Below are 288358 nucleotides of genomic sequence, written 5' to 3'. Positions count from 1 at the left end.
TACCACTGAGAGCCTGTTATGGTGCTAGAGCCCCAGGGATGCAGAGTCAAGGGCTTGGAGTTAGGTGGGCCTGGGTTCAAGTCCTGGCTCTGCCTTATTAGCTCGGTGGCCCTGGGTTAACAATTTAGCCTTTTTGTTTATGTGGTTCTTCAGGTATATGTGGGATGAAAATTCTGGGTTGCATATAGTACATATAAAGGTTCTTGCACAAATACTCTTCCAACAACAAAAGTGTTAGTTCCAGAAACTGGAGCAGAAGAAGGTAACTTGCTTCTGAGATGATTTTTTTTTCTTGGAGGAGCATATGAAGTTCTAGGAGGTAAGATGCTCACAGAGGACATGTGCTAGGAGAGAAATACATGCTAACAGAGTGAAAAGACTTACATTTACACTCTACTCTGACCCAGAAGCAACTTAAGATATCGCATACAAATAGATCAATTAGAGCAAGGTGACAAAGTGGACGAAAAGGCAAAGTGAAATTAGGAGTAGGATGTGCAGTGAAGCAGGGAGGGGAAGGTGTACAAATGCCACGGGGGGAGGGGGGGCTACTCCACACACTTGCTTTTAGAGGCACAAATTTGATGCTAAACGTTTCAGTGGCCACCACCAAGCCAACTATAGATTACTGCAAGGAATGCCGACTGCGGGAGAATGATCAGTGTGGAGAGAGGCTGGGGACGGAAGGCTCCTTGAAAATGGTAGGTTTGAGCCAGGTTTGGAAGGGTGTAAGAGCTGTGTATCCCAGACTGAGGGGGCCACCCACGCAAAATATGTAGGGGGAGAGTCAAGAGGTGGTCCTGGCACACAGGGCTCCTTTGGGATAGTCTTGAGGTAGAGCAGATGACTGCAGTCTTTAGTACTAGACTTTAGATTTCCCACAAAAGGGAGCCCCGACTCTCCCTGCAGAGAAAATGACCTGATGAAAGTGGTATTTAGTGGGAATTATCCTAGCACCACACAGCTGCAGTTTTCTCCTTTACAAATTATAATCCATCCTGGACATTTAGCAAAATGCTGTCACGCATGTCTCTGCTGATGTGGTCCCCATCTGGCTCTGCCATTGGCACATACGGAATATTTAGAAAATCTGTGTAGCATTAGTGTCTAATAACCTTCTCTTTAAACATAGTGAAGCAGACCAAAGACTTAGAAACGGCACACATCCCTCCAGAGTAATTTAGTCCAGGTTCCCTGTGTGACTTAAGAAATCCCTTGTTGTAGCTGCTTCTAGTAGTCTGGACAATGGCGTGAGTGTTGAAACCTAGGGAGGCTGAAGTTAATCTTAGAAATAAGAGTGATGTTCACGTTGAGTTTGCTTTCCTTGGATGTATAAAGTTTTGAGAGTTTAAAATGGCTCTGGACTTAAAAAGCATTCTGCCTAAAAAACTTACAGTACGATCAGCAGGGTTTTCTTTTTTAAAAGAAAGTTATATTTTTGTAGTATGTGGACATCATGATCAGTTCAAATATTTGTATTTCAAATTTAGGCTTGAATTTTGCCCTAATCTGTTTTTCCTTTGTTGTAGTTTGAGGGGCTAAAGAGCTCCTTCAGTCCCTAGAAAAATTAGGTTGGCAGTACCTCAGTCACTCAGTGACAGAAGCTGGTAGAAGGTAGGAACACCAAGTACCACAGGGACTAAGCATTTGGGGGCAGGAAAATATTTGAGGGAACATGGACTTTCTCAGTTCAAGATGGACCCCTTTTTTACAAGACTGTAGACAATCTCTTCTTGACCCGAGTTGGTTGTAATCCATGTGCAATCCAAACTCTGGGACAGCTGTTACTAGGCTATGTCCCTTTTTCCCGTTGGGGAAAGCATGTCCTTGGAAAACATTTGATGGGGAAGGCAAGAGAGTGAGGCTTTATTGTGTTGACCATCAAGCATTCACTTAATATTATCCAAGCAACTGTTTTCTTCAGAGGCCACTCCCAATTGACTCTTGTGGAGCAAGTTGAATTCCTTGATAGGTGTAGGGGGAGGGGAAGTGTTTTATAGTCTTAAGAGTAAATCTCAGTTTTTCAGTGGGTTTGAGTCTCTGGAATGTGACCTTCAGAAGTATTCCTTAGCCCTTTTCCTCCCCTTAGAGACAGGAAGCCTAGAGGGGGTTGGAGCTGGTTCATTTCCCTTCCCTTAGGTCAGATAAGGCTCTTATAAAGTGGTTCCCTTAGGGTACAAGCTTTTATTATGGAAAATGTGTGAGCATATTTTGCAATGGTTACTTTTCCTCTGGTATATTTTGAAATGGTTATTTTTCCCCTGACATATTTCAAAACAGTTGTTTCCACTCCCCCTGCTGGAAATAGGGGGAGATTTTCCTCTAATCTTCACTGTGAGAACCCAGTGTGGATCCTTGAGGTCAAAACCACAGAAGCCTGCTCCCCTTTTCCCCACCCAAGGCTGGTCCCCCAAGGGTTTCTAAACTTCAAGTAATGCACACTCAGCCTCCATCAATTCTTCAAAATTACCGTTTAAGTGTTCCTAGTTGCTGGCTCCAGTGGCTTCTCTGATGGTTCCAAGAAAAGTTGCTGATTTTCAATTTGTTCAGCTTTTTTTCTCATTGTGAGGACAGGAGCAATAAATTCCAAGTTACATGTAAGAGCTTAAACTGGAAGTCCTCTGTGGATTTTTACATGATTCATTTAATGGTCATTTATTGAGCACCCTCTGTTGCTAGACACTGTACTAGACCTCATGGAGGACACAGGCATAGCCAATTCAAGCCTCTGTCCTCAGGGACCATCTGAGGTCATTTGCATAGTATATACTTTGCCTTTCCAAAAGGGTCCAGGTTCTCCACTCCTGTGTTTGTCCATATTCTGGCTTCCTTAGGCAAGCTTTTCTCAAACAAGTCCATAGAGCCACATTCTCAAGATTTTGAGTTCTGTATGATAATTTAAAAATTGTATGTTTGTATTTTAATTGTTATACAGTAGTCTCCCCTTACCTGTGGTTTTGCTGTGTGTGGTTTTAGTTACCCATGTTTCAAAATTATTAAACGGAAAATTCCAGAAATAAACAATTCATAAATTTTAAATTATACACAGTTCTGAGCAGTGTGATATCTCAAGCCATCCTGCTCCATCCTGCCTAGGATGGCTTTTTGCTGTCCCTTTGCCTGATGCCTGGTGTGTCCACAGTGTGTATGCTACCTGACTACTGGTCACTTAGTAGCCATCTTGGCTGTCATGGTATCCCAGGGCTTGTGTTCAAGTAACCCTAATTTTACTCACTAATGGCCCCAAAGTGCAAGAGTAGTGATGCTGGCAATTCGCATATGCCAAAGAGAAGCTGTACTGCGTGATTCCTTTAAGTGAAAAGGTGAGAATTCTCAATTTAATGAGGAAAGAAAAAATTGTATACTGAGGTTACTAAGATCTACAGTGAGAATGAATCTTCTACCTATGGAATTGTGAAGAAGGAAAAAGAAATTTGTGCTAGTTTTGCTGTTGCATCTCAAACTTTACCCTAGGTATGTATGTATAGGAAAAAAAAGTATATATACAGATCCCTGCTACCCATGGTTTCAGGCATCCTCTGGGGGTCTTAGAATGTATCCCCTGTGAATAAGGAGACTACTGTGTAACATTTAAGATAATTTAAGGGCATTCTAGACAGGGGTCAGCCAACCATGGCCCATGGACTAAATCTGACCCACCACCTGTTTATTTGTGAAACAAGTTTTATTGGAACGCAGCCATGCTCATGTGTTTACATAATGTCTATGGTGCTTTCATGCCACAACAGCAGAGTTGAGTAGTTGTGACAGAAAACGTATGTCCCGCAAAGCCTAAAATAGTTATTATCTGGCACTTTACAGAGAAAGTTTACTAGCCTTCTCTAGAGGATTTCCAGATATTATGATCATATGATTTCAGTGTCACAGTGTTTCTGTTTATGATCATGAGGTCAAATGAAGGTTTCAAATTTAGGTTTCTTGGGTGTTTGCAAATGGAAAAGTGGAAATGAACTGGGTCATCATATGCGCAGTTTGAGAACAAGTCATGGGACATACTTAAGAGCCTGCCCTGAAGTGGATAGAATTGTACTGGTGTTGGGGGCCCGTACAGTGCGGGTGTCCCACCTGTGCGTGTCCTGACTTGTCACTGCTCAATGACAATAGCTATATGCTGCAACAGAAGGTTTTTCTATTTGTGATTTCTGTTCTGGAAATAATGAAGTTAGATACCCATTTCATGCTGCTTCCAGTAATCTCACAACGCTAATCTTACCTTCAACTGAAGATAACCATCTTCCACAGAATTAACAGGTGACACCTTATTAAAATTGGCATTGGGGAATTGCCTCATGCTTAACTGAAGCTCTGCTGGCAACACACTGGAAATACAAATGAAAGGTCTATATTGATTCCATGCACAAGTGCAAACATGACTCTTTTGGTTAAATTCGGGCCTCTGGTCTTGCATTGGTGGGTAAGGCTGGTCTCCACGAAAGGAACAACCAAGGTCATGGTTCCCTTCTGGCGGTCATCTAGAAGGGCCATCTGGAAAGAGGTGGACCTGAGAGGCCAGAGCTTGAGGAGGGGCCTCCCCAGAACCCCTCCAGGGCCTCAGATATTCCCACATTCAGTGTGGAAAATAGCACTGGGGTCAAAAGCAGTGTTCTGGCTGCCACAACACAGACACTGGAACATGAAAACTGGGGCATAAACACAGACCTGGGAGTGGAGGCAGAGGGGACCTTGAGGCTGCAGGACAGGACTCTCAGAAGTCATGGGAATGCCTCTGGACTTGCTCAGGGCAGGACACTGATGGTTTGCACCAACTTTAACTAAATCTCTGTGGGGACAGGGAGACTCCATGCTCTATTTGAATTATACCATTTTAAAATTTATATAGATGTACATTTTATTTATTTAGCCATTCATTCATTTAATAAGTATTCTTTGAGCCTCTGCTGTGTAAGTGTGCTTTAGTAATTTCGATTGGTTGCTCGTGATAGGAAGTCAAAATAAGAGTGGCTTGAATGAAATGAAAAGATTCTCAGAGACAATCTGTCTTGTTTGCCCCAATATCCTTAACATGTGGCTTAGTTCCTGAAGGTCACCTCGTTGTTATAAGATGGTTGCTGTTGCTCTAGTCATCACATTCATGTTTCTGGCAGCAGAATGGAAGATGAGGCAAGGATTACCTCCCTTTTGAGTCAACTCCCTTTAAAAAATCTTCTCCTTAGAAGTCATATCCAACAGCATGTGCTTATATTTCAATTAGGAAAGGAGGTTGGAAAATGTAGAATTTCAGATAGGCATATTGCCTCCCTGAATTGGGATTGTTTTACTGTAGAGGAAGGGGAAAATAGATATAGGTTGGTAATCCACAGTTTCTGTCACAAACAGAAACTCAGTCTAGAGAAACTAGTTGAGTGAGGCATCCTTCTTGCAGAAGTGGGCTGATAAGTGCTGCAGCAGAGGTTTGCATGGGAACCATCAGAGCACAGAGGAGGAAGCATCTGAATTGGATTGGGAGTTAGGTGCAGCTGTCTTGGAAAACAGCCTGGCAATTCCTCAAAAGGTTAAACCTAGAGCTACCATATGACACAGCAGTTCTATTCCTAGGTATATACACAAGAGAAATTAAAATCCATGTTCACAAAGACAAAAACAACACCAAAAACAAAACAAAACAAAAACAGTAGAAAACACCCTTGTACATGAATGTTCATAGAAGCATTATTCATCATAGCCAAAAGGTGGAAACACCCCCCCGTGTCCCTCCACTGATGAATGGATAAATGAAATGTGTTATATCCATACAATGGAATATTATTCTGGAATAAAAGGAAATGAAGTGGTGATAAACCTTGAAAACATTATGCTAAATTTAAAAAGCCAGTCACAAAGGGTTATATATTATATGATTCCATTTATATAAAATGTTTAGAATAAGGAAATTCATGCAGACGGAAGGTAGATCGGTGGTTGCCCAGGGCTGGGCATGGAGTGGGGAGAAATGGGGAGTGTCAACGTGTACAGGGTTTCTTTTGGGCATGATGAAAATATTCTAATATTGATTGTGATGATTGTATAACTCTGTTAATATACTAAAACCATTGAATTGTACACTTTCAATGAATGGTGTGGTATGTGAATTATATCAATGAAGTTACTTTAAAAAAACAACCATTATGAACAGTAACCCCACACAATGGGTGGGGTACTGTGGGGTACCAGCACACTTTCCTCTCTATTCTGCATTGGTCCTCATCACAGCCCTTGAGGGCAAGTGGAATAAGGGAGTCGTGTTTACTAGAAGAGAAAGCCAGGCACAGTGAGACTGGAGCCTTCCCCAAGCTCACGTAGCTTTGCGGAAGACCCACTAGTCACCAAGGGCTTCTGGCAACTAGTTCCAGACATATTTACAGACCTGATTTTCAAGCTATTCTCTACAGAGCTTCTTCAGGGGAGGCCCACGAGTAGGGGCAGTGGGGATGGGGTGGGCATGGACAAGTAGAGCTGCTAATCAGGCCAAGCTCTGGCCTCCTGCTTAGTTTGAATCAAAGCAGTTCTGGATTTATATCAACATATTGAGCTCATGTATATGCTTTCTTTGGAAAAAGGGGTTTCCCTGCCAAAATTCATTGCCCTTAGACCCACAATTCTCAGGTTGTAAAGATATTCAACATAACACTTCCCTCGGCCTTAGCATCCAAAGTGCTGATGTATCTTTAGAAAAAAATGTCCATATTTTAAAGAAAAAAGTGATAACTTGGGCTTCCAAGATCTTGTTGCTTTCGTGTTGATTCTTTGCTGGGGAATGCATTCACTAGGTATCTATTTCCACCACTAATTGCCAGTAAACAAGTGAGAAATATTGCTGTTGGCCAAAGTATATTCTGTTGCTAGAAAACAATACAGCTAAAATGTTTATGAAATTAGCAGAAAACACTATCACTTAATACTAATATTGTACAAGATGGCCCTGTTCCCTAGAAATGCTCCCATCTTCATCCAAGACTGCCTTTAGAAGCAAAAGTTGTTCCACAAAATCTCCTTGTGTTCTCAGTTTGTCTTAACAAGGAATGACATAAGTTTACCAGACGAAGGAGTCCATTTTTTCGTTCCCTGTGTTTAATCTGTGTGGACATAAAGCTGTAAATATCGTAAGTGGCTGTAGCCGGCTGGCCTTGAAGGGGCCGGTTCGTTAAGGACCATGGTTCGCTGGTTTCCTGTGTGTCTTCCAAGGGCCAAGAGGCTGTTTGCCCATCATCACTATGAGACCTGGGGAACAAAAGCCGGGGGGCCCAGGAGCCCGTGTTGAAGGATGACATGACCTTTGACCGACACTAGAGAGGCCTGGAGGGAAAGAGGCTAAGTCAGGCTCCAGTAAGGTTTAATGACAGATCTTGTTAGGGTTAAAAAAACAGCTCTGGCATCCAGCTGGGACTTCATCCGGGGAGGTACACAAAGGGCCTTCAGTGACAGCCACCCAGGCACCATGCACAACTGCACCAGGTCTGCTAAGCTGTCATTCTGCGCCTGCTCCTGCCGGGAACCGCCACCCTGCATCAGTCTGAGCCAACAAGAAAATGCCTGCATTTATGTTTCCCTGTTGCCACCAGCATGTCTCACTCCTCCTGATGGTATGGTGACATTCTGACAGTGGCAAGGCCCTGATCCTGGTTTTTCTTTTATTAAAAATAATCATCGCGAGAGATGCAGCATGCCTTTGGGACCGGTAGGTTTAGCACCATGGTTCATGCTAATCAGGAGCCTTCCTGAAAGCTTGGCAGTAACTTGGTGTTTTCCTGAGGTACAATTTGAGCAGCTGGGACCTGGTGTCTGCTGCCTGAGACAGCACCCAGGCTCTTGATTTGCCCTTGCACATGGTGACTTGGGGGGAAAGGATGGAATTGCGGGAAATGAACATCGAGGGAGGGGTGAAACCCAGCAAAAGTTGACAGTGTGGTCAGGTGAAGTGAGGCTGTGGGGGGGGGGGGGCGCGTGTGGTTGCACAGGGAGTGTGATGCGAGGGACAGCCTAGACCAACATGTCCATTTTCTGGCATTTGGAGATTCCTGAAGGTTTGGACATATTATTCTCAAATATTAAGGGTCTGCTCTAAAAAAGAATGTGATACTTAAAAAAAACCTTTTTATTTTGAGACAATTATAGATTCGTATGCACTTCTAAGAAATACAGAGAAATCCCCTGTGTCCTTTATCTAGTTTCTCGCAATGGTAACATCTTAAAAATGATGATACAATCCTATAACCAGGATATTGACATTGAAATAGTCAAGGTACAGACATTTTTGTCACTGCACGGATCCCTCGTGTTGCTCGGTTATAGCCTCAGTTACTTCCCTCCCATCCTCACCCTCTCCTTAATCCCTGGCAACCATTAATTTGTTCTCCATTTCAATAATTTTGTCATTGTGAGAATGGATCACTCTGTGTGAAACTTTTGGAATTTCCTTTTCCCCCTCAGCATAATTTTCTGGAGCTTCATCCAGGTTGTTGTGTGTATCAGTAGATTGTTCTTTTTTATTGCTGAGTAGTATTCCGCGGGATGGATACACCACCATTTGTTTAACCACCAGTCCACTGGCTTATTTTAAGTTTTTAGCTATTATGAATGAAGCTGCTATGAACATTTGTGTACAAAGTTTTGTGTGACAAACGTCTTCATTTCTCTGGGATAAATGCCCAGGAGTCCACGAGTGCAATTGCTGGGTTGTATGACAGTGGCATATTTAGTTATTTAAGAACTATCAAACTGTTTTCCAGAATGGTTGTACCATTTCTCATTCCCGCCAGCAATGTCTGAGTGATCCAGACATTTGGCATCATCACTGGTTTTTATTTTAGTCGTTCTGGAAGGTGTGTAGTGACATCTCAGATGTGATTTACTTTCAACCTGCCTATATAATATTTGAAGTGAGTTTCTTGCAGACAGAGTCATGCTTTTTAATCTACTCTACCAATCTCTATTTTTTAATTGGTATATATAGACCATTTACATTTCATGTAATTATTGATATCTTGGGTCTTAAGTCTGTTTGTTCTCTCTGTTTCTCATTTCTCTGTTTTCATTTTCCTACCTTTCTAAGAATTAAACATTTTAAAGAATTTCATGTTGATTTACCTACAATGCTTGAAAATGTACCTCTTTGTACAACTTTTTTGGTGATTGCTCTAAACATTACATTATATGTGCATATCTCATCACAGTCTACTGGTATTATCATTTTACCAGTTTGAGTGAAATATAGAAACCTTAATTCTATTTATGTCCCTTTCCCTTTGCCTATTTATAATTGTCTTAAATATGTTCTCTACATACACTTAGAACCTCATCAGGGTGATAATTTTTGCTTCAAATATTAAACATAGTTTAGAAATTCAAGAGGAGAAGGAAAGCCTATTGTATTTACCCACATTATTGCTTACTGAATTCTTTTTTCTTTCTTGATGTTACAAATTCCTTATTTTTCATTTCGCATATGTTTAGCCTACTTCATTTAGCCCTTCATTTAGGGTAGGTCTGCTGGCAACAAATTCTCTTAGTTTTCCTTCGTTTGAGAATGTCTTAATTTCCCCTCCATTCCTGAGAGATGTTTTCACTGGGCATAGGATTCTGAGTGGACAGTTCTGTTCTTTCAGCCCTGAAAAATATTGTGCCCCTTCTGGGCCCCATGGTTTCTGATGAGAAATCTGCTGTCATTCTAATTGTTTTCCCTTTAGGTAAGGTGCCATTTTTCTCTAACTGCTTTCAAGATTTTTTCCTTTATCTTTAGTTTTTGGAAGTAGATTTATGTTTTTTGCCAAATCTAGTAAGTTTGTTGGTATTGTTTCTTCAAGTCTCTTTCAGCCCTCTTTCTTTTCTCCTTCTGAGACTCTGATGATGCACCTGCTAGATGTTTTGTTATTATCCCCCCCAGTCTTTGAGGATCTGGTCATTTTTTTCCCAATCTATTTGCTGGATAATTTCTATTGTTCTGTCTTCCAATTCATAGACTCTTTCTTCTGTCTCCTCCAGTCTGCTATTGAGCCCATCCACTGAGCTTTCTATTTCAGTTATTTGTTTTTTAGTTCTAAAATTTCCATTTGGTTCTTTTCTATTTCTTTTGCTTCTTTGCTGACCTGTCTATTTCTTTGCTGGGGCTTTCTAGTTTTGTATTTGTTTCTAGTATGTTAGTAATTGCTTATTGAAGCATTTTTTAACATGGTTACTTTCAAATCTTTGTCAAAAAATTCCAACAGCTTTCTCACCTTGGTGTTGGGATCTCTTGATCGTCTTTTAAAATTCATTTAGAGATATTCCTGGTTTTTGGTAGGATGAATAATTTTTAAAATTAAAACCTGGGCATTTTATGTTATTAGATACTGGATTTTATTTAAATCTTCTGCCTTAACTGGCTTTCTCTGATAGCACTCTGGCAGGGGAAGGTGGAGGAGAGTGCTACCTTGTTGCTTCCAAGTAGAGAAGTCCAGGTTCCCTTCCCAAGGTGTTCATTAACCCTTGGTGGGGGTGGCTTCTCATTACTGCTGAGCACAGGAGCAGGTCCCAGCTCTCCATGGGTCCCCACCGACACTGTGGTGAGGGTGGCCTCCTTACTGCTGGGTGATGATTAAAGTCTTGACTCTTCACCTGATACCACCTGTGGGGAGCGAGAGGTGTTCCTTGTTACTGCCAGGTGGGGGTGGAAGCCCAAGCTCCCCACAGTCTTTCCACTGGTACCATGAGAGAGGAACAGGATTTGTTATTGGCCAGCAGGAAGGAAAGTCAATTTCCCTACGTGTTCTTCTCTAATACCATCCTGGCAGGGGTTTGGAGTGCCTCCATATAGCCTGGCAAGTGTGGAAATCTAGGCTCTCACTTGGCCTTTGCTTGTGTGGATGAGTTTTCTCTGTGATGTTTGGCTGGAGTAAAGTGGTTATTGTCTAAATTGTCTAAAAGGTTTTTTTGTCTTTTTAAGCTGTCCATTTCCTAGTCCTTTGGCTTGAGATGAGCAGGCTTTTGTTGGAGTACATTTTGGTCCATACTTGTTGATGTTTCTAGGCTGTCAGCTTTTTCACTTCTAAGTCTGGGATATATGAGGAAAAAAGAAAACCCTGGCCTGCCTTCCCTCCACCTTTCAAAGTTTTCTTTATGTATAATGTCTAGGGCTTTTACTTGTGCTTAGCAAGAGGAACGAGAAAAGTGCATCTGTTCCATTGTTCTGAGAGCAAAAGTCTTAACATATTTTTGATAAAAGAAAAAATTATCCACTCATAATCTCATCCTAGTGTAACTTTTTGTTTTTATATGTTCTTTTGATTTCTTGTTAATATACATATAATATTTTACTGGGTAATAATTGGTATATGTACCTTTTTATGTCCTGTTTTTTCATTTATTATATTTTAAAATACAGAAAACATTTCCCCATGCATTTATAGACTTTGTAATTACCATTACCATTTTAATAGCCACTAATACTTATGCTGTTATCATCTCTATTTTAAAAAACATTTTTCTTATTGGTTGTTACTCCCACTATTTTTTTTTTTTTTTGCAGTTAGAAATAACACTGCAAAATTATCTTTCCGCATATAGCTTTCTGTTTGGGCTCTCTTGAACTTCTTCCTTAGAATAAATTTCTAGGAGTAAATTTTTTAAAATCAAAGGGTATTGTAAAAGAAGTTTTGTGACATATTGTTCTGGCACTCTCTTCAAGCAATATAGACATTGATGCTCAGTGTTCAGTGCAGTAATTTCTTCACAGTGTCATCTCTTTGGGATTCTACTTTAGTTCTCTGTGGTCCAGTCTTGTCCTTACTTGAAACCCTGAAGGACTCAGCTTGCATAAAGTCATGGGGGTTACCCCACCTGTCCCAACTCCTGCCACAGCAAGATTTCTAAAGATACAAGTGATGCTTTTCAGAGAGGGCCTCACATTTTTATGAACCAATCTGTGTTTTTGGCTTATTTGGATTCATCTGTCAGCATATAGGATGAAGATGCTTATACTAATTTTCATATTTTTCCTTTTCTATTGGCATTAAAACAAAAGCCTACTGAATGATATAAAAAGCTCAACGACTCTAATAAATTTTAATGAATCTATATTTATGCTAGAGGAAAGACATCTCTGATTACTCACAGGGAACATAGAAGTACCAGAGAAATTCTGAGAATCTAGTTCAGAAGATGCATTTTTGAAGGAAGAAATGAAAGTGGCTGAGATGTCCTCGGGAATATTAGGAATGTCAGGACAAATATTAGGAAGGGCAATACTTCGTTACATCATAGATATTTCACCCAATGGGCTGCCAATCAATGGCACCCTTGGAAAAGAAACTTTGGATGGAGCTGGTGAGTTGGCCTTCTGTGGACAATTGCCTAGGACTCTTTCTCTGTCTTTCCTGGGGTGGGTTTTACTGGAGAAACTTCTTATTCTTAGAAAAAGGAACTCACCCTTGGCATTGTTTCTACAAGATGGGCTTATCTACATTTAAACTTCTCAGACAACTGAGAAAACCAACTTTCCTTTCTAGATCAGAGGCCTGGAGGTCTCTGACTAATGGAGACCCTGGTCGACCTGTAGCCTCCACAAGTGAGTATTTGGAAACTAGAGAGGTTGACCATACTCTTGGTGTCATGTTAGAAAGCTGGAGAATCCACTTGTGGCCTTCAGACATTGGTTGCTCATCTTTGGTTTCCTCTTTTTGCACATACTTTCTCGCCATACTTTGTAGCCTGGCTTCTAATGACTATATCCAATGGCCTTTCTCATACTCCTCATCCTCTTGGAGCTCTCTATGTCATGTGCCAGCCACTGTTCAAATGAATGAACCTTGTAAGGTAGTGTCCATTAGTAGCCCCATTTTACAGATGAGAAACTAGAGGATTTGAATCCAGAAACTCTGTCTCCAAAGCCCATGCCCTTAACCACTGTGTTGCTTTTGCCATTGCTAATTTAGCTGCCTCTCTGTCCTCTTTGAAGCATTCTCCTGCCTTGGCATCTATGTGCATGCATTTCTTGGTCTTTTTCTACCCCTTTGTTTTCTTCTTCTAATACCTATAGGCAAAAACTCCCCAAGATTCCTTCTTTAGCTTTCTCTTTCCTTTTTTTTTTTTTTTTTTTGAGACAGAGCGTCGCTTTGTTGCCCTGGCTAGAGTGAGTGCTGTGGCGTCAGCCTAGCTCACAGCAACTGCAAACTCCTGGGCTTAAGTGATCCTACTGCCTCAGCCTCCCGAGTAGCTGGGACTACAGGCATGCGCCACCATGCCCGGCTAATTTTTTCTGTATATATTTTAGTTGGCCAGATAATTTCTTTCTATTCTTAGTAGAGATAGGGTCTCGCTGTTGCTCAGGCTGGTCTCGAACTCCTGACCTCGAGCGATCCACCCGCCTCGGCCTCCCAGAGTGCTAGGATTACAGGCGTGAGCCACCATGCACAGCAGCTTTCTCTTTCCTTTATCATTATCTGTGATTGTTGCAGTGACCAACACATAAATGTTTATCTCCAGTAATATCCTGTCGACTACTAGTGTACACCCACTTTTCTTCCTGCTTGTTGAACATATGCATTTCCACAAAAATCACCATTTCTAATTCTGACTGCATCATCTAACCCCCAAACTTGCTTTTATAGGGGCACACTTTTTATTGACATGTTACAGAAATGCAGACAAATGTACCAAATAATAAGTGTATAGTTTAAGGAATTTTCATAAAGGGAACACAACTTTGTAACCAGCACCAAGATCTAAAAACAGAACATTACAACACTCCAGACGCACCCCTTGTGTACTCTTCCAGTCACTACCCACTCCACCCCAAGAATAACCACTGTCATGGTTTTTAACACTGTAGATTAATTTTTCCTGTTTTTGAAATTCATATAAATGAAATCAAATTTATGTGCTCTTTTGTGACTATCTGTTTTTCATTCAACATCATGTTTATAATATTCCAAGTTGTTGCATGTAGAAGTAGTATTTATTCTCTTTGCTGTATAATATTCCATTATGGGCATATACCACAATTTAGAAAATCCATTTTATTGTTCATGGATATTTTGGATGGTTTTCAGTGTTGGGCTGTTATAAGTGATGCTCATAACATCTTGTGTAAATTATTTTGGTGAGCATATGCATTTCTCTTAGGTTCATGTCTAGGACTGGAATTGCTAAACTCTATATTGCCTGTTTTGGCCTGATTTCTTTTATTCAGAATAATGATTTTGAGACTCAGCCATCTCATGTATACCAATAGTTCATCACTTTAATTGATGAATAGTAACCCATTGTACAGATATACTACAGTTGTTTATCTACTCATCTGTTAATGGACATTTGGATAGTTTCCAATTTTTGGCTATTACACATAAAGCTACTAAGAACATTCACGTACAATTTTTTTGTGGACATATGTTTTTGTTTCTTTTGGTTATATACCTAGGAGTGAAATGGCTGGGTTGTATAGTAGGTGTATATTTAACTTTTTAAGAAACTGTCAAATTGTTTTGGTGGTGGTTGTACTATTTTATATTCCCCTCATTGGTATTTGGGTTGCAGTTCCTCCACATATTCACAAACACACAGTATGTTCAATCTTTTTCATCTTAGTCAATCTAATGGGTGTTTAGTGGTCTCTCATTGTGGTTTTAATCTGCATTGTATACATATGTCACAACTGATGACTAATGATGCTGAACATCTGTTCAAGTATTTATTGGCTACTTTATCTCTGCTTTGGTGAAGAATCTGTTCATATCATACTGAATTTTAAGAGTTCTCTATATATTTTGGATGCAAATTCTTTATCAGATAAATGTATTGTAAATTTTTTTTACCAGTCTTTCTTTGTCTTTTTGTTTTCTTAGTGGTGCTTTTCAAAGAGCAAATTATTTAAATTTTGATAAAGTTCAACTATCAATATATTTTTTTCCTATAGATACTACCTTTAGTGTTATATCTAAGAAATCTTTGCCTGCCCTAAGGTCTCAAAGTATTTTTCCTGTGTTTTCTTCTACAAGTTTCATAGTTTCAGGTTTCACATTAAGCTGTAAGATACACTTTGAGTTGAGTTTTGTTTATGGTAGGCAGTAAGATTGATTTTTACAACATTTGTTGAAAGAGTTTTCCTTTCCCCATTCAATCACTTGGCATCTTTGTCAAAAATCAGCTAATCTGGCCGGGTGTGGTGGCTCACGCCTGTAATCCTAGCACTCTGGGAGGCCGAGGTGGGTGGATCCTTGGAGCTCAGGAGTTCGAGACCAGCCTGAGCAAGAGCGAGACCCTGTCTCTACTAAAAATAGAAGGAAATTATATGGACAGCTAAAAATATATATGGAAAAAATTAGCCGGGCATGGTGGTGCATGCCTGTAGTCCCAGCTACTTGGGAGGCTGAGGCAGAAGGATTGGTTGAGCCCAGGAGTTTGAGGTTGCTGTGAGCTAGGCTGATGCCACGGCACTCATTCTAGCCTGGGCAACAGAGTGAGACTCTGTCTCAAAAAAAAAAAAAGAAAAAAAAATCAGCTAATCTATTTCTGTTCCATTGATCTATATGTCTATTCTTAAATGAAATCAAGCAGAATGAATTACTATTGCTTTGTAGTAAATACTGAAATCAAGTAGACTAAGTCCTTCAACTATGTTCTTTGTTAAAATTACTTTGATTATTCAAGGTTCTTTGGATTTTCATATAAATTTTAGAATCAGTTTGTCAATTTCTATAAAAATGTCTATAGGGATTTTTTTTTTTTTTTTTTTGAGACAGAGTCTCGCTCTGTTGCCCAGGCTAGAGTGAGTGCTGTGGCATCCTCCTAGCTCACAGCAACTTCAAACTCCTGGGCTCAAGCAATCCTTCTGCCTCAGCCTCCCGAGTAGCTGGGACTACAGGCACACGCCACCATGCCCGGCTAATTTTTTTTCTATATATATTTTTTAGTTGTCCAGCTAATTTCTTTCTATTTTTAGTAGAGACGGGGTCTTGCTCTTGCTCAGGCTGGTCTCGAACTCCTGACCTCGAGCGATCCACCCGCCTCGGCCTCCCAGAGTGCTAGGATTACAGGCGTGAGCCACCGCGCCCGGCCGTAGATTTTGATTGGGATTGTGATGAATCTTGGGGACAATTTGGGCAGCATTGCCACTTTAACAATATAGTTTTCTAATCCATAAACATGCTATCTCTCCGCATTTACTTAGGTGAGAGAAGTTGAGGAAAGAGACGAGATGTTTTGACATCAATGCTAAACCACTGTGAGTCTTGCAATTGTTCAACTGTTGGTGTCAAAAGTTGGAAATGATTCTCCTCATCTGCCTCTGCTTTTACCTCTTCCTCTTCCTTCTTTCTCCTCCTCTTTCATCCTTGTCTTCTCCTACATCTTTTTCAATGAAAGAAAATTTATCACAAGCTCAATTTTTCATTCATATCTCATCTCTGTCCTCTTCTATTGTTTAAAATTTTTATATTGTTTTAGTTTCTAAATATCCATTATATTTAGAAATGTCTTAAATGAAACAAGGTAACACATTGTCCAATATAGAAACACGAGGCTGTAACTGGCATAGTGGACAATATCCATTTTGGAGTCTACCGTAATATCTATCTCATTGAATCACCATGAAAATCAAATAAGCTCAAGCACGTGAGAGGTCACTCTAAAACTGCAGAGTACTGTCATCAATGTTTTTATTTAAAAGAGATGCCCAACTCATCTTTTTGTTTTATTTAGTTGATGTAAATTATTCCTTAAAGTGAAATGCAAATGAAAAATCAAACAAACTGTGACAGAGACAGCTAGCTGATTGTCAGTAATCATACTTCCTTTCCACCATGTAGAGTACTGTTGGGGAGTGGCTGCCCAGCTGGAAATGACATTTTCCAGTTCCTGTGCATCCAGGTGGTCTAAGAAAGTTGTGGTTCTCATCCACAGAATAGTAATTCAATATAAATTCAAGCATGGAATGTCTAATTTTGTGGTAACACCACCCTAAGAGGTAAATGTTCTATCCTACATTCTATAGAGGAACAAGAAATGTTGGTTCATGAAACTGTTTCATCAAGTGCTTAAATATGAATTTATTTTATGAAATAAAATATTGGTAAATTTTATAAATCAATTTAGTTCAATATATAGAATATACAGTCATGTATCACTTAATCATGGGGATATGTTCTGAGAAATATGTTGTTAGGTAATTGCATTGTTGTATGAACATCACAGAGTGTACTTATGCCTAACTAGATGATATAGTCTACTATATACTTGGGCTAGATGGTCTAGCCTGTTGCTCCTAGGCTATAAACCTGTATATCTTGTTACTGCACTGAATACTGTAGGCAATTGTAATACAATGGTAAGTTTTGTATATCTAAACATATCTAAATGTAGAAAAGGTGTAGTAAAAATATGGTATTATAATCTTGTGGGACCATCACTGTATATGTGGTCCATTATTGACCAAAATGTTGTTATGTGGTGCATGACTGTATATCAGCATTGACCATAACCACATCCACAGGGACTTGACTTTTCCCAAGTGGGTTTATCAAGTCCATTTCCCCAAAGAGGTGGGGGAATGGATTCTCAAATCAGCTGATTAAGATTTTCTCCACCTTGGATATGCATTGTAAAGGAAGACTGTAGTTTTCTAGATGTTTTAAGCAAAAAATCCTGCTCTTGAGATGAAAAGAGAGCAAACTGTTTCAAAAACCCTTGTTTATCTACTAAGATCAATTTCTCTTGAATAATCTCTTAATTCATATTTTCACTTTGATCTTACAGCCATAATATATAAACATATATTCAGTTGGTACAAGAAAATATTTTTAGGTGAATGGAATATATTTTCCTCACAAATTTTACTATGGAGTTCCTTGTTTTTGTCTCACTTATAGACTTCTGGTTGAGCACATCAACAATCATAGTTTTTATATTTTTTGGTCAGGCTGATATACTTTTAAAAATACTGATATACTCTTTAAAAAAATAGTGTGGTAGCCAGCCTCCAAGATGGCTCCCAAAGATTCTTGCCTTCTGGCATTTATGCCCTTGGGTAGTTCCCTCCTGGGTTGAATAGGGTTGACCTGTGTAACAACTAGGATATTGTAGATACAATTGCGGTGCATGACTTTGGAGGCGAGGTCAAAAAAGAAATTGTGGCTTCTTTCTTTCTCTTGGATTATTGCTCTGGGGGAAGCTAGCTGCCATGTTGGGAGGACACTCAAGCAGCTCTATGGAGGAGCTGATATGGCAAGGAACTGAGGCCTCCCAATTATGACTAGCACTCATTTACCAGGCATGAGAGTGAGCCACTTTGGAAGGAATGATCCAGCCTCAGACAAACCTTCACATGTTATCACAGCTCTGATCAACATCTCGGCTGCAACCTTATGAGGTTGCATAGAAATTATGTGAGATAATAAATGTTTATTGTTGTGTAAGCCACTATGTTTTGTGGTACTTTGTTGTAAAGCAACTGATAACTAGGACAACTAGTTAGAAAAGCTTGAAAAAAATTTCCTAAATCTCATTGTAAAAACCTTTGTATAATTTTGTTTTATACAGTGACAAATCACTAATTCTTGAGTTAACTTGTTATTCAGCAATCAATAACTAACACAACTATCTAGAAATGTTTGAAAGAAATTTTCCTAAATCTCATTATAAAAACTCTGTATAACCTTGTTTAATATAGCGATAAGCTCTTTTCATGGGGAGATTTGACTATTATTGCAAGACATGAGTGATTTTTCTTTACGTGACATGGCAAACGGGCAGGTGTTCCTTACAGTTTTCCTGGATAAGGAATTAAGATAGCAGCATGAGATGCACTCTCATCCTCAAATCTGGTATGAGGCAGAGGAAGACGTCCATAACACTGATCACTTTTCCATGTTCCAGGCACTAAACGAAGATCAAGAGAACTCCAGGGCTTCTTCTGTGAACACCTCTGTCTCAGAAAACTTAGGACGTTTCTCCATTGTTTCATGGATGTATTTCGATGTGGCAAAAATTCTTCCCTTGTGCCACACATCAGCATTAAGTGACTGAGGTGTAGACTCTTGTGAACCTTTCATTTAATTACACATGAAGCTCTATAGAATTTCACCCACAGAACAGTGGGGTTGTTTTGTCAAGTGTTCAAGACCTCAATTTGCCGCTGGCTCATCCCCAGCGCAGTCATGCGATTAGTCACGCAAGTAGTCACGAACACCCTTTGCCATAAAGGAATCGCAGCTGACAGCCCCACCGGTGCTCTTTCCCCAAAACATGTCTCTGGAAACTAAATTCCAACATGTGTGTCAGTTTGGACTTATTTTTCCTGTTTGTTTTGCCCAAAGCATGGACCATGTCAGAGAAGATGGAGACACCTTTCCGGCCTGTTAGTCCCATCTCACCAAAGCTTCTCAATGGGCTGTCAGACAAGAAAGGAGCCTCATGTAGCCATCTTAATCAGCACCCCCCATCTGTGAGGTCATTGGGATATTTCAAACAATTTTCAGCTCTCATTAGTTGAGCGCGTTTCACGGGCAAGTCCTTATCTTTTGTAACTTTTGCTGCCACATCCTGAGAAGGCCTCTCTGCAGAGTGACACTTTCCCCTGGGTCAGCCCGCCATAATGAGCCACCAACTGACGTGCCCTTTGCTCTCACTAGCAGTATATGTTGGTATTAACCTTTCGTGTTGTGAGATGTCGCTTTTACCCTTGGCTTCTGCCATGGAAGTCTCATTATTTTCTAATAGGCTGTGGCAATTAGGGTCTTGGGGCTGTTGATCGCAGCCATTTGGAGCGGGGAAGGGGCACTCGGAGAGAACAGTCGCTTTTTCTTTCACGAACAATGTGCTGCATAGCTCAGCCCGCATCTGCACACAGTGAGCACTGGTAGCCCTCCAGCCGGGGAGGGGAAATTCCACACCCGGCCCGTTCACATGTCTTCCCTCACACTCGCTGCCGGCTACTTGCAGACCCCTTTTGTGCAGAATGCTTGGCAGATATTTCAGCACATTATATTTGGCCAAATAGGGAATTTATTAAACAGGATTATTTGGAAAAGTAATGGGTATGTTCAAAGACACCTTTGTTTTTTTTCCTTCAAAGATTGCTGTCTGGCAAAGGAAAAGGATGACATTGACAGTCAGCCACTTTGAGTGGCTCCCGGGCCCTCAAAGGAGGCAGTTAGCTTGTGCCATTGAACCTGACGGATCCATGAAGGTCCCTCAGACTTGTGACTGTGAAATCTTGACTCCTGACAGAACTCTACGGTTGTTGAAACCTGGTGGTCCACCTAGGGCTGTAGGTAAAGTAAAAAGTTGCACCTCCAGGGTTAAAACAATAAATTGGCAGAAGCCTAATAGCCTGGGGTATAAGGGAATGAGGAGGAAAAAGTCTGCACTAGGAAACCACAAACGACTAAAAGCGTAATATAGGGTGAGCACTCACATTCTCTGCAGTTCTTTGACTGAAAGCGCCTTCTATATTAGAAGGAAAGCAACACAAAGTTAAGCATGACCTTGTTTCAGAGCAGATGGGACTGAAGGCTAAGGAACAACATTTCAGAGGAAAGACTTTGGCTTATTTGTACGTAGCCAAGCTTGAATGTTCTACATCAGGATAAGATTTTTCCAAATAAATGCAAGAAAAAGCCCCCATATTAATCTGACTGTTTATGAAAATAACACTTGGGAAAGCCCCTCCAATGAATGCCTCATAAATTAAGGGCATGCGGTGTCAGAAACCCCCGTGTACTGCTGCTGAAATAATCCCTCTCGGTGATGGAGCGGTGTGGCCTATTTCTGCGAGCCCCTGAGTTCTGAGAGCTGATTTATTCTTTGCTCTGCAAAATGACTCATTTAAATGTAGGTTCATTTCTGTTGGGTTGGTCACAGTATAAGCACACGGTAGTGGTAAGGTGGAGAGTTTAAAATATACAATCAATAAACATCAAGAATTAATTCTTCCTTGAATAGGTAAGAAGTCTCCAGAAGAAAGCATAAGATTCTCCCTCCCTCCCTCCCTTCCTTCCTTCCTCAAACATTTAAGCAACTTGTACTATCAGGAAGCATTGGGCTGGGAGCTCTTGAGGCTACATACTTGGTAATGAAATCTACGACCTCTTATTTGCATCCATAAGTGGCTTTTCCAGACCACTCCCCACACACTTCCATGCCTGGGGAAACAAAGCATGACCCACACCAAGTGAGGAAATCGTTGGGGCAGCAGGAGATTTCAGCAGAGTTTAAAGGCATTGACATTGTTCTTTCTGTCTTGGATCCTTTCCCTCCCACTTGGAATACTGCTCGCCAGGCCTCTGGAGCAGTACAGAGGGTGATGGGCTGCCTCACAGGGTCCTGTTCTGGGAAGTCCAAGGGGGAACAGCACGGGACTCAGGGAAGGATGGCTCAGGCCAGCTGCTTTCAGCCCCAGGAAGATGGTCTCTGGTTCCTCTTGTTCCTTGGGATCATCCTTCCTTACTTTCTTGCACTGTTAAGGCCTTAGGTCCCCAGATGAGAGTGTGGTCCTTAGGGAAGGGATGAAGTTGGCTACTCTCTGCTTTTGGTCTCGGATTCCCAGGCCTCTGGGCAATAGACATCCTCCCTATTTACATTGTCCATCCCAGATCAGCAGGGCCGGGGCTCAGGTCGAAGGTCCAGTGGGCAATGAGGAGCTTGCCTCACTCTGGAGTCTCCCGATTTCATAATTTTCTCATAAGCCTATGGGGAAGCAGGTGGCTTGAGAAAAGGGCTCTCATCTGACTCTTTACATAGTGAAGATGCAACCCACATCTTTGTAATATGTAGCACACCCCCACAGGAGCTATTGACTCTGCCAGGACAACATTACAAAAAGGGATGCTCCTTGCTTGGTTTGCCCACTTTAGGATCTTGATACAATAGATTTATCTAGTCTAGATTATCTATCTATCTATCTATCTATCTATCACCTATCTATCTATCTATCTATTCATCTATCACAATACCTAAAGTGGACTTTAGAAGATAATAAAAATGATTGCAAATGACCGAACCCATCGAACAACTGACAGAGGAGAAAACTGAAATTCAAAGAAGGCAAATGACTTAATCAGGGTCACACAGTGTCTGGTGGAAGCTGCACTCAGTCTTAAATCTGTGTCGTCTTTAGATCCAGCATTTGTTCCCTACGATGCTATGAGTCTTGGAGTAGTTATTAAACTTGCTTCTTCTCGCACCCCCAGTTAGGGTCCCGTAAGTGACCCTTATTAAGAAGAGTGTTGTTCTAAGTTAAAGAACAGAGGACGTGTGGAGCAGGGTGAATTACGGAGCTGGATTACTGGAAAGAATTCGTGGCGTGACTACGGTGTGCACTGTTGTCAGCTATAATTCAACAAGAGCTCTCACAGATACTTTCTTAATTTATAAGACAGAGAATTTGAAGTTTTATTCCCAAGTACTGTGTCCATAAATGGCCAGATTATATGGGACCTTTTCCTTTGGTATGTTTTCAGTTAGCTCATGCCAGTATATTATACAAGGTTGAAGTACTGCTTTCAGAAAATAAAATTCAGTATGTTATTGTAAACTACTGTTTGGAAGTCAATTTGGTGGTGAATGAGTATTTCCCAGCCACGAGGGGACCACGTAGGGCAGCAGGGAGGTGATCAATACTCTGACCTTAGAAGGAAGAACGCGGAGGGAACCCCTACACCGTGGAGGGGGCCACCGCTTTCCTCATAACTATGTCCACAGTGGGTGACAAACCACAATTCATATCTGTTCCTGAGAGACCATCAGATATTTTTCAGTTCAATTGCAAGCTGCTTCTGACAACTGAGAGGACTTCATGCTTTTGCAAACTGTCAGTGGTTTGGGCTTTTAATTATTGAATGCACAGAGAGCTCCACAAAGGAGCGAGTAGGTATTTTAGATAAAACTTTCACTTTCATTTGTATTCCAACTGGATGGTTGCGCAGCAAAATTCACTGGTGTGGTGTCTCGAAACGGACAGATTCAATTTGATGGTGGGAAAAATTTTGTTCCACTGCCTCAAGTTCCAAAGTGAAAAACAAACCTTGTACTGAAATAGCTGATTGTGGAATCCAAAGGGCCAGTGAGCATGCAAGGTGAGAGAGCAGACAAGGTGTTCAGGACAAGGAAGGAATGTTTGTGGGGGAAGAAGATAACTTGGAAAGCGCAGGAAGAGGAATGTAGGGCACTAAGAGGCTGGGTCAGCTTAGTTAAGTCCTTGGGATAGAGGTGCTTCTCATAGGAGAAGTTGTGCTGTGCAACAAAATCTCTGAGACTTCAGGAGGATGGTGCTTAGACAGGCTGCTTGGAGTTATAGGATCTGTGGTGACACAAGAGTGAGAGAGAGAGAGAGAGAGAGAGAGAGAGTGTGTGTGTGTGTGTGTGTGTGTGTGTGTGTGTATAAGGTCCCTGTTCTGCAGAGCAATTTCAGGGCCGTGTGGTTTGAGCTCGGTGTGACTCCAGGGAACCAACAGCAGGAAGCAGCTCCCAGGGTGAAGATGGCAGCAACAGTGACCCCAAAGTAAGGTGATATGTTTTGCTGACTATCTTCGCCTGATTGTGTGGACCTTCCAAATGTGTCCCCAATTTTTTCTGATATTCCAAAGAGCTACCACCTGAGTCCTTGCAAACAAATAATCTCAACAGCCTGGGAAAAAGGACCTGCCATTTTCCCTCTTCTCTGCCCCAAATCCATTTGGTAATGTTGGCCAAGAAGTGACATGAAGACTGCATTGCAGAGGAGTGTGGCTGAGAGGACTTGTTTTAGGGCGGACGCTGGCAGGGCAATGGCTGTTTATCTTCTCATGTAACACAGGCGAAGTGTCACTTATTCCACATATTGTCACATTGTCCATGGATCATTCAAGGCTGGAAGGATAAATCAGAAAATAACCCTAAAACAAATACAACAGAGGCAGGCAAATAGACAACTCTGGAACATGGCTCCTGTTCTCTGGGAGCACACAATCCCCACCCCCCCACACATATCAGGGCAACACAAGGGTGCGTGTAAACAGAGATGCTGAAGTCCTTCCGACATTGTGTCCTGCAGGGCTGCCTCAGGCGAGACTCCACCACACTTTGAAGGAACAGTGACATTTAGACAAGCTCTGGTGAGAAGAGGAAGAACTTCCCAGGTAGAGAAATGGCATGTGGACATACATGAAGAAGAGCTGAAGTGAAGTGTCTGGATGGCAGGAAGATCAGTTTGTCAGGAGTGGACGGTCGGTGTAGACAATTCACAAGCTAAGACTGGGAAGGTAGATTGGAATCATGTTCTGGAGGGCTTTAAGGACACCCTTACTGGACTTAGGGCCCACCCTAAGCCAGGATGATGTCATCCCAATCTGTACCTTAATGACATCTGTAAAGATGTTATTTCCTAACCAGGTTACGTTCCGAGGCTTCGGTGAGGAAAAACGTGGAAGGGACCCTGTTCCACTCACTGCAGGTGAGTTGAGACTGGCCTGAGCATGAGGTGCTCTAGTTGAGGCAGCAATAAAAAGCCTTTTGGGGGGATAATATTTGAGTTGAGACTTGACTGAGGACGAAGAAGAAGCCACGTGAAGTTGTGGAGGAAACAAGCAGAAGGAGCAGGGAGAGTCAAGAGCTTTAGGCGAGAATATGTTAGTGTTAGAGAGCCTTTTTGTCCTCGGTGATGTGACTTTCCTCACTGGGAATGATGATGAAGCATTTATGCCTGAAGTGACAAAAGAGGGGACCATCTTGTAACTGGCTCCACCCAATTTGCCTGCTGTGTTTTGCGAAGGTCACGGTTGTGCTGTGGACAACAAGAATCCAGCTGACAGTGTTTGAATATTATTAGTGCCCCATGAAATAGACCAAATTACTTGGCAATTCTCTTCCTCTGATAAAATAAAAACCTCAGAGATTAGACGTCCAGGAGAGTAGCTCATACTGAGTTCAAACTTGCTTTGAATGGCTTGTTTTTGGATTCTGTGAAGGATGCGACATGCTTTTGGAGCAGTGCTACAGAAAGGTGGTGGGATTTATTTAGTGGAAAGAGGGAATTTGGGTTCTAAGAGTTTAACAGTGTCCGACTGTGCCTTTTGGGTAAGTCTCTGTGCCTCTCTGGGCTCCGCTTACTCATCCGTAAGGGAAGATTGGGTGGGGCTCTTCCAACTCCAGCTCCCCAGCTTCCTGCAAGGCCCGGGAACCATCCTCTGGCCCTCTCAGGACCTGACGAGAGTTCACACACACACCGGGCTCTTGGACGGCCAAGGCTCCGAGTGCAGAATGGTTGTGAAACCAGCATTCACGGGGGCACTTGCGAACATACCTTCACTTAAACTGTTGACCACTCGTGGGAAGTCCAGTTTCTGAGAGTGGACTTCAAGACGCTGTCCTCTACTCACCTCTTCCTGCTCCTGGAAAATCTGCTAGAGAGATTTCAAACTACCATCTGCCTTCCACAGGGCTCTTGGACAGGAAAGGACAACCAGGCTCTACAGCCAGAAGAGCAGTGCTTTTTGAATGAGAAAATTGTTCACAGCTGTGCACTGAGTTAAACAGCTCAGCGTCTTCCAGCTTCGCCTGTAATATCCTGGCCACGTGCGCTGGAGAACTTGTCTGCGCTGCAGCCTGACTCTTAGGTCCCCTCTGACTGCCGTAGGAGGAAATCCCAAACACACTCTTATTCTGCCCTCTGGTACCCTGCTGAGCAGAGTGTGGGGTGTCTCTTTCCTGCTCTGTGCAGAAGTGATGAGCTCCTCAACCTATCCTGCCATTAGCTCACTGGTGACTGTCTCGTCCTGGTTGGCCCGGGGACCATTCCAGCTTGAAAATGGAAAATCCTGCATCCCATAAAGCCCCTCAGTCCCAAGGAAACCTGGTGACTGGCACCGGACAGTGGTGCCTTGGGGCTGCTCAGAGTCCAGGAATGAATTTGGAGAAGAGAGAAAGACACTGGGGACAAAGCATTGATCCTGCTAGAAGGAGACGCAGCTCTGCGGGCAGTAGTGCCACGGAGGCCATCGTGAACTCCCTGGAGTGTCCCGACGCTCTGCCTCTTTGCTTGGCACGAAAGCTACGCACCTTTAGATTTGCTAGGAGCACTCACTCTATTTTTCACAGGAGACCCTGGCTGACTACAACAAGATATAACAACGTAATATATTCTATAAGGAAAATCAGGAGGAATTTCTACCCTAAAAAAACATTTTCTGGCTCTGTCACAAAACAGGCCCCAAGTGGCGGTGGCCAAAGCGCCAGCACTTCTTTTCACGGCTGATGCACAGGCGTGGACTGTCGTTTCTGACACTGTTGTTTTCTCAAACAATCAGAATTATTTGAAAGATAGTTGATTCCAGTCATGGGGCACAGAAAAAAAAAGTAAGGATGGCTTGGGACATCGTGTCACTGTGGACTGAAAACAAGGAGCCTTCGAGAACATCAGAGGCAGCACTTGAAGGAGTTTCTACCAGCCCGGCTGTGAAAATGTGAGCAGCAAATAAAAACCCAATTATGGCTAATTAGTGCAAGTTGAGTTTGTGTAGGACTATGAGTTCATCATAATAGTCTAAAGAGATAAGTATATAAAAACATAGCTACAATACAAAAGAAAGGTGAATGCACTAGAAAAGTATATTAGTATATGTAGATATTCTGGTTTCTTAAAAAATATTAAGTATATGTCTGTTTCAAAGTATTGGTTTGTATTTGGTTCTCTCTGCACAAGCAGGAGAGAATAAATTCAGGGACCTGTGAGTCATCATGATGCCCCTAAAAAAGTAGGGTCCGTTCCAAGGGCAGAGAGGACACAGCAGCGTCTGTGGTCATGTTTAATCATCGAGAAGGAAGAAGGCCCAAGAGGTTGGGAGTGGAAGGGGCTCCACAGGATGCTCCACCCTGATGAATTATCCAATATCCTGAGGAGGGAGGTCATCTCTCATTTCTCAAGAGATGCAATCTCAGTGTGTCTCCACCAGTGAGAATAAACTACTGCTAAAGAAGGCATTCATTTTTTTTTTAAATAAAGCGAATAGACCAGACCAATATGTGAAAATTATAGAACAACACAAAAATATGTGTGTGTCATGACATGCAAATTTAATGACCATTTTACTCCTGGAAAAGAAAAGTCATGCAAAAAAGAAAATCTATATGAAAGTCAGGGATAAAAGAGTGCCATGTTGTGATAAGAGGGCTATATTAGTATCCATTGCTGGGTGACAAATTACCCCAAAACTTCATGGAGAAAGGAGAAAGAGAGAAGGGAAAGAGGAAGAAAACCAAATCTCTGGTCTGGCGGCAGGGGCTAGTGCCTAGGAGTGTTGCCTGAGAGCCAAACAAGAAACAAGGGAGGTTGAACCGCTCAGGGTATTTAAAGGTGAGAGTTGATGCTGGTGGCCAGGCACCGATACCTTTTAAAGCTCCCCAAGGGATTGTATTGCACATCCGGGGGTGAGAAGCATTATTCCAGGGTGTGACTTGCCAGTCTAAGTTGACTTTAATCACAGTAAACATGGTTAGTGGGGTTTGGGGTGTTATTAACACTTACCGAGCACCAGTGATGAATCAGGTTCTGGGTTTACGTGTATTTCCTCATTTACTCCTTACAACAGCCTGGGGAAGTAGATAGTAAGACAGTGTGATCACTATTTTAGGGAGGCGGAAACAGAGGCTGGAAAGATTTAGTAAACTTAGACTGTCTCCCCACTCCTTCCCTGGGTGAAACGTGGTGGGCTGCAGAGACAGGGGAGGAAGGGGCTCCACCAGGGGCAGCTGTGATGGGTGTGCAGAAGATCTGGTCCCCGAGGCTGGGGTGGGAATGGGGAGATCTTTCTCTTTCTCTTTCTTTGGCCCTGGTGGCAGCACAGAGCCCTTGGAACTCGGTGCCTTGGCTCTCGTGAGCTCCTACTCGGTGTTGAGTAACTTTGTGTGACAAGAGCAGAGAAACTGGGAAGAAGAGGCCAGGGAGGAAGGGTGAGGAAGTGCAGATTTCAGATCACGGAGGACAGGCCAGGCCAGCGAGGACAAGGATGATCCTAGGGAACGCCTCGGCTGCTGCTCTGGGGAACAAAAAGGTCATTTCAAGATGGGAAGAAATGGGTGACTGGTGGCTTGGGGTTGCTGTTGTCTGAAGTTACTGGAAAATGTTTTAAAGCAAATTTGCACATGCTCACACAGGCATGTATACACATTTGCTCCTGAATACAAACTAAATTTTTTTCCTCTAGAGGCAAAATGCCTAGAAAGGGTCTCTGTACTTCATTCACTTGCGGAGTAACATGTTAGAATTCCCTTCCTATAAGAGCTGCAGTCCCCCTTGGAATGCAAAGCTGTTGATCGTGCTAGATCCATTTAGCTTTTCCTTTTCTGAATGTTTGGCATCATTCATGCTTTACTTACAGGGAGTTGTGGGTGTGTCTCTCTTGTGGCCTCAAAAGTATGTCCTTTGGGGGCTATTTCTTCACTACGGTAATGTACAAGGCAACTTATGCTACCCTGATGAGTGAGTCCCCCCTCCCCAAATCTGTATGTTGAAGCCCTAACCCTAATGTGATGGTATTTGGAGATGAGGTCTTTGGGAGGTAATTAGGGTTAGATGAGGTTGTGAAGGTGGGGACCTCACGATGGGATTAGCAGCCCTGTAAGGAGAGGAAGAGAGAGAGAGGGAAAGGCCACGTGAGGACTTAATGAGAAGGTGGCTGTCTGCAAGCCAGGAAGAAAGTCCTCATCAGAACCCCATGATTTCCAGCTCCCAGAACTGTGAAAAAATCCATCTCTGTTGTTTAAACCACCCAGTCTGTGGTATCTTTTTTATGGCAAGCTGAGCTGACTGGACAACTAAGTATCTACTTTTGCCCATGCTGGCCTGGGTTGTACTGAGAGCATCTACCCTTTCATTGACTTTATCTATCCCAAGACGGAATATGTCCTCCTTCCCTCTGTCTGTGGCCTCTCCCCTGGGGCACAGATGGCCAATCTAGCCGCAGGTAGATGGAATCACAGGAAACTGCCATTTTATAGGTTAAAAATAAAAAGCCATTGAAAACTGCTACCATTTTGGCCAATAAAGTGGCTCTTCCAAGTGGTTCTCACATTTCCTGGCCCTGTGTGCCTAGGTCTATGCTAGGTGCTGTGGGGTGCCAGAAATGTAGGAAACACCCTTGTCTGCAGAAGGTTTACATTCTACCAGGAATCAGCAAACTGTGACCCATGGGCCTAGTCTAGCCCACACCTGTTTTTGTAAAGTTTCACTGGAACACAGCCATGACCATTTGCTTACTTATTGTCTGAGTTTGTTTTCATGCTACGACACCAGAGCCGAGTCATTGAACAAAGACTGTTCCACCTGCCAAGCTTAAGCTATTTACTCTCAAGCCTTTAGAGGAGAAGTTTGCTGACCTCCCGCTTTACACAGTGGTAGGAGACAACGGTTGCCCACAAACGCTGCCATTTTCCTTATTGCTATCTAACACCTCTTCTGCCTGACTTTCTTACCTTCCATCCCTAGTCTTGTTCCTCCGCTGCTTGTCTGCGTTGCCAAAGTCTCTCCTTTTCACAGTCCCCTTCGCTATTCTAGCTTGTTCCTGGTCCCCATTCCTTTCTGCTCTCCTCTGTTCATCTTTCCTCCTTCTCTTGACTGGCGGCTGCTCTGCCATCCTTGTCAATCTCCTCCCACTTCTCCTGTCCCTTCCTCTTCCTCTTCTTTCCTTCCCTCTTTTCATCTGTGCCTCCTCCCTGGGACTGGCTGGCTCCTCTGACTTAGGCTGGGTGGGCTGACCCTTCTCACCACGCACAGCAGCCTTTCTCTCCCCTTCTCCCCCCAAGTCCTGTGTAGATTCCCTCCTTAGATCTCTCCTTAGATTGCCCGTCTGCGGGATAGGGCTGATATTTAACTGGTAAGGAAAGGGAGCCTGGAAGAATCAGTGCCCACTTAGATTGGCTGCCTGCTCTGATCGGTCAGTGTTGAGTGTGTTGCAAAGCAATTCCTGCCATGAGATCATCCACCTCAACCAGCCAGACAGCTCGAAATTTAGAAACGTTGCTCAGATAGATTTCCCTTAGGGATTTCCCGAGTCCCTGTTTGTGGGCTCAGCCTCTGGGGTTTTAATGAGGCTCTTACTGTTTTTATAACGTTGTGTCTAGAATTCAGAAATTAAGTCCATTCAAAATTAGGATGGATGTGTGTGCTGGATGGTGCCTTTCTTCCCACAAAGTAATGTGTTTGGAATCTAAGACAGTCTGTATTCAAATGTTTCTCAGAAGCCTGTAGCAGAGGTCGCTAAAGACTTCCTCATGCAATGTGTAGGGGGAAAAATGCATCAGAACTGAGTAGTATGGAGTCATTTCTCAGTAATTATCAAAGATACACCAAACCTTGTCACACCACTCATCGATGCCAAGTGACAAAAGGCCTCATATTGCAGGGTCATTAACCACCAACCCAGCCCACAATTGAAGTAAGGTGAGCAGCCCCCAGAATGCAGCAGCCTTAGACATTACCTGGCTTTAGAGAATGTTGCCTAGAAAATATTTTAGGAGCAAAGACTTGGTTGCATTTGCCTAGAATTTTTTTTAAATTTTATTTTTGGAGTTCTTGCTATTTTGTCCAGGCTGGGCTTGAACTACTCGGCTCAAAGAATCTTCCCACCTCAGCCTCCTGAGTAGCTGAGGCTATAGGTGTAGGCCACTGCACTCAGATTTGCCTAGAATATCCATCTAATTCACTCTGATTACTTTTCTTTCCCTTTTAAATATTTTTCTTAAACCTGCATTGCCTTTTCTCAATACTATGGTGAGTATGGCAATTCTGATTTCTGTATAATATATTTTTGAGCCGGGCGCGGTGGCTCACGCCTGTAATCCTAGCTCTGGGAGGCCGAGGCGGGTGGATCGCTCAAGGTCAGGAGTTCGAGACCAGCCTGAGCAAGAGTGAGACCCCGTCTCTACTAAAGATAGAAAGAAATTATCTGGCCAACTAAAAATATATATACAAAAAATTAGCCGGGCATGGTGGCTCATGCCTGTAGTCCCAGCTACTCGGGAGGCTGAGGCAGTAGGATCGCTTAAGCCCAGGAGTCTGAGGTTGCTGTGAGCTAGGCTGACGCCACGGCACTCACTCTAGCCCGGGCAACAGAGCGAGACTCTGTCTCAAAAAAAAAAAAAAAAAAAAAAAAATATATATATATATATATATATATATATTTTTGAAACTTTTGGACAAGCCACTTGTATCTAATATAAAAGTCATAAACTTGATATGGAAAAAAAGAGAAAGAGATTTAGCTAAACAATGAGTAATAGGTATTTGTTGGTGAACTCTGTAGCTGCTTTTATTTTCTTTCTATCAGCCCTCATTTCAATTTGGGGATCCACTTGGCTCTATGGAATCTGATTCCACCTGGGCCCCAGGGTGGAGTGTGTGACCCAGATCAGCAAATGTGGCTCCCTGGCCATTGTGACTGGCTCTGGGTGGACATGTGACTAAGCAAATGCAATTAGAATGAATCTCAGGAATTTTCCTTGGGATTCTAGAACAAAACCCTTCTCTCTTTCCTGCTGGGTATGAATGAGAAAGCACACAGCTCAGGGACCTGAGAAATCACATAGTTCACAGCCATCTTGGAACCACAAAGGATGTCGGGCAAAGACTAGACAAAAAGATATGAGGTGCTTAGTGACATCGTTGAGCTGCTGGACCAAGCCTCACCTGAAACCTCTGCACTGTACAGTCATGTGAGCCAATGAATTCCTTTACTATTCAGATAAAACTGGGTTGGGTTTCCTATCACTTGCAATCAAAAGATTTCTAGCTTATACACAGGACAATTGAATAATTATCACAGGTGCAGAACCAAGAGACCAAAGGCAGGGTACTGGTGTCTGTTCCACACCTAAACTAGCTGTGAGACCTTCAACAAGTTCATCCTCCTCTCTCTCGGGTTCAGTTTCGTCTCTGCTGTACAGAAAGGAAACAGAAAGTTGGGCCTGATGCCTTCTAAGATCCATTCCAGCTTTAAGATCGAATCTCTGATCCATGGCAAAGCGGCGCCTACCCTTGATCTGCTGTTTCTGTCAATGGCCCCGTCCCACTCCCAGCCTCTGGACCGAAACCTTGAAGTCATCTCTATGTCCCACTCCCCTCTCTTCTTTGTCCCCTATATCTTCTCAGTTGCCACGGCTTGTCAACTTTTCTTCCTAAAATCCCTTTTTATCTTTCTGTCCTTCCCATTCTTACCAACGTTATATATGTCTAGGCCTTTATCTGCCCACTACATCTCCCTACAGTGGAGGGAGACCTCCCCACTCCCTCAAATCCATCTTCCTCCCTCCTCCTGGGTTAACATCCTCAGACAGACTTTGAAAACGTTGCAAAACCCCCACTAATGGAAAAATAAAGTCTGCACTGCTCAGGGAGGCCTTCTGTGTTCCATCCTTTGCAGCCATCCTGGCCCTTCAGCTTGGACTATGTACAGGTTCAACTGAGACACAAGAAGAGAAGGACCGTCTTTGTGAGGGTGAAAACTTTATGGGTGAACAGCATTTATAGTCTCTTCCAAGGACTTTTTCAGGAAGTCTCAAAGGCTGAGAGTAACCCTGTCACTGAAGCCAAGTTGTAGAGGAACATGTGCTAGTAAAACTCAGGGTACAGCAGACTCAGAGCACCAAGTCCTCGACAAACCCCCTTGGATTAGTGTGTCTTAGGAAAATGTGTGACACTTTCCAGTGTGAAATACACTTATTAAAACAAGGTAGATCTTATGTGTGGTCAACTCTGAAATGGTGGACATTTTAAACATTTGTGACTTGAACATAACCAAAACTGATGTTAGTTAATGTGTCTAACTGCTCTACTCTTTAAATCAAATACTAATGTATCAAGGATATATCTTATTGGGATAGTCTGTAGTAGGTAGCTATGGAAAAAGTGACTGTTGACTTGTTGCAAGCTTGGAGTTAGTGCTGGATTGAGAGGAGACAGTCCCCATTTCCTTTTTTTTTTTTTTTTAAAATGACAGAAATCCTAGCCCCAGAAGGCCTGTGTTTCTGAGAGAATTGCTGAGCGGGCCTTGCATTTCTCCTGTTTCCCGTGACAGGGTGCTCCTCCCCACGGGCCCTTGCCAAGTCTTGTATGTTGAGTCAAAACATTTGGGATATGAGCTCATAACATGTGAAAAAGGATTTAAGCAACAGCTCAACATGCAAGTACACTGTGGGCTCTTTCCAGTCAATGTTTCAGTTCAAATTTCCCAAAGCTTGGAAAAGTGCATGTGTTTGTACAATATGGCTGAAGCGAGGCAGTTGGCTTCCTGGTCTAGACTAAACAAATGCATAAAGATTCACGGCATGTAGGTAGTGTGTCTACAGCTTTAGGCATTGCCTGCATACCTGACCGACTTGGGGGTGTACTCACTTATACAATGGCCCCTTGTGCTGATTCTAATAGCCATTAAAACCACCCCAGCTGGCCATTTTTTTTTTTTTTTTTTGAGACAGAGTCTCACTCTGTTGCCCGGACTAGAGTGCCATGGTGTCAGCCTAGCTCACAGCAACCTCAAACTCCCTGGCTCAAGCGATCCTTTTGCCTCAGCCTCCTGAGTAGCTGGGACTATAGGCATGTGCCACCATACCCTGCTATTTTTTCTATATATTTTTAGTTGTCCAGATAATTTTTTTCTATTTTTAGTAGAGATGGGGTCTCGCTCTTGCTCAGGCTGGTCTCGAACTCCTGACCTTGAGCAACCCTCCCGCCTCCCAGAGTGCTAGGATTACAGGCATGAGCCATTGTGCCTGGCTTCAGCTGGCCAATTTTGATTTCAGCTTGAAATCAAGTCAATTTTAACATTGAAAAGAAGGACTAGATACAGTTATTGTCTTTTCTTTGTATTCATGGAGAAAAGAGGGGATCTAGAAGTGAATGAAGCTTCTTTTAGGATTTAGGGTCAGGAAAATGTAGTTGAAATGGATGAAGAAGACAACAATGAGTTGGGAAGAGAGATTGGGGAGAGGATTGGTGAATGGGGAAAAATGGAACTTAATCTTTTTTTTTTTTTTTAGAATAACATAATAGGAACTTAATCTTAACTGATTTGTTGGGGCATAGAGCAGACATCAGTACCTACTGGGCATTCCCTCGGCATTCTTCTCTCTCGGGAGGGCTTAGCTCGGAACCTGGTGAGCACCCCAGTCAGACGGCCATTATCCAGTTGGTGCTTGAATAACTGAACTCGAGTTTTTGGTGCTGCCCTAGCCTGAGGCCCTCAGATATTAATGGTAGGACGTGAGTCACCCTAGACATGACCCATGATCTCAAGAAGAGTGAAGAGGAGAGGAAGAGAACGGATAAAGATCACAGGAAGTGATGTGATAATTAAGGCCTTATGGAGCATATTAAGTTTAATAGTAGAAAATATATGGAGGAAAATTTCCTCCTCTGAGTCATGTGCATTTATCAGTTTTATATAAATGTTGATTGCCTTTGCCGTATCTAAAATTTTATGCCCTCTTATGGGACTTTTCTTAAAAATGTCTCTTGGTTGAGTTGCACAGGTTAATGAGTTGAATTTGGGGTAAAGAGTTGTCAGCTCTTCAGAAGGTGTGTATGAGCTCAGTAAAATGTAGATTCACAGGTGAAGAGTTTCTGAAAATGTGGACTCCTGAAATATGCTATATGTCTTTCTCTTTCTTTTTGGTTCCTCTTTTAGCTTTCCAGTTTTCAAAGGCAGGGGAGAAAGGTTGTCTTTTTATGATGACTCTGAAGTCAATGCTACCACCAAGGATAGAGGGCAGAGGTATGCTCTCCTCTGGAGAACTTGGTGTTGTCTGCGAAAACCCAAGGTGTGTAGGGCTCCCTGGGACCCCTACATGGCTGGTGCCTTTCCAGATGCGTGATGTTGGGTTTCGGCTCAGGTTATGGAGCATGCCTGGCACGGAAGGGACTTTAAACTCCCTGTTGGTCATGTCCAACTTAGTAGGATGGAATTAGAATCCATGTCCTAATAGAAAAGACTTTCCACATTGTGTGGAGCTTTCCATTTTCTCAGATCTCTTCACTTCTTCTAAATCACATTTGTAATGTCCCCGTCAACTCAGAGACACGTGTCTCTTATCCAGCCTTAAGTCGTCTTGCTTGACAGGTATTTGGTTTTTTCCCTCCTTTCCAGATTAAACAAAGAAAAAACAGCCAATATTAGATGAAAACAGACCTCTTTGTTTCTTGCTATATAGTTTTATGAATCATGATAAAACCTCACTCGAATTTAAATGGTTGAAGGGCAGACTAGGTTAGTGAATGATCTGAAATATTGAAAATTATGAAAATAATGCATTGTTAAAACTAATACATATATGTAATGGTATGGACTAGTGGCTGAGAAAGTGTCCTCGGTTACTTCCGGGTTGAGGTTGTTGCTGGCTTCCTTTAATGAATTGAGAAATGCCATTTGTATTTAGTGTGTTTCTTGTTGGTATGCAAATATTTGCTGCTAAAATGTTTGAAAACAGCATATCCTCTTGAGAGGTTTGAATTGCTCTTATTTACATAATTGCTAACACTGTATGTGTACATTATAAAATCTTTTGCTGGTGCAAACTTTAGACCAGTTTGTATTTAATTCATAATGAACACATTATTGAGGACCAGATAAATGAGACCTCAGCCTGGATCTTGTATGGGAAGTTGCTAGGACTCCCCCAAGGAATATTTAGGAGAAGGAGTAAAGCTGAGTCAAGGCATTCAACAATTATTTGTGAGTCTTTCTCTCTCCTGCCCAGACAGGACTTGATGTGGGAGACTGGGGGAATATGAGTGCTGGAGTTAAAAGAAAACCAAATAAACAAAAGGCACCCGCACATTCCATAACCCACACTCTGGCCACAAGCACCCCTTCACCCCTCACATCTCTTAGCCAAAAGGCCAAGAAAGGGTAAAATAAAGCGATCTGAATTTCACTTCCTCTCTCTTATTTGTCCAAATGCTTCGGATCAGGGAGCAGACAGTAGGAGGTAGTAAGAAGAGAAACAAAATCTGAATAACCACAAAAACGATTGGCTTTGGGGTGAATTCTAAAGCAGACCACAAGAAGAGGAAACCATTAAAATTTGTGTGTGTGTTTGTGTGTGTGTGTGTGTGTGTGTGTGTGTGTGTGAACTTTTATGTGAATCCCACTTCTTTTTCAAATACCATTTAGTCTCTTTTTGTTGGGATTTCCCTGCTCATCATTTCCCTCCACATCTTGAATGGACCCCATGTTCACCTCTTTGAACATTATTTTCATTTGAAGTTCAATGTGTTTCTCTCAACTTAGCTATAATTGCTATCACTCATAAATTTCTGTATGGTCTAGACTCCAGCTTCAAATTGCCAGCTTTTGAGAAGTCAGTCATAACTTATAAATTCTGAATTCCATTCTTCCTTACCTCTCCAATTCCTCTTTCTTATAGCTCAAACTTTGGTTTATTGCTCTTACACTTGCTCTTTCTCTCCCCTGACTCCCTGATTTGTACACAGAGGCTTTATTTTTTATTATCCCTCTCTGAAAAGTACTCCAACCCAAAGGCACCACTACACTCATCTGAAACCAATGAAATGAGAGGGACAAAGACAAATTTTGGGGTGAGGACAAGAAGACCTGACTCATCCATAGAAAGTCAACATCACATCAAACCCAAATTCGGAGACTCTGACTGGCATAAATAGCTTTTGTTGCAACTGGCTCCTGCCTGGAGAAAGTTAAGGAGGTAAACTCTTCCTCATTCCCCTCCCTCTCACCCCCTTGGTACCACCCTTCTCTGCTATTTGGGGTCTCTGAGGGTTCTAACGGGCACAACTATCACTTCTGCTGTTGAGAATGCAATGCAGGCAGAAGCTCCCCTTGTTAATCAGGATCAAGGACATTTCCCCAATGGGTCCCTGTTTTCCTGGGAACTACCTGCTCTGCAGCTGCGAGGCTGTCATGATGCTAACTGGGGACTTACTGGGGTGCTAGGGACCCACCCTCTCGCAACTTCTCTTCAAATCACTCACAGCAAGCATGTAGCAAAACATGGTTAACAGTATCATGTAAACATATACATGAAATACTTGGCAAAGCGTGTGTTTAAAATGCATCACACCGTAATTTGTAGAAAGAAGATACTAAGAAAGCGCTCTACTTAGCCACTGGAAAACCAGATGGCTTAAAAGGGGGAAATATTTTAGATTTGATTCTATTGAGTGCATTTAAGAAACTCACTACATGAATTTGTGTTTGGTGGTGTTGGCGGAGGTGCCAGCGGGCAGGTCACATCCACCATGGAAAGGAGGGTTCAGCTGAGTAGCTGGCCACCAGCCAGCACCCCTCTCTCACTGCCTTCTCTAGCTCCCCTTATTCCAGTGCTCCCGCTCTCGCTGGCTGTTGGCGAGGAGTATAGGTGTGTGCATCAGGACTGTGGGACCCGGAACCCTCAGAGCAGGGAAGGGCTCTGTGACCTGCGGAGTCCGACCACTCAGGAGCCAGCTTTCATCTCTCCTCCTGCTGCTGCTACTAGCTGACGTTTATTTGATATTTCCCATCTGCCGGGAACTCTATATGCTTTGTCTGTAGTCCTTCCAACAACCTTGAAAGGGAGATTTTCTTTTCTCTATTTTGTTGAGCTAAACTCGAGTTAAAACATATTTAATGTCACGCAGCCAGTCTGCGGCAAAGCTCTCACGATGTCTGACCACATGCCTGAGCCCTTTCCCTGCCCCCACAGCCCGAACTGACCTGCAGAAAATAGAGCCCCCTGCAATCGTGAGATGACACATTTTAGCCTTATTTTGTGTACAATTCCATCTGATTATTCAGGGATAAACTCTCATTTCCCTTTACGGGCACAAAAGGCCATCCCTGCAGCCCACAACAGCACTGCAAACTCCTATCCAATTTCCTGTCCCTGCATCTTTAGAGCAATTACAGCTCATCTCTCTAGGTTTTCCCATTGATATTTATGCTTTGTTGATTTTTCTGCAGATGCATTAGGGGCACATGTCCAAATTAAATATCATTTTATTATTTCCTGCCTCTTACTTTTAAGTTCTCTTTGTCCTTTACTCTCTGTGGGGTTTGCATTATATCCCAATTAGTATCTTACAAATCTTGGCTGTAGGCTATTAACTACGCATTCATGTCGCTAGACAACAGGCTCAAGGCATTCAATTCTACATGTTATTTAAGTTTGGACTCCTAGAGATTAGATCTTCATTACAGTGGATGCTTGGAATTGATCACTAAAGGGCATGTCTGACCTTCAACTTAAAACACCCCATTTACCACCCTCACCAGCACTGCCCACCAGGCCAATAGGCAGGGTGTGATTGTCTATAGCTCAAAATAAGAAAGTCAAGGCCAGCAAGATTGTGAGGCTTGCCCAGGCTCATGCAACGATATAACCATGAGCAGGACTAAAAGCTTTTATGTCATGACTACAAAAGACAAAACCATTCATGCCCCAAATACGGTTTATATAAGAATGAGTCACAATTTTTTGTTAAACTGCATTTTATTTGTTGGCATAAAAACAACGTTCAGGTTTTTATTTTAAGTGAGTTATGCTCACCTTGGAGTGGCTCTAGGTAAAATGCTGATATTGATGAAGAATGTTTTCAGCGTCTGAGGCTTCAACTTTCATTCCTTATCCTGCGTTCGGTTCCCGCCACCGCATTCCTCTGGTAGGTTCAGAGTCCCTGGCTGCTCTTCCCCTCCCCCTGCCAATCCCAACTTCCAGGTCCCAACTTTGAAACTCGGGCCTCTTGATGGTCCTCAAATCACAGCCTGTCTATGAGGGTCCTTTGCCCCTCAAGTCAAAGGTCCAGCTTTTGGTGGATTTCTCAGTCTGGGGCATCTAAGCTCTAAGTTCCTTTAACGGAGAACAAAGCTTTTCATTCCTCAGTCAGAGCTAAGATGCAAGCATGTGCTTGAGAGAGGTGACACTTTGATTTAGAGCCACATGAAGAGGTAAGTGACTGATGTCATATCTGCCCCTAAGCCGGTTTTAATGAGCACGGAGAAGGGAGGGAGCGGGTGTGGGTGTCCGAGGGGGCTGGTACAGAAGGGATGCCCCTGAAAGCGTGGAGGAGGGACACGGGGAGGAGCCTGGGAATGCTGTCTCAGAACTAGTGGCAACGAATGGGTTTAAAAATGTTGCTGACTTCACAATTTCACTGAGCGTGGATCCCACCGTGGGCTACCACTTCTCACACTGATCATTCTTCATAAGAATTCTTGGCTTCGACTGAAGAAAATCAAGTCAATTATTCATCACTGGAGAGGGTGTGGAGAAACAGAGAGTGACAATTAGTACATCCCTTTGGAAAAAAATTGTAATTTAGGCCAAGAGTCATAAAAATGTTCATGTCCTTTGAATCAGTAATCCCTCTTCTGGGAACACAGTCTAAGGAAATCATCCCAAACAGGGCAAACAGTGACCTGCACGCGAGCTCCACAGTGTACGGGTACAAAAACTAACATGTTTCCTAGTTAGTCACTTGGGCTTCCAATACCCTATTAGCAGGAAGTCTTGTGACGACTTTTGAGGCTCTTTTCCAAACCCACCCCTACTGGGCAAGAAGACTTAGAGCCTATTCAGTCCACAGAGGGTGAGAGAGAGAGAGTAGAGCATCAAGCCAGTCCACAGCAGCTCCCCCGGTTTCCATCTCTGTGGCTTCTGCCACGACCACCTGCTTCACTACTGAAAATGGCCCCGGGCCTTTGTGTCCACTGGTGTAGTGAGGTCACTGCTGGATGCAGCACCGGCCACAGGAGTCCTTTGAAGCCTCAGGGCTGAACTTATTCACAGTCTCCACATTCCAGCTCTGAGGCCTGTGTTGCCATGTTTAGTTGTCCTTCCCAGAACCAGAGAACCGTGCCAGGGTGGCCGGACCCAGTCGGGCTCCCGGCCTCAGCTGCACAATGTGTGCAACCATCCCCCATGCGACATTGGGACCATAGCCTGACTCTCCTTTTCCTCATGGACCTTTGTCACTAGGGCCACTACCTTTCTCAGCCAAGGGATCTTGGGTGGTCACACCAGTTCATCCCTCTCAGTTTCTCTAACTTTGAACTGTGGGGGATAGTTTTTAGACATTAGTTTCTTCTCTGCTATGGGCCCTGCTCCTTAGACAAATTAAATATCTCCTCTTTAGCGATCAGCTTTGCACTGCAATGGCTCTCAGAGAGTGAAAATTTTGACAGAATTCTATGTTACCTGAACACCAGAACAATGGATACCTATTTCCCTGTTGTTATATAACTAAGGCAATCACTCAGTGATCTTTCATAGAATAACAACAACAAAAAAGTCAACTTCTCTGCTTAAAAAAAGAAAACACCTACATATGCTTGCAGACATTCATTGCAAATTATTTATATTAAATAAAAGCCAAATGTGAGAAGAGTCCAAAGATACAACATAGGAGGATTGTGAAATAAACTAGGATGTTTCTACTCAATGAGCAATGAGACAATGTGTGCTATTAAAATGATAATTATGAGAAAACATGGGTGTTTTCCCTCCTATTTTCCAAACTTTAAAAATCTTTCAAGTTAAGATGAATCAAAGATTCTTAAAATTAACTGTTGGCATGAAGCTGTTGCCAGCAGGACTTGCTGATGCTTCATTTGGGAAAGTGAAGTAGAGCGAGTATTTAAAGATGACCTCTACATGTTTGGCTTGAACGATGGGGTGAATATTGGTGCTATTTCCTGAGATGAGCAAGGACTGGGAGAGACAAAGATGGACGTTGGGAAACCAAGACCTTTGTTTGTATGTACTAAATTTGAAAAACTTCCTAGACATCCTGGTAGCGATTATGGAGCAGGCAGTGGGATATAGGAACTGGAGCTCAGGGGGTAGGTCGGCAAGATCAAGACTAGAAATTTTAAATGGGAAAGTCATCAGTATGCACGTGGTATTTAAGGACGTGAGACCGGATGAGGTCACTGAGGAAGCGGGTATAGATGCACGGCATAGGAAAGGTCTGGGACAGAGCCTGGAGTCAGTCTAACATTTTGAGACCAGAGGGGGAAAGAGAAAGGAGCAGAAAAGCCTGAGGCAATGCAGCTAGTGAGGTCAGAGGAGGAGAGGAGTCAGTGGTGCCCTGGACACTGGGAGAGGAGAGGGCTTGAAGCAGGAGGGAGTGGTCAACGACATCCAGTGCTTTTGAAAAGTTGAGTAAGATGAAGACACAGAAGTGACCATTGGATTGGGCAAAAGAGGTTGTTCATGACCTTGAAATGAGCAGATTCAGGGCAAGGAGAGAAGGCAGGCCTGACCGGAGGCATCGGCTGAGCTAAGAATAGGAGGTGCGGAAATGGAGCAGTGACTTTACACAGCTGCTCGGGAAGCTGTGCTGTGAAAGAGTTGAGAAACGGGATTGTGTATGGAGGGAGATACGATGCCAAAGGTTTTTTCAGTTTTTTGTTTTGTTTTGTTTTGATAGGAGGCACCAGAACATGTCTGACTGGTCATGGAAATGATCCAGGAGGGAGAGAGAAATTAATCAGGTAGGGGGCAGATGGGCTAATTGCAGGAGGGAAGTCTTTGGGAAGGACAAGGGGATGGAATCCAGAGCATAAGAGGTGAGACTGGCCTTTAATGAAGTGGACATGTTTGCTCTGCGATCCTTGCTGTGCATACTGAGAATCCCGCACACATACTAAGCGCTCAGTGAGTACTTGCCACTGTTACTGCAAGTGTCAGTCCTCTTGAATAATCAAGGGGAACAACTGTTGGCTGGCCCAGCTCATTGCTCCAAAGTCAGGCCTTGAGTGATTGCATTGGCAGTTGCTATGGCCTGGACAAAGAGGGAAATGGTGAAATCACAGAGCGGTCCACCCCTCTCTCTACAGCCCGGCTCAGACAGGGAGCACTCCTACATGAGGGGCATTGGGATGATATGCATGAAAAATGTAAAGACCCTAGTAATTGATGAATAACTGAAATGACTGTCTTTAAATTATGTTTTTCTTTTTCTTTTCCACTGGATTGTGTTTACATATTAATAGTGCTCTTCAGGGTTCCTGAGAGTGGCAGACAGGGAAATGGGGAATGTACAGAAAACCACAACCGCAAAACCTCTGGTATTGTGCAATCAAGATGAAAACCACTCAAGCTGCCCAGAAGCAGTCATTTCACTGACCCCCCCCCCAGAGAAAAGCTCCTAACCAACTTGTTTAGCAACCTAAGAGAACACAAGTTAGAGCTGTTGATCCAGAAAGTACTGTACTGAAGCTGGGAACTCAGAGCTTTATCTCCGTCGGATGTTATTTTTGATCATTAGGCTTCACTGTTGAAACAGAGTAAGTTGATATTCTTTGCCAAGTAGCGGATGAAGAAAATGTCTATGGTCTCAAAAGCATAGTCAAAAAGGAAGAATTTCTGTAAAGAAACACTTTCTTGATCATTAAAAACCTAGATAACCCAATAAAATTTAGAATTAAAGCAAAAATATATCAGGCAGGCTTCTTAGTTGCAAACATCAGAAACCAGCTCTAATAGATTTATGCAGAAAAATAATTTGTTAAAAGAATAGTGGAAATGACTCTGATGTCCGTGAAATAGAATGGGTAAATAAACTGTGATATAATCATCCAATGAAATATATGACAATGAGAAAGAACAATACATTGATACAAACAATAACATGAAATGTATCTCACAGACATAATATTGAGTAAAAGAAGCCAGACCCTATGTATATACTATAAGTTTCCATTTATGTAAAGTTAAGAAACAGACGAAACAAATCTCTGGTGTTAGTGTCAGGATAGTGGTTGCCTTTTGGTGGCAGGTGGGCTGAGAGGGGTCACGGGGAGGGATTCAGGGTGCTGTTTACATGGGCGTGCTTAGTTTGGAAAATTCTCTTTTGATATGTGCTCTTTTCTCTATATATGTCTTCATGAAAATCATACAAGTGAAATCAACACAAGAGCTGTTAGATAGGTCAGAATATCACCAATAAGTGCTGGAGATGCAGATTCAGGGCTGTAGGCTCAAGCTCCCTTCCCAAATGTGGCTCAAACTTGAATGAACACATCTCTGCTGCTGCTCTAGATGCTGTCTGCTCTGTGGACCCTTTGCCTGGGACACACACACACATCACTGCTGGGAAGTTGGTCATACATGCACTTGCTTTTTTCTGTTTCCCCAATTCGAATATGAGCTCACTGCTGGCACACAGTAGGTACTCAACAAATGCTTATTAAACGTGGTTGCCTTGTTCCTAACCGAGTAGAACTCCCCTTCTCATGGATGCATTTTCTTTAGCTGTATTAATCTCATCAGTCAAGTCTTGCTGTCCCGGGAACACATTTCTTACTTAAAGTGATTTCCTGTATTTCTTCTCTGATTCATCAGCATTCACTTTAAAGTTTTATCTTCATAAGGCAATCTTATTTCCTGCAGTTCCAAGTTCATAGTGGGGGAGCGGTCCCATGATAACCCCTGCATACTCACAAGAGAAACATGTCATGTACTCACGAACATGCAATTTGACACAAAAATGCACATTGGCTGGAGCTGAGGGAAGTTGTGAGGAAGACGATAAACTAAGAGATGGGAATCTGTCCATCAGAGAAGAGTGATGAGGTGATTTCCTTGACCCAGATGGGATTGCGCAAACTCCGTCTGTGTTTATTGTTTGACTTTCCTTCCCATTGACACTGTGTCATTCGTGTGTAGGGCCGGCTGGGGACTTCAGCCGTGGAATCCTGCCCTCCCAGTGCACTTTCTGTTGTTTGGGATGTTTTTTAGTCAAGAGCTAACAGACTCCTCAGATGGAGGGTCTCAGAGGGGCATGTCCTACCAGCTCGAAGCCTTGCCTTGCCTTCTAAAACAAGGCCTTGCCTTTCCTGACTTGAGTCAGCCCCGCCAAGCCTGCTCTGACCAGTGATGGTGGTGCATCCCTGGAAGACAGACCAGGCCTTCACGTTCTTGTCTCATTCTGGGGGAACCCAGAGCGTAGAGAGAGTCCGTTTGCCACTCGTGATTCTACTTAGAATCTTCGCACTTCTCCTGGAGCTTCCTCTCTTCCTCCCAGAGATGGGAGGTCAAAGAATTATTCTACATGATCGTTTTGTAAACTTTTGTCCTACATTTCTCCATTTCATTCCTAAATGGGGGTAGATGGTTGGAGAGGGTATGGCTGTCAAAACTCAGAAGGAATCTCTATTCTGAGCCGAGCAAGAAGAAAAGAAAAACTTGGGATGATTCTTTCCTGCCGCCCTCCTTTGCCCCTTTGCCCTTCTGCTGCTTGCACGTGACATCTTGGTTTCTCTTTCTAGCTCCATCTTCCTCCTTTAGCAACCAAATTACCTTCCCAGTGGCCTGATGGACATTTTCACTGGAATCTCTAATTTCACATAGCCAAAAGCATATCTGTGATCTTTCACTGTATGCCAGGTCTTTCTTCTGGTGTCTTTATGTAGGTTAGTGACACTATCATTCTTCCCTTCACCCAGGCTCCAAGTCAAGGACCTCTGCAGGCGATTGTTTGCTAAGTCCTGCCAGTCCTGCTTCCAAGGGTTTGACCCCTCTTCTTATTTACTGTCACCACCTTCCTATTAATATTTCAGATCTTCGTCACCTCTCACCCATTCTAGCTTCCCTAGGAAGCAGGCCAGAGCAGGTCCATGTGTCTAGATTAAAATACTGCCTCTACTGCTTTAGCTGTAAGAATTTGGGCAAGTTGTGTAATCACCCTAACCCTCAATTTCCTCATCTATAAAGCAGTCTAATAGAATTCTTGCTCTGGGAGTTCAATCATGTTGTGTATTTAAAGTGGCAGCTGCAAAGTACTCGATACTAGTAGTCATTATTACCATGGGGCCTCTCATTACTCCAATTCGTTTGATTCACCACCGCTGGATTTACCTTCAACAGGGCGGCTCTGATCACGTTTTAAAAATCTTCGATGACCCCACACAGTGTCTACTTAACACCTAACAATCCCATTCTCGTATTCCAGAATTTCCATAAATCTTCTGGGCCTTGCACTCCCTTACACTTGCCCTGTGTTCCAGTCAAATGGACCTCCTCCTCCTGCATTTGCTCATATTATATTCTCTGTTTGATTCACCCTCCCTGTCCTTCAAGGTCTAAGTCAAACACCTGCTCTCTGATAACTAAATCTCTTTTTCTCTTTTAAAATCTCTGCACATAATCACATGTGTCTAACATGATGGCTCCCTTTTGTCCTGGTCTTGTGTGTTCATCTTACCTCGAGAGCTGGAGGAGCCTTCATTCCCCTGGCTCAGGTCTCCGCGTGTCAGCATTAAGGCTGAAACATTCAAGCAGCCATTTCCCCTTCTGCCAACAAGCTGCTGTATAACTAATTTGAGCAAATTCTCCACTAAGCTAGTTGGCTAGATCAATGTCCGATACATAAGGTCTTGCTCAAATAAGAGCCAAAGCCGGAAAAAAAATTGTGGCTATGAGACACAGAAACAATCTGGTTGTTCTTCCTTAGGCAATATTCGGCTCAGCCGGGTAGATCATTGCTTCTGAGAGATCTGTTTTAGTGATTAGCAACGCAAGACCTTACACTGGCCCCACCTCACACAGCATGGGGCAGGTCAATCCAAATTTCTCGAATAGTTTTTAAATGAAACTTGTGCTTTTAGCAGCAATTGGGTGCAAATATCAGTTCTCATTATTTTTATTTTTTTCAGCTTTATTGGGATATAATTGGCAAATATAAATCTTATATATTTAAGGTATATGACTTGATGTTTTGATATATGTATACACTGTAAAAAGATCACAGCAATCTAGTTAACTTACCCACGACCTCACATAGTTGCCTTGTGTGTGTGTGTGTGTGTGTGTGTGTGTGTGTGTGTATGCGGTAAAAACATTTAAGATCTACCTTCTTAGCAAATTTCAGGTATACATACAGTATTGCTAACTGTGGTCACCATGCTGTATGTCAGGTCTCCAGAACTTACTCATCTTGCATAGCTGAAACTTTGTACCCTTTGACCAACATCCCATTTCCTTCACATCCCGGGCCCTGGCAACCACCATTCTGCTCTCTGCTTCTGTGAGTTTGACTATTTTAGATTCCACATGCAAGTGAGATCATGCAGTATTTGTCTTTCTGTGCCTGGCTCATTTCACTTAGCATGATGTCCTCCAGGTTCATCCGTGTTGTCACAGACTTCAGATCTCTTTAAACTCTTCGAGGATCTTGAGAATGTTTTTTTGTTTTCCAGTGGCTGCTCCTTTTAGAATCCATGCTAGTTTCTCAAATCTCACTTATGAGAGGTAATACTTTCCTCCAGATACTGGCCACAGACCGGAGAGTGGAGGAGGAAAACCATGAATTCTGCCAGAAAGTGATGCTTTAAAAATACGAGGTTAAATTCCATCTCGAACAGTTTTAACACAACTTCCCTTCCTCCCAGAGCCCGACCTCACCTCATACCATTATTTACTTAATTCAAGAGTGGCTTTTAAAAACAATCTGCCTCCTTAAAAATTTTAAATAAATTAACTAATAGGATATTGCTAGTTTTAAGAGCAATATAAATTTAGAAAATATTTTATGAATGGGGCCAGGCCATTCAGGCTTAAAAGAATGATAAACGCTTGAAATGTATGCACAATTCTGCTTTTATAATTTTAATACTTTGCATCGAAATATACCTCACGCTATACTCCTGACCCTTGGTTCCATGAATGGTACTCAAATATGTCAGCCTTGTTTGATGGACTTATCTGTCAACAAACAACAAAATGCCTCTTTTATTATAGTTTTAAAATATATTTCTCTAATTTGTTTTTGTCTTCTCTTATGATATTCTGAGTATATTTGCATTTGCTTCTCTCTTTCTCTCTTTTTAAAAAGAATTTTCCTAGAAAAAATTTTAAGCATACACAAAAGTAGAGAATATAGTATAATGAACTTCAAATATCACTCAAATTCCATAATTATTAGTATTTTCCCACTTTTACTTCACCTATGCCGTTTTCTTTCATTTCTCCTTTATTTTGGCTGAAGTATGCTAAAGCAAATCTCAGAATCATGTCATTTCGCCCTTCTGGATTTAAGGTACATTGCCCAAAATAGGGGTGATTTCATAAATAATCACAATACATATCAAAACTAACAATAAGTTATTGGTATCATCTAATACACAGTCCAAATTCAAATTTTCTCTTTGTCTTCAAAGTGCTGCGTTGCAGCTGGTTTGCTCAAATCAGAATCTAAGCAAGGTCCATACATTTTACTGAGCTGTTCCGGGTGGGAGAAGAGGTTTCGGCTTTGATAAGCACGAGCACCGATGCAAGGGAGGAGCAGGGCAGCCCTGTGATGCGGAGGAAAGGATTTGAGAAGTGATACCTGAAGAATGACCTTTGCGAGGCATCAGTCATGATTGGAGCAATTTTTAGTTACTATTTAGCTGCTAGACAATGCCTTTTTAACTGTAATTCTACACATAGACTGAAATTTGAGGGATCCCAAGATTTGTTCTATTTACAGACGTGACTTCCAGAAGAACTACTCCATCTCCTCCATCCCTTCTTACTGGAGTAAATATCACAGAACACCCTTCCCAGGTTGAAAAGAAATTTAGGGATTTCCAGAGAAGGGATTGCCACAGGTTTTTCTGGCAATCCATTACAAAATTAGCTGCCCTTGTGTCCAGAGACGTGCGACATGAGATGAGATTGCCATCATTCTACCTACCACTGTATTCCCGGCAAAATGACACTGTGTTTGATACTTCCGAATCTATTCTGTGTTGTTGTTAATGGCTTCTGGGTTTGCTAAATCTACCAGAATACGTGTCAGCACCTCTGGTGTTAATAATTCAGCCTATAAAAATCAATTCTAATGCAATCTTGAAATATTGTGCAACCCACCTGTTCATTAATATTTTACCATCTGTGGATGCTAGTGAAAGATGGGTCTCATTCAAACAGCTCACTTCAAATATATTTTCTTTGGCCCTGGAGACAAAAGTAATTGGCAATAAACAGTGGTAGGGGCAGCTTCTGTCAATGCACAGTGGGAGTCGTGGAAGAACCCTGGGCTCCCTCCTACAGCTCTTCCCAGCAGACTTCAAACACATCTTTTCATCCAACAGGGAGGCCTCGGGGCTCCTAGTCACTAACCCAGTGGGATCTCCAGTTGCTGGGAATTTCATAAAGCAAAATTCCCCAGGGAGTTTCAACAGCGGTGCTCAGGAAGCCAAAACTCCTGTAGCTCTTTGGCCCAACTCAGAAGCCCAGCTGCAGAGTAGCCTCCCACGCTCTGTGCGCCCGCCGCTCGAGGTTCCGCAGCCGCATTGTAATCCACGGTGTCACCTCCTGTCCACTGTAGGGGACTCTTGACAGTAAAAGTGGTCCAGATGAGGGTGTGGGGCTGGGGAGGAAGTATTATCACACCCATCGTCATCATCAGGCCACACATTTCTGTAGCACTCTATGGTTGTGAATGATGTTCATGAACATGATGCTCCTGATCCTCAGAGTGACCCTGTGAGGGAGGGAAGGTGGGATGTCGTTCACCCTGTTTTGTACACGAGCAGACTGAGGCCCACCAAGGTTAAGGCCCTTGTTCAATGTCCTAGACTTGGCAGACTAGAACCAAATTATTGGTCTTTGCCTTCTAGTCCAGTGCTTTGTCCTCTCCCCCATGTGGCCTCAGTGGCTCAGTCTGTGGCTCTGCACCACAGACAGTCTTTGACTGGGCTTCTTAACTGGTGGACCCAGCTTGCTTGTGTGCAAAAGAGGTGTCCCTCAATCTTTAGGGGGTCTTGGCGGACATGCAGTGGCCCAGGTCAGCAACCTCCAACTCAGATCGTTTTACCTTAGTGCCATAAATTTGTTGTCATTTTCTGTGTGCATGACATGAAAAATGATGGAAATCATTATTTTAAAGGAAACTTTAAAAATATTCTCTCTTTCTACAGAACTTAATATCTGAAAGCCAATTAATATGCCTGGCCCTGAAAACTCAGGTCGAATCATAAGTGGAAAATAGAATTCCATTTGCATTCTTTAGCGAATTTTTAAAATCTACATTATTTCCCCCAGTGAGCCTCTCATAACATGCACTGTGGGTTGAGTGCTATTTGATTTCTCTCTTTTAAGAAACTTTATGGTCAGTTGCCATAGGAGAACTTCTTCCTTTTTCCTCTGTACCCTAATGGACTAATTAACATCCCTCTCTCCCACCCCCTGGTATATTTAGGCCAGATTCCCTGATCTACCCTCTACTTTGTGGTATTTAGTTCTGAAACAAAATGAGTCAGTCCTATTGCGTGAAGTAATTACTTTGTTTATACTTCAGATTAGATTAGCTCACTTCATTACTCTCACTTGGGCTATTATGAAGAATCTTCTTCACTTCGTGGGTTTTGTTCTTATTAAGTTTTCAACTCTGCTATTCTTGGTTCAGGTCCAAAAGTCAATCAATGGAAACATGGTATGAGGCAAAATTAAGACGTTCATTTCTAAACATCTATCATTTTCTTCTATCTTCCCCTATTGCAGCCTCTTCTCAACTTGCCATCCTAGCACACCTGTGGAAGCGTAACCAGAGCCTCATACACTGTCCTTACTCAGCTCTCACATTGAGAAGGTCGATTCACGCTGAGGCATGTGAGTATTGCTTCACACTGGTACTCGGTTTGCTATTTACAAAGCCGCTCCTCATGTGTAGACAGGATCCTAATGTAGGAGTATATATTAGCAGAGGGGTGTTCTGGGGTCAGTTTGTCTGACTACAGCATCTGGGCAATCCTTTTGCATGAGGAACCATCTAATGACCCGTGGGAAGAATGTTGCAGTAGTTAGGAGCCTTTCCATCCGAGTGATAGAAAATCAACCAGACTGGCTTAGACAAAAAGATAACGTACTTTCTTGTGTAACTGAAAAGTCCGCTGGTATATTCGAGTCGTCACGAGATCCAAAGTCTTCCCACCCCAGTTCTCAGGCCTTTGGACTCAGACTGAATTACACTTCTCCTCCGTCTCCAGCTTGCAGACGGCAGATCATGGGACTTCTCAGCCTCTGTAATCGAATGAGCCAATTCCCATAATAAATCTCCTTTACATATATATATAAATAAATACAGAATCTCCTATTGGTTCTGTTTCTCTGGAGAACCCTGACGAATACAAAATATTTAGCAGATCTATCACTTTTCTATGTCCTTGCTATCACAAAAATTCTTCTGACCCAACCTCCAGAGAACTTGTTCTAAGTTTGGGGTTAGGGACACAAGTTCAGAGAAGCAGGACGAGGGGCACAGGGAGCGCCTGCGAGAGAGCTGGAAGCTTACCTTGCACATCCTTAACACCAGGGCACGGTACAAAGGCTAGAGCACAAAGACACATGCTTGGGACCTAATTAAAGAACCATGAGGCCGGTTGGCACAGGCCTTTCCCATCTCAGAGAGAAACGAGCCGAGGCTACTGGAAGGACAGGGCCAGCAAAGAGGTGACAGAAACTGTGATGGAAGCGCAGAAGGACGGCGAGGGCTTTCTGCAGACTCACAGCAACATCAGCCTGGTCAGAGAAGCAGCAGCTGCCACCAGTGCAATGAAGCGCAGCATGCACGGTGTGTCGTCCTGAATCCAGACGTGCTTTGACGCGTATCCTCACGCTTGCTGACTGTGTAACTTTGAGCCCATTTCTCCCTCTGTTAAATGGGAACAGTGATACTGTGCCCCCTCTGTGGGTTATGTGAGCACTGAGTAGGATCTTGTACGAGAAGGGCTTAGCACCATACTCATGGAGTGGTAGCCGGTAGAAACTAGATGTTAATATTTTTGAACCTGCCATTTTAAGTTCTAAGAAGCTGTTGTAGGTGGAAGATGTCTGGAATTCTGAGAACTATTAATACTTAGGTGGTCTATTTGGGGCTTGCAGTTTTGAGGCAAGGATCCACCCATGGAAGGACATTTTTTATCTGTTTTTGTAGATGCAGTTGTTGTGTGCCATCAGACTGTGCTCCCTCCTCTCATCCTCACCCTGTATCTATTTGCCAAGATAAATTCACATAAGGAGAAGGGATCCTTATGGATTTGCAGTTCAGATTTGTTAGACTGTGTGATGATCAGAGTTGGCCCTGACTGAGGCCACGTGGCAGGGCAGGACTACTGATCAATAGGGAGGAGGAAAGTGGACTCTTGACCTCAAGTGGACATCAGGGCCCGTCAGCCCGATGCAAGTGATGTGCCTTAGAGAAAATGTGTGTGTGTGTGCGTGTGTGTGTGTGTGTGTGTGTGTGTGTGTGTGTGTGTGTATTGAAAGAAATGAACATTAGGAGCCATAACACTCCAGACTTAGTTTTACTCTGAGCACCTGGGACCTAGCCTACCGCAGCAGGAAGAATGATCTTTCCTGACATCTCAAGGAATCAGCAAAAAGATGGGGCTGCAGCTGGCAGGAATGGAGATATGGACTTTGACATGGCTATAAATGAGGTCAGATAGTCAAAGAGGAGCCAGGTCTGTCACGAATCACAGGTTACTCTTCTGCCTTTAGCATCTGAGGTCAGATATAATGTTTCTTTTAAAAGCGGGCACCACTGGACTTATCTACACAAAGGCAAATTTGAGGGTCATTCCCCAATGATATTTAATAGTCATAGGACAAAAGTCTTTGCTGAGTCTCTAATTTCAGTGGTGACATATTAACAATCATTATCGCTTATGGAAACAGGCTTGAGGACTGTTGACAGCAATTAATGTTCCCGGTGCCGTGCTGGCCCTGCTACTGGCAAATAATTTCAGCCACTGAGACGTCTGCTGATTAGAAGGTTTCCAACTTTCCATTGCTTCTTTGACCCGTGCATGCCACATGAATGAAAAGTTGGAAAAGAATAAAAGCTGAAATTCCTGTGCTGGAACAATATTTAGAAACCTCAGGGAAGAATCAAGATAAAAAACAAGCTTGATGCTGGTCCAAGCATCTTCCTCTGGGAAATATGTAACAATAGGTCTAGAGGTTTCTCTACTGAGTCCTGAGTGGCCAGGGAGGGAGGGGCAAAGGGAACCAGGTTGAGTCTTGCCCTTTCTCCCTCTACTGTTCTTACCCTGAGCCCCACCCCACAACCTCAGATTTTTTGGAACTAGGTAGGGGGTTGGAGGAAAGATAAAAGCCGAAAGCAGAGGGTTATGGAAGAAGTCAGGAAAATATTCCGAATCCATGGTTCTCAAACTTGGCTGCGCATTAGAGTAAATTGGGAGCCTTAACAAATACCGAGGCCTGGGTCCTACCTCAAAGGATTCTGATTTCAACAGCATGGGGTGGGGCCTGGCCATTGGGATTTTATAAAGCTCGCTGGGAGATGCAGCCAAGGTTGAAAAATGTTGTTTTAAATTACTTGCATCTAAACCAGAAGATAGAGGGGAGATTAATTTGTGGTTACTGCTTACCTGGCAAGATTCCGTAATGGTAGGTTTCTTCACTTTAGCTGAATATTAGACTCACCTAGGCAGCTTTTAAAACACGCAATGTGAGGGCCCCACGCAGTTGAATGAACTCGGGATCTCTCAGAGCAGGGTGTGAGCAGTGGCATTTTGAAGTCAGGGTTGACAACTACTGAGAAAGCAGCGGTTCTCAAACTTTCAGTGTGCATAGAAATTACCTGGTGAGATGATTATAAATGTGTATTCTTGGATCCTGCCCCCTGAGGGCGGGGCCTGAGACTCGTACTTTTAACAGACCCCACAGGTCATTTTGATGACCATTCTGAGAGTGGATGTCAAGACCACACTCGTCCATTGCCCTGACTGCGTTCTGGCCTGAGTCCGATGCAGTTTGCTCGGCATAAACGCAACCCTGCCCTCTAGCCTTTGGTGATTCTCAACTGAAGGGACAGGGAAGGGAGGCAGTGTCACCCTCCTGGGGGGCATTTGGAAATATTTAGGCTTGTCTTGTAATAATCGCAATTGGAGATGCGACAGATATTCAGTGAGTGAAGACCAGGTAGTCCAAACAGTTTATGCTGCAACAAAGAATTGTCCTGCTCAAAATATCAACAGGGTTTCCAGTGAGAGACATGCAAGGTGGAAAGGTTTGGATTGTGTGTAATCTGAAAGATCAAGGCATAGACTTTGGCACTAGACAGTATTCAAAGTCAGTAGCCATGGGTTGTGAGGGAAGTTCTGGAAGTTCAGGAAACTGAGACATGTAATAAACCTTATCTTCCAGCTGTCCTGACTTCTGTCTCCTCCTTGTCTCTTGAAGGGGGCAATTCTAACCACACCCCTGACCCCTGGCCCAGTCTCTATTAGGGTCCCAGAGATGGATCCAATAATTCTATATTCTTGTTTTTTTTTTAAGAGACCAAGTCTTGCTCTGTTGTCCAGGCTGGAGTGCAGTGGCCCTATCATATAGCTCACTGCACCCTTAGACTCCTGGGCTCAAGTGATCCTCTCACCTCAGCCTCTGGAGTAGCTGGGACCACAGGTGTGCACCACCACACCTGGCTAACTTTTAAAATTTTTGTAGAGATGAGGTCTCGCTATGTTGCTCAGGCTGCTTTTGAAATCCTGGCTTCAAGCAATCCTCCTGCCTCAGCCTCCCAAATTGCTGAGATTACAGACATGAGCCACTACACCTGGCCCTACATTCATTTTTGGTAAAGTCACAACATAAGCCATCTTTCCTCTGGCCCCCAGACCCTGTCATTCCTGGCCAGGTGTCTTTGTGTGAGTCACTTTATCAAGCAAGACCTGGAGTCTTCATTCGTAAAATTGATAGGTCGAGTTGGATGAGTTCTGACATCCCTTTTATTTCTGACATTCTGATTTATTCCAGTCTAGGAATTCCTAGTCTGTGTAGAGAACTGCTCCCAAAACATTATTCCTAGTTGTTCAGTTGATACTTAAAATACCTGCTTAACTGGAGCCAAACTTTCAGTTCCTAACGAAAGATAAAGCTTAAACTATTGATTGTTCTAAAGGAGGAGCACATTCATATGAATGCCTTCTCAGGACCTAACCACTGTCACACGGACCTTACTTAAGAGCAGAGTTTGGTTCAGTCAAATGTATTCACTTTTTTATCATTCATTAAGTAGCATTAATTAAGTATGTTAACTCTGTCCTGGATCAAAGTTTCCCTCGGCAATTTGGGGCCGGCTAACTTTTGGTTATGACAACCCAAAGTATCTCCAGATGTTGCCAAATATCCCCTGGGGGGCAAAAGCACTGTCCTTGATATTGGGAATGAAGTGAGTAATATCCATTCCTTGCTCTCAAGGATGTCACAGTCTGGGGAAGAGAGACCTGTTGCACAGTTATGACGCCTCATAAAAGGGCAGTGATGGTGACACTCACCACAGGATATTTGGGGAGCAGAAAGTGCAATCAAGGAGTGAAGTCTCCTGGCTGAGCCTTCATGGATGCGCAAGAGTTAGCCAAGTAGAGCAGAGGGGGAGGGCATTGGAGCCCTCCAAAAGGTGACAGCAGAAGAAAAGCCATCTTTGTGAGCGCCAGCTTGGTGTGTGTGAGGGACATCTTGTCCATCTGCAAGGCAGTGGTGACATTGAAGGAGGCAGGCAGAGCTTTGCAAGGCTCTCAGATGTTCTCTTCTAGGGAGTGGGGGTCACAGGGAGGTCTGGGGCAGGGGAGGAGCATGTTACATGTTGCATTGCAAACAGCGTGGCTGCACTGCCCTGAAAAGGCTGGATTTGCAGCAGACAGGCTTGGAGGCTGTTGGACTAGGTAATCCAAGCAAGAGAGGGTGAGGGCCTGAGCCCAAGCAGAGGGGGAGGGGCTGAGGAGGAAGGAGGATGGAGGGGGGGTGGGATTGCTTAGGGGCCACCACCAGGGGAGCAGCAAAGGAGGCCCCTTTGTAATCCTGGCCAGAGTTCTGCTGTTGCCCATATTCTAGGGAAGGTACACAAAGCATCAATATTGAACACAACCATGATATATATGATGAAGGCACACTAGATGAGAAGGCGATTCACCTATTTTTCTAACTAACCTAATTAACCAGCCAACTTTTGACCAGTTTTTGATGTGTCAAGAAAGACAAGCCTGCCTCAATTTGCAGATCTCCAGCAAACAGGTGATGTGTTGCTCATAGCAAACTTCTCTGTGAAGAGAGCTTGCCTTTGAGTTTCCACATGCTCCTCAGCAGATCCGAACTGTAGTGGGCCACTCTTGGATGTTTCTGGAATCAGGAGGGCTTTAACCTCCACCACCTGCTAATGCTGCTACCACAATTTCAGCCAATTGGAGGTTGAGAGACAGATGGATGTTTAGAGAGGATTGCAGGGAGAAATCAAAGTGCACACAGCATCCACGGGAATGACTGGCAGTCAGGCACTCAGGGGAGAGAGCCAGTGTGGGACTAGATTGTTTTTCCTGTGTCTTCCGAAATCATCCCATGTTGGTAACTAGGTTATGCCACGGGTTACTTTCAAGCTCCTTTAAGTCAGAGATGAAGCATTATATACTATAATACTCTGGCCCTTCCATAGGGTGGGGCAAATGGTAGACATTTAGTAAGTACATGTGATATCACATCAACGTGATGATTGCATGACATTCTCCTCTACCTGATTAAAGCTCCTAAGAGGGAAGCAGGGTGACAACTGAAATCTGAGAGAGTTGCAGTGAAGTTAAGCTACGCCTAGTGAATTTGTGGTAGGGGGGATTTTGACATGCAGGGCGGACCCCAAGCAAACCCAAGAATTAAACTCTGACACACTCTCCCTTTGTTCTCACGCGGTCCCCTGGCTTCGCCCGACTCCTCACCTCAGCTACTGGGTTGACCATGCCAAGGGCACTCTGGTTCTACACCTTGAGTCCTCCACCCCACGCGGACTCCACTCCTCTAGGACTCACGCCAACAGACTCTCAGATCTTGGGGGAAGTTGTTCATGAGATGTTATTAGAGGATGGCAGAGGCCCTGTCCATTCTGGGATTGAAGGTCTTCTCTGCTTGGCTAACCCACATCACCTGTGTAAGAGTAGAGATTTCCTGTTGCAAAGTTTGGGTAAGTGAAGAGAGGATGGATGGGGTTTGAATTTATTACACTGATTTTATCAGAAGGAAGTCTTCCAAGTAGCTTCCTTCACAGTAGATCATGTAAGGATTTTTTTTTTTTTTGAGTTGAGCTCTATGTTTAAAATGAGTAGCTTGCATTGGAATAGAATATCCTCAGCAGATTGAGATCAACACTTGGGGAATAGAAATTTTGCCCGGGACGGAGAGGAAGAAAGGAAGAACGTTGGGTTTTGCAGTAGACATGGGTGGACTAGGCAGGGGTGGCTGAGGTCTTCTGAAAGCAAGGCAGGGGAAGGTTGGGGAGGGGCTCAGAAATGGAGGTAGGAAACCAACAAGAGCGTGTATGGCCTACATTGAGATTTTTCTCTAGGGTCTTGGTGTCATCTGTTTTGTCCAGGGCTTTTGCAGTTGAGTCCCAAGGGTCACACAAACCCTTTGTCTAGGAATCCCTAATCAAGGAGAGGCTCTCTCTACAGGTCAACACCAGCTCTCTTTTGCCTCTGCTTTAGAAAAAGTTGGAGAAAGCAGAAAGAGACTAACAAGAAGCACAGGAAAATATTTCCTGAAATTGCTTCACGCTGTGTGCAGCATTTCAGAAAGCTCGAGCTGGGAGGGACCTTGGTGATCCCCTAATTTAATGCTTCTTTTTTTACAGCTGAGTCCCAGAGAGGGTACGAGTCCATTCTGGAACTCAGGCACCCTAAGGTCTGTCCACTGCCTATAGGGGTGGCACTGAGAACGGGGACAAAACAGTCTTTTTTATGAAGGAAGAATGCGTGAGCAGGAAGGAAGCTGCGCTGTGGCTGGGTGGCTTTAGCTAAACCTTTTGTAATTACTCATCCCATAGTTGAGATCTGGATTTTTTGCTTCCTGTTGATATTTGCTAGTAAAGAATCTTATGTCAAGCTGACAATGGCTTCAAAGTTATTGAGAGAGGGTGGGACTTCACGGAGCCAGAAGAGGGGCCCAAGCCCGTGCTTGAAGAGAGCAGCCTAAGAACAGAGCACCCTTGCTGAGTGCTCATGAGGCCACCGGCAGATGGAGTTCTGTTTTGTACCTTATTTGTTTCAATACAGAAAGATGTAGCAGGTTTACCCTGCAGCCTTGAGCTACCTCCAGCTGCAAACCTGCTAGAGGGGGGATATCCCAGTTTGAGATGTGTGGCCTTAGAGTAAGTACAAGTGCATTCTTCTCCCCTGAAAATACCTTAAACACAGATTCTCACAGAAACTGCTCAGGATTATTTTATGAACTATCTCATCCTTCCTGCAGAACTGAAGATGGGCTGTAATGTTTCCTGCCTAGAAGTTTTTTGTTATTGTTGTTAAATTCTGCTGTCATTGGCAATTGGCGTAGACTTCATGCATAGAAGTTTTTAAAGAACAGACTTCTTGTATTGTGATATGTTATAGCAAACCATAGAGATTGTAAAAAAAAAATACGTCAGGCATGAAAGTCATGTGACCCATAGGTATAAGGACAGAAAGTGTGACAAATGCACCCTTACTTTTCAGTATCCTGAATGTCATGAGTGAGAACTCAAATGACTTAAATTCTGATTCATAGAGAAAGACTGATGAAGGTAGCCCAAAGGTGTGTCTCCTAAAGTCGCTGAGAAGAAACAGAGTCTCTAACTGAGGCAAGGCAGAGGGAGCAGGAGGAACATGCCGAGAGAAGAGCACTACACCATGCTGTTTGATAAACAAGTCATCTGCCCCTCCTCCCAAAAGCAAAAGGTCTTTTTCTAAAGCATTTTCCTAACATGAACAGCCTCATAGTGTTTGCCGTTTACATAGCCAGATATATAACTTGCTGGCTCATGGGGAAAGCTGGGTGCTAGCTCATTTGTATGAAATCATTACATGACATTTTCAGTGGAAGTCCACCCAGTTGTTATGTCTCTTGTTAGGCACAGATGAGAAGTTTCCCCAAAATGCAAGAGGTCATTTCTATACCTTAGGTTTTCAATTTATCAACTTTATCAACCCACATCCCTAGCTTCCCATGTCCCTCCCCGCTAAGCATCCCTGGAGACCACCTCCACAGTCCCAGGATCAGCCCCCCAAAGCCCTGTGGGTTATTTCACTAAATGTGAATCACAGTGGGTCTTCAGATAGTTTGGTCTGGCATACTTAGTCTAGTTTGTAAATCTGTGCTTTGATGAAAACAATATGGGAAGGATTTAATTAATGGTTTTCACTCCAACATACTGATTTGTGTCCACAGATAATTCTTTGGGTTCAAAACCGTGGGGCAACAGTGAATCCTAATTTATACCCCATCTCCAAGGCTAACTCAGTTTTAGTGTAAATATTAATAACTCAGAGGTGAAGGCCTGTTCCAGGTCAGAGTTAGAAAGGAGGGACATTCTGCATAGAGATTATCCCCCAAAAGCAGTGCCTTTCATTCCATACCTTCCCCTCAGTTCATTCTATCTTCTGCATCAGGCAGAATACTTACGATTCAGCCCCCTCATCAGTAGCAAGACCACCTGACTCGGCCAAAGGCACAGCTAGAGCTTCTCTTTCACTCACAGTATTCTTCAGAGACATCCACTTTTGCAGAGCACAGGATGTTTTTTTCAACAAGAGTCACTGCTAAGAAAGGGCAAGTGTTCACAGTAAGTATTTGACTTGCCTCGCTGCCAATAAAATGGGTTGGAGTGAGCAGCGTTTGGCAGCCTCTTGACCCTGTTCACTTTATTAGGAAAGGCCTTCTTCATTTTCAGCCTTACTGGAATCTTTATTTTTTTGGCTCCCCCTAGAATGATTTTTCTAGTCTGCCCACCATCCTCTGAGAAGGGTGACCAAAGGCAAAGTTGGTGTCACTCCCAATCCCAGGACCCTTTCTCAGCTTCTGGTCTACATCCCTAGACCCCTCCAGAGTTTGGTCTGCCCTGCAAAGAGTGAACCTCTAATGTCACGATAGGCATGTTTGCCTTGAGGCCTTCTAACCCCTCGCTGGAGTTAATACAATATAAAGCACCAATGGATTTATTGCTTGCATTTGGCTTGGTCATGCAGTCACTCTCTGCCAAGGGAAATATCAGCAGGGAATAGAGACCAGTAAGAGAACCAAACAAACATAGGTTTACTCCTTATGAACCCAGAAAGCAAACCCACCATCTGTGTCCACATATCCATTTCCAGGAGGCTCAGAAGTAAGTTCTCCTGGCTTTAAGTTGGCCATTCCATATACTTGGCAGAAATTCCTGTAGCTTCCTCTGTGAGTAAGAAACTCTCTAAGACCTTGCAGAATCAGGAGAAGTTACCCTCTGAATAACCTACACATTGTCTCCAACTCTCAGTGTTTAGGAGGAATTCATTATATTAATAATTCATCCTCCATCCCTTCTTTTTTCCTCCTGCAAAACTTTGCTGTGTGGTTGGCTGAGCTCCACTCACTAATATCCCATTCAGCTCAGGCTCTTGTGTCTGAAATGTTTTTTAATCAGTTGCTAGTTCCTGGGGCCAGCTGCTGTTGCTGAAGCTTTTATGGCAACTTTTCTTCTGCTCCTGAACTTTGCTTCACTTGGCTTCATTTTCTTAATACATTTTTATCTGAGATGGAATGAGAGCATAAGAGGGTAAAAACCGTTCTCCCAAAGCTGTGCCCACTTCTGAAAAATGAACCGGAAAATTGACATATGAGCTGAGTTCCTTAGGCCTAAAAGCAACTTTTATCCTCAAATAATGAATACTGAGCAAAATATGTGATTCTTAAGGGGACTGAATTAAGCAAATAATTGTCTCCATTTGCCATTTTCTTCTTGCCTATAATGACAAAGAAAAACTCCTCCAACATTTCTCCATCTGGACTCATTCACAGTGAACCTTTCCTCAGAATGTGGAGAGGTGGGAGGTTGGGGTGAAGGGAGGCCAGAAGCGCTCCCATGGAACGTTCAGTTGGATAAATGCACAAATAACATGGAAGTTCAGATGTCAGAAGAGTCCCTCCTCTTAATTCCCTGACAACCTGCCCTCTGCCCCAACTCTGGGCTTTATGATGGCCTCACGGCCTATGATGTGTGCTTTGCTCCCCAGACCCAAAGGAGGTTCATTAAGGAGATGCTGGGTGCTTTTCATTCTGATAAGGACCCTGTCTAACATTTTGACACACAAATCAAAAGATTCCGCCAATCCTCTGTTCATCAAATTTCCACTATTTCTCCAAGAGGCAAATGTTTCCTTCCCCAGGAAATGGCAAAAGCGTATGCAGTGGGCCCTGGTCTATACCAGGATGCCATGCTTTTTTTCCTTGGCAAATGCGTATGCATAGATCTCTGAGCAGCCAGATTGCTGTGAGCACTTTAGTTTGTTACTGGTGTCCATGGCTTCCTTTCCGTAGAACTTCACGGAGCTGTCAATATTTAAAATTCTGCTGCACTCTCGTTGGCATCTCCACCAAGAATCTGAATCATTTCCTTCCCTCTTCTCTTGCTCACAGCATGGAACCCCCTCCCCCAGAGTCTGCCTTCTTCTGTATGAGCAGATGGACCCATTCATCCGTGAGGCTCTGGTACCGACCTAAGAAGGTACATTGCCCTTGGCAGGGCCTTAGGATGCTCTAAATGGAATCCAGTAAATGGCCACTGTTGGTTCTTGAACAGCCAACATAAAAAGAAATAGACATAAGCATGATTTAGTCTCATTTCTCACCAACTTCATTTTAGTCTGCTTCTCGATTTCTTGCTAACATTCCTAAGTGCCCAGGACTTTCAGATAATTCCCTTTTGGGTCTTGCCTGGGCTATAAAGTTTTGTCTCCCTTCATTCCATGATAAATCTCCAGAGAGCTGCTTTCCCCAGAGATGATGTGTTAATGGCTGATGAGAGCTTCACTCTATTATAGCAGCTGCATCTTATCTGACGCCTGCACAGGCAAACAGAACTACAGGCACCACCGAGAGCCACTGAGGAAGTTACTTTTGACCAGTGGTAGTCATCACCAATGATATCATTTTATTTCTTAAAAGCGTATCTCTTCAGTGTGTTCACAAGGGTACACCTGCTTGATTCAGTGTTCTCTGATATTTGAGGACAGGCATTCCAGGAGCTGTGTCTATGCAGATCAAACTTGCCCAAACAGTTGCTTCCATCTGTCAAACCAGTAAGTTGAGAAAACTGACCAGATGTTAGCGGTTCTGAGACAAACTGCACACGAGCCAGTCAGGGTTGAACCAAGATGCAGGAGTCCAGGACTTAGGCAGCAGAAAGGGGATCATCCCCTCTTCCTGGGAATACTCTTTCGGCTTTAGGAATCACACTTGGAAATCTTTTCTTTTTCTCTCTCTCTCTTCCCCCACGTCTCTGTGAAGACTGCCCTCATCCTGGCAGTCTGTGCTAGTTTCCTAGGGCAGCCGTAATAAATCACCACAACTTGAACTTGGTGACTTAAAGCAACAGAAGTTTGTTCTCTCACTGTTGTGAAGGCCACAAGTCTAACATCAAGGCGTTGGCAGGGGTGGTTCATTCCAGAGGCTCTGAGGGAGAATTCATTCCCGGCTCCTCTCCTCGCTTGTGGTGGGTGCTGACAATGAGAGCGTTTGGGGCTGGGGGCTGCATGACTCCCGTGTCTGTTTCCATCGTCACATGGCCTCGGGGCCGCTGGGTCTGCTTCCCCTTCTCTTCCCGTCGAAGGGTGCCAGCCACTGGGTTCAGCTCCCCGCCCCTCCCCCCTGACTGCAGATGATCTCATCGCAAGTTATGTCACTTAACCACATCTGCCAAGACCCTATTTCCAAATCAGATCACGGTCCCAGGTACGGGGATCTAGGACACATCTTTGCGGGGGGAGGAGGGACATAATTCAACCGATTCCTCAGTCCGAGGCAGGTGGTGTGAAGTGGTGGTGAGAATCATACGTGTGACTGGGGAGACACGCATTCCTGGACTGGGGTCCCACTTCCGCTAGAGACTGGCTCTGTGGGGGTTAGTTATGTGCTTTACCGCTCTGGGCCTCATTTTAAAAAAGGAATGAAATATAAAAATCCTTTTTTTTTGTAGTAATAGGAAGTGTTGAAATGTAACTGAATAGTAGAAGTGTCTGGAACAGTTCTAGCACAGAGAGGCGACAAGCAAACAGGAGATTCCTTTTCCTTTCCTTTGATCCTGCCCATGCTGCCCGTGCAGCTTTGTGGGCGCCTGGGTCTCACTCTGCTCCAGTACCCGGGTTCTGAGGCACTCGCTGGCCACTCACGCTGGGCGTAATGATCTTTTTCTAAGAAAATGCCACATTTCCCCAACCATATTGTAAGCAAATATCTAACTCTTCTTTGCATGTTTTATAGAACCCTGTATGATGCTTTGCATTCAATGATGTTTGTTGTGTATTAAAGTATTTTATGAAAAATGAAAATCTCACATTTAAAGGCTTCTAGAGAGGGAGGAACAAATTCTTCTTGGGAAATTCTTTCTGTGTGTAAATGAACAGGCGGGGCCCACCATATAGACAGGTTGATATTCCTCCTAGTTTGATGAGCACTTTGCTTTGGGCATGTGGCCATTTCAGGCTACTGGGAATTAAGTGACCAGAACCAAATGGTATCAACAATCAGACCAATCAAGATAAAGTCTAGGCAGCAGGAAAAGTATGAAGTATGATCTGGAGTCTGAGAGAACATAAGAGAATTCTCAGGATGTGGGCAGGAAGGGGAAGAGAAAGATTTGGAAACCAGGACTTCCAGAAGCCTGGAGATTTATTTTTCAAGAGAGTTTCTCATCAGATTTTGCTTTAACAACTCTTTGGGAGAGAATACAATGCCTTTCCCTGTTGGAATGGCCACATCATTTTAGTGTACTTGCCCGGTCAATCTGAGACTTGAATCTCTCTAGCCAGACCCTTTCGTCCCTGAATCAGCCACCAGAGACACATGGTCAGGATGATCCGGAAGGCCTGCAGAGATGTCTGCACTCTCAGGTGGCTGAGGGGCCGTCCTCAGGCTGCTCATTGTTGTCATGCACTCTCTCTAAAGGTTAGCATGAGTCTGTGGAAGGACCATGCCATCCTCCTCTGAGCCCCTCTTGCCCAGCCCAGCTGGGGCTGCCGTCTGAGAAAGTCCCTGGCCTATTATATTAAAGAAATCTTTTTGGTCTTGTCTGAAGACACAGGCTCAACCATGTCAGTGTCACACTTGCTTAGGCAGCTCCCTCTTGGAAGCCAAAGCCTGGTGAGGCAACGGCTACCCTTAGCATTCAGGGGTGTGCTGAGGCCAGCTTGCAATGTGTCCTGAGTGCCAATTGCGTGCATCTCTTCTAAACTCTGCATTCGGTGATATCACATTGATATTTTGAAACCAGCCCTGGTGGGAGTATTTTCACTATGGGAATTGGCAAACTGTACAAATCAGGGTGCGTGCACTCTCTCTCTCTCTCCCCCTCCATCTCCTGGCATGCTGACATGGTGGATCACTCCCTCTTTCTGGGAACACTCTTCACTCAGCTTCCAGGAGTTCACCCTTCTCAATCTGACTCTGCTTTTCTCGTTCTCTTAACGCTGATTGCCTCAACATTCCATTCTTAGACCTCTTCTCTTCTCTACCTACGCTCATTCCTTGGTGGTCTCCTTCAGTTTCATGTCTCCAGAGTCCACCCATATGCTGAGGATTCCAAAATGAACATTACCAGTTTGAACTTCTCTGAATTCCAGCCCTGCATATCCAGTTGCCTACTTTACTTCTCCACTTAGATTTCAAATAGACATCTCAACTTAAAATGGGTAGAATTGAAACCCTGGCATTTCCTCCCAAACCTGCTCCATCTGCAGTCTTTTCTATCTTGGTTCATGGCAACTTCATCCTTCCAGCTACTCAGACCAAAAATCCTGGAGTTCTGTTTGACTTCACTATTTCTTTCACAACCACACATCCAATCCACCAGCGAATCCTGCTGGCTCTGCCTTTGCAACATATCTAGAATCTGACCACTTCTTGTAATTGACTGCAACTATCCTCCAAGTCTGGATTTTCGCAACACTCTTCTAATTGTTCTCCTGTTTGTCCCTCGCCTGCTTACACACTCTCTCACTCAGTGAAAGTTCCAGTCATCACCACAGGCTGCCAGGCCCTGTGAGCTGGCCCCCTCTTTCCTCTCTGACCTCATCTCCTACTGACTCCACTCCAGGCACGCAAGCCTTCTGATTTCCACACCACACCAGGTTTGTTCCCACCCCAGCCCCGAGTGCTGGCTGTTCTTGCTGCTCACCCCAGCAAATTTCTTAGCTTGCTTCCCCCCCCCTTCATGAATTGTTTCAAATGTTACCTGATTCTTCCTGAGGCCTACCTTGACCATCCTATTTTGCAAAAAAAACCCCAGAAAACAATAGTAATAGCAACAAAAAACAAGTCCACCTGGATACCCCCATCTCCCATCCCCTGCTTTGTTTTTTTCCACAGCACTTATCACCTTCCACCATGCTGTATCATTTACTTATTTATGCCACTTATGTCTTCCCCTAGAACATTCCCCTAGAGTATAAATAAACTCTATGAGGGCAAGGATTTTTGCCTGTTTTGTTCACTGTAATATCTCCAGTGCTTACAACAGTCCTGATATACAGTACAGTTGATTCTCATTATTTGCAATAGTTATGTTCTATAAAGTCACTGCAAACACTTAATTAGCAAATATTGAACCATTGCTCCAAGGGGAAATAAAGGGTGATCCTCTAGTTACATTTTGTCAACCAATCAGTAGATAACTTTATGTGTGTTTCTGATTAAAGACACCTTATTTAATATATATTGTTGATTGATTAGCACTGAACTCATAAAAATGTCTTTTTTCCCCGTTTGTCCTTTAGCCTGGTTTGAAAAGCCCACCAGGGGATTCACTCCTTTGGGATTCAAAACATCCTTGTTATATTGAACGTGTTAGAAATGATCAGGACTGTGAACACAGAAGGCAGGGTGCGCTTCGGAGGGGAGAGGTGCAGACAGCACTTCCTCATTTGTGCATTAACATGGGATGGGCGGCAGATGGCATTTTCCAAAGAAGACCCATGTCTCCCATCCTGTGTGCTCCTCTCCAATGTGACCTTGCTTCTCTCTCATCAAGAGATGGAGTCCACTTCCCTTTCTCTCGAATCTGAGTGGGATGTGATTGTTTAAACAGCAGAGGAAGGTGAAAGTGATACTGCTTGACTTGTGAGGCTGAATTATAGAGAGTGATGCAGCTTCCTCTTAGTTTGCTAGAATCCTAGTTCTTGGAGCCCTGGTCTGACTTCCCTGAAGCCACCCTGTGTGAACACACCAACCCATGTGGAGAGGCCATGGGCAGGGGCGTGGCCACCATACCTAGTCTTTGAGACACAATAGCACAGGAACCAGATATGAGAGGGAGGGGACCTCAAGACGATTTTAGCTCCCAACCACCAGGGAACCCTTAGCCTTTGAATCTTTCCAGCTAAGGTCCCAGATGTTGTGGAGCAGAGATAAACCACCTCTACCATGTCATAATTCAATAACTGACCCACAGGATCTCTGACCCATAGTAAAATAGTGATTGCTTTGCTGGTGGTTTGTTCCAAAGTAAGTGATCAGACTAATGGTTCTAAAATTCACTGATATTGCTAATGTCAAAATACAAACTTACAACAAATTTGGTTTAAAGAACTTAATTTCTGCCTGTGCTTTTGAGCTCTCAGCCATAAAATCTTTGGCCAGACCATGTCCTGTAGCCTTTCCCCTATGTTTTCTTCTAGTAGTTTTATAGTTTGAGGTCTTATGTTTAAGTCTTTAATCCATTTTAAGTTGATTTTTATATACAGTGAAAGATAGGGGATCCACTTTCATTCTTCTGCATATGGTTATCCAGTTTTCCCAGCACCATTTATTGAAGAGAGTGTCTTTTCCCCAATGTATGTTCTTGGCACCTTTGTTGAAAATCAGTTGGCTATAAATACATGAATTTAATTCTGGGTTCTCTATTTTATTTCATTGTTCTATGTGTCTGTTTTTATACCAGTACGATGTCATTTTGGTTACTATAGTTTTGTAGTATATTTTGAGGTGAGTTAGTGTGATGCCTCCAGCTTTGTTCTTTTACCAGATATTGCTTTGGTCATGCAAGGCCTTTTGTGATTCCATATGAATTTTAGGATTCTTTTTCCCCATTTCTGTGAAGAATGTCATTGGCATTTTGATAGGGATTATATTGAATCTGTAGATTGCTTTGGGTAGTATGGTCATTTTAACAGTATTAATTCTGATCCCTGAGCATGTGATATCTTTTTTTCTTTTTTTAAATTTCAAAATATTAAGGGGATTCAAATGTTTTTGTTACATGGATACCTTGTATAATGCTTAAGTCAGGGCATTTAGTGTGCACATCACCAGAATAGTGTTCATTGTACCTGATAGGTAAGTTTTTATTCCCCCCCCACGCTCCCCCCTTCTTGGTTTCCAATGTCTTTTACATCTCTTTGTGCCCGTGTGAACCCATCGTTTAGCTCCCACTTATTAGTGAGAACATGTGGTGTTTGTTTTTCCATTCCTGGGATACTTCACTTAGGATAATGGTCTCCAGTCCATCCAAGTTGTGTGAAAGACATTATTTCATTCCTTTTTATGGTTGAGTAGTACTCCATGTTATATATATACACCATATTTTCTTTATCCACTTATGAATTCATGGGCACTTAGGCTTATTCCACATCTTTGCAATTGTCAATTGTGCTGTGATAAACATTTGAGAACAGGTGTATCTTATTGATAAAATGACTTATTTTCCTTTGGGTGGATACCCAGCAGTAGAATTGCTGGATTGAATGGTAAGTCTATATTTATTTCTTTGAGGAATCTCCATACTGTTTTCCATATAGGTTGTCATCACACCAACAGTGTATAAACATTCTTTTCTTTCTGCATGCATGCCAGTATCTATTGTTTTTTGACTTTTTAATAATGGCCATTCTGACAGGGGTAAGGTGGTATCTCACTGCTGTGTTAATTTACATTTCCCTGATGATTAGTGATGTTGAACACTTTTTCATATGTTTGTTGAGCATTTGTCTATCTTCCTTTGAAAACTTCTTTTCATGTCTTTTAACCCACTTTTTGATGGGGTTGTTTGTTTTTTCTTGCCGATTCGTTTGAATTGTTTGTAGATTCTGAATGTTAGCACTTTGTTGGATGTATAGTTTGCAAATATTTTCTCCTATTCTGTAGATTGTCTGTTTACTCTGTTGATTATTTCCTTTGCTGTGCAGAGGAAATGGTTTTATGGTTTTATGCCTTACGTTTAGGTCCTAGCAAGAGCAATCAGGCAAAAGAAAGAACTAAATGGCATCTAATTTGGAAAAGAGGAGGTAAAACTATCCCTATTTGCTGGCAATATGATCTTATATCTAGAAAGTCCTAAAGACTTCACCAAAAGACTCCTAGAGTTGATAAATTCAGCAAAGTCTTAGGTTACAAAATCAATGTACACAATGTACAGTAGCATTTCTATACACTAATGACAGTCAAGCTGACAGTCAAATCAAGGGCTCAATACCATTTACAATGGCTACAGAGAAAATAAAATACTTAGGAATATACTTAACAAGGAGGCGAAAGATCTTTACAAGGAGAACTACAAAACACTGATGAAAGAAATCGTAGATGACACAGATAGAAAAACATCCCATTCTCATGGATTGGTAGAATCAACATCATTAAAAAGTCCATACTGCCCAAAGTGATTTACAGATGCAACACAAAATACCAACATCATATTTCACAGATCTAGAAAAAGTAATTCTAAGCTTCATCAGAACCAAAGAAGAGGTAAATAGCCAAAGCCATCTTAAACAAAAAGAACAAACCTGACGGCATCACATTACCTGACTTCAAATTATACTACAAGCCTATAGTAACCAAAACAGCATGGTACTGCTATAAAAGTAGAGACATAGACCAATGGAACAGAATAGAGAATGCAGAAATAAAACCACATAGCTCCAGTCTAAGCAAGAACGAGACCCCATCTCTACTAAAAAAATAGAAAGAAATTATCTGAACAACTAAAAATATATATATAAAAAATTAGCCGGGCATGGTGGCACATCCCTGTAGTCCCAGCTACTCGGGAGGCTGAGGCAGGAGGATTGCCTGAGCCCAGGAGTTTGAGGTTGCTGTGAGCTAGGCTGACGCCACGGCACTCTAACCCGGGCAACAGAGTGAGACTCTGTCTCAAAAAAAAAACAAAAAAACAAAAAAAAACAAAACCACATAGCTATGACCAAGTGGTCTTTGGCAAAGCAGACAACAACATACACCAGGAAGCCCTATTCAATACATGGTGCTAGGAAAATTGAATAGCCACATGCAGAAGAATTAAACAGGACCCCTATCTCTTGCCATATACAAAAATTAATTCAAGATGGGTGTCTATTTTGTGTCTTCTCCAATTTCTTTCATCAATGTTTTGTAGTTTTTCTTATAGAGGGGTCTTTCACCTCCTTGATTAAATTTATTTCTAGGTATTTAATTTTTTTGTAGCTATTGTAAGTGGGATTGCTTTCCTGATTTCTTTTTCAGCTAGTTTGTTATTGGTGTATACAAGCACTACTGATTTTTGTATATTGATTTTGTGTTCTGCAACTTTACTGAATTTGTTTATCACTACAGCCATTATGGAAAACAGTATGGAGATTTCTTAAAAAACAAAATAGAACTACCATATGATCCAGAAATTCCACTATTGAGTATTTATCTAAAGGGGAAAAAAAATCAGTATATCAAAGGGATACCTGCACTCACATGTTTATTGCAACACTATTCACAACAGCCAAGATATGGAGTCAAACTAAGTGTCCATCAACAGATGAATGGATAAAGAAAATGTGGTACATATACACAATTAAATACTATTCAGTCATTAAAAAGAATGAAATCCTGCCATTTGCAGCAAGGTGGATGGTCATTATGGCAAGTAAAGTAAGCTAGGCACAAAATACAAATATCCCATGTTCTAACTTATACGCGAGCTAAAAAAGTGGATCTCATGGAGGTAGAGAGAAGAATGATGGTTACCAGAGGCTGAGAAGGGTGTGAGGGATGAAGAGAGGTTTTTTAATGCACACAAACATACAGTTAGGTAGAAGGAATAAGTTCTAATTTTCGATAGCTGAGTAGGGTCACCATAGTTAACAACAATACATTTTATATTTCAAAATAGCTAGAAGAGAAGATTTGAAATGTTTCCAGCACAAAGAAATAATAAACATTCGGGGTAAGGGATATCTTCAATACCCTGATTTGATCATTATGCATTTTATGGATGTATCAAAATGTCACATGTATCCCGTAAATATGTATAATTATAAATGTATCAACAAAATTTTTTTTTAATATATGAAAAAAATCTTAATTGGCTTTATTTGTGATTCTAGAATTGGGCAATACTTTATTTCACAAAATAGAATGAATGTTCTAACAACCCGAGCCAAGCAGAGGAGGTTGGTTTTGTAGACAGGAAAGGCTGAGGACAGCAGAAACGGAGAACAGAAAGGGGATTAGTTGTTTCAAAGTTACTTTTCTTGTAAAGGTTAAAGCAAGAGGGGACTTCCTTATCCTGCCCGCTAAAACTGGCATGTTTGGGGATTTGGCTATTATCTCTCTCTCCTGATTTCTGGGAAGGTCAGACAAACAACTTAGCTTCAGCTTGGCGATGCGGAACTTCAGCATGAGTGACTGCACTTTGGTTTGGTTTGTTGGGTCTGGTGTAGGAGCTCAGTCCAAACTGATGGCCTCCTGTAAATTTTACTTAACACTAAGCTGGACCTTGAAAGAAAGGGACACACAGGACATGTACATTTTGATTAAGGGAATAGTTTGGCATACTTCCTTCTTCCAAAGTCAGCCAACCACCAGAACCATTTAAGTTGCTGCATCCAGTTTTACTTGATTCTTCGGAATCCAACTGTTAAGAAGGCATCCTTCCTACCAGGTCACACATTTGTCCTCAGAGTAACTGTTTTTTAACCACATCCTTTTATCAGTTCCCCGTCTTGAGAGCTGCTGTACCTACTGACCAGCTCAATTCCTGGGCCTCCATGAGGTGGGCTAGAGGAAAGGAAAGGGAGAAATTGCAGGCAATTGTTTGCTCACGTTAAGTCTTTCCTGGAAGTGGGGCTAGTTATCTAACCTATAACAGAGCAGACAATGTCCTATAATATTTAACAATGACCCAGGATACTACTGAAATATGCCCAAGCCTTAGTAATTCAATCTGCTCACCCAGTTTCTAATGACTCGGGTAGTTTGTTTCCACTACTTTGCACACTATAAGTCAGAAGAGCCACAGATCAGGAGCAAGAATGGGAGAGGAAACTCAGATTCCCTCTACAGTTATGAATTGTTCAATTTGTCCACTCTGCACTTTGAAAGTCAATTTTTTTTTTTTTTTGGCTGTTATTCTTGAACCAGAAGAACCAATTCAGGGACTTTTCGATTACTAGACATCTTTTCTATTACCAACAAAGATGACAAGCTGTCTGTTTTCTGTTTTCTTTTCCCGAATTTCCGTCTGGATGATTATAGCACTGTGTGATTAGTCTTCAAGAAAAATAGCCTGACTGCGGCACTGTGACATCGCCCTTCATCAATCAGCTTTGCTTTATAAATAGTCTCACTGTACTGAGTTAGGGCTGCGGGAGGACAAAGAGTTTCTCAGGCAAAGGTTTCAAGAAATTCCCAGAGCAGCAAGTGTAGCTGAGAAAAACTCCAGGCCAAAGCCACCTAGCACCAGTCCTGGGTCAGTGTTGCGAGTGTGTCTGGGACACGGGGCCTGTGCAGATCAGTAGGCCTGCTGGTCATGCAGAACCCCTAAAAGGCCAGGCCAGGCCCTGGCTTACCCAGAAGCGTGAGCCCCGGGGAGCCCAGGTCCTTTCCTGTAGCTCAGAGGGAAGCGCCTCTCACCCGCTCAGCCTGGACCTGCCACCAGTCCATTGGGTCAACTCTGGATCCTACAGGCTCAAGGGGTGGTCCTGGGAAGCAGGAAGTGATCAGGACCCTGGTCAGGACCATATCTGTGCAACTGAGCCCACTCAGGGAGCTAAATGGGGACATTTCATTTTTTGATTATTTGTCTTGATGTCACACGTTATCATTAGGCCAAAGGCCATCTCAGGCATGCGCTTGCCAATTCATCTTTTAGTTTTTTTTAAAAAAATTCTCTTTTTCTATAAACTTTAGTGATGTCTTAGATGCAAGACCAAATGGCCCACTCTGCAACACCAAAGGTGGGCAAGAGAAGAGGTCGGAATCTGGCACAGGACTGAAAATCACTGTGGTGACCAACTTTAGAGGGGCAGCTGGGCTGGGCTCTGAAGGAGAAGTCTGTTGTGTTTGTACAGCAGACAGGAGTCCGTGGGGTTCCTGCCCATTCACTGACTTTGGGAAAGGGATTCAGAGGCAGCACGGGCTGCTGTTGGGCTGGCCTAGGGGACAAGGGAGGAGGGCAGATGCCTGAAGGGCAGAGCAGAAGGAAGGGCCTGTTGCCATCAGGGCAGGGCCACCTTCCTACAGGGGCCGGGGAATAGTTAGGGACAAAACAGTCAAAAAAACAGGAACTAAGGTAGAGACTAATGGGGTTTGGGGAGGGGAGAGAGAATAAGGGGAGGAGAAACCTGAAACTTGTGTATTTAGGCTTGTTATTAGGACCCCAGATCAGGAGCTGATTGGCAGCAGGAACACAAGGAAAGCCCCGTAACTGTCCCGGCTCCTGGCAGTGGGGGGGGGGGGTGACTTAGTTCTCATGGCGAGGAGCACTCTGAGAACACCACCCGGACAGAAGTGTAATGCACACTCCCGGTTTCTGCCAGTTATTGCTGTGGACCGATCTCCTTATGTAACTTTATGACTCGATCATTGAGCAATGAACATGGTCCTATTTGAAAAGATGAGCCAAGGTCATGCTCATAGAGCAAAGCCGGCTTGTAATATCACCAGGGTTAATTTAACGTGGATGAGACCAAGGCATTTCTTTACTATCCAGGAGTAAATCATCCCAGGCTTGGGGAAGAGATGAAGTAGGCAGGTTTCTTCCGGGGCCTCCCGTGTCTACTTTCAGGGACCCCATCTAGCTCCCATCTCCCTGCGAGTCTCACCCCCCGCCTGTGCCGTATTCTCTCAGGGCCTCCATCCTTCCTTTAGTCCCCCTCCCTCTCTCCTTCCTTCCTTCTTCAAATACTTACCAAGCATCCGCCATGTGCCAAGGGTATAGCGGACAGTCTCTTGCACAGATCTGACATTTCAGTCAGGCTAGCTGTGCTACGAGCAGACATGTGACCATTGAATGTATCAAAGGATAAAAAGTGCTGCCCAGGAAAATGCCATCAAGCAAGAGTACAAGCAGGGCAGCCAGGAAAGACCTGTGTGACAAGATGACCTCTGAGCAGAGCCCTGGACGCAGGGGGAGCAAGCCGTGCAGATACGCGGGGGCAAGAACGGACGGGCAAGGCCACAGGCAGCGGCCGTGTGGGGCCCAGGGGCTGAGCTGGCAGACGGGGCGGTGGGGAGAGAGGAAGTCGGAGGTAACTAAGGGTCAGATCCCGAGGTAATAGCTGGTTGTGTCTGATTCAGCTCCAGGCATCCGTTTTCCCAGGGTAAATTTTCTTAGTAGCTTCTTAAATACTGAAGAAGCGTCAAAACTAAAATGAAGGAATCTGAAGTGTCCTTTCAAGTCTGGGGGAGAAATGCTTGAATGAGGGGCCCCTCTCTTTAAACCCCGCCATGCGTGTCTGCCTTTCAACGCTTCGCTTCCCTTCCCCTCTCTGAAAATTGTTTCCAGGCTGAGGAGGCGAGGGTGGCAGGGGTAGGGGGACTTCCTGCAGCAGGAACAGAAAACCCCAGACTGTTGTCTGGCAGTGGCCTCCTCCCACCCAGCACAGGTCTCCAGGGAGGGCGGTGAGGCCGGCAGGAGGGAGGGACATGCCAAATGTGGCCTGGCCGGCCCATCTGGCCCTGCCCTCCTCATGCCGAGCCTCATCTTCCAGCGGCTCCAGACCCCTCAGGTGTCACGCAGTTTTTCCTCCTGGAGCAAGGGCAGCCTTGGGATTTGGGAGCCTTGAAAAGAATGTCCCTGCTGGCTTGTGGTGAACGCACGGCTCTCACTCGCTCTCTGGAACTCTCTCCCCTTCCATCTGTGGGGTTGAATCACCAAAAAATATTCAGCTAAGTTCAAATGTTGAAATAAATTATTCACCATTTTGTTTTTCTACTGAGAACTGGGAAGCCAAGGGGCCAAAAGGCATTTAACATGTGGAACAGGAGACTTTAGTTCCAAACACAAAAGCCAGTTGGTAGCATTTAGTCAAAAGAGAGAGAGTTCAGGCTTTGTTTTCTTTCTTTTCTTTTCTTTTTGAAAGGACCAAATACTTCACTAAAAGTTCTATTTTAGAGTAATAAAGGCCTTTGTAAAAGGAATGATCACTTCTCTTAGCACTTTGCTCCCTTATTACAAAAGCTACCTAAGAACGTCTGCTCTGTCTTCCTACTCACATGTGTGTGAGATGCCGAAACTCACCCAAGAAGCAAAGAAGAACACATCACATGAGCGGTGGGTGTACATAAAAATGACTCAAATCAACAAAACCAACTTACCCAAGTTGTTCTGTCTGATGTTCCAGACTGGAACACCCTTGGCCTTACTTGCCCATGATATCTTTCTACCCTTGACATCCACCCTGTCATCCCTTGTATCTTCCCTCACTTTGAGTTTTTTAACCCCAGACTATTTACTGGATTTCCACCTTCATAAGCTATCACCATCTCTTAATAATTGCTGGCATCAACTCGTTTTTGGTCACCAGTCGTTGTTTCAGACTTGGCCTTGGTAATCACCCTCACTCCCCCAGGGTTACCTTCTTCAGTACAATCTCCAACCATATCCTCCAATACTGACCCTGTTCCACCAAGACAGCTATATCCCAGCCCAGCCAGGGGTTTGACAATATAAAATGGAATCCCTTGAAAATGAAACATCTCATGCTAGAGATGAAGCATTAAAAACCAGGTGAGGATCCAGGATTTGGGATGCCATTGATGACAGAATCATTTTGATACCTTCTCATGGCTTATAGGTAGGAAGGACAAAGTGAGCCATCAGTTCCAGCAGTAGGTATTTTTTGATGATGGTTTGTAGTTTGTCTTCTAGGGAACAAAATACCAAGTTTAATGTTCCAGTTTCATTTGAAGGCAGAAGCAAAAAAAAAAAAAATTCCTTTGAGAAGTCTAATTGCAAGGAATTGACTTACTTTTCTTCAGTTACTTGATTTTCTTGCTGCCTTAACTATCCCTTCAGCATCCTCCTGTGCTTAGATCATTTGCCAGAAAGGCAAAGCCAGAGCTAAGCATGAGTGTAAAAGAAAACCAGGGAAGATCACTTTTTATTCATTAATCCACTGGTTCAATCAATATTTATTGAACACCTACACTATGATTGACGCTGGAAATACAAAAGTGAGCAGGACCAGACACAATTCTTGATTTCATGGTCCTTCAAATTCAGTAGAGGTATCATACATGAATAAAATGATCATGGAAACTAATGTAAAATTACAGCTGTTATAAGCGCTACAAATAAGAGGTACATTGTGCCAATGCAAGCATAAGAATGAGATTTGACTTGGTCAAGGGGTTCAGGGAAGGCCTCCTACAGAAAAGGACAACTGATTTCAGATCTGGAGGAGGAGAAGGAGTTAACCTGGTGATAAGCAGAGGAAAGAGCCTGTCATGCAGGAGGAACAGCACAGGCAAAGGCCAGAGGCAGATGTGCTCCATGAAGTCAAGCACAGAAGCTAAAGGGCTGCGACAGGACCAGGACAACAGATAGGCACAGAATGAGGAAAGCATGGTAACCTGAGTCAGGTGAGGCCAGTCCATGTTACTAATTTTTGTTTTATACTAAAGGCAATAGAAGACAATTAAAGCCCTCTTTTAAACTCTCGTGTGTGTGTGTGTGTGTGTGTGTGTGTGTGTGTGTGTGTGTGTGTGTTTATGAGTATGCATGTGGTGGGGTGGGTAGAATTAGATTTGCATTATTAGATTTTAGATCTGCATTTCAAAAGCATTCTAGCTATGATGTAGAAACTGGCAAGATTAGATGTGAACAGTAAACTCCTTTACAGTAGGAGTTTAGCTGTAAAGAGAGGTAGATAAATGGCATAGAACCTGAATGCATCCTTTTGTAATGTGTGTTTGTGTTTAGTGTCCAAAAAAAGGGTAGGTAACTTGGCATCTGTGGTCATATATGTGGTTTAAAAAAAGTCCAGAAGAATAATAGATTGACCGCCCCCACCCCAGCTGTGAATCCCAAAAGCTAAGGAGAGAGAAAAGTGACAGCACCATTAACATGCTGCGGCTCATCCCCAGGAAGCCTCCATGGGACAAGCAGATTTTCACTGTGCCCTTCCTTCCTGTACCCTTCTTCCTCCTACTTCAATCCAAATTTCTAAAAAGATGGCTTCTAGGCACCAAATTTCCAATGCAATTGGCCTCAAACCAAAAAGGGTGTATTTTTTTGAAAGCAAGGAAAGTTCATTTGGCCATGTATATGTTTACAAAGAGCAGTGTTTAAAAAGAAGTTTGAAAATGAAATTCTGCTACAAACAAAGGATCTGATTTTTGCAGTTTGTTTTATACAAAACAAGAAAATTAAATGCAAGTGGTAGTTCCCACACACTAAGTGGTTTCACTTAGAAAATTAAAATGCTCCTGGGAAACAACTTATCTTTTGCTCACAGAGCAATTGAATGGATCCAACAGCACATCAGTTCCAGATGAGACTGAAACAGAATGAAACCTAAGCAGACTGACAGCAGCTACTTTGCACCAACCACCAACTATGTCCAGCTGCCTGCTGGGCGCTTTATAGCAAACCTTCACGGCAACTGAGAAGCAGGCATTATTTTTACAGATGAGCAAATTGAGACTCAGCCAAATTAACAATTAGCAGCAGATCCCTCTGTTATAAGTGGCAGAACCAAGCTGTAAGTATGAGTGCATTGACCCTGAGGCCATGTGTCTTTGCTCCTGGGTGGCAGGACACCGTTTCACTTCTCCATCTCTTCCCTTCATCAGTCTGTAGCCAAGAATAGTGGCCATGTTTGAGCTATTCACCTCTGTAGAAACTTGCAAGCATTGAGTGACGTTGTGAATTTGCCTGTAGCTAACTCCATGGAAGAGATGAGTCAATCAACTCTGAAGAGTCAAGATTTCCAAAAGAGCTGAAGCTCACTTGCCTCCCTCTTTCTCAGCCGCCCATCAGATAAGAGACCCTACTGGAGAACCAGAAAGGGCAGTGTCCCTGCTGTCTGAAATCAACCCTGTCAGTGCTCCAGGCTTCAGCAACCGCAGCACAATGAGGGACAGCAAAGGACACCCGGGGCTCTGGCCACCCCTTGCCATCTCAGCACACTGGAGTTAATCAGGTCTGGGGCAACTTGGAAGGGGCTCTGCTGCCACCAGTTGAGGGGTGGAGGTGGGGGAAGCCATAGGACCCCCCGCAGGAAGACCACACAGCCCGAGTTCCAGAATCCAGCTCCGTTCTGACTCCACGTGTTTCCAGGTGTTGGGTCAATGGCAGCCTGAAGGGCATATTCTGAAGCCACTTCTTTCCCAGAGGTCTCTGATTTCTTTCAGCTTCTTGATGTTATTATACTAAGAGAATATGAATATCCCCTTACGGCAAATGCTGTGTTACTAAAAAAGTTTACCTAAAAACTCATGTTTCCTTGAAAACCAAAAGAGAATAGAATAAGCGAAAGCATTAAAGGGAGATCTTCAAAACAGGCTTGATAATGACATCATTTAAAGCGGCGGTCCCCAACCTTTGGACACCAGGGACTTTTCGTGGTTTTGTGGAAGACAGAGTTTCCACGGAATGAGGGGGGCGCGAGGCTCCCCCTCAGCTCCACCTCAGACCACCAGACGTTGGATTCTCATGGGAAGTGCACAACCTGGATCTCTTGCATGCTCAGCTTGCAGTGGGGTTTGTGCTCCTATGAGGGTGTGATGTCCCCGCTGATCTGACGGGGGCAGGGTTCAGGTGGTGATGTGAGCGATGGGGAGTGGCTGTGGGTGAAGGGGGGGCTTTGCTCGCTGCTGGCCTCCTGCTGTGTGGCCTGGTCCCTGGTGGGCTGCAGACTGGTCCTGGTCCACTGCCTGGGAGTTGGGGACCGCAGATTTAAAGGACCTCAGGGAAGTCTCAACGCTAAGTTGGTCTGGAACAAGGCTCCTGAACTCTGTGCTATGGTAAACTGCATTTCTTTTAGCTCCTGGGCTTGAAATCTTGAGATCCTCTGTCTATGCTAAATTTTGAAGGCAGATCGGCATTCTTGGCCCTTCCACGTGGACATCTCCCTGCTTCTTCCAGGACCCCAGCCCTCAGCTGGAGAGGACCTCAGAGCAGACGCACACTTCCCAAACACGCCGCTGTGCACACACGCTGAACTCTGAGGCCCTTGCTGAGGTTAGTGTTGCTCCCCTCACCCCCAGGCCACTGTGTCCTGCCCTGTCCTCCCTCCAGCCCTGATAGAGGCCCCAGAATGTGTGCCTCAAACCAGACAGGCCCCAGAGTTTGGCCAAGTGTCCCCCATATGCCGACTTTTACGTCAATGGCGCCCGCCCACACCCCCCACGCCCAGCATCTGCAGTGTCTTGGAGCATAATGAACTAATGTATTTTACATATTCATGACCATGCTGAGTTCATGGGCTCAAGGAAGCTTATTCTGTGTATTTTCTAATTTGTGGTTCCACTGGATGGTTTACCAGTACCCCGCTGCAGGCGTGCGTATCTACTGCCATCGGGAAGGCTCTGCACAGGCGTTGCTGGAGTTGTTGCATCTTTTGGCATTGTTCACATGCCACTTGCCTGGGTTCTGTTTTTCCCACCAGTTTGGAAATGGAGACACATTGAGGGAGGGCTGTGTCTGAGGTCCTTATAACCTCAGCCCTGGTTTCAGGGCCTTCCCTGTGCCCATAAGAAAAGATTCAAAAACTTGCTGAAAATGTTTTAGAATATGGCAGCTTCAAAGGCATTCTTTGAAAGGACAGGCTGGCCTGCATGCTGGCTATTTTGTGGCTATTTTGAACTTAAGTGAGCCTCTCTGGAGGAGTCCCAAACAGAGGGTGTTCCATCGGCCCAGGATCGCGTGAGGAAGGTGGCCTGGGCACCGGTCCCAGATGGAGCACTGTGGACAAATCATAGGTCCTCTGGAGACAAGTGACCAGGAGAGCATGGGTCACTGCTGAGCAGAGCTGGGGTCAGGTAGGGTGAAAGAAGGCACAAGAGAAGGGCAGCTCCCTGTCTGCCGTAATGCCAAGGCCATACTTCTGTGGTCTGAAACCTGTCTCACAGGAGAGGTTCATATTTTTTCTCTTTAAGAGACGATGGTAGCACACATCTGGTGACACAATTAAGAAACATGATACTTGAAAGTTGCTGACCAAGCACCACCTAACATTCTTTGCCCCATCCTAGCCACATGCTAAGCATCCAAGTGAACACCCATCCCTCGTGGCTACGGCAGCCCCATCCCAGAGCCAGCGTCTTCCATCTGGCAGGATGACTGTGACTCCCATGATTTAAGCCAGAGGACCCAGGAAACTAGGATCTGATGCTGTGTCAGTCTGGAGGTCAAGGGCTCTGAAGGCACCTGATACTCACTGTCTGACTCTGCCTGCAATAGTCTTTTTTTTGCTCAGGTCAACATGTGGCTGGTGCCCAAGGCCCTTCCTAAGAACTGGGGACCAACACCGGCACAAGGCATTTAGGAGGCACACAATAACAAATGCGTGAGCTTTGCCTCCTCTTATTTTCTGGACCCATGTTCAAGCATGGAAGTCTCTAGTTCATAAAGGGTTTGACTCTTGCAGGAGTCACCACACTATGGCCTGTGTGTCAAGGGCCAGATTGGGCCATGTCCATTCATTTACATTTTGCCTAATGGCTGCTGGAAAATTGCAGAGTTGAGTAGCTGTGACAGACACTAGAAGGCCCACAAGGGTAAAATGTTTACTCTGTTGCCCTTTACAGAAACAGTTTGCAGGCCCCTGCTTTAGGGTAAGATCAGAGTTCTTCTGGGGGAAAAGGGTTGTCTTTGCTTTTGTGGACACCTCGGCCAAGGGACCTGGTAAGGCTGGGGAGGGAGTCCAGTTCTCTGGTTGATTCTGATGAGTACAGCCAAGTGGTCCAACTGGGATGTTGTGAGACTTCAACCTTTTTGGCATCTGGCACATCCAATCTTTACATGGAGCTGGAATACAAGTGTGTCACAGTGAGGAATCTTGACTGTTGGGGGCCTCTCTGAAATCAAAATAAGAAGAACAAGCAATTCATGTTTGTGTTTCATGTAAAAGAGTCCCATTACCAATACTATTAACCCGGTTACCCGTCACTTTGTTGTGGATACAGCAGTGAACACATTTCGAAGCTACATGAAACAGGCCTGTGCCTTCAGTCAGAGACAGCCCAAATGGCAAAATTGCAAACCCTTTCTCTCTTCAGTGGCTCAAGAGTTATCGAATAGGGGGGATGGGCAGGACATGGACAATGTATATGACCTAAACTTATGTACCCCCATGATGAGCTGAAATGAAAAAAAATAATAATAATAAAGTTTTAAATAAACCATCAAGCAAAGTATGTCCAAAAAGTCTGCTTTCCAAGCAAATTAAATTCAACTAATATTTGTAGAGCATTTACCAAGTGCCAAGCATTGTTCAAAATCTAAAGCAGACATAGATATGACAAAAGTATATTTCCTGCCACTGAGAAAAAAAAAAAAAAAGTACAAGACAGATCAGTGGGCTTTAATGTAACAGAATATGAAAATGTCATTGATGTGGCTTCAGATTTCATATTATAGCCAGCCTTAAGGAACCACCTCTTGCTGAGTGTTGGGGTAGTATCAAAGGTTAATATCCATGATTATCTGAAAAGGCCATTTCTCTCTTTTCTAACTACATATCTGTATGAAGCTGGATTTTTTCATAAACTTCAACCAAAACAACATATCTCAACAGATTAAATGCAGAGGCAGATGTAAGAATCCAGTTCTCTTCTAATACACCAGGCATTAAAGAGATTTACAAAAAATGTAAAGCAACACCACTCTTTTCACTAATTTTTTTTCAGAAAACACAATGTTTTTAATTTTTAAAATGTGTTATTCATATCAACATGCAATGGGCTTATTAATGTTATTCTTAAATGAATTAATAAATAAATATTTTAACCTTTAAAAAAAAAAAGTTATCGAATAACCTTAAATCAATCCCATTAAACTCCAGCGTATTTGCCATTGCCCGAACCTGAGGCAAAATCTAAATCCAAACCACCATCGGTCATTGCCAGGATAGCATCATATTTTTCCTAAAGAAGCACGTGTTAGGAGAGGGTGATCAATTGCTCAGAAGTCATTGACGCCAATACCTGCATTAGCGACAGCGTCTGGGGCAATGCTTAGAACTGGGCGAGGGAAGATGTTTTCAAACCCCTGCTTTGTGTCTTTGTGGTGGTTCTATGACAGCCTCTTTCTGGTGGAGAATCACTATGAATGTGCTTCCTGCTGTTCTCTTATGTTGATGGAGGCATTTTATACTCCAGAGGAATATTCTGGAAGAAAGAGGTTGGTTAGGATTGGTGAAGTGGAGAAGAGAGACATTGTAACAAAATATTCATATTTATCTGCTTTCTAACATGAAACCTTCATATTTTGTGGTATATGAATTAAAAGCTAGAACTGTTGGTACAGTAAGTCTTCACTTAATATCGTCAATGAGTTTTTGGAAGCTGTAACTTTAAGCAAAATGATGCGCAGCAGGTTCACAAATAATATTCCCTTCAATGCTGTTTTGTTACAACATTGATGAAAACCAATTTATTTTGTTATATGTCGTTTTACTTAAAGTCACGGTTTCCAAGAACCTAGCAACAATGTTAAGTAAGGATGTATTGTATAATATCATTATTTTGGAGTTTAGTGGGATCTAGAAAGACCCTGTCTCGCCAGGTAGACAGTTGCATCTTTTAGAGAGAAGGACACCGAGCCTCACAGAGGCTGTGTAACCAACCAGGGTCCCACCATATCCTCTCCTTCCATTTGCCATTAAATCCTTGGTCTGGCTGCAGAAAGCAGAGAAGATTTCCTTTCTCAGAAGTCAACGTCTTTAGACTACATTGACCCCATAAAGAGAATTCAGAAAGCAGCCCTTAGACTCAACTTTTCATGCTCATAGCCACCACCACAGTCCCCCAGCCATGTGACAAGAGGAATTTGCAGTAGGAATTAAAAACAGAAATGGACTAGAGCAGCCTTTCTATGTCCTTCCTACCCACACACCCACTGGGTGCCTGCACGGTGACAAGTGGCCACACCCGGCAATCCCTGTGTCTCCAGAGGTGCCCCTGGCCACGTCTGCCAGAACTACTCGTTCTTCTCCATCTGTACCCTAAGCTTTCCCCTCTCCCTAACTCCCAAGAGGATGCAGTTTTGATCAGAGTTCCCCCTAGGAGACAGGACCACAGCTCATCCCTAAAATCTCCTGGATCTGGTATAAAGCCGACCATGGGAGAAAACAAAATTCAATTAGAGACAACACGAAGGGCAAACTTGAACGCGAGCAGAAGTCACAATATGTGTGTGAGACTGGACCGACTACAGAGTCATTTCCTCCCTGCCACCTCCTGTTCTCGGAGAACTTTACCTTGTCCGCTACCCCTAGGAGGCAACCACGTGACGCATGCCCCTGGCCACCGATGATTGAAGTGGGAGTGGACGCATGACCCACCTTAGCCAGGCAGTCCTCTTAATCTAGAACTTGGAGTTGGGACACCAAGAGCCCGAGGCTATCGTTGTCAGTGGGCGCTGGACTCATGAGATCCTGTGGACTCAGGGACCCAGGCAGGCAGCCACTTAAGGTTATGTGCAGACAGAGGAAGCTGGGCTGGAGGGAGGAGATAGAGCAGATGCTCAGAGACAAAGACAACCGAGAGAAAGGGAGCAGGATGAGCCGCTGCCAGGGACACTAGCTCCTTAGGGCCCGGGTGTGATTCCTCAGTGTGCAAGTCACCCCCATTCACTTAGCCTGAGTGCGTTTCTAGACCTGGCAACCGAATGCTCCCCCACCCAGAAATGAAATGGGGGTGAAGGGCAGAGAATAAGGGGGCCTGGAGGACTTTTCCACAGAAAGTAAATCTCAGAGTCCAAGTGTACACATGCGATCCACACATTCCAAATTTAATGAGACAGCCCTGTTTCAAATGTGTCAGCTTGCCTAAATTTCTGTTTAGACAAATGTGGTGTATCTGTTTAAATATATCCTGTTAGCACTGGGAAGGCCTTCCTAAGTAAGACACAAACCTGAAAACCATAAAGAAAAGAAAAGATTGACAGATTAGACTACCCACTCCTGAATTTGCCTTTGACAGAAGACGCCATGAACAAAATTAAAAGTGAAGGGACAGCTTGGGATCAAGATGACAGCTGGAGACCCCCTGCACGCCACAGACTCCCTCCCGCTGCAGCTCTGGCTGCTGGCCCGGGACCAGCCCTGGCTTCATGGCTGCCGTGACAACCGAGAGTGTCAAAACTGTTGGCAGCAAGACCGTGACCTCTCGCTGTCCCAAAATGAGGAAATGAAAGGGAAGAAAGAGGAAATGAGATGGAATGAAAAATGGATGAGAACAACAGAGAGGGAGCAAGAAATACTGAGAAAGGTGAAAGAAAGGGGCTGTTTCTCTCTCCCTTGCTCCTGGGCCCCTCCTTTGTGCGGCCCCAGTGATGCACTAACTCATCAAAGCTGTTGCAGTCTTACTCAGGGAACCAACATGAAACGAGCCCCCATAACAGTGGCTTAGAATTCAAGCCCACGCCGTCTGAACCCAAGCCTGTGCTTGGACAAATTAAATCCATGAATTATCCAAAAGGCTTCCAAGTAGATTTTTTAGGCCTAACACTTCCTTCCCCTTCCTATCATTTCCTCTTCCCCTAAACAAAATTCCCTTTATTCTTACCACCCACTAGAGTAGAGAATTGAAATTAGGTCCTTTCAGCTTGCCAAATGATAAACAGCTCTCTCGAACTAAGCCACATCTCATCTAGGGAGAGGGCAATAAAAATAGTGATTTATGTGGTCAAGAGTACAGCGAGACATTTTTATAGCATCACAAATGGTTTTCCAAATTGCAGAGCAGCTTTATTTCTTTCTGTAGATCTCGATTTCTCAGCCCGTAATTTGAAAATAACAACAGCTGCTCCCTTCCCACTTCTGGAGTGAATTGGTTAGAACGTGAGGGTCTATATATAAGAGCATTTTGGATCTTACGGAAAAGAGTCAAATGATGAAATCATTCCATTTTTCATCTCATGTGATGGGAGATCGTATGGGGAACTTATGTAATGAGAAGGCTGGGCATATTGCAGTGTTTGTGGGGAAATGATGTGGCCGCTTATGCAAACTCAAGTATCCACAGACCACTGTGATTTTGCATATATCTCTAATGACTCTAAAGTAACTGCTGGAAGCACTTTTATGGTGTGATGGTAAGAGAAATGAGATATGCATTTACACCTTACTCCTCTCATCAGTTTTAAAAACAAAACTACTTGAGTTTGGTTTCCATCATGGTCCCTTCCCGGTTTCGGCCTGAGTCCTGGCACTGCATGGTCTCTGTTCCAACTTCAGCCATGGGTGTATATTAGATCTATTCTCAGCGTACCTCTAGGCCCACGTTTTCCTAACCAAGCCAGGGGCACTGGGTGCTGAGATTTGACTACCATGATCACAGGCAGCACGGTGCAGTGGTGGGAACACAGGCCCCGTAGGGGGTCTGCCTGTGCGAGAATCCCAGAGCCCCTCTCTGGGCGTATCTCCCCATCTGTAATGTGCATGGCACTAATATACCTGCTCACAGGGCTCTTGGGACAGTTAAAGGAGGCAGGGCCCGTAAAGCACTTAGCACCACTGCCTGGTACAATAAGTGGCGATTCTAATTTTTATAGGCGCATTGTGAGAAACACGGTGAACGTATGCAGGGTAAAACAGTTGGCTCAGTGGTTCTTCTGCAGATGGCATTCAATGTTCTCCTTTGCTTTTATTTTTCTATTTTTCCTGCAGGATATTTCTAAGTTGTGGCCAAAAAAATAGAGTGATTCCTATGGTTTTACAATTTGCATGGCTGGATGAATATACTTTTGATAGTTTTATCATACTTTGGATTGTTAGAAAAAATCCTTCCCCCCTCTCTTCTGGGATTTCAGGGCATTACATTAGGAAATAGATATTAAATTGATATGGGACAGGGGTCACAGCATATATCTTCTAAAACCCGTATCTACACTCCTACATTATACTTATTTGCCCATATCCTTAAACTTGAGGCCAATGATAAGATCCTGCATCTCAGGGTTCCCAAGAAAAGCCAATAGACATTGTGTGTGTGTTGAACATTGTCTGTTGGTGGGTGTTGAGCCCAGGGCTTTCTATGCATTATCTTATTCAATCCTCAATCTTATGAAGTAAGTACTATCATTAGCCCCATTTTACAGATGTGGAAACTGAGCCTCAGAGAAGTAAGTAATTGCCATAAATCACTCATCTAGGAAATGAGGTCATTGAAATTTGAACCAATGGCATCTGGATCCAGAGCCCATGTCTTAGCAACCTGCTGAGGCTTTGATGCCTCAGAATGTGATAGCTGCAACCTGCCTGGACTGGACTTGGACTCTGGACTGTCCTGCTGTTGATAGGGTCATGTGAGGCCACTGGCAACGGGTGCCAAGTTACCAGGTATGGTATCTGCTCTGAGTCTGAAGCTGGTAAGAAAATCAATAACACATTGATCTATCCGTTGGAATGTGCATGTCTAGAATAGATCTAGATATTTAAACACACGCAATGCCTAAGTTTTAAACAAACTCCACATGCAGAGAAAATGCCCATGCATTTCCTTAAACAGGAATATAAGTTCACTAATTCACTTCTTCTTCTTGATAAAATGTTAATATTTGCTTGGAAATGCCTTTTATCATAAAAGAGAAATGATTAGCATTAACCTTTTCATTCACCGCCTACTCTGTTTCTTCTCTTTTTCTGTATTCTCATCCATCCCCTCTCAGTCTGTGCCTCTTCTCTCCCTCTACTCCTTCAAAAGAATTTAAGCAACTTACTTAAACATCAAATCAAATGTTCTTCCCTTGGATGGAGAGCACTCCCCTCCCCTCTGTGGCTGGCTAAGCCTGTTACTCTTGGTCAACAATTTTGCCAGAGATGTTGGAGAAAAGGGTGGTGGGGGGGGTGGCATTTCCTTTTAGAAATCCAGCCTGTGTGATATTTACCATCTCCTGTTGGTTTTATAAGGCCCTGTTGTCCCTCCAGAATAGAGGTCTACACAACCAGCCTTTATTGAGCACTCACTAGGTACCAGGTGTTGTGACCTTGCTTGCTCAAGGTCACTAGTATGTGGCAGATTTACCCAGGTCTGTCTGACTCCAGAGCCTGTGCTCTTCACACTGTACTATACTGTTTTTCTACCAAGATCAGGCTCTTTATGTTCCTCTAAGATGACTTTCCCTAGGAGTATAATTGTCATGGTAGAGACGCTAGGTGCCACCTGCTATAGCTCTTGGAAGTGGCACCAGACTATCGCTGGGCTTTCTGCTCCTAGGGCAAAGAAGAGTGAGTGTGACAACAAGAAGTTCCATTTGTACAGGCTGGAAGAATCTTGGAAGAAATCTCCAAGATTCAGGGATGTGGTCAGGTATATGGTATCTGATCACAGTACGTTAGAGCTAGGCTAGACTTTCAAGATGATCTCTAACCCCTTTATTCACAGCTGAGGAAGTTGAGGATCTCAGAAGTTAAGTGAATTGAATGAGGGTGCACAGCCTGTTAGAGGCAGAGCAAAGACCTAATTTTTTTTGGAGTCAGAATAGACTGCTTTTTCCAGTCCACCTTCACTCTGCTTGGGGTTCTCTTATTTTTAAGAAGTCTCAAAGATCAGAAAATTGAATTGCTTTTAGCAATATAATTTCACTTTGTACAGTTCTGCTAAGAGTAATTATAATAATAATGCCAGCAGATCTCCCAAATCCATGGGTTTCAAAATGTTTCTGCCCTTTGCTAAGCCAACTTATAGATTTCCAAGGCCATATTTATACACATAAAATTTCCAATGAACTGAGCAATTTCCTATAAAGAGTTGAGTAATGATTGCCAAGTTGGAAAACTCAGGGTTTCCTGGCAACTCCCACTGTCCTTGGCTCTCGGAAATGCAAACTCCTGAGCAAACCCCTCCTGACTTCCCTCCTCCACCAGCGGCCATGACCCAAGTCTGACTGACCCTTTCTGACATTCTTGTCCTCTGGTTTACCTTTCTCAAGAACCTGCAATCTCTCCTCAAACCCTCACCAGCTGAAGAGCCCCTAGATGATAAGTTCCTGGGACGAAGTCTCCACATTTCTCTCATATGAGGAGACTGGGATTAGAACTCAGGTGAACTCACTTCTGCTTCTGGTTCAAACACTAATCAGCCCTTTAAATTCCCTGACTGGTGGTTTCCTTATGGGTAAAATATGGACAATAATTCCCACTTGTTTATCCTGCAGAGTTGTTCAGAAGATTCTGAAAGTTAGAAATTCACAGAATTATGTAGAAAAACTAGGCCTGGTGAGTCTAGCCCCTCATGCTGGAGTTGAGACAATGGAGACCCCGTGGTTCTGCGACTTCTTCGAGGTCACTAAGGTCCTGGTTATTGACAGAACCAGGTGTTCCTTCACCACGTAGCGCTGCCTGTGATGAGAAATATCGGTGCATGCTTACAGTTATAAATCACGGCACAGCGATATGTCAGTTATTAATTAATAGACTGTATATTGTGTCAGCATTAATCAAATCTTTCATGCCTTAACAGGGCATGAAACAACAAGTTGTCAGGAATTTCTGAAGATGGCAACAATATTTGTCTGAAGACAAATCCTTCTTCTCCTTCCGGTAAACACAAGGAAAACAGAAAGTTTAACCAGAGATATTTAAGCTCAGCCTCCTTCAGCAGCCATCTCCTGTTGCTTTTTAAAAAAATATTGTTGAGATATAATTTGCAGACCATAAAAGTCATCATGTTAAGATGTACAGTTCAGTGGCATATTCATGAGGCTGTGTAATTGTTACCACTCTCTAATTCCAGAACATTCTCATCCTTCTGTTGCACTTTAAACGTCAGTCGTGTCGGCTTGAGTAGAGCTTCACTCAGGTGTGGCTCTTGGCTTGGGCATATCATGTCCAACCCCTTGTGTAGTGTTCACCTTGGCTCAGAGGATCAATGTCCCAAGTTCACTTTCTATTTGGAGCGCTTGGTGTCTGACTCCCTCAAGGGCCAGAAGTAGGGATGAGACAGGCACAAAGCCTCAGAATAAGCCTTGGCAATGAGAATCAGAAGGAACCTTTTGAAAAGCAAAACTCACCTACTGAGGCTGATTTGCAGGGCAAAAAGGTAGAAAATTTCTCAAGCTAAGAGCGAGTAGAAGTGGGAAGTGTAACTGGTTAAGGGTGGCGGAAGGCTCTCTGAGGTGTCATTCTCTCCTGCCTGGGAGCTCTTATGCACGCAGGATCATCCCCTACCCCCACCACACCTCCATCCACTTTCCCTTGATCTGAGCCTTCTGGGGTCCCTGAGCACCCAGTGCTGCAGGTGCCTAAACTTCTGTTATTAGAGCCCACCTCGCTCCTGCGAACTGTGACTACCTGCTGACTTGTCCGCATTCCTGAATGGACTGCAAGCTTCAGAAGAGAAGAAGCCCTGCTTTTGTTGGTTACCTATCCACCCTGCTCCTCAGCATCCTCTGGCACCATGCTCCGTAAGGATTTCTTGAACAAGTTATTAATTTGGCCACAAGCCCAAATTTCTCAAATTAAAATTTGAGTACAGAGAATATACTTGAGCATCCCATAGTTATTTAAGATATTAATAGATACACAAAACAATAATAGTCCTGGGTCAAAGCTGCCTTCCTGTAGCTTTAGCTAAATAACCCTACTTCTGGTCCAGAGACCAAGAGAGAATTAACCTCTGCCCTCTTCTCCATGGTACCCTTTCAGGTGTCTGAAATGAGCTGTCATGTCCTCTACATCTTTGATTGTCTGGGTTAACTGTCTAGACTTCCTTTGACAATTATGCATAAAATATGGATTATTGACTCATTCAATTATTCATCAAGTATCTTTTAGGATGTTTATGTACAAGGCACTGTGCCAGGGGCAGTGGGGACAAGAGAGGGCATAACACAGACTCTGCCCTAAAGAAGGCTACAGTCCATCCTGGTTGTGCTTTTCCTACTCTTTGGGGCTTCTTAAATTGGTCAGTTTCCCTTTCCAGATGTGGTTTCCAGAACTGGACACTATATTCCCAAATGGTCTGACCAGCACAGAGTTCAGAAGAACTATGACTCATGACACACACCCTGTGAGTCCAAGAATTTTTGATCGTTCATATTATCTTTAGGAAGTGCTCAGGCTGTATTAATGGTATGTGTGTGTGTGTGTGTGTGTGTGTGACATAAAAAGACATTTAGTTAAAATTTTTGTAAGTTGTCTGCTCTTTGTGATTAAACCAAATGTGTTGTAGTATTTCTGGTGACAAAAGTTCAAGCCAAACAAAGATAAATCCTTATCTGGAATTACCCTCCCCCCCAAAAAAAAAACTCTTAGGAATAAGCAGATTGCAATCTTACTTGTATCAAGCTCAGCTCATGAGAATGGACAGATTTTTTAAAAAAACAACCAGGATGTTTCACACTGTCACTAGTGGTTCTTTATGATGTTTCTGGAAATAATTGGAAGGGAAGCATGAACACCTGGATGTGAACAAAGCTGTTTCTAATTACGGGGCGCTGTTTGTCTGAAAGCAGAGGAAACACTGGGGTACCCTTGGGAGTGCACCTCTTTCATGACACTTTCTCAGGATCCGGCAGCCTCCCACCTTCACCTGTCTGAAACATGGGGGGTAAGCCGCCTCCTTTTAGCTTCTGACCTGAGTAACTTTGGCCCTTAAATTCCTTCAGGCTTTTGGCTTTTTTCTTTTGGGTTTTGCTTTGAAGCTGAAAATATGAATTTTTTGGGCTATGCTGTTTCCTGGGTACTTTCCGTATGTGCGGGAGATAGAACAGGGGCCAGAAGGTCAACGGAAGAGAAAGTGCTTCTCATCTGTGACAGCTGGGATGAGTGTGGGAGAACTTGGCCAGATTTGGGTGGTCAAGAGACCCAGGAATGATTCCAGAGAAAGCAGAGTGGATGAGAGTCATTCTGTTTTCTACCCCTAAGATAATCTGTAGAAGGCATTGTGCCTTGTATTGATAAACTGGTAATTTCACTCCTTAATATTTTCAAATAATTTTTCTTGACCTCACATCTCTTCATTTAACCAATATTTATTAGGCACTGAATATGTGCCAGGAACTTTAAATTTTAGAAAAAACTATTCTCCTAAGTGTTGTCTTAAAAGGAATCTGTAGTTTTCTGTTCTCTGCATGATACAGTGGCCACTCTTCAAGGGCAGTTAAGGGCAGAAACTTTAGAAACCTCCTAAATGGTGTTTCTTAGCCTAGGATCCCACAGGCACGGAGGACAAGACTGAGGATGCTGTCGCCATGACCTCCCAACTCCATTCCCAGAAATCCCTCATGGAACTCTGTGGTACCTATAGCTATGTCTGAAAATCAGTATTCTTAGCAAAAAGAAAATTATTTAATTTTAAAAATATTTTTTAAACATTTTTTCTGATTATAATGTTCTCATCAAAGAAATTCTTTCTTATGTATTCTCACCAAAGAAATCTGGAAAACAGAGATAAACACAATGTAAGAAATTAAAATCATGTATAATTCCACTACGCAGAAATAACTATTGATAAAATGTTGGCGTATGCATCTCTGCATCTATCTAGATCTGTTTGTTTTTTTTTTTTTACAACAGTTTTATAGCCTACTTTTTATGTAACAATATATTGTGAACATTTCTTCAGGCCATTGCCTTATCTTCTACAACATAATTGTAGTAGCTACACTGAATTCCATTATATGTATATACCATTGTTGATTTAATTAATTGCATATTATTGGACTTTTAGGTTGTTCCCATTTTTCACAATACACACACACACACACAGGGATAAAACTTCTTGTCTCTCTTTATTCTCTTTCATTATTTCCTCATAATAAACTCCAGATGTAGACTTTCTGGGTAAAAAGATAAAGCAAAATTTAAACCCTTTGAAATGTATATAGGGAAGCCGAGGATTCTGAGTCACAAGGTCTTTGACCCAAGTTCCAACCCAACTGTGTGACCTTGAGCCTGATTACTCTACCTGTTGAATGGGGAACATGACCATACACCCCACTGCGTTTCGACAGCTGATCCGGCAGGAACGGGCCAGCCTTTGAAAGACAAGTGGTGGGGCTCTGCTTGTCTGCCGGCAGCCATGCTTCACTTCATTCTTCCAACAAATCCTGATTTTTTCAGGTTTTCACTCCTTCCCCATTGCATTCTTTGTACCTGCAGGGAAGGCCTAAATTGCCTAAGCATACTCTCATCACCTTGCCAGCGATAGCTTCAGAAATAGGCACCTGAACCAATTTGGTTTAATGAGATTTAAGGGCAAGTTTGCTGGGGCTTCTGGAAAATTCCCCATCCTTAAGAGTGAGCCATAGGAAGAGAGAGTCTCTCTCTGTGTGGACATTGTCATTTGCGAAGATCAAGCTTGGCCATATACTGCAGGAGTCATGCTAAACTGAACCTCCAGCCTGAGGATGAAACTGGATCCAGACAGACAGAGTGGAGAATCACACGGAAATGGAACCGTAGCCACTGGATGGGTCAGTCAGCCTTGAAGCTTGCCTGCAGCTAAACTCCCAGGTATGACACCCCATTCTGATGGCATATACTCTTGGAATCAGTTAACTTTAATTTAAAACTCCAGTTCTGTTCATCATGTTTTTCATTTCCTTTTCTAATTATAGGAAATGTTTTTTAGTCTCTTATAGGCTTTCCTTCTAACTCCTTGTATCCTCGTGTTTCTCAATTTTCAAAAAAAAAAAAAAAAAAAAGACACCTCAAGGGAATGCTTGTGCTAACAATTCAGAAATGACTTACTAAAATCTGCAGAACCAGAGAAGCCCAACCCAGGCCTTCCATTATGCTCACAGAATCAGAGGATTTTTTGAGTTTGAAGGATGCTTGGGCTTCAACAAGCCCTGATCCCATTTTGTAGGTAAGGAAACTGAGATTCAGAAAGATATGCTGATTTACCACAAAGCCCTTGACAGCTGGGTACTCTTCTCCGGCAGCAGCTTTAGAAGACTTACCTGGCACCTGGGTTTGACTCCTGTCATGTTTCAGGGGGAAGATTTAAACTAAAACATACCACGATTGGTTCTTTGAACACTTTGTTTCCTGGTAATCAAAGCTTTCCATTTGAAGCAAGAACTCAAAGAGCAACGCTCCTGTCCGCCACGTTGGAGTCCGGTCTCCTTTTAGTCCTCCCTAGTGGTTCTTTCTAGACGTCCCTGGGAGAGGCCTCGCAAATAATCCAGACATCTCCCTGCAGTGCCGCTGCTCTTTGTCTACACCCCTTGCTGCCTTCTTCTCCTTGACTGTTATTTCTCTGTGTTCCCGGCTCATAATCCATGCCGCTGCCAAACACCCCCCTCCGCTCAACCCATAGGTCATTGTCCATGTTCCTTCTGACTGTCCTTGGATCGCCACCTACACATGTTCTCCCTCTCCAGCCAATAAGAGAGCTCTTGTTTTCCACAGCTACTAAGTCTGAGCAGAGGAGAGCGGCGGCTCCAGCGGGCAACGTTTTGTGCTCTTACCCTGCATGCTCCTCCCTGGAGAGCATGTGCCCTGGCAGGGAATGGGTTTGACCAGCGCTGGTTCCCATGCAGTGCCAGGCTCACTGTGTATGGGACCACATCTGCCTCCAACGTCCAGCCCTGACTCCCGGTCCACTCTGCTCAGCAGCACCTTCACATGTAGTGTTTCTCCGAAACCGCACTTCCAAATTATGTGGTGCAACTAGAGCAGAAATGCTTCATCCATGATGAACTTTTAAAATTGTATTCAAAGTTTTGTGTAAAAGAGCACTTTATGGGACAAAATCCTCTAATTTTTATCAGACTGTCAAAGGGGTCTGTGATCCTACAGTGGTGGTCTCTAAGCTAGCTGGTCTCTGAAACTCTCTAAGTTCCAGTGTGACTCATAATACGGTTTTGTGGCAAATTTGCCAAAAGCAGAAGCATTTGGTCACTCTCCCAAACTACTCTTATTATATCCTTGTACGTGAGTACTAGAGTGTATGCAAGAATTTTAGCCTTATTAGTGCAGAAGATGTTTATATTATTTTAAGAGAATACAAATCAGCAAGAGATTAGTGCTGTACCCACAAGACTATTCTAACCAACCTCGAGTACTGTAAATACTGGGAGATCTTTCTTTTCAAAGCAGCAAGACCTTGGAAACTATACTGGCTGGAAGGATGGTGGGGGATAAACAAGGGTGCTGAGAGCTCCTGCCTCCCTTGCAAGTTGCTCTTTCCATTCAAGGAGCGGGATGTACCAGGTGGGCATCACTCCCTTCTCCTCTGCGTGGCCTGTAGTTCCACAATTGGCCCCTAGACGGCGATCTTGCGTCGGTAAGGGGCATGGTAGCCGAGCTAAGTGGGAGCCCAGGTGACTGCTGGTTGGCTGAAACCGTCCGCTGGTCAGGTGGTAAGAGGTGATGTTTTACCACTGTTGGAAGACAGAATTGGAGAAGTAACACAGAAAGTTTCCTACTTTACTTACAATGAAATTTGGAAACACTTAGCATTAGTCTAGTCATTGAAAACATGATGTAAGAGTGATGTTTAGAGGAACCTATCTATATTTTCAAAAAAATTTTAATTGTGGTAAAATACACATAACATACAATTTGCCATTTTACAAGTGTACATTTTTTTTAAAGGGTATAGTTCAGTAATGTTAAGCAAAGAATCTCCAGAACTCTTTTCATCTTGCAGAACTGAAAGTCTGTTTCCCTTGAACAAGTCCTCATTCCCTCCCTCCTCAGCCCCTGGCAGCCACCATTCTACCTGCCGTCTCTATGAATGTGACTCTTCTAGGTACCTCATGTAAGTGGAAAAAAGTATTTGTCTTTTTGTGACTGGCTTATTTCATATAACATTTTCAAGAAGGACCTGTCAATTTTTATCTCAAAATAATTTGTAAAGAAAACTGGTAATTAATTTTTAAAAATATGGCTGGACTTTTGTCTCATACACACAGCTTCACAGGCAAATGCTCTTGTTCAAACCACTAAAAGTCAAAACTTCCATGCACAGCGCCTACCAGGAGGTCTTCTAAAGGCTCTGTTAAGCATGTTAACCCACAACACTGCACCAGTTGACTCAGCAGGGTCCCCAGGCCAGGAGGCAGAGTTTGTCAGCAGGGGACAGCCAGCATACCTCTTCTGCAGGACCTTGTAGCAGACCACAAAGCCATCTACACGGTGGACAGAAGCTATTCTCTTTGGCCCCCAGGTGATGACTCAGATGTGAAGACATGAGACTCACATCAATGTGGGAGCCATCTTATATTGGATTCCCCACACTTCACAGCAGCTAATATCTTTTGGAGGAACTCCATGGACATAACGTTCATGGTCCCCACAGGGTCATGCCAGTTACAAGGGTCATTGCATGTAGGTAAACTCAAAGTACCTGACTTCCTATCTGGTATTTATAGCTGTCCCAATTTGGGTAGGACTTACCAGTCAGGGCCCATTTTTACTTTCCTTTTTCTAGTTTCCAGGGGAACAGAGCTAGGAAGATAGCCAAAAATCAAATGCTTATGCAAAAGTGGAAAGAGTTTTGTTAATCCTTTATTCACAGCCCTTCACGTGGTTAGATTACCATTTCTGACAAAGCGTCTGGTTGAATAGAAAGGAGTCAGAATGGCAAACTGGTAGGAAGAACTAAATTACACAATGAAATTTGTCATCTCTTATTTGTTACCATTGCTTTGGTTTTCAAAATGGATGTGACTTTGCACAATGCCTGGCTACTCCTGGGGAAAGGTTTCCATTTCAAAACCTCGTGAGTGAATAAATTATATTTGGGGGTGAATTTAAATACGGTTGGAGGAGGGCTTCTCTCTAAAGTAATTTCCATAGAAAATACTAAAGGTAGGTTAAGAGAGCAGGAAGCCAGTTAAGAAAGTTGACAGCCAGAGGGGTAGTGATTCAAGAAAAATGTGTAAGATATGGTTTGGGGGAGCCCATTACCGTATCCCTCACCTCTTTGGCTCTCCCTACACTTTCTGCTGAAGTTTGAGATTCTTTAGCTAAAGGATACATCCATTTATTCCACAATGACATGTAGGATTTAAGATGCAAATACCTTAAGAAAGACTTATTCACGTGCTAGGTTATAAAAGTCTGATAATGCAGAATCACAAATGTTCAAGCTGAAAGAAATCACAGAGCTCAACTAGCAAGATCTTCATCTTGTAAGGAAGAAACTGGGTCCCAAAGAGGGTAAGCAGTGTCCCCCAAATCACACAGATTGATAGTAATGGAGCTACAATTAGAACCTCAGATGCCTGGCAAACATGCCCATCAAATACTATATTCTTTCTTAAGAGAAGGAAGCATGTGGAAAGAGAAGAAGGGGTGGTGATCTATGAAGAAGGCAGTGGGGTAAGAAAGGGAAGGTGGGAAGGCATTTCTTTTCAACAATGACTGCTCCCATGGTAGATCTCCCATTGCAGATTAGCAATTCTTTGTGATGCAGGGTGGGGACTCCAAATGGGTAGAAAAGGGAATGCCTGCCAGTAATTTGTTAACTCTGATCTTGCTTAAAGGGAATCTCTTTTTATCTTCAAAATAGACAGTAATTTACTGCATCAGTCATTCTGCAGGGCAAACAGAAGAACTGTAACTTCCCAGGACACAGAGGCCCTAGGTTGGGACTTCGTCCACCTGTCCCCACTCAGAGGTCTTTCGTAAGGTCAGCATTTGTAGTTGAAATGGCCTAGATGTATTGTGCCCATAGCTTTCTCTTCAATTGAAGAGTGGGGTCACCTTCTATATAGTATGTATTTAATATACATAAAGATGTTTCTGGATCTTCATTTATGATAGGGAGGCCACAATGAGGAGAATCTTGAAAGGAGATTTCAAAGCCTTTGCCAGACTAGGAACAATAGAAGATGACGAGGAGACGCATGAGAAATAGCTGGTCCATGGGTGAGGGAAGAGCCAGTTTGAGAGATGGGAGAGAAAAGTCTGGCCTAATCCGTGGAAGGTCCTATGTGAACAGGGAAGCCGGGAGAAGCTTCCCGTTGGACTGAACTCAAGAGCAGAGTCTGGTGGAAGCAGGCGAAGGACCTCCCTTCTCCAGCTGAAGGAACTCAGAGCGAGAACTCCAGTCCCTAACGGGGGAAGAGCTAAGAGTGAGAAATCGGAGGCCATGTGCTCTGTCACAAAGGGCTGGCATGGAGCAACCCACAGCTGCGCAAGTCACAGTGGAGCTCCCACCCAGAGCAGCCTCACATGCATGGGAAGGCCCGTGGGGACAGGGAGTTTCTTCTCCGTAACTGCAGTCCCTGGAGGTACTAAGCGTAGCTGAACAAACACGGCCTGCCGGGAAGGCCTCCCTGCTGAGGAACCAGTTTCTCCCCAATTTTTCTGGAGCATTCTTAATTTCTGACTCATGGCCAAACAGTAAACCCTAATTTTTGTTTCAGAAAATGTGCTTTCTCTAGGAATGTGACGAGCTAGGGAGAGTCATAGCCATGAAGAGGACCCACAGGGTCTCTGGAGGTGACAACAGAAGTTACCTGTGAAGAAACAGGCTGTCTTGCTCTATGTGTGCTCTTGCACCCCCAGGATCCTCTCTTAGGACCCAGTTACCTTTTTTGTTGTTTTCTAGCTTGGTGACATCTGGCAGCATTCAGTCTCTTCTCCAAGCTAATGCTCAAAAACACTAAGGTGACCTGGGATCACTAAATCGTCACCAGCTGTGTCTAGCCTTAAAAATCTGTGGTTAATATCAGAGCTGAATGTTGCTTATTAACCAAATACAGCTCATTAATCATGTACAGGTACGTAGTGATGGTTAGAGCTACGCTCCCACAGACAATGCCCTGGCAGCTCCGGTGTACAGGCATCTGCAAAGGGAATAGCAATAGAACGGGGGAGGTTCTGCCAGATGCAAAGGAAAAGGGTATAGGAGGAAACACAAACCTTTGCCTAACACATTGTTGTGTTTAAACTGTCCTTTAAGCTGCGTAGAGAATAAAAAGGATGACACCATCCTTTGAGGAGAGGAAGCAGTTAAAGTCAGAAGAGATCTAAGCCTCGCTCAGGGAAGAGGGAAGCATAAAGTGACAGGACCAGGCAGCCTGTCCCAGTTTCCTCCCTCACTTGGGTGCCAGCAGCTTGTGGGTGCTCGCCTGGCTGGGTCTCTCCTCTCTCACGTCTTTGGAGCTTGTCGGTTTTCAGGTTCGGCTCCCTGGAGGTGGTGTCCTCTTAAAATCCACAGAAAGTTGCCACCACCTGGGAGGCCTCCTGCTAAACAGAGGGCATATGGGCCGAGCTGGAGGCCAGCAAACCATGGTGCCCTGCCCACACCAGCCCAGAAGGTGACAGTGGAGACCAAAGGCAGGGTCCTGGCGACCCCATCCTAGCTGAGCAGGAGTGACCACCTGCTGGAAACTTTTGGGAGAAAGCCAGGGGTGCATTACCAGGAAATTTTCTCTCCAGAAATGTGGTCTGAGGTTACACAGGATTCAAGAGCTCACCGGGGGCAAAAAGGTTCCTGGCTGGGAAAGGAGGACCCCAGAGCTTTGGAACACACACATTTATGTGCATACACACAAACACACACACACACACACAGGGCGCGTATTTCTACCACGTGTGTGTGTAGATGTACAGGCAATCCCCAGCTTATGAGGGTTTGACTTATGATTTTCCAACTTTACAATGGTGGGAAGGCAATACGCGTTCAGTAGAAACCTCACTTTGTGGACCCATACAAGCATTTTGTTTTTCGCTTTCAGTACAATATTCAACAAATTACATGAGCTATTCAATACTTTATTATAAAATAGGCTCTGTGTTAGATGATTTTGCCCAACTGCAGGCTAATGTAAGTGTTCTGAGCATGTTTAAGGTAGGCTAGATGAGCTGTGATGTCAGTAGGTTAGGCGTATTAAATGCATTTTCAACTTGTGGTATTTTCATCTTACGGTGAGTTTATCAGGACATAACTCCATTGTAAGTTGAGGAGCATCTGCACATTTGTGGGGAACTAATCATAATCCTGGCACCAGCTCATCTGATCAAACTTTTCTAATGTTTTATTTCTCAGATTACAGTTGAAACATGATTATTGTAGAAAAAAAAAACAGGAAATACAAAGAAAAAAAGTGCAAAGAAAAAAATAATGCCATCATAGAGAGAAACATTTAGCATTTTGCATCTGGCACTCTGGTCTTTGTACTGAAGGAGTCTTTATTTTGTTTTTCAATATTAAAATCCACTCAATATCCTGTTTTATTTGTGTTAACGATGTCCTGTTAACCTGTTTTAAGTTAAGGATGTACTGTGAATATTTCTCCACGTTCCCATGACTTTTAATGTCGATATAGTATTCCACAGCCAGATGTACCCGACCAGACACTTTAACTACAATCAGGATAAACACATTGACTCATAACCTTGGCTCAAGACGTAAGTAAAAATGACTGGAACTCTAACTGGGCTCTATAACCCCCCAAGTCCCACACCAGTACAGTGTTTTACTGAGCAGAACAGGGCTGCCTGTGTTCTGTCTTTCCTGTGGGTGTTTCTGGGAACAGAGGCCATTTTCTTCTCTCCTTCTCTCCTGGGGCTGGATTTGTTTTCTCTCTCTGTCTGTTCATTTGGGGTTTACAGTTTGCCAGGACCTCTCGTGTCTGTTGTTTTGTCATTCCTGAGTGGTTCAGAGCACCCTACTGCAGAGGAGGTGGTAGGGGGAGCTTCAGCACTCAGGGAAATACAGACCTCTCCTCTGGACAGCTGCAGGAGACCCTGGGTCTGGAAGGCAGGCCGGACTCATCCTGAGCTGGTGGCAAAGGGAAGCTGCTGAGGACGGGGCCTGTGGTGTGGGTGAGGAGCCTCACTCGCTATCTGCTCCCATTTAAAACCATGTGTGCTGTGGGGAGGTAATTTGCTTAGTCCTTCAACTTGTGTGACCACACACATTCTTTGAAAAGATGTTTACTAGCTTCACAGGAAAAAAAAAAATTCTCCTCAGAAAAGTTCAAGAAAACATTCTCAGTTTTCTCTGTGTTCTTTCATCTGACTCTCCATAAGAAGAGTGTCTGTGGCCTCTCTGAACCATGCCTCGGATTATCACTTGGGCTCATAATTTCTCCTTTTCTCTTACACCTCCCTGTTGCTGCTGCAAAATGCTGTTGCTGAGGAGGATTTTCCTTTTTCCCCTGCTTCCACTCCCAGGGTAATCCATGGGCCCATGTCTCAGGGGAGAAGAGGAGAGGAAGAGATGGGGGACCGGAAGGTCCGGCTCACTCAGAGGCTGCGGGGGAGGAAGTGCCAGCCCCACTCCTGGCAGTGCTGACTGAGGATTGTACACACATTGGGCAGAAGAGCATGGGACCTTTCTCTTTAGAATTCTACCCCACCTTTTCTTCTCATATGATTATTTTTCCTGTGTCAGTGATCCACGAATAAAGCTAGAGAGAAAGAGATAATGTGAGGGTTCAGGCCTGGGAAAGGTGAGGAAAGGACAGGACAGGGACAAATAACAGATAATAATGAATAACACCACGTTAAGAGGCCTTTACAGCTCACAAAGCATTTGCATATCCATGACCTCATTAGCTCCTCACCACCGCCTGTGAGAAAGCACACCATGACCGGTCCCCATCTCAAAGTCTGTTTCCAGGGAACCCTACTGTATTAGCCGGCTGAAGCCGCCATAACAAAGTACTACAGACTGGGTGGCTTCAATGACAGAAATTGATTTTCTCACAATTCTGGAGGCCAGAAGTCATGATGTTTCCTGAGGCCTCCCTCCTGGGCTTGTGATGGCCGACTTCTCCCTGTGTCTTCATTTCGTTCTCACTCCTCCTCTTATGAGGATACTAGTCATGTTGGATTAGGGCCCTCCCTAATAACCTCATTTTAACTTAATTACCTCGTTAAAGGCCCTATCTCCAAATACAGTTACATTCTGACATACCGGGGGTTAGGACGTCAACACAGGGATTTTGGGGGAACACAATTCATCCCTAACACCTACCGAACACAAGAGATTGAGTGATGTCCCGAAAATAAAGCAATGCCCCCTTATTTGTTTAATCACTTGTAAAATATCTTACAGCCCCAGGGCTCTTCGTGCTCCTCTGCCGTCTGTGCTCATCTGGTGGCAACCTTATGAAATGGACTGAGCGGGCAGCACTGCCAGGAAATCAAGAATTGGGACCCAGATCTCTTGTAGTTTCTGTACCATGTTCTCTACTCCACATGATCTACCACAGCTGGGAATCGAACCCATTTTACTCTGCTAAATTGTTGCCAACACTCACAAACACAAGCTGTAGTGCACAATTTAATAACCTTATTAACTGACATTATTAATGACCACAAAATGACAAAATTAAAGACAAAAAAAATCAGCTGGAGTATATTCTTGATGAAGCAATAGCACAGGGTACAAAAGAATACAGACTATTCTAGGTCTGGGTTTTTGGAATAAGGACTAGATCATAAAAATCCTAACTGATCAGAAAAGTACAGAGCTGTACAGTCCCAAGTGGGGAATATTTTATACAATGAAGACCTTAAAAACTTCAAAGAATCTTTCATGTGGAATAATGTTGTTAAACAATAAATACACATTGTCGGAAGCTTGGTTTTTCTTATCTCCTGACAAATCCACATGAATGGAGAGTTAGTTGGAGGAGGTTGAGGAGAGGAAGTATCTGTGATTTCAAATCAAAAGTAGTTTTTGCCTTGGAAACAGTATGCTATAAACTTGTCTTCAGATTCTCACTGCACTTCATACAATTGTGTCTTATGCAAGATTTTTAATTCCACTAGGCCTCATTTTTCTCATCTATAAAATGAGGGTAATAACTCTTACTGTGTAGAGTTACTTTGAACATTAAACAGATTTTTTTTTTTTTAATGTAAAATACCTGCACAGTGCCGGAACTCCGAAAGTGTTAGTTTCTGGCTTATGGGAGAGGAAACCACCTCTCCCAACCAATGCACTGCCACCATTGCCAGAAAAATGGGGGGAAGACCTTCAGTGCCAGCCCACAACCCAACCCCTTGTGCATGAGGGAGATGGATTCTCTCTTTCAACTCCAGGATTACTGACAGAGGCCTCAGCATCACTGGGCTCAGCTCTGCAATAAACCGGCTAGCTGATCTTTCAGGGTCCCCAGGATGCTGGAAACTCCAAAGGACTAATGGGTGCGATGAATAAGGGGGAGAATAAACAAATAGAGAGAGAGAGAGAGAGAGAAAGAGAGAGAGAGAGAGAGAGAACCACACAGATGGACCTTTCCTTTTTCTTTTTATTCTCTTTTCACATGCTTATTGGAGAATATTTCAACCAATTCAAAAAGATACAGAGAAGAGGGTGAGAAGATTTGACATTTGGGTGAACATCCTTCCAGGCCTTTCTTTATGCTAAAATATATAATTGTAAATAATGTCTTAAAAAATGAGTTTTACTCTATGTGTGTCTTGAAAACTGCATTCTTTTTCACTCATAACTCATCACGGCTATCCATCCATATCAACAAATACAGACATACAGTCTTTGATAGCTGCAAAATATCCCATTGTATTATATTAATATCTTAGAATTTATTTATCTAATCCCATATTGCTGAATATTTTGGTACTTTCCAATTATTTTCTATCAATTATAAATATTTTGTTAAACATTTTTGTATATACATCTTCTCCAACTTGTCCAACTGTCTTTAGGGTAAATTCCTAGAGTGGGATTGCTGGGTCAAACGACACTGCCTCCAGCAAAGTGGTAACAGTTTACATTTCCCCCTCTAGTGTTGGGAAAATCCCAAACTCCAGCTGGCTTGCTTCAAATTCATGACGGTAAAGCTCACACGGAAACTCAACACTGCAATCCTACCACACATCTCTACATAGTTTGCTTTCCTACTCTTCAAGATAAGCATTCTAAATCTTCATTTCTCACTAACCCTGCCACATCCCTTCCCCTCTTACATGCTCAGTTGATGTCCTGGTTTCATACTTAAAAAAAAAAAAAAAGAAAGAAACAGAAGCCATAGAGAGCAACACCTGTTCACCTCCAAATCAACACACACACACACACACACACACACGTACACACACACACATACACAGTCCCAGGGCTCTTCCTGATCCTCTGTTATCTGTGTTCATCAGTAGCAACCTGATGAAATGGAGTGGGCAGATATCACTGCCAGGAAATCAAGAATTAGGACACACACTGGAACCTTTTTTCTCTGCCTTCCTCCTTCACCACGACAGAGTCCATCTGGCTAGCCCTGGCCAACACCTTACTTAAGCCAAATTTGCCCAGCGATTTGAGTCTTTCTCTCCTTCTCAGGAATTGGCATGTAAAATCAATATCAAAACATGCCAAATATAGAAACACAGATACAGATCAATGTCATCTCACTCATCCACTCTTTCAATATATATTTATTGAACGCCTACTACATGTCAGGCACTGAGGGATAAGAAGGATGAACGAGATAGACTACTAGGTTTCTGTCCTGGAAGAATTTATAATCTAATGGCAGAAACAGATATAAACTAACCAAGGAGCAAGATAGGCAGATTGCAACAGGTGCCAGGTAGAAAAGGGGGTGACTGGATAAGAGTGCAAGGGGGTGGGAAGGGCTGGAGAGCAGTGTGTGAAGGGCAGGAGGGTACAGGCGGTGTGGGCCACAGTAAGGGGACTTTATTGCAAATTCATTGGGAATACATTAAAAAGTTTCAATCAACATGCTTGGAATTTCATTTTTAAAAGATCTCTTGAGCTAACCTGTGGAAATTGAATTTTATGGAAATCCAAACAACTAGTTGGAGAGCAGTCTCATTTTTTATATTAAAGTCATAGGAATGTATACACTCCTTAAACACAGCACAAGGATGTACTCCTTAAAAAAAAATCCATCCCAAAAATACAGACCATAGAATGCACAAGTCCCACACTCAAAGCAGAGGGGAGTTACTTGCCAAGATCCCTTAGTTCTGTAATTGTATTTTGGTTTTCTTTTTCTTTTTCTTTTTTTTTTAATATTTGGCTTCATTAAAGTTTTTTTTTTAAGGGAAAGGAAAAACTAGATTTGTGCCTCTGAAAAAAAATTTTGGCATAGATTCTAAACAAACACACTAAAGCCATATTCTTTAATCTTCTTAAATTCATAAATCAGCTATTTCCTTACTTAAGTACAATTAGGAATGGCTTATTTTCTCAATTTTAAGTGAGTTTCTGAAACGTATCACATGACACAGAAGATGAGTGGAAATTAGAAACTGTTGCTGCTCTTATAGTTCATGAACCGTACCATCTTGCTTTTCCTCCATAATTTGCTAATAACGTCTGAAATCTAAGACCACCACCAGGAATTAACATATAATTTAATCAGAGTTAAAAGGATATTACCCAACTCAGCACACTGTAGGTGGTTGTTTACATCACGCATGTGGTGATGAATTAGGAAATCCTTTGTATATTTAAGATTGTCCTCTCAGAATATTTGGATATCTGTTTAACAGTGACTTTAGGATAAAAATAAGATGGCAGACGGGGGTTGGTCTAGAATTGTTTTCAGATATCTTAACATGTATTTGAACTAAATATGTAGAAAAAATAATGCACTTACACAGGTATAAATTATTCCACCCCAAATAGTCATAGCTCTCAGGCAGCCCACAGGAGATAGACCTTCTGCCTGTATACACACTTAGCTCCCTTGTGTGAAAGGCGCTCCGACCTTCTCTTTCTCTCCCCTTCAGACTTTGTGTGGGCCACCATGTGGACATCTTGAATCATGAATTTCCTAGGCTAATTATTTCAGCCCACTAAGCCTGCTGGGCATTAAGGCTGTGCTTGGTGCTGTTACTATTCTGAGACAAACTTTCTCTCCTATTGCACTATGTTCAAGATCTCTAAGGAAAGATTTTCAACCCAAAGAGATGCCTCCAGAGCCCTGGGGACTCAGAGAAGGCACTGCTCCTCCCCAAATCACTCCCCTAGCAGCCTGTCATTACTGCAAGCTGTTCTGGGAAATTCTGCAAACAAGGCTGATTTCACAAGGTGTTAGTAAAACAGACATACATCTAATTGCATTTTTTAGGGCGAAAGTGAAGGAGACACTTACGTACAGGGTGTCCCAATCCTTGTAGGAATTATCAAGGGAGATCATAAGGTCAGATATCACACACCTTCCAGGTATTCCTGGTGGCTTTCCTTCCCCTCCTCTGCAACTCTTCCCAGCACAAAATTTCCCTTCATCAGATCACAAAAGTTCCTTTTATCAGATCAGAAAGGAAAACTACACACTCACTACCCACCCCTCCTCACTGCTGCCTCTTCCCCAAAGTTGTTCTTGTTGTACTTTCATGTCTCTGCTCTGGTCTACTGGTCCAAAAGGCTTTAGAGATCTGTCCACCCAAACTGGCTACACACTCTCTTCTCAGGTTCAGAAGTTTACTTTCTTCCCCAACTACAGCTTCAAACAACCACTACCGTTCTCACTCCCCTTCTTATCTTCAAAAGCCAGCTTTACCATGTTTATGATCATTTCTGAGATGCCTCATAAGAAAACAATAGCAAAAAACTCCTCCAACCTTTCTTTTCTTTAAGCACAACTTCCAGCTGCCTCAGAGGCTCAGGGTCAGGGTTGAGCTGCTTCTCCCTCTGGGACCTGAGATTTTCTTCAGAGCCCCCTATTGCAGGAATGCTGCCCCCATCCCCACTGGTGGTCGCAAATGTCTTTGGTTGGCTTAGTTTCTCCAGCATTTCTTTCACTCATCTCAGTCTTCTCTGGCCTCTCTCCTCACTCTCTGAGAGCGTTTTTGTAAAGTTGTATATGTCATGCTCATTCCAATTATTAAAGAAAAAGGACGCTTAACTACCATCAATGGAATTCCCAACATAAATATTCCCTCCTCTCCAAAACTAACCTCAAATCCTCCTCTTATGCTGAGTGAGCCTGGGAGAAATGGAATTCCTGACTTTCTTAGCTATTGGCAACAACACTCAGACAACCACACACATTAGTCTCCAAATATCTTTGGTGAGATGGTTCACATCCACAGATATAGTTATCTTATCTCTTACTTCTTTCAATAATGACAACATTTTCACCAAGATAATCAGCTTTTCAATTAACTTGATCCTTTCCTGAAGAAACTCTTCAAAATTTCTCTGATCACCAGCCTGACCCGGCTTCCTTGGGGGCGGGGTGGGGAGCTGGGGATTAGTCTGCTCACCCCCTGCTGTGCGCTTCTATCCTAACCCCATGGAGCATTCTTATCCCATTGTGGTGAAGTCCACAGGGTTCAACAAGTTAATTCTTTCATGCACTGAATGTACACCAGGTGCTGGGGAGGGCTGGGAAGGAGGAGGGAGGAGGGGCTGGGTCACGCAGATGACCCAGTCCCTGAGGGGCCAGCTGAGCAAAGGCATATTGGATACAAACCCAAAAATAACAGCATGAAGTCAATGGAATTACAGTGTGAAGGGCTCAAGGGAGCCCAGAAGAGAAAACAGTCCCATTATGGGAAGGGGAGGGTATAAGGAAGAGAATTTTCACAGCAGAAAAAGAATAGGGGCATTTTGGAGCTGAGGAAACAGCCTTGAAATATAGGCTGTATTTAGAGACCATCTGACAGTCTGGCTTGTGTGGGGGAAATTCAATAATTCCATGGGGAACCAGAGGGACACAGGACCTCCACACCAAATCCTACCATCCCAGGGCCTAGAATCCTCCTTGTTTCATGTCAGCTAGGCAAATAAAAGTATTTTTTAAAAAGAAATTTAAAAGAAGATTTGCATGGCTAGTGAAATCTTTGGAATTACAGGAGGGACTCCCAATAATAATAGCTATCATTATATTATTATTATTATTTTGTCAAACTCCACGTGATTTAGGACATACGTGGTATTTTAGAGCTGAAGCAACTTCAAAGATCAACTCATCTAGCCCACTTATTTTACAGATTAGGAAGCTGGGGTCCAGAAAGAAGTTCCTTGCCCCCAGTCCACTGTGATTAGAGTTTAAGAGGTTTGTCTGAAGTCGCCCAGCCACTGGTGGCGGGCAACACCTCCAACACTCTCTTGTAAACATTCTTACTGCAGTTAAACCCATTCACGAGGGACAACGAAGCATGAGACAGAAGAGTTAAGTGTGATGATTAAAGCCCCAGACCCCACATATCTGCAGTCGTGACCTGGGTAAGAAATACCGGGCCAGAAGAGATCTGCTTTGCCTTAGCTGCTGCCAGCCTAACCCGGCAGCACAGCTAAGCTGCAGGGAGTTCTCTTTCTTCACTAAGCGCTTAGCTGCAATGTGGTTTAAATTAGACATTTCTTGCCTGAGTAGAACAAATCACTTAGGTTATATGCTGACAAAAAAGGAACAGTCTGCATGCTTGGAAAGCTTAGGGGGAATTAAATTATGTGCTGTCACTTCAGAGTTGCTCCTCTGTCCTCTAACCACCACCTCTCGATTGCCTGCCGGAGCCGCAGAGCCTTGCGTGCAAGCTGAGCCATAACCCAAGGCTTAACATAAACTTCGGGCTCTCAGGTCATTGGGAAATAACAGGTATATCCGGTTGGGCCTTTTGTGCTTGTCTGCACGCAAATTGAAAGCTCGTGCAAAGCTGAACTCCTTGGAGCCTCTGGTTATAGAGAAGGGAGGATGACTTGGAACGGAATTCTCACACAATTGCCTTGTTTATTTTTCCAGGGAATCGGGTGATAGCGTGTGTTTATGGGAAGTTCTCACCTCTGGGAGGCTGAGCTCAGAAGCGGTGAGATGTGGAGGTGGCCTTGTGCCAGATGGTGTGCTGGGGAGCAGGGCTTCAAAAGACCCCAAGTTTGAACTTTGAAGGGGTCTTTTTCTTACAGGGAGGAGGTCGGAGGTGGGGGGGTGCCAGATCCCAAAATTCCTGGCTGGTAGCGACAATGCCAAGACAGCTTAGTCTTAGTCTTAGTTACTGGCCTGCAGGGACACAGCGAGGTGGGGAGGACACAGGCCGGGGGCCTGAAACCTTGGGGATGCACAGAAGGCTGTCACCTCACCTCCCACCTCTCTAAGTTTTGTGATGCCCCCAACACAATTCAGCTCTGAACCCTCTGGAAGGCTGATTGGAGGAGGAATGGAGTGTCCACTCTGTCCTCACATTTCTTCCAGTGGCAAATGACAATATTCCCTTTGCTGTGACTGTTATCTCCCCCCTTAAATAGAAGAAACTGATGTCTGTTGCCCTCCAGCTGTGAGGTTTCCTTTGCCAGGTGTTTGCACAGCTGATGTGGCTGGGAAGCGATAGTTTCTGCAGCCTGGTGGACCTGAATTCAAATTTCAGCCCAACCAGCACAGGAGCTGTGTGACATTGATTGATAACTCCAATTCTTCCTGCCTTGCTTTATTTGTAAAAAAGAGGATTAGGGTAATCATTATCTCAAAGGGTTGATTGTGCAGGATTAATGAAACGATTTATGTCAAGTTCTTGGCACACTGCCTGGCTCACAATGCTCAATAGAGGGTAGTTCTTACATTATTACAGCATATTATTATTGTTACCATTGGTACTATTGACAGAGCTGCCATCCAGAGATTTCAGACTGTGGCTTGATTTCAGGCTGTGATTTCAGGATGTGGCTTAGATGCCCTCCAGGCTCCACACCTGAGCAGGCTCCAGTTATCTCTTCCGCTGGGCTAGACTCTTCCAGTTGCCTGACTCAGGCACCACCTGGGCTCTAGGCAGCAGGGATTTGGGTACCACTCCCTCTGCCTCTTCTTCCTAGCCCTTCTTGGGGTTAAGGTGCGCCTTCCAGGCAGGTGGCTGCTGTGGGACATCTTTCTAGCCAGATACCTGGAGGTGGCACCTCTGCAATACCCCAGCAGGGTTGCAGTGCTGATTCAATGTGCCCACCCTTGTCTCTGGGGGCTTTTCTGTTAAAATCAGTAGCTGAGACTGAAATTCCCCCTGAAATCAGCCCCACTCTACCAACTTCCTATGTGAAGACCATAGCCCCTTCAGATTTTTTTTTCTGACGGGGAGATACTCACCCATATCCACACACACACACACACACACACACACACACACACACACACACATCACATTCTTAAGCTTAGACTGTGGTCCTCAAAGTGTGGTCCAAGAACCCCTTGGGGGTGGCCCTCAAGACTCTTTCAGGGGATCCACAAGGTTAAAACTGCGGTCATAAGAGGTTCTTTGCCGTTCTCACTCTCATTTGCTCACAAGTTTACCCAGGGGTCTTTCAGGGACTACATGATGTCTGACATCACAACAGATTGAATGAAGAAACAGATATGAGTAGTCAGCTGTCTTCTGTTAAGTCAGAAATTAAAGAGATTTGTAAAAATGTAAAACAATGCCACTCTGACTAAATATTTTTGATTTGGGAAAATACAATTATTGTCCATAAAATACATTATTTATGTTACATGTATCAGGTTTATTATTTTTAATGAGCTAATGGATAAACATTTTAATTTTTTTCAGATTTAATTTCTAATGTAAATATTGATAGATCTAACTTAGATAAACAATAGTCATTTGGACTCTACTATAATTTTTAAGAGTTTAAAGAGGTCCTGAAAACAAACCATTTGAAAAACATTGAGCTAAGGTTTTGGCACTGGAACCTATGAAATCATTGTCTTGTTCACTTACTTCTAAACAAAGCTATCATTTCTAGGATTGGAATAGTGTGAATTTTATGGGTAATTTTAATATAATGGGCTTGAGCTTTGCAGATCTAGTCATGAAGCCCATGTGGAGGCTTCATGCCAACTCTCTGCATGTTCCAGCCACTGTTTTAAGGGAAGATTTTCTAAGCCTTCCCAAGATTTGATTGTAAATTATGGAGATTAAGTGGTGCTGGGCAGATACCAAGGGTACTGTGCATTGGAAGGAGGGGGGATTTGAATTACCTCCAGCACTGGAACCAAGATGGTTTTTCCTCTTGGGATCCTGAGCCCCTGGAGGGAATCCTCTCGTCCTACTGGAGAGGCACTGGAGTGGCCCAGGTCCTTAACAGGCATGACAGTGTGAGAGGAGTCTAGTGCGGAGCTGGGAGGCAGGGGCTTCTGTAAGACTTACGATGATGGGCAGTAATGCTTAGGTGAGGTACAGATGGGCTTTGGAGCCTGAAGACCTGAGTTCAAATGTTGCCCCCCTCACTTGCAACCTGTGACTTTTGGCAAATAAATAGTTCACTGTCTCTGAGCCTTAATCCCCTTATATTTAAAGCAGACTGAAAATACCAATATTTTTAGGATGATTGGGAGAAACAGATGAAATGGTTGATGTAAAGCATAGAATACAGTGCTCATCATTTGGGGTAAATATTAGCTACTTTCCTTTCTCTGTCCCCAGCTTGCGCTGTGGTGTTAGGGACTCAGAGAATAGAGGAGCGCAAGACACAGGCCTTGGCCTTAGGTTGTAACTTCAATTGTAACCTCCATTTATTAGGGCACAGCGCTCAGCATGTGGCATTCAAAATTCTGGGGCGTGTTTGTTCCTGGTTAAATGCTATGTGTCATTTAATTTTCGCTTCCCTGATGTACCACAGAGAGCCTCAGGTATTGTGCTCAGAGCCCTGAGTGAAAGAGAACAGAGTTCAGAGTCCCTCCTCTGTCCTTGCTGTGAGAGTGTTTTCCACTTTACCCCATAGCCCCAGGGGTCGCACGGGGGTGTGGTTGGCAACTCGGAGGTTCAGGACCCAGACACATCTTTACTGCATCCGGAAGTCCCTGAAATAGTGGAAGAGAGTGAGGTGACGCCCTGCCCCGCATTTAAGCAGGGAGAGCTGAGAGCCTCCTGCCTTGCCTTCTGGTCCAGGCCCCCGCGGCGCTGGCGGGCTCAGCTTCCCTCAGGGGTGGGCCATACCCCCCAGGTCTGAGGCCACAGTACACTGTGACCCAGAGCTGTAACCTAAGAAAAGAAGGCGGTGTCTTCTGGGAAGCCGGACTGCACTGCTTCATTTGCACGGATCTTCAAGGGGTCCCACCACAGCACTCCCGTTTGCACTGTGTTGAGTGGTGTTTTTTTTAACTCTCCTTGGCAGGGACTTGCATGCATGTGGTTCCGGAGCCTCATTCCTGCAGGGCTAGGAAGCATCCCTAAAAGCCACGGAGGGACTGTCCAAGGCCTAGCTTGGAGGAAGGAACCCAGCACGGCCTCTCCAGGATCTTGTGGAAACACAACCTCCTCCTGCCTAAAGAACTGCCTCGGCACTAAGGGTCCTTGCTGTGGTCCGGGGCATGTCTGGGGGAGGCGACATGAGGTGAGGAAAAGGTACTGCATAGCTGCCATCTGGGAGTTGGGGGAAAACACAAGTTGGCTATTGGTGCTGTGCTCCTCTGCCAAGAGCAGATGGTTCTGTGAGATCAGCCTTTTGCAGGCAGCAGCAAATGGGCACCCCCAGAATAATGGTAACAGCTAATGATGTCTGAGCACCCCCACGTGCAGGCACTGCTGTAAAAGCTTTACGTGTGTTAGCTCATTTAGTCCTCAAAACAACTCCATGAAGTAGGTCCTCGTCTCACCCCCCGTTTACATCTCCATTTACTGAAGTGCGAACTGGACCCAGAGAAGCGATTTATAGCACGGAAGTCACTCAGCTGTAAGTGGTACAGCCACGTTCAGAGCCTGGCAGCCTGGCTCCGGAGGATGCTATTAAACACTCAATGTGCCGAGAAAGACAATGAGGAGGTAATCAATGTCACCTTGGGCTGTCTTGAGCTTGTGGGTGGGTAAGGGCATGCCACCCTGGGAGCCGTCACACTGAACCAAGCAGGCCATGTCTTTGTGACTGTGAGGTTCAAGTCCTTGCTGTGACATGGATTTTACTGGACAGCAACAAAGGCTTAGTAGTGGTAACAGTAGTATCAGTAGTAACAATAATAATAACTGTTACTGGGAGCTCACACTGCCATCAACTATGCTAATTAGTTTCTTCACAATCAATATCTCATTTAATCCTCACAACTACTCTCTGTGGTTTGGATATCATCTATCTTGTATGGGTGAGGAAACTCAGGCTGAGAAGGGTTAAATAATATGACCAAGAGTACAGCTTACAGAGAGCTGGGCCTCACACCCAAGAGTGCCTGGCCCCAGATGCCAAACTCCTAATAATTGGGCATGCTGGCCGTATTGCTTTTAATCTCTTCTGGAGGATTAGACGAACCCAGAGGGCATTTGGGCTTGTGCCCAGGGGCCTGTAAAGAACTGTCATCTTCTCAGACGGGATATGGAGGTGTGCTGAGTTCTCTCCCCGATCCCCGCCTCTGTGATGTCTTCCACAGGGAAGTAGAGAGCCGGAATCCCGCCCCCGCACCCCGACATTTTACTGGCTTTAATCTGGGGATTTCCCTCATTTGTCAGGAAGAGGCGATGATCCAAACAAAAGCATACATAGCCTTTACAATAAGGACTAGGTCTGAAAGACAATATTTTTGTTTCGTTTGTTTTTGTTTCATAGTTGCAAAGCTAAGATAAAATAACAGTCCTTTATAGAATGAAGAATATTTTGGTACATGCTACTTGGTACAAAAATCAAGGTTCACAGGGATGCAAACTGGCACACCTTTTAGAAAATGATGCGGTGATGCCATCATTTATGCATATATCCCCTTGTTGTAAGCATTTCTGCTGGGAAGTGATGCTGAGGGAATACTTGAAAATGGACATAGAATTGCACAGAAACATGAAATCACTGCAGTAGAGTCTATAATAATAGAATTGAGAGTAACACAAATGACCATCTAAGTCACTGTTTATGGTTAAATAAATTATGTCACAGTCATACTATGCAGTAATTTAAAAGCATCTATACTTTCTATTCTACTTAGGTCACAAAGATAATTATTAAGTTGAAAAAAAGTCATCAAACATTAATTCTAGTATGATTACATTTGTATTAAAAATATGTGTATATGTGCAACCATATGCATGTATTAATACATAAATAGAAAGCATATAGTTCCCATGGTATGTCTGGGAAAGGTTGGAGTGTGCGTTTTCTCATTTTTCTGCATATTCTTATATATTGATCAACTCTTTTGCAACAAGAGTCTATTTATGTACTATGTGGATATGTTTTAAGAACTAATATCTGGCCAAAACAGAAAAATAATTTACTATGCATAATATTGTGGGTGCATAATAATGTAAATATATAACACAAATCTCAGCCCCAAGATTTTTGCCTAGAAGTAGTTGAAAGTGGGCCAGTGGTCACCAGGCCACAAACATGCTTTCCCTGGTTGGTTTCCCGGTCCTGTTCCAGCCTCTGCTCCTCAGGAATGGCAAGAGTGTCATCAGGGCCTCCGTGGGCTGGAGCACTATCCTAAAGTCACAGGACGCATTTAATAGAAAGAAATGTAAAATCTCATATTGAGTTTTTTAAAAATAAATTACACAGTGTAATTAAAGACTCAGCTGGCTACCAAGTCCTACAAAAATGATGAAGATTTTATTTATTTATTTATTTTTTTGAGACAGAGTCTCGCTCTGTTGCCCAGGCTAGAGTGCTGTGGTGTCACCTCAGCTCACAGCAAGCTCAAACTCCTGGGCTCAAGCCATCCTTCTGCCTCAGCCTCCCAAGTAGCTGGGACTACAGGCATGTGCTACCATGCCCCACTAATTTTTTCTATATATTTTTAGTTGTCCAGATCATTTCTTTCTGTTTTCAGTAGAGACGGGGTCTTGCTCTTGCTCAGGCTGGTCTCGAACGCCTGACCTCAAGCGATCCTCCCGCCTCGGCCTCCCAGAGTGCTAGGATTACAGGCGTGAGCCACCGCACCCGGCCTAAGATAAAGATTTTAATTGATCATAATCTTACTAGAATACAGGTATCTTAACAGTGGGATGCAGATGTTTTAAAACAGGCCAAAAACTTAGTTTGCATTAAAAGGAACACTATGTGTGATGGGAACTAACCTCATCCCTCTGGGCTGGACAGGAAGTCCCCTTTGGGATATTGTGCTCAGTTTCAGGCACACACTTAGACGGGCATATTGAAAAACTACATTGCCCAGAAGGCACAGGTAAGGAACTGGGGCATTTGTAATTGATGGAAGGCTGGCTCAGAGGCAGCACAACAGCCATCTTCAAACATGTTACAGGAAAGGAGAATTAGTGTTGATTTATGACACTCCAAAGAGGGGCTCTGGGTTCAGCATAAGGCAAGAAAGATTTGTCCTTAATCTTGGGAAGAACCTCCTAACCAAAGCAGTCCAACCATAGAACAGACCACAGCTGAGAGAGAGATGGTCACTTCACTAGCAGAAGAGAAATGCCCTGTTGGGAGTCAATGGTCACGAAGTTGAGGTATAATTATCCAGCCCTCGTGTTCTCTTTTGAGATTGTGTAGGGGAGGACTAACTGCTTAGGTTATTTAACTATCAATTATTTTCTCAAACTCTGGATGCAACTATAGTTTTTACCCTAAATTTTTATCCTTTTGTGGAAAGAGAAGAAAACCTAGGAGGAAATACAGATCTAATGCTAAAACCTAAGAGGTTCATGAAGAATGAAAAAAAAAAAAAAAGATTGGAATGTGGATCCTAACCACCTAAAATCTGGAAGCTGTACCAGCCAACACGCCCATGGCTAGATGTGTGATTTGGCTAAGCCCAAATGTACATTCTGTCTTTTTTCAGGGTGGTTGGTCGGGGGGCGGTTAGTTTACCTGGTGTTGCTTTAGGTATTTTCTTGGTAACTTGGTAAATATTTATTTTTAAAAAATGAAAATAAAAATGAAAACCAGTGTGCTTCATCTGCCTAAAGATTTGCTGGGCTTGGTCAAAAAATTAGGAAAGTAAAGTTTTTCTCTGCTGTTCAAAGTCATGGACAACAGGCTCCCTGCTCCACTGTTAGAAAAGTAAACTTCCCTGAGCTGGATGGGATGGTCGTGGAAACCCAGAGAACAAGTGTGCAAAAGCAGCCACAGACCTGGGCATCCCTTCCCTACAGTCCATGATCACTACGGTTATGGTGCAGCCCTGGGGTTTGATATTTTGCTCTTTCTCCTTTACCTCAGTTGCTCCCTATCCTTGGCCTCTTTCCTTATTTCCTTCACTCCCACTTCTCTTTTCGCCTCTGCCTTGATCTTTACTCAGCTTGGAATGAGAGAATGTAGACAGCAAGGAAGATGGGGTGGGTGACGGCAAAAGGGGCACTTGAGAACAGAGTGGAGGTCTCAGAGGGAACGTGGGTGAGGAAGGTAGGAGTGGATCCAGAGAAAGAGAGAATGAGAGAGAAGAAAGATGAAAGAAGAGCAAGGGGAAGAAAAAAAAAGGCAGAGGAGGAAGGAAACCAAAGAAGTGGGAGGATCTGCTGGGAAAAAACCATGAGAACTATTGCAATCGAGCACAGACATTTTTGTAACCTTGAACTCCAAGAGTGACCTCAGATGGAGGACCATGAACTACAGATCAACTCCAGGTTCTTTCCAGTCCTTTCCTGTAAGAAACTCTCAGCAGAAGCTGAGACGACAATGTAAGATCAAAATATTATGAAGATCTTTCTTTCTTATGTTTAACTTTTAATTTTGATATAATTATAAACTTAGAGAAGAGTTTTAAGAATATCACAAAGAACTCTCACTTATCTAGATTCTCCAATAAAACATTTCACCACATTTGCTTTATCATTCTCCTCCCTCTCCCTCTCCCCCCACCCCTCTCTCTATTTTTTTCTTTGAACCATTTGAGAGTAAATTACAGACACTGCTGCCTCTTTACCTGCAAATACTTATGGGAGCATTTTGGTGGGAAACTAGAAGAATACAGTGTAGCTCTGTGGCTTTCATTAATACGAGATTATATAGAAAGCACTTAGGAAGCAATTAGTTGGAAGGGGACATGCTGGGTACAGAGTAAGAAACTTAAGCTACATCAACTTAGCAAGTGACTGTCTTTTCTTACATTTACTTAGGTCAATAAAAATAGCAAAATCTTCTAAAACAGCTGCTAACCAAACTTTACACAGGATTGAGAAAATATCAATTGTCTACGTCAAATAATATTAACAAAAATGGGAATGGCTTTGGTAGCTAATACCCCTGGTCCCAGCCACTCCATCCAAGAAACCTCAAAACCAACACTGCTTAATACAAAGACAGAGAATCAGAAGAATCCTGTTAGTATGTATAATGCTTCATTGACTCTAAAATACACCTTCTTTATCTTTACATTTTAACATCTCTGAAATCTGGATGTGTTTTACAATCAAAGGTACAATTACAGTTGGTGGCTTCCCTGTATATTAGTACATGAAATAATGGTGCATTCTACAAATGATGGCTTCTGAGATTAGATAAAATGTTTTTGAGCTCTGTGGTTCTCAGCCTGTGTGTTGCCAGGAGGAAAGAAGCAGTGCAATTCAGGTGAGGCACAGGGTTTTTGTATCAACTCCTAAGAATCCTCTCAATTTCCAGCACATGGTGTGCATTATCTTATAGCTCCTCCCTTGTCATTCCCTTGGTCACTTTGGTTACTTGTTGTGTCTCTTTATTCCTGTTCCTCCTGTCTATCAGCATGTGTCTGGTTACTGATTCCTGCCACCCCAATGTTCAGGGCTTGCCAGAAATAGCCGCTTCTCCACTCTGCTCAGTGCATGTGGGTATGAATGTGTGCTTGGAGAGGGTTGGAAGAGCACAGTACTTACCCATAAAATTGACACGGGATCATGCTAGGGAGAAAGACCATAAAGAAAGCTGACTTTCAGCCTGATAGCAGAAGGGCAGGGCTGTCTTGGCTATTGGCTCCAGGGACAATACATCTATCTGATGATTTAAAATAACAACAATAATAATGATAATGGGTTTGGGTTATTCTCCGACCCAAAGAAAGGAAAGAGCAGACATGTATACACAGAGTGGACTGTGGCGGCCCTTTGGCTTCCTAGCGTGACTCACCTCTCTCTCTTTCTGATAGAAGCAGCCCTTGGCCACAGGGCAAACCCGATGCCAGTGTGGCTCATCAGAGTCCTTCTAGCACCTTGGAAAAGAGATGTTCTTCTTCTCCCGGGGTTGTTAATTTGAGGCTGGCCAGGGCCAGTTTCCCCGCTAGGTGGGGAGAAATTGCTAAACAAAGCAAAGACCAGCACAGACAGCGATCAAGCAGGATAGCCCTGGATCCTTCCATCCTGTGAAGTAGCACAGTTATCCTTCTCTGCCACAGGAGCCAGTGCATTCCTGTCCTGCTTAAACAAGCTTAAGCTGTTCCTTGGAATCAATACAATATAAGATATTTTAAACCTCTGCTTTAAACTATCCTGCTAGCTTAGCTGTTCCTTTTGAAAGTTATTTGCAGCAAGTAATTCAAGTTTGAGATTTCGGAGGGCAAAATGCCTGTACTCTATGTTGATTGAAAGGAGATTCCTGGGCCTTAGATCCCAGCTTTGGTTGAGAAGTTGTGATGATAATTAAAGGACAGATTCTGACTAAAGGAAGGGCCACACCTTAAGCTGGATCAGGGGTACCCACTTTATCCAAAGTCTTCATCAGGTACCAGATGGGCCTTCCAATGAGGTTTGCACCATGCAGCCCTAAGAACCTGAGGCCTGAAGATTCTGAAGAAGGTGCTACCACAGCCGGCCATTCTGGTTTATCGTAACTGATGAAGGCCTATCTTTCCAACAGTATTTGCCCCCCCTGGTTCCTCTGCTTTTTGAGGCATGGCCTAGGAAAAAAGCTGAGCCCAAGAAGCTATAGCTTGGAGGATATATCGGAACTACTTGCTGTAGCAGGAAGGCATGCATCTAGTTGATCCAAAAACTGTATGGCATTATTGAGGAGTCAAACACGAGGTCTTAGGAACAGCCTTGTTTTATGCTTTTTAAAATAGGAATTTACTTGGTTTAAAGACAACTTCCATCTGCTCTAATTCTGGCAGAGATACTGCGATAAATGCTTTCAAGAATGTTGACAGCCCAGAATTGGCATTAGCCCATAGCTAATTCTCCTGCACTAAACTAAAGTCTGGGAGAGACTGATGCATGCAGCAGAGTCCTGCTAAATCTGGACATTGCAAGGTTGTTATGAAACTCATTTCAAGGACATGTAGGCCAACCCAGCTCTGCGAGACCAATGCTTATTATTAAACCAATGCAGTTGGTCAATAACTAACCTTATCATTAATCTGAGTACTCCATCATAGTGTGTGAAATCATTCCCAGAGAACCTTTCAAATGCTACCGAATAAAGGCTTTTACATAAAGGCATTTTTTTATCTGGTCAAATATTTTATTGCTGGTTTCAATCTCCCAAGAAGTCGACTCTCTTCAGACACCCCTTCATGTTTCTTCATGATGTAATCAGTTATTCCAAGGTCAGCTATGAGTCAGCAGTCCATGGGCCTTCCTCATAACCAATTTAATTGCAAAGGGTGAGCATACTATTTTTTTATGATCCTCAGAATTCTCAATTATGAAAACAAAAACAATTAAAAATTTTTTTCCAGCTGAAATTTTGTTTTAAAGGCAGGCAAGAAAGAAGCCCTTTTGGCCTCTTATCTGCAATTTTCTTCCCTGTAAACTTATATGAGGGATCTGGAGTGGGATTTTGTGGGTTCAAATCCTGGCTCCACTTCTTGATTGCTGGGTAACTTGGGTTAAGTCACACAACCTCTCTGAACTCCTGTTTACTTATCTGTAAACTGGTCAATAATAGCAGGAGATTCGCAGCCCTGGTAGAGTTCAAAGAACAGGGTTGTCAGTGGTAAACTCACAACTTTTATATTTACCCTTGGTGAGACCCGGAGGTACAATTACTACCTGGTTAACTAGATAGATCCCACTTCTTCCCCGGGGGCCGCCCTTTCCCCAGCCTCGCGAATAAGACCTTGTTCTCAAGGTATCTGAAAAATATCAGTAGTATGCGCCAGCCTGTTGTAAAGGGCTCAGCGGGGCCAGAGCGCCTTCGGCTCCCCCTTTGAAGGAAGCGACCCCTACTGGAGCGCACGCGTGCCCGGGAAGGGGACAGAGCCGCGGGTGCGCTGCGAGGTCTCAATGCTCCTTGGACCCTGCTTGAGGGCGGTGGACAGGGCGTCCACCCAGCTGGCCTGGCCCGCGCTGCTGTGCGTGCGCCGCAGAGGGTGGTGGCGGCCGGCACCCCACTCGGAGGGTGGTGGCGGCCGCCGCCTCCGCGTTGTCAGGTGCTGAGAAGCGCGGGAGGGGCGGCCACGGGGAGCGCCCAAGGGTTATGACTGGGGCCGACTTTCCAGAAGCCGCGCACGCAAAGCACAGCTCCGCACGCAAGGGGGAGGCGACAGCAGGGGAAACTTTACCACCCGGCGAAGTTCAGAGGCGTGCGATTTGCCTCTCCTGCCACTCTCCGCCCTCGCTCGCGTCCCTCCCTCCCTGATCTCCCCCACCCCCATCCCCTGCCTCCCTTTTCGCCTGGGCTAGGCTCCACGCTCTGCGCCAACCTCCTGGGACACTGCCAGGCCTGCCCCGCGCCCTCCAGCGGGCGGCGCCTCCAGGAGTCGCTTCTACGCGGGAAATCGCAGGGCCAGCTGCGCCCGGGAGTGCTGGCCTTTGTGTGCCCTAGGACGGTCGGGGCCCCGGCGCCTGGGAGCGGCTGCTTTCAGGGACTCCTGATCTAGCCGCAAGAGGTGTAAAACATTTTGCACGTCAAAGAGTCTCAATTTAGGGGCCAATTTGCGAGAATTTAAGAAAAATAAAATAACCAGGGCGGGGTTGCAAAGCAACCCGCCACCACAACTCGCGCTTTCCTTGTTTCTGAACAAACAGATTTCCCTTCCCGGCTCGGGAGCCTGCGGGTCGTTAGCGCGTTGCTCTTGGGGAACGAAGCTCATGTCACAAGAAGTAAGGGAGGTCGTGCGCCCGAGGCGTGGGGCGCGCTCCCACCCAGAGCGCAGCGGCTCGGGCTGGTTCCGTCCCGAGCGCGGTTCTGGGAAGTCGTGCAGTCTGGATTGGGGTGACTGTGATTAGGAGCGGCTACTCGACAGAGGAAGAGTTCGCACCACGGCTTCCAGTAAAGCCGCAGGTGGAGCTCCAAGGCCGTCGGGGTGCGCCGCCGAGCCGGGCCGGACCACCCGCGCGCCCAGACGCGAGTGCGAGTCCGAGCGGTGTGGACGGTGCGGGCGCGCCCCGCCCCCCGCAAGCCCCGCCCCGCCAGGTCTCGTTTCCCCTCCTTCTGCTCAGTCCTTAAAACCCGGAGAAGCGGGATGGCGCGTTTTGACTCTGCAAAGTGAGCAAACACCTCTGCGACGCCAGCTGTGAGAGCCGCGCAGGGGGCATGGGGATTGACGCTGCTCATCGCCCCCCAGTCTCAATCCCAACGCTGTGAGAAAACGCTGACTTTGCCAGAGCCCCAGGTGCAGCGGGGCTCGGTAAAAGAGGCACCTTTCTCCGTTCCCATCCCAGTTCAAGCGCTCCTGGCTCTGAGGACGCCAAGAGACTCCAGAGTGGGTGCTAAAGCTCCCAGAGCGGGCAGCAGGTGTGCAGGGCTGGCCTCCGGGTTCCCGGAGACTCTCGGGCTGACGTCTTGCGTTCGGTAAAGGCCCCAACCCCTTCTCGGAGCCGGCTGTCCCGCGCCGCTGCAAACCGCGTCTCCCCGCAGGTCAGTCTGTCGGCGGAGCCGCTTTCTCGCGGCCTCTTCAGATGGGTTCCTGCAGGTCGGGGGTGGGGTGGCAGGCACTTTAAAGGAAACCAAGAGCCACCGCCTTGATGCCCGCGGTGTTGGCCCCAAATTGCAGGAACCGTTAAGCGCCGGGTGTGTGAGTGGTGGTGGTGGGGGGGTGGCGCTGGGTCACAGAGAGGTGGAAACACGCCCCTTTTTTTCTCCACGGGAGACTGGGCTGGGGATGGGAAGGAGCGTCTTTGGCCACTTCTCCAGAGAGCCAGCCCTGTCCTGACCTACGCACGGCCTCCTCTCCACCCAACGGCACACAATAGTGCGAGGCTGGGGCAGGGGCGTGGGGCGCCTGTTCCTTTCTCTGCACACCTGTGTCACGCCTTCACCTTTCTGTCCCCAGCATGGCCACCAGCCTCAGCCTGGACGACCCTTGGCCGCTAAGCCTTCTGTCCGTCCAGCAGACCACGCTCCTGCTACTCCTTTCCGTGCTGGCCGCCGTGCATGTGGGCCAGTGGCTGCTGAGGCAGCGGCGGCGGCAGCCGGGCTCCGCGCCTCCAGGCCCCTTCCCGTGGCCGCTGATCGGAAACGCGTTGGCGGTGGGCCGGGTGGCTCACCTCTCCTTCGCGCGCCTGGCGCGGCGCTACGGCGACGTCTTCCAGATCCGCCTGGGCAGCTGCCCCATAGTGGTGCTGAATGGCGAGCGCGCCATCCACCAGGCCCTGGTGCAGCAGGGTGCAGTCTTCGCCGACCGGCCGCCTTTCGCCTCCTTCCGCGTGGTGTCCGACGGCCGGAGCGTGGCTTTCGGACATTATTCTGAGTACTGGAAGACGCAGCGGCGCGCGGCGTATGGCACTATGCGCGCCTTCTCCACGCGCCAGCCGCACAGCCGCCGCGTCCTCGAGGGCCACGTGCTGGGCGAGGTGCGCGAGATGGTGGCTCTGCTGGTGCGCGGCAGCGCGGGCGGTGCCTTTCTCGACCCGAGGCAGCTGACTGTCGTGGCCGTGGCCAACGTCATGAGCGCCGTGTGCTTTGGCTGCCGCTACAACCATGACGACGCCGAGTTCGTCGAGTTGCTCAGCCACAACGAGGAGTTCGGGCGCACGGTGGGCGCGGGCAGCCTGGTGGACGTGCTGCCCTGGCTGCAGCTCTTTCCCAACCCGGTGCGCACCGCCTTCCGCCAATTCGAGCAGCTCAACCGCAACTTCAGCAACTTCGTCCTGGACAAGTTCCTGAGGCACCGGGAAAGTCTTCGGCCCGGGGCCGCCCCCCGAGACTTGATGGACGCCTTCATCCTCTCCGCGGAAAAGAAGGCGGCCGGGGACTCCGGCGACGGTGGAACGCAGCTGGACCTGGAAAACGTGCCGTCCACTGTCACCGACATCTTCGGCGCCAGCCAGGACACCCTGTCTACCGCGCTGCAGTGGCTGCTCCTCCTTCTCGTCAGGTAAAGCCTCCAAAAGGCGTGGGACAGGCCTTCCTCTTTCCCTCTGAAAAGGGCGGAGTGGGGCAGGCTGAGGTCTTAAGCAGCGCGCGGGCTTTAGGGTTTCGATCCAGGTCCCCGTCACTCAGAACTGAGATCGCGTCCCGAAAGCAACGCCCAGGGCTGCAAGGCGCGGGCCCGGACACGCGCGTGCACACCCCACCACGCGGTGCCCCGACCTCTCCGCATCTCCGATCCTGTCGCTATCCTCCCCTTCCCCGCTTGCGAATGGGCACAAATGTGTAAGAACCCCCTTGAAAACCAAGATGTTTTTAAAGCGCCCGCGGATCAGCCCTAATGTCTCTCTCCCCGGCGCAATGGTAGCAAAATTGGACTGGTTCCGAAAGAAAGGGTAACACCGTAAATACATTAAATAAACACAGCAGCCTCGGTGCAGACAGTTTTTGGCGCGGATCGGAGGCCACCCAGGCCTGGCGCTGAAAGCGAAACGCGGTCAGGGCTTTGTTCTGGGGCAAAAACGCGCACGCAGGCTTTCGGAAGGCGGCCAAACACCAGCGGACAGTGCTGATTTATAAAACTGCGACGCTAGGAGTAAGAGAAGTGTCAGCGTAAAAAGCAATCACTTTTACCGAGTGCAGAGTAGCATCTAGAAGGGCATTCGGGGTACCCAGGACCCCTGCCCTCGGCTCGGTTAGCTGACCCTCAATGATACCTTGATAAAGGCGCCAACCTCTGCTACACTCCAACATGCACGAATTCCAGGTTCCCGGTGTCGGGTCGCCAGATTTAGTAAATTAAAGATAAAATTTACACGGTACTTAGTTATACCGAAGGATTAGTTGGTGTTTATCTGAAATTCAGATTTAACTTGGTGGCCCATATTTTATCTGGAAACCGTATCCCAGGGGCAAATGTCACGCCCAAGGCAAATCTTGATTGCCTGAGAGACCAGAAAGCCTGGTTGTGCCATTTCTTGGCGCACAAGTAAGCGGTTGGAGATGCTGAATCTGCAGGCGCCACAGTACGGTATTTGGAAGGCAGGGACAGCTTCTTATTAAAATTCACTGCAATCTGTATTTCCTTAATGCTGTACAGCTATCTTCACAAATTACACGTTTTTGTATATTTAAAATAGCTTTTCAGTATTAAGATCATAGAAACAGTCGGGAGGAGGGGCAGAAATTAAATAAACAGAAGTCAGCCATAGATGGGGAGAAAGCCATCCCAGAATAGTTAAATAGGTCCTTTGCATCACCAGATAAGCATTTCATCTTTTGAAACAACCTTTCTTTTTCATTAGGACTGAGCTGTAAATAGTTCTCTCTGTACTCCAATTGGGCAGCAAAAGTAAATAAAACAATTTTGGGGTCATATGCTGATGAATACTTTTTTCTTCTTTTTAGTGAAAAGACAATATGACAGGGTTTGGCAAATTCCACCACCTGTTTTTGTATATAAGTTTTGTTGAAACAGCCATGGCCATTCATTTATGTATTGTCTGTGGCTGATTTCACACTGCAATACAAGGCAGCGTTGAATAGTTTTGAGAGAGGGTTTGGTCCACCAAGTTCAAAATATACACTATTTGGCCCTTTTAGATCACCCATAATTTCATCACATACATGCTTACATTTTTTTAGAGTTGCAATAATTAGTTACATGCTTTTTGACTTCTGGCACTTTGTGAATTATTGTGGTGGATATTTCCCTATCTTTTAATATTTATTTTACTAATTTTTTTTTACTTTTTTATTTATTTTTATTTTACTAATTTTTGATGGATTAATTCTGCCATCATAATGTATAGTTGTATATAATCATTTATTGAGCTTTTGGTCATTGGCCTTGATTGTATTTTAAAAATTTTAGCTATAGTTGTGGTTACATATTTTTGTATCTGTTAAATTATTTCCTAAAAATACGTTTCTAGGTATGGGTAACTGGTTTTAAAATGAGGGAGGAGGGGTTACCCTTATGGATCTTGCTTTGTACTATGATTTTGTTTTCCAAAAGGATCGTGCCAGTTTATGTAATCAGCAGTAAATAAGTATTACTATTTTCACCATAATCTTATGAATACTGGGAATTTGCTTTTAAATTTAGGAAATACAGTATGTGACTTTATCCATCAGGATACCAGTTATCGTTGTATAAAGTGAGAACAGCTTGTCTGTTGGAATTATCCACGGAAATCAGCCTTGTCCATTATTGTGTTTTAGACTGAGAAAATTTAGAGTTTTTTGACTTATTATGGGAGAGAGAGCTTTAGCCATGTGAGGCTTATTATAAGAAATATAATTGCTAAAGTCCATTTTGTAATTTAGTAAGAAATTAGGAAGCTGTTTTAGATGTTTTTTTTTTACCAGAAGTATTAATTCAACCACTGACCTAGATAGCCTGTTTAAAGAAAAGTAGAATTAAAATAAATTGTAATGTACTTTCTAGATGAAAGAAGAATTAATTTTGCTCACTTGTTTTTCTTCCTCTGAATCAAAACCCAAACAGGTACCCTGAAGTGCAGGCTCGGGTCCAGGCAGAATTAGATCAGGTCGTGGGGAGGGATCGTCTGCCCTGTATGGACGACCAGCCCAACCTGCCCTACGTTATGGCCTTTCTCTACGAAGCCATGCGCTTCTCCAGCTTTGTGCCTGTCACCATTCCTCACGCCACCACTGCCAACACCTCTATCTTGGGCTACCACATCCCCAAGGACACGGTGGTTTTCGTTAACCAGTGGTCTGTGAATCATGACCCAGTGAAGTGGCCTAACCCAGAGGACTTTGATCCAGCTCGATTCTTGGACAAGGATGGTTTCATCAACAAGGACCTAACCAGCAGCGTGATGATTTTTTCAGTGGGCAGACGGCGGTGCATTGGCGAAGAGCTTTCTAAGATGCAGCTGTTTCTCTTCACTTCCATCCTGGCTCACCAGTGCAATTTCAGGGCCAACCCAAATGAGCCCCCCAAAATGAATTTCACTTACGGCCTGAGCATTAAACCCAAGCCATTTAAAATCAACGTCACTCTCAGAGAGTCCATGGAGCTCCTTGATAGTGCTGTCCAAAAGTTACAAGCCGAGAAAGCTTGCCAGTGAGAAGCTGGAGGCAAGCTGAAATTTTAGAACTACTCAAGTCTTGGGGGTGGGGAGTAAAATTCAGTTTTTTCTAGCCCCTGTTTTGTGGTGCCTCTCAGCCTCTAAGGTGAGCATAAACCAACTGGCCCACAGGGAAGGTGTGCTCCATGTTGAGTAGCTCCTCCTGAGTACTGGGCTGTGCACAATCTCCTGGAAGAGTTTTTGAGTCAAAGAGTTAAAGGGTCCAAAGAATTCTTATACCTATGCTGGATCCTGCTAATCAAATTTTCTTAAGGTAGCATTCTTTGCAGTTAAAACACACACGCACATACATACACACACAAACTATCTAATGAAGAGTTATTTCAGTGACCATGACATTCTAGGTGGGATCCAAGATTTATCTTCCATGTGCAGAAATCTACTCCACAGAAAACTGCATTAAGCAGAGTTTCAGAGAATATTGATGAAGATACAAAGGCAAGTCATTTCAATGTAAGATACATGATTGAGGGTGTTAAGGGGAAAAGGTAAAGACCATCTGATATTCCCTTCTCACCTTTTCATTAAAATAGCTTAGACAGACTCTAGTATTTATGGGTGGATTTATCTTTTTGCCTACTGATAGACTGACTTCCTTACTTTTTTAGGATAAATCATAAGGTCAGTGGCGCAAAAAGAAATTAGTAGTTGAATTAGTGATTATAGTGGGTTTCAGTGATTCTTCATGAATTTTGAAGTGTGAATTGTTCAACTGTAAAATTCTAAGCTGAAGCTGTGCCTCTGTTGGTTGCCAAAATATATTTCAATTATGAGCAAAAACCCCCAAGAAACAAAAAAAGAATCCCAAAAATCAAATTGTCAGCTAAGCTTTAAATTATGTTATTGTAATGTACTGACTTCAGTAAGTCTCATAGGTTAAAAGAAAGTCACCAAGTAGTATTCAACATATATACATACATATATTACATCATTGTCCATAAGTAGTATGTTAGTATTATCTTGTTCAAGAAAAGGTTGAATAAATGTCTTGTATGATATTGTAAATCGAAAAGTACAACCAATTCAACTAAATGTGTCTCAAATATTAGATATGTTAAATGAGCTTGATTAAATCACCCCACTATGTTTGACATAGGAAAACCAAGCAAGGTCTCTTTTCTCATCCAAAAGCTGAAAGAGAACTGACAAATCTCAAAATTAGATCCAAAGATGTGGTCTTATTTTATAACTTTTTAAATTAAAATTGTGTAATACAGGATCTTTTTGAAACTGATTTAATTAATATGTTTAAATTTCAGACTCTTGGCATGCTTAAATTTAAATTTAATTTTAAAGCCATTCTGATTATTGAGTTTCAGTTGAAGTTAGCGGAAGTCACCGTTACCCTGTGGAAGGCAGAGAACTCTAACCTGTGTCTGCCTGATGCATGGTGAAAAAGGCTGTGAATTATCTGGATGTTCTCTTTGCTAGGTAAAAAAGGAGAAACTTCCATTGTAACTGATCTAGTTTCTCTTTTAAATAATTTTTTAAAAGTTAACATTAATGTCTGTTTTTTGGAAAGTCAGAATCAGAAGATAGTCTTGGGAAGCCATTTTAAGAATCGCACTGGAAGACAGTGGAGCTGATCCGATCAGTTGCTTTAAGACGGCCAACCCTGTGAGCGGTTATTAATATTTTGGTAGCTGGGAAAACATAAAGCTCTAACAAAATGTATGCATTTGGCTTATGTAAATAACCTGAAAACCTTTAAAAAAAATGACGAAAGATTGCAGAAGTACAAAGTGAAGTTGTAAATTTCAATTTTCTTTGCAATTAAACTTGCAAAGGAAGTTCTGCAGTGTCCTAAGAGCTTACTTCTTGTTACATCTTATTAAGCTTTGTGGACTCTTTGTATCAAAATTACAAAGAAAGGCTTGTATGATGGTTGTGTGGGGGGGGTGGTAAGAGAAAAGAGAGAAGAATGGAAAGGAGGAAACATGGTTAAACATTCCCCCCCCCATTCCAAATTAATTAATTTGGAGCACAAAATTCAAATCATAAACATTTAGAAAAAAGATGTTTGGTATAGTAGTGTTAAATCTCAAACAGTCTATTTTTAAAAATCTACAATATAGCAGACCTGTTCTGTAGTTTGGAATATTTTATTATATAATTTCATGTAATTTTTATTTTAAAGATTTATAGCTTTACTTCTTGAATATGAAAAATTGTGCCAATATTTTTTTGAAAGGTAATAAAGTTAACTATAGACATCAGGCTTGCCCAGTACATTTATATGTTTTGTCACTGGCCATTCTAAAATGTTATGCCCCAGCAGGGCTGAGACAGTGATTTTGGGCTGCCGTAGCCCATTTATTTAGATTGAGAGATGTATAACAGCAAAAATAATCATGTACCAACCTGGATGCCTCATTAAGTCAACCGGGTCCAGATGTGCTATTATTTGTTTTTATGTATGTAGGCTCAGTCGTCATCTGACGCTTGTGGCAAAGGGAAAGTTGTGCTTATATAGAAGAAAGTAAGGTAGGTGCTTGGAGATTACCTGGCTTATTTAACATGTTGATAACATAATTTAAGGAAGGAAAACAACCAAAATTGAACAAAAATAACCAAATTTGGAGACTACAGTAATCAGAAGATTGGCTTAACCAGAAAACCTCATTGTATTTCTACCAGAGTCAGCACTTTTACTCCCGTTTATTGCAATAGTTATTTTGTTTATTAAATAAAGCTTTGACTTTGTAAGAAGAATTGCTTTTTTCCCCAAAACAGAAAGATGTCTCAGGTTTGTTTTGTGGCTTATCTAAAGCTTTCATGTCCCAGAACTTAGCCTTTACCTGTGAAATGTTACTGATGCCTTAATATTTTCATACTAGATCTATATTAGATCAAATAGTTGCATAGCAGTATATATTAATTTGTATGTGTTTAGCTGTGATACAACTACTACTTTAGTAGATGTTTATAACTCAAGGATAACTTCTTATTTAACCTTTTCTTATTTTTGTGCTTTGCCATGTATGCTTTTAGTATATACATAGCAGCTACAGTACATAATTGTAATCGAAATATATTCTGGGGTAACAGCATTAAGATGTAGTTTTTACTGTTTGATATACCAAATTTAAAACAAATCTGTATCTGATTACGTATACTGGACAGCATTACCAAAATAATAAAAATCACTTGCATAATCTTATGAAGTTTCATTTTCTGTTTTAGCAAACAAGTCTAATGCATCAATTTATTTCAACTATTACTATACATTCTTGACTTAAAATATTGCATTGTAAACGTTTTATTTGGCTAGTCTACATTTTAGCCTGCTTGCATTTTTTAATATAGGCTTTCAGCATACAGTTTTCTACCAAATTTCTGATCTCTGTATTTTGCATTTATAAGAACCAACATAGAAGTTCAGTTTCAATGACAATCAAGCAAGATGAGAATTAATTTGCAATTTTGAAAGATTGCATAGGTTGAGACTTTAAGATGCTGATCTAATATTTCTGCTTCATCTAAAAGACTGCAGTACACATTTTTCCCCTCAGCAGCGCACCAGTCCTTTCTCTGAGTATTTAGTTAACTAATTGTCTTAATTAATAAGTACAATTAATGTCCAATAAAATATAGGATGGGCGCCAGTATTCTGTAATATACTATGTGGAAATATTTTTTTTCCGACCTTTTTACTTGGCAAAAAGACTTCACAGGGCCCATTTCACGGGTCTCCAGGCCTTTGCTGCCCCACGCTAACAGATGACAGTGCTATGCAGTACCAAAGGCCCTTATTTCTTCTAGACTTCAGCTCCTATTACTGTGAAAACAGGAAAAGAAATATAGGGAAGTAAAAACTGCACACAATGTCACTGATACTTTGGCTTGGGAATATCACTTTAGGAGCCCAAAGGTATGGCTGTGAATTGGTTTAAGAGAATACTCACTTTGTTTTCTAGATACATTACCATAGGACCTTGGAAATGGTGATACAGGACAGAACAAGTGAAGGAAATATTTTCGTGAGAAAAAGATTCCTTTTAAAAAATCATAATTGGGGTCAGTTTTTGCAAAACTGTCGAGCAGAGTTGGATTCTACCCAATCAATCCAAGAGAGGAGAGTACTAGAGTGCAGGGTGAAAAGTGAAGGCAGCTTTGGACATAAGACAGATGTGGTCACTGGAAACTCAGAGATTGTTTCTTCAACCTCAGAGTCAGTCCGTTTTTCTGCACAAGTGCTGCAGAAGGTAACTGGCTGGCAACTCTCCCTTCTTTTGACTCAGTAACTCTCAGTCTCTGCTCTCCAGTTTGGGACTATTAGTTATAATTCTCAGACACAGGAACAGAAAGAAGAAAAAAATTAAATATATTCAAACACATTCAGAAGCAATTCTTTTTAACCTGGAATTTTGGAGGAAAATGGTTTAAATGCATATAGGCAAGATACAGGTAATAGCTTATGCTTTAGCTCCTTTGTGTGCTAAGCTACATCCAGGCTTTGAGGAAGAACGCCGTGGTCTTTCCAACATGTGTCAGCTATGAGGGGAAGAAATGGAACTAAAATACGCTGAGCACTTAGGATTTTGGGATCACCGTGCTAAACTCTAATGCATCATTGCACAACAATCTTGTGAAGGAGGTGATAAGGTAACGTACCCAAATTATACATTTAGACGTGTTATTGTCTGGATTTTCCTACAGAGAGATTGGCTTTAAAGCCTGTTGTCTTCATACCATGGCTTGTCACTTCCAGCCTGACTTAACAGTCTGTCCATTTTTTAAGCATTAAGATCCTTGGAGTTTCACAGCAATTTACCTCCTTTGTCTAGGGCACATTCCACCCTATAGCCAGGAAGTAACTGACATGTGATGTGTGACAGGACTGCCCTATTCTGAAAAAAGCCCCCTCAAGCTGTTCCTTATGCAAAACAACAACAAAAAAAGTTCACGCTTTGTCTTACACTCCTAAAACCTCTGTCCTAGCACCTGTCTGGACCAGGGATCCTTGTCTGAGCCAAGGCTATCTGTTGGCTGGTGTGCACCATACTGGGTGTTGGAGCATGTGGCGGGTCAGAGCCATTCCATCTCTCAGAGCCCTTGAGCACCAGCCAGAGGGAGAGGGAAGCAGCAAGGCATGCAACAGGCATAGGAAGCAGAGGGGCCTGCTGTATGCTGCATAAACAGCACACAGTGTTACAGCAGATGCCTATCAGCACTCACACCTCTTTGCGTAACAGTCACTGCGCTCTGAAGAATCATCCAGCCTCTTTAAAAAAAAAAATTCTGGTTTTCTTCCTATTTGCCTACTTTTGTTACTCTGTCTCCCAATAAGTGACCGTTACAATGTCTACTTTTTGTTTGTGTGTTCCAGCAACATTTGTATTACTGTTTTGCATACATGTATTTTTAATTTATGTCAGTACTGTGCATAGCTTATCCTGTTGCTTAATCTTTTCTTAGCAAGTCCCACCTCTGTGTAATCCCCTGGCTTCTGACTGCTGCCTGGTGTTCCGTGGTAACCATCCACTGCGTTTTCTCTGTTCTGCTCTCCTGGCAAGGGATGCCCAGGTGGCTTCCAACTTTATGAGCCCTCCCAACGATGCTTCGAGGAACATCTTTGTATGTGTTTCCTCGTGGACCTATGTACAATTTGTAATATATGCCATACCCACGATTAGAAGTGCTGGATCAGCAATTGTATGTGTACACAATTTAAATACTGCACAATGTTCTCCAGAATGCCAGACCAGTCCATATGCCCATCAGCTGTGCATGCGGGTTGCCTGGGACTTACCTTCCCCCCAATGCATCACATGACCTCTTTATTTTTCAGTGAAATATTTCTTCTTTGGAGAGAGAATGCATTACATAGATTTTTTTTTAATCAAGAAAAAAAAGGAGATATCTATGCTCATTTTTCAATACTTCTGTACCCCTATTTGTGTTTACATTGTATCTCCTATATTAGATGTAGTCACTGCAAAGCAAGGACTGAGTCCCAACACTTTTGCCATGAACAATATTGTGCATATAGAAGCATGAATGAGTAAGCATCATGGCCTGGTTGAAGTCCTTGCAGGCTTCTGGGTGGAAAGGGTGGTACCACATTCTTGCAGCAAAACAGGAAGTAGAACATCAGCCTTGGAGATGAGCAACAGCCACTAAAGCCATGAGCTGGAACCTCCCAACCAAGGCAATTTTAATTCAATGCCATAAGTGTTAATTGAGCACCTAATAGGTAGTAGGTACTGTTCTAGGCACCAGGGATATAACAAAGACAGCCAGACCCTGAGCTCATGGAGCTGATATTCTAATGGGATGGGTAGGAGGAGAGAAAAAGAAGTTTAAGATTTCAGTTAATTGTAAGTGCTATAAAGATAATAAATCAGGCCAGGCGTGGTGACTCACACCTGTAATCCTAGCACACTGGGAGGCCAAGGCAGGTGGATTGGTTGAGGTCAGGAGGTCGAGATCAGCCTGAGCAAGAGCCAGACTCCATCTCTACTAAAAATAGAAAAATTAGCTGGGGCGTGGTGTTGTGTGCCTGTAGTCTCAGCTACTGGGGAGGCTGAGGCAGGAGGATCACTTGAGCCCAGGAGTTTGAGGTTGCAGTGAGCTACAGTGATGCCACAGCACTCTACCCAGGGTGACAAAACAAGACTCTGTCTAAAAACATAAATAATTATAATAATAATAAATCAAAGCAGGGTGTGTGTGTGTGTTTGTATGTGTGTGTTTTGGGGGGACTGTTTAGAATGAGTAGTCAGGGAAGCCTTTCTGACAGAGGCAACGTCACAGGGTGGGCATTGAGGACAAGCATCCTCTTACATCCTCTCTAGATGAAGAAAATACAGGTACTGAGTTATCAGACAATAAATTAATTACCTAAAAAAAAAAGAAGCTGGTTGCAGCCCTTTAAATTGATTTTATGGTCACAAAATCAGGGCAGTTGGAAGTAAAATAATCTCAGCACACTCCACGGCAGAGGATGCAGGCAGGCCTAGTAGTCCGTGTTGGCGTTTGGTTTTGCCAAATGGCATTAGTGTGGTCCAGACCATTCCCTGCCATTGATTCCTAAGCTCATTCCCAGTCGTGTTCCCTTGGGGCACGGAAGCAATTCCTGAATAACCAGAGAGCAGGCTCTCAGAGCTAACACACTTGTCAACAATGTCTTCTAAAATACAAAGTATAATGGCCTGCTGATTCTTTCATTTTATGTGTACCAAAGGGCTCCAGTTTGATTCTTTGAAGCCCTTAACGGATCTTCTGCTGGAATATTTCATAGACTCTACCTCTCTGGCCCTTAAATAGAACTTTTATTATATCTGATTGAAAGGATGTCCACCCTAATCCTTGGGGTTGCTAAGAAGAGCGTGCAGCCTCACGTTGCTGTTCTCAGGTCTCCCGTCCCCTGGTGATGCACTGCGCGCCCAGCATGCTTTCCTGCCTCTGTGTCTGCCTTTATTGTTTCACCCCAGAGCTCTTGCTATTGTCTAGGCCTTGGGATACCAGGAGGCAGGTGACACCGGCTTTGAGAACACCACCGGTCCCCTCGCCGTATCAGGGAAAGCTGCTAGTGCTCGCCGCACGTGGTGGATGCTCTGCTCTCGCCCTCTCCCGAGCCTCCTCTGTGACCCTCTCTGTGCGCATTTCTCTGCTGCTCCAGTTCAGGAAGACTGCAGGGCCACCTCTGTTCTCTTCCTGCCCTTCCCGGCAATCACCATTTAAATTTAAAACTCTGCTTCCACAATTTCCACAGCTCCCAAGCAGATCCAGTTGGCATCCTAGAGCTTGGCACCGACATGGAGGAAAAAAGTGGAGAGACACAGGCGGCACAAAGCGGTGCGAGGATAAGGTTGATTTTTCACTGTGTGTTTTCCAGTGTGGTTTCCAGGAACCTATTGCTATAAAAACAGGGCGAACCTGCTTACCATCTTGTTTTAATTTCTAACTTCAAGAGATAGCTCTGGAAACATCTATCAAGGCTTTGTTAACAAAAAATGAAGACAACAGTCCTTCTTCCTCAGTGCCCCACCAGGGCTCATTTTCTCTGGGACAACGTGTGGGGGAGTTCAAGTCATCGCAGAGACCTGCCCCTGGCCCTGCGGAGGTCACCACCATTCTCACTTTCTTTGCCCAAGCCCCTCATTTCCATTCAGCTTAAGTTCAGGTCTCACCTCCTTAATGAAGCCTACCCTGCCCCCCTGTTTATACAATACCTAGCCTACCCCACAGGCTCTCTCAACACCCCCTGCCTTGTGAATCTGAAGATAAATATAATATGAAGATATATATACAAGGGCATGCAGGTAGGTACAGATAAAGTGCTTCCAGAATTTAAGAAAAGAAGAGAGTTGCATTTTCCAGTTCAGGGTAGGAAATCCAGGAAATCTTCTTGGAGGAGGTGGGTCTGAAACAGAAAACTGCCCCCTACCTTAGGCCTGAAGTATAGAACATGCAACACCTTCAGAGGATTGAGGAAGAGACTGATATAAAGTGATATTCTGTTTGAAAAGTTACCTCCGAACAAGGAGATTCAAAGCTACAGTTCCCATGGTTCCAGGCTTCTGCCCTTGCTTCACTCTCACCCTTACCTTGGGACAAGCAGCCCCCACATTTGCAGAAACAAACGCTTCTGGTCCTGATGTGCCCTGCTTGAGCAGAGCTGAGAAAAGCCAGTGGGGACTAACGGACTCTGGATGGCCGCTGCTCCAATCCTTCTCCCCCAAGGCTGGAATTGCAATCCAAAGCAGATCTTCTCAGACTGCTGCTTCTTGCAGGGCAAAGCTTGAAGCGATGACCTAAAGAGCCACGTTGAGGGATGATGAGTGACTGACACCTGTGATTTTTCAGATACCTGAGATTTTTCCTTCCTCTAGCCTCCAGGGCTGCCTCATATTGACCTGGCCTTTAGCCACAGGGGGAGGAGCCAGCACCCCCAGTGGAGAATCAACTCAGGTCAAAAGAACAAGGCATGTGAGGAGCATAATTATTTCTAAAGAAAAAAGTTAAATTTCCAAGAGTTAAGGTGGTTCTCTAATGCTGCTACTACCAGTTGAATACTTTCCTGAGTGGTTACTCTGATACTGTTCAGACAGCTTCACTGGGCTCCCCTGGCCACCAGCCGTCTTGGTAGATGAATCTTCTCTGGTTCACACCAGAGGTCAGCAAACTACGGCCTGTGGGCCAAGTCCAGTCCACTACTTGTTTTTGTACAGCTTGTGAGCTATGGATGTTTTTACATTTTTAAATGGTTGAAAGAAACCAAAAGACAAATAATACTTCATGATACATGAACATTTTATGAAATTCAAATTTTGGTATCCATAAATAAAATTAGGTTGGAACACAGTCACACTCATTTGTATATTTATGGCCTGCATGGCTTTTGTATTAATACTAGCATGGCAGAGTTGAATAGTTGTGACAAAGACCACATGGCCTGGAGAGCCTGAAATATTTACTATCTGGCCCTTTATAGAAAAAGTTTGCCAACCCTGGTCTACACTATCAACTTCTCACAGCACTAACTAATCATGGTAACCACTTCCTCTTGTTTCTAAAGCGCTTTATGGTTGACAAAGTGCTTCCACATGCATCATTTCTGCCTGTCTGGAAGGCCCTGGACAGGACGAGAGCCTGGCAGGCTGGTGCTGCTTCACAGAGGGACATGGACCCACAAAGCCGAGACCCCAAATGAGGCACTGGGGAGCAGAAACAGGTCAAAGACATTTTTCACAAAAGCAATTTTCTAGATTGTTTGAAAATGTAGGCATTTTATCATAGACTAGAGCACAAATGTGGCAGTTAAATAGAAGGCAAAATTCAGACCCAAGTAGTGTAATAACAGCTAAAAGAAAATTGCAAAAAAATAAAAAAATAAAGGTTGTGGCTTTAGGACTTGAAACTTACGCTTAATGATTTTCTTCCTCCTAATTTGGTCTCCATAATTTTATATCATTCAGGGTATGCCATAGTTTCACAAGTCTGACATGTAACCTAAATAACGCAACCAATCAAACAAAATCCATCCTCTTAATCTAGTCACATGGGACACTCTGAAATGTCTTTTAGAAAATTCTTATATGTTCCTACATGCAGAACACAGTAAATCAAGTATCATTTTATATACATTCAGATCATTCAGGCCATCATTTATTCAGCATCTAATTTATGTCTCTAAACATTGTTATGCGCTGTTAGATACTGTTGTAAAATAAAACTGTTATAAAAATGAACACATGCCCTAATTCAGAGGTGTTCATTTTCTGTTTGAGGCAACACACTTAAGCACCCCCAACACAGTGTGATGGGTGTTGTACCAAGTTGTGTAGGAAGTGCTATGGGAACTAAGATCAAGAAACACACATATAATTCTCCTGGGGGTTGTAGGGAGATGAAGGTTAGGAAAGGCTTCACGGGGGAGATGCCATATAAGCTGGGCCTAGAAAGATGCTTAGGGGTTGGCCAGAGAGACACAATATCAGGCAGGGAGGGTGAGAAGATCCTGGACAAGGCCTTGAGGGATGAAAGTGCACGTTCCCTGCTGGATCCTCAGTGCGTGGCACAGTGCTGCCACCTCATGTGTGCTCAGCAAATATCTGTTGGATGAATTAATATGATGTGCTTGAGGGAGGCAGTCATCTAGGTGGGGTAGGGAGTATGTGTGTGCATTTGTGTGCAGTGTGTGGGTATGTGTCTGACTGTGTGTGTATTTGTGAGTGTGGTGGTGTCTACCTAACGTCCACTGCCCTACTTACTTGTTAACAGAAGCTTGATTTTTTTCAGGTATCCACTCTTCAGAGCAGATGATTCTGTCTCAGCTCAGGGGTAAATCCTGAACTGATCACAGCACTCCTATTTCCCTTGCAGTAATTGGTTTCGACAGGCGCAGGCAATCCAATTTGGTGATGAGTTGCAAGAGGAGAGTCTATTGGAGGACTTCACTGTTCTTAAAAAGAAACACAAGTAAGAGACAGTCTGTCTTCCTCTATAGACTGTTACAGTGTCTGGATGTGACTGCTCTAGCGACCTTGTAGCCAAGGGGGGAGCCAGCCTGAGGACCAAGCTGACACTCCAAGAATGACTGTTTGGAAGAAATGCAATGGTTCTATCCTTGACAAGGTCATCAGGCCAGTGAATATACCAACTCAGAGCTCTCTACACATCTGGTTTCCCTCCCAGGTGAGACGAATTAACGTCCTCATTTATAGAAGGTGAGGCTTGTCTGAAAAGTATCCAGCCATTGTTAACATAACGGGAACGGTTCCGTGGCTGGATAGTTTCCGGACAGACCTCGTACAATTGAGTCAGGGTTTTATTTTTCTGGTTCTGGCAGCCAAAGACTTTTTAACAGGGTGCAGCTGTGGCACATAGGGTGAGGGTGAGGTTGGAGAGGTGGATTGAGGCAAGCCACACAAAGGTACATGCCAGGTTGAGGAATTTGTATCTTTTTCCCAAAAAAATCTGGGGTGTGACCCTAGAGTGGGTAGTGCAGGAGGAATTGAAGTAGGCAAGTGCTTTAGAGTGGTGACTCTGACGGCAATGGCTCAGACAGAAGGATGTGTGAAAGTGGGCGGACCATTGGATGGCTGTGAGGTCATCTAGGCAAGAGAGAAAGTGGACTGGGCCTGGCCTCACTGAGGGGAGGGGGAAGGAGTGGATCTGAGAGACACTTTAGAAGCCTAACGAGCAATGCTTGCAATACAAAATAGATGATGCACTGTATGATTTGTGGTACATAAGTTTCTGGTAACTTTCTGAATATATGTTGTTGATTTTACAAATATGATACCCAAAGGATTTCCTGGTTGAACATTGGAGCCCTTTGTCCCCCTGTCCTTTGTGAAGGCGGCAGAGCCCCTGTCTATGGAGCACGTACTATACTGTATCCTACATGAGGTGAGGGCTTGAGGAGAGATGGTTCAGTAGTGAGGCATCCAGCGTCATGCACTGGGTAATTTGATAGCATGGAGCTAGCTGGTGAATACCAAAGAAATCTTCCTAAAGAAAGGTGGTAAGGAAGAGAGAAGATGGTCCATAAATGGGTAGGTAGCCATGCGCAAGCTGCAGACTGAGCCAAAAGACGTAGAGAATTGCACCTCGGAGCAGCAAAGCAGACAGGAGGGGATGGCAGAGGTGGAAGACTCAAGACTCATTGAGATGGAGTGTAAGTCTCTGCGTGCCTGCAGGAACCCGCTGCTTATACTTAAAGAGGGCTTCAAGTTTGTGAGACCAGTAGGAGCCCTGTTATCTCAGGGGCTGTAGTTGGGCATCTGGGATTTTACCCTGCTTACAGATTGCTGTTTCAGAAACAGCAGAAGACATGAGACTCTCAGGCCAGAGACAAAGGCCTTTATTACTCACAGCACAGCAAGCACCATGAGCATGATATTGGTGCTGGTTCCCCAGGCCCCCAAGTTCCACAGGGATAAGTGGACGAGCCCAGATGAATACTGTACACGTAGCAGATTTGTGTCATAGCTGAAGAACACCTTGAAGAATCTATCTCTATTATAGTGAGCGGTAAACAGTCCTACTCTTTGTGGGGAGATATTATTTTTGGTTAATATTGTTCACTGCAAATAAAAGTGTCTGAGTAAAGAGTGGTCAGGGCCTTGCATTCCTGGCATACTCAGCAAGAACGTACAGGGACGCTTGGGTCCCGTGGTGGATTGCCTCTCCCAATGGTCAGTTAACTGAGAAAACAAACTAGGAAATTATTTAAAAAATAATACACATTTTTCTTAAATATGTGCTTTAACTAAAAATACAAATATGCATTCATTCATCAATCTTGTGATACAAGGTTAAGGTCTTTTCCTAACCATGATTCCCCATTTTGGAATTTTGAGTGGCTTTTTTCAAGTGAATTTTGTCCATTGCCTATGATGTCTAGTTTCTGTGTCTTTAAAGTGGAGCAAAAATTTAAAAGATATTTGCAAATCAATGTGAATGCAGAATTTTTCTAAATTGTTGTAATATATTTTCCCTAATCTTTTATAGTTGCCTAATCCAACATCAAAATATTTTTAGCATCTCAACTTCATTGAGTCTTTCCAAAGCATTCATCTTTGTGTTCATCAATACAGCAGTTCCTTATTGTCATGCTCATATCTCATGAATTTAATAACATTTAACTGAATTATGTAATTGTGGGAATAAGACTTAACAAAACAAACCCACTGATTCTTGATAAACACAGAGTTCAACTTGAGGGAGCAGAATTGCACAGGCAAGGTCAAGACTGCTCATCGGCCATGGGTGGTCAGAGTGTGAGGTATCTATAATATTAGCACATTTCATAGGCAAGAAGTGCATATATTAATCTGATAAGTAGCCAGATGGAGGTTAATCAATAGAACTCCTAACGTATCTGCATAATAAGCTGGACCAATGAATGGTTCTGGGCCAGGTATACTGCCTCTAACTATTTGCCTGCCAAAATGACTAAACAAGGGGTTTTCAGTACTGCCTGCACATCAGAATCACCTGGAATTGTGACAAAATAATGGTTGTAAGTGTCCTTCCCAGACACATTTAATCAGAATCTCTAGAGTGGGAGCCTGGCATTGGTAGTTTTTGAGCATGCCCCAGTAGATTCTAATGTGCAGCCAGATTTGAGAACCACTGAGTAAGATCGGAGTACACATAGTAAAAACCATTAATTCAACTTAGCATGAAAATGTTTATTTGAACCATTAGGGATCTGAATTTTAAAAATGCATTTTATCATTTCAGTTAAATTGAGTTACTATTCAAATTAATAAAATTCACTCATGCAAATTGTTCATTAGTAACATACCATTTGCAAACCATTTTGTGGACTAGATAAGAGTGATTTTTAATTTAATATTTCTTGTGTCTATGAATAAATAAATGAAACTTCTTGGAGCCCTTGAAAATAGCTTGTATTCTTTCTTCAGCAACATTTTTAAAACTCTCTCCTGCTATGGCACATATGGTGGACAATGTGCACATGTTGGACATTCCCATGAAACCCCAAAAGCTTCCCAGAAAATTTAAACTAATAATACTGAGCACCTGTTAATGATCGTCAGGAATGGGCACTCATTGCTGAATGTTTGGTCTTAGGTAAGACAGGCTGTGCGTCTTAGGCAATTGCATTTGAAAGACACTGTTTTTTTTTTTTTCTTTCAAAAAAGCATATCACAATTCAAGTGAGAAAGCTATGTTATTATAAGGATAATCTTAAATCAACCACTCTTTTATTTATTTTTAATGGGACTTATTTGCACTTATAGGTACTTTATTTCTCATAACAAGTTGCTTTCAATATCACAATGAATTAAGACATAACTGGGATTAAGAACCACTGCCTTGAACCATAACAGAGCCTTGACATTTGTAGATTTGGCAGCTTTGATCAGTAGGCTTGGCAGTCATGGAGTTAGTGACTGAGAGTCCATTCCACACAGTGATTTTGCTGAGGCACAAATTGGAATCCCACGGACTAGTGGTACAAGAGGGAATCCATTAGCTAGTGAATGCAGCATTGCCCACCCCTTGTGTCAAAGCAGCATTAACACTTTCTACTTGTCTTTGGAGTTTCTGTAGTTCTTGGGAACTGATAAAAATAAGTTTGTAATCATGATTCCATAAAATATAGCAATTGCTGGTGATGACAGTAAAAAGAAAGAGATACTTTCTGAGGAATAAGCCTCCTTAGCTAGGTTCATAAATGTCTATAGAGGATCATTAAGAATATGAATATCCTGAAACTATAAATGTACTAGAAGAAAATATACAAAAACATTCCAGGACACTGGTCTAGGCAAAGATTTTATGGCTAAGACCACAAAAGCACAGGCAGCAAAACCTATACTAAACTAAAAAGCATCTGCACAGCAAAGGAAACAATCAACAGAGTGAAGAGACAACCTATTGAGTGGGAGAAAATTTTTACAAACTCTTTGGTCCACAAGCGACTAATTTCCAGAACATACAAAGGATGAAAACAAGTCAACGGGAAAATAATAATAATAATAATAATCCCACTAAAAAGTTGGCAAGGGAACTGGATAGACATTTCTCAAAAGAAGACATAGGAATGGCCAACAGATATATGAAAAAAATCACTAATCATCAGGGAAATGCAAATCAAAACCACAATGAGATATCATCTTACCCCAGTTAGAATGGCTATTATCAAAAAGACAAAAAAATAACAGATGCTGGCAAGGATGTGGAGAAAAGGGTACTCATACACTGTTGGTAGGAATGTAAATTAGTACAGCCATTATGAAAAACAGTATGGAGGTCTCTCAAAAAACTAAAATAAAACTATTATACAATCCAGCAATCCTATGACTGGGTATTTATCCAAAGGAAAGGAAATCAGTATATCAACAGGATACCTGTACTCCCATGTTTATTGCAGCACTATTCACAATAGCAAGGATATGAAATCAACCTGTGTCCATCAACAGATGAATGGACAATGAAAATGTGGTATGTATACACAATAGAATACTATTCAGCCACAAAAACAAATGAAATCTTGTCATTTGCAGCAACAGGAATGGAACTGAGGAGGTCATTATGTTAAGTGAAATAAGCCAGGCCCAGAAAGACAAATATCTCATGTTCTCACTTATATATGGGACCTAAAAAAGTAGATCCCATAGAAAGAAAGAGTAGAATCATAGTTACCAGAGTCTGGGAAGGGTAGGTGGGTGTGAGAGGAGATGAAGAGAGATAGGTTAATGGCACAAACATACAGTTAGATAGAAGGAATAAGTTCTAGTATTCAATAGCAGAGTAGGGTGACTATAATTAACAACAATATAGTGTATATTTCAAATTACCTAGAAGGGAAGATTTGAAATGTTCCCAACACAAAGAAATTATAAATGTTCAAGGTGACAGATATCCTAAATATCCCGATTCGATCATTACACTTTGTGCACATGTATCAAAGTATCACACGTACTCCATAAATATGTACAAATATTATGTAGCAAAAAAATTAAAAGGAAAATAGAAAGGTCCTTCAAAATTTTCAGTTCCACTTGACTGCTTTGTACAGAGGGAATTTAAAATTCTATCACTATTCACAAATGCCTCCGGACATATCCAGTTGAATGTGAAGGGTCTATTTTATCTTAAACACTCCTCTTCCAATTTTGTTTTCACTGTTCATTTGCACGACCCTGAAGAAAAGGTTGGCAGGACTCAGGCTAATTGCATAAATTCCAGATTAATGCAGCCTGAATTAATGAGGTTTCATGCATGAAAGTATATCTTAATCCTTGTCACTGGGGTTGGTGATGTCTTTCCTGAAGAGGCTCATTCCCTGAGGCACAGCCAGCCTCATGAGGCCATGTTACAACTTGTTCCCTCCCCCCAACTCTGACTCTGGCACTTGTAAATAATATGCCTTTCATGATACTTTCCAGGTAATTTTTCCAGGCGAACGTTCAGAAAAGCAAAGGGCTACCTAAGAGCCTTCCTCGGGTGGAGACTTCTCTCTCTTACTCCTGATTCTTGGGCATCACCCGTTCTGGGATTGCCCAACTTGAGTTCTACAATCCAATGAATCTCTCTCATAGCCAGGAAGCTGGATTCAGATAAAGAATTACTGTTCAACTTCAAAGTTTGATGTTTCTTTTAGAGCACATTAGGCAGAAAACAGTAAATAAAAATCATAAGCATAACTAATCACCAAAAATTAAATAAGAACCCATTTCAATTCCTTAAACTCATATCTTTTAACTTATATTTTGTTTTCATAGGGTGCTCCTGATTTTTAAAGTCTTTTTATATTTATTGCCTGATTTAGTCTTTACATAGATCCTATAGCTGATAACATATGTCAAAACTATACCAACTCCACAGATGAGGAAGTCAATTGCGAAGAATCGGATAGTGAAATGGTTCTTTCATTTTACATTGAGAAATGTACGTGGAAATTCATGCAGAGCTGTGTTTTCTCTCAACTCTTAAGTTCTTAGTGAGGTGACTAGGAGCTTTATTAGAAATTGAACCTTAGTGCTTACTTTGGCAGCACATATACTAAAACTGGAATGAAATAGAGAAGATTAGCATGGTCCCTGAATAAAAAAAAAAAAAATGAACCATAGTAGGATACCCAGGTCAGCTTCTCTGCCCAACTAAAACCACATTGCATCCCAGGTGGGCAAGGCACAGGCCCTATGGACTTGTTAAAGCTTCCCCAAAATGTCTGAGACCTGAAAAAAGTGTAATGGGCTAGTTACATTGCTTGCTTTTACTTGTGACATATATAAGTTGATACATAAGTTTATAAGGACAATATCCAGGTGAGGGTGAATGTTCCCATTAAAGAGGAAATGATAGATCAGATCTTTTTGTATTTTCCCAGAGGAGCAGGAGTGTAGATAGCAGGGAGTGTGTCTCTCACACAGAATCAGTGGCTTCTGAGGAAGAAGTGAGAAAATGGAGTGCCTGGGGCACTCAAGAAAAGCTGTAAATACTGTACATTGTTTTCCATTTGTGGCCCTCTATGGACTTTTGAACCAGCCAGGTGTGAGTTAGAATCCTGTTTCTGTGACTCAGTAGTTGTGTGAGCTTAGGCAAGTTAAACTTGGCTTCTCTGAGTCATGGTGTTTTCATTTGTAAAATGAGGACAATCCTGAATGACTAAAATCCTAAAGAACAATCCTAAAACGAGGGTTGCTTTTTGCAGGACAATCATATAGATTCAAATAATATATATGAAGTGCTTAATAGCATTTAGCTTTTAACTGTTGCTTAAAGATACAATTATTTTTAGTTCTTTAGGTATCTCCATACTACTTTCCATAGAAGTTGTACTAGTTTGCAGTCCCACCAGCAGGGTATGAGTGTTCCTATCTCTCCTCATCCATGCCAACGTTTGTTGTTTGGGGACTCTTTGATAAAAGTCATTCTCACTGAAGTTAAGTGATATCTCATTGTGGTTTTGATTTGCATTTCCCTGATGATTAGAGACATGGAACGTTTTTTCATATGTTTCTTGGCCATTAGTCTGTCTGATCCAGCAATCCCACTACTGGGTATTTACCCAAAGGGAAAAAAGACATTCTATAAAAAAGACACTTGCACTGGAATGTTTACAGCTGCACAATTCACAATTGCAAAGATGTGGAAATAACCCAAGTGCCCATCAATACATGAGTGGATTAATAAAATGTGGTATATGTATGCCATGGAGCACTGCTCAGCCATAAAAAAGTGGTGAACTAATATCTTTCATATTAACCTGGGTAGAACTGGAGAACATTCTTCTAAGTGAAGTATCACAAAAATGGAAAAACAAACACCACATGTACTCACCATTAAATTGGACCTAATTGAACACTTATGTGCACATATGGAAATAATGTTCATCAGAAATCAAGGAGGTTGAGGGGGATGGGTAAATTCACACCTAACGGGTACAATGCACACCATCTGGGGGATGGGCACACATACGGTTTGACTCAAACTGTATGAAAGCAATTTATGTAACCAAAATGTTTGTACATTCGTAATATTCTGAAATAAAAAAATTAATAAGTAAAAAAGATTAAACTAAAAAAATACATTTTTTTTTTTTTGTCACTTGCAAAACTCAAATCACAGCTGGGCACAAGGACACTCTGCACACTGGCTGCCAGGGGGTACACCTCAATGGGAACCACTGGCTTGGCCCTTCAAGTGCTGAGAGGGGCAGAAGGTCTCAGGGCAGGGCTGGCATGAGGGACGCCAAGAAATGACCCAGTGGCCCTCACCTCTGGTCACACCCAGGCGTCCGTGTCTGCACCTACGCGCAGCACAGCTGTTAGTCCAGTGGGCTGTGAGAAGCACCCAGTGCAATCAACCCACACCTCCATTCTGATTCCAAAAGGCTTTTACTGGGTGCCTGCCGTGCGGAGGTTTTATTCTGGATGCTGTGGATACAAAGATTGGTGACGTGTGGTTCTGTCTGGCGGGGGCACCGCGGGGGGAGGTAGAGCGCAAACCACACCTCCGAATCGCCGAGGGCGCCGCCGGCTGGGCCGCGGGGCTGCAGACAGCGGGGACGGGCCCTGAACCTTCGAGAGACGCTCAGAATTTCCCAGAAAACGGCTCATCAACCCAGGATATCTGTTTTCCCCTTGGCACTTTCCCCGCTGTACCGAGGTAACTGAACCAGTAACACATAGCTCAGCTTATTTGATTGTTGGGAAAACCCGAAAACACCCCAGGGGAGTGAAAGGCAACGCGCCGAGCGAAGAAGGGCTGCAGTCAGCCCCCGCCGGGCCTGGCCGCCCGAGCCGGGACGCCGCGCCCTCCTGGGGGCTCGGAGCCCAAGGCGGGTCCTGCGCTGGCAAGTCCCCAGCGCCCTCCCGGGCTGCAGATTCCTCGGGCTGAGATGGATCCTGGAAGCGCCTTCCTACGGTCTAGATGGGGCCGGCGTGGAAGAAGAGGAAGAGGAAGTGGGGACAAGAGGGAGGAATGGAGGCGGCAAGAGGGAAGCGAGGTGGCGAGTCCTGCAGGCCCGGGTCGCAAGCGAACAGACGCCGCGCTGCGGAGGCTCTTACAGGCTCACGGAACGCCCGAGAGCATCGCGTTTTTATCCTTTTGTAATTTCCATCCTCTCAACATCTCATTCGGAAGGATCTGGATGCGGCTGTCGGCCCAGGCTGTCGCCAGCCCTGTCACGCTGTGTGAGGTATTTAACCCCAGGAGCTCGTGACCTTGTGGGAGGACTGAGGAGCCAAAGCGCGTAAAGCGTCCACGCGCCGTCTCCCGCAAGCAGTCTGTCGGTTCCTTCCTCGAGTTTCTTTCAAGCCCGTCAATAACCAACGGGAAGGCGAACACACTGTCACACATGGGGATTAGGGAAGTGTTACCAGGGTTCCGAACTACGTTTTGAGACCCGATTAAGTCAAGAAAACTGGCACTGACGCCCCCGCCTTCCCCCCAGAGGGTGCGCAGCGCAGTGCTGGGCGTTTGCTGTGTGATGGGTCCAACGACCGCTCCTCTCCTGGGACTTGCACAAAGTTCCTTTGGTGCTGCCATGGGCTTCTGGGGTTTCGACACTGAGTCCATCGCTGAGGCTGTTCCTGCGGATGTTTATTACACGAGCGGAATCTAGGGGATTAATCAACAAGCATTTACCAAGTTCTTAAATGTGGGCAACTGCTGGGATGCAGCCAGGCATAAACAGAAACGTGGAAAAGTCTGGGGAGAGTATAAGAAGCCGGAAGAGTCTTTGATCCTCAGGAAAGGAAGCTGAGAAATAGTCTCCATTTCTGTGTGCCAATTGTTTTATGCACATTTATTTAATCTTCCTAAAACAAATCCAAAAATTTTAATCCTCATTTAACAGATGAGGAAACTGAGGCTCAGAGAGCTTACGTCACTTACCCAAGTTCATACAGGTAGCAAGTGTGAGGTCTGGGTTTGAATCCTGTTCTGAATCCAGTACCTTTTTCTTTTTTATATCATGCTGCCTCTCCCTAGAAGCCTAAATTTCTAGGAAATAAATGGACTCCAGTGCCAGAGCAGCACATTTTCCCACATTCTTTGCTCTTGATTCCTACATATTCTTTTCCTGGAAACAGAAAATAAAGCCACCAGGACACTTGAGGCAGCCTTGGTCGTCCTTGCACCATAGTCAGCACAGTGGATTTTCGGCCTTGTTTGCCTTGAGATGTTAGCAGAGAGAACACTGTATTTGCCAACTCAGGACAGCACATCTCTGGCTCTGTTTTCTCCCCAGCAGGACCCCGAGGGTCTGTCTCTGTATGTGATAACTGGCTAAAGAGTTACATATGTCAGCACAGAGGAACAGAGCTTTGATGTGAGCTCTGCGTGCAGGAAAGGCCTCGCTGCTGCCGTGCTCTGGCTCGAACTCTGTGTCTTTCATCAGGTTCCCCAAGACCCATCGCTGCCTGCCAAGATGAAATACAAATGAAGCAGGGGGCTCCCAGGGGAAACCTGTTTCCCAGGACCTGCATTTGGACAGGGCAGCAGGGAGATGCTGATCATTCCGTGGTTCCCAGCCTGAACTTCCCTTGGGGGGAGGGTATGTGGACTCTTGCTGGATCTACATAGTCCTTGTCACCCAGGGCTCCCATGCAAGTCAAAGGTGACAACAGTGAAGTGAGTGCATATTACAAACAAGGCTCAACTCAAAGTGAACAATTATTCTTCATTGGGGTACCACCTACCAGAGTTTGCAATGTATAGTCACATTTGTCATTTCCTGTCATTCTTGTGAGAACCCTGTGAGCTGAGTGCAGCAGGAAGAAGCATTTCTACAACAGGCACTTGGCTTGATCAAGATCCCACAGAGCCATGCCTCTGGGGTCCTGGTACTCCTGCAGGGGATGGATGCTCCCGGATGACACATCAGGGCTCTCTCTGTGATGAGATGTGCATGGTTCTCTATGATAGGCACCTCTTTCTTTATCTTCAAGTTGGGCCACACCAACAAGGTTCCCTTAAGTATGTGCCCAGCAAGGCTATTCTCTCCCTGTCGTCTTTTTTTTTTTTTTTTGCCTACTTCTCCTAGTTTCTTCTGAGCTATGATTTCCTTTCTACTTGGCATATCTTTCCCTACTGTGATATTCAGAGCTAAATAGTGTATACACCTATTGCTATTTTGTACCACGGTACATTTAGTGTGTTCAGGTACAGTCATGAGTGTTTGGAATGTAATGTTGGGTAAGACAATTATTGCTCTTATGTGGATCTGTGAGCGTCATGGTGCTATGGAAGAACTGAGCTGAAGATGTTCCTGCTTCTTGCTAATTAAACTGGTTATATCCAGTTGCTTTATCTCTCTTCCACCCTCCTTATCTTCCAGGGCCTCATTTAATTGAGTAAATCATTTTACATGCCACTTTTATCACATTAAATTTGCACGTGTATTTGAATGTATTTGTAGACTTTATATTCTGTTTCACAGATGTGTGTGTTCATTCACAATATGGCTTTGAGTATTATAAGTTTGTATATTTTTTCATATCTGGTAGGTGTGGTTGCTTCTCACTACTTGGATTTTTAGAATTTTCTCAACTATTCTTACTTGCCTGTTTTTCCATTTGAAACTTAGACGACATAAAGAATCTTGTTGATATTTGCATTGGCATTATATCGAGTTTGTAGATTAAATGAAGGATATTTGATAATTTCACTGTGCTGTGTTCCTAGTCAAAATATAGTATGTCTTTCTGCTTGTTCAAACCCTTAGAGTTCTTCAATTTCTGCTTGTTTACCAGGCATGATTCTCATGCTTATTCCCAGATATTTGATTTTGTTTTGCTGTTGTGGTCATTTGTCTTATCTTCTAACTGACTGTTATCTGTATTTATGATGGCTATTGGTTTCTATATATTAACTAATTCTCTTATTGTTGAAAATAGATTTTGCAGTTAGTTCTCTCAGGTTTTTCCATGCATACAAGTTTATTTGCCAACATAAGTAATGATATTTATTATATTCTGTTAATATATTACTTTCAAATGTTATACTCTAACTTATTTGTCTTTTCTACTGGAGCTAGTCTGTCCAGATCAATATTAAATAATAGCAGTGATAGTGTTATCTTGCCCTGTCCATGACTTCAGCATAGATGTTGCTAAATACTTTGTTAATAAGCATGATGAGCTCAGATAAAAAGCTTTTATAATGTTAAGGAAGTATTCTTTATTCCTCTTTATTAAGAAAGTATTCTAAAGTATTTCTCCTTTAACAATTTTTAAAATCAAGAAAACAGGTAATCTCACTCTTTAAAATGTTCTGTATTTGAGTATGTTTTATCATGAATATTTTAGTAGGGTATTAATATGTATAATTTATAAATAAATACATATAAATATATTGGGGGTACCAGTTTTTAAAACTGGTTCAAGCATACAATCAAAAAAGCTTGGAGTTTATGGGTTTAGAAGCTTATAATAAAATTACTTCATTAGAATATTAATTTTTATCACACACAATTTATTTAATCTTTATTTGATAATGCAGAAGATGCTTCAGGATCTTGGATGCTTTAGGATCCTCATTATGGATACTGATTATTCATTGTGAGTTAATAAAAGGTTGGTTAATTGAGAATCAATCATTGGAAGGCCTAAGTTCTCCTCTGAAGAAGTCTGATTTTTATGGCCCTCTGAATGTCTTCCTCTATGCCAGACAGTTCCAACAAAGCAACTATAACCGGGCTCCCCCAGCCTTCCTTATGCCAGCACAAGGCATCAAAATATGGCACAGGCAGGGGTAGAGGGTGAGGCTGGGCCCAGCTTCTCTGGGTCAGGCCTCACACAAATGGAGTATCTTGGCTCTTTTTGGCACAGGCAGGGGGAGAGTGCTGACACATCCATGGGCAGAGCCGTCAATGGGTGGGAAGGAATTTGACCTCACAAAGACCCACTGCCTTGCTTCAGCACAGTGGTAACTTCCTGTTGGGGCCACTGCCAGAAGTCCTCTTGAGCAGATGATTCCAGGAAGGAAAGAAACACTCGTATTCTTTATAGTTATAAAAAGGGAAAAGATAGCTGGGGGGATAAACATCTCAACCAACAAATTCTCTTAATGGGATGTCTGGCTTTCTGCAAATTTTTACTGAACCAAGACATGTGTTCTTTGTAAATTAATACATGTGGTGCAAAAACTCAAAACAGTATGCTGATGTAGTCCGTAAAGATAATTCTCAGGCTAACTGTGGTTTGTTTTACATTGTTAATGAGAGGAGGAGGTTGGAGGAGGAACCATGAAGTCGTGGAGATAAAAAGTTTGGGTTCATGTGAAATGACTGAGCTGAAATCTAGAGTAAATTTGATCTCAAAGTCTTTTTCTCTGTCTCTTAATTTTACATAGTGAAAATTGCAAATTCAATTCAACCTTAAAAGTATTTATTAAGCCCTATGGGAACACAGAAGCAAGATAAGATGTGGTGTCTTTTAACCCATGTAGGGAATGACTATGTGTCCATAAGGAGTGATAACAATTTTTTAAAAATGTAGAATTGAATAGCAAACTAAAAAGAATAGACTGTGTTGTGAGAGGTCAGAGACCTCATTACTGGTTGTTGGGATTGTATCAATAGGAGTTTCCATAAGTGCAGCAGAGCAAGAGAGAAGGAGGGACATGTGACTTACATTTCCCATGTCCCAATAATGTTCCAAGACCACAGGCTCAATCTACCTGCTTAACTTCCTGTACAGGGGATTTCTGAAGGTCTGTTTTGAAGATCTCACTGTGGGATGCAAGGGAAAGGAGAGCTACTGTCAGCCTGTTTATGTACTGCCCATGTTATAGAAAGAAAGAAAAAGTAATAATCTACTAGCAATGGAGAGGGATGATTTTGGCTGTAGGATTATCAAAATTTAGTGTCATTGAGCTAGTCAGAACAATTGAGTCAACGAAGGAGATATTCGATGAGCACATGAAAAGATGCTCCACATCATTAGTCAGGAAAGTGTGAATTAAAGCCACAATTAGATACCACCACACATTCATTAGAATGGCTAAAATTAAACACTGAGACTGACCATACCAAATGTTGATGAGGATGTGGAGCAACTGGAACTCTCAGACATTCCTGATGGGAATGTAAAATGGTACAACCATCTGAAAAACAGTTTGGCAGGTTTTTATAAAGCTAATGAATACTTACTATGTGGTACAACATTGCCACTTCAGGGGTTTTACATTATTCTCCCCACCCCTGCAAAAATAAAAACATCTCAGCAGAAAGAATTACATGTGAAATTTCCTATCAGCTTTATTCATAATAATCTCAAACTGTAAACAACCCAGAGCAGGTGAGTTTATAAACAAATTATGACATATTCAAGCTATATAACACTACTCAGCCACAAATGGAATGAACTATTATTGATATATCCAATATCACAGATGAATCTCCAAAACATATACAGCAAAAAAAGTCAGACTTTAAAGAGTACACAATGTGTGATACCATTTATTTGATATTCTGAAAAACCACTAGCCTATAGTGACAGCAGATCTGTGGGTGCCTGAGGCTGGGGTGCAGGTGGGTGGGAGATTGAGTGGGAAGGGACACAAGGGAACTGTTGGGAGTGATGTACATGTTCTATATGTTGACTGTGGCAAGGGTTATGCTGGTGTGTAAATTTGTAAAAACCAAACTGTACAATAAAAATGTGTACATTTTGCTGTATGTAATTTATACCTCAATAAAGTTAATATAAAAAGAACATGAGTCACCTTTTCTAATGGATGGGTTTCAGGGACAGGTAAGCCAGTGAGAGAGCACTCTCACTTCTGAGGGGACTCGTTGAGGGTGTTAGAACAGTGAGCACCAGTCCTCAAATCTACTAGTAGAAAGGCTGAGGCTGAGTCATAGGTCGAGCCATTGTTGTGCACAGTCTGCTCTGTTGTATGACTCTTTTGCGACCTGACTCAATTCACTGGCTCTTCCCTTGGACAAGAAACCTGAGTGGGGGTGGAGCTATCTGTGGTCCGGGAGAGTTCGATCACTGCGTTCCTCATGGGCTCTGTGCATCCTGGGGTGGGCGCCTGCTCTGGAAGCATGTCTAGCCTTGAGACCAAGGTGAGAGTTCAGGAGGTGCAGCTCTTGCTTCCTCTCCCCCAGGAAATTGTTCTCTTTGTAAAGAAACTAGGCGTCAATGACACTGAGTTGAGTGGGTTTGGGAAAACCCAGATAAACTTTCCCTTTATCCCCAAATATCTCTGGCCAATTTAGGGAGCCGAATGGAACAGTTCAAGTTGAGGGGTGGGGATTTGTAACTGTTAGATCATAATCTCAATGAAGTATGTTAGGAAACATAAATTACAGTTCTGTAACAGTGAAAATTCACACCTTTATATCAAAATAAAAAGGCAAACAAAGCTAGACAAGGTGCAAGTCATTTGTTCCTTAAGTAGAACAACGCACCTTATGAGACCATTCCCACAAATCTATCTTAGGTAGGCACCAAACTTCCTGTCCAAAGTCTATCTCAACTTACTGCTTTCCTTTCCAATGAACCATTTGCTCCCCCTATGGGAGATACTTGTATGTTCTTGGCCAAGTCAGTAATTATGCAAATGCCAAGGTCTGTCTCTTTTTTAGAAGTCTATCTTTTTTAGTTGCCTTAAGCACTTTTTAGAAAAACGGAAACAAAGGAAAAAGAAAATAAAGAGTTAGTCCCCAAAGACATTAAATCTTAAGTAGTTTAAGACTATATGGCTCCAAATATAATTCCTTTCCGTGCTGCGCAGGCCAGGGCTGAGTCAGTCACCTGGGTCCAGTCCTGCTCTCTCAGTAACTAGGTATGTGACCTTCAGCAAATCTAACCTTGGTCCCGGTTTTATCCATGGTCAAATGCTGGTGGTATCATTTTCTTAACCTATTTCAGCCAGTAGAAAGCTTTCATTGAAATACTAGATGTGATAGTTTGAAAAGTTAAATATTTAATAAAAATCCATATAAAGTGAGTTTTTTGCATTTAAAAGAAAACTTTTAACACGTTATAAACATAATGTACATGCTGTCACTATATATAAGGACTGGATCTCTAAAGCAATAAACATCATCTGTCATTTACTTTTCCAATACTCTTACCAGGTTGTTAAAACTGATCCTCTGTGACTGCTCTAAATCTTTTGTAAGTTTCACACTAGGGTGTTGCAGAAGTTATTTTACTGTTAAAACAACAGACTGGAAACCGAAGCCTAGAAATGGGGTAAAAATTACAATTTCAAGACAAAAGAAAGCAATTGGGTCATAGAAATGCCACAATGATTAACCCTAGTATGTGGTCTGTCCTCCAATGAAGGCAGTGACAGTAAAAAATAAAGTAGAACATACACAGACCTATACTGTTTTTAGGGAAGTCGAAGAGCTGGCCTTGGCGCTCCTCAGACCCACCGCGTCTTGTCCAGTGCCTGCCCTCCCTCCACTCCCCCTGCTCACGAGGCCTCCTCTCCCTCTCTCTCTGCTCTCTCCCTGCCACATCAGAGGGTAGAAGTTTTACTCCTTTAGGAAACCTAGGAACATGTGAAACATTTTTCTTTGAGTTGTTTTATTTGGTTTAACAAATGTTAATTGAGCACATACTGCCAGGCAGAAGATCTGCTAATGCAAAGATGAAGGACACGTGGTCCTTGCCCTCACTTTGCCTGGGATATTATGGTAGACTGGGCTAATAGAGGACACAAAAAAGTGCTCTGGCACTTTGAGGTGGATGAGAGCACAACTGGGTATTTGGATCAGAAGGTTTTGTGGCAGGACTTCCACCACCTGAGCCAGGCCTTGAGTGGGGAGGGAGATTTCCCGGAGTGGGCTTGGGGGAAGGCGGCCCAATAGGCAGAAAAAAGGCAAGGCAAAGGGCAGAGGCCTCCAGGTGGGTCTTGAGCAGCAATCATTCCAGGGTGTCTGGAATGCGGTCTGTGTGTGTCGTTTGGGCGGGGGTGGGAGGGGGGTTGCTGGGGGTCTGCTGGAAAGACAGGTGGGGCAGGAGCACAGAGCACATGAAACCCCTGCTGAGGACTGTGGCCTGTACGCTGTAGGCGGTGGGGAAAAAGACAGAGACATTGGTATTATTCTGCTTTTATGCACAGGGCTTTAGTTGCATGGATATATGCCCACACTGTCTCCTCTTCTTCCCTCTCCCCTCTGCTCAAGCGCAGCCCCACCCTCAGGAAAGTGGCATGGAGAGCCATCTGGCCTTGGGGGGGGGGTCCCCTCCACACCCCATGGTGGATTTGGTTGGGGGGATGGCCAGCAGGTGGCTTCCGTGCACTACATCAGCAGGCTCTGGTGACAGCTTGTTTCTGGGAGCCTGAATTGAGCTTCAGACTCTGGCTTTGACCCCCAAGGAGAAGGATATAAACAGGGTGTTGCTCGGTTTCCTGCTCAGCACCCACTATGACTCAGGCTTCAAGGCTTACAGGGACCCACCCACGGCTGGGGCTGGGAGGTGGGGGGAATTTGAGGAGCAGAGGCTGGGCAGAGCCATCGGGCCAGCTCCACGTGCTCAGACAGGGCTGGGAAGAAGGGCTGCTGAGGAAGTTGCTGCATGCCATTACCAACAAGAAGCGAGGCCAAGAGGAGCTTTTCTCAATCATCCTTAATAAAAAACAAATGTCAGTCGATTGTGTTAGTCGAAAGACCAATATTTCATCCTCTAACCTCTCAATAGAAAATGACACTAAAAAATTAATGCCATATGATGAAGTGAACAAAGAGTATGTGGCAAAATGTAGAAGAAAGTATTCTAGAGGTATACCCCACAGGTAATAAATACTAATCAAATATGTTATTTTTCTGGATTTTGTGGTATTTGTCAGCTTTTTAAATTTTATAATTTGTCGTGACCACTTTCTAATTCTAAATAAATAGTCACTTTCATACCTAATTTTGTATTTGTAATTTTGTAGTTTTTTTCTTAAAGATTCCCCAAATTGTGCAAGCTGCAGGCCTCCTGCAAAATTTGGATCAGCTCCTGTATGGTCCTCTTAATAGGAGCTCAATAAATGTTTGATTAATTACAATTACAAAGTGCACTGAGCTCCTAGGACTGCAGAACATGAGGGAAATAAAATATATTTCAAACAAAGAGACAAAATAAATAACTGGATGAGAGGCTTGGCTGGAAAATCACTATCTTCATGACCGGGACCTTTTAAAAATTAGGACAGTCAACATTGGGCTCTAAATGAATTTGACACCAGCATAGTGGGGCCAGTCTGCCTGACAGAAAGTGACTGTCCAGTTAGGGCTCTGCCAGGGCCACTGTTACAGGGCATTAATAATTTCTAATGCCATTTCCACATGTAATTTTCAGCAGATTAATTTTCCAATTAGGTTTCCCAATTTTAAATTAGTTGGGTTGTGTAAACATAATGTACTCAAGAAGGAGGAAAAGTATACTTTAACTTTCCACACGCAAATCTTATTTGCCAAAGCACGAGGATGCTATTTAAAAACAGACAAACAACAGTCATCTCAGTGCTCGAACCAAAGTACAATTTAATAAGTAATTTCATGGTACAATTGACTCAACATGCTTTATTTTATAGAGTGGTTGCATTTGAAACATCATAAAAACTTGTTTAAAGAAATTTAATACTTTTGAATTTGCTATCTATAAAATAATGGTTTACAGGACTGGAAAGTGGTGAGGAGGAGTTGGTTTTTTTAATATTACAGTGTTACAATTACAACTTTCCAAAGTTATAACTTCTGGCATTGGAAATCTTAAACATGGGCAAAAATATATGAAACGATGGTTTTGAAGATATTGGACAGCAGGAAAGAGAGGACAGTGATCCCTGAGAATTGGGTAACAAACAAGATGAACCCTACAATTGCCCCAGCTTACTTCCTTGAGAGTTTCCAAGCCACGGTAAGTGGAAGGTGAACCCAGAAAGAGTCCTGCAATGTCCTCGAGCTGAAGAGACAGCACTGAGACTGTGGGGATCAAAGCAGATAGATGTGAACAACACTTGATGTAATTGAACTTTAAAGAACACACATTCTCGGCTGGGCGCAGTGGCTCACGCCTGTAATCCTAGCACTCTGGGAGGCCGAGGCGGGTGGATCGCTTGAGGTCAGGAGTTCGAGACCAGCCTGAGCAAGAGCAAGACCCCGTCTCTACTAAAAATAGAAAGAAATTATATGGCCAACTAAAAATCTATATAGAAAAAATTATCCGGGCATGGTGGCGCATGCCTGTAGTCCCAGCTACTTGGGAGGCTGAGGCAGTAGGACCGCTTAAGCCCAGGAGTTTGAGGTTGCTGTGAGCTAGGTTGACGCCACGGCACTCATTCTAGCCTGGGCAACAAAGCAAGACTCTGTCTCAAAAAAAAAAGAAAAAAGAATACACATTCTCTTAAAGTGCACATGGAACATTTACCAAGACAGAACATATTCTGGACCAAAGAACAAGTTTCAACAAGTTTAAAAAGATTTAAGTCATATGGACAAACAATGTTTTCTGACCACAATGGAATTAAATTAGAAATCAATTACAAGAAGATATCTTAAAAAAAAAAAAAGACTTGAAAAATGGATAGACTTCTAAATAACCCATGGACCAAAGAAGAAATCAAAATGGCAAAATGGAAATTAGAAATTATTTTTCACACAGAACATATTTAAAATTTGTGAGATGCTGCTAAAGTGGCACTTAGAACTTTATGGTCCTAAAAGCCTAGATCAGAAAAAAAAGAAAGTCTCAAGTCAATGACCTCAGCTTCCACCTAAAGAAATTAGAATAAGAGCAAATAAGACTCAAAGCAAGTAGAAGAAAGAAAACTAAGCAAGACCACAGTGAAAATCAATGATTAAAAAATAGAAAAATAGAGAAAAATCATTGAAACCAAGAGTTCTTTGAGAAGCTCAATAACATTGATAAACCTCTAGGTAGACTGAACAGGAAAGAGGCAAAACACAATGAAAGAGGTGGTATCACTACAGATTTTATAAAAAATGAAAGAATAATAAGGAAATACTATTAAATTTGTGACAATAAAGTTGACAACTTAGATGAAATAGATACATACTTTGCAAGATATAAACTACCAAAGCTCATTCAAGAAGAAAGATAATCTAAAAAGCCCTATAGTAAAAGAATTGAAATTGAAATTGTAGTTAAAAACATCCTCCAACAACAACAAAACCTCCAGGCCCAGAAGAGTTTGCTAGTGAATGTCACCAAATATTTAAGGAAGAAATAATACTAATTCTATACAAAATTTTCAAGAAAAATGAAGAGAAGAGGATACTTCTCAACTCATTCTCTGAGGCCAGGATTACTCTGATACCCAAACCGGAAAAGACATTACAAGAAAGCTACAGATCAGTATTCATAGTAAATATTTATGAGAAAACGCTTAACAAAATTTTAGCAAATCCACCAATACATAAAAAGGATAATACATTAGGACTAAGTTAGTTTATTCCAGGAATGCAAGGTTGTCTTAATATTAAAAATAATCAATCAGTATAATTCAACATATAAACAAGGTAAAACAGAAAAACCGATATGATTATCTCAACAAACACAAGTTTGACAAAATTCAATGTTTATTCCATAAAAAACTCATTAAAGTAAGAATAAAAGGGAATTTCCTCAACCTGAGAAAGGGTATCTACAAAAAACCTACAGGTTACATTATAATCAATGGCAAAGCATGGAATGCTTTCCCCTAAGATCAGAAACAATATGAGAATGTTTGCCCTCACTACTTTTATTCAACAGTGTATTGGAAGTTCTAGCTAGTACAATAAAGCAAAAAACAAAACAAAACAAAACAAAAAAAACCCCAAAAACATGCAGATTAGAAAGAAAAGTAAAACTGTCTTTATTCACATACATAAGATCACCTATGTAGAAAATCTAATGGAATCTACAGAAAAGCTACCAGAAATAAGTGAATTTAAAGAGGTCACAGGATGCAAGCAAGATTAATGTACAAAAATTAATTGTATTTCTACATACAATGGAGAATCAGAAATTGAAATGAAAATATAATGTACAATAGCATCAAAATATGAAATACTTAGGAATAAGTTTGACAAAAATGTGAAAGACTTATACATTGAAAACTTCAAAACATTGCTGAGAGAACTTTAAAAAGAGCTAAATAAATGGAGAGGTATACTATATTCACGGGTTGAAAGACTCAAAATTGGTAAGATGTCAATTCTCTTCAAATTGATCAACACAATCCCAATCAAAATCCCAGCCACATTTTTCTTGGCAGAAATTTTAAAAACTGATTCTAAAATTCATATGAAAATGCAAAGGTCCTAGAATGGTCAAAATAAATAAATAAATAAATAAATAAATAAACAATAAAGCCGGAGGATTAACACTACCTGATTTCAATACTATAAAGCTACAGTAATCACCATGCTGTGGGATTGGTGTTAAGATCAATAAATAGATGAATGGAACAAAATAGAAATTCCAGAAATAGACCCATACATACATGGAAAAATGATTTTTAATGAAGGTACAAAGGAAATTCAGTGGAGAAATAATGGTCTTTTCAACAGATGGTGCTGAAATAATTAGATATCCAAATAACACAACAAATGAATTTCAAGACATATCAAACTATATATAAAAAACAAAACATCTCAATTTGAATAAGGGGCAAAATATTTGAACAGACACTTCACCAAAGAAGACATACAAATGGCAAATAAGCACATAAAAATGCTCAACATCATTTGTCATTAAAGAAGTACAAATTAAAACCCCAATCAGATATTACTACATGCCCAGTGCAGTGGCTAAAATTAAAAAGAATGACCATTCAGTGTTGTTAAGAAGGTTGAGCAAACAGAATTCTCATATGCTGTTGGTGAGAATGTAAAATGGTAAAACCGCTTTGGAAAATGATTCAACAATTTTTTAAAATGGTAGACATACATCTGCCATACTTTCTACTCTTGGCATTTATTCAAGAGAAATGAAAGTATATGTCCATTCAAAGACTCTATATGAATGTTCATAGATTTGTTTGTAATAATCAATTACTGGAAACAGCTCAAATGCCCATCAGCAGATGAATGGAGAAACAAATTGTGGTATATCCATGTAATGAAATACTACTCAAAAGTAAAAAGCAATAAACTATTAATACATGCTATAACATGGATGAATCCCCAAATAATTGTGCTGAGTGAAATAAGTCAGACAAAAAAGGGTACATAATGCATAATTCTGCTTCTATGAAACTCTAGAAAATGCAATCTGTAATTACAGAAAGCAGATCAGCAGTCACTTAGGGACAGTGGCACAGAGAGAGGTAGGAGGGAGAGATTACAAAAGGGCATGAAGAAACTTTTGAGGCGATGGAAATGTTTATCTTTATTGTGCTGATGGTTTCATGGGTGTATTCACATATCAAAATTTATCAAATTACATACTTCAAATACGTGCAGTTATTTGTATGTCACTTGTACCTCAATAAAACTATTTTTAACAACCCAACCTTATGATTTAGCTTCAGAATCCAAAGTGAAATATAGGCCAGGGAGCTCCCATATCACAAAATTTCAAGATATTAACTTTATGGTTTTAAAATGTACCTTGTTTTTAATTGTGGAAGCAACTACTCTTGTTAATTGCCCAATCAACAGGCCATGAATCCCATAAGGAGGTGCGCTCAACACACACATCTCAAGTAGATCAAGTCATAAAAAGAGGCTTCACCACCCCTTTTTTTCTGTTTCCTTATCTTCGTGGTGGTGGGTAGTTAAGGAGAAGGTGGGCATATGAAAAAGATATAAGGAAAAGTACAAAACAGGTTGTTGAAAATTTATGTGAAACTAGAAAATGCATATCAATATCCAAAAGATAAATACAAGATTTTTCTTTGCCTTTTCTCCTTTTCTTTTCCTTCTTTCCTTATTACCCCTCTCTACTTTTTAAAAATCCTCCTTTCTTCCTTTCCCTTCCTTTTTTCCTGCTTTTCTTTCACTTTCTGTCTTTTACTCCCCACATCTCAATCTCCCCCATTTGCTGGCAGGATTGCACAGTGGCTCAGACTACAGCAGAGACTCTGGGGCAGTCTGCCCAAGTTTAAATCCCTTGCTTTAGGCATGTGTTTAATATCCCATGCTTTAGCTTCCCTATCTGTAAATTGGGTAATATCAAACGTTCCTTCCTCATAGGGCTGCTGTGAGGATTAAATGTTAAAATAGGAAAAACACTTAGAATAGGTACTAACCAGGTAAGGGTTACCATTTTCAGAGCCCCCATTCTACGCCAGGTATATAGGACTCCAATCAATTAAATGTAAATAGCTGTAGGCTCAAAGAATGCAGAAGACTAGAGATTCCCAGGCCTGGAACCCAGTCCTGGCTCAGCCAGTACAGTTCTCTGATTGTGGCCTTGTCATTTACACATCAACACTTAAAACTGTTTATTGGTAAAATGACAAATTTGGTAAAAAAGCTGGTCCCATCCAGGTTTTACTACTGCTTTTTGTAATTCAAAAGTGTATAAATATTTTCAAATGAAAAGCATTTTGTAACTTTTAGGCAGAACTGAGAAGTGGCATAGATTTTCATGTTACAATAAAGGCCATTTGTTATCTAGTAAGAAAGATACCTAACATCACAATTACATGAACATCACAATTGTTAAAATTTTAGTAGAACTCTAAGTTATTCTTTTAATGTTTTATGAGAAATTGTAACATGGTTTGACTCTCATCTTTTGAAACTGAACATATTCAAAGTTCTGGATGGGAACTTTCCCATTCCAAAGTGGTGCACAAAGTCTCTTGAGAGGTTAGCAGTTCGTGTACTTCATTTGTGAGTGGAGGGTGTCCCATTAGCTTGGCCTTAGTGATCCAGCTGGAGAAATTCTCATTTTAGGAATACTCTGCAGCTATCCTGTCTTCTCCAAGGTCAACCAGCATGATTGGTGAGTGAACTAACCATAGAAAACTAGAGTCCACATGGCTCACTTTGTGTGAAATCCCCTGGAGTAAGTGTAATATTCTTCATATAATCCTGTCATTCAAGAAAAATACTCAGCTTTTGGAAGGCAGGGATATACATAGCTCTTTGATTATATGGTTTGATGAAGACTACAGAGATGATGGTATAACTCTAGAATGGCACATACAACAGAGTGTTAATGCTAATTTGAAAGGGTATTACCATGATGGAGATGGGGATTCCCTCTGTTAACACTCTCTTGGAGAAACTGTCAAATGTGTCAGAAATTTCTAATATTCTAAAGACTGAGGTAAGAGTATAACACCTCTATTAGGTCAGGTCCTTATCGAGAAACTACTATACTGATCACCCAATCAACAGACACCGACTTGTCCATTGAAGATATATTGATTACAAAGACCAAATAAGAATTTTGTTAAAATAAATGAACATCTATTAGATCTTAAGTCAGGTTCCAATTATGAGTCCCAAGTCCCACTATTATCCACCAGGAGTGTTCCTTGATATTCTTTATAATTTCTAGAGGACATCTTTATACCACTCTCTGTTGGAATGAGTTGCTCCCAGGGAGCATTTTGAACATATCAGTGCATGTGTGTGTATTTGGGATAGCAAACAGGAAATTCAAGTTTTACTCTAATTTCCAGGATGAGTCTGGTTCAGGGAGCTAGATTACTGCTAGTTAAGTTCAAATTTTTTAAAAAAATTCATTTTAGTTTATTATTAAAAATTTGGAAATACAGGAAATAAAACTCAGCCCCACAGAAATATAAACTATTACAATTTTAATGTATTTCCTACCAGATGATTTTCTGTGCACACCTTCATACAGTTGAGATTACATTTACATACTATTTTGTCTTGTATGTACATTGAAAGTGTTCTGTGCATTTCCCTATATAATTTTTGTAATTATTTTTTAATGCCAAAATGATTCTCTATTGTAGTTATATTTTAATGTGGTTAACTGCTTTCTTAATGCTGGACATAGTCTTATGCTATTATGAACATTTGTACATAAATCATTGTACTTTTCTCTTTAGGACTATTTCCATAAAATGCAATTACGAGATTAAAGAGTTTATACTTTTTAAAGGCTCTAGATAAGTTTTAGCAAAGGTTTGTACCAAAATATACTTCCACTAACACTGTATGAGAATGTTCCATCTCATGGCAATATTGGCAGCACTGAATGTTTCCTGAAAGAAGAAAAAATCCTTGATAATTTGATGGTAAAATAGTATTTCATGATAATTTTATTCACATTTCTTTGATTACTAGTTACAATATATTTCTTCTTTTGTTTTTTTCTTCTGCCAACAACTCGTTCACGTTCTTTGCTTATTTTGCTGTTTTTCATTCACATGAATAAAATTATTGTTTTATAAAGTTTCCATTGAAACAACAATAAAATACAAGAATTCATTTATTATATTGATTTAAATATTTTATTTAAAGAAATATTCTGAAGGCTATTGTTTATTGATAGGAAAAATATAAAGCATACATGTATATAGATTATTATGTACTGACATTACAGTAAATAGATTCTCCAAATAACATGATTAGTTTTGTAGTGCTACTAGTGGAATGCATTCTGGAGAAACGTGGTTTTACCTTCAAATCTGAGCACATTTATCCTTACATCAAAAAAGAAAAAAGGGATTATAAAAACACAACTTTGATTAGTTTAAATTTTAGTAGACCACATCTGATTTGTTGAAGAGTAAGTTCTTTTATTTACCTCTTCAAGGAAGTGATTATTTTTTTTATCTCTTTCTGTGCCTCTTTATCCTATAAAGAAAATACAAAAAAAAAAAACCCACAATGAAATTTCAGGCATTCATCCTGATACTCAAGTACTTTCAAATAGACTTTTGTTGAGTGTAGGCATATTTTCTGAAAGACCATTACAAAGAAACTGTGGATTTCTTAGGACCAGACATGATCTAGATCCATGAGAATGCAGGTAATGTGGACAGCTATTTCTGGGATAGTCCACCCACCCAGATCTGGAGTGGTGGGATTTAGGAAGGAGAGAGCCTTTCATGTAAGCTGACACAATGGATTCACCTTCGCACCAACATTATTGTTATCCTTTTCAACTTTGAGATGCGAAGAAGCCCTGGTCCTAGCAGCAGGATATGAAGAAATCTGAGATTCTACCATAAGAGCTAGACAAACATATATTTCATTATTGACTTTATCAGGTAGCTTATATTTAACATTAAAAATCATGTAATATGTCTTATAGGACACCACATACATTGTTATTTCTTTATAACAAATGTGGAAGTTAGAAAGAGTGACAATAAATTCAGATGGCTGGGTACTTTAATGTATTTTTACATTTAACAAACATTTACTGAGCACCTATCAGAAAGGATTTAAGGAATGTAATAACAAAGTAATCAGATGAAGAAAATGAGATAAGGTAAATATTGGGAAGTAGCTGTTAGGTAGATTTTTTAAAAACTGGAAGTTTGTCAATAGTTTTGATCATAAACATTAAAATACTGATTCTATTGTGGTTATAAACTAGAAGTCTACCTTCTCCCAAACAGTATTTACTAAAAGTTGTGAGAAAATAAGATCAATGGTATTTAGGATATTTGTGTTACTTAAAAGAACCTATAAAAAATCCATAATTCTAGGTATTGAGATCCATGTTTATCTTTGTAACTGTTGGGTTATCTCAGTGCCTGTCACCTAGATAGCCCTAAATAAAGGTCTGCTAAATGAATGGTTACATGCTTGAACACAGTAACAATTTTCGATATGTAGGAATCAATTTCTTACAGAAGAATGACATAGGTGCTCCAGATCTCATCCTCTCTGCCTCCCTCAGGAGCTCATTCTATCAATTATCTCTTCCCTCTCTAGTCTTTACTAAACTCTTTCTTCTTTGCTGGCTCTTTCTCATCATCCTTTCAATGTGCTCCTATATTTCCCATCTACAGTAAACTATTCCTCAACACAAGCATCCCTTTAACTTCCACCTTATATCTCTCTTCCCTTCCCCATGCGATTCTTTGGAAGGGTATCTATGAGTACTGACTGCAGCTCTGGTTGCTCTGCACTTTGGTCTCTATGTCCACTGTTCTACTGAAATAGTCTTGGTTAAGATCACCAATGACATCTACATCATTAACTCCAACAGACTCATTTCAGTCCCTTGCTTGCATGGCTTTTCCAGAGCATGTGACAGAGCTGATCACTTCCACCGTCCCTTGGCTTCTGAGGCCCTGTCTTCTCTTCCTTCTGTCTCACTTCAGTTTCCTCTTCCTCCCCTCATTCCACTATTTTGGTGTTTCTCAGGGGTTGATCCTCTGCACTCTGCTTTTCACATACTACGTAACCTCTTTGGGTGATGTCTTCCATAGTTGTGACTTCAAACATCACTAATATGCCATATATCCAATTATTCACTGGACTTGAAAATCTCACAAACACAAACTCAAAACTGAATTCACCTTTTCTACCAAATCTGGCTCTCCTGTATTCCTTGTGTCAGTAATAGGCACCTCCATCTACCCTGGATGGTTTCCCCAAGCTACAAACCAAGAGGTCACCCTTGATTCCTCCTTCTCCCTCAGTAAGCAATCTCCAAGTCTTGTAGAGAATACGACTTATAATTTGGTTACATTTGTCCTCTCCTCTTGCCATCATTTCATTGCCATCATCTTAGTCCAGGCTATCATGTCATGTCTGCGTCATTGCAGTAGATACCTAAATGATACTCCTGCTTCCAGTTTTGCTCCCTTCCACTCCCAGCCGATAGTCTCCACATGGTGGCTACCGTGCTCTTCTAAAAATCTCACTATGTTATCTGCTGCTTAAGACCCTCCAGTGGTTTTCCCTTGCCTTTAAGAAAAAGGCATATAAAGCTTTCATGTCTTCTCTCCCACTAGTACTCAACATTTCAGTTATATTGTACACTTGATTCAGGGCTTTTATGCATCATATTTCTCAATTTGGGGCATTCATCTGTTTTCTGGTATTTCATAAAGTATGGGCCTGTGTACTACCTGCTTCCAGATCCTCTAGGATATTTGATACTATCATGATATTTGTTCATGTTTCCATTCACCCTTGCCATATAGATACATATTTTGACACTAGCATAATAGAACACATCACTTTGTGTTCTACATTTTTTAGTTACATTAAAAGTTATTTTCTGATTGAACAGAATCTTTGTATATATGTTTAGAGCTGTATGAAAAATAGAAACTGACCAACTGATAACAGCGATGGAATATTAAAGGAAAAATGGCCCAATTATTCAGCATAATGTTTTATGGGTTTTTTAAAAAGATAACTATCAGTGGATTACATTTTTCATCAACAATTTTTACTGCATACATATTCACTAGGACTAATCTATTAAAGAGGGATTTATGTCATTGCTTATTAAGTATTGCCAAATTCTATATTCAATATTTTCAAGAAAGCATCACAACTCTACACTTCTATGCTACATTTTTTCCAGTAATATGTCATTGGACAAAAGTCTAAATTATTTGTTGAATTGTGTGCTAAGGGGTTCTTCATAGAGGTTTTTTTTGCCAGTGTGAGTTACATAAACTCCATTTCTACATTGACTTGAGGCCTGGGAAACTTCCCAACGTGAGAACTTTAAGGTTAACTAATGTATATATAATCACTGAAGACTTTCATTCATGACTAATGTGAATCCTCACATGTCCTACAGAGCTGCTCCATGAGAAAAGGGATTCTCATGTTTATTTCTTTGAATTGTTTCTCCACCATGAATTATCTCATATTTCCTAACAGGCTGCTTCTTCCTGGTAAAGACTTGCCACCTTTTTCCTGTTTTAATCTAAGTTTTTTCTGCACTTCAAGGCTTGAGCTTTGCCGGAAGGTTGTAGGGTTTATCCCCGTGGGAGCTCTGTGGTGTCTATAAAGGTTAGAGCTGAGGCTTAAGGCTCTTCCAATTCCTTACATTTGTAGGGTTTCTCTCCAGTGTGAACTGTCTCATTATGGCTGAGGTTAGAGCATTAACTGAAGGCTTTCCCACATAGGTCACATTTGTATTGTTTCTCTACAGTGTTAATTCACTCATGTTGTTTAAAAGAATAAATGGCTACTGAAGGCATTTCCACACTGATTACAAAGGTTTTCTCTCTTGTGTTGAGTTCTCTGGTATGAATAAAAGTTAGCTCTCTGGCTTAAGTGTTTTCCACATTCATTGCATTTATCCAGTTTCTCTTCAGTGTGAGTTAATACATGCTGAGTCGATGCTGAGCTGTGACAATGTCTTTACACTCATTATTTTCAAAGAGCTCCTCTCTAGTGTGAAATCTCTGTTACTGAGGAGATAAAAGGCTGTTGAAGGTTTGCTCACATTCATTCATCCATTCATTTATTTTTCTACATCTGAATTCGATGTCAAGCATTCAGTGATAGTCTCCAGTTAAAGTCTCCCACATTGGTAACATTCATGTAGTGTGTTACTCTCCTTCATGTACAGAAGTTTTCTCCTTTGTAGCAGGTCAGCTGCATAGCTATTTGATTGACTTTAAGGTCTTCATTATGTTTCAAGCACTTGATATATTGGTTATATTTATTCAATTGTCCTTTTATAAGAACTCAGGTTATGGTTTTGAGCTTAGGTTATTCCTTTCCTCCCCAAACTCAAACTATTCAAACCTTTGAGCTGAGATAGCACACTTTCTCTCACCTCAAATTACAGCCATGTGATTGTGCTGCATTCTTAATTTAGCTCATTCCCCTTCACTCTAATGTGAAGGAACAGGATTCACCCTCATGAATCTTACTATTGACATGCTACTAGATGATTCTGTCCTGTTGATATTCTGCATGGAAGTTCTGTCTTTGTTTTTAAGACCTTCCTGCCTGGAGTCTGGCTTTGGGGAAATCCTCTTCCTTTCCTCCATAGCTCCTTTCCTTACATCAACCAGGAAATCCCATCTGATTTTCACAGGGGAGACCCCCAGGGAGACCACGTGATTGATGTTCTCCAGTATCACATTTCTGTACAGCTTCCTCTGAGTTGGATCCAGCAGGGCCCTCTTTTCCTGAGTAGAGTCCACAGCCATGTCCTCAAAGGTCATCATTTCCTGTGGTTGCACTGTCAAGAACTCAGCCACCACCTGTCTTTCTCCGTATTTTCATCCCGGGACAATCTGAGCACTAAGCCAAAAAGCAGAATTCAAATAGATGGAAACCTGAGTGAAACCATGTTGATATTGAGGTTGGTGTCCCTATGCTCTGGAGCTGAGAGCTTTCCTCTCTCCAGAAAAAGACCAGGAATCTGTATTCTTAATAAGCTCTCCACCCTCCAAGCAAGTCTTAATTAAAGATTCAAACTACTGGGTTTAAATTCTCATTTCCTTAATATCTCAGATTACATAGCAAAACCTTAGGAAGCCCTTTCATAGCCCCTGGCACAGGTTGCAGTACCAGTTGTATTTTCTCATAAATCTTTGTGCTTTCATTTCCATAACACTTCACATTTTATTGCTATGACTGGTTCAGTGCCTGCCTTTCCCCACTAGACCACAAAATTCATGGTGGCAGAGACTATGTCTGTTTTTTCTCTTTGTATCCCAATCCTCTAGCAGAGTACACCCCCAGATTTGTAATATAAATGAGTAAAGACAATCTCTTTCTTTCACTCACACACACATTCAGAAATATAGATTTCATCTGAAAGTGTTAGAAAAATATGTTTTGGAAAAATATATCAATGCTCTCTGCTAAAAACTTCGGATAAATAAGAGAGAGTTTTATTTATATTAAATTGGAAGTCTAAGAAACTTCTTTAGGGTGTTTTTAAGATTGATTTAAAGAATACAACCAAGGCTATTATATATTGGGAAATCTTAAGAAATAATATATTTTACATGCAAATGACCAGACGGTAAGAATCAAAAGTGTAGAAATAGAAGGTTGTAAACAGAGTACCGTTTGCTTCCTGCAACTCATGAAAATGTCTGTTTAGAAAGTGGGAAAAGTCTGTACATCCTATAATGGCCTTATTAGTTTTTTAAAATAATGTACAAAGAAGAATATATTCTCCAGGCATGAATGGCACAGATGAGTTAATCTACAAGAAATAAATTCCAACCAGAAAGAAATAGGCAAATAGGAATTTCTAACCAATGAGACAACATTACTGGATTTCAGTAAGTGACTCATTCATTACTCTGAGCTGTAGCAATCCTATCATAGGAAGGCAGGGTGAACATATATGGACAAATTCTATTTTATAAACCTACCTGAAAAACCAATGTCTTAGGATAATCAAATATGATGTCTTAATTCAGATAGAACATTTAAAGCAGGATTAGGATTTTATTACTAAGAGGATTTTCTAATAAAAGTGATGATTTTCAACCCATAAAACAGACTGGAAATGCAGCTTAGGACTTTAATCAACAGGCAACTTCAAAGACAACTATGCGTCAGCACCGCTGGTGTAGTGGTATCATGCAAGATTCCCAAAGACAACTATGCTACTTGCTAAATATAAAGAAGTATTCTTAACTTTCAGAACTCCTAGAATCCATTTCTTCCTGTGGTTGTTTCTGTATATTGTGTTTACTATTCTATAAAAATCTGTTTGTCTTAGAAGGATGACTAATTCCACTTGAAAGTATTACAGCAATTTTAAAATATAGGTTCTTTTTTTTTTTTCTTGAAATCAGATTAGCACATCTGTTACTATAAAGCAAAACATTACACAATACTTTTTATATTTGAGCTTTCTCTGTAGACTCCAAGTCAATGAACTTTAATACTACCTCCAGGCAAAAAACTTTTAGGCTGCCAGTGAACTCATTATTTCATTCAGCAATCATTCTCACACTGCCTTAGCCACAGGAATCCCTTTTATTTTAAAAAAATGAATGTTTCTCAGGATCTGAGGTTACTTTCCTAGGGTTAGGAAAAGTCCACATGAATAATAAAAATACTGTAGTTTCAAATTCTGAGAATGTAAAGCTGCTTACACCCAGGAATCTGGGCTCTGGAGACCAAATGGATGACATTCCCAATGTCAATCAAGTAGCAGAGTGATGAGCTTAGAGTTCCCTAATAGGGGACAGAAGACATGTCTATAAATGCCTATAATGCAGCCAAGGTGGTACAAATGCCACAAGAAAAGAAGCAAACCTGTTATTCAAGTTCACCCGAGTGAGAGAAAACTGCTGGCTAGGTCTTCACGTAATTTGTGGCACTGCTAGACATTTTGGAAATGAATAAACTCTTCAGCAAAATCACGAATGGGGGATACTTCAATCTCAAAAAACTTCATAGATGGCGGTTACTACATGTAACTCAGTTCATCCCATTTTCTTATTGAAAAAGAAATTCAAATATTACTGACAGTACCTCTACTACTCGGAAAAAAAAAAACCTGCTAAGAGTACAAATGGAGATATCACTGGGGGAAAAAAAGGTAATGTGGGAAATATTTGCTCATGCTATTTTGCTTATTACAGAAATACTTCCACAGTGTCCAGCTTTCTTAGATCTATTATCACTCCTCTTTATTTTTACTATTCACATTATTATTTTTATTTGTATGGTATTAGTGTTTTGACTCTTTCTACCAGTACTTACTAGGTGCTTACCTACAGCAGGTAGTACACTCAGCATTGAGCAGGGTCGAACTGAAACTGATCTGGTTGCTGCTCTCATGGAACAATCACACCAATAACATTCATGGATTCAATCGTTCATGGAACAATCACACAAATATAATAACTATATAATCACAATTGTGCTAAAGGATAGGGAGGAAAAGTATTAAGGAGCTTTCTTGTCAGTGGGTGTCAAGGAAGTGTTTCCTGAAGACAGGGAAGTCATGGTGAGGCTTGAAGGATGAGCAGGAATAAAGCTGGCGAAAGGAGTGGAGGGGGTGGGTGGGAGTGTTTCAGGAAGAGAGAACAGTGTGTTCTAAGGGTGAAGAGCAGGGAGGAACACAGGGCACGGGAGGGGAGAGCAGGGAACAGAGAAACTTGAGAGATGTATCGAGGCTGATCACAGCCTTGAAGGACACGCTAAACATTCTGAACTTCATCCTAACAGCAAAGGGTGTTAAGCAGGGAAGTGATATGTTGACATTTATGTTTAATCTCTTGCTTTGGCTGCTACTGGAAGCCAAGAGTGGCCTGGAGGGAGGCCAGGGAGCTGTGGGGAGACCGGCTGGGAGGCTCTCAAAGTCCGCAGCCCAGGGGAAGGTGGGTAGTGCTGTGTTCCGAGGAGCAGCAGTGCAGTGAGTGAGCAGTGATGTGGTTCAAGGCATGTTTTAGAAGAGGAAATTTGAGAACTTGGTGACTGGGTAGATGTCTGGGTTTGGGGGACGGAGGGAGAAGGAGGTGTTAAGGATGATTTCCAAGCTTCCCAGTTGGGTAGATGGAGGTGCCATCTACTAAGGGCAGAAATGGAGGAAGAACAGCTCCAAAGGCCTGAAGACAAGTCAAGTTTGAGGTGTCTAAGAGACATCCAAGTGGAGATGGTAAGTAGGAAGTTGGGTAAGCAGGTCTGGAGCTCAGAAGAGAGGTCTAGAGACAAACATTGGAGGACCTTGGCATGTAGGCAGCATTTGAAGCCACAGAGGAACAGTTTAGGGGAGGGAAGAGGAGGAAAGGGGAGAGTAGACAGGAGACTTACAGATCAAGGATCAAGCCCTGAGGCTCATCAATATTTAGCCCTTCCATGAGAGCTCTGAATTTCGTGCATAAACATTTCCATGTCAAACCAGGTATTATACCTCATTATCATATTTTATTCTAATTTTCTATTCTAATAAGAATGCGCAGACCTTCAGCATAAAATGACTGCACATAACCCAAACTGACATCATTCATGAAAGATGTGAGAGACAATAGGGTCCCAATCACCAACACAGAGCAGGCAACCAGAGGAACAAAATCTGTTTTCTGCTGAAAAAATTACACAGAATTCTTGTCTTTTGGAGAAAGACTGCCATTGCAAGACTGCGCTATTTTGTGCTTCCTATTACAACTGATGGAACCAACTGAGGGATTTGAGTTGGGACAGATAACCGACTCTGTGGGGAATTCCAAACATCTGAGAGATACAGATAAAGAGTCCAAGCCCTTGCTCCTGTGGATGTGGAAGAGACCCAGTGGAGCATAATGAGCCCTTTTTAGAGACACAGGCACTCTCGAATCCTAACATTCCTTGGCAGATCTTTTTTCACTTCCCTGTCCAGCCTTACGTGCCATGACTGCCCAGCACTCTCCTTCTGCTCCAGGTAAACAAATCTTTGCTTTCTCACTTCCGTGTCTCTATTCATGACCTGCAATGTACTTGTCCACACATCCGCATTATGTAGCTCTTTCAAAGTCCACCTCTGAAGCCACCTGATCTCTTCGAGGTAAAAACAATTTCATCTTTTTCCAAATTTACATAACCAAGTATTTGTACTTCTCTTAGCACTTCAAGCTTTCTCTCTGGAGCTGCATTTATCTGGATGTACGCCATAGGTTCTCTTTCAGGCTATAAGCTCCAAGAGGGCGATAGGTATGTAGTATTTGTTTATATTCCAGATCACAACTAATATTGGAGCCTATACTGCTCCGATACAGAAAAAGACGAGTGCTTTTCCTGAGGCATTTCCTTTCTATTATGATTGAGAGGATGATAATGTTTGGTGGTATGGGAAGGGAACAGGGAAACATTTACCTATTTCTTTTCATTCCCACAATACTAGACAATGGCTCACAGGAGTGCAGACTGAGTTGTTAAGTCCGCAGAATGCCTGAAACTTACAGCAGATCCAGAACCCTGAATTATTGAATAAAAGGATACGAGGCAATGCAATAGTTTCTTTTTCATTAATGGCAGCGGGCCCCAAACCAATATAATGGTAATATATACTTTGAATCTTTTTCATGAACTTGGATAGCCACACCCTGCTGTAAGCTGGGGACTGAGAATGGCAACCCCCTGGACTCTCACCTTGCTCTAAGCCAGGCAACCTGTCTAGCTTGTTTGCTGCCTACATAGTTTAATCACCAGCTCCCCAGAATTATGCTTTTCCTCCTCCTTCGCAGGGGCTTGTCCCATTCTCTGCTGTCTTGTAGCTAACAAGCTTCAGAATGTTCTAGCTGCTAGCCCATGGTGTGCATGTCCCTTAAAGATTCAAGGGGCATCCTGGTGATAGGTTATCTTACAGAGATAACAGGAAATTTTAAAACTCTATAGTACATGTAAAATCCAAGTCAAAATGTTTTAGTATAAAAGAAAACTCCATCACAGAAGCATAGAGCAGAATGGTGGTTGCCAGGGGCTGGCAGGGTGGGAGAATTGGCGAGATTTTCATCAAGGATACAAAGTTTCAATTATGCAGGGTGAATAAGTTCCAGAGATCTAAAGGACAGCAATGTGATTATAGTTAATAATACTGTACTGTATACTTGAAATCTGCTTAGAGAAGGTAATGGATATGTTAATAAGTTTGATTATGGTAGTCATTTCACAGTGTATATGTGTATCAAAACATCCTGTTGTATACCTTTTTTTTTTGTATACCTTACATATATACAATTTTGTCAATCGTACCTCAATAAATCTGAAAAAATAAATAAGTTGTAAAATCTAATAAAGAAAGAAAACTCCATATGTATCTAAGCCAGTTGTTCATATTTTGAACGTGAATAGTATTAAGAAGACAATAGCGTTCATTGTGACTATCTGGACTTACCTCTTTGGTAACACAAGGGAGCAATAATGCCAAATTACAGAACTTCAAAGCATTCTGTCTTTCATCAATATCAATATAACACTGGAAATGAAAAAATAACCCATATTAAAGGTAATCACATTTTTATGTAATGGAGTCAAAGTGACCTTAAAAGAGTGGTCTTCATTACCTTTGCCAAGTACAGGTAATTGGAATTAGAATAACCAGGGTGTAGTTCTTCAGCCTGATTGAAGAGAAAAAGACAAGAAAGTAATAGGACAATATTAAAACAACAGTAACCACAAGGGAAGAGAATATATTTCAATAAATCAAATATTATCAACCAACTTGCCCCAAGAATTTAAGTTGGCTATTTCACATTTGAATCATTTTATCAATTTAAGTATCTTTTGGGTAGAGACATGGCTTTTACATTTGTTTAGCCATTAAAATAAAATTGATTACTATCCTCATAAAGTCTACAAAGCAATAAGATACTTTAAGGGGAATCCAAGTTAGGGTGCCGAGGAGTGGTTCAACATCTTAAGAGAGCACATCCTTTGTAAAGGACATTTTAATCTCCACAGAATCCAAAAGGTAAGCGTTCTGGGAGGAGGAGGACAAAATCTCCTGGGGTGGGGAGCCGGACTGGGTGGAACCCTTTAAGACCAAGTAGATGAACAGTGTCTGGACCTGGTGTGGAACCTGCTAGAGAGACAGTAAAGCCACAAACAGTTAAAGGAAATTGTCACATTTATTATTAGGTAAATCAGGAGTATTGGGACCAAGTCTAATAATCAGGGCATGACTGTTTCTGCACATGCTCACATGACTTGGAAAGCTACTCCTGGATTTGGTAGTAAGGGCTACTATACCTAAACTTTCATTTAGGCTGCTGAGTTATTGTTTAAAAGTAGACTATTATTCCTAGGACCTAGGGCATAGCTAGCTGCTCTAAGAAGTTTACATTTAAAATATAACTTGTGGCCTGTAATCCTAGCACTCTGGGAGGCTGAGGCGGGAGGATCACTAAGGTCAGTTCGAAACCAACCTCAGGAAGAGTGAGACCCCATCTCTACTAAAAATAGAAAAATTAGCCAGGCGTGGTGGTGTACACCTGTAGACTCAGCTACTTAGGAGGCTGAGGTGGGAGGATCTCTTAAGCCCAGGGCTTTGAGGTTGCAGTGAGCTATTGATGACACCACTGCACTCTAGCCTGGTGACAGAGCAAGACTCTGTCTCAAAAACAAACATAACTTTCATTATAAGAGGCTTAAAACAACATGCCAAAAGTATTAATAGGATTCAAACTGGGGCTTCTCATGGAAAAAAGATTTCCTTGATAACAAGGGTAGCAGGGACTGGTGGAGATGGTAGCTGGTTGGACATTAAAATAACAGACAGACAAAATGTACCTTAAGGAAATTTTGCAAAGCTTCCTGGACAGTTGAAGACGGTATTTTTCCAAACAGAGTAGCGGCCATTTTTTTCTCGATCCAGCTCAGTTTTGATATCTGCAAATATAGAGCAACATCATACTTAGAAAACTGTTCACCTTTTGAATGGATAATCTCTCCCCAGTTAGATGTATGTGTATGTATATATGTATAGATGTGCATATAAATATAACATATACAAATATAAATATATCCATAAATAATATATATGAGATATCACCCTTTGATATTAATATTAATATTTGCCTTCCTCTTCATAATTCTAAGAAATCATGAACTCCAAAAGCACTGGTTTCAGAACCAATTGGAAATACTCCTGATATAATTTGTGTCCAATCAAAGAAAAAGGGGTGGATGGGGAATAATGCCGATGTTGTTTCTTTATCTCATTTGAGACTCTAAGATGACCACGGAGTATTTCTTTGAACAGCATGTAGTAGCCACAAGACTGCCTTTGCTCTCTTCCTGCCTGCTCCGTGCTGCCAACCAACCTCCTGACCCAGAAGCAGCATCTCAGAAATGTAAATAGAACAAGCATCCTCAACCCAGAGGGAGTGCAGAATGAGGGCCCAGTATACATATTTACAATCCAGAAGATTTTTTAAACTAATGACCACCAAAACTAAATTTTACATTACCATTTATTTTTTGCTTTATTTTTAAAATTTTTCATTTTCTCTCCAAATACAAATATTAGACGTTTATTTTAAAAGATTAGACTGGTTCGGAAATGAATACTTAAGACTTAATGATGTAGTTAATCTTTCCCCAACCTCATGAAACATCTTCCTTCTCAGACCCATCTTTTAGTCTGCATATGCTAGAAACATTCTTTACACATTTGTTCATTCTCTCTTTAATACCTTGGTGAACCCTTATTCCCTTGCTGGAATGTGTTCCAACTTCCTCTCACACAATTCATATTTATCATCTGTACTTAGAATTTGTAGGCAGTAGAGCATACTAGCTAAGAGCAAAGACTTTGGAAACAAACTGCCTATGTTTAAATCCTGTTCTACCATTTATTAGTTGAGTGACCCTGGGAAAACCACTCACTTTACAAGACTATTGAAAGAATTGAGTGAGCTACCATATATAAAATGATTACTACCATATAAAATGCTTACAAGAGCCACGTACATGGTAGTCATTATTACTACTGGTTTTTATAGTCTTTGTTTTTGTACTTTTTTTCTAGTTTCAGTCCATCAATTATACAAGCAACAAATACTTGTGGAGAAGCTTATTTTAAGTGTGAGGAACTGAGCTTGATGCTGAAAAGAATACTAAGAAATATAAAATGTGGACTTTGTCCTCAGGGAGCTTTCAGATAATGTGGTATCATCAAAAAACAAATAGAAAGTAAACAATGTGAGTTGTTCGAAAGTAGTACAACCTCAGCAAATGAAAATTATAGTTAAAGTGCGATATTTCAGAGAATGAAGACAACATTGTGTATTTTGCAACATTAAGTAGATTATTAAAAATCCGAGGGCTGTAATCATTCTATTATATTATTTGACTTTGCAATCTCACAACTTGCACAGAGTGGGGAAACAGATGACATAACTTTTCCTGTTTTTCTTTGTGAAAATGTAAGTTTCCTATGGTACACTATGTAAAAAGCATGGAGTTTGAATTTCAATGCTGGTTCTTTCTTCGACTAATTAAATGGGACTTTGGGAAGGTTCTTAACACCACAAAGACTCAGATTCTTATTTTAAAACTGGTGTAATTGCGGGGTGCAGTGGCTCACGCCTGTGATCCTAGCACTTTGGGAGGTGGAAGAATTGCTTGAGGCCAGGAATTCAAGACCAGCTTAACAAGAGGGAAATCCCTTCTCTATAAAAAATAGAAAGAATTAGCTGGGCATGGTGGCACATGCCTGTATTCCTAGCCACTTGGGAGACTGAGACAGGAGGATCACTTGAGCCCAGGAGTTTGAGGTTGCAGTGAGCTATGATGACACTACTGCACTCTAGCCGGGTAGACAGAGCAAGACCCTGTCATAAAACAAAGCAAAACAAAACAAAACAACACAACTGGCATAATAATAACTGCTTCATAGGACTATTTTAAGGATTAAATGAAGCAAGAAATATAAAGTATGTAATGTACATTTGGCAATTTGACATGTAGCAGATGTTCAATAAAAGCAAATTCCCTTCTTCATCTCTAATTCTCTTTCTGCCTCAGTGAAAAAGTTACCTCTTTTCTCATTCACCAATAGCACTTCCTTTTTATGGAAACCTGGGACAGCCAAAAAGGGAGACAGTATGACTACTCCAAGGGGAAATAGAAAGGCAGGAAAGAAAAATGACATATATATATGTATATGTATAAAATATCACATATAATATATAAATATATAGTTATAAGTGTATAAATTATAAAATACATATTATCAATTTTAAAAATACATATAAACCATAAATTCATATAGAATTATAAAATATATATATTATACATTCATATAAAATGTATACTGATATTATAATTCTCCCCAAAGTAGGCACTTGGTAAAAATAAAAGCATAAATAAGTCACTGAAAATGCATCACATAATCATACTATATTCAAACAAGATTTATAAAGAAGGGTATTCAACTTACAGTGTAACAGTATCTTCCCTTGAGGTAATACAAGAAGGATTCTTCAGGTAAAAGTTGGATTGCTATATCTAGATGTTCCTGAAAGAAACATAGAAAGGAAAAGTCATCTTCCAAGTTTCAGATGTTGTTGAATGGAACTATGCCAATGCCTAGTAAACTCTAAAGCAGTTTTATAATGTTGTCTCAGTCCCCATCTCATCCCTATCATTAATACAATTATCATTATCAATAATTCAATTATCAAAAAAAATGATTGCTTGCAACCACAACCAGAACTGTGACTGCTATTTAATAAGGTTATGTATAACGTAAAGCCAAAATGTTGCAATAAAAATAGAAAATACCAAAGTCAAATGCTTGTCTGCCCATGACTTGCCCAGCTGATACTTACTGAATCAGAAGTGAGCTTACAGATATCAAATGACATGGAATAGGGTATAATGGAAGAAAAAATAGCAGAACCAGATGGGAGAAGAATCTATTCCCCTGGCATTATCAAAATGGTTATAGGAAACTGTTTGGTCATCCCTGTAATTATTGAGCTCAAGGGATTAATAATAAATTATGTGTATGTGGATTACTTATTTTGTTTATCTATCATGGTAAATTTAAGCCCCTAGATTGGATCCTACTTCCCCACTAAGTCAACATGTGGATATTGTTAACTACTTAGTCCCAGTCACACTTATGATGTTAGCGAGCTCATGACCAAAAGGCTAATCCTCTATCTTTGAAAAATAATACTCATCTACTCTGTGACATCTTTCAGGATCTTGACTAATAATAATCTTTAATTACTCAAATATTAATAGTTTGATTCTGTCACAGTACTATTTAAGAGTGCCATTTCCTGTTTAAAAAAAATAACAAATTCTTAGAGCTTAATTGGTTGAATAATCTGATTTATACCTGTTAGAACATATAGCTACATTTAAACATTTTTAATGTCAAGTAATACCTTGAAGAGATGTCCATAGTTGACTTTGTTTTGTAAGCCCTCAAACTCAGATACATAGCCACACAAAACTGCATACCTGAAAAGAATAAAAACAGTGGCTATTGTATACATTTTTAATTAAAGCATAACATTACAAGAATCTCTAAAGCATTCATTAATATTTAGCAAAAGTATTTATATAGATACAAGGGCCCTAACAATAATAAACATTAACCCTTGACAACATGAAGCCAGTTCCCTCACCTATAACTGGAGATACTAACAATACTTCTCTGTATGCTGTGAGGCTAAAATGAGCTAAAACAGATAATGTGCTTAGAACACTGCCTGGCATGTAGGGAGTGTCAATAAATGTTGACACTATCATGGTCATCATTAACATCAAAGCCAAAAGGCTCTAAGAAAGTCTAATCACATATGTATTAAATTGTAAAACATGTCAACAGATTTATAAATTTAAAAACATTATTAAAACCAACCTTTTAAAACTCATTCCCTCCTTAAGAAATAAAAATAAAAATTCATGATCTCCATTAATGTCATTGAAAATAAAAATAAATATTATGACTAAAAACAAATAAAGTCAAAGGTAATTTTAGATTATGCTTTTTCACAAAATTCCTCGTCTCCCTCAAACCTTTCTGGAAACACTGCATTACCAGAATAGTGTATCCCATGGATTATTTACTTTTTACCATTAGGAATACAAAATTTACATAAATATTTGACCAGAAATTACATACAGTATTTGTTAAGCAATTTGCTTATTTACTCTAAAAATTGAGGATATGTTACTTTTCACATTCAGAGTGTTTCTGTCCATATGAAAGTCTTCAGAGTAAAAGCCGGGCACGGTGGCTCACTTCTGTAATCCTAGCATTCTGGGAGGCGGAGGCAGGAGGATCCCTTGAGCTCAGGAGTTCGAGACCAGCCTGAGTAAGACTCCGTCTCTACTAAAAATAGAAAAAATTAGCCGGGCATGGTGGCGCATGCCTGTAGTCCCAGCTACTCAGTAGGCTGAGGCAGGAGGATTACTTGAGCCTAGAAGTTTGAGGTTGCTGTGAGCTAGGCTGACACCATGGCACTCTAGCCTTGGTGACAGAGCAAGACTGTCTCAAAAAAAAAAAAAAGGAAAAAAAGTCTTCAGAGTATTTCAGAGTGTTTTGGTCTAAGGCAAACTATCCATTTACCTAAATATTTAAAGAGTAGGTGTTAATTTTTACTTGCAGTGTCATAATAACTGAGATGAAAAATATAATTTTGGAAGTTATTTATCTTGATCATTTCTATGAATAAGTATAACTTCCAAGTGTGAAAATGAACAGTTTTCTTAATTTGGAACAATAAGACTATTTCTGGACACAAAAGATGACATAATTCACACCACCTGTATACAATCAATAAAATGGGCACTTTTATCTCTTCATTTTTAGTTTCTACATATTCAACAGAATCTGCTACAGTAAAAGCAAGACAAACAACTATATCAACCTATGAAAAATGATCTTAGAACTTAACTAAATTAGAATATACTACTCCTCACAGATTCTAAAATCAGATTGAATTTCATGTACGTCTTTCCATCCAATACAAACCTTTCCAGAGATTGCACCTTTAAGAAGAGCAGATTAATGGAAAAAGACTCTGGAGCTCCTTTGTGAAAACTGCCATTGTTGCCTCAGACCTCATTATGTACTTTTTTTTTTTTTTTAGTTAACAAACTATTTTTTAGAGCATTTTTAGGTTCACAAGAAAAATAAGTGGAACTTTCAGAGAGTTCCCATATACCTCCTGGCCCCCCATACATACAACCACCCCACTATCAACGTCCCATACCACGGTAGTACATTGGTTAAAATCAATGAACCTACCTTGACACATTGTCGCCCAAAGTACATAGCTTACATTAGGGTTCACACTTGGTGATACATATTACATGGGTTTTGACAAATGTAAAATGACATGTATTCACCATTGTAGTATCTTACAGAATAGTTTCACTTCCTAAAAATCCCTGGCCTATTCATCCTTCCCTTCCCCCAACCCCTGGCAACCACCCACTGATCCTTTTACCATCTCTATAGTTTGGCCTTTTTCAGAATGTCATATAATTGGAATTATACAGTACATAGCCTTTTTCAGATTGGCTTTCTTCACTTAGTAATATGCATTTAAGGTTACTGCATATTTTTTCAAGACTTGACAGCTCAATTTTTTAGTGCTTAATAATATTCCACTGTCTGGATGTACCATAGTTTATTTATCCATTCACCTACTGAAGGACATCTTACTTGCTTTCAAGTTTTGGCAATTATGAATAAAGCTGCTAAAAACATTTATGTGCAGGTTTTTGCATGGACATACATTCTCAACTCCTTTGGGTATTCACCAGGAGTGTGATTGCTGGATCCTATGGTAAGAGTATATTCAGTTTTGTGAGAACTGTCTTCCAAAATGGATGTACCATTTTACATTCCCACCAGCAAAGAATAAGAGCTCTTGTTGCTCTACATTCTTGTCAGCATTTGGTGTTGTCAGTGTTTTGGATTTTGGCCATTCTAATAGGTGTGTAGTGGCATCTCACCCTTGTTTTAATTTACTATTCCCTAATGCCAAATGATGTTGAACATCTTTCCACATGCTAACTTGCTATCTATATATCTTGGTGAGGTCTTGTTCAGGTATTTTGTTTTACACTGTATTGTTTTTTGTCTTATTGTTGAGTTTAAAGTGTTCTTTGTATTTTAGATAACAGTCCTTTATCAAATGTGTATTTTGCATTTTGCAGTCTGTGACTTATCTTCTCATTCTGTTTACATTGTTTGTTACAGAAGTTTTTAATTTTAATGAAGTCCAGTTTATCAATTATTTCTTTTATGGGTTGTACCTTTGATGTTATATCTAAAAAGTCATTAACACATCTGAGATTATCTAGGCTTTCTCCTACCTTATCTTCCAGGAGTTTTATAATTTTGCATTTTACATTTAGGTCTATGTTCCATTTTGAGTTAATTTTTGTGAAGGCTGTAAGATCTATGTTCAGATTCATTTTTTTTTGCATGTGGATGTCCAGTTGTTCCAGCATCATTTGTTGAAAAGATTATCTTTGTTTCATTGTATTGTCATTGATTCTTTGTCAAAGATCTGTTGACTATTGCGGGGAGTTAGCTACGCTCCCAGCAAAAAATCAGGTCCTTTAGGCAGGGGTCGTCGCAAAGGATAAGGAAATAATAGAAAATAGAAAATAATAGAATAGAGAAATAAAAGAATACACAGAGATGAAAGTATAGTTTTATAAAGAATAGATTTTATGGGTGGGAGCTCGGGAGACCCCACAGCATTCCTGTGAGCTCTGAGGCCCTGAGTAAAGTTTCATATCAGTATTTATAGGTACAGTGATCGGTTGCCAAGGGTAAGAGATGTACATAATAACAGGCAGTTCGTTTTAGGTTAAAAGTCTCCCAAAAGGCTTCTAGAGATCCCTTAATTAACTCTATCTTTGTGAGCAAACGGTTACAAAATCTTTCTAAGACAAACTTCTAAGTTCTAAGATAGAGCTATCACTTTAGCAGAAAGGATAAACAGAAATATAGTGGCTCTATATTTCTTTATCTAGTTATTGTGGATTGCAATAGGTAGTCAGGAGTGAAGCAGGAACTGTCCCTTGGGCCAACTGCTTTTAGCCGCAGGTGTCTGTCTGTCAGGCAGGCACTGTTTGATCAGCTCTCATCCTGTGGCTCCATGCAAACCTGCTTTGTCGTACAAAGCAGGTGAATGCCACAGGTTTGAGACTGCAGCATCACCTTGGAAAGCAGCTGCCACTGACCTGTGAGATGCCCTCCTGAGGGGAGGCAGCTTTTGATATGTGAACTAATACATTCACATGTTCCTTCAGGGCAAAGCCCTGTAAAACTCCTGAAATCATTTCTGTCTCTAAATAGCAATATTAATCTGTGGAGCAACATCTTGATGGGGCAACATCTCTATGGGGCAACAGACTATATTTATGTGGGTCTATTTCTGGGTTCCCCTGTTCTGTTCCAATGATCCATTTGTTTATTCTTTTGCCAATACCATACTGTCTTGATTACTGTAGCTTTATAGTAAGTTTTTGAGTAGTGTCAGTTGCCCAACTTTGTTCTTCTCCTTCAATATTGAGTTGGGTCTTTTGCCTATCTGTATGAACTAAGTTTTCCAACATCCACAAAATAATTGCTGGAATTTTGTTTTAGACTGCGTTGTATCTACAGATCAGGTTGGGAAAAACTGACATCTTGACAATATGGAGTCTCTCTATCCATGAACATGGACCATCTTTCCATTTATTTTTAGTTCTTCTTTGACATCCTTGATCAGAGTTTTGCAGTTTTTCTCATATAGACCTTATAAATATTTTATTAGTTTTTTTACTTATGTATTTCAATTTTTGGGGTGCTAATGTAAATGGTAATGTGTTTTTAATTTCAAACTCCACTTCTTCATTGCAGGTACATAAGCAAGTGATTGACTTTTATATATTAATCTTGTATACTGCAACTTTGCAATAATTGCTTAATTCTAAGGGTTTTTTTGTTGATTCATTTGGAATATTCTACAAAGACAATCATGTTATCTGCAAACAAAGATAGGTTTATTTCTTCCCTCCTAATTTGCAAAACTTTACTTTTCTTTTCTTTTCTTGTCTTATTGCATTAGCTATAACTTCTAGGACGATGCTGAAAAGCAGTGGTGACAGGGGATATCCTGGTTTTGTTCCTGGTCTTAGTTTCTCTATGATGGGAAAGTAAGTTTCATGAGAGATACTGGTTTGTAGTTTTCTTTTCTTATAATCTCTTTATTTGGTTTTGGTATTAGGGTAATTCTGGCCTTACAGAATGAGTTAGGAAGTATAGCCTTTTCTATCTTCTGGAAGAGATTATAGAGTATTGGTATAATTTCTTCCTTAACTATCTGGTAGAATTTACCAGTGAACTCATCTGGGCCTGGTGCTTTCTATTTTGGAAGGTTATTAATTATTTATTCTATTTCTTTAACATATAGAGGCCTATTCAAATAGTCTATTCACCATGTTCTTTTGAAATGCTCTCTGCCATTCTGTTCTATCATTCCTCCGAAAGAGTTCCAGACTGGGGGGCAATTCTAATTCTTCCAAAATTCCATACAAATACCTCCCTAAATTCCCTATTTTTGTCATGGGCATTATCATTTTCCAATTTATTTGGTCTTAAAATCTTGGGCCACTTTCTATTTAAATACTTTTTTTTTTAGAGTAGCTTTAGATTTACAAAAAAGTTACAATAGTAGAGATAGTTCCCATATACGCCACACCTAGTTCTCCCTATTGTTTATATCTTACATTATTGCAGTACATTTGTCATAACTGTATCAATATTGATATACAATATTGATACACAATTGTCATAATGAACCAACATTAATACAATATTATTAACTAAGCTCAGCAATTTATTCAAATTTCCATCGGTTTAGCCTAATGTTCTTCGTCATTTTTGACACCTTTTTCTCCATCCTTCCCCTCCATATTTATTTCTATTAATTCACACCTTGTGAGGTATCTTTTCAATGTGTTAAAATCTTTTGAATTACTATTGTCATCCATCATATACCCTGTTACTCCTAATTTTGTGTTTCATGTACTTTTATAAGCATACCTCCTATATCTTTATCACTGACAAAATTACTAAATGCACTGGGATCTCAGTTATAGACCTGGCCCTAGACTTGCCCCAAGAATGACAGTGATCTGTTGAATAACTGAGGCTCAAAACCTTGGTCAACCTGGGCAGCCCAGCAGCTTGCTCACATTTCTATATCTTGTCCAAAGAATGTTATGAGTGAACTTGCCTCAAAGCCTTGCTTAAATCCAGATATATGAGGCCAATTTCCATATTCTATCTACTAGCAAGAAAATAAAAAACAGATGTCACATTTTTAGAAAAATCTATGTTGGGTCTACTTGAGGCTACTTCCTCATCTAGAGATTCACAAAGCAACCCAACTAATAACTCTTTATGTTTCTTTTTAGAATCAAAGAAGTAGATGCTATGTTCACTGGTCTATAGTAGTGGAGTCAATCTTCTATTTTCTGAAAATTGGAACTACTTATGCATAGCTCTAGGCTTTTATTTTGCTCTTTCAACACAGTCTTTCCAAGTTACTCTGACTGAAGGGGAAAAATGCATGATTTGTAAATATCATTATATGAAATATGTATATTTTCCCTTTTAAGTAATCTGTCATTAGAATCTTACATTTTCATAATCTTTTTGAAATCTGCTTCTTTAAAGTCCAAAATACTATTTATTTTCTTACATATCTCAAAGTTCACCTGGCCACTATCTCCCCAAGGTTTATCTCTTCTTTTCTTTCAATCAATTCTACGTGTGTGTGTTATTTTTTATATCAATAATTTTAAAAAATAATTTAATGTTTTATTCTCAAACTCTCAGGTCGACGGGAACTCTGAAGAATGTTAGTTCACAATATGGTATATTACCTCCATCTAGAGGTCGTTCTAACTACGTAACTTTGACAAGAACGCTTCTTCCTTTGCATTGACGTTGAATATCCTTAATAATTGACTATAATACTGTATCAACAACTACTAAAAAAACTCCATTAATTTCCCTGTAGTATTTTTGAGTTAGCACCAATGCTATTTATACTATGAGAAAGTAGAGGTAGAATACTATACTAGAAAAAAGACTGAGCATTTAAGAATACAGAATCCGAGTTCTAGTTTCTGTTTTTACACTTATTGTGTGGCCCTAATTACTAATCAACACACACACACACACCCCGTGCCTTGCTCACCCCATCTATAAAATGAAAACAGGCCGTTCTATGAATCACATGCTGTAAGGCATGTGGATATAATTTGTAAACGGTAGAGCACAACAAATATGTAAGACATTACTTATAATTAAGGTCAGGCCTATTTGGCAAACAAACTACAGATCCATTGGTGACTTTCTTTTCTTCATTCTAGAAATATTTTTGGCCAGCATGACAAAAACAACAGAATCTTACAGAAAGCTTATGTGGCCATACAGACACAAAGCAATTTCATTTTGGAAAAGATAAAGATAAAACTAAGTCTTCAAAATGATAGGTGTTTTTCAATCATTTCCAAATATTAACCTCTATGAAAAATTATCCTTAAAGATCACATCTTTTGTTTCAAATTGAAGGCTCATCATATAACGCTGTAAACCATGCATCTGCAAACTTTAGCTATAGGGCCTTATAGCGAACATTTTAGGCTTTGGGGCCAGTCTCTTTTGCAACTACTCAACTCTGTTGCCGTGCACAAATGCATGGGCATGGCTGTGCTCCAATAAAACTTTATTTACAAAAACAGGCAGTTGAACTTAATCTGCAGGCTATAGTTTGTCATTCATGCTAAATGAATGAGAAAATGTTCTATTAATATACTAATAAATTCAATCTTAACATATTGAAAAAGATTCCAGAATAAGATCTTTTCTTAATATTTTATTACAGTTAATTATGTAATCAGTTCACCTAAATCTCACCCATTGTTTCTCAAGTTAAAGTCTAAATTTCTCTCTTTTTTAATCACCTTAAACCTCTACTATTTAATTGAATGGGAAATTTTGCATTCCGTAGGACATATACAGTCTAAGAATTAAGATTAAATTGACATTTGAATTCGTTAAATTTTTATCAACTGATTAGATTTTAATATTTTTTAAAATTAAAAACTGATATTGAAAAAGAAATCATGTGAAACACAATTGGATCATTATTCTGTGTGTATTTTGATAAGACTTAATCTTGGGGTTAAATCCTATGGTTATAAACAACACAATTAGTTCACACCAAAAAATGAAAAAAGATGAACACAGGAGAAGAGGCCAGATTAATGGAAGACTGGGAAACTCACTAAGGGAGAGTTCAACATAATCTAGCCTCACAAGATAAAGCTCAAGGTACTGATGAAGCCCTCAAAGAAAATTCAACATTGTTCCTCTATGAAAATTTGGAAACCCACACTGATGAATGTCCTCAAATTGAGGATTAACGTGAAATGTATATTTTTAATGTGATTCTTCATCGATACAGATACATATGGGGAGAAGAAAGAGGACAGCATAGAAAGAACAACCGAGGAGGAGGAGAAAGGAGAGGAGGAAGAAGAGGGGAGGGAGAGGAGAATATGGAGCTCAGAGTTCAGAGCAGGACTTGAATGGTCTTTCTGTATCCTAATAGGGCTAACCAGCTCCCAAACACCTCCAGTATCAAAGGAGATAAAGAGAGAGAGTATGGCTTGGTCAGCACAAACTTGTTACAGTTATTCTTAGTAGTAGTGGAAGAAGAGAAATACTTAAACATGTACATATGTTAATTTATTAGTATTAGTATTATGTATTAATAAATTAGATGATCTATATAAACCTGGCTATAGAAATAACAGTCAAGACCTTTATGTATTAGGGAAGTGATCTTAAAAATCTGTACCAGGAGCCAGGCGCAGTGGCTCACGCCTGTAATCCTAGCACTCTGGGAGGCCGAGGCGGGTGGATTGCTTGAGGTCAGGAGTTCGAGACCAGCCTCAGCAAGAGCGAGACTCCCTGTCTCTACTAAAAATAGAAAGAAATTATCTGGCCAACTAAAATATATATATAGAAAAAAAATTAGCCGGGCATGGTGGCACATGCCTGTAGTCCCAGCTACTTGGGAGGCTGAGGCAGTAGGATCGCTTAAGCCCAGGAGTTTGAGGTTGCTGTGAACTAGGCTGATGCCACGGCACTCTAGCCCGGGCAACACAGCGAGACGCTGTCTCAAAAAAAAAAAAAAAAAAAAAATCTGTACCAGGATGTTACCTGCTCCTCCCAGAGCAGCCTCAAAAGACTATTCATATTTTGGCATATGTCCCTTAGAGTTTGGAGACACCTAAAATGTTAGCTGATTCCTGCCCAGGGAAGTTTTAAGTGAGTTTGTGAGTGGAGCTCCCCCTGCTGATGGCAGAGTGAAGAACTAGGTCTGCTTTGGGAAAATGGTTTGTGCTTCAGATTTTGGTGGGGCAAAAATGAGTTTCCTGTGAGACAAATATGGACCTGTGGAAAGGGAGCCATTTTGAGGGAGACTTTACCTAAAAGTACCTCTATGGGGAATAAAATAACCCCAAAGAAGGGTGGATTTCTGGAAACCTATGCTCAGGAAAGGTCTGCACATTTATTACTGTATCTTCCTAATATCTAAGGTACCTATATTGCTGGGGAGAAAAAAAAACCTAAGGAACTAAAAAATGTTGTACAAATGCAACTATAAATAAAAGGAATAATATTCACTAAAACAATATATTCTTGTTTGTGTTTTATGATCTATAATTTATATTTATAAAATAACATTTATATAAACATAGAAAGGGTTCAAAACACAACATAATCAAGAATATTTTTTTTTTTTTTGCTACAAGGATATTTACCTAGGCTCATCCAACTAATTAAGTCCCCCTTTTTTGTGCTTTTTATATTATAATTGGCTGCTCCTGACCCATGGAATTTGTATACCATGACTCATCAAGGTATAAGAAATGGGTGATGTGCTTTCATTCTTTGAAGCATTCTTTCCATCTTTCAGTTAGAAACATTACATCATTTTAATATTTGTTTTCAAATAAAATGTTATATTAAACTATATTTAATTATAATTCATCGTCTTCATAGTCATTAGACTTGATAGATTAATTTATGAAATTTTCAGCCAGGCATGGTGGCTCACACCTATAATTCTAGTGCTTTGGGAGGCTGAGGCAGCAAGATTGCTTGAAGCCAGGAGTTCAATACCAGCCTGAGCAACATAGCAGGGCCCCATTTCTATGAAAACTATAAAAAATTAGCCAGGTGAGGTGGAGCAGGCCTGTAGTCCCAGCTACCCTGGGAAGATCCTTTGAGCCCAGGAGCTTGAGGTTGCAGTGAGTTATGATGACGCTACTGCACTCTAGCCCCAGCAACAAAGTGAGACCCTGTTTCCAAAAAAAAAATAATTTATGAAATTTTCAGTGAAATATGTGAACAAACAAAACAAGAACAGTTTCTGTACTACCAACTATATATATTTGGGTCAATAGCACTTTGAAAAATCCATTTTAATTTATAAAGAGGCATATTAGAATTTAAAAGACTGATTAAATCCTATATACTTACCATAGGTGACAGTGACCATTCATGGGTGCTCTAGTAATAGCTCTTTCACTTAAAGTTTTTCCTGAAAGATAAAAGAACTTATATTTACCACCTTGATATGAGTTGGTAGGAAGTGGATTATTGAATTAACTCAGTGGTTCCCCAGGTATGGTCCTAAGACCAGACGCATCAGCATCACTTGGAAACTTGTTAGAAAAGCAACTTTTCAGCCACATACTCAATCACAAATTCTGGGGGTCGGGCCAGCAATCTGTGTTTTAATGATTCCGACGTATGTTCAATTTTGACACCCATTGGACTAACTGATTTAACTAAGTGCAAGAAAAGTCATTTAATCATTACTTAAAAAGATAACAGAAATTGTTTTTTGTAATCCATTAAAACATTTACTGTGTGTCTACTAAGTGCCACTTTGTGTGAAAATCTGGGAATAAAATGTCAAATAAGACACAATTCTTGACTTCCAAGGGTTCACAGCTCAGTAGGCTGCAGGTATATAAACAAATCACATGCAAAGCATAAGAGCAGGGTAAACAGTGCACAGCAGACTGGGTAACTCTGTCTAAAGGAGTGACGGGAGGCTTCCTTGAGAAGTTCTTGTCCACTCATTCACGATAATGAATAGACTCAGTGACATAAATAATTCCTCCAGATTATTATACTTAGTTTTAGAACAATTTGTAACAATATAATAAATTTGGATAGAGGCTTGTCTAATGGCTTGCCAAATCAAAATGCTTGCAACAAAACAGAACTACATTCTGAGAATCTTTCTCAAAAGGGGTCATTTTGTTTTATACCTTCTTCTTTTTTCCCTGCTTCATTATTATTATTATTGTCTTGAAAAGACTGTCCAATGAGATGTAAAATGCCTTTCTAAATAAGTAGTTGAGATAATCTTTATAAATACAGATCTTTTATTCTAAAACCATTCTCCTATTTGTTAATTTGTTAAGTTGACACTCTATAGCTCTATCAATTAAGGGAACCATCCCGTGTAGAAATCTACATAAACTGGAAAAAATTTAACAAGTATTTTAATAATAACTGATACTACATTGTGAACAAATATTAAAGAGTTGGTAATTTTCAAATGAATGATTAAAAACATACTATTTAATGTAAAACCATTAAAAACTAAATTAACATTTTAGCTACATTGTCAAATGCATAAAACTTTCAGTGTATGACCGTAGGCCTTAAATAGAGTTGATTCTGTCTATCATTGAGAATATAAAAGGAAGTCAAGTGATATACAAACTGGTTTTGCAGCCTCATCTATGCAGCTGAAGACCAAAAGGAAAGCTATTTCCCATAGAGAATTGTATTTTGTGATCTTTCTGAAGCATTCATATCAATCAGTTAATTATGAAAATTATAACAATGTTCCTTTAAATATGAGATTCATATTTCATTTGGAATACAAGTTATGATCAATCATAGTATTTCAAAAAATACATTGCATAATGGTATATTCACTTTGAGTTTTATGAAAGAATTCTGCTCTCTCCAGTGATCAAATCTTTCCTTAGCATAACAATTTCAAACATATTGTTATGAGAAAAAACTTTCTGTAGTTCTTCCTTGCTCATGGTGAATTCCAACATTCTTCAACAGCTGGTCCGAATCCTTGCCTCGCTCTCAGCTCCAGTGTACTTGGTCATTATGTTTCCTAAGCACTTACTCCCTGTACACTGAATTATACTGGCTGTCTCTTTACTGATCTCTGCCTTAGAGTCAGTTCCTTAGTGCAGCACCATCTTAGTCATATTCATGTCCCTCCCTCTCTCCTCCTCTCCCTCCTTCCACCCCTCATTTTAACATTGTTCCTAGACACAGTAATTTTGAATAAATATTTCTTTAATGGATAAATAAGAGGACTCCTTTTTGATTTAGTTCAATATTTGAGTGAATACATCTGAGGCTTTACTCCTTTTTCTTTGGCACTAAAAACTTTCCTCTTTTTGGGGGATATATCCTATTTTAATCCTATGTTCCATCCTTGTCCTTGAATTTCCTCCAAACTATTTTTTTGCCCTTTTCACCATTGCATACATTAACTCAATTAAACTCCCATTCCATTTAAAAATAGAAATCTAAAGTGATTTTACCTATGGGAAACTGTTACTTCCATAAGAAAGATTTTCCTGCATCAACCTCCATCCTCTGCCATCATATCCTCCTTTCTGTTATACACTCTCTTAATCCCCTGCACTCTTTGTTATTAACAGTTTATTTCAATTTGTTTCTTTATATGTATGATTATTTGAATAATACTTCCCTCCCCACAATGCCATAAGCAGTTTGAGACCATGTCTATTTTGCTATCCTATTCCTACCTGCTAGCATAATACCCAGGGTGGGTTTATAAAAGAAATGTGTTTAATATTGATGAATGTTGGAACAGTTTACATAGATACACTTTGATTTTCTGAATAGATATGAAAATAAATCCCTTTGTTCTTTTTCATTAAATTTTTATTTACCTTGAAGTTAATAAATCTCTTCTCTAGGATTCTATTTTGTACATGGTCTACAAACTGGATTGCTACAGAAAAACTGCCCCACAAATCTGATGATGATACGTAAAGAACCCACTGGGGGAAAATTAAAGTGCAGAGGTCATTCAGAAAAGAAATTTCCAAGTGAAAGAAACATAATTACAAGGAGTTTGGTAATACTTCCTTCTTAGAAATAAAAATGACAAGGCACTAAACCAGGATGAGATCTTTCTTACTGTTTCTTCCTCACACTATCATAGAGAATAAAACAACTGGAAAAGAGAAGACTTTGGAACAAATAAAGAATTACAAGGTTTTTGATGTCAGTTCAGAAAGATGGCAGGGCCTTTTACAAGAAAGCACTCTGAAATCCAGTGAGAGGCAGGGTGAGATATAAAAACACACTTTGACATTCTGGCTATTTTGCTGTTGTTAGGAAAAATTTCAAAAATATACAAAAAAGTACAGGTGACACTATCATGAACCACCATGTACATATCATTCAGCTTAAACAATGATCAACTCAAGGTTAATCTTGTTTCATCAAGATACATTTTGAAAAAAACATATTAACTAAAGCCTAAGAGCTCATTTCTTTGCAGTACCTGGAGTCCTACATTACAGGAAGTAAGCTGTATAATTTCAATTATGGTAGACTACAGCTGAAGATAATTGTCCTCTACCTATTATTGTTTCTTAAACACTGCCACTTATTATCTTAACTTTCTACGATTTTAGAAACTTAAAAAATGAAATTTGAGTTTTTTCAGTTGCCTATTCTAATATACTCAAATATTTTTAAGGAACATATACTGTAGTCCTAAAAATACCTTTCTGTTCTGAGATTGTGATTTTTTTTTTTGGTATCAGGATATATTGAAACATATTAAACAAATTGGTGTTAGCTAAGATAATTTAGCTTTAATTAAAATTCACTGATGGTTTATTGTAGATCCTAATTGCCACTTAAGAATAATCAATCTTTACAAAATACTTACCAATATTAGCATAATGTTTCTTTTCTTGTGTATTTGTAGATAGCTCATACATGTCTCCATAAGCACGAGCAAACCGCCACATAAACTCTATTTCATCCGTATACTGAAAAGAAAAGAGAAAATTGCACAGTAGATTAACTCAGTAACTTATTTAGACTATAATTATTTTCTACTGCAACTTGTAAAAACTTAGGCAGGTAAATTGATATTTATAGATGACTGAATCTAGTATATGCATATGTAAGTAAGAAACATTTTAAATCCAAGTAATCATGGCTAAGAAATGTGACCTAATATCGTGTAACACTTGGATCTTAAAACCAATTCATATTATCCAGACACTAGCTCCACCTATTGCCTACGCAGAAGAGAGAATGTATAGGTGCCAGAATCTATACATTTTCCCTGGGCTGTGGTATCCTCTTCTTTTTCTTTATAAGTTATCTACAATCAATGTAATAGTTCAGTGAGTATTTCGGATAATATCTATAAACTGAATTGCATATACTCAAAAGAACAGTCACATTTTTTACCTAAATTACTGATAACTGTAATCCTGGAGATTTGATAAGTTTTAGACAATGTGTTTAAATGTGTTTTGAATTGCTAAATCCTCAGATATGGCAAACTCTTTTTTTTTTTTTTTTCAATGGTGGTGGTGAGAGGAATGGGCTTGTCCGATTCAGGCCCAATATGATCAAATGGCTATTGACAGAAACAGCTTTAAATACCGATAGCTGTTATACTGATAACTAGACGGAAAACTTAAAATGTAGTTTTCCCTCTCCCCAGAGAAGTAGTACTATATGCCTTGGCATATTGTCTCATTCTTTATCTGTTATAAAATATATATGAAATATACAAACTAGTAAAAATCAAACAAAAGTAATTCAGTGTAATTATAGCTCGGATTCTCATTTTTATGACCATAGAGTTTAATAAACTCTCATAGTTACTTTTAAAAATTTTAGTCATTTTATAAAAAAATTTTGCATCAATTATTTAGCTTGTATGAACTGTGACATCATTATTATGGTCAAAAGATGAATAAGATGATAGAGTAAATCAAAAATTAAAGCTACATCCAATGTTATTGTCACCTATCTCTTACCTTTTCTTTGTGGTCACAAAGTAGTTCAAAACTCTCCAACATGCCAGATTCATCCCTACGTAAATGATCTGCCTTCTGAAGAAGGGCATCTAACTTTAATTCTTCCACATGTGCATTAAATGACTTAGAGATTGGAAAATTGTGTTCTTCTGTGTCAGTATTAGCTGTAATATACCTAAAATTGCAGAAATAATTGTCAACTCCTTTGAATATTATGCATAATATCCAGAGTAATCCCTTTTAAAATGCAAGTCAAATCATGCCCCTCTTATACTTGAAACTCTGCAATGGTACCCCCTTTCACTCAGGAAAAGTTCAAGTCCTAACAACAGTCTATAAGACCCTATTTAAATTAACTTTTAACTTTAACTTAGTGTTTACAAATTAATACTACTCCCCATTTTATTTTTGGTGGCATATAAGGCAAATAATTTATTTTTATTTATTGAAGTCCTGCTGGTTCTAAAAAATGTTTCAAGGAGGTATATAAATATACATAACATTTTTTTTCTCCCAGAAATTGACAAGTTGATTCTAAAATTCATATGGAAATGCAAGGGACCAAGAGTAGCCAAAATAATCTTGTAAAAGAACACAGTTGGAGGACTCATACTTTCTGATTTCAAAATCTACTACAAAGTTACAGCAATCAAGAGAGTGTAGCATTGACAAAGAAAATAAAATACCTAGGAATATATTTAACTACGGAGGTAAAGGACCTCTATAGGGAGAACTATGAAACACTGAGGAAGGAAATCGCAGAACATGCAAGTAGGTGGAAAACCATACCATGCTCGTGGATCGGAAGAATCAACATTGTTAAAACGACTATACTGCCCAAAGTATCTACAGATTCAATGCAATCCCTATTAAATTACCAACATCATTTTTCACAGATATACAAAGAATAATTCTATGCTTTGTGTGGAACCAGAGAAGACCCCGTTTAGCAAAAGCAATTTTAAGCAACAAAAACAAAATGGGAGGTATTAATTTACCAGACTTCAAACTATACTACAAAGCTGTGATTATTAAAACTGCTTGGTATTGGCACAAGTGCAGGGACACAGACCAATGGAACAGAACAGAAAATCCAAATATAAAACCATCCTCATATAGCTATCTAATCTTTGACAAAGCAGACAAAAACATACTCTGGGGAAAAGATTCCTTATTTAATAAATGGTGCTGGGAAAACTGGGTAGCCACGTGTAGAAGACTGAAACAGGACCCACAGATTTCACCTCTCACAAAAATCAAATCACGGTGGATAACAGATTTAAACCTTAAATGGGAAACGATTAGAATTCTAGAAGAAAATGTAGGAAAGACTCTTACAGACATTGGTCTAGGCAAAGAATTTATGAAGAAAACCCCTAAGGCAATCACAGCAACAACAAAAATTAATGAATGGGACCTGATTAAATTAAAAAGTTTCTGCAGAGCCAAAGAAACAGTCACGAAAATAAACAGACAGCCTACAGAATGGGAAAAAATTTTCACATACTACACATCAGATAAAGGACTGATAACAAGAATCTATTTAGAACTCAGGAAAATCAGCAAGAAAAAATCAAACAACCCTATCAAAAAGTGGGCAAACGACATGAATAGAAATTTTTCAAAAGAAGATATAAGAATGGCTAACAAACATGAAAAAAATGCTCAACATCCCTAATCATCAGGGAAATGCAAATCAAAACCACAATGAGATATCACTTAACTCCAGTGAGAATGGCCTTTATCAAAAAGTCCCAAAACAACACATGTTGGCGTGGATGCAGAGAGACAGGAACACCCATACACTGCTGGTGGGACTGCAAACTAGTGCAACCCCTGTGGAAAGCATTATGGAGATACCTTAAACAGATTAAAGTAGACCTACCATTTGATCTAGCAATCCCTTTATTGGACATCTACCCAGAAAAACAAAAGTTATTCTACAACAAAGACACCTGTACCTGAATGTTTATAGCAGCACAATTCACAATTGAAAAGATGTGGAAACAACCCAAATGCCCATCAATCCACAAATGGATTAGTAAACTGTGGTATATGTATACCATGGAGTGTTACTCAGCTATAAGAAATAACGATGATACAACATCTCTTTGGTTCTCCTGGAGAGAAGTGGAACCCATTATATTAAGTGAAGTATTCAAAGAATGGAAAAACAAGCATCACATGTACTCACCAGATAATTGGTTTCCCTGATCATCACCTAAATGCACATCGGGGAAGGATACCAAATGGATATCAGAATAAGATGGGGGGTGGGGCGGTGGGTGGAGGGGATGGGTGTATGCCTACATGATGAGTGCCAGGCGCACTGTCTGGAGAATGGACACGCTTGAGGCTCTGACTCAGGGGGATGGGCGGGACATGGTCAATGTATATAACCTGAACTTATGTACCCCCATGATGAGCTGAAATAAAAAAAAAAAAAAAAAAAAAAAGAGAGTGTAGCATTGGCATAAAGATAGACATAAGAAAGAGACATTAGAGATGTATTAAGAATTAAAGGTCCCAGAAATAAATTCTCACATTTATGATCAATTAATTTTGACAAGAGTGCCAAGACAATTCAGCAGAGGAAATAATATTCTTCAACAAATAGTGCTGGGACAAATGGATAGCCATGTACAAAAAAATAAAGTCGAACTCTTATATTACAAAAATTAATTCAAAATGTATTCAAAAGCTAAATGTAAGGGCTAAAAAAATAAAATTCTTAGGAAAAAACACAGGAGTGAGTATTTCTGAACCTGGGTTAGGCAATGGTTTCTTAGATGTAATGTCACAAGCACAAGTGACAAAAGAAAAAACATATAAGTTACATTTGTCAAAAGGAAAAACATTGGTGCTTCAAAGGACACCATTAAAAAAGTGAAAAGAACATCCACAGAATGGGAGAAAATACTTATACATCATATATCTGAGAAGGGTCTTATGCACAGAATATATAAATAACTCTTACAATTCAACAATAAAAAAACAAATAACCCAATTTAAAAATGGGCAACTCAGCAAATAAATTAAAAACCAGTAAGCTGTACAATTTAAATTAATAAACTATGGTATATAAACAATAGCTCAATAAAGCTGTTATTCTTTATAAAAACATAAACTTAAAAGTTCCTATTATAGCCATTAAATAAATCAAAATTATATATCCCTATCCTTCTCCCTCCCTCTTTATCTTACTCCTCTCTCTCTCTCCCATGCTTAAACACGTAATAGTTTTACAGTGAATTTTACCAAATATCCAAAATTTAGACTTATTTAAATTCTTCTAAGGAATTATTAAAGAGGGAACACCCCTCAGTTCATTTTATAAAGCTAGTATAACTGATACCAAAACCAAACAGGATATTATAAGAAATAAAAATTATAGGCCAATCTCTTATAGGTCATTATTTATAGATTGTTCAACAGAATAGAAAACCTAAAAGAACTAATTAAGATTTATGATCAATTCTTCAAAGTCAATTGTGTTCTTATACTCTATAAAACAAGTTAGAATACATAATTTTATAAAATATAGCATTTATGATAGTAGGAAAAATATAAGATACCTATGAAAAAAATTCCACAAATGTTTTTAAATTACTTTTCTGTAGAAAATTGCAAAATATCATCTGAGAACATTAAAGATTACCTAAGTAAACGTAAAAAGATATTCATGGATAGGAAAACTTAGTTTTAAAACAATTTCCTGTGGCCCCAAATTAATCTGTATTTATGATGAAATTTTAAGCAAATTCCAGTAGGATTTTCCTATGGAACCCATGCCTAAAATTAATATGGAAGGGCAAGTACAGGAAGAGCCAACACAGTTTTGAAGAGCAGATATCAGAACTATATGAATGTAGAAAGGATGTATAAAGGATGAAGCTATAGAAATGAAGTCAATATGGTATTAGCATAGCAATAGGCAAACTGGCCAATAAAACAAATGTCAATATCTAGGCTAGTCTCTTTCCCACATTGAAAAAAAAAAAACCTAAGTGTGGGAAAATTGCTTTCCTACTTTGGACAGGGATCTTCTATTTATAATTGGGTATTTCTCAGAAAATTGTAAGAAAGTTCTGAAAGCCAATTTAAAAAGTAGAGCATATGCAAATATTACTGGGAAAATTTAACTATACCTACCAACTTTGGGTTAGAAATTAGATTTGTACTACTTCCCTCTCCCTGCTGCCCTGAAAAAAAGGCATTTCATAGATTATCTAATGTCAAGCCTAGAATTTTCCAACAGCCTTTTAGCAGGTCTGGAGAGGTTCACCTTATAATGTCAAATTTACTTACATTTATTTCTCATGTTCTTTTCTGATCCTATTTTCTGCTCCCAAGTTCAATAAAAAACATGCCATTTTTCCTATTTTTTAAATTCTGCATGATCAACTATTTGTTTCAATGGCAATAATAGCATCTCTGAAGGCCAGTTCCATTAGTTAGAAAGAAAATGACATTATTTACTATGAAAATAAAGTAGTGTATTTATAGAAGTATATCCAGTAGTCAGCAGTCAGCTGCACTGGAATAGGCCCTTATTTCTCATGAAAACGCCAAGTGAACAACAAATGACTTACTGAAATATCTCTGTAGGAGATCCAGAAGCTAGTTAAGGATTTGGAACAACCAAGTTAATGTCCAATCAAGAAAAAGCCACACACTTTGACTTCTGTTTCTAATTGACTCCTCATCTCCACCTTTATTTTTTTTTTAACCTGGAATGCATGTTTGTTTACTTCTTTAAGATGCAAATATGATCAACAAACAACTGCTATCTAAGGATAAATAAAAATGGAGTCTATCTCTCACTAAAAAAAAAGAAAAGAAAAGAAAAAGCCACACTCAAAAATGGTAAGAAATTTCATTGTGTTTTTTCTCACCCTTGCTTCACCTTGTAGCATGGCTAGGAAAAAAACACCCCGATTCCTATCTCCTCCCTCAGGTCAGAAGGAAACAACTGAAACTTTTTTACAATGTTCTGGCCTATTCAGGGGCTTCCTGAGAGAATGCTTTCTGTCTTGCTTGAGTCAGCGCTCTGATGGAAATGAAGGCATAGTTTGGACATCAGGTTGCAGGCTGCTGAAAACAGTGATGGGCACTGTGGTGCAAGAGAAATACAGGGGACTACATACCTGTGGGCACCTAGGTGCAAGAGATTATGGAAAGAGGAATACAGTAGAACATCTAAGGCTCCAAGAAGAAACAGGGGTGAAACTCCTTAGGGAAATTAAGATATTTAAAAGCAGCCATGTATATGGGGGGAATTGGGGAAAATGCACACACATATACACACACATCCAGAAAAAATGCATGCCCAGAAAAGACTTCAGAAGACTTTAAGCTTTCACACTGGGCTGAATAGTAAGGGTCTTCTTCTGCATTGAGGCAGTCTACAAAGACTAGGAGAGGTGGCTGTTGTTTTAAGTTTGCAATTTTCAACAAAAATCACAGGGCATAGAAAGAAACAGGGAAAGACGGTCCATTCAAAAGCTAACTACATCTCCAGAAACTGATCCTAAAGAAGAAATACAAGTTTTGGACTTAATTAGTCAATGATTTTAAAACTACAGTATTAAATATGCTGAAAGAATGAAAAGAAAATACAAAGAAAACTAAAAATCATGAAAACAATATATGAACACAGTAAGAATAGCAACAAAGAAATAGAAATTATAAAAAAGAACCAAATGTAAATTGTGGAGCTGAAAAATACAATAACTGAATTGAAAAATTCACTGGAGGGGAACAACAGAAGATTTGAACAGGCAGAAAAAAAAAAAAGACAAACTTGGAGACAGGTCATTTGAAAATATTGACTGTGAGGAGTAAAAAGAACAAAGGATGAAGTAAAGTGAACAGAACCTATGGGACTTATGGGATACTATAAAGCACACCAATACACATATTATAGGGTTTCCTGAAGGAAAAGAGAGAGAGAAAGTGGCAGTGAGATTATTTGAAAAAATAATGGCCAAAAACCCAATTTTGAGATAAGATAAAAAAATACAAATGCAAGAAACTTAACAGGGTCTAAATAGGATAAACCCGAAGAGATCCATACCAAGGCACATCATACTCGAACTGTTGGAAGCTAAAGGCAAAGACAATTTCAAAAGCAGCAAAAGAAAAGCAACTCATCACCTTTAAGAGATCCTCAATAAGATTATCACAGATTTCTCAGCAGAAATTTGTAGGCAGAAGGCAGTGGAATGATATATTTAAAGTGATAAAAGAAAGAAACTGTCAACTGAGAATCTATAATGAGCAAAATTGTCCTTCAAAAATGAGAAATACATTTAAATGTTTCTACAGAAACAAAAGCTGAGATAGGTTATTATCAATAGATCTGACCTTCAAGAAATGCTAAAAAAAAAGTCCTTCAAGTTGAAACATAAAGAACTTTGACAACAATTTGAAGCCATATGAAAATATAAAATTCTCTGGTAAAGGTAAATACACGGAAAATATAAAAGCCAGAATTATTGTAATTTTGGTTTATGACTCCACTTTTTATTCTTTTACAGGATTTAAAGAGAAAAGCATAAAAAGTAATTATGAATCTATATTAACAGTTACATAATATGTAGAAGTATAATCTGTAACATTGACAACATAAATGGGGGGTGGAGCTGTAAAGGAGTGGACTTTTTGTCAGGCATGGTGGCTCATGCCTGTAATCCTAGCACTTTAGGCAGCCAAAGTGGGAGGATCACTTGAGACCAGGAGTTCAAGACCAGTCTGGGCAACATAGTGAGGCTCCTGTCTCTACAAAACAAAATCTTTTTTTTTAAAAAAAGGAATAGAGTTTGTGCATGCAGTTGAAGTTGGTATGAGTTTAAAATAGATTGTTATAACGTTAAGATATTATATGTAATCCTTATGGTAACTATAAAAAATATCTATGGAACATACACAAAAGGAAATCAAAACATGTCATTACAAAAACATCAACTAGACAGAAAGGAAGGCAGTAAGGGAGAAAATGAGGGAACAAAAATCCTATAAGACATACAGAAAACAGCTAACAAAATGGTAATAGTAAGTCCTTTCCTATCAGTAATTATGTCAAATGTAAATTCCTCAATCAAAATCATATATTGACAGAATGGATTAAAAAAATCAGGACCCAACTATATGTTGTTAATAGAGACTAATTTTTGCTTTAAAAACACACATAAGTTGAAAGCAAAAGGATGGAAAAGATAGTCCATGCAAATAGTAGCCAAAAGAGAGTAGGGGTGCCTATACTAATATAAGACAAAATAAACTTTAAGTCAAAAACTTAAAGTGTTACGAGAAACAAAGAAAGACATTATATAATAATAAAAGGGCCAATTCACCAAGAAGATATAGTAACACTAAATGCACTAAACATCATAACTCCTAAATATATAAAGCAAATATCAACATAATTGAAGGGAGAAATAGACAGCAACACAATAATAGTAAAAGTAATCAATAATAGTAATAGTATAGTAACATTATTACTTTAATAACAAAGTAATAGTAAAAGACTTCAATGCCCCACATTCAATAGTGGACAAAACAACCAGGCAAAAGATCATCAAGGAAATAGAAGACTTGAACATCATTATAGACCTACAGACCTATAGGACCTAACAACATATACAGACCATGCCACCCAATAATAGTGGAACATACATTCTTCTCAAATGCATGTGAAATGTTCTCCGGTAGATCATATGTCAGGCCAAAAAATAAATCTTAATAAATTTTAAAAGACTGAAGTCAAATAAAGTGTATTTTTTGATCAAGATGAAATGAAACTAGAAATCAACAAAAATAAAAATGGAAAATCCACAAACATGTGAAAATTAAACAACATACTCTTAATAAATGGGCCAAAAAAGAAATAACAGGGAAATTAGAAAATATCTTGTGTCAAATGAAAATGAAAACACAGAATACCAAAACTTATGAGATGTAGCAAACTGGTAATAAGAGGGAAGTTTATAGCTGTAAATTCTTACATTAAAAAAGATAGGTCCCAGGCTGGGCGCGGTGGCTCAAGCCTGTAATCCTAGCACTTGGAAGGCCGAGGCGGGCGCATTGTTTGAGCTCAGGAGTTCGAGACCAGTCTGAGTAAGAGCGAGACCCCGTCTCTACTAAAAATAGAAAGAAACTATATGGATAGCTAAAAATATATATACAGAAAAAATTAGCCGGGCATGGTGGCTCATGCCTGTAGTCCCAGCTACTCGGGAGGCTGAGGCAGGAGGATCGCTTGAGCCCAGGAGTTTGAGGTTGCTGTGAGCTAGGCTGACGCCACGGCACTCTGGCCCAGGCAACAGAGTGAGACTCTGTCTCAAAAAAAAAAAAAAAAAGATAGGTCCCAAATCAGCAACCTAAATTTACACATTAAGAAACTAGGCAAAGAAGAACAAACTAAATCAAAAGCTAGCAGAGGGAATGAAATAATAGACATCAGAGCAGAAATAAACAGAATGAAGAACAGAAAAACAATAGATAAATTGATGAAATTAAGAGTTTTTTCTTCAGACAGATCAACAAAATTGACAAATCTTTAGCTAGACTATGAAAAAAAGAGAAGACTCAAATAACTAAAAACAGAAATAAAAGAGGAGATATTACTACCAATTTTATAGAAATAAAAGGGATTATAAGACAGCATTATGCAAAGTTGTATGCCAGCAAACTGGATAACATATGTTAAATGGACAAATTCCTAGAAACATATGAAACTGAATCAGGAAGAAACAGAAAATCTGAATAGTCCCATAACTAGTAAGAACATTGAATCTGTAATGAAAACCTCCTAGCAAGCAAAAGCCCAGGATTTGATGGCTTCACTGTTGAATTCCACCAAACACTTAAAGGAGAATTAACATCAGTCCTCTTCAAACTCTTCCAAAACATTGAAGACGAAGAAACATTTCCAAATTAACTCTATGAGGCCAGCATTACCCTGATACCAAAGATAGACAAAGACACTACCAGAAAAGAAAACTACAGACCAATATCCCTGATGCATATTAATGCAAAAATTCTCAACAAAATACCAGCAAACAGAATTCAACAGCTCATTAGAAGAATCACACACCATAACCAAGTGGGATTTATTCCAGGAAATGCAAGGAGGTTCAACATATAAAATTCAGCCAATGTTAATACATAACATTAACAAAATGAAGAGGAAAAAAATCACATGATCATCTCCATTAATACAAAAAAAGTATTTGACAAGACTCAGCATCCCTTTATGATTAAAATGCTCAACAAACTAGGAATAAAAAGAAACTGATTCAACACAATAAAGTCCATACATGAGAATCCCACAGCTAACATCATACTCAATGGTGAAAGACTGAAAGCTTTTCCTCTAAGATTGAGAACAAGACAAGGATATCTGCTTTCACCATTTCTATTCAATATAGTACTAAAGTCCTAGCCAGAGTGAGGGCAGGATGAAGAAACAAGTCACCCAAAGTGGAAAAAAAGAAGCAAAATTATCTTTTATTCACAGACAACATGATCTTACATGTAGGAAAAAAAATCTCTAAATATTTCACATAGAAAAACTGTAAGCATTAATAAACAAATTCAGCAAAGCTGGGAGTCAACATGTAAAAATCAGTTATATTTCTATGCATTAATAATGAGCTATCCTAAAGGAAATTATGAAAAGAATTCTATTTATAACAGCATCAAAAACAATAAAATATTTTGGAATAAATTTAACTAATGAAGTTAAAGGCTTACACATTTAAAACTATAAAATGCTAATGAAAGAATTAAAGACACAGATGGAAAGAGATCCCATGTTCATGGATTTGAAGGTTTAACACATTAATTGCCATGAGAGTTATATTTAACTCACTCTAGTTTTGACCCTGGGGCCATGTGAAGCACATATAAAATCCTGTTGATGTTCTTATTATAATTAATATTAACAATTTAATTCTAAAAACATGGATTAAATGAATAGATGTCAATAAATTTCATTTTTCTATTTATGTTTACCTTTAAATTACACTTGGAAGTTTCTATTCTATTTTCATAATAAAACACTGTGGCTTCAAGGAAAAGTTTCTGATTTTTTTGTGTGGCAGTCAATGTGTTAATATTGTTAAGATGTCAATACTATCCAAAGTGATTTACAGATTCAATGCAGTCCTTCTCAAAAGCCCAGTGATTTTTTTTTTTTAGAAATAGAAAAATCTATCCTAAAATTAATTTGGAATCCTAAGTGACTCCAAATAGCCAAAACAATCTTGAAAAAGAAATGCAGAGTTGGAGGTCTCACACTTCCTGACTTCAAACTCACTACAAAGCCATAGTAATCAAAACAATGTGGTACTGACATAAAGACAGATGTATAGGCCAATAGAACAGAATAATGAGTCCAGAAGTAAACTCACACATACATGGTCAAATGGTTTTTGACAAGAGTTCCAAGGACACTCAGTGGAGAAAGGACAGTCTCTTCAACAAACAGTGCTGGGAAAATGGATAACAACGTGCAAAAGAATGATGTTGGACTCTTACTTAACACCATACACAAAAATTAATTCAAAATGCATCAAACACCTAAATGTAAAAGCTAAAACTATAAAACTCTTAGAAGAAAACATAGGGCAAAGCTTAATGACACTAAACTTGAAATGATTTCTTAGATATGGGACCAAAAGCATAGGCAATAAAAAAATAGATAAATTAGACTATATTAAAATCTAAAATTTCTGTGCACCAAAGGACACAATCTCCAGAGTGAACAAGCAACTCACACATTGGGAGAAAATATTTGCAAATCATATCTCTGATAAGGGGTTAATATCTAGAATGTATAAAGAATACTTACAACTAAACAACAAAAAAATAAACAACTTGATTTAAAAATGGGCAAAGGACCTGAATAAACATTTCTCCAAAGAAGATACACCATGAATGACAATCACGTGAAAATATGCTCAACATCACTGATCATTAGGGATATGCAAATCAAAACCACAATGAGATATCACCTTATACCCAATAGGATGGCTACTATAATAAAATAAAACAAAACAAAATAACAAGTGTTGGCAAGGTAGTAGGGAAATTGATATCCTTGTGTACTCTTGGTGGGAATGTAAAATGGTGCAGCCACTAGGAAAGACAATATCGTGGTTCCTCAAAAAATTAAAAATAGAATTACCATATGATCCAGCAATTCCACTTCTGAGTATATATTCAAAAGAACTGAAAGCAGTGTCTTGAAGAGATATTTGTACACCAATGTTCACAGCAGCATCATTCACAACAGTTAAATGTAGAAGCAAGCCAAATTATCCATTGATTGATAATTGAATAAGCGAAATGCGATATATACATACTGTGGAATATTATCCAGCCTTTAAAAGGAAAGACATTCTGACATATGCTACAACATGGATGAACCTTAAGGACATATATATTATGCTAAGTAAAATAAGCCAGTAACAAAAAGACAAATACTATATAATTCTACTTACATGAGATACTTAGAGTAGTTGAAAGCATAGACAGAAAGTAGAATAATGATTGACAAGGGCTGGGGGGAGAAAGGAATGGAGAGTTACTGTTAATGGGTGGAGAGTTTCAGTTTTGCAAGGTGAAAAGAGTTGTGGAGATCGATGGTGGCGATGGTTGGACAACAATGTGAATGTACTTAATGCCACTGAACTATAGACTAAAATATGGTTAAAATGGCAAATGTTATGTATATTTCATCACAACTAAAAAATTTGAAATCAAAAGAATTTTTTAAAAAGATACATGCTAAGAGGAAGAGAAAACCACAGAAGTAAAAATAACATCTTAACCCAATGGTATAAATTTGGGGGGCATTTTATTATAATAAATAATTTAAAATAATGCAAATTCTTTTCCTCTATGAAGTCTAACCGTATTCTAACTTAGGTGTTTTTAATTGCCTATATGCATTTTCTACTCATTAGTTATTCTGAAGTACATTTATAAGCTTTGTTTAATATAATGGGAAAAATTTAAAAAAGTCACTTCTAAAAATAAAATTTTTGGAAACTGTTACACACACTTTTACCTCAGATTTCTGAGTTCCCTGAATTCCCAGATTTGTGCATACACAAATGCATATTTAAGTTAATTAAAATATCTGGTTTCTAAATATTCTACATAGTTCCACTATAATATTTTTTAACTTATAATTTGATTCTTGTGTTGATAAAAACATCAGTGTATGTCTGGCATCAGAAATATAGTAGCAAGGCTGATATAAATGAAAATGTGTGAATTCATGAATATAACTCTATAGATTATGTACGAAGACTATCTCTAATGATTAGAGTAAGATAAAAGGCAGCACTAAACTCTCAGAGAATGCATTACATTTAGAAGACCTATACATCTTGATGTTATTTTCAGAACACAGAAGTATTACAGTAATCACTCAAAAATTTGGAACTAGCCATAATCTGAAAAAAATGCTTGAAACAGATGAAATCATCTTTGACTTCCATATTCCAAAAATGTCAAAATTGACTTCAAAAGTACAGCAATTAAAGTTAAATTTATATGGTAATATAGGAATCTTTTTCAGAAAATGCAGTGAAGCTTAGTGAGGACAGGGGAGTTGTGTGAGAAGTGAGCAGTGATTTCTACAGACTATGGAGGTGACTGGTGGGAAAATGTCTGATTTGAGCTGCCCTTCTGCAAGAGTGGTAAAGTCTGAGATGACCTTTTTAAAGGAATTTCAACAGGTGAAGATATGTCTTCATTCTGAGACAAGTTTTCATCTTCAAACCAGCCTGAGGTAACTTCATTTTGGCTAAAGCTACCAGCCTTTTTGGGAGATGAAGAAAATGCAGCACCATGGAGGACAGGAGAAGCTACATGTTGACAGGGATGCTGTTGAACCATAGCTGGAGAATACTTTGTGCTGTGACTTTGAGAACCACAACAAAGGGAATCTTTCACATCTTTATTTATTTGGCCTCTTTGTTGAATATCAGTGGCAATTCCATTTTCTTGATGGGGAGAGGCAACAACAGTTGCAAGAGAAAAGAAGGGCGCTGTGTTTTGTTGATTAGAGATTCCATCAATAGCGTTCTGTGCATGGGCTGGAGAAGGGGCTCTTGTTTCAAAATTCTTAAAATGTTTAGTGGTATATTTGGGAGCAGAGAGGCTTATATGTTTGTCAGCATCAGTATTGCTTTGGTTTCTAGAAAAGAGCTCAATTTCATTCATATTAAACATGTTCTGACTATCTGATTGAGGATCAAAACAAATGGCAGTCTTGTAACAGGAAACGATACTTAGTTTACAGGAAGAGAAACGTCTGTGGGGTCTAAATACATCAAAATGGTCTGAGGAAGATTTTACATCAGCGTTGCTTAGGTCTTCTTGAGAATCAAAGTTTGCTCTACTTTGTTGCCGGTAAATGGAAGTATTGCTTTTTCGAAATTTAAAGGATAAAGAACATCTTTTTTCAGGAAAAGATGAACTTGATGAAATCCATAAGCATTTTCTTCCTCTGGATAAATTGGCTTTACGTGTTGCAGAGGGGTGAGATGTTTTAAGACCAAGATATCTACTTGATTGTGAGACAGAAGAGGCTCCATGATGCCGAAGGTCTGAAGTGACTTGATTCTCATATGGTTGGAAGCTCTGGTTCTCTTTGCAGCAGCTAGAGTGAAAAAAGCGTCAAATGAGGAAAAAAAAATAGGGAGCAGGGTGGAGAACTGCCAAGCCTCCTGGAGAATAATAGCCACCTTACCAATATGGAAACAACAGGGAACAAGAAAAACAGGGTAGCTGAAGTTGATGGTCACACCCAAAAGAATGCATGAGTCTAAAAGATTATCTCTGTCTACACAGTACCTGCCCATTCTGCTAAACCTTGGGAAGAGAATCTGAAAGAACCAGGGACACAGGTAGAAAGAAAGATCAGGGGAAATACATGAACGGACACCAGAACTAAAGGATTGCTGAAGGAAAAGATAGAACTTCTGGTTTTAAAGATAATAAATCACAATATGTGTTTGAGACTGTTAAACTACCATATTTAAAGGAGTTAAGTAGAATAAACTTACAGCCTATTGACTAACTGCATTTTAAAATATTAACCATTAACCTCTCTGGGGAGAACGTTTCAGCTAAGTGTCCAGACATTCCAGATATCCAGTTATTGTGGGAAACTAGAGAAGTGCTAAAGCTTGGCTTATGAATGTTTTCAATGTTCTTTTAGCATGTGAAACACATGATGAGGTATTTTTTTAAAGGCTTACCTTAAGCATTTTCCCATATTGAACTTAGTCCAAATTAAGTCTCTCCCTTCCCTTCTAGGCCATCATCCTTAAGCCGTAAAATGCCCTGTGTAGGTGGAACAGGTCAGAAGACTGAATGCTTGAGCTGCATGTGGAATTAACATGGCAATAACACAGAATGTGATGACAGAAGACTCTGGAATCTAATGACATCAGTTTAGAATAAAATTGTTCTGTGGCTCACCTTTCTGAAAAGTTCCAATTTGCATGGCTGTGGAACGTGTATTCTACGTTCCTTACGTTCGATGAGTCAGCCAACAAATCAAGGAGAAAACAGTGGGATGACAGCAATAACATATATGATGTCTGCACAATCCTTTACTTGGGGCTGTCTCTTTCACCAGCCACCTTCCACAGCCCTGTCCTACCAACTGACTCTTCTTTCACTTGAACATGTTTTACCTCAGCTTCCACATCCTCTAGCAATAGGGAAAAGCAACTGCTAAAGACTTTGGTCTGAAGATCCATTGAGAAGGGGAAAAAAAGCTTAATAAGCAGCAAATGTCATTGCCCCCAAAATGAAACACTCTTCATCCACGTTGGCAGTAAAGTATTCCATCTGATTGTCTGGGCCATATAAGCAGATTATGGATATTGCTGTGCCACTATTCATTATCCCTTAGAACAACTTACATTCACCTAAAGGTGAGGTTAACAGTTGCTAGAAAAGAAACATTGTCCTTTCCTTTTCCAAACCAATTTGGAGTACTGTGCCCATAACAGGTGTATGTATATGTGTATAGCCACCTATGATGAAACACCCCTTTGAACACTTTTATTTACTGCTCAATATCCTGATCCTACTATACCCTACTACCCCCTCTAGTCTTTGCTCCCTTCCTAATACCCTATACCAAGAAATCCTCGAACAAATTCCTTTTAAGAGGACTAAACCCCTCTAATTCTTACTACACAATTATTAGATCTGCAATTTGATTTTACTTTACATACAAGCTAATATATTAATCTCTTACTGTTTCATGGATGCTGGGAGAAGATATGAGATTCCTGGGTCAAAGACAGAAGACTTATGTTACTCACAACACAGCAAGCAGCATGATTACCGAATATTTGTGTTGGTTCTCCTTGGCCCCACATTGCCCGCAGGGGCAGTGCACAGGACCCAGACTCTTGCATTCATACTAGATTATGTTACAAGAAAGGAACACTGAGCTTAGGTGATTGACCACTTCTAGAGCAAGTAGTAAGCAAATCTGCTAAATCTGCTCTTGGTCCTGGAAGGAAACATTAACCAATTCCTCAAGATTTCTTGCCACAACCCTGAAAAATGGTCCACATAAAGAGGGGTCAAGTCCTTACATTTTTGGCACATCTCGCGAGATGTGTAGGAGCATAACATATCCAGGGAGGACTGATTCTTACTGTTGCAATCTATTTAATTTCCCCCCTCTCTTTGGAGATTGTTGTCTATTGTTCCTAAATCACACTAAGATCTGTGGTTGACCTTTTCCAAAAGGACCTCCTTTGCACATTGTAAGAACAGAATATGTGATGCTTTTAAAGTTTCTATAAAAAACTTTCCTTTGCAAAATTGGGCCAGCTTGCTGTTTACCATTCCCACCAAAGGCCTCTAAAAGAAGCATCTCCCATTGAGCTACCCCAAAGGAAATGCTGAGTTTATGAGTTGATACCAATGCTGTCAATCATTGCTGCTCAAGGGAGGTAATAAAAGAGGTCAGATAACAACCCCTCCATCCCATTCAAATAAATCTATGATTATCCACCATAAAAAGGTATTTGGCTGTGTGTTTGGGAGATGAGGAAGAAGATCCAGATCTGCCCAGACAATTGAACAAAAAAGAAATCTCATACTAGTACAGGTAATATCTGGAAGTTGTTTAATATTGTTGTGGATGAAGAAATTACCTAAATGTCTGCATATTTCAAAATTGACTCCTCTTTGCTTACTTTTAAGATAACTAAAATTAGACTCAGCCCAAAAGAAGGTTGTAACCCCTTAAAATGGCAAGCATCTACAACATGCTCCTCCTTCAGTCCATTGTCAGCTCTCTTTGTCTATCAATTCCATGGCCCCCCGGTACCTTCTGCTTTCATCGCACGCTGTGGCCACCCAAACCTTCTCCTTTTCTACTATAGCCACTCTACTCCCACCAAGACCATACCTCACTATGCCCAATAAACCTCTTGTTTACCTGCAACCATAATTGCCACTCATTAAAACTACAATTTCATCACGATAGCTCAGCTGATGTTAGAAAATCTTCTGCAACAAAGCTTCTCAAACTTTAGGGCACATCAGGAGAGCTGTTTGTTTGTTTGTTTGTTTTTGAGACAGGTTCTATCTCTGTTGCTGGGCTAGAGTGCAGGTCTAGAGTGCAGTGGTGTCATCATAGCTCACTGCAACCTCAAACTCCTGGGCTCGAGTGATTCTCTCGCCTCAGCCTCCTGAGTAGCTGGGACTACAGATGCATGCCACTACACTCAGCTGATTTTTCTGTATTTTTGTAGAAATGGGGCCTCGCTATGTTGCTCAGGCTGGTCTCCAGCTCCTGGGCTCAAGAGATCCTCCCGCCTCAGCCTCCCTAAGTGCTAGGATTACAGGTGTGAGCCACCGCACCTAGCCTAGGAGAGCTTGTTAAAATGCAGATTCCTGGGCACTGCTCCTAGCCATTCTGATTCACTAGGTCTGGGGTGGGTCCTGAGAATGTGCATTTCTAACACTCTCACAGGCTAGGTGGAATGCTGATGCTGCTAGTCCACAGACCACAGTTTGAGGAGCTCTGTTCCAGAACGTATGTGTCATTAACAACCCCCAGAATCAAGGCAGAAGTGCTTTTGAAGTACCTCACTGCAGCTGCCTAATTGAGCTGGAGTCCAGAAAGGACTGAATAATACCAGGACTGAAAGTCTAAATGTCCCCCTTCCTGGTGCCGAGATGACAAGTCTCTTCAGGGAATCTATATTATATGTGGGGAGAAGAAGGAGGCATGAAGAGGGGAGAACCTTCATTGGAATTGAATCTTTAACACAAAGAACTAGCTCTAGACTAGTATCGAGTAAGTTAATTTGAATTGACAAATTCAAGTGTTTCCACTTTATTCAAAACAAGGATTGTGAACTATTCTGAACTCAGTTATAGAGAAATGTACAGTTAATCTTTAGCTTATGTGAGGGTAGAATTATTCAATAATAATAATAATGTAAATTATTCAATCCATTACATTAATTATAGTTACTTTTATAAATAGCGTATCAAATGTGCCTAATTATAGACAATAACAGTAATGTTCATTTTTAAATTAGCACCAGGTTAACTCAGTTATATTTTCTCTCATTACAACATTAAACTCTATTCACATAGGTTCACTGTTTATAGTTTGTTACTTACATAGTATGGTTATCTATATGTGACTTGAAAGGTAGAAAAAATATTGTTTTATGAATATAGTATAAATATAAATATTGCTTATTTATGAATATAAAATTTCTATGTTATAGAAATTCTATTTCTAGAATTTCCTCATCCACATATTTTCTTTTGAAAGAAAGGTTATTAAAATTCATTATATAGTAGTTACTAAATGCATTCTAGTAAAAATACAGAAAGAGTACACAGTTGAGGGTTTGAACTGATCCAGTAACAAACTGGAAGTAGTTTTAAAACAATAAAAACAAAACTATATATTCTAGGTCAACAAGTACAGATGTGTTCCAGCAACATTACATGAATTCTTTTCTTATCTTTCTCATCCTTAGCCTTTTGCCTCTCGATAAAGCTCACCCTGCAAGTCTCCAAATTTGTATCACTTCGACCATTAGAGTTCTTACTCCCATATATGAAATGGCAAGAACGGAAGAAGAATCACCCAACAGTGCAGCTGGTACGCAGTCTTGAACCTCAACCAGGGCAACTGTCCCTGGGTAGTCCTTGTTCATGTTCCTGGTTAACTCCCTCTTCCACTCCCCACAACTGCTCTTCCAAACTTTCTTCATTCCTCCATTCATTCATCATTAATGCAAATATCTGGTGATCATTTAACACATGCCAGGCACTGTTCTAACTACAGGGAATGCCACAGTAAACACACTAGTGCAGATTCTTAAGGAAGTCAAAGCCCAAAGATTTGGAAATTGATAGATGATAGGAGAGAGATGGTATAGAGAAGTGAAGAGTAAAGCATCACACTCCCCTCCTCAAACGTTTCAGCATCCACTCACCTCCACTCTCGCAGATGGGCCACAGTCTACCTCACTAAGAAAACTAACGTTATAAGACAGGAACTCTTTCAACTTCCACCCTTTATACTCACAAAGGTACCTACCCTGTATTCCACAGAATCAGAAACACCATCAATTGCAAGAAAAGAAAAAAGGTAGCCAATTAAATTATGACGCAGCCCTCTGATACTATCAATTGATGGTAAGATACATCTCAATTTATGAGATGTTAAAATGTGAAAAAATGTTTACTTAGAATCAATGACATACAATATATCTGAACACACCTGTGCCTGCTTAGACTTAAAAGGGTATTCAAATGGAATCGAGGTGAGTTTTACACTTGGGTATGCACCTTGAGAGGTAAGTCTGAATTCAGGAATTTCATAGACATTTTTGCCTTATTCCCTGTCTTTTTATCTCCTAGGATAATGCTTTTACAGCACTCCGACACCCTGACCTTTCTTTCTTAAATGGGGATGAGGAAGGAAAGAGGCAGTATAGCACAGTGGTTAAAGACTCTTCCCCTTACTAGTGAGTTATCCTGGGTTTTTTTTGTTTTTGTTTTTGTTTTGAGACAGAGTCTCACTCCGTTGCCCTGATGCCCTGAGTAGAGTGCCCCAGCGTCTGGCCTACCTCACAGCAATCTCAAACTCCTGGGCTCAAGCAATCCTCCTGCCTCAGCCTCCCGAGGAGCTGGGACTACCGGCGCGTGCCACCATGCACGGCTAATTTTTTCTATTTTTAGTACAAATGGGGTCTCACTCTTGCTTAGGCTGGTCTCCAACTCCTGAGCTCAAGCAATCCTCCAGCCTCCGTCTCCCAGAGTGCGAGGATTACAGGTGTGAGCCACAGCACCTGGCCTGCTGGTGAGTTTTCCTAATCTTTCCTAGACTCCATTGCCTTATGTCTAAAACCTTAGAGTTAATACATGTATTAAACAAGATAATGAATATAAAACATTTAGGACAGGCTCTGGAAAAAATTATTCATGGAGTTGACTTCCATTTTTTCTGTAATATCTGTGTAGTCACAGAACTGGGATCTCTTCCTTTCCCTTATACAACATGTAGAATTACTGTAATTTTTATATACATTGTATCTATTGGTCCTGGGCATTGGAGAGGATGTGAAGAAATCTAAGTATTACTCTTGGTGCCAAGATGTCAGGGGCACTCAGATTCATTTGTTGATGTACTAGTAGAATGAATGGATGCTGTACGCTTCAAGTTGTGAAAAAGCACAAAAAGATCACTAGATGAGACTTCTGAAGACAAATGTCTCCAAATTGGAGGCAAAGGCCAACAGAATATAAGCTCTATGAGTACAGGAACTTTGTCACGACTGTACCACCTATAAGAGTGTAGCACAGTGGGTGCTCAATAAATGTTTGTTTTAGAAATGAATAAATTTTCAAACTTATTCTTTCTTTCTTAATAATCTGCTAGTTATTATATTTATAGATATTACAGTAACATGGGTATTGATTGGGAAGATAATGCAATGTAGAGAAGAGCTTAACTTTTTCCAAGCTATTAAATAGTATTCCTTTACTGTGGGTAGCCAGTGCTAGAGACTTTATATTGTGAGTTTCCATATTACCAGTTACTCTCTTAAGGTCAATAAAATTTCCTTAGAGTCTGCAAGTGATACTATTCTCTTTCTTGTACATGTTATCCCAATATCTAAGGTGTACTCCTGCTAAAAAGGCCAGGTCACACCTCATTTCATGGGTTTTGTTTCTGATTTTTTTTTTAAAGCAGGTGTTTTTTCCTGTATTTTAATTTTTGCTCTCTGTACTGGCTTCCTCCCTGCAGCCTATAAATACACTCAAGTACCCCTCAGGTGGAAACAAAACTAAAACCAAAAAGTAAAACATAAAATATATGCTTTCTGAACCTGATACCCCTTCTTGACTATACATTCTCCTTCCATTAAAAGTCAAGTTCCCTGAAATAAGGGTCTACCCTTCTGGTGTCCACATTGTTACCTCACATTCATTTTTGCAAACCTAGATCAGGTTTCTGTACTCATCAATTCCCGTGCAACTGATCCTGCAAAGTTTATCAATAAAGGACCTCCTAAGTCCCAAATCCAGGAAACAAAGGTCAGTGTCTATTTTCCTTGACCAAAAACATTATAACTTAAAGGCTACTATTAAACATAGTTTCTAGTTCAGGAGTTGTCAAACTATATCCTGGGGGCCTAATCCACGTGCCACCTGTTTTTGTAAATAAAGTTTTATTCAAACACAGCCATACCCATACTCCTTATGGCTGCTCTCACACTACAATGGCAGAGTTGAATAGCTGGGATGGAGTCTCTAGGGTCCTCAAGGCCTAATATTCTTATAGAAAAAGTTTGCTGACCCCTGTTCTAGTGCATTTGGTACATTTAATTATTTCCTTACTATAATAATAAAACAACTCAAATTTTTTTTTAGAATTTGCTATATATTAGATACAGTGTAAGGCACCCTCCTATATAATCTAAGATTTAAAAAAATATAAGACATGCATTATTAATCACATCTTAAGAGATAAATCCAGGTTTGGAGAAGTGAAGTTACACAGCTAGTTAAAGGTTAAGCCAGGATTCATGCTTGCGTCAGAATGATTCTAAAACCAGTTTTTACCACTGTTCTGGAAACCTTGTCCTCCTGGTTTCTGTGACACCGTTGTCTTGTTTCCTTTCCTACTTCTTTGACCAGTCATCTGTCTTCTTCTGCAAGCTCATCCACCTCTGCTCCCTCCTTCAGTATTGGTTCCAGAAGGCTCTGTATTCCACCTTCTTCTCTCTTCCCATGCTACATATTCTGTTTGAGCAATGGCGTCCGGTTCCCCCAGCACCCAGTTTCATATACATACCAGTGGGATGCCTAGCATGTGAACAACTTCCCCAGAGAAATGCTTCTCTCAGTCTTTAGCAGCTTCCTTTCATAGGCGGCATATGGGTGGCTGCTCATGCTGGCAGTGGCTTCAATCTCTTAGCAAGTCTTGCCCAGGAAGGTCTAGCCCCTGGCTGTAGGATGCGAAGGTACTTGGCACTTATTGCTTTGCTCTTGGCCTTTGGAGCTTGGGTTAAAACTGAGACTGACAGCATCCCTCTTCAACATCTTGCTATATTTTTAAAAAATTTCTTTGACTTATGAGACTTTGTTTTGTTCCTTGCTGGATTTCCAAAGCCCAGACTTGGCATACAGTAGACACTCACATTGAGTGAATGAGGGAGAATTCAACTGTTACTGTTACCTTTTTCCCTTCCCTTCCCTCCTCTCCCCTCCTCTCCTCCCTCCTTTCTTTCTTTTCCTCCCTTCCTCCCTCCCTCCCTCCCTCCCCCCCTCTCTCCCTCCCTCCCTCTCTCTCTCTCTCTCTCTCTTGCACAAGCTCCTTCCTTCCTTCCTTCTTTCTCTCTCTCTCTGTCTCTCTCTCTCTCTCTTTCTTTCTTTCAGAAATACATAGAAGAAAAGACCTAAACGGCAGATTAATGATAAAAAGATGGATAATCTTGCTAGTGTTCTTTGGACATTGAAAAATGATTAGTTACCATTCAATCTCCATCAGGTTGGTGGCTAAAATTTAAAAATCTGGCAATATAAGAATTTGTATGAGAAGAATTCTCATATACTGCTGATAGGATTGTGATTTGGTACACTTTGAAGAATGATTTGGTAATACGTATAACAATATGTTTAGCCTGTAACTCATCATTTAAAATATATACTTTCAAGAAATACTTCCACATGTACCTAAGGAATTGTGAAGAATCATGTTCAATAAAGTACTGTTTATACGAACAAAAAAATGGTCACCTAAACATCCATCAATAGGGAAATAAATTAAGATATATTCACTCAATGGAATGTGGCATAGCAATTAAAAAGAATGAAATAAGTCTTTATAGATCAATATGGAAAAACCTCAAAAAAACATTTAATGCAAAACCAAGTTACAAAATGTTATGAAGCATATAATGACATTTATTTAACTTTTAAGAATAAAAGACCATCTATGCCTTGTTTATATAAAAATGCACATGTAGGAAAAACATAAAAACTTTCAAAGGAAGAATGCACACCAACTTCAAGATAATGGTTACCTCTGAGAGAAAGGTGTAGAAAGAAGACTTTAATTACATGTGTAATGTTTCATTTAAAAAAGAGATCTGAAAGAGAAAACAATTTTTTTTTTGCAAATTTAGATTACTACAACATTAAGGAATATAGAATCACCACATATTGAATATCTGAATCTCTATCTCAATGCCTTGGAAAACTGAAGTTCAACACTAAAACTGACCTGACAGGAGTAAATAATGGTAAGAGTAAAAATGCAAATGAACAAAAAGCCAAGTCTATATTTTGGCTCATGAAAGGGGAAGTTAAAGGAGTTTCAAATAAAACCTCAAAAACCTGTATCTGTCTGTGGTCTCACTTTCTTTGGTCTCTATAAGGCACTAGATACTATGCCTTGTATTATGCTGGTATTATCCTGAGGGTAGATTTGTAGAGTTTCTTTCTCTTTTCAAATAATCAGTACTGTTTCTGTCAATACAATCTGAAGATATTATATGAAGCTCACACTAAAATGAAAATACCTAGATCAAAAAAATAAGGCCCATATGGTCACCAAACAACCCTGAGTCTAATTTTGAAACACATTTATTCTTCCCAAAGCCCATAATGAAATGGAAGAACAATCAATTTATTACTTTAAACTGGAATAAGATTTAATTTTTTAAAGGAAGGTTTTTGAAGCTTCACATAACATTAAAATTTAAATAACAGTTGTTAAACCCATAGTTTCATAGAGCAATATAGGTCAAATACAACAGAGAAAAGAGAGGTAGGAGCTTAAAGAAATGAAAGTTTTCAGAAAAAAAATTTCAGCAATAAGGGCTTAAATTTAAAATGAAAACATCAATGTAAACCTTAAGAATATTTAAAAATACATTTTTCACCATGTCCCCAAAGGGACCAGAACAGCCTCTGATATCATCCTGCCTGAAAACAGTACTCCTGCATGTACCCAGATTTTGGTGTCTAATACTAATCTCACTGAAAGGAACTGATGCTGCCCAGGCAGTAGCTGATTCCATGTCTTGGAACATGGACTAAATTAAAATTAGTTGAAACACATTACTACCAAACAGCATAGATGCTTTCCAACATGTTAACGCTAGCGCTAAAAAGGATAAAGGACTAACCTTAACAGACAGTCTGAGGGCCATGTCATGAGAATTTAAGAATCAGTCATCACACGCAATAGACAAAATTAGCTCAGTTCAAAAAAGGCATAAACCCGTAATTTCATAACGATACTTGTGTACTAAGAGATGAATGCAAGAGATTCTAGTAATGGTTACAGAAAATGTGTTCCACTGACTGATCTACCCAAATTTTGTGAGTCTTACACTCAAGTTCTTCTCAACACCTAAGGATATAATTAGATTTCTTCCTTTCTTACGTAAAATTAATTGTGCCAGAAAATTGTGACTGGTATCTATTTTACTAAAAGAAGTGAAAATCTCCAAGTACGTCTTACAAAAGAGAAATTTTACACATGGAATATGTAAATTGTCACTTAATGTTTTAATTGTGCTATCCAGGACACTGTGTGCGAAGGGTATATCCTACCTGAAATGTGGCAAAGGGGTTATGATTGTACCTCACCATGGGTGGGGATTCCAGTCCCATGGGAGATTATAAAAGGCCAGGCAATCTAAAATTTACATAAATACACTATATATTTTACATAAATATACTTTTACCTTGTTTTTAAAAAATATTTTATTTAGAAAGTTAGTTTCTACATATTTAGAAAGATATGTTAAATTGTTCTGTATCTTACACCTTTCCCCCCCAAAAATCAAAATTAAGTGTAAGTTTATTGCTTGTTTTATTTTTCTAAAGGAGAGCTAAATAGAAAAAAGTTTCTCTTCCTCTACTCTATTAAGTATTGTTTGCTGTAATCTAGTCCAAGTCATTAGGACTGTATTACATCTACTATAGTATTTTATTGCTAACAAAGACACACAGGGTCAAGCAAGGGGAGGGAATGTCTTACCGGACATCAATCTTGAGGTTTTAACAAGTCTAGTTTTTCTTAACTCGCTGTATGTGACTGTCATTCATAAATTTCACAAATCCTTCTTGAACCCACATAAAAATGTGTGAGTATACCATTACTTAAAGTTAATTAAGTCCCATAATTATCTTCTTTTTATTTGTCCTAAACTAATGCTAAACTTATCAAAGTTTGCTTTTCTCTCTAGAATTTTCGAATTTCTCGAATAAGCCTATGCCCAACTTAACCAGGGTCTGTTTTGGACTGAGAGCCACTCATGCTTCCTGTCTATGCTCTGTTACCAGAGCTGCCATCTTTCCTCTCAGTCTAGTGGATCTTCTCTAATTAGTCCCTAATTCTGTTATCTCCTTTCTAAAATGTGATTGCCAAAGCTGCACACAGGCCTCATGATGAGGAAACAGTGGAATCTGTGAATCTGTGGCATTTGTTTTGTCTTCAACAACTCTCAATGATGCTCAATGTTACGTTGAGCTTTTGTGATTATCAGAATACTAAGTGTCTATACCCATAACTACCAGGTTTCTTTCCTGACTTACAGTTTTAAATGACTTAGAATGATTTTAGATTCCTTCTGAACATTTCCCTTAACTATTTTAAAACCGGTCTACAACTTTTTGTTGTCATTGTTCAGGAAGACAAATTTTTTAGACCTTTTTGTTATCTAGCTCAATCATTTGTGGCCCTTCCCTTTCTGAAAATTTTTCACAGAGTCATTTCTCCAGTTAATATATAAAGATGCTAAATGATTCCAGTCCCAGAATTGATCTCAAAGACCTGATCAACTATTTATATTTTTTTCATCTGTAAAATCACCCTTTATCCCTATGCTTTGTTTGCTCCCTCCAGATCCCTTCTCCCAAGTCTGTGGTAATTTAGTAGATCACTCATGTAATCAAGAGATCTTTACTGGCATCTACTCTGTGCTAGGCATAAAAATAGGATATTAAGAGTATGATGAAAACATAGCGTTCCTGCCCCCAAGAATTTCAGGCTATATCATATTCACTAATGCTCCTTTTATTACTGCCTATTTTGCTCCTCAACAACACTAGTCAGGAACAATTTATTGACAAATTATTTGTTTTTCCTCTAAAAGAATATTATTTATATTCTTGGTGTTAGAACTCAAGGGATTATTCCATGCAAGGATGAGCCTCCATCATTTATACATTCTCAAATTTTTTCAGGCCTGCACTAAAAGTCAAGAGCCACTAGCCCCAACTGGTTACTTAAATTTAAATTTAATAGATTACAATGACAATGAAATAAAATTAAAAATTCAGTCCTCAGTTACACCAGGCATATTTCATGTGGCTAGTGGCTACCATATTGGGGTGCACAGATTTGAGCCATTTCCATCATCACAGAAAGTTCTAACTGGACAGCACTGGTCTAGAGAGTTCTTACATAAGGGGTCATGTGGTGACCACATATTAATAAAAAACAGGTGACACATTTTGGCAAACAACTACTGTCTTCCTTAATACTTGCATGATGCTATATTAATACTTAGATGATAATATAAGTCAAAATATCACTTCTTAACATTTCATATTAGTAGAATATATGACTGGAAATACATAATGAAAATACCTAAATAATAGAAATAATGAAACAAATAATTGATTCAACATAGGAAATTTCTGAAGGAAACTTACCCTCCTTCACTTTCTGCTTCCTCTGAACTATTACTTGTTGCTGAACTTTGAACTGTAGGGAGCCTTCTTTTTCTAGCTCTGTGCTGAGGACTTATCTTATGAACAGTTGTCTTCCCTCCAAGTTCACCTTGTATATATTCCTCTAGCTTTGGGATAGTTTCTTTAAGAAATCTGATTTCCTCTTTGAGTTCTTCCATGTTCATCAGTAATTCGTTTAACTTTTCCAGTATCTGAAGTTGCCTTTCTTGAAAGATCACTGCTGCTCCTTGGTCATTATACATTTCATCTTGCAAAGTTATCGTATCAAATGTTTTACCCAGAGAAAGAAATTTAGGTAAATTCATCGGTATCCTTGGTTTACGGATCTTCTGGTACCACAAAAGCAGCAAGCTGATTCCAGCAGTTCCTACCATGATGCCAAGTACCAGTTCTTTGTTTGCGCAATGGGGCATTTCTTGGTTTTTGTTTCTAAAATTAAAAACACAAAAGGAAATGAATGTTGTTTTTGTCTTTGCCCAACATAAAAACATAGGTGCTTTTTTAATCAATAAAAGCCAAGTCTATATCATCCAAAAATAACTGATAAATCATAAGCTAAAATATAGTATGAATGATTACTTCTATAACATATGTAGCCCAGTGGAAATATTTATTTTAAGGATATTATGACATCTAGTGTAAAGTATCAACTTTAATTCAGAATTTATATTCTGCATGACCAATCTGTAATTTACCCTTTAATGTATAATTTGAAAGGTTTGATAAGTAGAAGTAAAATCATCATTTTAAATTTCTGAGTCAACTATTTACGAATTTAAGTTATTCTTAACTTTCTCTGACCTTTTATTTGCATAAAATTAATGTGCTGATTTCTGGGTCTTACCTAATCTTTAAAGGAGGCCAAGAAGTTCTTCCTTAGCGACTAGTTCACATCAGTACTTAAATTCAGAGTGATTAACAACATTTTTAAAAACTCAGGCTTTGGCATACAAAATACATGAGATTTGGCAAGTTTGCAACCATCCCATCTTTGTTTTATCCAACATTGAGAGCAGAAATGATAACATATGTGGAGGCTTCATCCCCTTTTTCCTTCTGGCCCAGAATCCCTCTGCTTCTTATATTTCTACTTGTATCTGAGGTCTTAATCTTCTTATGTTCTTTCAAATTTTCAATTTTTTTTAATAATAAAAAAGTCATTTCTTTGCTCTTTCTCACCTTTGGCCTTTTTGCATACAAGGCCCAAGCTATGATCCACCTCATTCCATATAAACTCAGCTACTTAGACTACATGTACCATTATCTTTCTTTAGTGAATCTCATCTTCACTAGTTTTATTGACTATCCCTGCTCTTAAAGTCAGAAGACCATTAAAGGAAAACATTTTAATATAAAGTTCCCTTCCCTTTGAGATTATAAAATGGCAATAAGTATATTAGTACTATGATACACTTTTACAATTTGAGTAAAATATATTGAGACTATTTTATATTCTTTGAAGTTCCCAAAATCGTTTCCCTTAAATTTCCCCTATTTTGTAAACAGATAAACACCTATACTAAACTTTGCTGGCAACTTGGGAGAAATGTTACAAGTAGTGGTGAACTGTCCATTACAAAAAATTAAATTTGTAATTTTTTCAATTTGTTTTTCCTGACACTTTCTCAGGGAGCAGATTATTAGAGCACTGCCACCTATGATCCCTGAGAAAAAAGAAAGGAATGAGGTAAGTCCTATGATGTTGCTAGGTTTCCAAATGGAGGCAATTTATAGACTGTGGCACAGGGAGGACAAAACCAAACAGCCTGGTAGTTTAACTGAGTTGAACAGCCAGAGATCAGAGTTCAGAGAAACTGAAGCACCTAGAATTTGTGTACTGAAGATGAGGAAGTATGCAAAGAAAGAGCTCTTGAAATAATGCATTGAACACCAGTCTGCACATGCATGGGGTGAAACCCTATCAGGATAGGCAAAGAACAATTTCCAAGGAAAGAATAATTACCAGGAAGCTTTAAGCTGAACTATTTCTAAAGATTACACAGAACTGGGAAGCATCAAGTTCCCACCAGCCAGAGTGGAGAAAGCTTATGGAATACATGAGGCTTTCAGCAGAGATCCCAGAAGGGTAATGCCTTGATAATGGGGCTAAAGTAACCCAACAGTTAAGGCTATTCAGGCTTGCCTTAAAATAGATTAAAAACAAGCCTCCAAAGGATTAAACTGATTCATAAGTAATTTAACTGCTATGAAGACGAAAGTTCAGTACTCTTTAAAGGAATAGAACAAAATCCAGGAATCAACAACATAAAATCAAAATGTTGAATATCCAATGAAAAATTACTATACATGTAAAGAAGCAGGAAAATGACAGAGATGATATAATTAGCAGACAAGGATATTAAAAAATTATTACAAATATGTTCACTATATAATATAAACATACAAATATGTTAAAGGAAACACAAACATGATGAAGAGAAAAAAGAAGGCATGAAGCAGAATCAAATATAACTTCTAGAGATTAAAAATAAAATATCTGAAAAAATTTTGCTAAATGGAATTAATAGCAGAAAAACCATTGTGGAACTATAACAAAAATCAGTGAACCTGAAGATGCAGAAATAAAAACCATCCTAAAAGAAATACACAGAGAAAAAATCAAAACAAAACAAGCAGAGCCTATGGAGCAATATCATGCAATCTAAAAATTACATAAAGTGAAAGGGGAAAAAGGTGACCAAAAAAATTCCCAAATTGGACAAAACCTACAAATCCACAGATATAAGGTCAACATGATCCAGGTAGAATAAGAAAAACAAACCAAGGCACAACTGGTGAAACCAGACTGATGAAAACTAGTGATAAAGAGAATATCGTAAAAGGAGGCAGAAAAAAAAAGGGACACATTGTACACAGAGAAAAAAAGACAAGATTATAGCAGATGTAGCCTCAGAAACTATTCAAGCAAGAAAACAATGGAGTTACATCATTAAAATGCTGAAACTGTCAACTTAAAATTCTATACCCAGTGAAATACCCTTCACAAATGAAGGTAAGATAAAGACATTTAGAAAAAGAAAAGCTGAGAGAACTCATGACCAACAGACATAAGACATGCCAATAGAAGTTCTTCAGGCACAAGGAAAATGATAACAGATAGAAACTTGGATCTACACAAAGGATGAAGAACACCAGTAGTGGCAAATACGTGGGTCATTCTTCTCATTTTAAAATTTCCTTATATTTGCTTATTAAAGCAAATATGATAATAATATAACGTAGGGTTTATAATATATGTAGAAGTAAAAAGTATGACAATAGCCCAAAGAATGGGAGGGACAAATGGAAGGATACTGTTACAAGTGTCTTAGATTATAATGAAGTGTTATAAATTAAGTTAAAAAGATACATAGTTGTAAACCCTAGTATAACCACTAAAAAACAAAGAGAAAGAAAGGTATAGACAATAAGCCAACAGTGGAGATACAGATGGAATACCAAAGATACTCAGTCTAAAAGAAGGCAGGAAAAGGGGAAAAAAGAAGAAATGAGAAAACAGAAAACAAATAGGGAGGAGAGAAATGATGCCATAACTATATGGGGATATGGTACCAAAAGATCAAGAAATAACCGTATTTTTGTTTGTCAACAGAAAAAAATCTAATGAAAAAAATTGATGAAGTAGAAGAAATATTAGAAAACTGCATGGCAATAAATTTAAGAAGGCAAAGGGGATGCGTTCTAGTGCACAAGTACAGGAGTTGGCCAGTGATGGGAATACAAACCATTCATTCACTGTAACAGAAGAAAAGGCAGATATGTGAGCAGAGATTCAGGTAGGTGGGTAGATGTGGTGGTGGAAGGTTATGAAAGTTCTCTGTTTCACTGTTCTAAGTGAAACAGGAAGTAATTTAAACAGGTGGGACTGAGAACCAGGGCAGAAATATTGGTAAGGTGAAATTATGAATTAGGTTATATACCCAAAATTTGCTTTGTATGGCTTATATCCTATGATTCCACACATTCCAGCAAAGCATTATTGTTTCTTACACTCTAAATGGCCAACTAAATGTGATGTTTCAAATGCCCCATGGAAGAGGATCTGAAAGAATAAGCAGCAAGACTCCATTTCTGAGAAGCCTGCTTAAAAGAAGAATGTCTCTCTTCAGATTCCTATTTTACCAGACAATATACATGGAACACAAGAATTATCCTATTTGGATGCCCTACACTTCATTACAGGCCTCAGTGTTAATGAGAAGGACTGATTTTAAAATAATCTTCCAGAAATTACCTCAGGTGCCACTGAATATCGTATTAAGACTCTCTTCTCCTAAACCAAGGATTCCGGAGAAAGCCTTGGTGCTTAATCTAGCCTGCCTGACCTCAGGGTATTTTGCCTAAGATTACTTTTTTTTAAAGAGTATTTTCACCTCACTGATGTAACTGGGAACTGTAAGTCTAACCATCTGCCCACTTCCATTCTATCCAGGAGATATGCCACCAGCAGATTCTAATCAATTTGTAACTTCAGCTGAAGTTTATGTAATTATTATTAGTTGCTTCATTTTATTTCCATAAGCAAATTATATTCCAAAACTAAATTATATTGAAAGCTTATTGTAAAAAGACAATAGATATTTTAAAAAGTAACTATATGCCCATGACTTACATTTGCATTACAGCTAATTATCACACACCAAGCTTGATCCTCTTGGTTTTTGTCAATAAAAAGATTAATGCAGGATGTCCATATACTGATTGAGAGGTCTTTTAGAGGAAATCTTCCTATTTTTATTGATTTCTTTGGCCCATTCCTGCTAGGCTTTCCTTGCACTCTGCAGTAAGAAACATAGCCTAGTTTGAATTTTTTTTCACTTAATAAATAAATGAATGGAAGTGAAAATCTACCTAGGAAGACCTTATTCCTAAAACAGGACCAGGTTGAAACAGGAGAGAGTCATACTTTGCTTGACCTTTCTTTATGAATTGCACCAACTCCAAATTACCTTTGAGGCGATCCTATTATTATTTTGCAGATAAGTACACTGAGGCACAAAGCTGTCAAATCATTTACCCAGAGGTCAACCAACTAGGAAGTGAGAACTGCCACCCTTGACACCCTGTGCCTAATTCCTGGATGCACCCGCTGCATGTGGAAGATTCAGAAAGCGTTAACAAGGACATGAAGGAGAATGCTGACTGAGCAGAGATGTTCAGAGTTGAAATATGATTTCAGAACCAAGAAAATTAACTGGGGAAAAAAAACCTAGAATCAATGGAGCTGGTATTTGTTTTAAATAACTACAATTAGAGACAATAGCTCAAGCTATGTTTGAGTTTTACATCAGTATAAAATGAATGTGCCTCTATGCCAATAATTTGAAAAATGACATTGATTATAGTGATATGCAAAAGTAATAAATCAGAATACTTACTTGCCTGTAGTATAATTTCAAAGGTCACATAAAATCATGTATATAGTTTTTATCTTTTAAATTATCATATTAGTAGTATATATTTACACTGTAGTATAAAAATACAGTAATTAAAAATTTTGCTGACCATATTTTAGAACTCTAATATTTTAATAATCAAAAAGTATTATTCCTCTTACAAGTTTCAATTTGTAAGGTGCTAATAATAACAATGGAGATAGACATTACTTTGATATAAATTGTGCCACCTAAAATTAATGTCTATTACATAATCAAAAATTATTTACAGCGATGAAACTCAAAAATTCTATTGAAAATAAATTATCAAAATGTTGACTCTAAGGAAAACTAGAGCACGAAAATTAGATGTTTTCTGAAGTGTCTGAAGAAAACATTATTCCATTTTCATGTTCCAGTTTTAATTAAAATTAATTTTTAGATATGGAAAGTATGCTTTAAATTAATTATAATAATGCTTTCAGCTTATATCAAGCATATATATTAATTCACGAGCAGACCCTAGAGAGAAAATATAAATTACAAAACTGATAAACTCAGGGAATGTATGAAAAAACTTGCAAGAAGGATAAAGGAACATTATGAGTTACAGACAGGCCTGAGGTTTAAGTTTCCCAAGAGAACTGCCCTGAGACGTTGAATAAGTGATCAGGTTTCCTACAGCGTCCCGGAAAACCTGATACTTTCGAAGTGAATTCTAATACTCATTTCATCGGGTCTTCATGGGTTTTTTTGTATTTTATAATTTACTTTAAATTTAGGGCTCTCGGAAGTTTGACTTATTTGCAAATGTTCGTAGCACTGATAATCTGGCCTTCATTTTTGTGTAAAACAGATACAGAATCGAGTTGGAAGGAAAACAAAACAAAACAAAACAAAACGTTTGCGTGAGGCTGAAAGGTTAAGGTCCTGGGCGCTGAGGTAAGAGCCCAGCAAGTGTCTCTGCGCAAACTCTCAGGGGTTTGCAGGACAGGCTGCGCCGAGGCAGCAAACTCGCTCCCCACGCAACCCAGCCGGGCGGCCTGTGCGGAAATACTGGCGACCTCTGCGGCTGGAGCTTCCCAGGCGCCGGCTCAACTAGGGCTGCGCAGGGGGAAGCCACTTCGGGTCGTCAGGTCTGCATCCCGCGGAACACACACAGTGAAGGCCGGCGGCTTCCGCGCAGGGAAGCAGCAGCCCGGAAGTGTCGTCGTCGCCGCCGGAAGTACTTCCGCCGCCCTCCGCACGCCCCCAGCCGCGTCCGGCCTTGGATGGCCGAGCTGCCCCTTCTCAGCTTCCGCACTCACCTGTGTTAGCTGCGCCAGCCTCTCTGCGGTTGGAGACCCGGGCCTGGGACCTGCGGGCGGGAAGCGGCGGGCGGACAGCAGCCCCAGAGCCTGCGGGTCCTGAGGTCCGGCGCCGCGACCGCCTCGTCCTGACCCCGATGGCGGAGGCGCCGGGGGAGGAGCTCGCCGGCCACTCGGCCCGCGGCTCCCGCCTCCCCCCGCTGGGGGTTCAGTTCACCTGGGACGGGCGCCCGGCACACGGTTGACAAAAGAAGGAAACTGCGCGCCGCCGGGCGCCTGGCCCGCACCGGACATTGTGGCTCGGATGCCGCCTCCCCTAAAGCCCGTCACCTCCCAGCGCGCCCGCCCCTGTGTGTTCTCTTTCCTGTCAGTGCGGATCCCAGAAACCACCCCCACCCCGGTTCGTACCCGCTCCCAGGCCCATCCCCTCTCCCCTGGGTAACCCTTCTTTTGCGCCTCTTTCTAGCCACAACCTTGAACCTTGCTGTGGATGACGGAGTCAAACGCAGACGTCTTGCGTTAGTTATTAATCATGTCACAGCCCCGTTTTCCTCTTTAATAAGCCAAATTCCCAGCCTTTTTGTCCCCCCCCCCACCGTTCTGAGTTGCTTTTGAATAAAAATCCACTTTTTTCTCAGATGCCTAACATTTGAGGTTTTCCCCAACTTCACTTTCTGTGGTTTGTATAATGAAAATAATTATGTAAAATAGCCTCAAAAATTGCTCTAACACCCATGTCTTGCCCTCACATTGAGCATTACGATTTTAAACTTAGGTTTGTATAGAACTCGTATTTACTTAATTTCCCGCCAGTGTACTGAACGGAATTAAAAATGGGCACACTCTTGTTTATTTAAAAACAAACAAAAGACTACTTTATGAAGAATTAGAAGGCTTGTTTTGCAATCCATGCACTGCTATTTACTGATGGGGATTTGGGGATTCTATAGGCTCTTCATAAGATGTTTTTTTGAACTTTAAGCAAGCTGCGTTGAAGAATAAGTAACCCTAGCCACGGCCATTTTATTAAAACTAAGTTACATTTGGGAAGAGAGCAGACTAAAAACCTTTCAGATTCAAAACTAAAAATTTAACCTCTTTATAACCACTTTCGCTCCTGTTTTATTATGGTTTGCAAAGATACTACAATATAATGCAAATATTTGCTTTATTTAACCAGAATACAATATAACATAAACCTATCATGCAGAGTGATAATAGGGTTCTCCTTTAACAAGATTTGGATACAAAAGAAACTTTACTCTCTCTTCAGTAATACTTAAAAGAGCTTTTTAATGTTTAAAAGAAAATTAGAGCTTTTCCAGGAACCCACTAAGTTGTTCACTGCTGCATCCCCAGCACACAGCACAAAAGATGCTTTTAATAAAAATGTGAGTGTGGGCTGAGAACAAGGCTTTACCAGCTCACTGCTCTAAGAGGAAGACGGCAGCTGGTACTGCCTTGGTCTTCCAGTTCAGGAAGCAGAGTAAAATAGCTGCACTTACCCTGTATTCCTGTGTAACACCTACTCCTGCCTGCTCGCTAATACCTTTGATTCTATTCCTTGATCAGTAAAAATTATCTGAGAGGTAGAAACTCAGAGATAGTGATAGCCATTGATCTTGGCAAAATTTAAACTAAATAACAAAGAGAGGCACCATTTTTGTCAGGCATTGTTGTAGGGGTGACATAGAAAAGAAGAAATGACCCCCCTCCCCCTACTAGGAGTGTTTGATCTAGAAGAAATAGCTGGAGGAAAAACAAAACAAAAACACCAGAATCCCAAAGTTGCTATTATTCATCACAACCAGTATAGCATCATAATCATTTGGGAAGAGTGGTAGAGGCCGTTCCCAATTTGTCTCCACCTATTTTTCCGGCTTTTCTCCACTAGTTCCACCAGGCATCATGCTATACTTTAGCTATAGCCAAGCTATGGATCAGCTCTCCACAAACTGTGTCCTTTTTATCCTGTTCCTCATACCTGGAATGCCCTGCTGCTTGCCACCTGTCTAAAACCAATTCATCCACATTAATCTGTTTCCTGTGAGAAGCTACTGTACACTTTCTTCTACTCATAAAAAGTATTCATCCATGCCCCATCAAAAATTTTGTGGAAGGATAAGGAGTTTAAATGAATACAAAACCCCTGTTGTCTTCTAGCACACCTCTCTCACGTACACTATAATTCCTGCTTGCCAGTGACTGTGTTTCCATGAGGCTGTGAACATCTTCAAGGCAAGGTTGGTAACACTTATCTTTGTATCCCCAGCATACAGTGCACATCCTCTATAGTAGATAAATGTTTGAAAAATTTCTTTGAAAGTAATATGTAACACTTGAGGGAAATGCATTAGAAAATGTGCCATTCATATGACAGTAATGTGAGACAAGTGTGTCAACAGTTTGTTTTTTGCTTGTTTTCTGTTTTGGGGTTTTATCTGAGTGGTTTTATTTCCAGGAAGCAATTGAATGACAAAATTAGTTTTAGCCCTATAACAATTACTGATAACTATATAGCTAACTATTCTGTCTTCTAGATACTTGTTGTTTAATTATTTCTAAATCGTGTTGTCACCTATCAAATTACCCAGTGAATAGACCATTAAGGGAAAATGAACTGTTTAATTAGAAAGCAGTCAAGCATTTTGCCTCCATTTTCTTGAGATGATACACTCTTCATTTTTTGTTAGAGATTTGATATGGATTTTACTTTAAATCTCAGGGATTGGTGATGGTCAGATATTACAATTTACATTCCAAGGATGCTTTATTTTTGCCCTTCAAATTTTCTAAATTACAACCTGAATTTCTTCATTTGTAAACTGAAGACTGAGCAGTAAATATAATTAGTACTGCAAGGTAACTCCAACCTCAAAACAGCAGAATCAACCCCTTTCATTTCCAGGCCGGGGTTATAGAAGTATTTTACTACTAAATAGCTGAAGAAATGATTTTAAAATAAAGAACACCCTAACCACTGTGTGAGAGAGAGGTGTTGAGAGAGAGGGGCTGAGTGAGAAAAAAAGAGGTTGAAAGAGAGAGAGAAGTCCACAGGCTGGTTATACAAGCAAAGAGCAGGGGCGAAGGAAGAAGCCAGCCAAGGTGTAACTGAAGCTCCAAGTTCCCCAAATCAGATCTGGAAAGTGGAGGGAGGGCAAACAGCTACAGCAGGAAAACCATTTATTGAGTCCTATACTCAGTCTTCCAGCTCCATTCTTTATGTAAATTATCTTATTCCATCTTTGCAACAATCCAGTGAAGTAAATAACATTGCAGGTGAGAGAAACCAAGGCTTTGAGAGATGAAGAAACTTGTCCCAGGCCGCGTATTAGTTTTAGAGACAATAACCAAACCCAGCTTTGTCTAAGAGTCTTTGCTCTTAACCACTTCCTGTGCACCCAGCCTGGACAGCCAGACCTTACCTTTGATAGGACACCTAAGGGGGCTCTTCACAGCACCTTTTAGAAGCACATCTCATGGTATTGTACAGTTTGTATCCCCCACTTCAGTTTGTTAGGGTTCAGCCTTCATTGCCTCTGTTAGAGGAGGGAGTGAATCCTCAGATCTGATCACTTACCAGATGGAGGGTTTTCTGTAGGGGTTTACCACAATCTGTAAGCCACAGGGTACAAAATTATTGTGTGTTTACTATGTTCAGGTTAGGCTAGGAACAGGATTTGGGGAAAAGAGAAAAAATGATACTGTGTCTATTATAAACATTTTTTTTAAATGTAGGAGATCTCTAGAACACAAGAAAATTACAAAAAAAAATTCTGAAAAGCAGCTGATTAACTTGGACCTTCCAAGGGAAAAATGCTTTCCTTTAAAAAGGTAAGCTAATTAAATATTTCCATAAAACTAAGTGACTAAAGCAATAAAGTATTAATCACTTAAATACAATAAAATGGTCGACCCGATATTTCTATGCTGAATGAATCAAAAATGGTGTTTTAGAAAGATATGTATGAAAGAAAAATTAACAACAAGTTGTGTAATAGTACTTAGCAATTCAATGTCGAATCAATTTACTAAAAACGTACTACCTCATTAAGATATAGAATTCTTATTAGAAATTTTCTGTTTTGTTAGAAAAGTTAAGTTTTTGTTCAGTGAAGACACATTTTCAGAAAGGCGTACACTAAGCTTGCTCAATGTTTATCAGCAGTTTTTCTGTGACGTTTCAAGATAAGAATGAAGTTTCTTCAGAAATTGCAGATTTTGTAAGTCACATTCCTACACTGATTTTCCATGGCCTGTATAAAGCACAGCCTTGGATGTAATCTAAAATGGGACTCACAGATTCAGAGTAAAGAAGGATTTTCCCCTTCCCGCTGTATTCTTTCTTCATCTTGAGAAAAATGTTCAAGGACATCCTTGACAGTATGTATGTCAACTTCACAAGCCAAGGTCAGTTTTATTGTTTGGGACAGATTAAAAGTAAAGTTGAATGCTTGTCAGACAAAATGTTGTTACAATACATGTGTGCAAAAGTTGTTTAAAATAATTGGATAGTTTTAGTTATATTATAATATGTAGAACAAAAGATTTCATTTTGGACTTGAGGGGTAAGTCAATTTTGTGTAATATTCTGCTGGGAAAAATTGGGTTAGCAGTTTTCTAGGCCCACTGACCTCAGACTATATCAAAAAAAGTGATTTTCCCCTTAGGAGTGGATCCTGTTCAAGAAATTGTTCAGTAGATAGAGAGAGCCTCTAGGTATACAAAAAAATATATAGAGAGAATCTACTATCATATGTTACAATAGACACAATAATTAACCAACCATTGTTAAAATGTTTTGCATTTTATAAAAATTGCATTCCTTTCATTATAATTGACGTGCTTTTATTTGTACTCTCATTCAAAGAAGTGAATTTAGAAAAAGATGAAAACTGGAATTCACTGCTGTAACGATTTTAGAAGAAAGCTTGACTCATAAATCAAGATGCCAATCCATATGTATCATGATCCACAAGAATTGTAGTTTGATTGTTTAGAACAGGGGTCATATATTATCGTGAAAATCATGCTATAAATGGTGGTTAGCTCAAAGAAACCCTAAAACCTTTTATACTCTGCATGATAACACACAATATGGTTTTCAGCTGACTTCCAACTCAGACCTGCTGATGTCAGGAAATCATTTATCTGTTGCTATGGCCTTGGCTGCTTTCACTTACCAAAGAAAAAAAAAAGTGGACTTGTCCCTGTCAGCTACTGCAGCTGATAACTGTCTAATGTCCAGTGAAAAGAACAATCCCACCCTCCAGCTATGATGTCCACTTACCAGATAATACAAAAAAAAAAAAAAAATTCTTCCTACCACCGGCCACAGGCTCTGCCAGGTCTCCAATAAGAACTACCCATTTAGCCACAGGGCTCTTTGACTTTTTCACATGAGACACAACAACTCTTAAAACACAACTTCTTTAAAAAAAAAAAAAGACAATTCTGACAGTAATAATTTCACATTTAATTCCTCTTCTAGCATTGGAAATCTCCCATTTCTCAAACAGAAGGGTGCTGAGGGTCTGAGTTGGAAGTCAGCTGAAAACCTTTCTTCTGGGCATAATGAGTAGCCAGTCACTCATAGGATAGGAAAAATAACTCGAGGAGTGTCAGTAGTTAACAAATGAAAGACTATTAATAAACTAATTTGAATTTGAATATTTTGGATATTTATGGACAGAAATGCAATACAACTTTACAGAGTGACATTGCAAGAGCTTAAAAGATTTTCATAAAATATTTAATTCTGAGAATCCAACTTTAGACATCAAGGCACTTTTGTTATTCCCTTTGCTAAATGTTGGCGATTATGAGATGTGACCATAAATAGGCAGCATTATGTTCTTCTACTTTTAGGATGTAGAAACTGTGTAAAGATCTTTCCTCAAAATAATACATTGCTACTATGGCTTAGATTAAAGTTTCAAAGACATTAGACACCTAAATGAAAAATGAAAATTTCAGTTGATTCGAATACTTTAAAATACTTTGTGCCACCAATTATTCTTCCTGGAAAAACTTCCACTAACCCTGTCCACCCTCTCATGTTACTACTACCTTCTCTAACACTCTTCACTACCAAACATTTGTAAAGTTTCTTCTCACAGGCTTTACTTCCTGGCTTTCCTCCCACTTACCAACCTACTGCAGAAACCACTAGAACTACTCGTATCAAGGAGGACAAAGATTTCATGATTTCCCAAATCAGTGGCTTTTGATCTCTTTGGAACAGGGTTTCTCAACTACTGTTGACTTTTTGGACTAGGGAATTCTTTGTTGTAAGGAGAATTCTATTTTGTAGTGTATTCAGCAGCATCTCTGGCCTCTACCCACTAGTAGCCAGTAGATCTATAAGTTAATATATAACTTCATACAATATAAGCCCTGAATTAACAGTAAACACCACAAACATAGGTACATTCTTCTAGAGAATTAAATAATGCTTGCATAGGCTTGTTAAGCAGTTTCCTAACATTGAAAGAATATGCTAGAGGTTCTTAATTTCTAAGTTTTAGGTAATTTTTCTTAACAGGATGAGCCATGTCTTACTAATTTTTCTACCCTCAGTACTTGACATTCAGTAATACCTATCTTAATGAATGAATAGATTGACAGATAAAAATATCTGGGTATCTGAATTCTTCACTTTCAACCAGAAGTTTTGGCACATTTTACGTATATGACCAGCCTATATGATTGCCATTTTTTTTAATTGGCTAATGCCAGGTGAGATAGCTTACAGAGGAGAAAAACTCATTGGTCATGGAACATAGAATTGTAGGGAAACTGAGAAAGGAGAAATTAAGTTTCCAAAAATAATTGAAAACTCTGACTTCACCTTGGAGACCTAAATTTTGCCTAAAGCTATCTCTGTTTACCAAACTAACTTTTCTCATTGGCATTTACTATCTAGTGTTTGAAATTCTTTCTAAATGTATGTATACTTTAAAATGTTTTAGTTGTCACTGGTTCTGTTTTACAAGGTCCACAACATCTTTTAGGTAATATTTGTAGCTAAGATGGAAAACTGAAAGATGGCTATGTTTTAATCCATTTGTGTTGCTATAAAGAAATACCTGAAGCTGGATAATTTATAAAGAAAAAAAGGTTTATTTGGCTCACGATTCTGCTGGCTGGAAGATTGGTCATTTGGTGAAAGCCTCAGGCTGCCTCCACTCATGGTGGAAGGTGAAGAGGAGCCAGTGTATGCAGAGATCACATGGTGAGGGAGGAAGAAAGAGAGAGGGGAGGGAGAAGCCAGGCTCTTTTTAACAACCAGCTTTTATGAGAGCTAATAGAGTGAGAACTCACTCACTACCTCAAGGATAGCACCAATCTATTCTGGAGGGATCCACCCCCATGACCCAAGCACCTCCCATTAAGCCCCACCTCCAATATTAGGGATCAAATTACAACATGAGGTTTGGGGGAACAAACATCCAAACTGTAGCAGGGTATTTATGTACATGTAAACCAACTGGATTGCTTGCAGATTTTGTAGATTCTCTCACCACCAAACCTTCAGATTCTTAGTTCTGAAATGGAGCCTGGGAATTTACAGTTCAAAAGATTATCCTGAGTTGATATTGCCGTGGACCACACTTTTAGAACCATTGCAGGCAGCAGTATAAGTGATGGTCTACTGATGAATTTCTAAAGTAAAAATGAGATCAGGCAACATCATTCTAGAAGAACCATTGTTGAATCTGTTCATTCATTTATTCATTTTTGGTCTTTTATGCAAAAAGGAGGTCAAAGACCATGTTGAAAGTAACCAAATGAAATTCTGGTTTTGGAACTTTATTAGAGGTTCTTATTCCAATGTTTCCTATCAGAGAGAGGGAGAGAGAAAGGGAGAGCCGTGAGAAAAGAGATTCATTTCAGTATAAGCGGAAAGTGTCCCTGTTTTTCTCAAACTTCTAATAGGTGTGCTCTTGGCTCTGGGTCCTGTTTGGCATCTCTAAGAGCCCACGTGTTCTAGCAAGACTTGGCAGCCTGAAATGAGGCCATGATCCTAAGAGCAACACCTACACTTTAGTACCTGGCCAACAGATTTATTGTTATCATCCAGATTAATCATTTGTGTTACAGTTGTTCAGTACTTGCCAAATTCCCTTTCTCCTGGAAGTTAATCCTCCACATGTGTATGTCCAGTGGACACAATCAAAGGTTTGATGCATGTAGTATGAGAATCCTTCCTGCCTCCTTTATCAGACATAACACTTGCATTCATCGGCATTTGAAGCATTCAAAGTGCTTCCATGTGTTTGTATTTGATTGTCACCTCAACTTCTGATGTAGGCAGGGCATGTATTTTCATTCCAATTTTGCAGATGAGGAAAGACAATCTCAGTGGTTAAGTGTGACTTGTCTAAGGCACACAGTACATAGAAGCTCAGAGCTCTTTACTTGTGATTGATGACTTTCTAGTCTCTCCTGCCCAAGCCTACTTGCTGGTGCACATTTCTGGTACTCAAGATAGCAAGCTTAGGCTGAGACAGCCAGTGCACAGGAAGGTAGAAAGGGCTAATTAATTTTTAATGCACAAGATAAGCAAGCAATTCATTTTAAGTTTCCCCCTGTGCATTATTTATTTTACTTAGTAGGAGAGGAAAACTTAAAAAATATTAAAGAATAAAAATGCTATGCTTTATTAATAAATGACTAACAAAACACTAGTTGCCTGAAGATATGCAATATCTTCATATTTTATAGTTTTGACCTTAAAGACTGATTAAACACTTTCATTATCTCTATGTGGCATTGATTTCAAGTTGTCTTCAGATTATTTCCAGTCTAGTGCTATTCTGGAAAACACAGTTTGTTCACATTTTGCTGTAATGTTCTGTGTTATTTGTCAATTCACAGACTTGGAGTTAGAAAGAACCTAGGGAGGTCACTTAGATTTTCAAATACCTTCGGATAACATTTGAAGGAGTATTCCTAGGGTTCTTTAAATAAAGTGAGAGGCCTTGTGAGGGGAGGGTGTGCTTGTGACTTCTAATAGTATAACATGGGAGAAAATCTGTCAAACTTTTACCCAGGCAAAAGCAAGCATCTACACTTTCAAGTGAAAACTTATAATACCTGACTGGGAAAACTTAAGTTTGCAAATTCAAAACCCTTGAGAAATTGGAAAGCTACTTTTTGAAGTATTGCCTCCATTTCTAACAATTATTCTCTCAAGAAGAAAAAACCTCCTGAAGCATATCTCAGTAATAAAAGAATGATAAAATTTGGCAGCCTTTCAACTTATACCAAAACCAGTTAAGGAAGGTCCATGTTAATTATTAAATCACTGAGAAGCCATTATCAAGATTTCAGATCAAAGGGAATATGTCTCTTTGTACTTGTTTGTCCAGAACACTAGGAAATGATTTTAGGTACATATTGGACTGACCTTCTGAGATTATCAATTAGATGATTGAAGTAAATCACATAGGGAGTAATTATTAAGAATTGTGGTAGAAAGAAAAGTGTAGACAATGAAAATCTAGGTGGAAGTGGGGGTCACTAAAAAATAGTACAGAGGCTGCCCACCCTGTCCATATGTATGTGTACAATATCTACACGTCTGTGATAATAAGTAAGTCTTTTATTTGATATCTCTTGGTACTATTCAATTTAAAACACCACAAGTACGGTGCAGAGAAACCCTCACGAGAAGCAGAATTAGAATTGCAGGCAAGAAGCTGACAAGATCATACTGGGAGGATCATACTGAAAGGATAGTACTGAGTGGATAGAGGAAAAGAGAGTAGGGCTAGTGAAAACCCTAGATGGAGCAAAGATGCCAAATGAGATCATTCTTATTTTTCCTGGGATTGGTGATGGGGCCCTTAGCTGAAAAACAAGTAGTGCTAAGTAACCTGCACTCTGAGTTGAATGAATATCTGCTTCCCTGTTGGGCTTGTGAAGAGGGGTCATATCCACAATTGCCAGCACCTTTTACCCTCATACACACACACTCCAACTTGGTTCTTGGGTCTGTGTCGGAAGAAACAATCTCCTTTTCTACCTGTAAGATTTATAAAGGGGTGGGAGTTTGCCAAGAGAATTGCTTACAATGCAGGAGAGGAGGGGATCTGTCCTCTTCCTCTCCAGTTGGAGGTCTACTGAGCTGGGGCTCACTACCCTGCTCCCAGGGATAGCAGTCTGGGAAGTGCCCTGGGGAGAATGGCAGATAGTGTGACCAGGTGGAAAGAACAGTGTTCCCAGGAAAGATTGAAGTTAGAGCCCATCAGTGCCCACACTCAACAGAATGGTAGATGTGATTGAGGGCAACAGGCACACTGGGAACTGTTACAGGGGAGTTAGGGCAGTCACAAAAAAATGTGGCATTTTGCCATCAGCTGGGTAGTGATTGAGAAGACACGTTCAAATTTTCAAATGTCTTTGAAGAAATAATTTTAAGACTGACATGAAAGACAGAGAGATTGAATTGCCTAGAGGAGCTATTTTGGATGTGTCCACACCAGCAGATCCACCTGTTCCCCCATCCACCTGTCCACACTCAGGCTACAAGGATTCCATGAGTTAGACCAGCTGTGCTGACCAAGAGAGAGGGGGAAGGACCTGAATCACTCCCACTGACCACCTCTGTACCCAGCTGTTCAGGTTGAGGGGAGCATCACAACCAACCAGATAGAGGGCACCCGCATACCCTGGGCAGCCACAGAAGGAAGTGAGGAAGCATCTATTCTCCTTCCCTCTTACTGGTACTGGTGGCAGAGGAGCAGGAATGGGAGAAGGGCAAGAGAGTGGAGATGGAGAGGAGCTATGGAGAGCAGGCCTAGCCTGCTCTAGGACAAGGGGAGCTGCTGGGCTGAAGATTTACATGTTGACAACAAAGCAGACAAAAGCACACTGGGGAAAGGGCACCCTATTCAATAAATGGTGCTGGGAAAATTGGAGAGTCACATGCAGAAGAGTGAAACTGGACCCCAGTCTGTCACCATATACAAAAACTAACTCAAGATGGATTAATGACTTAAATGTAAGACCTGAAACCATAAATATTCTAGAAGAAAACATAGGAAAAACTCTTTTGGACATTGGCCTAGGCAAAGAAGTATGATTAAGACTCCAAAAGCTAATACAGCAACAACAAAAATAAATAAATAAGACTTAAACTAAAAAGTTTCTGCACAAGAAAGGAAATAATCCAAAGAGCAAATAGACAACCCACAGAATGGGAGAAAATATTTGCAAAGTATACATCTGACAAAGGACTATTTTCCAGAATCTACAAAGAACTCAAACAGATCAGCAAGAAAAAAAAAAATAACCCCATCAAAAAGTGAGCAAAAGATTTGAATAGATTGTTTTCAAAAGAAGATAGACAAATGGCCAACAGACATATGAAAGTATACTCAACATCACTAACCATCAGGGAAATGCAAATTAAAACCACAATGAGATACCACCTTACCCCTACCAGAATAGCCATTACTAAAAAGTCAAAAAACAATAGATGTTGGCACAGATGCATTGAAAAGGGAACAGTTACACACTGTTGGGGAGAAGTGTAAATTAGTATAACCTCTATGGAAAATAGTATGGTGATTCCTCAGAGAACTAAAAGTAGACCTACCATTTCATTCAACAATCCCACTACTGGATATCTATCCAAAGGAAAAGAGGTCATTTTATTAAAAAAGACACCTGTACCCGAATGTTTATCACAGCACAATTCACAATTGCAAAGATGTGAAATCAACCTAAGTGCCTATCAATTCTTGAGTGGGTAAACAAAATGTGGTGTATATATACCATGGAGTACTGCTCAGTTATAAAAGGGAATGAAATAAGGCCAGTTGTGACAGCTCACACCTGTAATCCAAGCCAAGGCAGGACGATCACTTGAGCTCAGGAGTTTGAGACCAGCCTGAGCAAGAGTGAGACTCTGTCTCTACAAAAAATAGAAAAATTAGCTGGGCATGGTGGCACGCTCCTGTTGTACCAGCTACTTGGGAGGCTAAAGTGGGAGGATTGCTTGAACCCAGGTGTTTGAGGCTGCAGTGAGCTACAAGGATGCCACTGCAATCTAGCCAGGGTGACAAAGGTAGATTCTGTCTCCAAAAAATAAAAATAAAAATAAAAGGAATGAAATCATGTCTTTTGCAGCAACTTGGATGGAACTGGTGACCATTATCCTAAGTGAAGTATCTCAGGAATGGAAAAACAAATATCACATGTTCTCACTTATAAGTGGGAGCTAGACGAGGGATGTATATGGTCATAAAGTGGTATAATGGATATTGGAAACCAAGAAGAGGAGAGTGGCAGGAGGGTGAGAGACAAAATATACCTGTCCAGTACAATGTACACTATTCTGGTGATGAGTACACTGAAAGTCCTGACTTCAGCATTATATTAATACAATTCATCCATGTAACAAAAAGCACTTGTACCCCCTAAATCTATTTAAATTAATAAATAATAATTAATAAATTGGCTACATTTCCATACAGAGTTGTGGGGTCAGATGCCATATGGTCAAGGGAACCCACTATGCAGCAGAAACAGGGAAACTGAGGGAACATAGTTGATAGCAGTTTGGAGAAACAAATTTATTCTGTATTTATATGCAAATGAATTAACCTAGAGGAACCTATTTCTGAGACATTTGGAGTCCACCATAAGAACTTACTCCTCCCAGTCTTGATTCAGCTTCCTGTAAAAATCTGGTTGCATTGTTTTTATTGCATAGGACTGCTGGTATTTTTCTATATAGGAAGAAGGGATGGATTTGGGCTTTTTAAACAGTATAATTCAGTACCAATTAGTTATCTTAATGATTTTCAGAAACTCCAATGCTAATGTTACACCCAAAGGAAAGATGGGAAAGATTATTTCCCTGTAAGCATTCTCTGGGAACTGTTATCTGAATCAAATAGGTCCCTGAAGAAATATCAAATTTAATTAATTTATTTACATGATTTATGTTAAAGTTTGAGAACCACTGACTTATATCATCACTTTTGACCGCATAGTATTTCATTGATTCCATAGTTGCACCATAATTTATTTAACCAACTCCCATTGTTGAATTTTTTTGCTGTTATAAATGATGCTGCAACAGATATTCTTTTCTTTAAGAAACTCTTTATTGAGATATAATTCACATGCCATATAATTCACTCATTTAAAGTGTATAATTCAATGGTTTTAGCATGTTCACAGCATTAGGCAACCATCACCACAACCTAATTTTAGGACATTTAAAATCACCCCATTGAAGAAATCCTGTATTTATTAGCAGTTAGACCCTATTCCTCTCGTTCCAAGCCCTGGGTACCACTAAACTATTTTCTGACTCTATGGATTTTCCTATTTATTTTTACAATGTCCTAGCACTAAGGAGCAAGCTCAGAAGTTTCTTGAATTCCTTATCAAGGAGAATGGCATTATTGAATATTTAAAACCAGTCTTATTTGCTTATCACAATTTAAAAAATATTTTTATTAGTAAAAGAATTCAACATTTAGATTTTAAAACATATAGAAGTGTATATTAATTTTTATTTGAGATATAAGTTACATGCCATAACATTGAACCATTTGTGTACTATTCAGTAATTTTTACTAAATTTACAGAGTTGTACAACCATCAAGACAATTCTCAACAAACATTCTTGTCCCTGAATATTTTCATGCTTGAGAAGATATGTTAGATTAGATTAAACATTATTGCTTTCCCCATCAAAACAACCTAAGCCTCAATATTTTCCCTGCCCGAGAGACTCGATGTGATTCATACCAGAAAGGAGAGATTTTGGAAAGGCCGTAAAATGGAGCAAGGATCTATCTGATTCATTGGGTCATTTTCTGGACTCTAAAATTTAAGACTCTCCATTCCTCTGGGACATTCTCATTTAAGCACTTAACACAGAGTTTGAAACTCAACTTTGCTTGTCTTGTCTCAGCTGTCAGAGAATTAATTATGTTTTTTTTTAAAAGTTCAGTGAAGTGTAGAGACGAAAAAGAAAGTATGGCAAGCTCTTGAGAACCCGCACTGTGTCTGTCTCCTTTGCTGTTGTGTTCTTGGCACTTATTACTGAGTCTGGTAAATGGTATCTAGCGAATGTTAGGTTTCAGTCTGAAACCGTTGGTTCTTGGCGTGACTATGGCCAAAGAATGACCAGACACGCCAAAGTTAGGCAAACATGAAAATGAGGTTTATTGAGGAGAGAAAGATAGGATTATAGAGCAAGACCAAAATGTAGGTTTACGGAGCATGGTACATACACCATGGATGACAACCAGACCCATTGTTGCAGCAGGGGAGACAGAAGGAAGGGCAAAGAGAGAGCTTGGCTAGGGTCTGCATCCTATTTTGTAGTGTCCAGATAGGGACCTCCCTTGTGGTTCAGAGGTCACCATGGAACCACTTTGATTAGACAGTTGGGAGTCACATGACCTGAGCCTTAACTATGCATGTGGGTTCTAGGTCAATTTCCGTACTTTATGGTATCCATGCGGCTAAGCCCGTGGGCAAGAGAGTCCTCTGCATTCTTTTACAGCTGGTGCGCCTAGTTCTGATTGGTAGATTCATAGAGTATTCCCTCCTTCCCCCAGTTATGGAGAATCAGGGTTAGGCAGGACCAAGATGGGGGCAACACATCCACTTTCATCCCTAGGAGACCCAGAATCCCCTCACAATCTACCTAACAGTGAATAACTAATTGTTGAATAAAGGAATGCATGACAAAGTAAGAGTAAAATGAGACCACTTTTAGAGGCATTTGCATTTTAATATCTCTGACTATGGTTTTTTTTTTTTTTTTTTTAGACATTATCTCACTCTGTTGCCTGGGCTAGAGTGCCGCGGCGTCAGCCTAGCTAGCTCACAGCAACCTCAAACTCCTGGGCTCAAGCAATCCTCTTGCCTCAGCCTCCCGAGTAGCTGTGACTGTGCCCGGTTAATTTTTCTATTTTTAGTAGAGACAGGCTCTCACTCTTGCTCAGGATGGTCTCAAACTCCTGAGCTCAAGTGATTCTCCCATCTCTGCCTCTCAGAGTGCTAGGATTATAGGCATGAGCCACCACACATGGCCCAAAGAGGTGGCTTTGAATTCCAGTTAGATAGCATCTTCAACAAAGAAAAGCAAATTTTAAGGAAATGACAAGACAAAGGAAAAGTATTTCAGGTCTCTAAGGGCAGCAAATTGGGAGAAGGCAAATAAAGGCAGATAAAGGCTGGTTAGTAAGGCCTGTTAATGTAGATTCCTCTGGTGCCATCTCCAGGAGGATAAGGATCCAAAGTTATCTTCAGTGATTGACCTTTGCCCTCCCTGGTTGTGGGGAGTGGTGCATGGGATACCTTTTATCTTTGTAAATCTAGGTCCTGCTTTTAGACAAATAGAGAGAAGGCAGAGAGCTCCTGCATCTGCTTCTTTGTAATTGTTTTCTGCTGGAAACAATCCTGTGTCAAAGAGGCATATTTTGGGGTGGCATATTCTGGTCTCCCAGAGTACTCAGAAAAAAACTTTTGATTTTATTAAAACTAAATTATTTGATTATGCTTCTGGATTAGATTTGCCCTAAGATATGTTGACAATTGCCTTAGCTTTTTGGGGGTAAAAATATCTTATAGAGATTTACTAACATCCCTCGATAAAACAAAATATTACTAGTATAGCAGGTAAGGCTTTCATAGTCACAAGATTCAGATATGCAGAAATGCCATTTTCTGACTGGTCTGAGTGCGGTAGTGTTTACAGCTAATTGATCACAACCAGTTACAGATTCCTTTGTTCCTTCTCCACTCCCACTGCTTCACTTGACTAGCCTAAAAAAAAAAAAAGAAAGAAAAGAGATGTTATTTTCTTTCTTTTTTAATCTATAACTGAATTTAGTGGTAGAACCCTCAATTCTGGCCAGTAGTACAATGAATGAAATTAAGATGGCCAATTCAAGGAATCTCAGTTACTTGCACATTTAAAACTCTATCTCTGTTGGATAACACAGTCAGATCTGGGACTCTTCGCCTCCCTGTTCACTTTCTTTGCTTTTCCCTGGGGGTGAGCTAAGCTCTTGGGGAGGCTCATGTGTCACTGGCCACGCTCTGCTCCCATTTGCTTCCTATGATGGGAGTTGTATCTGCTCTCAGCCGCACCTCCACCCCGTCTTTGGGTTCATGCTCTGGCTTCAGTTGCTGACGTCTGCGGTCATTTCCATGGCCTTTAGTTTCAAGGTCTAGTGATTTTTTTCTTTATTCCTCCAACCACAAGCCTTTTCTGGTTTCTGGCCCCTTTAGTACTTCCACTTCCCCAGCTCCCAGTCCCACCCTAAGGGTTTCAGGAACTCTAGCCCACTTTCCTACCTGGGTAGGGTACCCAGGACTTTCTGAGACAAGCGGGCCTATTTGTAAAAATAATGGTGACACAATTAAGCATAAATATCTACCAAGAAACTTCCTCCCCACAAGCTCTCGTAAAATCTCTGATTTACTTTTACAAAATTGCATGAAAGTTTGTGATTATGACAGAGGAAAAGAAGAAATTGGTATTGCTTTCATCAGTACAAATACTGCTCTGGGAAAGCAGGAAGAATTTGATGCTTTCTTCTTAGATAAGGGAGCAAAGTCAAAGATACGACAGTATTGCCTTGGGAGGAAATGTTGGCTTTCAGCCCTGGGAGCCTGAGTGGCCTTTGGGGGACTCTGTACTCAGGGCTGAGCCAGTGTTGGTTTCTGTGCCAGTGAGATTCGTTTATAAAGCGTACGGCTTCTGAAATGAAGAGCTGCCAAGTACTAACCACTCCCGCCTTGAGTCAGTGCCACCAGGGCCTGCTCCATGTGTGGATTGTGTATCTAAACTGAAGTTTCTAGTTTTTTTTTAAAAAGCATGGAAGGAAAAAGTTGACAGAATTTCATCACAATTTCCAAATGTTCTTTCATTCAAGTTAAAGGAAGAATTTTGAGGGACGATGGTCTGTCTACATGTTTACGTACACACCATTTTGAAATTTAAAATTTTGTTAAAAAGAAGTTTTGTGTGGATACAAACTTATCAAACATTTTAGAGGTGGGGGGTTGTTTTATCTTGGACTGTCTTGATGGAAGAAAGCTGGTAGGGAAAGATAGTTGTTTTGTTCTCTGACATTGATTTTCTGTGGAATTTGTCCTAGATAACTCAAGGACCTACCCTTGAGATTTTACTGAGGGATAAAGCAGACAGACTGTTTGAATGATTGGAGCTTCTCAGAAGGGCAGAAGGGCAAAAATTAACTTATTGAGGTCACATAGCCAATGAGTGCAGAGTTGGGTCTATAACTCAGGTTTCATGGTTATCATGGAGTTGTCATTTGCCCCCATGTGTAACCATAGGGGAGAAGAAAAACTTCCCCTTTGCCTCCTGAAGTTTCACTGAAAGATCAACTCACAATAAGGCACATTATTTGTAAGAGATTACAAATTTATTTACCGTGCACACAGGGAGAATCACAAAATGATTACCCAATATCCCAGTGGGGTCCAGAAGTTTATATACCTTCATTTTAGAGGGGAGGAAGAAATGAAGAATATAGATGATTCTGTTTAGGGGCAATAAATGGTTACTAGGAAGGATGAATAGATGTTTGGGAGAATGAATGGTTGGGGGAAACAGATTGACTTGTGAATGATTCTCTTTGGAACTTAAATTAACCTGAGACACAGGTATTATCTTTAAAATGAGCTGGGCCAGGTCTAGTTGCATTTTTGATCTTCTTTCGTACAATATATTGAGATAATAGGGAGGGGAAGGAAAGGCAATTGTTCTTTTTGATGAGTCTATCTGGTGTTATGCAAATAGAGGGAAAGCCCCTTCCAACATCTGTTGATCTCTAAGGGCCTTTAATTCATTATATTCTTTATACCAAGGCGTTTATACCAAAGAGTTTATTTAATGGTTAGATGTAAGGCAAGTGTGCTCATAGTACTCTCAACAACACAGCAGGCTCTACGTCCTAGAGAACAGAGGGCAGATTTAAGGAAACTTCTCCAATGAATAAGGCAAAAGTTGCTTTGGGTGTGAATTCTGATCAATGCTGTCATCTCTAGGAATGGGCCATCTCAGCAGCCCTGCAGTAGGAGGAAACCCCAGGAGTCCTCGCCACGGAGACTTGACTTGGGAGAGCAGGAGAAAGAAGACATTGAGTGAGCAAAGCACAGTTGATGGCAGAAGCAGAGGCCTTTTAATGGTGCTGGATTTGTGCACAGAGGAATGAGGGCTTCATAACAGGGCACTATCAAGCACAACACATATTTGGTTGTCTCTTCCACCTTCCCATTCTCATGTAGGGGATGAAAAAATCTTTTTCCTCTGTTCATCTTAGGTTCTCCCACTGGGGCCCTATAAATTAGACTAACAAAAGAGAGAATAACAAGCAAAACACAAACAGAAGTTTTTTAGCACATGGAAGTACCCGGGGATGAATAACTCAAAGGGGTGGTTAGAGGTTGGGCTTATATAACATCTTAACAAAAGAACAATGATTTTTTATAGAAGTGATAAGAGAAAGGAAAAGGACTTTGGACTCCTAGGGGTGGCAGATTGCAGGAAGGTAAATGGGAAACAAATGGAAGATAAGAGCTAGTTGGTAATGTCTGTTATACAGATTCCTCTGGTCTAGATGCAGGGTGTAGACACTCTGGAGTTGTCTCCTGTGATTAAGAATTGTTCTACCTTCCTGGTAGAAAGGGGAAGGGGAGAGAATTTTTCTTCTGCCCACTACTTAATTATCTTCAGCTCAAAATAATCCTCTGTCAAAGTGGCATATTTGGGGGTGGCATATTCTGCTACCCTTCACCCTGAAGAGTTTCTGTGAGGGACTCAACCATTACATTTGAAGCATATACTAGATGACACCTGATTAGAAAACGTAGTGTTCTCTGATCCAGGAAGCCTCAATCTCCAAACTCTGAGTGACCGTAGATGGATGTGGGTAAAACACTATCTTGTTCTTGGCAGCTGAAAGTGTAAGTGAGAGGAAAGCGGAGGGGGGGAGAGGTGGAAGCCAGCAGCAGATAGAAGAGAGAGTGGGGTGCATTCTCCTGCCTCAGCAGGGCTGCGGTCGACTTGACTCACAGGGATAGACTCAGGAGGCCCAGCGTGATCCCTGGGCTGGAGGTCAGAGAGTCCTGTATCTAGGCCCGAAATATGGTGGAGTTTGAAGGAGAATGAAGTTTGAATGGAGTCAGACAGAAGCATTCCCTAGAGAGTTCCCAGGGAGCTGACTGTTCAGAAAGGAGCCTTGGGCAACTGATGCCGTCAGGACTCTAGATGACTCTACCCCTGAGATGTAGTCCTTTGAGTGCTGCAAGGTCTAGACTTCATAATGAATAATAACAATATTTGTTAAGTGCCTCTAAGATTATGAAATCTGATAAGCATTTTTTTAATGCAATGCCTCATTTGATGATTTCAACAACCTTTGAGTTAAATATTATTATTCCCATTTTACAGATGAGGAAATTGAGGTTTAGAGATGTAAGAATAAGTGGCTCAAGACCACCCAGCATATAAGCAAACAGAGATTCCACTCAAATTCTCATTCTAAATTTGTATTTTTAATCATTACACTACACTGCCTTCCCCTGGGTGGGGTATGACCTCCCTGGGGAGAAGCAGGGACTTTCTCACTCAAAAGAGGTCAGTGGCCATGTGTAAATTCAGGATTCACACAGCGTCTGAGCTGGGGGCAGAGGTAGGGTGAAATGAGCAGGGACTATGAACACTTGGAATCTGCCCCAGGACCTGGTCTAGGCTCCTCCTTGAGTTACACCAATTCCCTAGTTTTTTTTCCCTGAGTGTAACTGCCCATTCTGAGCTCAGTGTCAGGATCAGAAGTGCTGACAGATTGAGGAGGAGAAAGAGCAAAAAGGAGGGGGAAGAAGGATAGGGGTTGGGAATCAGTAGGAACTGAGTGTGTCCAACAAGGTCCAGGTCTTGTGGGGTCAAAGGACAGGATAGGATCATCCAGGAAAGACCAGGACCAGGGGTCTAGTTAGGCCACAGATTTTTGTTCAGGCAGAAAAGAAGACCAGGTAATGTAGGGGAGGTGTGTGCAGGTGGTGGGTGCAGGTGGGAGGTATAATCCAGAGTTGGGGGGGGGGTCCCTGTGGGCAGGGAGAACTAAGCAGCAGAGGGTTTGGAACAGGTAGGAGGGTCTATGGATCTATGACATTGTCATTGTCAGGAGAAAACGCAGATAGATTTCAGGAAAGTAAGCCAGGCTAGAGCACTTAGGGCTTCAACAAAAATGATAGACAAGCTTGTGGGTTCTAGGTGTCATGTTTTGGCATCTAACCCAACTATGCAAGCCCTGAGAGCCACCACCAAGCCAAGGCCTACCGTGGATCCCAGGACAGAATCTGCCCCCTGCTCCCCTTGGCTGTCATACTCTGCCCAGTTTGAGTAGAAAAACTGGCCACGAGAGGGCAGTAGGGAGCTACTGATTACTGCTGAGGGCTGGGGTGCTCTCGGGTGGCCCAATATATTTAGATAGAAAATACTTAGGCAAAATGACCCCATGCCTCAGCCCCACCCTGGACATTCTCATTCTGTAGCCTGGGTGGGGACTGGCAGTCTGAATTTTTAACACACAGCCCATGTGATGTTGGAACTGCTCTCCCAAAGTAAGCAGAATCTTCCATTCTGCTCCCTTAAACCAAGATGACAAATATGATTGTTAGGAGAATGATATCTGTTAAAATGTTTTACTGCGACAATAGATCACATAACAATGAATATATAAAACATACGCTCATTTCAAAGAAGACTAAAAAAGCAAATAGCTGTGCAGACACCTCTTAGGTTAAAGAATAGGATCTTGTCTGCAGCCCTGTGTGCCCTCTCGCTTCCATTCCCTCCTCTCCCTAGAGGCAACCTCGATCTCGATGTTGGTGAGAATCACCCCTTCCTTCTCCTAAAAGATTAACACCTCTGCTTTTATCTTATTATAATATATGAAGAAAAATATTAATATATTATTTGACTCAGGTTAATTTTGAATTTTTATATTCAGTTAACAGTATGTGAAACTTATCCAGGTGGATGCATGTGTTTGAAGTTCACTACCTTGTATGAACAAGCTTATATGTTTTTATCTCTTCTGTTGATGGACATTTAGGGAGCTTTCAGGTCTTGTATTTTTTTTTTTTTTCGCTTTTTGTATTAGGGACAATGCTGCTATAGACAGTCTTGCACCTAGAGGATTTTTCAAGAGTTTTCTAGGGTATATACCCAGGAGTAGAATTGCTGTTTTTTGTGTACACATGCCAAGCATTTGATCATTTCAAAATTAGGAACTTTATAAAGATAGTGAAAATGCAAGCCACACACCGGGGTGAGATATTTGCAATACATACGACTGATAAAAGGCTGATATCCGGAGTGTATAAAGAACCATGAATCACTGAGAACAAGGCAAGACAGCCCAGTAGGAAAATGGGCAAAAGCTATGTGCACTTCACAAACAAGGAAATCCAAAAGGTCACTAGAAGTATTAAAAGATGCCCAACTTCATTAGTTATCAGGCAAATGCAAATTAAATTTAGCCACAAGGAGATGGCAGCACATAGCTTATAGATTGGTCAAAATTAAGAATCAGCCAATATCAAGTATTTTTGAGGTTATGGAACAATAGAAACTCTCAGACACTGCAAAGTGAATTGACATAATCACTTTGAGACATACTGATATTATTAAACTACTCCTCTGTAGGAGGACAGGTTGGAGAATGCAATGGAATCCAGGAAGCCGGCTGTCCCAGGGCTGAAGCGGCGCTCCGAAGGGGAGCAGGTGGAGAGGTCTACGGGAAGCCGTTGCTTCGGTGCAGCTACAGCCTTCGTGGGGTCACAGCCAAGCATCTGGTGGGGAGCCTGGGGCTGCTGTGGGTCGGCAGGGCTAGGCTGGAAGGAGAGCTGAACATGGGGTAGTGGAGAGTAAGGTCGGCCTGGACTTTGCCAGGCACCTCATCTCATCACAAAGAGCGTCAGGGAGGAGGGGCTCCTGCTTCACTCCTACTTCCCAAGTCTCATCTAAATTTGTCTTTGGCCACCTCTAACCAGGACACACAGGAAAGGGGATTCTGGGGAATACAATTTCTATCTGTATTAGTTTTCTATTACTGCTATAACAAATCACACAAACTAGTGGCTTAAAAATGCAAATTTATTAGCTTTTACAGTTCTGGAGGTCAGAAGTTAGAAATGGAATTCACTGGACTAAAATCAAGGTATTGGCAGGGTTGGACGCCCTTGGAGATTCTGGGAGAAAATCCATTTCCTTGCCTTTTCCAGCTTCTAGAGGCTGCCTGCATTCTTGGCTAGAGCCCCATCTCCCCACCTGCAAAGTGCGTCACCCCAGCCTCTGCTTCTGTTGTCTCCTTTCTGGTTCTGACCCTCCCGGTTCCCTACCACAGGGACCCTTGCGATTATATCCGGCCCACTTGGATAATCCAGGATAATCTCCCCATCTTAAAATCCTTAACTGAATGACATCTGCTAAATCCCTTTTGCCATGGATGGTAACACATTGGCAGGTTCCAGGGATTGGAATGTGGACTTGTTTGAGGCTGATCTCCAGCCGAGCACATCGTCATGGCCAAGTTGACAACAGCACAGTCCAGCCACCTTCCCCCGTCACTTGGAGCCTTTCCCACTGAATGGTTTTCAACTTGTTCACCTACATTCTCACACAGTGTATGGTCCTCTGCTTTCAGGGATGAGTTTTGTTGGTAATTTATAGATTCTGAGGCTCCTGAGATATTTCTGGACTTTCTTTTCTCTCTCAGGTCCTGCTGCTGTCTCATGTTTGGGCTCACCCATCCATATTCCGCACTTGTGGGAATCAGTTTTGTTGAAGATATCTTCAATGTTTTTCTTTCATGATCTTAGTCGCTATGTCTGTTTTTTATGATTTGGGGAGATTAAAACAAATTATTGACATCTGAATGACCTGTATTCTTACCATAGTTTTGAATCATTGGATACGACAGCATTTGTTATATTAAATTTAGAAAATAGGTACTATGGTAAAGATTAATGTTTTCAAAAGACCCTTTCTGAGGGAGGATTTCCTAGTCAATCCCTTTCAAGACATCCCCTAAAATATGACTCAGCATTAAACTTCAAAGCTGAGTAGTTATTTCAACTACTAGAAATACGATTGGATCCGAGAGTGATGTGGCCAAGCAATCCCTCCATTATGGTCAGAAATGAAATTGCAAAGGTTTAGGGTCAAGATATTTTCTCCACTGAAATATCAGTTACAAATACCTGTTTAAAAAATTCTCAAACAGAGTGGTTTGATTTCTTAAAGTCCTAGAAGAGTTTGGCTTAACTTCATTCCAAACAAAATTTCAGATTGAGCCACACCGAAGGAATCTCTTGGACCACCTACCTCAACACTTCTGCTGGCAACTGCAGCACACACACGCCCCATGCCATTTGAAGTGTTTGCTTAGCATGTGACTGACCATCTTTGTGGCTGTAATTTTCAAATATCTATTTCTGTACCCTTTTATGAAGAATTCAAATCTCTAGTAGAAAATACTCTTCAAACAAAACCTACCCATTTCATTTGGGCAGCCCACAGACCACCTGGAGAGCCTTCAAAGACCAGGCTTCCAGAAACGGTAATTTGGAGCATAAAAGGAATCATAATGTCTTGACATCAGGAGGGCCAGAAAGATACCTCGTACAACCTCCCCTCCAAATTTAAAAATGAGTAAAGCAAGCACTTGATGTTCATTCAGATATGAATGTATCTATTTGTATTTATTTTACTTGCTGTTGAAAATGCAAAGTTGCAATAATCTATACTCATTAATATTTCCTACGTAGTGATATCTGTAAGCTCCTATGACAAAAATAAGATAGGTTCTTATCTTTTTCTTTAAAAGTGTCATGTGCATATGTGATTTGCTGACCAGGCAGCAAGCTTCTTGGCCCCCGTCTTATGTTTCCTCAAAGCCTCCACCTAATCTAGCATGCTGCCACCCGCCTGCTTGCTTTAGAAATGAACAGAAATAGCTAAGTCAAACGAGAAGTCACTGTTATTACTCAGAGAACTTTAAGAAGCAACGTGTTGTAGTAGGAAATGTTGGGCTTAAAGTCTGAGGGCCTGGCTTCAAAAGGCATGGGGACAGATTATTGAAGCTCTCTGAGTTTATTTGGTTTCTTTGTTTGTAAAATGAATGTAATAATTACTGCCCAGCACGGGGCTGTAGTGAGAGTCAAATAGGATTATGTATGGTAAATCACTGTGCAGGTTGTAGAGTGTCCTACGATATTAAGATATCAAGCCAAGGCGTAGCCATAAGTGTGGGTACTATTAATAGGATGTGGAAAGAAAGAAAAGTGGAGCCCATCAGTTCTCTGAGTCTTCAGGTGCATTTCTGTGGACTTGAGCTTCGAATTCTTTCTTTCAGTTCAGTTTTTCATACAAACCTTTCCTTTGTCTCCAACAGTGCCTTTGGGTTTGCGATGCATTGGGCACAGCCTGGGTGGACTGAACAAAGCTGAGCCAACCACAAAAACTCAGCCCTCAGCCTTCAGACCCACTGAGCCATGAATCGTCTGGGAGGGTCCGTCCACCTCTCCAGGGCTGCAGGCTCTAGCCTGTCCTGAGGGTTGTGCATTTCCCGGTTTCCCAGGCCTTGCCTGGGCAGTGCCCCAGAGCATGCATCGAGGCACAATCTGGACACCATGCTGGACAGTTCAGGCCTAAGCAAATCTTCATTTCCCTGGTCCGACCCACTGTCCCAAGAGGATTATATTCCTTGTGTTGACTCTGGGATGTGTGATTGCCAGATTTGATTAGAGGCCTGACCAGGGTAGGTACAGAAGGGACTTAGCAAGCCTGTAGGGCTGGGTAGGGCCTGAAGTCCCCTTCTGGGGCAGGCAGCCCTTTAGTTGCCACATCTTGGGGGCATCCAGGGAGCATGGAGAGGGGCAGGAACAGTCTGGATGGTGAGGGTAGGGAGGGGGCTGGAGAGGGGCCTTTAGAGGAGTTGACAGCTAGTTGCCAACCGGTAGGAAAGTATTTCAATATATTAATACCGGGAATGGTCTTCAGAGGGCACACAGGCTGCACAGCCCAGGGTTTGAGATCCCTTCTAGTCTGTCCCCAGCTTCACAGATGGGGAAATTGAATGCTTGGGCCATGGTCACGTTTTTACCAGGAGTGGCCTCTCCACTATGTTCTGTCTGGCCAATTGTCCTCAGTTATCTGGGCTTTGAACAAGGAGACCAGAAGGGCAGCCTGGTTTTCATGGTAACCATAAAACAGATGCTATGGTGGGCAACTCTTTATTTCATCAACTAAAGTTTTGCTACTGGTACCTCGAATTTGATTTCCTAATGCTTTCTCTTGTTCCTTCATTGGTAATGCACACTAGCGAAACTTTATTAAGCAGCTACTGTGTAGAAAGGGCTGTGCTAGAGTCTATGAGATTATAACTTTAGAGTAAAACTATATGAGGACCTTTAATTTTTGTTTCTTTGGAATCACTTCCATCTTCATTATCTGGTTTATGACTAGTGCCACATCCTGTACTGTGTGTCTTTTCTGGACAAGAAAAGACATGGGACATACATATCTATGTTTAGAAAATAGCATTTGGCAAGTGTACTGTTGGATTCTGAGAAATTTATATTTTTTATATTTTCCAAGTTTTCTATAATGATCATGTATTTCTTTTTCTTTTTTCTTTTTGTTTTTGAGATAGGATCTTGCTCTGTTGCCAGGGCTAGAGTGCAGTGGTGTCATCATAGCTTAAACTCCTGGGCTCAGGCAATCCTCCTGCCTCAGCCTCCCAAGTAGCTGGGACTATGACGCATGCACCACCATGTCTGGCTAATTTTTCTATTTTTTATAGAGACGGGGTCTCCCTCTTGCTCAGGTGGGTCTCAAACTCCTGGCTTCAAGCAATGCTCCTACCTTGGCCTTGAACAGTGCTAGGATTACAGGTGTGAGCCACCATGCCTGGCCTGATCATGTATTTCTTGAATCAGAAAAAAGTATGATTGATTTATTTAAAAAAAAAGCCCAGGGAAGCTTATTTTACCACTTATCAATTAGGGTCAAAAGTAGATAATACGAATTTAACTACTTTAATTTAGCTAATAACATTAGCTATACATTTTTTAAATAGGCTTGATTAAAAAGTAAAATAGTCATGAAAACAATAATAAGTTAGAATAATCAAATACCGATTTTCTCAAAACTTTCTTCACTGTTGGCTTCTCGTTGACCACCTGTTCTACCTCCCTCATCTAGCACACAGCTTGTGCCTACTGTGACTCAGCGTGCAGGTGTGGCAACAGGTGAACAGGCCTCCACCCTGTTCAATGAGATTGCTCCACCGACCACATGCTTGGGTGTTGCAACAACGTCAGATTCCCGTAAGAATGTCTAACCTGTTACTCTCAACTTCCTACTTATCAGACAGTGGCCAGACAGAGGTTCTGCTGGACATGCTTTGAGAAGCACTGACCTATAGAAGTTCACATTCCCTCATCTGGGGGAAAGCACACCACTGCTAAATGTTCTTTTACCTGGCTGGGTGTTTCTGAAATACCCCAACTCCTCTTCTCCCAACACACACCTACACACAACACACACACACATGCCCAGTTTGCAGGAGGGTATGAATGAGAAGCCTGTTTTCTGACCTAATCTATCAGCTTCTTTCTCTTTTCTCTTTTTCTACACTTCCCTGGGGCTAAAGAGAAAGACTTTTCCTCTCATCTCTTTATATTTCCTAAATAGACTTTTATGGTCCTGTCTGGATTTTCACATGTTAAAGAAGGAGCTCATAGGATCTGGATCAACTTTCTCTGAACGATGCCTAGTTTTCAAGCTTAGTAGCGTTTTGCTACAAAATCCTACTTTGAATAACCAAAGCTGTTATTCAAAATATAAAATTTTTTTCCACTCTGCATTTCGACTGTACCAATCTTAATCCTAGAGACAGATGATAGGGAAGAAAGGCATGACCTCCCAAAATGTGAAAAGAAAAGCACATTGACACGTTGGGGGACTCTTTTCTTTACAGGGCTCTGTCAGTTGACTTCTATGGAAGGCTTTGCAGTGCCCTCTATAAATCGCAGTTTTCCTGTGCTGTGTTTTGACAGTCCTAGCCGTGCAAGGCTGTGGCTGGCGGCTGTCCGAGGACACGATGTATGGGTTGTCTGTCAAGATCAGTGTTTCCCCCATTAATGCTCGAGCTACAGTAGTTCTGGGCTTTGCTCTTTAATCTCTTCCTGCCCATTGCCACCAGGGACACTCCTACCTACCGCAGGAAGTCTCCCATTCATAATGGTCTATGTTCTGAATGTCTGTAAGTGTAGCACTTGAAATCCAGAACTCATTTTTCTATAGAGAGAATGTTGTAAGTGTCTGTTGGGTCTCCAGGTCAACCCACAAAGGCCCATTCAACTCTTAGTACAGGTAATGAATTTTCCCTTTGCTCCTTTTATATATCATAGAATTATGGACTGTCAGAGCTGAAATAGAATTTAGAACATTGTACTACACATTGGTAACAGAGTTGTTTTCCACTGTATTCTATTACGAGTGGCCCACATTCCATCTCTCTTAGACATTAAATAGGGTCCTGTGGTCTAGCCTGGAAACCCAGTCACCCTTTACAACACTGTAAACCAAACATTCCTAAAACAGGAATGGTATTGCCACAAAGAACTTCACCTTGGCTACTTTTCTTTACATCCTTTGAGGTGCACTGCAAGAATCGGGTTTTCGACAATGATGTCGCTACATCTGTGTCCACAGACATGGCCAATACTTACACACCTAAAATCAATATGATGGTGGAAGCCACCATTAAGAAAACCAAGGGGCTCAGGTGTGGGAGCACAGGTGGGAAGGGACTCCTATGGGTGTTTATTGAACCAAGCATACTTCCACCACAGGGGCCTTGTTTCCTGCCTTTTCTGTCTGAGATGCTTTTCTCCAGATATTCCCATGGGCCACTCTCTCTTTTCACCCCCTCTGCATTCAAGGACCAGCACTCAGTGAGGCTCTCAATGACTGCTCTGTCTAAACCAGCACCTCCTGGCGCTCTCAGTCTCCTGTTCCTGCTTGACTTTTCTCCAGAGCACTTTTCATTTGCTTATTTTTCAGATTCCCTGCCTGCCACGTGCTGCCATCCTCAACCCCCATGTAAGTACCCCATGAGGGTAGAATCTTGTCTCTTATTTTTTTTTGAGATAGTGTCTTGCTCTGTTGCCCAGGCTAGAGTGCTGTGGCATCAGCCTAGCTCACAACAACCTCAAACTCCTGGGCTCAAGCGATCTCCCTGCCTTAGCCTCCCTAGTAGCTGGGACTATAGGTGTGCACCACTGCACCCAGCTATTTTTTTTTCTATTTTTAGTTATCCAGTTAATTTTTTTCTATTTTTAGTAGAAACGGGGTCTCACTCTTGCTCAGGCTGGTCTTAACTCCTGACCTCAAGTAATCCACCCACCTTGGCCTCCCAGAGTGTTAGGATTACAGGTGTGAGCCACCGCTTGATTTTGTCTCTTGTTTGTGGTCACACCATCAGTACCTAGATCATCGTCTATCTGGCACATAGTAGGAGCTCCAGAAATATATTTTTGAGTGAAAGAATGAAGTAAGCACTGTGCTAGATTTTCTATATATGTTTTTTCATTTAATCTTCAAAAACATTTCCATGAAGTTTCTTTCTTTTTTTAAACAGAAGAGTGACAAAACACTCTTAGTTCAAAAAGCAACTTTAGCAATACAGTTTTGTGATTTATATGCACGTTTTATCAGTTTCTAATTGTTGACATTTTTAAATCTTGGTAAAATCCTCTTAAATTTTCTAGAGAAGAAATCTGAATTTAAAAAATTCCCTTTGGATTTAGTTATTAAAAGGGGAAAGAATGGCACTCTGCAGTGGTTAGTCATTAAGAAAGTAACTTGAGGGCAATTTTTAGCCAACCTGATTCAATTCAAGTCAATAAATATCAAATGAATAATGACTACATGCTGGCATGGGGAGAATTTAAGGTTCCTGTTTTCAAAGACCTTGCAGAGGCATCACCTCTTCATACTGGGAAAATAATATATAATCATTTTTCATTCATCCATTCATTCATTTAAGAAGCATGAATTCTGCCCTTGAGGAATTCTATTTCAGAGAGAGAGACAGCTTTGTAAACAACTGTGAGTACCACAGTGAGATGATAGCAGCAGAGAAGTCTGTATAAAATGCTATGAGGGCCATAGGACTATAGATTCGTCATCCTTTGCATCCTCGGTTATGCTTAAAGCTGCATAGCAAACTCTCGGTATTTTTGGTTACTTTCTTAAATATAGCATGGTTGGGCAAACTTGGCACATCACTACAATGAGATGCACACATCAGACCACAAAGGATAGAGCCCATACTGATATGGGCAGATCTTTGCTGGTGACCCTAAGGTGAGCACTCAGATATATCAGAAGCATATTCAGAGCCATGTTTTGTGATGTGACAGAAATGATAACGACTTTGGAATTAGGTGAAAAATTAAACTAAACGTAGTTCTCACTTAGCCATGCAATCTTGGGAATGGTACCTGCTCTCTGAGAGTGTCCCCAGCTTGCAGTGCTGCTGTGCGGAAAGTCCCTAACAGGCTGATCCTGAGCATGTGCTCAGTAGATGGCAGATAACAGCAGGTACCTTGATCTGCTAGCTTTGGGGTAAATTTTATATATATCATTTAATCAACAAAACAACCTTGCAAGTACAATTATTCATATTTTGCAGGTGAAAAGACTGAGGGAAAGAGAAGTCACGTAACTTGTAAGTGCTTTGGCTGAGACCCCATTTTTATCCTTTTTAGCATTACATAAGTAATTGTATTTTAACTTCATTTGATTCTATCTATATGTTGCTTAAAGATTTATAATAAAATAAAAATATGTATACATGAATCTTTATTTATTAGTAAGTGCTGGTGTATAAAATTCTTTCCCTCACTAAGCCCTAATTTTCATTGACAAGGTGTTACCACATGTCATGGTCTATTTCTTGACAGTAGATGGCACTGCTGATTGTCAAAAGAGACAGACTCCACCTTACACCACCCCCCTTCTTTCCTTAGTCAGTAGAAAACAAAACAAAACAAAACAAAACAAAACCTGGTGAAAAGAAAGTAAAGCTTTTCACCTCAGTGAAGGGTTGAAATGAAAAGTTGGGAACTGTCATGTATGTATGGTCCAGACGTATGTATGGTTCACTTGTGTTTTATTGGGGACCCTAGAGGAATCTGAGCTGTTTGTAACATTTCATTATCAGATTTAAAACAAAATATAGTAAAATCTAATTATCCAGACAAACAATAAATTTAGAGTTCTCTATCAGATTTTTTTTTGTACCTTCATTTTAGGAAAATATGACTATTAAGACAGCTATGAATTTAGTTGATGAAAAACTCACATATATTAATATTTGACTTCAGAAGTTATTATAGAAGCATATGGTGGGTCAAGATGAAAACAAAACAAAGCAACTTAATCATACGACCTTTGCGTAAGTCACTTAATGTCCCAGGACGTAAGTTTCCTCATTTGTAAAACTGAAATATGTCTTATCTAATTCACATGACAGTTGCTAGGATCAAATGCAGTGGTGTAGTGTAAACACCATCAGAATTGTAATGTTCTTTCGAAATAAGGCTTTTTCCATCTTTACCATATGTTCAACCCAAAATCTTATAGTAAAATCGTGACACAAGGAAAACTGAAGTTCAGAATACGAGGTCAGTCTGGAAAGTATCCAGCCATGCACTATGAAAAATATATTAACAATGGTTAGATACTTTCCGGACAGACCTCGTGAAACACTTGAGTGTTAAATTTCCTCATTGGTCCCAAAACAATTTAAAAAGCGTTGGTGAATTAGATCCATGTAAGAAAAGGGACCAAGGTATTTTCAACAGTAAAAACAAGTGATTAGCTTGAATATTCAGCTACCCAGAAAATGAAATAAAAGGACATGTGTATTCAAAGCATTGAAGTGAATTAAAAGTAGCCTATGCTTTTCTCCCCTAACTGTCTACACCGCCTCTCGTCTGTGGGAGTGTGTGTTTCTGTGTGTGGGAGGTACGTGTCCGTGGGGTACACGCTAAACAGACTTAACACAGTGCAGTGAAGCTGGGGAGATGGGGGAACGCTAAAGAAGCCTATTTGGAAGCTCTCCCTTGGCTTCTATGAGAGGCACAGATATTCACTTAACAAAAGATCCCCAAATCTTTGCTGACACTGCTAAGGTATTGCCATTTCTGCTTCAAGAACCCTGAGCCCCTCACAGCACCCATGAGAACACACCCTCCACACCTGCACCCAAGGGGGGGCAGATTCAGCTTCTTAATGCCGGCCAGGAATGACCCATTTCCACATTCCACTATTTGATCTGGGCTTTGGGGACTTAAAGCATTGCTGTTACGGCATAACAGTGACTCGCCAGTTTCTAAAAGCATAGTGGGCAGATGCCAGAACCCTACCTCTTTCCTTCTGCTGTTATAGATTCTATCAGCCTCTGAGGATTCAGAATTCAGAGAAATCCTTCCTTAGGAAGCAACCCCTGCCTGGCCTTCACTGGGGCCCCCATCATACACCCTGGCGATATTCCCTGACAGCCTTACTGCATTCATGATTGTAAAGGTGTTTGTGTGATTGGTTTAATTTCTCCCACTAGACTGTAAGTTCAGGTGGGATGTGGGCCAAGTTTGTCTTCTTCTACAATTGTGTCCCCATGCCTGGCACTAGGCCTAGAACAGAGTAGGTGCTCAGCAAAGAGTTGTTGAATGAATGAAAGAGTGATCGGCTTTAGCCTTCCTTGGAAAGGGCTGGCAGGCGTTAAAGGGTTAAACCGACCCACCGCCTAAGTGTCCAGCCTGACCAGCCTTTTCACCATCTCTCCGGCCTTTCAGACAGCCTGGGAGGACAGGCCTGTGGAGGAGAGAGGGTTCCCAGCTGAGAGGGACTGGGTCTGTGGGCCTCAGCTCCCCAAGGCTTTCCTGCTGAACCAACCCCGCTAGCGACGTCTGGGGTGCCCCTTCATCCTCTTCCCCTCTTTACTCCCTGTGGGGCTGGGGCGGGCACGGAACCTGAGCCTAAGGAAAAGTCTGTTCTCACAGGAAGCAAATAATGTTCCTCCCCTGATGGAGGTGTTTCCTTCTTAAAGAAGTTACAAAGGGCTCTTTTCAGAGAGAAAGGGGGCCAGGGGCCGTGTGTGCCCTCCCTGCTGTCTGCCCTGTGCAGAGCCAGCACGTTCTGGAACCCAGGGGGCTTCCTCTTTGGGAAGAGACACTGGGCCAAGCATGGAAGTGGGGTGACCCAGCCTTTCTGAGCCTCGGTCCCTTCACCGGCTTGGTGCAGGCATCCTCCCGAAGCCCCCAGGGTCACGGTGAAGGCCATCAGTTTTTTTCTTGGCTTCCAGGACACAGAGGTCTGCATTTTTCCTCCTCCTTTGCTGGATCCTCTTGCTCTTTGCAATCTCTTCATCCCCGGGTTCCCCAGCACTCTGTCCTGAGCCCCCTGCTCTCCCACACTCACCGCCGCGTCAGCACGTCAGGTTTCATGGCTACAAATTCCCTCTACGTGCGGAGGGATCTCACATGCTTAGTTGCTGCGCTGGCCTCGCCCGGACTCATCCAGCTTCTCACATCCACCTGCTGGCTCTCTGTCTCCCCTTGGACGTCTCCTAGGAGTCTCACACTCACAGATCCAAAGCCGAACTCTGGATCCTGACCTCCCTACCTGCCAACTTGCCTTCCTCTCCGTCTTCCCACCTCAGAAAGTGGCACCGTCTCAACCTTGCAGTCATCCTGGCCCCCCTCGCCTTCCACGCCCCCCATCCGGCCCGCAGCCAGGCCTCTGGGCTCCAGCTTCACCTTCCACCCGTCATCTTACCTCCTCTCACCACCCCGGCGTCAGGGAGACCCGGCCATCCCACCTCGGTCCCCAGGGCCTCTGTGGAAGTCCCTGGTCTTCCCGTTTCCAGGCCTGCACTGCCGCAGGCGATTCTCCCAACCCCGGCCAGGGGGAGCTTCTCGACCACCAGGGCGTGTCACCCTGCTCAAAACCAGCCAGGGCTTCCCTCCATCTCCAAATGACAGTCTGACCAGCGACACCAGCTCTGGTCCCGGCTTGTCCTCCGACTTCAGCTTCTATCTCTGCTCCGGCCTGCTAGGCCTTCCTCAGTCACCCAGCTTGTCACTGCCTCACCTTTGTGCTTGTGTCCTCCTCCTGAGGCTCTCTTCCCCCACGTCTTCGTGTGACTTCACTCTCACGGTCTCTGGAGAGACTTAAAATCCAAATCCTTAGAGAGGCCAAGTTTGACCACCTGCTTCATTGGAATGGCCTCTCGTCACTCTCCACCACTCGTCTGGCTTTGCTTTTGACCCAGCACTTGTTAGCACCCATGTTTGAGTCTTTGGTGAGAGCATGAGAAACCCTGGCTAGTTTAAGTGGAAGGAATGTTTTATAGTCTTCAGGAGCTCAAAGAATGTTTGGGACGGCTCAGTTGGTCATAGCCAAGAACAGTGTGTGCATTGCACCAGTAGGTGAGAACCCGGCTGCCCCAGCTGCCACTGGTCATGTCACCAATGCCACTGTCCTGGGCACCAGCATTGCTGCAGCCCACTGCCACAGTGCCCTGGAATCCTCATCTCTCTGCAGCTGCTGCCACCACTGGTGATGACTTCCTGCAGGCCTTCTGTCCTTCAATCACTGGCTCCTACCTCAAAGTATGGGCCAGTGTGTCTGACTGGTTGAGCCTTGGCCACAGGCTGTGGCCATTCTGCAAGGGGGGGCTGATGCAAGCCTCACGGGGCATTTCGGTCTCCACGTAGTGGGCGATGGGCTCTGCATCCCCGTGAGGCTCCATGAGGCAGGGACTCTCCAGATACAGGCCAGAGGCTCAGATTCTGGACAACCAGAAACAACCATTAGCGTGCCCCATACCAGCTGGCTTTCTGTTACACGGAGATGTGTTGTTTATTGCTCGTCTTCATTAGAGTGCAACTTGCATGTGGTCAGGGACTTTGTCTTTCTCCCTCTGTATCCCCAGAGTGCAGAGCAGTGGCTGCACAGAGGTGCCCCTTGATAAATATTTATTGAATGAATGTCAGATACTGTATTGAAGGTGCTGGAAGTTCAAAGATGAAAACAGTCTAGTTGCTGTTACCATTCTTCCTTTCTGGTGGTTGATGCTTCCAGCCTGTCGCTGGCTGGTTCTTTCCCTTTCCTGACCCCTAAGGCAAAAGCAAGCAAGTGGAGCTGATGTGTCTCACCAGTAAGAACACGGACAGGCAGCTGGGGGCTCCGTACCAGGGAAGGAGAGTCAGCAGCCACAGAGGAGGATCCCAGGGGATTTCACGGAGGGAGGACACGGCTGCTCCAGGGGTGCAGGGCTGGAGCAAGCGCAAATGAGATTGCAGGGGCAATGAGGATGCCCTATCCTGTCTGCAGCTTCCTTGAGGAGAAAGGGTAGAGTCGCAGGAGTGAAGGCGCCTTTTAGCACCCTGTGCCTGCAGACTCGGGGAATGCAATGGAAGATGGAGGGGAGGGGGAGAGGGAGTGTGTGGCTGGGGAGCTGGGAGCATAAACAGTATGCTAGAAAAAGTTCCTATTCCACCTCCTTAGTTTTCAGAAACCTCTTGTTTTCCAAGCCCAGTGACTGCCTCTGATGTGTGACCTCCAGGGATGGAAGGTGTCTGAGTGTGGGGGGTGGTAGGGGTCTGGGGAGAGCATGGCTGGCTTGGTGGGGGGAGGAGACAACACTCTTGCCCTGCCAAATGGGTCACAGTGCTGTCCGGTTACTCCTCCCAGGCTCTACTTTAAACACTCAGTAGTTTATCCTCTCAGTTCTAACGTTCAACCTATAGGCATTTTGGACGTGTGTGTAATTGGGGGTGGCATGGCTCGCTCAGCCGTGTTGCTGAAGCTCTGAGTGAGCGGGTGAATTATAACAGTTCAGAGCCTGTTGCCTGGCCACAGCCTCACCGTCCTGGAGCAGGGGTCAGGGCCACGAGGTTAATGTTCCGATGGGCTCTCAGCCTCCTGGCCAGCTGGTTGCTCCATCTATTTTCCTCGTCCTCCCTGCCCAGCCGCCTTCCTTCCTGCCTCACCCTTCCCCCCACTGTAGGCATCATGGGAAGAAAACATCAGCTGTGGTCCCCGGCGCCCACCTCCCTCCCCGGCTAGCCCTCGACCACCCGGCCTCCTGAACTCAGCTGGCCTCTGAAGGACTGGGGAGTCCTTTAGGGAGTCTTTAAGAAAAAGGAAACGGGCATGTGGAACTCTAGCCATGTGTCAGGGGGAGAGTCAGATGCAAAATTTTTCTCTTTTAATGAGAAAGAGAGGAAAAATTGAGAGTGAAAATCAGTGTCTGGGTTGGATTGTCTACAGGGGAGGGCTGGGGGAAGGAAGGAGAGAGAAAGGATATGGGGAGGAAAGAAAAATAAGGAAGGGAACACTTTGAGGGCAGAAAGAGACTGAACCCAGTGTTGGGGAGATGCTTAACGTATTCTGTTTACAGAGAAGAGAACTTCTAAGAAGAGGCACTGCAAGTTGGCTTAGCAGTGTTAAAAGATGACTAATTACAGTCATTTATGGGAACCAGTGCTTAGCATTTCCAGCTAATCACAGCGCAGGCTGGATTACCCATGTCGTGAATATCTGTCAGAGAGTCTTTTGTTGTTAATTTTATTTGATTGCAGCACCTGCTCATGAAGATTCACTTTATTCCAATGCAGCATAGCTACCTACTTGGGACTAAAGCAAAACAACCCAGAAGGAACGCTTTCTAAGAATAAAGAAAAACGAAACAAATGCCTGTAAGTACACGACATGATTATTTTTAATTATTGATGAGAAGGTTGGTAAAAGAAGGTCAACAAAACACTAAGAATTTTTTTAATTTTTGCAGCATCCTATACCCCTCACTCCCTATCCTTAGCACTGTCAAACGCACGCCCGGACACACACACACACACACACACACACACACACACACACACGCTGTTCATTGAACATGAGCTCCATGACAGTTTCAGAAATTGCAGTATGAGGCCAGGCGCAGTGGCTCACGCCTGTAATCCTAGCACTCTGGGAGGCTGAGGCGGGCAGATTGTTTGAGCTCAGGAGTTCGAGACCAGCCTGAGCAAGATCGAGACCCTGTCTCTACTAAAAATAGAAAGAAATTATATGGACAACTAAAAATATATATACAAAAAATTAGCCAGGTATGGTGGTGCGTGCCTGTGGTCCTAGCTACCTGGGAGGCTGAAGCAGGAGGATCGCTTGAACCTAGGAGTTTGAGGTTGCTGTGAGCTAGGCTGACGCCACAGCACTCTAGCCAGGGCAACAGAGCGAGACTCTGTCTCAAATAAATAAATAAATAAATAAAAATAGAAATTGCAGCATCTAATCTGCAAACCTATGCATTATGTTGCTTTTCAGATGAACAGAAGTTGCTTTTCCCATTTACAAAAAAAAAAAAAAAGATTTAAAAGCCTAAGTGCCTGTTACTCATGATGCTTGGGTCACTCAGGAAATCTGTATCATATCAAGCAACGTGCAGTTTGGATTAGAACAAAAGAAGGTTAGGTTAAATCCAAGCAAAGACATCTTGACTTTTAGCTTAAAAACGTGTGTAGTTCAATGCATTAGAGTTACAATCTTGAAAAGTAACTTTTGCGAATGCATTCTGTGGGTGTGTGTAACTGTGTAGCCCTTGGGGTAGTTTGGAAAGAAGTAGGTCAACACACCGTCACCCCTGTGCGAAGGTGCGGAACTGGGGCAGCTGACCAGGGCTTCTCTGCCAAGGGCTGGAATGCAGACAGGGAATTGCCTACACAGTAAAGGAAAGCAGATTCCAATCACTCAGTTCCTATATAAATTCGTCAACTTCTATCCAGTCAACATTTGGCACCATCCCTGGGGGATCAATCTTTACAGGCCTGGTGTTCAGATGAAGACATTACAGAACACAAAAGGCATGTCAAGTCCTCCAACATAGCAGCAGGCCCGAGATAAAAACCAGACTTTGGAGTCAGAGTGAGAATAAGCTATACTGTTTAAAAATGTTACTTACTGTTAGGAAAAAAAAAGTAAGGAGTCAGGAATCAGAAAATAATATATAGAGCAAGATTTTTAAAACACCAAGCATTTTCTCCTTGAAAATATTACTTTCATGTAAAATTGTGATTTAGCCCTTAGTACCCCTCCCCCAATAACCTGGTTATTGGGTAAGGACTGCATAATGAACTTAGAAGCTATCTATTGCAATCCTCATCTGATATTTGAATCCCTTTTTTGTGCCCCAGCATCTTGTCATCCTGCTTCTGCCTCAAGACTTTAAGTAGTGGCAAATCCATTGCCTGGTGGAGCAACCTAGCTGTCTTTGGATCATGCTAATTGAGACACAGAACTCCTTCTTAGCATGTCACCTTCTATGTAGTCCTAGAGTTAGTTGCCCTCTGGAGACACACAAGACAAGTCCAATCTCTCTTCCATGTGCAAGTCCTTTACTCATTAGGAAACCACAACCATGTGCCTTTTAAGACTGGCCTTAGGTCCCCAGGCTCCAACACCATCCCTGCTGCCATCTTTGTCTTCATTCCAGTTTGTAAATGTTCCTCTTAAGCGTGGAACTGGCAGCAGAACTCATACCACCACCTAAGCTTTGACTAGGTTTTGTAGATATCTGCCATGTTTCTGATCACCCCGCAAGCTTTGAACATCCCCATTTGCACCTGCTTTTCCCTAAAGAAAAAGTCAGGACTTACTTTTCAAGCCTCCCTTGCGGCTGAGGTTTGGGCCTACAATTCTCATACCCTGATCACATACAACCAAGTGAGACTGTGATGTGGAAGATATGGACGTGAAGAAGGAGTCCTGCACCGCAGCCATTCTGGTAAGAGTGGATGCAGTGACAGCAAGGATTTTAGAGACAAGGGTCCTGAGGTCCTTCGGGGACAGTCCTGAGACTACAGTTGAAGGGATAAGCTACAATACCATGTGTCAGAATAATGGATTCCCAAAGATGTCCATGTCCCAATCCCTAGAACCTGATATAAATATGTTACCTCACATGGCAGAGGGGACTTTGCAGATGTGATAAAGTTAAAGATCTGAGATGGGGGGATGATTCTGAATTATCTGGGTGTGCCCAGTGTAATCACAAGAGTCCTTAAATGAGGGAGGAGGCAGGAGGTTCAGAGTCAGAGAAGGTGGTGTGATGATAGAAGTCAGGGAGAGAAGAAGGTGTGAAGATTAAAGTGGAAGTCAGAGAGACTTGAAGGTTTGAAGAAATCACACTGCTGGCTTGAAGGTGGAGAAAGGGGCCCCAAGCTGAGGATGCAGGTGCTTTCTAGAAGCTGGAAAAGGCAAGGAAAATCACACTCCCCTAGAGCCTCCAGAAAGGAATGCAGCCTTGCCAACACCTTGATTTTAGTCCATTGAGACCCATTTTGAACTTCTGACCTCCAGAACTATAAGAGAATAAATTTATGTTGTTCTAAGCTACTAAGTTTATGGTAATTTGTTATAACAGCAATAGGAAACTAAAACCTCCACACTTAAGTTCCTCAGCCCAGTCCCTGTGGCAGCACGGTCCCACTAGAGAAGTTGGATGCAATTCAGCCTCTTCTGTTTACTGGGACACTTCCAAACCTGATTCTCTGGCTCTCCCCCAAACTCTACAAATTCTCTTTTATCATTTAGCAAATTCGTTTTCTTCTTAAACTAGCTGTGGCTCATAACAAAGAGTCTGAGTAATCTCTGCCCCACTCCCACTATTCATATAAGTAGCTCCTCTCTTCCTTCCAATTTATTTCTGATTTACCTCTCAAATCCATCTTTGCTGCTCTACCGCTCCTGCCATGTTTCAGGTCCTCATCATTCCTTTCCTTGACAATTTGCCTGCCCGCCTAATTGATTTCCTTGCCCCTGGTCCCTTTCTACTCCAACCTTCCTCCACATTCCTACCATACCATTATCTTTTTAAATAATAGCCATAGTGGTTCATTGCCCTATTGGAAACATGTCAGTAGTGTCCCATTGCCGACAGAATAAAGACCAAAGTCTTTACATGGCTTGGAAAGACCCTTTCCACCTTGCCTGAACCTGCTTAGACAGTTAGTAAGAGCAAAAGCTTTGATGTTAGTGACAATTGATGAGCTCTAGGGCCTCGGGTAAGTCCCTGAATCATGTGGCTCCTCATCTGTAAAGTAGCGACAGTAATACCTTCCTCATTTGTAAAGTGGTGATTTAAAAAGAAATTCTAGCTCATTGCATCTTCATAAAAATGAAAGGAGATAATGAATAAAACCCACACTTGTCCAGTGCTTGGCATATAGTAGGCCTTCAATTATAAGTGTGTGTGTGTTTCATGAATTGCCCCTCCCCACTCTGTACCACCAGATAGTCCTCATAGCTTCCCTGCATTTTCATGCCAATAATTCTTTAAACTCAAAGCCCTTCTCGCCTTCTCTTTGGCTTGTCAACCTCTTGCAAGTTCAAGCTCCAATGTCCTCTTCTTGTGGAGACTTCTCTGACTCCCTCAAGCAAGGGGGTCAGTCCATCCTCTGGGTGCCACTTTAGTGGCAGTTATCTGACTCAACCACAATGACTTCTTACAAAGTCACCTCTTCCATCAGGAGTCTTTTCTGTTTTGGGATCTATAAGGTCCATTGTGGTTCGCAGCACACAGGAGCACCTCAGTAGATGTCAGATGAATGGATGGACAAAGTAATGATGAAAAGGACAAGGGTGGAACTGCCACCTCCTCCTACTGGAAAGTAAGTCTGGGCTGAAGGCACCAAAATTCAAACCTGAAACTTAACATGATTGGAGAACAAATCTTCATAGGTGTTCTTAAGTAGGCTTTAAGGAAAAGTACTTTTTAAAAAGTTGAATCTTATATAGTGATTGCATAAGAGTAATTGTTTTACAAAAGACTTTTAGGCCCACAAAAGGATTGTTTTACAAAAAAAGTGTTTTTTTAAAAAACGAAGTTGACCAGTTGCTATAAGCAATTATTTGCTTAGTAAAGAATTTCATTCTATCTGAAATTAAGAAGCACCTCAGAAATGAATGCCAATGGGAAAAAGCACCTTGGCTCTGTGTGCAACTATTTATGTTTTTGTATACAGTGAAGCACATCTGAGTGATATTTTTTTTACAAAGCTCAGCAAGAAGTTTCAAATCATCTAATGTATATATATTTTCAATGTCAAATCACAAATTAGTAGCTACAATCTCCAAGAAAAGGGTTATTCTGTGAATTTCCTGGACTTATAAAGCAAATATACAAAAATGGAGATAACCTGCCTATTGCTTCTTCAGGATCTTATGAATTGGCTTCACAAATGTAGTTCACAACCCATTTGGCCTCTCACTGATGAGAGATCACATCTACCTTCCTAGAAACACTTCCCATAGATGGAAATTGCAACTGGAACCAGTGGTCAGCTCCTACCCTTGCCCTGCCAACGTTGGCAGCAGAGCTGCATGCAGAAGTCCAGAGGCAACGTGAAACTCAGCTGGGGTCACTAAGGCCATGGAACCCTGTTAAGAACAAAAAACAAAAGGTTATGACCTTGGTTGCATCTAAAGTAAAGACTTTCCTGCTTTAGATTATAAACTGGTTTGGATGGAAGCCAGCTGATGTGTGGACAATCTGATGGTTTCAATAGACTTTTCAACCCTTGTAATTATCTCTCTGCAAAAGTAAATGTTAGCGTAACCACTGGTATTTGATAAGTCACCCTGCGCTACCCAAGGCCGAAGGTAGATAAACTTTATCTTTGTTTGAGTAGTTAAGATACATTTCTTATCATAGAACATTATCCTATTTTGTTGATTTGACGTATAGAAATATATTCATATACACGTGCAGTTAAGATGACATAATTGCATGTTTGCAAGTTTTTCTGTTTTTTAGTATGTGCATGGTTTTAAAACATGGCACTCCTAGAGAACAAATGGTAACTTTCTTTTGCAGATCTGAAGATCAGGCAGGGATGAGGCAGGGATGAGGAACTACTGGGGAAACAAACCAAATTAAAGATGAAGTGGTTCCACAGGGACCACAGGCCTCTGGGGGTGTATTTTTGCTAAGACTGATTACATGTTGCCCTTCGCCAGCATCATGCATAGCACTACTTCTCAGATTAGCGAGACTAATCTTTCCCAAAAGATATGAAACATGCCATTTCTCAATAAGGGGACAACCTGTGAACATTATGCATAAATAAAACCGTAACTAGAGGGCCTTAGTCATTTACAGCCATTAATTTCTACTATCTTCTTTGAAATATCCCAGGGGAAGAGGCGAGTGACAAGCAGTTCACACACAGAGACATGGCATATACCAAGGACTCCTGCCAACTCTACAGGATCCAAAATAGTACTTTGGCATCTGAGCAAGTAATGGGTTCCAGGCCTGAGGCAACCATGCACATCAGAGGAATGGGTTCCCTCCCTCCAGTGGGGGCCCCAGCTAACCCCGCAGCCCTCCCCAGCAGGCAGCTCTGCTTTGAGGGCAGCCAACTAATGCTGGACAAAAGCCACATGGGGAGGAGCTCAGCCCAAGCCCATACATGCACACGGCTACTGCAAATGTTTTAAAGAACCCGTCACATCTTACTTACTCTGCTCAGCAAAAGAAAGTATCGATGTTCTTCTCCCTCCTTTCAGAATAGGCAATATTGACCTCCCTTTGGGGATTCTTCAAAGACCAATTATTAGGAGCTCCCACCCTGGGCGTTATCAACTTGTGCGTGAGTTGATCTAGACTGGCTTATTTCACATTCAACAAGCATTTCCTGAACACTCACTATGTGTAGGGCCCTATGCTATGGCTTAGGGAAAAGCTCAGAGAGGAGTAATAATAATCATTAAAAAAAAGAACAGCACAGGGAGCAGGAATAAAAATAATAAGAAGAGCTCCAATGTATTGTGCTTTCTGCCATGTGTCAGGCCCCATGGTAGGCGCTTTACGTTATTGTCTCATTTGAACGTCAAAATAATCCTGTAAGGTGGGTATTGTCCTTCCTGTTTTACAGATAAAGAAGCTGGGATTCAGAGAAATTAAAGTGAGTTGGCAAAGCAGAGAATATCAAAGTTGTGAAGGGAATTGAGTCAGTGGTGGATGGGGTATCCCTGAAGGTTGTTGAGCAGTGAAGAGACCTGATCAAATACTAAAGAGGTATATAGAATAGCAGTAAGATAAACTAAGCAGAAAAATTAGCCAGGAGATCAGCTAGCATCCAGTGAAAAGTGCGATGAAAGTTGACATGCAGAGCTAAACAACATGCATATATGCTTTAAGAACACAACCAACTGCAATGAAAGCTGTAAAGAAAAGCAAGGGGGTTGTAAATGCAAAAATTCAGACCAGTAGGCACTTTTGGGAAGGGTGGGCAGACAGGGGGCAAATGGAATTAGGAATGGAATCTCAGAGGGCTTAAACAGTTTTTAAATGCTCCATTCTTGAGCTGCATTGTAGGCACGAGTGGTGATTATATTCTTCTTTCACACCTAGTTATCAGAGTTTCACATATTCTCTCAGTTCATGGTGCCTTTAGTGTCTCAGCAAAGTTTTCAGTGTCCCAGGACAAAACAAAAAATCTAGTAGTTTTGTTTGTTAAGTAGTTAGGTTCAAATAACTTAGAAGTAGTAAGTTGTGTGTTGTCCCTTGAAAATTAATATATCCTGTGATGTCCCAGTGTCCTGGGTGCCTCCACACACAGACTGGGAACCATGACAATATAATATCACTTATGTTTATGTGTATAAAATGTTTTGTGATATATTCAAAATATATAATTTATATATTAAATATATTATTTATATATTAAATGTATATTATATTAAGTATATAGTATATTTATATATTATCATTCACATTTAAATATGTAAATATATAATATTTATAAATAATCTATAAAGTGTAAGAATATATAAATGGTAATGTAAAATATAATAACTATATTATGCATTATATATAAAATATATACATTTCAGTACAATAAAGGTTTGTTCAATGATGAAGCCAATGGAGACCAAATGGCGTCTGTCTCTGTGGATTTCCTTGGCTTGGTGGCTGACTGGATGTAGGGAAGGAGGATTCAAAGACCTCACTAGAGTGTTGAGGCAGAATGTGAGGAAAAGTGTAAAGTCAGTGGTAGGATCTGGTTGAGAGATCATAGGAAATACTAGTATAGTTTGGGACATACAGGTATGTGGCGGCAGAAGATATCTGGATTTCCAGATGGTTCTATATCTGGGACCAGCTTGCCATGCCAGAGGCCTGGAGCAGGGAGACAGATTTGGAACACACCTGCAGAGAGCCATGGGGCTGGAGAGGGAGATAGATGACTGAGGGCCAGAGCATAGGGGTACATGGTGAGGACTGAGGGCAGAGGGTAGGGACACCCCTATATGTTTGTACAGAAGCAGGAGAAACCAAGAAGGACCCATGAATGAGTTGTTGGACAGAGTGGGGGGCAGAGAGCAATGTGAGGGCCACTTCAGAGAAACTGAGGGATACGTTTCCCTACAGGGTGGGGTGGAGAGATCGTCAATGGAGTCAACTGCTGGGACAGTCTCAGGAAAAAAAGACAGATCAAAGCCACTGTAATGGACAACTAAAAAGTCATGAGAAACAGATCATGGGTTACTCTTGCTTTTTCAATAAATTTGAAGGTGAAGAGAAATAAAATTTGCTTGAAAGTGTCAAAGAGGTCAGAGGTCTTACATTTAAGCCTTTAATCCATCTTGAGTTAATTTTTGTATACAGAGAGATAAGGATGCTGTTTCATTCTTCTGCATGTGGCTACCCAAATTTCTCAGCACTGTTTATTGAATAGGGCATCCTTGCCCCAGTGTATGTTTTTGTCTGCTTTGTCAAAGATCAGTTGGGCAATGAAACCATAAAAATTCTAAAAGAAAACACAGAAAAAACTCTTCTAGACATCAGCCTATGCACAGCATTTATGACTAAGACCACAAAGGCAACAACAAAAATAAATAAATGGGACTTAATTAAATTAAAAAGTTTATGCACAGCGCAGAAAATAATCAACAAATAGACAACCCACAGAACAGGAGAAAATATTTGCAAACTATACATCTGACAAAGGACTAATGTCCAGAATCCACAAAGAACTCAAATCAGCAAGAAAAAAACAAATAACCCCATTAAAATGTGTGCAAAAGACATGAACAGAAATTTTTTGAAAGACAGAAAATGGCCGACAAACATGAAAAAATGCTCAATGTCACTAATCATCAGAGAAATGTAAATTAAAACCACAATGAGATACCACCTTCCCTCCATCAGAATGGCCATGCTTGATACTTAGTAGGTGCTCACTAAAGATTTGCTGAATGAATAAATTGCCCCCAAGCCAGGACCTTGCCAGAAATGTACATTTAAATCAAGGGTAGGCCAACTTACAATTTTAACATAGTATAAATGAGAATTCTCATGAAAGTAGAAAGCACGACCAGAGGAGAGTGTTAGAATGTCACCCAGAGGCCCCAGTGTCCAAGCTGGAAGAGAACACTGTGCATCGAGTCCTGTGAGAGGAAGGACAGAAATGGGAGAATGGAGCTGACAACCTGAACACTCAGAAGCAGGACAGGGAGGAGGGGAAATAATGAGTTGAAACAGGTGTTGATTACCGGGTCTATGAATTGAGAGGGTCTCCCAGGGGAGTTCACAGTTGGGGCCAGGCATCTGTTGCGGGGGTTAAGTGTGGTGGCTTAAAGGAAATTCAGCAGGCTGAATATTAACTGGTGCTCATAGGTCTTCAACTGCTGTATATTCTTAAGGTAGAAGGAAATTCTGCTTTTAGGGGTATAGTCCTAGTTATTATTAGTGAGCAAATCATTCTCTGGGCAAAAGTAGCAACGTGATTGGAATCATGCCTGAAAGAGCTCCTCTGGCTGCAGAATGGAGACGGGTTGGAGGTGAGAGCAATCCAGGTGGGGAGCAGGAGTGTGAGAGTGTGGGCTCCCAGCAGCTGCCAGGGGCACTCACCCCAACTCTCCCCCGCTCGCACCCCACTGGCCTTCCCGGTGCCCTACGGCTGGGCCATCACTCCCACTGCCAGGAACATGGTCAAATGTTCTCTGACCCCCTCTGGGCCTGGACAGGGCTGGGGGCTTGGGACAGAGAAAGGGAAGAGAGAGAAAAGAACCCGGTGACAGATAGAAGCAGAGCAGTTTCTTCAAGGGCTGTGTTCTTGTCCTGTTCTCTGTAGGTCACCAGGATTTGGCAGACGGCCCTCTGGGCCAGTGGGTGGGCAGGCTCTTGCCACTTGTTTTTAATCTCCAGGATGCCTTAATAAATGTCACTCTTATCTCAGGAAATGAGTTTGAAATGTTGCAGACACACCATGCCCAGGGTGGCAGCGTGGCTCTTGCTGCATCCGAGAGGGCTGCTCTCTGATCCTGATGGCCAAGGTTGCTGTCTGGGTCTCCTGGTGAACTCAGGCCCTCCCTGGCCATGGCACCTTGGCCAAGTCATTGAACTTGGAGGCTTTTTGTCCCACTGATTTGTTTTCCTGTTTCAGACACTGAAGGAGGAAACAGTGTTGCTCCTCCCGGCTCTGCCATCTGCCCTCCTGGACCCAAGCCCACTGGTTTCCCCTCTGTGGCTCCCACCCTCAGATAGGCTGCCCGCTGTCCTGCCCTGGCTGCTGGCTGTGCAGTGGGAATGGCGTGCACTGGATGCAGGAGGGCAGGGCCGAAATGCCTTGGCAGAGAGGCGGGAGGCAGCCTTCCCGGCCCTCGGCTCTGCTGCACCGGCTTTGAGCCAATATTTCTTTTCCTTCCTCTTACACATAGTCTGTTCACCCACAAGACTGGACCGGAAGATAACTCATTTACATAGTGAAGACTCGGTTACAGAGGTGAGAGAGCAGTCTTGGGCTCCAAGTGACATGCTGGCTCCAGGAGCCCCTGCCACCCTGTGTGCGGCCTCTAGCCCCAACCTTGGGAACGCCCTCACTGGCTCCTGCCCCCAGCAGCCAACCCAGCGGCTCTGACAATAGGCTTCGCTCCTGCCAAGGGAAGCTGGCTGAGTTCCTGGAGGCAACACCGGGCTGCGCCCACCTCCCTGGCAGGAGTCACAGGGCAGGCAAAGCTCTGCCACCCACAGCAAGCCACAGCCCCGCCGAGCACCCAGCGGCGTCCCTTGGGTTCCTAGGAGTTTGCCCTGCCGTGGGCACACGTCTCGCATGCTGACTTAAGCAGGATAAGACATTCCGCAGTCCGGTCCTGGACTGGGTGTACAGCCTAATGGCCAGCAGAGCACAGAAAGGGAGGGTGACCTGTGCTGGGATGTGGGGGGTCGTGTAGGGTTAGTTGGGAGGACCGAGCCTGTTGGGGTCTGTGCGTGGAGAGATTGAGGTCTGCAGCAAAATGTGATTCTTTTACCTCTTTTGAATCCCCAGTGAGTGGGCTCTCAGGCAGGCGGCATTCCCTGCTTGTTCACTGCCTGTCCACCTGGGCAATGAGCAGGGCACTAACTCCATGTCCCACCCTGGCCAGATGGTGGTGAAGTGCAAGGGTGAAGGGCCTGGTGTCGTCCCCCGGGGAGCTTGCAGTGAGGCTGGAGGCTTTGAGGCTCAGGGTCGAGGATGCTTGCTGAGCTTTGCTGCCGATGCAAAGCTCCTGGGTCTACAACCTCATGACCAAAGTTAAGCCTACAAATTGTTCCAGTGACTCCTTGCATGGAGAACAAGGGCTTACAATAGAACTGGGTGACACTAGGGTGAATCTTTTCATAATCTGTTGACAGCAAGCTCCTTCTGACATCTTTTCCACGTGGGAGGCTAAGGAAGCTCTATTCATCCCTGTTACCAGCACTGCTCACAGCCACGCCGTGTGGGAGGCCTGGGCTTGACTTGTGGCTCTTAGCTCTCCGGATCCTGACTGGGTCACTACTGCTCTGTGCCTCAGTTTCACCAATGGGAAGTGAAACACAACAAGAAAAACCCGCACAAGAGTAAAAACGAAATTATATACTATAATGCTAAGGTATTAACTGCTAATCATAATGTGGAAGAATCTGGTATAAGCTTTACTATAAAGGTATAGGATAATTAAGTTACAGTGTACAGTTTCCAGCAGCATGATAAATTCCTGAGAGAATATTCATTTCTGATTTTGCTCAACTCAGAAGCTGCTCTGTAAATTCACAGAAAACCACCTCAGAAGTATAGATGGTGACCAGGTTTCCTTTCAGGAGTGCTGTGACTTGTGTCCCCAGTGAAGCAGCCTCTGAGGTGGAGTGTAGCATACAGGATTTTTTTGGAGAGTTTTTTTTTTTTTTTTATCAACACCTGTTGCAAGGAGGGGATGGAAGCCGGAGAGGGTGGAGAAGGACGCAGGCCCACGCTGGCCTCAGCAGACCACCCGGCTCTGGCACTCGAGGGGCTTTTCACCATTGCCCCACGTTGTGCCAGGATGGCTAGGTCCTCACAGCCCTGCACTGATCTATTGTTTTGTTTGTTTTTGTTGTATTTTACTTCCAACTGGAGAAATCGAGGCCTAGAGCAGGGGTGGCCTGCCCGACACTGGAAGAGGTAAAGCCAGGACTCAAAACCGAGGGCTGGTTATCCTGTGTCACCTTATGTGGTGAATGGGAGGCAGTAGCTAGGATGAGTAGACACAGGGGGTCTGGGTGGCACAGGACAGTGTCTGCCACAGAGTGCCTCAAGCCCTCACTTCATTCAACCGTATGCCATATGCTTACTTTTCTATAGGTGCTGGTGGTTAAAGAATGAATAAGGCACCAGCCCTGTCCTCCCTGAGCTCACACTTGCCAGACTTAATTTTCTACCAGGTTTGTTTCGAGGATCTGCGGAGTCGACAAGTGCTTCTCATCCTTTACTATGCTTGTGACTTTTGGGGATTTTGTGAACATGTAGTTTCTGAGTCCGTAGGTCTGAGTGGGCCTCTGGTTGTGCATCAGAAACACGATGCTGTGGGTCCTGGGCCACTGTGAGGAGCACGGTTCTGCTTTCCAGAGCAGTGTCTACTTCGGTCTCTCCAAGTCAACCCCACCACACACTCTGCCCTTGGACGTGTCTGGTGGATGCTTCCAAAAGTCCCCATGCTGTAAGAAATGACTTTGTTTAATGAATGTCCTCCTTTCAGTACTTCTGAGAAACCGTCTGGGACCAGGTGAAGCCTCTTGGGAGCCCACCCAGGGGTGAGGAGGGGGATCTCTGAGCCCTTTCTGTAGTTTCTACAGGGTGCAGTGTGTCACCGCCTGCACCTTGACTGCCGGGAGAGGGGCTGTATGGTTTTCTGTCTGTGGAGAGTATTTAGTCCTGGAAAACCATACGTGTTCGTGTGAACCCTGACTCATGACAGGATCTGGCTCTGAGCTGACCACTGAATGTGCTTAAAATGACAGGATTGGGACCAGGGGGCAACCCTGGAATCCACTCATTTTGCTGGGCCAAGTTCAATAGGAAAACGAGGAGATTTTCCCAAATTAGCGCATGGCTCCTTCCCAGTGCTGTTGATGCGACTACACACCACTATATTTAAATGCAACTTCTTTGGGCTTTTTTTCATTTCAGTGGTTACTGCTGATGCTGCTAAATTATAGTTTGTGTACATGCACCTTTTCTCCATATGTGTAGGTGTCAAACATGTCACTACCCTAACGTTTGGTGTGTCTCCCGGCACATTCACGCTAAGCTCTGGGAGGATCCACGATGCAGGGGAATGGCTGATGCTAATTCATAGGTTGCTTTTTCTTTTGTCTCAGTGAGGAAATAGGCTGCTAGAGTAACACATTTTGGGGGTTCTCATAGGGAAAGTAGGAAATTGCTTTGTGTGGATCGCTCCACCCAGTAATTATTCACAGGGCTTTAGGTATTGAAACTCACCATCTCTGTGGTTTATATTAATGGTTTCTGTAAGTTAAAAAAATTAAAATATACTTCACTTTTACACTGCCAAAGCAAGCAAACAGCAGCAGGAAGGACCAAACTAAGAAGATAATTTATTTCAAGGTCTTTAAATAAGGGAAAAGAACTTTCACATTGATGGCTCCAAACTTTATGGAATAAGATTTAACAGATTTAAGGACACTGGATATACAAGAGAGAGAAAACAGAGAGGGGTCTGACCTTGGGGAGTGCAAAGGGGGCCAGGACAGAGATAAGGAACAACTCGACAAATAAGTTAATTAAGTAAGTTCATGTCCTGATTAGGACTGCAAAGGAAATAAAAGGAAATGTGCTAAAGAATAACACAGGGCACTGCCTACTTTGGACAGGGTGGGTAAGAGAGACCTCCCTGAGAAAGTGACATTTAAGCCGAGACCTGTAGCACGAGAGAGAACACGAGGGCAGGTTCTCTTGCTCTAGCAACTTAGTTAAAGCCCATGAAAAGGGTGGAATAGATAATTTATTACTTCCCCGGCCAGGCCAATTTTCCACCTACTTCTCAGTGCCAGAGAACTAACATTTAAGGGCTTTGTGCAAGAGCTGTCTTAACTCCCAGTGCTGTGAAATGGGTTGACCTCATCTTCAGAACAGGAAGACAGTTCAGGAGGATAAGAAATGTGGCCAGGCTTGCACAGAGAGTATAACAGTATCACATCAGAAAAATTGAAACTACAAAAGCAAGCTTTTGTGTTGATGCTGCAGCCAGTGGGGGGAGGGAGGGGCTGGGATTTGGTCAGATCCTTTCCTGGCTTGCTTTTGCAGGGATAGAGACAAGGTTATGGGTATACACAAGGTACCAAGATGCCTACCCTAAGCCTGGACTCTCAGAGGGCACCAGTGAAAGGTTAGACTAGAAAATATTCTGCAAGTGTACAGATGATTGTAGAGAAACTCATCTAGCTCTGCCTAAGCTCTGCCATCCTGCAAAATGGAAACCCCAGGCCTGAGTTCCTGGCAAATTAGTGATTCAAATGTATGTTACCCCATCATCCACGTACCCTAAAGCCAAAGCCAGTGATGTCCATGAGTCACTTGTAGAAGCAAATAAAATAACCCTCTGGAAGGATGTTCCCATAACCAAGGCTGCAGGAGATTCTTGCAGAAAAACAAGCCCCACTAAGGATGAATTCACAGTTAAAACTTATAAAACACAGGAGGTTTAAAGAAATCCAAAATAAGTGAAAATAAGCAGACCTAGCAATGGGAGGATTGGAGGTCCAAATACTTCAGATAATAGAACAACTGGACAGAGACTAAAATATGTATATTTAAGTAATTAAGGGTATAAATGAAGAAATCAGAAGCATAAGAAAATAACAACAAAATGAAAATAGAATTTCTAGAAGTAAAATAAAGAATCAATTGATATTAAAAACTCAGTGACCAAATAAATCTGCAGATTAGATATAGATAAAGAAAGAATCAGCAAATTAGAAGACTATTTGATGAGTTATCCAGAATTATCGTAGAGAAAAAGAGACTGAAACTAATAAATAGACATTAAAATCATGGAGGAAAAAAAATAAGATGACTAACTTATGCCTAATAGGAAGGAGTTTCAGAAGAGAAAAAGGAAAGAGAATGGGAGAAAGTTAATATTACAAAAACAAATGACTGAGAATTTCCATAATTGATGACATGAGTACTGTGGCAAGAAGCACAATGAGTCTCACAGACGATAAATTTTAAATAAAATCAAATTCACACCTAGTTTCATTAGAGTGGAAATGAAGAGCACTAATAAGGAAGAAGATCTTAAAAGCAACCCAATGTAAGAGACAATTTATCTAAAAAAGAAATATTTTACACTTATAATAGACTTCTTGACAGCTACAAGAGAGACTAGATGACAAAGGAGTAATGTGACAATGTGCTGAGCAAAAATAAAAATTATATGAAAATTATGTAGCCAGATAAATTGTTCAAGAGTAAGAGTAAAATGTAGACATTTTCAGGCAAAAACTGAGAGAGTTTAAATAAAGTATTGCTGAAAGAACTACTAAAGGATATACTCCCGAAAGAAGGCGTTGAGTAAAAGAAGCATTGGTGTCTGTTTTATTATTTTCTGTATACTTCTCTTTTTCTGATGCTTCAAAATAAAAAATAAAATTTACTTATTTTATATGTTAATATTTATCTAAAGAAGTATGGCTTCTAAATGCTGCCTACATCATAGATTTTTTCCCAAAAATTAAGTCTTACACTTGGGTTAATTCTAAAGATAGTTTTCTTACGTCACAGAAGGATTGATTCCAGTCATTCAGTCAAAAGGGCCTGAGATACATTCCCCCCCCCCAAAAAAAGAAAAGAAAATGAAGAGGAAAAGCAGAACCTGACATTAGATCCCCAGAGAATTATTCTCTGGTCAAAATTTGTGAGTCTCAAAACTTTAGAAAGATATGCTTCCAGAGACTACCTCTGGCTGAAAACCAAAGACCATTACTGAAAAATTATTGAAATTCTCCACAAGTGGATGAATCATCCATTTAGAAGACTCAGGAGACCTTGCTAATGTAGATGAATGAGTTGAAAAGAATGCTGAGCCTTTGGTTCACATATTTTATTTCTCTGACTAGATACTTCTCTGAGCGTAGAGGGAAGGATCTTTATGGGACAGTAAAAGTTTGTAAACATATGAAATTAATGAGACATTCCTAAGGGAAATATAAGAGAAGAATTTTTGTGTGGAAAATGGGAAGAGGGGCTGTTAAAATAATGTATGCTGGGAAACATGTTTAAAAATCTATAAGGATTAAAAAAAGATACCAATAAAGAGAACAGTACTATACTGGGAGATGAAATGTGGCAATCAAAAAAATATCTATTTGAGAAAGGAGCTTTCCAGGGAGAAAATCTGTAATTCTATCACTTGGCAAAGGTTGGAGCCCTCTTTTGGGCTGCCAGGAAAGATGCTTAAATCACAATTTTTATAGTTTCCTTCAATGGAACTTCAGGAAAATGGCCAAATATGCACGTTTGAATAAGGATCCAAATCTGACAGGCTGAATTGTGCACTATATTAGAACTTGAATCTTCACTTTGGCTCCTTCCTTAGGCTCTTGGATCATTGTTCATCCAAGGAAGATTTATCGAGCCTGACTTTGTGCCAGGCAGTGTGCAAGGTGTTCCCGCGGTCCTGCTTCATTTCTCTAGGCCATCATTCTCCTTGGCAATTATTTCACAACCGTCTCTCTCTTCAACCTTCTAATATTTCATCCATCCTTCTCTGTCTCAGAAGACCTTTCTCCTCAACTCACTGAGGAAACAGGAGTTAACAGAAGAAAACTTTCACAGGTTCCACCAACTGTATCTATGCATCCCTACTTGGCCCACCCTCTGGTTACAATGAATTAACTGGGCTTCTACCTGGGACCAACCCCTCCACCGGCTCGCTGGATCCCTTCTCTTCTCCTTACTTCAAAGACATGGCTCCAGCCATTCCCCTCTCTCTTTTGCATCACTTTTTCTCTCTGTACTGGGATCATTTCTAACATCAGTCAAGCTCCTCCCTCAATTCCATATGCACCTCCAGTTCCCATTTCTCTGTTTTTCATTGAATAGTAATAATAATAAAAAACTGTCTACAAGAGTTGTCTGTATTTAAAGTTGCTACTTCCATTTTTCCCAGAAACCTTTCAATCAGGCTTTTGTCCCCACATTACTAAAACAGTTCTTGCCAAATTCACTGGCAACCTCCATGCTGCCAAGTTCAACGATCATATCTCAGTCCCCATTATTTGACACAGTTGATCATCACTCCTTCCTTTTTGGAGCAATTGCTTCACTGAGCCCCTGGTTCACCACTTTTCTTGGCTCTCCTTATCCTGATGAATGCACCTTCTCAGAGTCTTTGCTTTATGAGGTTCCTGTCCACGTTCCTGGTCTCTAGCCATGAGAATGCCCCAGGACTCAGTCCTGGCGACTCTTCTCTGTCCACATTCCCCTTCTAGATTATATTATACAGTCCCATGACTTTAAACACCATTTCTCCATTGATAATTTTCAAATTCATAAATCCAAACTGACCTTTCTCTTGAACTCCAGACTGCATCCAGTTACCCACTTGACTTCTCCATTTGAACATCCAAAATGAATGTCAAACTTCACATTTCTAAATACCTACTCTGCATTCCCACCCCCACACTCTGTCTGTCTCTCCTGCAGTTCTCCCCACCTTTAGCGGTGGCTCCTTTCTATTAGTTGTTTAGGTCAAAAATCTTGGAGTTGTCTTTGACTTCCTCATACCTTGCACCCATTTCCAATTTGTTGGCAAATTCTATTGGTTTTATCTTCTAAACATATCCTAATCTTCTTATCACTTCTAGTACTACTAACCTAGTCAAAATTGCCATCACCCCTTGACTGAACTTCTAACTGGTCCCCCTGCACACTTTCTGCACAACAGCTTATTCTCCACAGAAGCCATCCTTCTAAAACATAAATCAGATCACTTTCCTCTTTTGCTTAAATCCCACATGACTTTCATTGCATTTAGGTAAAGTATTAAGTCTTTACCAAGGCCCTGCCTATCCTGGCATGCAATAGGGGTGTTATGTATCTGACCTCATCTCCTCCTGCTCTTCTCTTTTCTCATTCCACTCCAGCCACGATGGCCTGGGTGCATGCTCGCGTTGTCTTTGCCTTCTACGTTCTCCCTGCCTGAGTGTGTTTCCCAACATGCCCACATTGCTGACTTCCTCCTTTTAAAGTCCTTACTTAAATGTCACCCCATCCAAGATGCCTTTGCAGACCACCCTGTGTAAGATGGAACCCACTCCCCATCTCTCTCTATCATTCATCTTCCTATATTCACATGTCCTGAGGACACAAAATTTTCTCTGAGTTCCAAGATGGAGTTTACTGTCATTTAATTGAAAATGTAAAAACAAATCAGGCTTCATCAGTTTGGCACTCTGATAATTCAGGGTGTAGTTAAAATGATACATATCTTTTTGTATCATTTACCTCCCCCGCCACCCACCCCAAATAAGGACAAACAGGACATGAGGGGTTCTTGTGTGTGGTGAAAACAAAACTGGACTGAGATTTAGCTGAGCTGGATTCCAGTCTCAGGTCCACCCCGCATGACTATGTGCCTGTCTGCTCACCTCCCTTCCCTCCCTTCGCAGCTCCTTACTTGTAAAATGGCCTGCTGCTGGGAAATACCTGGTGAGGAATTGTAAGTGGTGAGTTAGCACCGCTCATAATTAACTCTACTCTGTTCCATCCAGTAAATATATGTCAAAGATTTACCATGTCCAAGGCACCATGTTAATGATAATGTGAAATAAAGGGTACTCTTAACCTGTAGCTCGTAGATAGTAGGGGAGAAAAGACCATGTGTAATAGAATTAAAATAAACATATTTTTATTATTTCTGATGTAGTATAGGTTTAAACTCTACCCTCATCTTTAGGTAAGGAAACTGAGCAGAGGTTCAGAGAAGTGAAGTGACTTATTCAGTTAATAAGTAGTAGAGTTGGGGCTCTCCAAAGATGTTAGCAAGTTTGATTACTCCAAAGATAGAATTCAATTTATTTTCCCAACATCGGCTGCTTAAAAAAAAAAAAATCAGAGTAGAAATTCCAAAGAGTGTAGGAGCTAATTGCTTCTTTTCTATTTTGATAACCTTTTGGAAGCTGTAGAAGAGGGCTCATTGGGAGATAATCCTTATATTTTTGTGATTTATAGCCTATCTATACCAAGATGCAAAAGCAGTCAGGATTTACATGCCTGAAGATGAATAGCCTGTCCACCTGTGTACACATCCAGTGTTTAGACAGGATGAGCTATGATTAATTCACACTGATGACTGAAAAGCAATGCCACGCCCATGACCACTCCACCCATCCCGTAAGAGAGGAGGCAAGGTGGGATTGTGAAACTCGCAAAGGCACCTGACACTGTCCATAAAATACGGTCACAGTTAATGCCTGGGTCAACACAATCCACCTTTGGTTTAATTTACAAAAACTATGAGAAAGAAAGCCGCAGGGGCCTTGACACACCCATCCTAACTATGAGCTAATTTCTCCCAGATGATGAGGGAATCCTCTCCTAAGGAATTCAGTTCCCTGAACTTGACCTTGCTTGGTGACTTCAGAGTGAAGAAGCAAATGACTGCCAGATTGAAAGAGAAATCTTGTATTCTTTGGCCAGACTGTGATTGGCTGACAAATAGGATAATGATGCCTGTTGAGTGAGCACTGCCAAGGAGGCTTCCCTCAGTCTACAGCTACAGGAAACATGGAAGCAGCCGCTACAGCTGTGGTGCTGCCGGAGACTTTGCAAGGCCATCCTCCTGTAAATAAGGTCACAGCGTCACATCGTGAAATCCAGATCTGCCTTAGCTGGAAGGACCTACCCATCACCTATCAACCCCTTCACTTTGTAAATATGCCTTCAGTTTCACGAGGACAGGCCCCCGCATTATCACACTGGTGCTCATTATGTTCTAGAAGGTAGGGTGGGGATCAGGCTTTCCATTTCAGATGAGAAAGTGAACTCAGAAGCTGTTCAATGAGTCGCCCAAAGTCACACACAGATAGTCTGTCAGGGAGAAGGAGCCTGAACCATGGTTGTGTCCTCTGAGTTTGGTGACCGGCTGTTGTCAAGCTTACAAAGCAGGACCCGAAACTCATCAAGGTGAGGTAGCTTCCTGCTGTCCCCCAGGGCTGAGACTTGAACACAGACCCTGATCAAGTGAGCAGTCATTGCTCAAGACATGGACATATGTCACCCCGCCAGCATTCTGCTTCCTTTCTTCCTGTCCCTAAGTGTCCCAGGGATTTGCCCACCTACCCTTTTCTTTCTCTCCCACCTATTTTTCCAGTTGGATTCCACTGACAGAAATGCCACAAAACCCTAACACGCACATCCACTTTCTCCCTCCCCTCCTCAGAGAAACAGGACCTGCTCTTTCACGTTTATGGGAATTGTAGCTGTTGTTGTTTTGTTTTCAAATTTAATAACCATGGGGAAAAATAAGACAAGTTAATGAAGTACCAATGCTTCCAGTTACTAGACAATTTTAAAATGACAGTAATCCTTTTCCTAGGATAATAACTCTTCAGTGCTTAGCATAGCGGTTGTCCTACTAGATGCTCAGTTGGTGACAGAGATCCTCATCCTATTATAATTATTCTTGGCCAGTCAGCTAATTAGATAGAACCAATATTTGAACCAAGGCCTGGCCTTCAGACTCCTTGCCCAGAGCTCTATGGGGCTGCCCCATCGGGTTGTGATGCTTGAATTAAGCAGGTGCGCAAGAGAGGTTGTGAACCTGGGGGAGGGGGGAGCAGGGCTAACAAGGTGAGGCCGATTACAGCTTATCAACTACTCAAGAAGGGTCATCTGGGGTCAGTCCCTGCAAGGCTGCAGGACACGCAGGCCCAAGACTCTATGTATGTATTGCTTGGCTTGTTGACAGGAAAGCTAAAGGATTTATTTGCCTGGAGAAGAAAAGACTGATGAGAAGCAGGGGCAGAAACTACTTGCCTGGGCTGCCTGCTTTGCCAGTAGGGGACAAACCTTTTTTCCTTTGGGTCCAGAGTGAAAGGAGGAGATGGTGAGAGAGGAAGATTTGGGGAATCCCGAAGGCATTGGAGGCCTGGGGAAAGCAGACAGTGCCTTCCTTAGCTTTGGACTTCTAGACTATAGCAGTCTTCTAGACTGGCCAAAAAAATCACCTGACTCCCCCCACCAGCCATACTCTCCTCCCACCCCCAGTACTGCCCCCACACTCACGCATTTATTCCCATCTCTGCCGTGGGCCACTGCAAAGCCCGGTGAATCCGTCTTCCCCTCAGCTCCCCACCAACAAGGCTTTTCCAAGACTCTCCTCCCCAGAGGGACACCTGCCCTCCCCCAGGTCGGCCATGTGGAATCTGTCTTGTTCCTCCCATCTCCTTACACTTGTGTATTTGGTCGTTGACACGGGGGCTGATCCCACATGTTATATTACCGCGTGCAGAGCACATTCAGCAGGCGAATGACTTACAGCACATGCCTGGTTTTCTGTTCTTTCTATTAGGGGCGTGATTTAGAAGATGAATGTTTATAACACGACCCAAGGAATTTCATACTCCTCTGGAAAATTGTGTAGGAGAGATTCCTAATGGACAAAGAATAATGTCTTCTGGGCTCTGGCCAAATGTTTGGACTCGTTTTTAAAAGCCTTTGTGCGCACCTTCTACTGTTTATTGTAATCTCACTGCCTCACCGTAGTCCCTAACTCACTCTGAAGGGAGTGGTGACAAATGAGCGTCTCATTTGTTTTCATGGAGAAACCACTTTGCAGTGATGATGTGTTAATTCTGTAGTAAGTGACTTCTTGACCAAGCACCTTAAAAGGCCGTGCAGCTCTCCTCTCTTGCACTGCATTTGTGGGGGAGCAGGATATACAGGTGGAAGAGCAGCTTCTTGTCAATGGAAAACAGCTTAACAGTGTCTGCCTCCTGGTAGCTCCTTGGGAGGTGGTGGCATGGTGGAATGGCACAGGATTTCTTGTCCATCCTGGTTCTATCACATGGGAAAATGACACAACCACTCAGAACCTCAGTTTTCTCTTCTGCAAAATAGTACCTCTCCAGGCTGTGGCAAAGACTAAATTAGTTAAAGTATGTAGAAAGAGATAGTAACTTAAAAATACTTTCTGCTGTGTTTTTCTTTGGCAAATTTCTTGCCACCATGATGGCCCTAGAGAGAAGGAAGAAAGTAGATGCTGCCTCAGGAAGGGGAAGGGTGTCACGTAGACAGGAAGGAGAACTGGAATCCAGAAAGGGTGCTAACAAGTAAAGTAACTTTGAAGGAATCTAGACCAGAGAGGTTCCGCTGGGCAGAGACAGAGAAAATGGTTAAGTGCTTTTAAAGAATTCCGGGATTAAACATGACATTTCTTACGCTATGTGATTGGAAAAGACAAGGTGGTAGCAAAATGATCTGGGATAGGGCATATATTTTCTTCAAAAATAAGGTTAACATGTGGGAATTCATAAGTTTCCTGGGGCCTAGAGATGACTGTACCAGCCCCAGGTAAAGCTGCCCCACGAAGAAAAAGAACCACCCACGATGGCTATGGAGTAGACCTTGTTTAGGAATGGGCCAGGGAGAAAGTCATGCCTCTGCAGTACGAAGAAGCTCTGTAGTCGACATCTACCTAGCTGTCCAAAGACCAGTGAACATGCTGCATGATAGATCCAGCAGTTAGATGCCACCAACACCCAAAACCAGACAATTTGCAGTGACCAGTACCTGAAGCCAACAGCAAACATACCATGAGTTTCATCAGCCATGGGCTTTAGCCACAGGTATAAGACAGGTGCCCAGGATACAGACCTAGCCCGCCATACTGGATCAGAAACCCAGCTGGTGAACTCCCTTCCCCCAAACCATAAGGACACATGAGTGTCCCTCTTGAGCCAGGTGCCATCTTGGATGGGGGGAGAACTTACATGATTAAACATTTTCCCAAATATACTTAGCTTACCCTAAAGACTCTATTTAAACTTTAAGACATTTTTTTAAATCCAAAGATTTTTGAAAATGGAAAATTTTCTACCTCCTGTCCACTCCCCACCCTCTGGCCCAGTAGGATAGAATTCATTGCAGAGAAATAAAAAGGTTCATCATACTTGTATATCAACCCAACTATGTATTTAATAGCACCACAGATAGAAAACAATGCATATGTTCCTTTAAATGTAATTGAAAAGTGTCAGATTGGGTGGAATCCTCCAGTATGAAAAGCTCCTCATTTCTGGTGTATTAAGAACTGCTAATGCAGATTAGGAAGAAAGCTTGTACGTATTTACTGGTCAAAAGCTGATTTCATTTATAACACTGAAAGGAAAGAAAAATGGAAATAGTCCATTATATTTCAGTTAATTTATTTTTTATACTGAACAGAGTTAAGATTTTTTTCTGGTACTCCACCAAGTATGAAGTGGTGGCGGGCGGAGGGAGGTGCGGGGGCAGTGAAGACATCATAGCAACGTCCCTTTTTCCAGTCATATTTGCACTACTTGTGGTGTTTTTCATCCTTCTTTTTCCTGGGGCTCTAGGGTTTGGGCCACCAACTTAGCCAACTGCCAATTAATTTTTGCTACTGTCTCTTTCCAACTTTATTACAGATTTCTCCTCATTTTTTTGTCAATCTTCTTCATTTAGTTAGCACAAATTCCCTCTGTGAAAGATATTATTATCTCCATTAAAAAAAAATTTTTTTTGAAAGAGAGTATTATTCTGTCGCCCAGGGTAGAGTGCATTGCAAACTCACACTCCTGGGCTCAAGTGATCCTCCTACCTCAGCTTCCCAAGGAGCTGGGACTACACGCATGAGACACAACATCCAGCTAATTTTTCTATTTTTAGTAGAGACAAGTTCTCACCGTTGCTCAGGCAGATCTCGAATTCCTGACCTCAAGTGATCCTCCCACCTCGGCCTCCCAGAGTGCTATGGTTACAGGCATGAGCCACAGCACCTGGCCCTATTATCTCTATTTTGCAGATAAACAACCAATGGATCAGCAGAGTTAAGAGAAGATATTTCTAAATATTTATTGCACATAAGAATGATGAGAAGTTTGGTCTGAGCCCCAATCTTTATTAAAAGTATGATTCTTAGAGGAGGCCTGACCAGCACAGTTACAATATGAAGGTTGTAGGTGGATGCCAGAGTGCCCTACCCTGGCCCCCTCGGACCACAGAACTCTGGGAATCAGGCTGAGGGGCAGAGAAAGGAAATAGTCGTGCACTACATAAGAACATTTCAGTCAATGACAGATTGCACATATGGCAGTGGTCCCATGAGATTCTAATACCATACTTTTACTGTACCTTTTCTATGTTTAGATAGACAAATATTTGCCATTGTGTGACAACTGCCTACAGTATTCAGTACAGTAACTTGCTGTACTGGTTTGTAGCCTATAGCCTAGGTCTGCAGTAGCCTGTTCTGTCTAGGTTGGTGTAAGTACACTCTATGATGTTTGTACAATGATAAAATTGCTTAACAACACATTTCTTAGAACGTATCCTTGACATTAAGGGACCTATGACTGCTGTCTGTTCATTCTGCCCTTTTTCCTTTGAAAATTTCTCCAGAAAGGACCACCAACTAGAGACAGTAAGTGACCCATTTTCAAATATCTGACTTTTGTATCTAGGTAAGAAAAACACACAAGAGTTCAGAAAGTAGAATAGGTACCTGCTATGGTTTGAATGTGCTCTCCAAAGTTCATGTGTTAGAAATTTAATCCTCAAATTATGTTGATGGTACTTGGAGGGAGGACCTTGGGAGGTAATTAGGGTTAGATGAGGCCACAATAATGGGGCCTCCATGGTGGAATTGGTGGCTTTATAAGAAGAGGAAGAGAGACCTGGGCTGGCACATACTCCTTCTCTCTCACCATGGGATGCCGCCATGTTATGACTCAGCAGAAAGTCTCTTGCCAGGTGCTGGAACCTCAATATTGAACTTTCCAGCTTCCAAAACTATGAGAAACAAATTTCTTTTCCTTATAAATTACCCAGACCATAGTATTCTGTTATAGCAAAGCAAAACAAAGACAAAGACAGTAGTACCCTTTTCCCTGCCATCAAAACAGAAGATAAGGATTGGAGTTCTCAAGGAATTCTCCACAAATCTGAAGTAAACCACAAACCCACAAAGCTGCTTGGAAGATGTCTGTCAAACCCCTGGGCTTCCTGCAGATCTGAATTCCATCTCAGCTGTGTGTGTTTGGGGGCCGGGGCTTGACAGGGATAGTGATGGTGACGCATTGGTGGTGTGGGTGTGTTCTCTTTAAACCACAGCTGTTGAGAGTTTTGACCACATTAGTGCCAAATGGAGGAATTCAAAACCTAATTTTGACCCTTCTTTCAAATCCACTTCACCTAGAAATCCATTATGTGGGAAGAAACACAAAAGTGATCATACTCCCTACCAGTCTGAGGTGACCAGGGAGTGGCTTAACTTACATTTTCTTTCCCCCAAATGAAATATTACCAGACAGGCCAATACATACAACAGCTTAAGGCTGGCAGCTGTGGGTGACACAGGTGGCCAACCAGAGCTCCTCCTTCTGTCCTAGCTCTTTCTGGTCCTCCCACACACCCCTAGAACATCCCTTTGGAACCCCACAGGCTCCACAGAGTGAAGTTTGGAAATCACTACATATATGAGAAATACGAGCAAGGCAACCACACGTGAAGAATTATTACTAAGGGCTGCCATAAGCGTCATGCTTGTACTTTGGGGAATTGTGACTCATTAACCAAATAAGAACTTACTGCCATTTCTTCACGGGTACTTTACCCTAGGAATGCTATGGACACAGAATAGGTTTATTGCATTACCACAGTGACCATTTTATATTTTAGTAAACACTGTCCATTTGCTTTGGTTCTACTTAAATATTCAAATTAGACATAATTTTTATTGACCCAGAAATATACTAGATTTTACAGAAGTCATTAAAATGTTTAAAAACAGGTATCTCAGGAAGCTCTCAAAATAGATAATATAAAAAAAAATACAAATATATATAAAGCAAAATAACAATCAAAAGTATGAGTAACAATTCAAGACAAATGAAGAGATATTATAGGACAATATGTGATGAAAAGTCCAAACCTGTTGTCCGAGAAATAATTGCTATAGAGATTCAGTCCTAAGATTGCCTTAGATCACAGTGGCATCCTATTAATAATTATGGTATCTAGAAAAATGAAGGAGGTCAAATTCTGCTCTCCTGGGCCCTGGTCGTGTCTCATCTGGAATGTTTACTTAGTTCTGGGTATCTCACTTTAAGAAAAGCATGGTCCAAGGACAGTGGGCTTTGATGTGAAACATGTCCCTTGAGGAAGTGTTGATAGAGTTGCAGCTGCTTTGTCTGGAGAAGTTGGAGCATTCATGTGATCCTTACCTCACTGGGGATTTTTATGGAAAAGAATACGGCCAGTCTCTATAACCTCTTCTCTCCCATCTCTCCAGTGGGGCTGACACCAGGGGGTGCCATTGACACAGAGTACAGCATGAAGTGTGTCCCTTAGAACTGTGCAATTCAGTGGCCCAGTCACTGCCTTTATAAAAAGGGATTTGAGTTTTTCCATGTGGCTTCAAAAGGTAGATAAAAACTAAAAGGCCGGAAAACAAGGGTAGTAAGACTTGGATTTAAGATAAGGATATTCTGACAGTGGGAGAAGATAGGATGGGCAGCTCTAAGATGTAGGTGTTTGGAAAGGGGCCTTGTAGAAGGGAGTCCATGCTTCTAAGATTGCTAATAACGATAGCAACCAGTGAATTGTGCTTTTATGACGTGACTGGCCTCGTGATATTTTATGTTTTTCACAAGTGTTCTGCTTAATCACCACAGCAACACTCCCAGGTAGGAGCTATAATTATCTTTACTTTATAGATGAAGAAACTGAAATTTGGACAAGTTGCATTACTTTCCTAAGGACACACAGAGAACAAATGAAAGAGCTGGAATTTGAGCTCAGGTCTTTCTGAGTCCAGGATGCAGACTCTTAACCATTACGCCACATTGCCTCTCAATAAAATCTATCTTTCTTAGTGTGTTCAACTGTTCAATTGTGGTTGAACTTGATCTACTAATAAAATTAAATCTTGACCTTGTACATTAAAGGGTAAAATCATTTCTCTGGAGCAGGGGTAGGTGAGCTGGATTTGCCTTGCTCTCACCACTCAACGATATCCATACCTGGGACTCAGGAGTAAAGGTGTACACCTGGGCTCCAGATGAGGAAAGATGCCCTACACATAGCTTATGCCTGCGGACCCAGTTCTATGGCTTCAGGCACCCCATGCGTGAAAGATGTACAGAGGCTTATATTTTGATTTTGTCATTTCCCAAATGCCCTTTCCAAAAATAACACCTTATGGAGGCAAGATGTGGCCTTATAGAGCTGCTGGTGGGAGCCGAAAGGACACTCAGTGCCCACTGCCACTTTGGGAACACTGAGATGAAAGGGAGAGGCGAAGCCTTTATGTGCGCCTCCGACAGCTGCAGCTCTCCCATTGCTAGTGCTGTGTCTGTGCAGGGAAGACCACGGTGAGACCCTCACGGAGGCTCTGTTAGTGCTAAAACAGATGTTCCTTCAGCACTCGCATCTTAGGTGGCCACTTTCACGGGGTGGAAAAGGATAATCTAAACCTTCCTGTTCTTGCCAAAATAACCATGTGTAGGTCTTTGTTCTGCACGTCTCTGGAACACACAGATAGATTTCCAAGCAGTGGGAACCTCCTATCCTGTTCAGTCTTTGGACAAACTCTTGTTCTGCCCATTTCACCCAGTTTCCTGAAATCCTGGCAGTAGGGCTCCCATGGCTGGAGACTGTGAGAGCCTCCTTTGTAAGGAGAGTTTTCACAGCTAAAGCCATCAAAGCAGGCAGTGAAGGGCACTGGGCTTCGAGCCAATTACAGTGATGACAGGTATTGCCTGGCTGCCCAGGCTGAGAGGTTGCCTCTCTGCAGGTCTGTCTGGCTCCATGCCAGGGAGGAAGGTGCTGGAATTACTGCCCAGGGGCTGCAGTTGGCTCTGCCTGGCCACAAGGAGGATGGCAGAAGACTGACCTGCTTTAAAAACTTGGGGATCCTTATGCTCTTTAAGCTGATAGAGAAACAAGCTGGAGCCATAAAACTAATCCTCCAAAGCAACCCAAACATGGAAGCTGGAAATTTATATTCAAATCTTTCCTCCATTTTCTTTCTTCATGAATTTGGGGCATTTGCAGCAGAAGGAGACAATGGAATGAAATGGATTTAGAAAAGAGAGAGAAGTAGGTTATAGAGTTAGACAGACAGGCAACACGACAAAGTAGAAAGACAAATGAACTTGGAGCGAGAACACTCAAATTTGGGCCAGCCTGTGAGCGCCTGTGTGGCCCTAGGCAAGTTGCCTTTCAGCTCGAAGACCTGGGTCTCTATGATCTCTTTCAGCTGTAAGATTAAGACCTAGGAGTTCTTGGTTATATAAACAGAATTCTTCCAAGACTGCAATTATCCTCATAATCAAGAATTATTTATTAAGTAAGCACCATTGTGAGATTTTCTTAAGATAAGAGCAAGAAGACACAGTCCTTATAGGCTAGATAGCCATGACATGGACCAACGACTGAGCACGTGAAGTCTAAAAATTCAACTAATTTATAACATGAATTCATAATATGAATTGAATAAGAAAGAAAAAAAAAGTTCATACCAAGGGGCAATGAGTAAAAGGAGTCCACAGAGCTGCATTTTTTTTAACAGGGGACATCCAGCTGCTGACTTTAGGATGGTACCTTCTACTTTGATTGCTTAAGAGCCTGAGCCGCACTGGGACTCTCTGGTCTGGGGCATGACCCAAGCATCTGCATGGCAGAGTTGTGGCCCATTGCCATTTACAGCAGATACAAAGGGTGATGGATCAAATAGAAGGAACACTGCTGGGGTTGACGATCAGAAACGCTGAGGACAAGGGCTGCATAATCACACTTACTAGAGAGGATTTCCTTTTATGGATGGCCTGGGTCACCCTAGGGAGACCAAGAATGTTTAAATAACTTAACCAACACCCAGTAAGGAGTGGGATCAGGATTCGACTCCAGAGTTAAGAGTTTTAACCACCATTCTACATTGCCTGCTTCAGAGAGCTGCCAACCTGGGCAGCCGTGACTGCCACTCCTAACCAAGGGACATCGTCAACATTAGTTGTTCTCACGTCAGGCTGCACATTAGACTCACCTGGAGAGCTTTGTAAAACCATCCACGCACAGGCCCACACTCAGAAACCCCAGTTTTCTTGGTTTAAGGAGGGGCCAACACACTGATACTTTCATAAATCTCACTCTAGGTGATCCTAAAGGCAGTCAGGGTGTGATCACTGATGTCCATAATGAAAAATGTCAGACTCCCAATAAATCAAACTCTGGTTCAGGACTGCCTTCATGGCAATGGTAGGTATCCATGGAAGATTTGAACTGATTGGTTAATAGCTTGTGGAAGTGGGTACAAATCTTTGAATCCTTTACGGGTAGATGAGGCTCTGGACACATGGGAACTCTGGTCTTGGTGAAAATTCCCTGCCTGCCACAGGCCTCCATTGAAGACATCATGCAAAGGAACACCACCAGGAATTCATTCTGGGCTCAAATAGTTACATGAATGTTTGTTGCAAGGAGATAAACTTAACCATTTAAGTTCCTATTGAAGAGTGAACACTCTCCCCCTCCTCTCTGGCTTCAAGAAACAGGAATTTTCCCTAAACTCTCCTTACTTCTTACCTCACCACTAATGCCCTGTGGAAGTGGGATGATGTATCTGATGGTGACTACGGGAAATGAATCTGCACATGTAGCCTGGGCCCTTCCTCCCGCCCTTCCCTGTGGTAGCTGCTTCCCCTGGAACACTGCCACGTTCTGCTCTGCTTTGTCATGCCTACCAGGTCTCAGTGGGAAGGCTGAAGTTTTCTAAAGCTGCCCATAAGTGTGGTGATGCTTCCCAATGCCAAGGCACAGAGCTAGCCCTGCCATACTTCCTTGCTGTTCTCATGAACCAAGGTGATATTTTGACTTCCCTTTCCTTATTCTTTATCTCTTCATTAGTTTATAACTTGGATGGGGAAAAAAGAGATTTGTATTGACTTCTTAAATAAATCCCATCAATTCCTTTTTTCTTTTGTTTTTTGAAACAGAGTCTTGCTCTGTCATTTAGGCTGGAGTGCAATGGTGTCATCATAGCTCACTGCACCCTTCAACTCCTGGGTTCAAGCAATCCTCCTTGCCTCAGCCTCCCTGGGTAGTTGGGATTATAGGCATACGCTACCATGCTGGGCTAATTTTTAAAATGTTTTTTCTAGAGACAGGGTCTTGCTATTGCCTAGGCTGGTTTTGAGCTCCTGGCCTCGAGTGATCCTCCCTTCTCAGCCTCCCAAAGTGCTAGGATTATGGGCATGAGCCACTGCACCCGCTCTCAATTCCTTTCAAAATGTCATTTTTTCCTAGCTGATTCTTCTCATAACA

At 41.4% G+C, this 288358-nt stretch overlaps 3 protein-coding genes, 1 long non-coding RNA gene and 1 pseudogene across 6 annotated transcripts; 3 read left to right on the top strand and 2 right to left on the bottom strand.

Moving 5' to 3' along the window:
• Window positions 1–118426: 118426 nt before the first annotated feature.
• Window positions 118427–126570, top strand: LOC123636812 (cytochrome P450 1B1). Its single transcript, XM_045549426.1, has 3 exons — window positions 118427–118839; window positions 119255–120298; window positions 122801–126570. The coding sequence occupies exons 2-3, from the start codon at window positions 119256–119258 to the stop codon at window positions 123387–123389; spliced, it is 1632 nt and encodes a 543-aa protein (XP_045405382.1). The 5' UTR covers window positions 118427–118839; window position 119255; the 3' UTR covers window positions 123390–126570.
• Window positions 126571–140378: 13808 nt separating this feature from the next.
• On the top strand, window positions 140379–140479 carry LOC123637604 (annotated as a pseudogene).
• Window positions 140480–159231: 18752 nt separating this feature from the next.
• On the bottom strand, window positions 159232–222661 carry LOC123636810 (regulator of microtubule dynamics protein 2). 3 transcript variants are annotated; one of them, XM_045549422.1, is made up of 11 exons: window positions 222332–222661; window positions 215590–216057; window positions 189328–189502; window positions 188217–188319; window positions 184718–184778; window positions 174525–174600; window positions 173567–173644; window positions 170914–171012; window positions 169689–169742; window positions 169520–169600; window positions 159232–159591 (listed from the first exon to the last, which is right to left on the bottom strand). In XM_045549422.1, exons 2-11 carry the CDS (start codon window positions 216039–216041, stop codon window positions 159538–159540), a joined length of 1233 nt encoding a protein of 410 aa, XP_045405378.1. In that variant the 5' UTR covers window positions 216042–216057; window positions 222332–222661; the 3' UTR covers window positions 159232–159537. The 3 variants fall into 3 exon arrangements, with proteins under 3 accessions (XP_045405378.1, XP_045405377.1, XP_045405379.1); XM_045549421.1 differs by lacking the exon at window positions 222332–222661 and adding an exon at window positions 220262–220395; XM_045549423.1 differs by lacking the exons at window positions 215590–216057; window positions 222332–222661 and adding an exon at window positions 203607–203691.
• On the bottom strand, window positions 201890–203016 carry LOC123636811 (the record flags this gene model as incomplete). Its single annotated transcript, XM_045549424.1, has 1 exon — window positions 201890–203016. A coding segment is annotated over one exon (1032 nt), but the record flags the coding sequence as incomplete, so codon positions are not given.
• A 3412-nt stretch (window positions 222662–226073) lies between the features above and the next one.
• LOC123636808 lies at window positions 226074–259947 on the top strand. The gene is made up of 5 exons (XR_006734664.1): window positions 226074–226165; window positions 250479–250517; window positions 252112–252147; window positions 258107–258187; window positions 259679–259947. It is a non-coding gene; the product is annotated as an uncharacterized LOC123636808 (long non-coding RNA).
• Window positions 259948–288358: the final 28411 nt, after the last annotated feature.

The sequence above is a fragment of the Lemur catta genome, chromosome 4 (genome assembly GCF_020740605.2).
Source record: "Lemur catta isolate mLemCat1 chromosome 4, mLemCat1.pri, whole genome shotgun sequence".
Taxonomy (NCBI): domain Eukaryota; kingdom Metazoa; phylum Chordata; class Mammalia; order Primates; family Lemuridae; genus Lemur; species Lemur catta.
Note: the sequence above shows the minus strand (reverse complement) of the source record. Positions and strands in the feature narration are given on the sequence as shown.

Excerpts from the sequence above, each read along its gene's own strand:
- LOC123636812 (XM_045549426.1), top strand. The coding sequence starts at position 119,256 with ATGGCCACCAGCCTCAGCCTGGACGACCCTTGGCCGCTAAGCCTTCTG. Across the intron at positions 120,299-122,800 it reads CTGCTCCTCCTTCTCGTCAG|GTACCCTGAAGTGCAGGCTC; the intron begins GTAAAGCCTCCA and ends AAACCCAAACAG.
- LOC123636810 (XM_045549421.1), bottom strand. Across the intron at positions 188,320-189,327 it reads TTTGTGACCACAAAGAAAAG|TATACGGATGAAATAGAGTT; the intron begins GTAAGAGATAGG and ends TTTTCTTTTCAG. Across the intron at positions 169,601-169,688 it reads ATTACCTGTACTTGGCAAAG|TGTTATATTGATATTGATGA; the intron begins GTAATGAAGACC and ends TTTCATTTCCAG.